Here is a 206,953-nt window from a genome sequence, read left to right as displayed (position 1 = left end):
GCCCAGCCCCTACCCCACCCCAGGCCTTCACCACACTATTGTCTGTCTCCATGGGTTATGCATATAAATATTTAAGTTCTTTGGTTTATCTTTTCTCACCACCCCCCTACCTCAAGATTTGTCAGTCTGAGAGAAACAGAACACTTCTGAAGGTCAGGTTCAACCCACAAACCCCAGCTCTACCAATTTCCTGGTTTTTAGGATTCAGGATGTACAGTACTTAATTCTTAAGTTCCCCTAAATAAGCACAGGGCCTAGTATAAAAAAAGCCCTTGATACAATTTTGATACATTTTTTAAGATTAACAGGTGATATTTATTTGGTACTCATTGTGCACCAAGCACTTAACATTTATTATCTCATATCATCTTCACAGCTTATGAAATAGGTAGACTTACTGAAGATTACTGAGCTAAGAAGCCAGGGAGGTAGATCTGTCTGATTTCAAACTCAGGTCTGACTTCAGTTTTCATAGAAAGATAGAATCTCCCACTTGGGAGCCAGTAGGGAATAGTGATTATCATATTCCTTAGATTCCTTAGGTTAGTCATTTTCTATTTGACATCTTGGGAAATTACCTATCTCTAAACCTCCACATGTCACTCTGTAAAATAGGGTTTAAAAGGTGCTGTAAGGGTAAAATAAGATAAATAGGCACAGAGGAGCTCATCAACAAACAGTAACTATTCTTATTCCTATTATCCCAGTATTTTCCCCCTTATGATTATTAAATCAGCTACCTATACCCACTGTAGCTCCTTGCTCCACAACAGGTATATTTTGGTGGAATATCTTGTTACTAGAGAAAAGACACTTCAGGTATCAGATGGCTGCCTTCCGAGCCTGCAGTACATTTGATAAAAATGGAAATGATCAAAACAAACAACGGTGCTCAGGGCAAGGGGCAAATTGTTCCCCTGACAGGCTGGTTCTTAGGAAAAGAGGTTCTTATTTTAGGTCTAAAACTTAATCACCACTGGAGACTTGTGTTTCAAATACCCTAAGGTTAGAGCCAAACTGGCTAGGGCAATATGAAAGATTTTAATAAGTCAAACCTAAACAGTGCTCCTGAGACATAAAATTGTAAAGATATCAGCTTTCTAAGTTAGTTTATGATCAAGTCAATGACAATATTTTTACAGACTTTTAAAAAATAACTCAAAATAATTCTAAAGCTCATTTGGAAAAAATTAAGGGGTACTAGATTATACTTTTTATTCACTTATTTTTTAAAAAATATATTTTATTGATCTTGTACAGAGGAAGAGAGATAGAAACATCGATGAGAGAGAGTCATCGATCAGCTGCCTCTTGCACACCCCCTACTGGGCACATGCCCTTGACCGGAATCGAACCCGGGACCCTTCAGTCCCCAAGCTGACGCTCTATCCATTGAGCCAAACCGGTTTTGACAGACTAGAAGAAATTTAATTTGGTGATATGGGGGGCCAGGTGGGAGCCCACCTCTAGTGGGAGAACTGCCGCTAGGCTCTGGCCTTGCTAACCCTTTTTTGAGACTATGGGATACACCCATTACTCTTAAGCAGGTTTGGGATACACCCATAGCCCTTAGGCAGGTGATAATGGATTATCATATCAGTAAGGATTTACATGATTACTTGATGGGGAAGTTGCCTGCGTTACCAGTGTCTCAATTAGACAGGGAGTGGTTGGCTGTTACCTTTCAGAGCTTCAAGGTTGACCAGCCTTTTACAACTTTCTATTAGAGACAATGATCGGTTTCCAGCAGCCTCAAAAATGATTTAAGTTGGCAGCTGGCCACATCAAATAGTCTTAGGATGGCTATAGAAAGACCAGCAATGTGATTTACCTTGGGGGCTATCGGTCATGCAGTATCAGTAGATATCTGGAAGGGCTGGAGACTAAAATCAGCCATATAAGCAGTCATGCCTAGGTAATGGAAATTCAATAAAAACTATGGACACCGCCCAGCTGACATGTCTCAGTGGCTGAGAATCTACCTATGAACCAGAAGGTCACAATTCAATTCCTGGGCAGAGCACATGCCTGAGTTGCTGGCTTGATCTCCAGTGTGGAGTGTGCAAAAGGCAGCCAATCAATGGTTCTCTCTCATCATTGATGTTTCTTTTTCTCTCTCCCTCTCCCTTCCTCTCTGAAATCAATAAAAAATATATTTAAAAGTAAATAAATAAACTTACAGAAGAATAAGGACATTATTCTTACCTACTCCTACGTAACATTTCATAATGTAGTCTACTATAAGTCCATATTCAAATTTATTCAAATGTCCCACGAATATCTTTTATCATTTTTACCAGCTGAACCAGAATCTAATCAAGCTATTTACTCATTGCATTTGGTCTCTTTTGTATTTATTCTATTACTTGTTTTTTTTTGTTTTGCTTTTTTTTTTTTAAATAACACTGATATTTCAAATTCTAGGCCAATTGTCCTGTAGAATGTTTCACATTCTAGATTTTTCTGATTGTTTCCTGTGCTGTTATCTCCTGAATTTCTTGAGAACTGGAAATTAGAGCTGTCTAGATTAGGTAATGGAAGCACCTAATGCCAGATTGTCCCTCTATAAGAAATATCAAAGTGGTGACAGCAAGATCTCTTCTTTTGCAGTTACCAAGTAATCTGGAGGCCTAATCTTTTAAACTATCTATACTCGTGGTCAGCAAATTTCTGCTCTCGAAGTCACATGTGGCTCTTTGGCCCCTAGAGTGTGGCTCTTCCACAAAACACCACGGCCTGGGCAGGTCTGTTTTGAAGAATGGCATAAGAAAAAGTTTAAGATAAAAAAATTTGGCTCTCACTGAAACTGGTTTGGTTCCATGGATAGAGCGTCAGCCTGGGGAATGAAAGGTCTTAGGTTCGATTCCGGTCAAGGGCATGTACCTTGGTTGCAGGCACATCCCCAGTAGGGGTTGTACAAAAGGCGGCTGATCCATGATTCTCTCTTCGATGTTTCTGACTCTCTATCCTCTCTGTAAAAAAATCAATTAAAATGTTAAAAAAAAAATGAGTCATTCCAGATCTGAAGATAGAATTAATATGATGATCCTAGAATATCTTGTTATAAATGAAGGCATGGAAGTTATCAAAGACTATTGGGGTTGGGTCAAAAGAACTCAGAAGTCAACAAGCAGAGATTTTTAGCAAGTGGGACCATTTGTTCATCAATCAGCTAAAAACGTCAATGAATTAAAGCACATAAAGTATGTTTAAATTCACGAGTTTATAATTATACTCTGGAAAAAAAATTAAGTCACTTCTGAAGAATGCTAGGAAATGAGCTAATTATTTTAAAAACTATAATCATTAAATAGAAAAAATCAGGTATTCTCTTTGTTGTCTGCCCTAAATAGTAATCAAATAGTCGATGAAGGAAAACTTCTTTACAGAAATATTCCAGCTCATAAATGGAAAAAGAATGATAGGATATCACCAATTTGTAATTCCTAATAATTTATGAGTGTAGCAATGATCACAAATGGCTGCTAACCTCATAAGAAAGACCACCAGACTTTGAATCTTTCATAGAAATACCACCATCTCTCAAGTTTCTTTATCCTTCCCCACCTCAAAAACAAAGCAAAACAAAATTCTGAATCTGATCAAGTCTCTAGATCTAATGGAGAAAATTACAAGAAATGGAAGAGAAGGAACAACATCACAAAAATAAAATCAAGGCTATGAAAAATTCTACAAGGCAACTGATCTAATTTCTTCAGTAAATTATTGCATGAAAAAATTAGAGGGAACCTATAAGCAAAGATATCTAAGAGACATATCAACCAATCACAATAGATAAAACTTATTTGGATCTCAATTCAAATTAAGCCAACTATATTTATTCAAAAAGCAAAACCAAGAACACATAAAATATAAAAATGTTGAGAGAGGGAAATGCCAACACTGATTGGATATGTGATGTTAAGGAATTATTTTTAAATTTAGGTGTGATAATAGTACTGTGTGGTTTTTTTTTAAGTTTTTATTTTTTAGACACATGGAATATGAAATGATGTTTGAGATTTGTTTCAAAATAATCCTACGGAGAGTAGGAGAGGGTAAGATGGACAAGATTGGCTCACAGTTGAAAATTGTTAAAACTGGTAATAAATTCATTCAGGTTTTTCTATTCTCTCTACTTTAGAATATGTTTGAAATTTTCATAAAGTATTCTGCAAATTTTGAAGATTTCAGAAAAGTAAAAAAATATGTAAATTATCCATAAACCCACCCTGCAGATAATCACTATCATTTTACACTAAATCTGTCTAGCCTTTTAAATACGTAATAAAAATCCTGCAGTGGATATTGTTTTATATCTGCTTTTTTCACTTAAAACGTATATTTTTTCCTTGTCATTAAAAATTCTAAAATATTATTGTAATAGTTGCATTAGTATTTCAGTTCCTAACATTTATTTAATCAAAACTCTATTTTTGCTACTAAAAATTTTGCTACTATAAACATCCTTCAAAATATTTTGGGGTATTATTCATTTTTTAAAAGTAGAGTTAGTCATTAAAATAATATATTTTCAAAATATAAATATTTTATTATATACTGCCAAACTGCTAGAAAGGTTATATTCATTTATGTTCCCACTAGTAGTGAGATAAGATTCCCCTTTTCCCAAAACCTTACTCTGACTCTTTGGAAGCATTTAATTTTCCCCATTTAATAAAGAATATAAAGTTTTAAAAAAATTGATGTGTGGTGCAATCACAGACCTACTAGTATATCTGAATCCTGTTAGCTATGTGACATTGTGAGTTACTTAACATCTCTGGATCTGGAAAAAAAAACAATATACATGGGTCTAAGACCGAACCTTAAGAAAAACAAACAGATAAGGAGTTAATAAGGCTGTGGAATTAAAGAATAAGAGAGAATGGGCAGGCACGCAAAAGCCCATTGTGGCTTCTGGTTATCTCAGAGGGAGGCTTAAGAAACTTGAGTAGCCCTAACTGACTTGGCTCAGTGGATAAGAGCATTGGCCTGCAGAGTGCAGGGTTCCAGGTTCAATTCTGGTCAAAGAGCATGTAATTTGGTTGTGGGCACATCCAGGGGCAGTGCTGGAGGCAGTTAATGTTTCTAACTCTATCCCTCTCCCTTCCTCTCTGTAAAAAAATATTTTTTTTAAAAGAATCTTGGAGCAGACATTTGTTTTTAATAACAGTTTTATTGAGATAGAATTCACATACTATAAAATCCATTTTAATACGTACAATTCAATGGTTTTTATTATATTCAGTGTTGTATAAAATATAACAATAACCACTATCTAATTTTAGGATTTTTTCTTTTTCTTTTTGAAAAAGACATGCTCAGCGCTAGCTGGTTTGGCTCAATGGATAGAGCCTGGATCTGCAGATTGAAAGGTCTAAGGTTTGGTTCTACCTCACTTGCTGGCTCCTACCCAGCCTGGCCCTGGTGTGGAGGCAACCAATTGATGTGTTTCTCTCACATGGATATTTCTGTGTTTCCCTCCCTCTTCCACTCTCTAAAATCCAATGGGAAAAATATCCTCGGGTGAGGATTAAAAAGAGGAGAAGGAGAAAGGGAGGGAGGGGAAAAAAAGGGAAGAAAAAACAAAATAACAACACAAGAAAGTGGGTAATCTAATCTGACCAAGTTGACCAAGTTAAGTCTTCACATGGGGCCTGAATGCTCCTGAGCATCTCCAGGAAGGCCTGTGGGGAAGGTGCGTCCACATTCTTGAAGGTGTCCAGGATTCTGCTGTACAGGGACAAGAGTCTCCGCTCCACACACAGGAACCCGAAGTGGTTCTCATCGAACAGGATGAAGATTCCAGGGAAGCGCTGGGGGGTGATGGAGCCATAGAAGTGGACAATGTTCACGCCGTAGAAACACATCCTGTAGGTTCGGGGGCAGTTCCCGTCTACGGAGTACTCACCCTCAGGCAGAACAAAGCTGTGGGCAGGCTGCTCCTCCAGAGCTGCAGCCCTGGCCTCCCTGACGCCGGGCTGGGGAAGGCCCTGCCAGCCCTGGCCCTCTTCCTCCTGCTGCTCCTGGATCACCTGCTCGTCCATCTCCTGGACGGTGTGGGAGAGCGCCTCGAAGTCGCGGAGGAGAATCTTCACGTCTGGCAGCTGGATGCGGTGCAGGAGGTGGATCTCTAACGTCTCCTTCCAGGCAGAGAAGATGGGGTCTCCCCCGATCTTCGTGGCCCTGGCGTACTTCCCATGGAAGCTGAGCACGGCCACCTTTAGGCTGAAGGCGTGGTAGGAGCCTTTGAAGAAGCCTGGCCGGATGAGGTCGCCGGGTTGGCTGGGCGGGAGGTAGACGCGGCGGTAGGTCAGGCAGTCGGAATCACGGAATCGTAACAACCGGGAGTCCAGCAGCATCTGACGGCTTTGGAACCACGCGGACATCCTGTGGTTACACCTGATGGTGAACTCATCCTTCTGAATCGTCAGGTGGCATTGGTGGGACCCCTCGGTGTAGTGGAGGCAGTTGCGGGGCCTGCTGTAGTCCTCCAAGCACTCCACCGTGGCTGACTTCCTCTCCGTCAGGTGAATCCTAAACGAGGGCTTCCATTGCATCGGGACATCCACATCGGGGTAATTGGGAGGAGGCAGGTACTTCCAACCAGTGATGCCTACGCCGTCCACCGCCACCTTCAGCAGTTCTCTACGGGCCTCCGTATCGAGCCGCCACAATCCCAAAATGTTTCTGTACGGGTGGAGCAGCTTCGTATAGAATTCTCGGCAAGACAAACCCATCGCCTGCAGGTCCTGAAAGTTCCCACAAGCGCCGTACTCCTCCCGGCAGCGCCGTCTCCAGATGCTGTCGGTGCGCAGGATGCTGCGGAACTGGGCGCAGGCCTGGGCCAGGCTGGGCAGGTCGATGACAGGGAGCAAGGCGAAGATCGCCTCCAGCAGCTCCAGAGGCAGGTCCTGCAGCGAGCAGCGCGGGGGCGGCGAGGGCGGCCCGGGGCTCGTGCTCTCTCCGCCCCCCGCGCAGCACAGCGGGGCCGCGGCCGGCTCCACGTGCTCCTCCGCCCGGTCGGGGGCCGGGACCGGGGTCAGGACCGGGGGCTGCATGCTGTGGGCCGCTACCGTCTCACCTGGACCCTGGCGTGGCTGACACCGGCATCCCCACGAAGAGCACGCGCCGCAGAGGAAAGCGCTCCGCTCCATCCCGTCGTGTAATGGAGTAACAGCCAAGGGTATCCCGGTGTCCTGAACCGCAGCAGCCTGGCTTTAAACTGGCCCGTCCCGCCCAAGGGTCCAGCCACGCCCCCCAGGGCCTGGCCACGCCCCCTCAGAAAGGAGCCCATAGTAGGACTTTAACGACACTTCCCAAAGAAACCCACACCCTGGAACAGTCGCCTCCCTCTTCCAAGTGCCCCCTCCCTGTCCTCCCACCCTACCCCCAGGCAGTCACTAATCTGTAAGGATATATCAATACCTCCAGGGGTATGCTTATAGGGACATTTCACATAAATGCAGTCCTAATATCTGGTCTCTTTTTTAAAAATATGTTTTATTGATTTTTTTTACAGAGAGGAAAAAAGAGGGATAGAGAGCCAGAAACATTCATGAGAGAGAAACATCGACCAGCTGCCTCCCGCACTCCCCACATCGGGGATGTGCCCCCAACCAAGGTACATGCCCTTGGCCGGAATCGAACCTGGGACCCACGCTCTACCCACTGAGCCAAACCAGTTTCAGCTTTTGTGACCTGCTTTTTTCACTTAGCATAACATTTTCAAGTTTTATGTATGTTATAGCCTCGTGTATGGGCATACCACAATTTATTTACCCATTCACCAGTTGCTGAATTTTGGGTTGTTTCCAGTTTGAGGCTCTTATGAATAACACTGCTATGAACATTGTGTACACGTTTTTGTGTGAACATGCTTCCATTTCTTTTGGGTATGTACCTAGAGTGGAACTTCTGGGTCATACGATAACTCTATGCTTAAGATATGGAGGAACTGCCAAAAACGTCTTCCAACGTGGCCCCATTATTTTACATTTCCACCAGCAATGTACGAGGGAGCCAATTTTTAAACATTCTCATGAATGCTTTTTACAAATATATATTATAGCCATCCTTGTGAGTGTTGAGTGGTATTTTATTGTAATTTAGAGCAGAGTTCTTGACTATAGGTTAAGTGACCAGACGTCCGCTTTTGGCAGGGAAGTCCTAATTTCTAACAATTTGTCCCGCATCCCGCGGCATTTTAAAAAAGTCCCGATTTTTGGAAAGATTCTTTAAAATGCTGCGGGATGCGGGGCAAATTGTTAAAAATTGGGACTGTGGCGGGACATCTGGTCACCTTACCATACGTATATGTGTTGGTGGTGAGAACAGCGCCGGGTGTTAGACTGGTGGAGTCAGACCAGACCTTGTTTTAGCAACCTCCTACTTGAGTTCTGGCTAATTCAGAGCCAAGACTTAAACTATGAGAGAAAGTTTATTTAGAAAATCACAGAAGTGCAAGTGAGCTGTAGAAGAAATGTGCTCAGGAAACAATTTACAGGGGCAAGAGATGGGCCCTGGGAACTTAGGAGAGAGAAAGGTAAAGGTAAAGAGCCGAGGGGAAGAAGAGGGAGAGGGGAAAGTGTGGGAATGCTTCCGAAAGGAGAGCACAGCTGGGTCCTCCTCTGTCTTAAGGGCTTTTTTCTTCTTTTTTGGGGGGTTAATCCTCACATCTGAAGCCCTATTTAATTCATAATATCAGTATACTATGAATCCAAAATAAGGGGAAGGTCATGGTAGCATATAGCTAGAAAGGTTACATATACACATTTGGTTTTTAAATAAACAGGAAGTGTAATGTTTAAGTAAACAAGCATTCCAAGTTTGCATGGTGGAGGCAGAAGAAGCAGGAACAAAACACACAAAAAAATGGCTGACACCGGTTTGGCTCAGTGGATAGAGCATCGGCCTGTGGATTGAAAGGTCCCAGGTTTGATTCTGGTCCAGGGCATGTACCTTGGTTGCAGGCACATCCCCAGTAGGGGGTGTGCAAGAGGCAGCTGATCAATGATTTTCTCTCATTGATGTTTCTAACTCTATCTCTCTCCCTTCCTTTCTGTAAAAAATCAATAAAATATATTTTTAAAAAATGAAGATGACATGAAATAAGTGAACTATTGTGCTTATTGGACACATGGGCTTTGTTTTGAACTCCACGGATTCTATAGTAGCTGGCACAGTGCCACTCACAAAGTAGACATTTAATCAGGACTATTGGTTATAATTGTCAGAGTCCAATTGCAACTGTTTTGATGAAGAAAATAATAAATGAATTTATTGACTTGCATAACTAAAAAGTAGAATCAAATAATAACTTCAGGGATCACTTCTTTTTTTCTTTCTCTGACTTTGCCTTTGAGAAAAGTAAGTTTTAGTGCTAAAAAAACCTAATTTTAACTCTCTTATGCAACCAACAAATTAAAAGTTTATACATTGAAAAGGCATTTCAAAAGAGAGAAAAGAGAAAACGTTCAAAGAAATGTTGACTAATAATTTTCTAGAATTGAAGAAAGATGACTTTTTAGATGGAAGAAACACAAGTGTTGAGAACATAACATACAATGTGATGAATATAAGCAAAGAGGAAAAAAATGACAATGCTAAGAGCAGCAGATAAAATATAACCTACCTACAAAGAAGTAACATTTGGATTGGAAGCCAAATCTTAAAAATAAAATTATATGTGCAAAATATATATTATTGAGGAGAAAATACTGATAATCTAGAATGTTATAACCAATTAAATGAGATTTGCAATAATACAACACTGCAAATTTAAACAACATCCTGATCAACCCTAGCTCCTTCCCATCATACTCAGCTAAGGATTAAAAGCTCAGGGATGTAGAAAGAGAGTATTCCTGAGTCAAAATGTAAATGGATTCTGTAAATATGGCTATCCATGAGTTTTGAATCTCCACATAAACACAGAGTATACAGTGAAACAAAAAATGCATGGGACAATATTTTCAACAAAACTAGATGACAGATAATGGCACAAACACAAAATACAAGAAGGTGGGGTCAAACTACAAATGCAAAACGTGCACTATGTCAATACTGAAAAAGTCCTATTAAAACTGTTAATATTTTATTTTTAATATATTTTATTGATTTTTTACAGAGAGGAAGGGAGAGAGATAGAGAGCTAGAAACGTCGATGAGAGAAACATCGACCAGCTGCCTCCTGCACACCCCCTATTGGGGATGTGCCCGCAACCAAGGTACATGCCCTTGACCAGAATCGAACCTGGGACCTTTCAGTCCGCAGACCAACTCTCTACCACTGAGCCAAACCAACTTTGGCAAAACTGTTAAGATTTTAAGAAAATTATACAGGATATGACAGAAAAAAAAAAAAGAAAAAATTCAGGGGAGACAAAATGGCAGCAGAACAGACAGATGTATCCCGAGCTTTGTCCCAGATAGAAAGAACAGCTGAAACAAATAACATCCAACCTGAATTGGCAAAGGAGACTCAGCAGCCCAGGGTACTGCAAACACATGAGCATCCCACTCCTGGCCAAAGAGCAGCAGCCCCGCGAGCAGCCTGCCCTAGGCCTAAGAGCAGCAGCCTCATGTGGCCTGGCCCTGTCCAAAGAGCAGCAGCTGTATAAGTGGCCCACTCCCCTGCCCGAGGAGCAGCAACGATGCGAGCAGCCCACGCCATCTGAGGAGCAGCAGCTGCGCACAGCCTGTACCCTGCACCTGTCTGAGGAGCAGCAGCTGCATAAGTAGCCTGCCCCCATGCAAGGAGCAGCAGCGGTGTGAGCAGCCTGCACCCATTCGAGGAGCAGCAGCCATCTGAGCAGACTGTCCACGTCCAAGGAGCAGCAGGCACACACAGCCTGCACCAGTCTGATGAGCAGCAGCTGGCTGAGTGGCCTGCCTCCAGCCGAGGAGCAGCAGCCGCATGTGCAGCTCACTCCCGCCCGAGAAGCAGCAGCCATGCAAGCTGCCCATCCCCTGTCCAAGGAGTAGCAGCTAGATGAGGAGCCTGGCCCTGTATGAGGAACAGCAGCGCTGCAAGAAATCCACCCCCATTCGAGGAGCAGAAGCTGCCGGAGAAGCCCGCTCCTGTCCGAGGATCAGCAGCCACATGAGCAGACTGCCCACATCCGAGGAGCGGCAGTCCTGCGCTGCCCGCACTGGTCTGAGAGCAGCAGCCACATGCAACCTGCACCTGACTGATGAGCATCAGCTGAGTGAGCGGCCTGCCCCCTCCTGAGGAGTAGCAGCCGCACGTGCAGCTCATTCACACTTAAGGAGCAACAACAGCCAAGCAAAGAGCTTGTCTCCTGTCTGAGGAGCAGCAGCTGCCCGAAGAGCCTGCACCCGTACAAAGAGCACCAGCCCAGCAAACAACCTGCTCCTGTCCAAGAAGTGGCAGCCTCATAAGCAGCCCTCCCCATCTGAGGAACAGCATCAGCATGCAACCAGCCCTGATCTGTGGAGTAGAAGCCACATGAGCAGTCCGCCCCTGTTTGAGGAGCAGCAGCCATGTGAGCAGCCCACCTCCCATAAAAGGAACAGCAGCTGTGTGAGCAGCCTTTCCCACCAGCCAGAGGAGACACCACTCCTGCAAACAGCACCCCCTGGATGAGCTGCTTCCAACTGAGAAGCAGCCACTTCAGTGACCGCCTGAAGAGCAACTGCAGCCCGAAGAGCAGCTGCCACCCAAGGAGCGGCCCCTGCACAACTCTACATCTAGATCAGTCAGTGAGATGAATAATGGGTAGACAAAGAAACCCCAAAAGGAAAGAAAAGGAGGAATCACCAGAAAAGAAGCTAAGTGAAACAAAGGCAAGCGATATGTCAGAAAAAGAATTCAGAATAAGGGTCATACAGTTCATAAACCGGATGGAGGAAAAATTCAACAACTATGTAAGAATCAAGAAGAAATGGATGAAAAAATCAATAACTTATGTAAGAGTCAAGAAGAAATGAAGAGTGATATAGCTGCAATAAAAATCACCATGAAAAGTCTCAACAGTAGACTAGGAGAAACAGAGGACCAAATTAGCAAATTAGAAGACAGGGAAGCAAAACACATCCAAACTGAACTGAAATTAGACAAAAAAGCTAAATGACATGAGGAGAGCCTAGGGAACTAGGGGACAACATGAAATGAAGTAACATATGAATAATAGGGGTGCCAGAACAACAGGAAGAGGAATAAGGGTTAGAAAACCTATTTGAAGAAATAATGTCAGAAAACTTCCCTGATGTAGAGAAGAAAAAAGTAACACAAGTTCGGAGAGTCCCGAACAAGATGAACCTGAAAAGATCCACACCAAGACACCTCATAATTACTATGGCAAACGTTCACGACAAGCCGAAACTGGTTTGGTTCAGTGGATAGAGCATCAGCCTGTGGACTGAAGGGTCCCAGGTTCAATTCCGGTCAAGGAGTGGCTGGTCGATGATTCTCTCTCATTGATATTTCTAAATCTCTATCCCCTCTCTTCCTCTCTGTAAAAAATCAATAAAATATATATTTAAAAAAAATATTCAGGACAGAAAGGAAATTCTGAGGGCTGCAAGAGAGAGACAGAAAGTTACATATAAGGGAGCTCCCATTAGATTATTAAATAATTTCTCAACAGAAACACATCAGGCCAGAAAAGAATGGAAGGAAATTTACAAAGTGATGCAAAGCAAGGGACTGAATACTCTATCCAGCAAGGCTATCCTTCAAAATTGTAGGGGAAATAAGGAGTTCCACTGACAAAAAAAAGGCTAAGGGAATTTATCACTACCAAGTCAGCAATTCAAGAAATGCTAAAGGGACTGGTTAAAAAAAAAAAAAAAAAAAAAAAAAAAAAAAAAAAAAAGTAAGAAAGAACACAGGCACAAAAAATAAAAATGGCTACAAACAATTATCTTTCAATAATAACTTTAAATATAAATGGACTAAATGCTCCAATCAAAAGACATCGAATGAGTGAATCATAAAAAAAAAAAATGACCCATATATATGCTGTCTACAAGAGACCCGTCTTAGAACCAGGGTCTCACACAGACTGAAAGTGAAGAGATGGGAAATATCTTTCAGGCAAATGGAAATTAAAAAAAAAAAAAAAAAAAAAAAGCTGGGGCAGCAATACTTATAACTGACAAAATAGACCTCAAAGTGAAGGCCATAACAAGAAATAAGGAAGGCCACTTCATAATACTAAAGGGATTGATTCAACAAGAGGATATAACCCTGATAAACATATATGTACCCAATGCAGGAGCACCCAAATACATGAAAAATCTCCTGGGAGATATCAAGGGCGAGATTAACAACAATAAAATCATAGTAGGGGCCTTTAATACATCACTGACAACAATGGATAAATCCTCTAGACAAAAAATCAGCAAAGAAATAGAAATCCTAAATGACTCACTAGATCAGATGAACTTAATTGACATCTTCAGAACATTTCACCTCAAAGCCACGGAATATAATTATTCTCAAGTGTACACGGGACATTTTAAAAAATAGAACACATGCTGAAACCAGTTTGGCTCAGTGGATAGAGCATCGGCCTGCTGACTGGAGGGTCCCAGGTTCGATTCTGGTCAAGGGCATGTGCCTTGGTTGCTGGCGCATCCCCGGTGGGGGGTGTGCAGGAGGTAGCTGATTGATGATTCCCTCTCATTAATGTTTCTGACTTTGTCCCTCTCTCTTCCTTTCTGTAAAAAATCAATAAAGTATATTAAAAAAAATAGAACACAAAGTATCCCCAAATTCAAGAAGATTGAAATCATATCAAGCATTTTCTCAGACCACAATGGCATAATATTAGAAATAAACTACAGGAGAAACCAAGATGGTGGCATAGGTAAACGCCTAACTGCAGTCTCACACAACGATTTCAAAACTACAACTAAAATACAAAATGGACATTATCCAGAACTACAGGAAAGTTGACTGACTGGAAATTCTACAACTAGAAGGAAAGTGAAAACCAGAAGGAAAATCAGAAGAGCTGTAAAGCCTAAGGTACAGAGACATGGTGCGCGCTTGTGGAGAGGACGGAGCTGGAAAGGAGGAGCGGCTGAGTGCCTGGTTGGCATTCCCTAGTGGGAAGGAGATAAAAACTTTGGGCTGCACTGAACCCCAGTTCCGACTGCACTGAACCCCAGTTCTGGGCGAGACCCTGATGACCCAGGCTCATACAGAGGGAATCTAGGCTGCAAGGCGAAAGCTCAGGGAAATGGTGAAAGGCAAAGCCCTGGAGGTGCACATGTGAATGTGTTCAGAGGACAGACTGTTGACTGTGTTGCTAGATTGCCCTAATGGGAAGGAGATAAAAGCTCCGGACTGTGCTGAGCCCCTGTTCCGACTGCACTGAACCCCAGTACTTGGCCAGACCCTGGGGACCCAGGCTCATATGGAGGGAATCTGGGCTATAAGGTAGAAACTCAGGGGAGCGGCAAAAGGCAGAGCTCTGGAGGCGTGCACGTGAATGCACGCAGAGGACAGACTGTTGACTGTGCGGCTGGATTGTCCTAGTGGGAAGGAGACAAAAGCTCCGGACTGCACTGAACCCCAACTTCCAACTGCACTGAACCCCAGTTCTGGGCTCATTGGGGGAGAGTCTAGACTGTCTGGTAGCGGGCGAAAATTGAGGGCACCTTTCTCTCAGAGGTGCTTGCAGCAAGTACCGAAGGACACTGAGGAACACTGAGATTCAGGAACCTTATAGGGTGGGGCTGATGGGAAGCCAAGGCTGTAGGCTCCACCCTGAAACTCCAACCATCCAAGCTGAGCACAGAGGCTTTTGCAGTTTTCCAAGTCAAATAAGGCTGTCTCTCAGCATAGACACAGCTGATCCTCATAGCCAATTGGCCTGGAGGTCAGTTCCTCCCAGTGATACCAACAACAATTAAGAATTAACTACAACAAGGCTGTACACACAGTCCACAAAGGGGTGCACCAAGAGTGTCCATCTCAGGTAACTGGGAGGCTGACCCACGGAACCATATAGGATACCTTAGCACACAAAGCCACCCTACCAACTCAGGGAAGCAACAAAAATGCCAAGACAAAGAAACGATCACAAATGAAAGAAATGGAGAAAAAGTGACCAGATATAGAGTTCAAAAACATTGTTATAAGATTTTGCAAGAATTTCCTAGAAAAGGCCAATAAATTTAGCAAGACCCTAGAGGATATGGAAAAGGATCAACTAGAAATTAAACATATACTAACTGAAATAAAAAATATTATACAGACACCCAACAGCAAGCTAGAGGAATGCAAGAATCAAGTCAAAGATTTGGAACACAAAGAGTCAGAGGACACTCCTCCGCAGAAGAAGAAGAGAAGAGAATCCAGAAAGTTAAAGATAGTGTAAGAAACCTCTGGGACAACTTCAAGCGAACCAACATCAGAATTATGGGGGTCCCAGAAGAAGAGAGAGAGCAAGATACTGAAAACATACTGAAAGAAATAGTGACAGAAAACTTCCCCCACCTAGTGAAAGAATTAGATTTACAAGTCCAGGAAGTGCACAGAACCCTAAACAAAAGGAATCCAAAGAGGACCACACCAAGACACTCATAATTAAAATTCCAAGAGCAAAAGACAAAGAGAGAATATTAAAAGCAGCAAGAGAAAAGCAGGTAGTTACCTATAAAGGAGCACCCATATGTTTGTCAGCTGATTTCTCAACAGAAACCATGCAGGCCAGACGGGAATGGCAAGAAATACTCAAGGTGATGAATAACAAGAACCTACAGCCAAAATTACTCTACCCAGCAAAGCTATCACTCAGAATCGAAGTCCAGATAAAGAGCTTAAAAAAAAAAAAAAAAAAAAAAAAAAAAAAAAAAGCTAACGGAGTTCATCACTACCAAACCAGAATTATATGAATTGCTGAAGGGGGTTCTTTAGGAAGAGGAAGAAGATAAAGATAAAAATTATGAACAACAAATACGTAACTATCAACAAGTGAATCTAAAAACCAAGAGAATTAAAAAATCTGATGAACAATATTAACTGATGAATATAATAGAATCAGAGGTATGGAAGGGGAGTGGACTGACGATTCTCAGAGAAAAGGGGAGTGGAGGGTGTGGGAATAGACTGAACATAAACTATGCACCTATGGATGAGTACAATAGGGGGTGGGGAAAGGGCAGAAGGTGGTGTGGGAACCTGGTGGAGGGGAGTAATGGGAGGAGAGGGGGATGAGGAACATTTGTAATAATATGAACAATAAAGATTTATTAAACAAAAAAAGAAAGACAAAAAAAGAAAGAAACTACAATAAAAACAGCCCCTAAAATTCAAACACTTGGAATGCTATTCAGCTTCACTGTTTAATTGAGTTACTAAAGAGATAAAAGAAGAAATTAAAAAAATTCTGCAATGACAATAAAAACACAATAATTCAAAATCTATGGGACACAATAAAAGCAGTCCTGACAGGGAAGTTTATAGTGCTACAGACCTACCTCAAAAAAGAAAAAAGAAAAGAAAAAATGGTAATAAATTATCTAACTCTACAACTCAAAGAATTAGAAAGAGAGCAACAAGAAAAGCCCAGAGTTGCCGAGACTGGTTTGGCTCAATGAATAGAGTTTCTGCTTGGAGACTGAAGGGTCCCGGGTTCGATTCTGCTCAAGGGCATGTACCTTGGTTGTGGGCATATCCCCAGTAGGGGGTGTGCAAGAGGCAGCTAATCAATGACTCTCTCATCGATGTTTCTAACTCTCTATCTTTCTCCCTTTCTCTCTGTACAAAATCAATAAAAAAAAAAATATTAAAAAAAAGAAAAAGAAAAGCCCAGAGTGAGTAGAAGGAAGGAGATAATAAAGATCAGAGCAGAAATAAATGACATAGATACCCAAAAAACAATACAAAAGATCAATGAAGCCAAGAGCTGGTTCTTTGAAAGGATAAACAAGATTGATGAACCTCTAGCCAGGCTCACCAAGAATCAAAGAGAGAGGACCCAAATAAATAAAATCAGAAATAAAAGAGGCAAAATAACAGACCCCACAGAAATATGAAGGATTGTTAAAAAAAAAAAAAATACTATGATCAACTCTATTCCAACAAACTAGACAACCTGGAGAAAATGGACACATTCCTAGAAAAATACAACCTTCCAAAAATCAATCAGGAAGATCCCAAAAATCATAATTGACCAATAACTATGGAAGAAATTGAAGCAGTCATCAAAATGCTTCCAACAAACAAAAGCCTGGGGCCAGATGGCTTCATAGGCGATTTTACCAAATATTCAAGGAAGAACTAAAACCTATCCTCCTAAGATTACTGCAAAAAATTCAAGAGAAAGGAACACTTCCAATCTCATTCTATGAAGCTAGCACCACCCTAATGCCCAGACCAGACAAAGACAACACAATGAAAGAGAATTATAGGCCAATATCCCTCATGAACATAGATGCCAAAATCATCAAGAAAATTCTAGCAAATCGGATCCAGCAGTACATCAGAAATATCATACATCATGACCACGTAGGATTTATCCCAGGGATGCAAGTATGGTACAATATCTGCAAATAAATAAACATGATACATCACATAAACAACTGAGAGATAAAAACCACATAGTCATATCAACTGATGCAGAAAAACATTTGAAAAAATCGAACACTTCTTCTTGATAAAAACTCTCAGCAAAGTAGGAATAGAAGGATCTTACCTCAACATAATGAAAGCCATATATGACAGATCCACAGCCAACATCATACTTAATGGGCAAAAACTAAAACCGTTTTCCCTAAGAACAGGAACGTGACAAAATGCCCACTCTCACCACTCCTGTTCAACATAGTACTGGAAGTACTAGCCATTGTGATCAGACAAGAAGAAGAAATAAAAGGCACCCAAATTGGTAAAGAAGAAGTAAAATTGTCCTTATTCCCACATGACATGATATTGTACATAGAAAACCCTAAAGACTCCATCAAAAAATTATTAGACTTAATAAATAAATTCAGCAATGTAGCAGGATACAAAATCAATGCCAAGAAATCTATGGCATTTCTATACACCAATAAAGAACTTACAAAAAGAGAGACTAAAAAAGCAATCCCATTTACCATTGCACCAAAAAAATTAAGATACCTAGCAATGAACTTAATAAAGGAGGTAAAAGACCTATACCCAGAAAACTATAGGACACTGAAAAAAGAGATAGAGGAAGACATAAACAGATGGAAGAACATACCATGTTCATGGACTGGTGGAATCAATATCATTAAAATGTCCATATTACCCAAAGCAATCTATAGATTCAATGCACTCCCCATTAAAATACCAATGGCATATTTCACAGACCTAGAATGAACTTTCCAAAAATTCATCTGGAATAAAAAAAGACACTGAATAGCTGTAGCAATCCTGAGAAAGAAGAACAAAGAAGGTGGGATCTCAATACCAAATATCAGCTGTATTACAAATTCACTCTTCTCAAAACAGCCTGGTACTGGCACGAGAACAGACATATAGATAAATGGAATAGAATATAGAACCCAGAAATCGACCCAAGCCACTATCCTCTGTTCAATTAATATTTGACAAAGGAGGCATGAACATACAATGGAGTCAAGATAGTCTCTTCAATAAATGGTGTTAGGAAAATTAGATACATGCAAAAAAATGTTACTAGACCACCAAGTTACACCATATACAAAAGTAAACTCAAAATGGATACAGGACTTAAACATAAGATGGGAAACCATAAAAGTACTAGAGGAATCCATAGCAAAATCTCAGACATATACTGAAGCAATTTCTTCACTGATACTGCTCCTAGGTTTGTGATTGAAATGGAGGAGCACACAGATAGGCTTCTGGTGTGGCTGACAAAATTCTTTTCTTCATTTGGGAAGTGATTACAAGGATATTCACCTCATAATAAACCATCAAGCTGTTAGAGAAAGTGACAAAAACAGAACCTTTTTCACTCACACACCTGTACTGTGAAGGATATCCTTCAGTAAGAGGGAAATGGAATTCAGAAGCAAGGAGTGAGATGTAAAACAAAACAAACAAACAAACAAACAAAAAAAAAACTAAGAAAATGAGATCCTGCAAGGATCTAATGAGTTAAATGAATTTGAGAAACAGAGTCTAGAAAAGCATGGCAAACTGGTCATGTGTATTCATCTCCTTTGCAAAATACACATTGAAAAGAAACAAAGGACTAAAGTTGTAAACCTACAAGGTGCATGTAATTTTGCAAGGTAGGAGGCCATTGACATAAGGAGGTGAGATTCAGAGGTTGGAGGTGCATGGAAAGTGGAAGTGAAGTACAGTGTTTACAGGATGCAGATTAAGTAAAAGTCAGTATGCTGAATAGTGACTCCTCATCTCCACTCCCCCCTCCTAACTCTGTTCTTAAAATTCTATCAGCCAAACCTATGCCTCCAAAGCAAGATATTGAAATATTCTTTTGAGAAACTGAGTGACCTCAGAGAAAACCCTCTGTATGTTGTCATTTGGATATCCAAGAACCAAAGTTTGGTTTGCAGTTTATAACTTTCCTCTGAAACATACCAGGATATAAAAATAAGATGCTAATGTCTCTAGAGCAAAAGTAGAATCTAATGTGTTCCCATATCAATCACAAACCCTTTCCTCTCTCAAAAGTATTGTAAACATGTCTGAGACGGGAAAATAAAATTGAGGAGCATTTAACAACTTAAAAAATAATTGCGTAGATATGCAGGAAACAACAACCACAAAAATGGGAGGAAAGGCAATCATTAAAACCATGAAAAGCAAGCCTTTCTGAGCTACCCAGAGAGTGGTCTATATTGCATTGTTCTGCGTTCCTGTTGTATCTTAAGAGAAACTTTCACAATGTCCGGAGACTTTGATGTTCTGTAAAAGAAGGAGGAAGATGTCCTCAAATTCCTTCCTCCCCTTTAGGTGGCACTAGCCTTGATTTGACACTTTAAATCTGGAGAGAACCTGGGGTAAACTTCTGCTGGCAGCTTTTGCCATTATTTTCACCGTGCTGATGTCAGTGTCACTTCCTCCAGAAATACTAACGGGAGAGCTGTGCAGAAACTGCTGAGCCACTCCACTCCTATTGCTGCTGCTTCACTCCAGCTTTCTAGGCGCAGGGGGTCCTGATCTCAGGACTGAGCACCAGCCTCTCACAGAGGTGTCTACGGTAGCCTGCCTACCGCTGCTGTGCGTAACACAGACTCTCCTCTGCGCTGTGTGAACAGTACCATCCTGTGAGACAACAAGGGAGCTCACTCAGTGGGTCTGATGTGGTGAGTCTGGCCCGGGAAGTTCTGCGCATGCGTGGCACCAACTCCAGTGACCACCCGTGGGAGGTCATGCCTGATCTCTACTTCTGCAGAGACCCTGAAGATATTGGAAAGAGCAGGCCACTGCTGAAAGGCTGTGGCCAGGAGGAGTTCCAGGGTGAATGAACGGCTCTAGCTCTCACAGTGACTGCTGCTCAAGTCGAAGTCACAAAGTGGTCTGAAGGCATAGAGGTGGCCTCTGCGCCTGGTTCCCTACTGAAGACTGGGGCACGCAGCCTGCCACCGCCCAGAGCCCCAAATGGGTAGGAGCAACCACCGAGTAGCTAAATTTGTTCTTCCACAGACTCTTAAACAGAATGGAAATAAGGGTGATGAAAAATAAACTGTTAAAGAAATACCAGGAAAAGAAAAGCCCCAGGGAGCAGGATGGGGGCTGGGAATAGGGAATGTGGGGCAGGTTATTGTCATTTCTTTTTTACTATATTAGTTTTTAAATACGATATATATGCTACTCTGATTGTAACAAAAAAGGAAGGAAGGGAGAAAAAAGAGAAGGTGGGGCTGACTTCAGGCTTGGTTGCATAGAGAGGGTGCAAATAATATCATCAGGATCTGGGATCTGTCTCAGCAATGCAAGCTATTTTTTTTTTCCCCCCTTCTCATTAGAACTTGAATGGTGACGGGAAGTGATTGGATATCTATCAGTCTAAAAAGACCATTCATGAGTTTCTATTACTGCATACTTGGATTATCCTTGGTTCCTGATAACTTTAAGGCTCAGATGATCACCTTTTCTTTCGATTTTGTTAGCCTGATTCTTTGGCTTTTAACCAAAGAATAGTAACTATAACAGGATAATAATCACAAAATTCTGTGCCAGTTGAACTCACAAAACATAATTATTACTTTTTTTTTCTTCTTTTCAACATCTCTTCGGAGAACTACACCTCCCTCCATTCTTAATCTATGTGGTTTGGGTAAGATTGACTGTTATGCCCAGACTTCATGATCCCCAAGGACCACCAGGGAGCCAAGTCCGATGCAATAAACAAAGGAGCCTTTTCCATGCTAGCATGGGCTCTGTCCCACTCACGCCGACATCATGGCGGAAGAGAGCGAATTTTGCCAAGTCCTGGGATTTTACTCCGGTGGTGATGTCACTGCTTTGGCTGACCCTGATTGGGCGAGGGTCCAGTTAACGGAGGATAACTCCGCCCTGCCCCACAGTGGAGTCAGGAGTTTTATCCTTGCCCCGCCCTGCCCTTTCAACTCCATTGCTGTATCCCTAAAAGTAGACACATGAGAATATTCATCCCCTCGCCACAGGTTTGGGGATAGGAAAGTGATATGAATTGGGCTACACTGAGTCATCTTTGGGATTTTGCCATTTGAAGGAGATACTCCTGGTTCAGAACATATAGCTGCTGGAGTGCAAGTATCCTCCCTTCCCCCCCACAGGTCCCGTGTGGCTCAGGGTTCAGGTTCAGGGTTAGGGTTCTGGAGGACACTGCACAAAAATGAAAGAGATGAGACAAGAAAATATAAATTTGGGAATTGGGGGCCAGGTGGGAGCCCAGCTTAAGAGAAAGGACTCCGCTTTGCCTTGGCCTTGCTATCCTTTTATTCAGATTTTGGGACGCACCCATACCCCTTAGGCAGGCAATTCCAATAACAGCCAATCAGCAAGGATTTACCTAAAACTAAAAGGTGGAAGTTGCTCAGCTACCATTGTCTCAACTAAACAGTGGTGTAGAACTCTGACCTTTCAGAGCTCCAGGTCTCCAGCCTTCTGGGTTCCTTGTCAACAGCTCTCTGCTAGTGAAGATGATGGGTGGCTTCCAACACCTGTGCCATTTTTTATGCATGAGTTGACCTTTCTTTTTCTTCTTCTTTTTTTTTTTTAAATATATTTTATTGATTTTGTACAGAGAGGAAGGGAGAGAGATAGAGAGTTAGAAACATCGATGAGAGAGAGTCATCAATCAGTTGCCTCTTGCACACCCCCTACTGGGGATATGCCCCCAACCAAGGTACATGCCCTTGACCGGAATTGAACCCGGGTCCCTTCAGTCCCCAAGCCGACGCTCTATCCATTGAGCTAAACTGGTCCCGGCGAGTTGACCTTTCTTAAAAGCGAAACCAACATAAAGAAAAGCAAAACTGTGAGAGAAACAGAGAAAGTACTCTTGTGACATCCTAGGTCCAGCTATATCTGAAATTATCTCCTGGAATTTTAGAGTTGCCCAAGCTCATAAATTCCTCGTTCCTTTGTTTCTGTTACAACCAAAAGAATCCTAATGCAGACTGGATTCCCAGGTTCTTCACATTCCTTCTTTTGCTTTGCAAGTGACCTAAGTCATGTTGTGGGGTTGAACCCTGGGTTCAAAATAAGACCACCGGAGGCTGATTAATTAATTTAAAAAAGCAGGCAAGGATTTATTGAACTGGCCAGGACAGCCGCCAGAGCACCACACGCAGATGGTCCCCACACGACTGCACCGTTTCAGGAGTAGGCAATTCCTTTTAAAAGTTTAAACTGCAAGAATTTTCCTTTTGTTACTAAATCTTAAAGACTAAATTCTAAAGACTGAGGACAGCCCGCAGGGTTGGTTCCCAGTCACATCCTGACGGACATTGGAATGTGACCCTATCTTGCGATAGCGATAACACAGAAGCAGAGCTCAGTGGTGAGTCTCTAAAGGTTATCTACAGTTTCTATCCCTGAAGCTACTGAGTCAGTGGGAATTAATCTCCTGTGGTCCTGGTCCCAGGCAAGGGAAAATTGTCTTAGCCTCCAGGTCTTCACCTGGAAGCTGAGGTAAGTACCCAGTGTTTTAATCAGATGCAAGAGCCAGATTTAGCAGGGTTAAAATTCAAACAGCAGTTTTTACCAAAGTATGGTTGCCACTATATTTCAAGTCACTCACAAGTTGTCTCCTGCAGCATTTTTCCATAAGCAGGAGAAAGGTTAACATCACAATTTATAGCTTTTTATAAGTGCTTATTTTCAACAAACTCCCTTAGAGCTGGATCACACAATATTTAAATGGTACCATTTAAATGGTGGTGTTGCTCTTGAAAGCATTTCTCGTCATTGATTACAAACCAGTGCTCAGGTCAGAGACCAGTGCTGTTAACTCCCTTCCCTCGGTGGGGAAGCTGTTTGCCTTCTGGGCATTCTTCTTACCATCCCATAGTCCAGCTGCTAGGTCATGAGTACTACGCACCAGGGGCTGCACACTACAGTCTCTGAGGAGCCTTTAATAACCACCCATGTCTGGCCTTACCCCTAAAGATTATGATATAACTGGTCTTGGTTAGGGTTCAGCCATCATATTGATATTTTCTAAAACCTCCCCAGGCAATTCTATCGTGTAACCAGAGTTGAAGGAGCCGCTGGCACATATTGCATCTCTACAGAGGCTTCGCTGGTTCTAACCAGAAAGTGTTGGTAACTGTTCTCCCTGAATTGCTCAAGTGAGTATGTAGAGTAGACTTTCTTCACCTCCTGTGGTCACCAATTCACTTCTATACTCACTTCCTGAGCATTTATTCTCATTTAAGCATTCCTGCTACTAGGAACACAAAGCTGAACTAAGCCATGTTTTTTTTGTAGTTGAGGGACTACAGAGTAGATGGGGGAGATTGGTTAGGTAAGTACCTACATGACAAAATGTGAGCCCAAAAGAGGGTGCGGCCAGTTCTCCCTACAGGGAGACAGAGCTGTGAATTGGAAAGGGCGTTATATAGGAGGTGACTTTGAGCTGAGTTGACTATTTTTATTTTTTATTGATCTCAGAGAGGAAGGGAAAGGAAAAGAGAAATAGAAACATCAATAATCAGAGAGAATCATCAATCAGTTGCATGCTTCCTACTGGAGCCTGAGCACACAACCTGGGTATGTGCCCTGACCCTGACTGGGAACCAAACCATGACCTCTTTGTTTATAGGTCAATGCTCAACCACTGAGCCATGCTGGCCAGACTGAGCTGACTCTTAAAAGTGTTTATTATAAAGACACAGTAGGGAAGGTTATTTTGGAAAGAGGGTTCAACATGAGCAAATTTCATGGAAATAGCTAAGCTGATATTTAAGGTCTGGGGTGAACTGAGTAGAGATAAATTTGGGAAAGTAGGGAGCGGCCGGATTATGAAGGGCTTTTGTCTCTTATAAGAAAATTTGGACTCTATCCAAACTCTGTGGACAACAGAAGCTATTGAAGAGCTTTATACAGAGAGATAAACTTGGTCAAATTTGTTTTTTCAGTAATATCTCTGGTAGCCATGTGAGAGGTAAGTGGGAATGTTGTAAATTTGGAGACAAGGACTCCAGCTGGGAGATTATAACCTAGGTAAAATGAAGTGAACATGAGTCAAGGCAGTAAGCAATGGGGAGGTAAAGGAGAGAAGGCATTTGAGTGAAATAAATGAAGCTCAATTTGCAGAATTCTGTGACTGAATGGATTTGGGGGAGAGAGAGAAGCATCACCCAGTCTTTGCTTTAGATGTCTGAATGAATGGACTATGAAGCCATTCATAGAAATTAAAGAAGGCAGAAGGAAGCGTAGATGGGAGAAGAGAGGAGCAGTAAGGTGCCTGTGAGATGTCCAACAGATACTGGCTGTTGAATATATTATATTGTAAAGATACAGATTGAGGTGTTGTAAGCATACCCGTGGCCCTTGACAAGTAGGTGGAAAACTGCGAAATGAGAAGAAATGAAAGCCAAGAGCAAAGGCCAAGGAACTATTGATGAAGAGGAAGAAGGAGGAAGAGGAGGAAGAGGAGGAGAAAAAAGTGAGAAAGAATGTTGAGGTGGGAGAGAAAGTAGGATTGAGTAAGAGGAGAAATTTTTCATAAGAAAGGAAAACTATAAATTGTCAAAATCATAAAGAAATAAAGAATTGTAACAGGCACCCCGCTGGTATGGCTCAGTGGTTGAGTGTCAACCTGTGAACTGGGAGGTCAAAGGTTTGATTCCTGGTCAGGGCACATGTCTGGGTTGCGGGCTCAATCCCCAGTAGGAGGCATGCAGGAGGCAGCCAATCAATGATTCTCTTTTATCATTGATGTTTCTCTCTCTCTCTCTTCTCCCTTCTCTGAAATCAATAAAAATATATTAAAAAGAAAATAATTGTCTCCGGCATTTTTCTTTTTTTTGGTACCATGTCTCTTTTTCCTTCTTGTGGTAACAGCATTCCAATTTCCTCTTATTGAGTAACCCCTCTGTCGATATATGCAGTTGGGGAAGGACTATCAGGGCCTGTGACCCAAGGTGGGCCTGTGACCCAAGCTCAGCCAACTGGACATGCTCACCTGGAACTTGGAAATTGGGCCAGGTGGTTCAGGGAAGGTTTAAATATAATGCCAGCAGAGATTCCTGGCAATACTGTTGGTTATTTCTTACTATATACACTTCTTTCTTTAATTTCAGAGGCTGTGATATCATTCCACTAAATTCCTCTTAAGTGTAAATTAGCAAGTGCTGGTTTATGACCCTTCCAACTGAAGAACCTTATCTGAATTCAGCCATTAGGAGGTCACTGATGGCTTTGTCTGAGTAATTTCATGGAGTGAAGGGTAAAAGGCTGACTGAAGAGGGAATAAAAGGTGAGCAAGTAGGGATAATAATTGCATTCTAATCATCAAGGAGTTTTTTTCTGAAGAGAAGGTGTTAGGGAAATAGCTAATTATTCTGAACCATATTTAAATCCACGTTTTGCTAGGACAACTGAAAAGAGAGTTTCTGAAAATTGGGCAGCCATGAATTTGTTGTTTTAGTATTCATTTTTCAAGTTTTTAGCCAGATTTAGTTTATCAACATATTTCATCTCTTTTTACCAGTGATAAATGAGAAAGCCGCCCCATGATGACAAATTGCTCTTTAAAGTATCTACTTAAGAATAAAAGTTTGTCTGATTGGATACACTGATAGAAGACAATGTGAAAAAAATAAAACCACCATGAAAGGTTTCTTCAGACACTTTGTCCAATGCACTCAATAAAAGATTAAATTTTAAAATAATTTCATTTCAGTACTTTTAGAAATACACATAAAATATCTTTTCTTTCTTTAGCCAAACTTGAGTGAATTGCCATGTGACGCTTTTCTGCCCCCCAGTGGTTGTTACAAACATTAAGAAATTTATTATCTGTTTTAAATATTTTATATCATAAGAATATATTCCTGAGTGTGAAGAGAGCAGGGTGCCTGAAGAATGGCTCCTCTGTGAATAACACACCCAACAGCAAAGTGGGCTTATTCTTCTAGGGTGGCAGGATACTATGGCAGGATACTATGACTTTCCTGTGACATTAAGCCCAATACATGAAAAAAAAAGAAAGAATATATTTCCTTTATAACAGAGTTTTTAGAATTCAAAGTGATTTGTATAAATGTATCAGTATTTACAAGAGGCACATGTTATTCTTAGAAATGGCAGTACTCATAAAACAACAGCAAACCTCATTGTATAAAGTCAACTGACTTGAGGCAACCAGTAGGTGGAGGAATTTCCAAAGCTAAGAACTCCACCATGCTCTCCAAAATCAACTTCAGAACCTGAGGATCTTAAAAATAATTGGTTCAATCTTCCCAGTTTTATACTAACAGGAACTAAAGACTGCTGACTAGTCCCAAGTGATATATACATCTACCAATCGTGTACATGAAATTGTGGTAAAAGGAAAAAATATTCTAGATTAAGATTAGATTTTACTTGTAAAATATGAGACTTGGGGGTGAAGTGAAAACTTTTTAAGTATGGATAGCATGAAATAAAAAGCTGAAGATAAGTAGGGTATATGAAGAAAGTCATTATGACCTAAGAGGAAAAGTGGCTGAAAGTGGGAGCCCTGATCAAATGTTAGTTTTATGATATGCAGAGAGGTGAAGGGAGGGAGGATGAGTTTGGCTTTGACCTGGTCAGCAATAAAAAGCTATTATGAAAGGCAAAGGACAAATATTTATAAAATATAAAATGTGGGTGCAAATGAATGTGAAAAGCACTGATTTGCCTCCAATGCAGAGGGAGAAGCCACAAGACCTCCTAAACACCCGGTCAGTTTAGCCTTTCCATGCCTAACTCAAATTCCTTCCTTAGGATTTCTTTCTTGGCTGTAGTACTTCTCCTCCCAAACTTCTTCCTGAACGCCCTCCAAGACAGAGTCGACTAGCTACTCTCTCCCTCTCCATGATGGTTTACTTTATTTGCATGCTTTTCCCCGATTGTGTTACCATTTTTATAAAGTGGGACTGCACTGCCCGGCCAATGTGGAGTTGTAAACATACAGGACATGAACCGAAACTTGAACTCAACTTTATCAAATTTCACTCTGTTCTTGGCCTCCTCTCTTGTGGTCAAAAGAATGAAAAATTCCACAGTTCTCTAGGTTTCTTCTCCATTTTCTCTTTGTCATAGGGTTTTGTTGATCTGCACCCTCTTTTCTAAATTTAATACCCTGGCTCATTTTGCCCCCCTCCCCCCCATTTTGTTCTTACTAATCAACCCTGGTACTTTACTTTCTATTTATATAATAGGCTCCCCTGCATTCTCAGTCAATTTTATGTACATCTTTATAAGCCGTATCATGTTTTTGCCTGGAAAAACTTACTAAGACTGATGGTACCCACTATTGTTGAAGTACAGAGAAATAGGTTCACTCATACCGTTTGTGGGAGTGTAAGTTCCCACAACTTTTTGATGGCTGATTGGTAGCATCCACCAACATTAAAAATATTGGAGATGCCGGGACTGGTTTGGCTCAATGGATAGAGCGTCGGCTTGGGGACTGAAGGGTCCCGGGTTCGATTCCGGTCAAGGGCATGTACCTTGGTTGCGGGCATATCCCCAGTAGGGGGTGTGCAAGAGGCAGCTGATCGATGATGTTTCTAGCTCTCTATCTCTCTCCCTTCCTCTCTGTACAAAAATCAATAAAATATATTAGAAAAAAGAAAAAAAGAATCCATTTAAAAAAAAAATAAAAATATTGGAGACTTATGAGCACTAGGTGTGAAGATGCAAGTTTAGCATATTCCTTGCAGGATTATTTATAAACTAGAGGCCAGGTGCACAAAATTCATGCATAGGAGGGGAGTGTTCCTCAGCCTGGCCTACACCCTCTCCAATCTGGGACATTCCCCTCATAGTCTGGGACTGTTGGCTCTTAAACACTCACCTATCTGCCTGCCTGATTGCCCCTAACCACTTCTGCCTGCCAGCCTGATCACCCCCTAACCACTCTCCTGCTGGCCTGGTCACCCCCAACTGCCCTCCCCTGCTAGCCTGATCTCATCCCCAACTGCCCTCCCCTTCAGACCATCTTGTGATGATGTGAGGGTGGCCATCTTGTGGCAATGTTGCATAAGGGTGTGATGCCATTTAGGCTTTTATTATATAGGATGTAAGGTAGTAAGAATAAATGAGATAGCTATTAAAAATGAAAAGATCAGAAAGCAGGATAGTACAATTTGTCAATAAATCCAATAACTAGATCATTGAAGAAAAATAATACACTACATAAGATTCTAGCAATTTAATGAAGAAAAAAGGAGAAATCACAGCCATGGAAATTTAATAATAAGAAAGACACTGGCCGAAACCGGTTTGATAGAGCGAAACCGGTTTGATACAGTGGATAGAGCGTCGGCCTGCAGACTGAAAGGTCCCAGGTTCAATTTTGGTCAAGGACATGTACATTGGTTGAGGGCACATCCCCAGTAGGGGGTGTGCAAGAGGCAGCTGATTGATGACTCTCTCTCATCTATGTTTCTAACTCTCTATCCTTCTCTCTTCCTCTCTGTAAAAAATCAATAAAATATATTAAAAAAGAAAAGAAAAGAAAAGAAAAGAAAAGAAAAGAAAAGAAAAGAAAAGAAAAGAAAAGAAAGACACTGTAAAAACAATATAGCCCTGGCTGGTTTGGCTCAGTGGATAGAGTGTTGGCCTGCCTACAGAAGTGTCCCTAGTTCGATTCTAATCAAGGGCACATGTCCAGGTTGTAGGCTCAATCCCTAGAGGGGGGTTGGGGAGGGACTTGCAGAAGGCAGCCAATCAGTGATTCTCAACATTGATGTTTCTCCCTCTCCTACTCCCTTCCTCTGAAATCAATAAAAATATATTTAGAAGAAAGAACATATAATTTTAAATCCTGAAATAATTAAAAAATAAAACAGTATATGTTTAACTTTATTCTAACAAATTTAAAATATTCAGAGGGAGTAAATTATTTCCTAGAAATATACAAATTGTCAAAATTGACTGAAGAAGAAACAAAAACCTAAACATTTTTATTACCACTAAAAAAATCTAAAAATCAAAGAACTATCCATCAAATCTTTTAGTTATTTTTTAATTCTCATTTTCTAATTTCATTGTCTTGAGCTCTAGTATGTTTTTGCACTTTGGAATTTGTCATATTAATATTGAACTCTTATATAACTAACCTTTAAATGGGTTCTATAAGATACTGGAAAAATAGTCTATACAATTGGCACTTTCTAGATAAACTGCATAAAAACCCCACAATATTATTTTCCTACCTCTCACTTATTTTTAATTACAAAAGTAAAATATGATTATAACAAATTCAAACCATAAAGAAATATCTTTGCACCCCAAAGGATTACCATCCACATTGTCAGTATAGCCCTTCCTACATCCTGTTCTACTTTTTCAAATGTAAAAAAAGGTATTTTTTATAATTCTTTAATATTTGCTTTATTATATATTTCTCTAATATCCATTTAATATGTGTTGTATTCTTTCCCAACTGTTTTTGCTAGAATGCTTATTATCCTATCATCTTTTATATTGCTTTTGTTGTCACTAATTTTTATTGCAGTATTGCTTTCTCTTGGATTGAATAATTATTTAGAAAAATAAACTTTTTTTGCCGGGACCGGTTTGGCTCAATGGATAGAGCGTCGGCTTGGGGACTGAAAGGTCCCGGGTTCGATTCCGGTCAAGGGCATGTACCTTGGTTGCGGGCATATCCCCGGTAGGGGGTGTGCAAGAGGCAGCTGATCGATGACTCTCTCTCATCGATGTTTCTAACTCTCTATCTCTCCCTTCCTCTCTGTACAAAATCAATAAAATATATTTAAAAAAAAAAAAAATTAAATAAACTTTTTAAGTGGTTGGATTACTATGCTAAATCTTTTCTTCTATGTTTTAGTTTTATTGTCATATATTTTAAGACTGACTTAGGTAATGTTTACTGTTAAGATTCTCAGGTTTCCATTTTACCCAAATAGAGAATTAAGTCCATAAGACACTGTAAAAACAAATATCTTCTCTATTTTCAGTTCTAATAAGATTAGTACAAGTAATCTTGTTAATGATATAATTTAGATTTTTTTATATAATGTCCATGATCTTCTCTCTTTTTTTTTTTTTTTTTTAACTCTATTGTTATCACTATTACAAATGTCTGCCATTTTCTCCACCTTTTCTCACCCCCAACCTGCCCTCACCCCCCTTCCCTCTGGCCATCACCATACGGTTGTCTGTGCCTATGGGCAATGCATATATGTTCTTTGGCTAATTCCTTCACTTTCTTTCATCCAGTCCCCACTAGCTTCCTCTGATAGTTGTCAGGCTATTCCATATATCCTTGCTTCTGTTTCTATTTCATTCATCAGTTTATTTTGTTCATTATATTCCACATATAAGTTAACGGTATTTAGATTTTTAAAAAAAATATATTTTATTGATTTTGTACAGAGCGGAAGGGAGAGAGATAGAGAGTTAGAAACATCAATGAGAGAGTGTCATCGATCAGCTGCCTTTTGCACACCCCCCACCGGGGATATGCCCGCAACCAAGGTACATGCCCTTGACCGGAATCGAACCTGGGACCCTTCAGTCCCCAAGCTGACGGTCTATCCATTGAGCCAAACCGGTCTCGGCTAGATATTTTTATATCAATTAAAATTATTTTCCCTACTCAATCTGTCCAAGACAGAAGAACATATTAGAGTATACTATTATACTTTCATAATATATTTTTATTGATTTCAGAGAGGAAGGGAGAGGGGGAGGGAGACAGAAACATCAATGATGAGAAAGAATTGATTGGCTGCCTCCTGCATGCCTCACACTGGGGATCAAGCCTGCAACCCAGGCATGTGCCCTGACTGGGAATCAAACCGTGACCTCTTGGTTCATTGATGGACGCTGAACCACTGAGCCATGCCAGATTCTCCTACCCCCAAATTATGCAGCCAGTAAGTGATAAAACTATCATCCATTCTTTCAACCATATATTAAACTGTCTCATCAAAATGTTTATATAACTTTATATACACACTAAATATAGTTATTTTAATTGACTGAAGTTCAATAAAAAATGAAATTCATGCAAGGGGCTCAGCCCTTGCAGCTGCGGTGGCTTGCCTCAGCCCTTGCGGCCCCCTGCCTCGTCGGAAAGGTCATCTGGAAGGTCGTTCGGCTGTCCAGTCTAATTAGCATATTACACTTTTAGTATTATAGATGCTCATTTACTTACTGTATTTGTACATCTTTTCAAATCTGCTGAAGGAATTTCTGGTGAGTGGACCAGTAAATCAGAGAGTTCCTTAGGTGGCATATTGGTTTTGGCCGGTTAAATTTCTCTGATAAGTAAATCCAAATAAAGTTTATTTCTCATGCAACTACCCAGGGCAGGTTCAGATCCGTGAGTGGCTGTTTTCCATATTGTGACACAGAGATCCAGGCTAACTTGTTCTTCTTGCATAACCAGAGTATATTGTCATTTGCATGATTGAAGCTGGATGTCATGTCCAGGATTTGGTTGGAGGAAAGGAAAGGGAACATGAAGAAAACATACTTTAACGGACTGAATCCTGAAGTAGGATTTATATTGCTTAACACTCATAATCCTTCAAGGAGTATCTAGTCATGTGGCTATTGGAAAGAAAATAGATTTTGATGGTCAGCTAGTGACTGCCATAGGCAGTTTTGTCGCAAGTTTGTTTTATCATATTTAAAAAATTTAAAAACATAATTATATAATTTTTGAAGAATTACATGTTTTTATTTTTTATTTTTATTTTAATTTAAAAAATATATTTTATTGATTTTTTACAGAGAAGAAGAGAGAGGGATAGAGAGTCAGAAACATTGATGAGAGAGAATCATCGATCAGCTTCCTCTTGCATAACCCCTACTGGGGATACGCCCCCAACCAAGGAACATGCCCTTGACCAGAATCGAACCTGGGACCCTTCAGTCCGCAGGCTGATGCTCTATCCACTGAGCCAAACCGGTTTCGGCAAGAATCACATGTTTTTAAATGTATCATAGGTATTTGTCAAATGGACACACTCCTTTGATAGATGATAGATCCAGAACAGAAACCAGGTATGACTCCCAGGCCAAAGCTCTTTCTAATTAATGCAAGACCTACTTTACTTTTTTGAAAACTTAATGAAATATGAAGACATTTTTTTTCCCTGGTGAAGCCAAGTCCTGAGTTGTTGAAGAGAGACTTATTTCTGAAAACTATAAAGTATGGAATTAATTTAATTTGAGAAAACAGTTGTCTAGCTTTTTGGCAGAAGCAGCCTGCAGAATGTAACCCGTATTGCTGGCACACTTATTACAGTTGCTAACAGATGAGAGAACATTTTGGTAACTGTAGAGAGCCAGATTTTAGTTGTTAATGGTGGGACATCACTCTCTGAATTCCACAGCCACTGAATGGGCTTACATTAAAATATTCTTTCTTTATTCTTCAGACACTTGCATATCAGTGGTGACTGAGCATATAGGAAAGTGCTGACCACTTACTTGGTGAATTAGAACAGGTAATTTAGATTTCCAAATAGCATTTATTTTTAAAAAATCATACATAATTTATTTATTTTTGCTTAAATTACTCAGATAAATATAAAAATCTCTCTTTTAATTCATCATTGTAGTCAGAGCTAACCAAGTGAGATTTTTAATGGTGGAGAAAATTTCTGGTTATTTCAGCCAACTTTTCTCTCTCAGGATACGGAGAATATATATATATATATATATCTACTCCTTTAATACCACATTACAATAAATTTATATTCTTTTAAAAACATACATATCATATGTGAATCTTATAAAATATTTCTCTGGATCTCTATACATCTTCTAGTAATGCTACAGGACAATGTCTTTAAGTATCCATGAAGGAATAGATTTTTATCATGCTTGATTTCAGAAGGCAATCACTTCCCTGGAACTGACCATCTGCATCAGCCTAACTCTTATATTTTCTCTTTAGCTTTTAAATTGGATGGGCAAGAATACTCTGTGGACACTTGGAGTTAAGAATTTGGAGAGATGCCCTAGCCAGGTTGGCTCAGTGGATAGAGCATCGGCCTGCGGACTTAAGGGTCCCAGGTTTGATTTCGGTCAAGGGCATGTACCTTGGCTGTGGGCATATCACCAGTAGGGGGAGTGCAGGAGGCAGCTGATCGATGTTTCTCTCTCATCGATGTTTTAAACTCTCTCTCTTTTCCTCTCTGTAAAAAATCAATAAAATATATTAAAAATAAAAAAATAAAAAAATACATCTCATTAACCTTTTAAAAAAACAAACAAAAACAAAAACAAAACAAAACAGAATTTGGAGAGATGGGCTCGGATTGGGGATGTGGATTTGGAGTCATCTACATTGAGGTGATAAGTTAATGAGCATTTGAGAGGGGGAAAAAGCAGAAAGGAGAGAAAGCAGAGAAGTTTATTGTATATCGAAGTCAAAGGGAATTTAATAAGAAAAGGGCAACATCAAGACTTTTGATGAGGAGGAATGAGATAAAATGGGATTCAGTGACTTTTGAGAGTTTTAGAAATGTGGGTATAGGAGAAGCCAAATTACAGTAGTTATAAGAAGGTGTGTGTGTGTTTTAGTCCTTGCTTCACCTCTAACTGGTTGCTTGTCTAATGTCAAATTTCAAATGTCTAATGTCCAGAACCTTAGCCTTTCCATTTTTAAAATGAGGGGATTCCTTAGATAAATTATTCTAGATTTTAAGAAGTTGAGGTAGACATTTTCAATAAGTGAAAGTGAATGACTAAAACTACATGTATTTCCTACTAGTTCTAGAAAGAATTTATATGAATAAGAAGTGGTTAGTACCAACTACTCACTTTAAAATATCTTGCTGTGAAAGGAAGATTATCAGTAAGAAGCAGATTATCTAATGGAGTCAGTATTATCAAAGAAAGATTTTTAAAGAAAACAAAGGTTCTTTTGGCTTATTTAAAAAAACATTTTGTTCCTATAAAATGATACTTAGTAATATGATAAAGTAAACAGATCCTTGCACTTAATTATTTTTACTGACATTTATTCTAGCTTTGATACTTTGTGAATTTATATGACATGCAATTCTACTAAGTATGGACCCCTCCCTCTCTCCTCCCTCCCTTCCTCCTTCCCTCTTCCTCCATCCTTTTCTTCCTTTTTTAACTCTGGTGAGTGCTATTTTATTTAATAACTAGAGGCTTGGTGCACGAATTTGTGCACAGGTGGGGTCCCTCAGCATGGCTGGTGATCAGGGCAGATAGGGGCTGTCTCACCCAGTCCCATTAGGGGCCAAGCGGGGCTGGCTGGCTGTGGGAAGGGACTGTGGGATGTTGGCTGGTGGTGTGTGTGTGGGGGAAGGGGATTGCAGGAGGTTGACCAGCGTGGGAGTGCACTGATCACCAGGGGGCGCTCCTGCATTGAGCTACCTGTCGACTGGTCATTTGACCATTAGATTGATCAATTGCTTAGGCTTTTTATGTATATAGATGTAGCATGTTCTTTTTAGAGTTTTTTTTTTTCCCAGTTAAATTTTTCCTCCAGAAGTTTATTTGTAAATTGATCATAAAAGTTATTTATATTTATATTATACATTAAAACATACAATATCTATCTATATATAAAAGCTTAAGTGACTGTTCAACTGTTCGACTGGTCGCTATGATGTGCACTGACTGCCAAGGGGCATACGCTCAATGCAGGAGCTGCCTCCTGGTGGGCAGCACCACTCAGCTGACCAACGGGTACCAGACGCCAGGCTCATGGCTGGCGAGCACAGCTGTGGTGGATGAACATCTCCCGTGGACACTCCCTCTGCATGTCTCTCCCCCATCCAGAGCGGGACTGGGATCAGGACCAGCATGGGGACTGACTGGGTGTGAGACTGGCGGCTTCTCAGCCATAGGCACACTAGTGTCGCCTTAGGATGGGCATGAGAAGACTGCAGCGGAGAGGCACTGAGCCTATACTGAGTGGCAGCAGCGGCAGGTGCGGCGGGGCTGGGATGAGCAGGAGTGGCATGGCGCCCAGCCAGGACTCGGGCTCCTCCCCAGCTGCCTGCGGCTTCAGTACTACTACACCCCACGGGGGATGTTGGACTGCTGGTTTCGTCCTGATCCCCACAGGCCACGCCAGGGGACCCCACCTGTGCACGAATCCGTGCAACGGGCCTCTAGTATATAATACTTATAAATTTGTTTTTTGGGGTGTTTACATTAAGATCTATGAGGGAGGTTTTCTCAGTGAAGAGACCTTTACTTATAAAACAAGTCTAGAATTTCCTGACTGACTTTTCCAGCTACAGATGGCTTTATGTGATATGTATCTTGGAGAAGCCATTCTTTAGGGAAGGTGAGGGCATGCTGGACACATTCTTTAATTCAACCAGAAAGACAGCTGTCTTTCCTAAATCTGACAGATGAGCAAGAGGCAAATCAAAGGAGAAACAAAGAGCCTTAACACCCAGAAGTCCTCACAGCATTTAAACAATTAGAATTTTACTTTATTTCAGAATAAGTTTACAGTTGAAAAAAAGATATTTACTAAAGCGACAACATTATTTATATGGACAAAACTTTTATTGCAAAACCTTGGTACAGGAGCATTAGTAATTTAAATTCTATATAGATATAGAGATATTTTAAAAAACAGAAAGGATGTATTTCAAAAGCTGTAATAGGCACAATATATATGCTTGTGTTTGGTCTGCAAGCATTATACTATAACTCAGTATATGTGATCTAAGAGGTTGCAGATTTCCAGTGCTATGTACTAAAAACATACAAAAGAGTATCATACTATGTTGAAAAAGTATGTACTATCAATACTACAAAGTAGGAGCAGCAAGCCAAACCAACAAACGATTCCTTGGGTTTGGAAGAAGTAATACATTTATGGCTTTTTCATGTTCGTTTTTGAGACTGATTAGCAAGTCTGGCAAGTGGAAAAGAAGAAAAGTGGTCTATAATATAACATTAAAGACTCCACTTACAAGGCATCTGATAATTAACTGGTGCATCATTGGAAAACAAAATTTGAGCTTGATCTTAGTGCAAAATTGTAAGGTATCATACCAGCTTCCACTCATCATTTTTTTGGCATAAAAATCTTTATGCAGAAAAGTGAAAGTTTTCCAAATAACAAGTGGAAATATTTAAGATAGATCATTAGAAATGAATTTTGGTTTTTATGTAGTAACTCTAAAGAATACAGGTGTCCCAAGGACCAAGAAACTGGGTAGGGTCCTTCGAATGGGATTTTCTTTTGTTCTGTAAAAACAGGGGTTGAAATATGTATTCATGTTGACAGTGTATCCATGCTGATAAAGGTGAACATGTGGTAAAAATAAGAAAAAAAAGGCAGATTTTCAGAGCATACTACTATTACATCATGTTGAAATTGTCTAAAAGGTAAAAATGTACATCTTAGATTCTCGAAGGTTTTATTTTCCAGCTAACAATGAAACATAAGTGCAAAAGTGAACCATGCAATATTTTTACCTATCAGCTATTGTGCTAATGATATGAAGGGAACAGAATTCTTTTTTCCCCTTTAAATATATAATGCTCACAAGTTATCATTGGAACTCAAGTCATACACAAAGGCAAATCATGAAGAAATGTTAAATATTTCAAAATGCCCATGAAAGCATGCCAGAAAGGATGCTGTTTCTATAGCACAGAATTGTTCGAGGCCATGGCTAAAGCAGTAGGAGCTACTGCAACTTCTATGTCTTTAATGCTGCTTTTTTTGGGGGGGAGGGGGGTGAAAAGGAAGGGGTGATTCAGGTCAGGGGGTCTGGTCTCTCTGGAGGTTAGCCCATAATTTCTGCAGGTTCAGTGACCAACTTGGATCCATCCCATGCAGTCTTGAATTGTTCAGGAATAGGGAATTCTCTCTGGAAAAAGGCAAGGAGAACACAGTTATTTAAGAAGGCTTCCTTTTGCAAACATATGGAAGGCTGATTAGTGTTATATGATGGACAAAATCATTGTATGGAACTGAAGCCTGTATCATGGAGAAGACTTCTATGTCACATGAAGACTTGCACAGTCATGGATCAGCTTTGTGACTGTCTGCCAGCCTCATTATTAAAGCTATGACTTATTAAGAACCATATATATTTGAATCATCACCCAAGAATATTTTTCTATTGATTTTAGAAAGAGTGTAAGAGAGAGGGAAATACAGAGAGAAACATTGATGTGAGAGAAACACATCGATTGGTTGCTTCCTGCACTTGCCTTGACCAGGACCTGGGCTGGGGAGAAGCCTGCAACCTAGGCACATGACCTTGACTGGAATCAAACCTGGGACCCTTTGGTTCACTGAGCCAAACTGGACAAGAACCAGACATTTAAAGAAAAAATATATTTTATTGATTTTTTACAGAGAGGAAGTTGAGAGGGATAGAGAGTTAGAAACATCAATGAGAGAAAAACATTAATCAGCTGTCTCTTGCATACATCCTATTGGGGATGTGCCTGCAACTCAGATACATGCCTTTGACCGGAATCGAACCTGGGACCTTTCAGTCCACAGGCTGACCCTCTATCCACTGAGCCAGAACCAGACATTTTTTAAAGCATTGGATATATGTGAACTCAGTTACTTGCTTACATCCCTGTGAGCTAGATACTGTTGAGAAGCCATCTGCAGCAAACAGAGGCCTGAGATTTAAGCTATTGACTAGATGATGTAGAACAGCCAGATCTGGAAAAGAGAATGACAATCTGCATTTCCAACAAGTTCTCAGGGGCCACTGGGCTATCTGCCTAGTCTTTGGTGAAATATAAAAATATGCTTTAGGTTATGCACAAATCTCTCACCCTTCATCCTGCCACCCTATTCTTCCCATTGTGAAATACATGCACATGAACCACACACACACACACACACACACACACACACACACACACACGGGTGCGTGCAGAATAACCAAAATCAAAGAAGTTCAAACTCTCTCCTTTGCCCAGAAGGTTCTCCAGTCATTTCAGAAGAGGATCACAAAGGAAGGTGAGGAGGAGCAGTCCTTGGTCGCGGCTTCTGTGGCCTCCCTGGACTTCCGTATGCACAACACTGTTGAAACCACAACTGTCTGATAAGTGGATGCCTGTGCTCACCATTGGTGAGTTGTGAAGTTTCGTGGGATACACACATGTGTCCATATCTTCCTAGATGTAGGATCCAACTATTTCCTCAGGAAGAAGCAATAAATCTCATCTATCTATCTATCTATCTATCTATCTATCTATCTATCTATCTATCTATCTAAATGGGAAGGTCCCTTCTATAGTGAGTGATGAATTCTTCTTGAGTGAAACCTGCAATGCAAAGTCTTTTGATGAAGCAAAGAAGCCACAATCTTAATGACCGTGTGTGTGTGTGTGTGTGTGTGTGTGTGTGTGTGTGTGTGTGTGTAGCCAATACCCCTTCTGGGGCTCTTCTTGATGAATAAATAAGGCCAGGTGGAGAATACTCTGGGGTGAAGGCACCTCTTTGATAATAACCGCACTGCAGCTGTTCCAAACATTTTTTGGGGTGTAAAGTGGTAGTGATATGATGACAGATTTCTTTTGGGATGGAGCATGGCTCCCAGATTACAGTGCCCACAGCAGGACTTCTGTATTGCTCCTGTGACCTCCAGCTGGAAAATGCATGCAGAGGGCTGAGGGCAGAAGGCACAAAGCAATTGATGAAGAGAGGGAAGACTGCATTTTCACGCTCAGGTTTTGACCTGTACTCATCCTTCAGATCAGTGGATCCCACTCTTGGCTCCGTACTGAAATTATCTGAGAAGCTTTAACAAATACAGAAGTCTGCGTTCCATGCCCATGGATTGTAGCTTACTTACTCTAGAGTGCTCATCCAAACCCCAATGCTTTTCTTAGCAGATCCAGTCCCCATGCGACTGAGCCTTCTGCTTAAGTAACTGCAAAGGCCAGGCATCTCCCTCATTTTGGCTCGCTTCTCTGGGGCCGTTCTTTAGTGGCTATAGTACCTCAGTAGTTTGTTTTAGGTGGAGAACATGCAAGGAGCCTCCTCTAGCTCGGGGTTAGGTTGGCCATAGACCTAGCAGAGTGCTGGCAGAGTCTTATTTTTTTGCACTTAAATGATGAACTGTTGGCTGCAATCTGTAGGTGTGTCTGGGTAGTGCTGGAGAACTTACTGAGAACTGGGGGAAGGAGATATTAGCAGGCACTCAGTCCTGTTCAAAATGTTCCTGAGTTCAAATAGCCCATAACATTCATTTTCTACTTTTGGTTTACATGATTAATACATAAAGAATACTACCATGTTATTGACCCCATATGGTATTGAGGCTATATTGCCAATGATCACTCTTCTTGTCTCAGTAGCCTGGCTTGTGAAGGCACATGGAATTAAGTAGGTGGATTGGGATTTGAATATTGCAGAAGAGCAGGATTATATTTACTTCTAGAGGCCCAGTACATGAAATTCGGTAGCCCTCGGGGATGTCCGACTGATGGCTTATGTCCCTTCCCTGAAGCCATCAGTTGGACGTCCTTAGCACTGCTGTGGAAGCAGGAGAGGCTCCTGTCACTGCTGCTGTGCTCACCAGCCAGAAGCCCGGCTTGTGGCTGAACAGCACTCCCCCTCTGGCAGTGCACTGACCACCACGGAGCAGCTCCTGAATTGAGCGATTCCCCCTGGTGGTCAGTGTGTATCACAGCGACGGGTCTTTCTGCTGTTTGGTTGATTTGCATATTAGCTTTTTATCATATAGGACAAGCTAAGTGTCTCCATGGATGTTTTGGACAGGATCGAATGTCTTGCAAGGAAAGAACACGAGAACAGTCATGTTGTCTGTCTAAGGTGATTGACCCTAGTGCTGACAGAGGTGTAGATAGTTGATTGATTGACCCACAGGTTGATGGGAGGAGCCTCTACATCCAAACGTGTGCAAGCCATGTCATGTTTTCTCCCACCCTCCCTGCTTCACTGCCCCCTCGCACAGTTAGAATCAGAGGGAATGATCTCAGAAGCAATAAGTAGTGGGAAGCAGTACTTGCTTCCAAACAGGGACAACTGGCAGGTCCACCACACTGGGAATGCAGAGGATACACTTATTTATACTTCCTTTGCAATGTGTGAGGATATCCGCACATGTCTGCCAGAGGCTGCTTTGTTGGGGAAAGGAGGCAAAGGAAATAACGGTGGCAAAATCACGCAGGCTAGTGTTTCTCTGAAGGGTTGCGGGACACAGTGTTGGCTTATTAAAATACAGACTCCCAGCTCCAAGTCTCCCATATGCCCTTTGGGAGCAGGCATTTTCATGAAGCTGCCCAGCGAATTCTTGTGCTGAGTTTGAGAACCTCTGACATTAGAGTAACGGCATACTTTGGTCTACTTATTGTTACTGCACCCTCCTTCCCCACTCTCTTCCCCAAAGCATTTCTCCCTCATTTCTGCTTGCCTCCGCCATAGCAAAGGACAATATTTACTCCTGACCAATGTGAACTCCGATGTATGCTGTACAGTTTGATAAAAGCTAGCCCATTAAGCTAATGATTAGTGAACTGCCTTGAGTCACAAATTTAGGAGTGAGTGTAGTCAAGGAAATTAAGAGGGGAAAAGATATGGATTATATTAGGCAGCTAATTATGTAAAGGCAACTCTCGGAATGCCTTTCTTATCTGTGAATGAGACTACAAATAAAGCTCATAGATTGGAGGCTAATTGAATCAATATCAAAGAAGGTTAACGATGAAGGCTCCAGAACAATTCCTTACAGTCTTTAGAAAGGTACTTACATAATCACCATCCTGAGGGATAAGTATATTCATTTCGGATGACTTGGCACTCACTATCTCACAGTCTAATGCATCTTCACTGAGGTATATGTGGCAGCCTTCTGTTTTATTAATGGAAATGGTTGGCACTCTTCCCATGACCTGAAATAGAAAAAATAATAATCTAAGCAAAGAAATAGAAATTACAATATTCTCAAATAAATACAACACATAGGCCTAACCAAGCGCTAGGAATAGCTAGGCCAGAGCTGGAGGCCGGTTAAAGGCCCGCTCTCCAGGTGGAATTGGTGGGTGTCATTTGGGGACAGAATGAAAGGACCACACAAGGGGATTGTCAAACCCCAGGGTCTCTTTCCTGAGACAAAATAAAGGGATAATTTGAAAACAGCAGCTGAGTGTTGAGAAAAAGTCTCACAACCCTGTTAGTGGATTTGAAACATATATTTGATTTCATGATAAAAAGTAACAAGATGCATTGCCTTTATGTGCTTAAAATTTTAGTTTTGACAAATCTCTGTAAAAGTTGGATAAAAACAAGTGCTAATATTGTCATGTAAGAGCAAAGAAATTATTCTTGTAATTGAGATTTCTCCTGAACCTAAACAAGAATAAAAAAGAAACACTACAATTCTTTTCACCTAAGTCCTTTGCTAGATAAAAATCTCACTGACTGAATCCAAAGCTTAAATGAGATAATGAGGGTCTAGGTATTTTGAAATGTATTAATTTCAGGAGTGAAAACTGGAGACTTAGTTCAAGCCACTCATTGTATAGGTAAAAGGGACCATACACAAGAGGAGGAGATTCTTTGTATTGTTTACAAAAATCTAAGTGCTATAAAAATTTTGATCAGGCTTAAATTTCTCTTTTGCCAGTCAGTTTTCAGGCGTCCCCCAAATCTCCATAGGCGTAGACTGGTCCCCCAAATGACCATATTACAACTCCATAATTTTCCTTTTTCTAATGGTAATTGAACCGATAAAGGCAGCTCCTCTTTCACCCTGAAGAAAAGACTGGGTTGCAAACCAAAGGAGCAACTCCTGTTGATGGTGCAGGTGATGTAAAGAATTCCTTAGGGGGAGTCTAGCCAGGTCACCACACCTTTCTGTTTTCTCCTCTCTCCATAGAAACTGGACACTGATTTGGAATTGAGCCCCAGTACAAAAAAAAAAGAAAAAAAAAAAAAAAAAAAAAAAAAGGCAGAGGTAGTTCAAGGTCAAGTAAGCACAGGGCTTTGCTATAAATAAAATAGGAAAATAATACATATATCTATATTTCAAAAATGTGCCAGCAATAATTGTTTTTGGCAATCTATATTTGTTTATTTCATAATGATGGAGAGCATATACATACTGACCAGGACTGTAAGAATAGTAAAGGAATAAATTGTCAGTGAGTCTTAGGAGATTTGTTTATGAGACCGAGTGAGGCCAGCACATTACGCTAATATGATGTATTTATGTGTTAAACGTTCTGAAACGCCCTGCAAATCTAAAAAGCAAAGTAGAATTTAAGAAATGGCCCCGATGTGGTAGGAATTGTCATTTCCACAGCATTTTGGTCGATACTGCATAGAGTAGATCATATACATGCCCTTCCCCCTGGTAGTCTGTGAACACTTCGAGAACAGAAATTGTTTCTTATCAGAACTGGGCCAAAGAGTAGCTCCTCTGCTGAGTGGCAGGTGACATGTGACCTTGCCCAGGCCAGTGCTCCAGCATTTAATACATGTTTCTGGATTAGTTTTGCTTTTCAAAAATTTATTCCTTCATAAAAATTTCCAAAATTAGATGGAATCCCCTAGTCTCTTCTCTCATAACATTCACTCTTTTCTGGGATAGTTTGCCACGGCCAGAATTGCTGAAATCAAATATTAATTTTGGTCTGTGCCCTTTTCTCCCTTTCAATCTTTTTAACAGTGGTATTGAGGTAAAACTACAAATATAACATTCACCTACTTTCAGTGTACAATTTAATTATATTTTGTGAATTTACAGAGTAGTGCAACCATCACTACCATTCAGTTTTAGGCCATTTTTATCATCTCCCAGATAACCCTGGTGCCCATTTACGGTCAATCCCTGTCCTCACCCCAGGCAACCACTAATCTGCTTTCTGTCTCTCTTGTTCCAGGCCCTTTTAAAACAATGTAGTAAATGTATTAGATAGATAATGACATTCACTTGGTTTGAACACTCAAAAGTTCAGTAAGTATTCAGTAAAATCTCTCTTGTCTCCGAATTATAGATGACATGGCTTACCCTTCCACATTATTTTTAGAAATCCTGACCATATCCTTAAAAAAATATGATATATTTCAAACATAGAAGGAATCTAATAAAATATATAAATACAGATATGCCTGTCAAACAGCTTTATCAGAGTGGAGCATTTGGCATATTTGTCTTTTTTTAGGACTGTAATCTTACAATATCTTTGAAGATTACCACCAACCAACTCATTCACCAACCTTTTTCTCTCCCCAGATTAACTACTCTTCTCAACTCTGCGTTTATACAACCTTCTGTGTCTGTCCCTTGGGTAAAGTGACCTTGAGTCCTCAGAAGCACAACAAACATGTGCATATTGCTTTGCATGTTTCCAGTCTTTACGTGAAGAGACACATTGCCAACATCTGATTCTATAACTTGCATTTATTGCTCAGTGTTGCTTTTGAGATTTATGTTTCTATACTTTTAACTGTAGTTCATACATTTTAACTATTGTACAATATTCTATTAGTGGAATTTATTTATTCACTTACCAGTTAGTGGACATTTAAATTGTTTTTTTAATGCTATGCATGACACTGCAATAAACATTTTTACTCATCTCATGGACATATGTACTAGCGCTTCTTTAGTGTACAGACCTAAGAGTGAAATTGCTCGGTCACAGGCAATGAATGTCTGATTTTATTAAATGGTGCCAACTTACTCTGCACAGTGAGTGAAATAGATTCATTTTCCTAACACCAAGGTATCAGAGGTCCCATTGTTGCACTTCTTTAACAACCTTTGTACCACGAGACTTTAGTATATAGCAGTCCTTAAGCTGCACAGTTGTAATATACATGAGCTTCAGCTAATATGTCCCTTGTAAAGTAAGGACAGCCCGAATGCAAAACTTTTGAGTGTGGAAAGATATATGTAATTATAGAATTAACTTGTATTCCTATTTCTATTAGGTGGGTCATGAATATTTTCAAATATTTATAAAAAATTCAGTTTTTTCCCCTCTGGATTGCCTAATATTCTTTGCCCATTTTTCTATTGGGCTATTGTTTTTTTCTTAATGATTTGAGTTAAGTTCTTTATAAATTCTGGTTACAATCCTTTTTGATTATCTACAAGTGTCATTTTTCCATCCATGGCTTGTCTTTCAGCTTTGTGTCTGATGTTTTCTATTATATAATTTTGAATTTAATGTAGTTAGATTCATTTGTCATTTTCTTTACAGTTTGTGTTTATTGACCCCAAAAGCAACAAATGAACAAATAAAACAAGGAAAGAAAGATACAGACAAGAGAATGATGCTTACCAGAGGGGATAAAAGGAGGGGAGATGGCAAAAAGTGTAAAGGGGGTCACATATATAGTGACAGTTGGAGACTAGATTTGGGTGGTGAACACACAATGAGTATACAGACGTTATATTATGAAGTACATCTGAAATTTATACTAATGTCATTAACCAACATTACCTCAATACATCTAATAAAAAATGTTTTTAAAGGGTCAGTGATGAAAAGCCGAGTAAAACAAGAGAAAACTATCTATAAAACTAGAACACAATTTTAACAAACATTATTATGAAACATCAGATAATAAGGGGTAATTAGCAACATGAAAAACATGTAATCAAAGAAAGAAGTTACTTGGTTAAAGGAAAGAAGTCCTTTAACTTTTTGCATAGTATAAATTCGACTAAATCAAAATCATTAAAGAGATGCAGATTTTCTCCTGTTTTGCAAATTCAACTTCAACCCTATTTTCCAGGTTGTATATCTCATCCCATTGACTCTTCAGAAACACCCCTCTCCCCTGGCCCTGTTTTTCCTCAGAATCAGTTTTTTCCTGAGGGGAAAAATTGTTTTCAGGGTATCATTATGCTGGAAGAATTTCTTGGTATTTTTGTTCATTCATTACTTGCTTAATTTAAATCTCTTACTCATCAAACATTTATTGGACACCTACTATGTGCAGTTACTTTGCAAATTCTGGGGCTGTAAAGATTAATGAGCTACTTTTGAAACAGAGATGGTAAACCAGTATTTGGAGTGCACAATAGAATGTATTCTAATAGATTGAAAAGGATGAATCAACACTGCTTAGGAAGTAAGAGAAGGCTTCAGAGGGGAGGGGATGATAGAGCTGTGTCTAAAGGGAAAGGGAACAGGAGTGTTCTAGGCAGACAGAAAGGGCCCCTGGCATGCACTGAATGGTCTGCACAAAGCCATGCTGGGGGGCACAGCATGATTAAAGGGCACTTACCTGCATTTGAATATCCTTAGAGTTGATCACTTCCACAATGCCCACCACATTGTCAAACACCAGGCCAAACTTCTTACAGTTGTCTAGGAAAAAAAACACTCCACTAAATATACACATCATATTTACACAAGCAACTTAATCACGGTAATTATAGAGCCGTAGTTCTGCCCTACCGATTGTAATGGAATTTATTTTCCCTTTTATCTGTAGGGTAGACTTGTCGCACTTGAAAATGTAAGCCACTTGCTTCAGTTCAGTCTCTGAGATCACAAGGTCACTCCTGTCCTCTTGGTACTCCTAGGATTAACACATATGCAAACATTAAATGGAAGGATGTGTAGATAAATGGAATCCATTGCATACTGAAATTACTACGGAGCTCAGCATTAATTCATTATAGCTTTTTTTTTTAAAAAAATATTTTTTATTGATTTTTCACAGAGAGGAAGAGAGAGGGATAGAGAGTTAGAAACATCGATGAGAGAGAATCATCGATCAGCTGCCTCTTGCACAGCCCCCACTGGGGACGTGCCCACAACCAAGGTACATGTCCCGGAATCGAACCTGGGACCCTTCAGTCTGCAGGCTGACGCTCTATCCACTGAGCCAAACTGGTCCCAGCTCATTACAGCTTTTTAATATGTTCTTTCTTGTAGGACCATTTTCTTACAGACTAAACTACTGGTCTCACTTTGTCATTGCAGCATTGGGATCAGATGGAACCACTGGTTGGAAGGGGGGTTGGTGCCATTTTGCAAACAGTCAGGTATCAAGCACCCTGGTTAAGGGGTGGGGGCTGGAGCAGGGATGGGAGAGCTTTATGTTGAGTCTGGATGCTGAGTTCCTTAAAGATTTAGTGATGCTGCAGCAAAATTTGCTACGTCCAGTAGGAGTTGGACAAATTTCAATCTTTAAGGAAGCCCCTGGGATTGGCAGGGGGGCACTAGCTTCATTCAAAGTGTCTTTATCCTGCTCACGTGGTGGAAGTGGCGGGTGAAGCGGTAGGTTATAGCAGCACCACCACAAATAGGGTAGAATGAAACATTTTACAGCCGATCAGAACGGTGCGCAGATGAACAGTTTATGGAGTGCGGTCAGATTCAGAGACAGAAAGCAGAGTGGTGGCTACCAGGAGCTGAGGTGGGGGTGGGGGGAGGATTTCGTGTTTAAGGGGTATGGAGTTTCTGTTTTAAAGATGAAAAGAGTCCTGTGGATGGATGGCGGTGATGGTGGCACAAAGTATGCACTTAATGCCATGGAACTGTTCACTTAAATGTTAGGATGGTAAATTTTGTATTACGGTATTTTACCACAATTAAAAGCAACTTTAAAAGTTGAAGGAAAGAATAAATGGGAAATAATGATAAATAAAAAATGTTCATGGAGGCACCCAAAAAGGCCCTGGTAACTAGTGTAGCCATTTCACTTGGAAATCTTTAAGGCCTTGGTACAGTTTTGCCTTTCATCAGATCACGTCAGCAATAAAGGCTACAGGCGTCACTCACCACTCTCCACTTCTTCCCTTCCAGCTCGAACACAGGCGCATGTTTCTGAAGAGGACGTGACTGGGGAGCCTTGGGGCCCGGAGAGTGGCTTTTGGTGGGAGATGGAGTTTGTCCTCCTTGATTTCGCAGGCTGGGATTCTTGTATGTCTTCTGAGAATCTGTGACGTGCCTGAGCCCTGGGAAGGCAACACAGAGACACAGTTCTTTATAGGTTATGCAAAGGGAAATGTCCCTGCCTTCTTAGATGGATGTGGTGTAAACAGCACAAGAATTTTTGTTAATGCTATTTTCATAGCGGTCTAGTTAATATGCAGAATTTGAGATGAGTGTAAGTTAGAGTTAATGGAAACACTGTAAGCATTTTTCAGTTTGAGGAACCTCTTCTTTAAGAAGATAAGATGATAGGTAAAAGTTCTGCAAAAACAAAACAAAACACCATGGTGCCAAAATGGAACACTTGATTTATTTCTCCCATGGCTAAATCATTCTCCCCAAATAGCCAGTAAGTATATGTCAGAGTACAGAAGCAATTTAGAGTTACAGATCGATTCCTGTACTTTCTAAGTGAGAAAATGCAGCTGGTTGAAGCCAGAGAAAAATTCAGAATTTTGGGTTTTTAACTCCCATCCTAGTCATAGGGACACTTATACTATAATTCCTATTACCCAGGCAAAACTACGTTTGCATGAGGCATTTGGCAACACGACTTGATTAAATGTTGTATGATATAAAAAAAATTAACTGTGAGGAGAAAGTCGTTCACTGATATGATTCCTTGACAAGCTGTACAAGGCTTGAGGACACGGGTGCTATTGTTCGTTGTTTTCATTTCACTTGATCTTGATGCCTGGGTTGTAGATGGTGCCATAACACCAGGGCTGAAGTGCTGAGGCAGCGGGCAGTGTCTAGGGTCTCCAAGTTCTTTTTGGTCCACCCACTGAGACCATCTACCCTGAGATGAAGAACACTGCAGGCCCTGCCTTCCCAGCAGCAGCTCCCTGTGTTGGGGACTGGGATGGAATGGCACACCTTCACAGTGGGCTCTGGGGGACCTGGGTGCCTCCAGGGAAACAGCTCCCAGGTGAGAGCCAATGTTTCTTGATGTTTCTCACCTTTCGTAATTGCCTCCCCTTGGTTCAGCTGTGCAAATAAAGCTGAGCGTGAAGGGGAGGACTGCTCTTTACTGCCTTCATTCTCAAAAAGTGGAGGAGGCCCTGGAGGAGGTGGAGGAGGAGGAGGTGGAGGAAGGCCGGGCCCAGGGGAGAGGGCAGACAACATGGTTGCGGCTGAGGCCACAGGACCCTGTGGGAGAGAGAAGATGGAAAGCACTGTGTTGAAACTGATGTCCTTGCCCAGCACTGGGATTTTGTTAATGTCACTTATAACCAATGTTGCCAATGAGGAACTGGGGTACAAGACTCACAAAGGGCACCCCAGAGATACACTTGTATATCATGGATCTGTTTGGGATGACCTGGGACCGAGACAGTGTTCACCTTGAGAACATGGAGCATGACTCAGCTGTCCAGACCTGTCAGTAGAAACTCCACACCCACGATTCACGCTGCTAACTCAGAGGCAAGCAAAGCCATACTCACAAATTCATGTCCAAATTCAGAGTATGAAGGAAACTGAGCCTTAGCCAAAGAAGAATCATAAGAAAAAGATGGTAAACTAGTAAGAGGATACCCTTTTTTTTGACACTGGGAATTGCCACCACCAAAGAGCGTGAAAATGTTGAAAAGTATTCAGTGATTATTAGATGTTTTAGAACCTTTTTGTGCAACTAAAGAGATACTGAAATTCTTTCCTTAGAACTCTTTTTCTAGTATGATGCCTCACACTGACCCATGCAAAGACATGTGACCTGGATGCTGTTGCACCTGAAGGTGGTCAGGGACTAGGACCCACCTGAAAATTTGGCTCCTCTAATGCTGATGGTTAACAAACCAACTAAAAGCTGCAATATCTACGCTTACGCTTACTTTCTTTGCTATGTGAAGTGCAACCCTTGTTCTAAAAAATTGAAATGGCAGTAAAAGGTGATAGACAAGAGAGGGATTTGTTTTATCATTTTGAGAGGACTGTGGCTTGAAACTGGAAGGAGAGAAACACATATACAATAAAGCTGTCATATATACCATTTTACTTTTAAATTCTTAAATAGAGCACTGTATCCTAGGATAAAGAATTCTTTTTTTCCAGTGGTCACAGTTCTTAAGACTGACCAATTTTTTTGGATAAAACAAGTAAGAGATTTGGGAGAGAAACCAAGATGGCAGCATAGATAAATACCTAAACTGCTGCCTTGCACAACAATTTCAAAACTACAACTAAAAGACAAAATGGACATACTCCAGGACCACAGGAAGGCTGGCTGAGTGGAAATTCTACAACTAGAAGGAAAGAGAAAAGCACACGGAGACTCAGAGGAGCTGCAGGAGACAGAGGTACTGAGATGCACACGGAGAAGACTGGCAACTGAGTGCATGGCTGGCTGATTTTTCAACAAACTATGCAGGCCAGACAGAAATGGCAAGAAATATTCAAAATGATGAATAGCAAGGACCTACAACCAAGATTACTCTACCCAGCAAAGCTATCATTCAGAATTGAAGGTCAGGTAAAGAGCTTCACAGATAAGAAAAAGCTAAAGGAGTTCATCACCACCAAACCAGCATTATATGAAATGCTGAAAGGTATTCTTTAAGAAGAGGAAGAAGAAGAAAAAGGTAAAGATAAAAATTATGAACAACAAATCTAAAATCAAGTGTATCTAAAAATCTATCAACAAGTGAATCTAAAAATCAAGTGAATAAAAAAATCTGATGAACAGAATAAAGTGGTGAATATAATAGAATCAGGGGCATAGAAATGGAGTGAACTGACAATTCTCGGGGGGAAAAGGGATGTGGAGGTGCAGGAAGAGACTGAACGAAAAGCATACACCTATGGATAAGGACAGTGGGTGGGGAGTAAGGTAAGAGGGTGTGATGGGAACTGGGTCTAGGAGAGCTAAGGGGGAAAAAAGAGGAACAATTGTAATAATCTGAACAATAAAGATTTATTGAATTAAAAAAAGAAAGAAATTTAAAAGAGACTGATGGAAACATGGCTTAAGCTCAACTGTTTTCAATACCAAATTCAATATGTGAAACATTACATAGTGCTAAATATTAACAAAGGTAGCACATCCTTATTTTCCTAAACAACTCACTATTATAAGGTGTCAATGTCAGGTTTTTAATCTGTGGTTTTTTTTAATTAAAAAACACAAAAACAAATAAAACCCCCCCACATGATTTTCAAAGTGCTTATATGATCCCTATTATGTGTAGAATTACCTTGTAATAAAAGATATTCTCCTAGTAAAAAATTGCCAGTTACAAAAATAGTCATGGGATATAAAATAGAGCATAGGGAATATAGTCAATAATACTGTTATAACTATGCCCGATTGATATGAGCTATATCAGGGAGATCACTTGGTAACAAATATACATGTCTAATCACCCTGCTGTACACCTGAAACTAATGCAATATTGTATGTCAACTATAATTGAAAAATAAATGTATAAAAAGATTCTTCTCAATTCATAATGCAGATCTTAAAAATAGAGCAGGCTGGACATCTCACCTCCTGAAGGTGTAAATATGTGATGGGTTTTGTTCCTAAGGAAAACCAGCCTGACTCCATCAGTATTTTCAGGTCAAGTAGAAAATGATCACACAGTTCTTGAGACTGACCTTAAAAAAAAAAAAGAAAAAGGTATCTTAAATGTTTCTCTTGTGCTACTGAGGTGAAATTTGAGAATTTGCTCTGAATCATAAAGAGCATAAAAGATATTGCGCATCAAACAATATCCCAGCCCTCAGCTCCAGACACCGAGAGCCACAAAGTGTTGCTTTTACTCATAAGCACATAATAACTCAACCGGTCAGTGAAAGGACAGCCCTTTCTCCCCCATCCGAAGCCCGGCAGCTTTACAGCCCTCCTGTTTGTGGAAAGGAGAGACGATGCTGGCTTCTAAATCGCAGAATGATTTACATGGCTCCCTGGCTCTCAGAATTCAGAGCCGCTCTCCAAGAGCCATAAAAGGACACTGAAACCAATAAGCCACATATTCAACTTTTTGGAACTTTGATACGTTCAGATGGCCGACCCAGGAACACTAAACAAAGGATTTACTGCAACAAATGTTGCATATAAAAGCCAAAAAATAAGAGAACACAGGAGCAGCTGAAACTCTGCCTTCGGCTTATCCTTTGTGCGTTCAGGCTCATGCCAGGATCAGCCCCGGGGAGGGCACAAAGCTAGGCTCTGGTTTCCAAGGGGACTTTATAATTAGCATTCCGGGGCTTTGCTGTATACAGTGCACTTAAAAGCAAACTCATTAGACATTCCCTTAACAGGAGCTCTATGGGCTGCCCCTGGCAGCGCAGTCACTCCCCTCTCCCCTCCTCCTCCTGTAGGGCATCTCAGCACGTGATATTCCAGAGCCTTCTGCACCCGCACATGTGCCTACCCACGAGTGACAGCCGCATCGACTGGAATCACAGCCCCAAGGTTAAGTCTTCAGCCTTTTCAGTAACAACAGAGGGGCGATGGTCAGGGAAGGGAAAGCAGCTGGAAGGTCTACTATGGGCCAGGCACTAATTGTTTCCATTCATTTAGCATATATGTAATGTTCATTATAGTTCAGGCTTTATGCCAGTCTCGATGCCAAACTTGTCTAAACATTAGAATCATCTGGGAATCCCTGAGACATTCCAGCACCGGGCCATGCTGCCGAAACCCTCTCCCGGGAGGTGGACACAGGCCTCTGATTGTTTGAAGCTCTCCGGGTGATTCCAGTGTGCTGACAAGTTTGGGAAAACCATTCTACGTGCTGAGACTGATCACAGTCACCACAATGGTATTACGAGAACTGTATTGAAATCCTTTCTTAGCAGAAAATAAAGCAGGAAGTCAGAAAGGCTGACCCAACATCAAACGGCCAGAAAGTGGCAGAGGCATAACTCAAGCACATACCTGCTTAATTCTAAAACCTTCTTCAAGATCGGTGGCTGCCCGAGGTGGGGGTCCAGGGGAAATGGGTGGAGGGTGTCAAAGGTACAAACTTTCAGTTATAAAATAAGTAAGTCCGGGAGATGTGATTATAGTTAATAACCCTGTATTGTATAGTTGAAAGTTGCCAAGACAGTGAATATTAAAAGTTCTTATGACAAGAAAAAATTGCAATGACATGTTGGATGGATGCTTACTAGACTTATTGTGGTGATTGTTTTGCAATATATACAAATTTTGAATCATTATGTTGTACACCTAAAATAAATATAATGTTATATGCCAATTATATTATAGCTCAAAATGATTTACAAATTAAAGCCTCCTTCAGGGAAATCTTTTATGCCATATTCAGAATTTTAAATAAACAAGTCACTAGTCAAATGAAAGAACCAGCGTATGGGCTACCTGAGGACATATGTAGTGCTGCTCTTGGGCCTCGGAGGTGGTGTGAATCCGGCTTCCTTTTTATCTCCACTGCAGCTCGCTCTATCCCTCTATCGCCTGAGTGGCTGACCAGCTCCTACAGCCACCTTGGAACCAGGCTTGATCCTCTGAGGATATAAGAAGTCTCAGGTATTGCCCGAGCTGGTTTGGCTCAGTGGGTAGAATGTCGGCCTGTGGACTGAAGGGTTCTGGGTTTGATTCTGGTCAAGGGGACATGCCTAGGTTGTGGGCTCAATCCCCATTAAGGGGTGTGCAGGAAGCAGCAGATCAATGATTCTATCTCATCATGGATGTTTCTCTCTTCCTCTCTCTTCCTCCCTGAAATCAATAAAAATATATGAAAAACAAACCAAAAAGAAGTCTTAGATGTTGACACTGGTACCTCAGCATCAAGTCACCGTTGGTTTGCTGTGACTCTGTGCTCTGGATCCAGAAACTGGTCTCCTGCCTTATCCATTTTCCCCGAGTACCCACAGGTTCCAGTAATGGGGTAAGTCTTGGTTCCCTGCCTATTACTCAAGCTGTTCTGGGATGGAGACCTGACCCCCCTGCCGGGGACAGCTTTGACGTAAGGGCACTGCCTCTCAGGGCAATGTCCTCTCACAGAGAAACTCTCCGGGCAGAGGTAACGCCCACGTTGACTAGACTGAACCGGAAGCAGTGGGCCAGATCAGGGGCTGCAGCCTCAGCTGCCTGTTGAGGGTCCACCCCTGCTCATCCTCAGCGGGATGGAGGCCCCGGCGGAAGCGGAGCTAAGGGAGAAAGGGGCACCAGGAGAGGCAGGGGTGGCACCCCTCACGCTCCGTTAGGTCTGCGTAGGGTTGTTACAAGGATCACCTCAGAAGGGCAGATTGTCTGGAGGTGCTGAGACCAGGGAGCCAGGAACCAGAGAGGGTCCTGGGAGAGTCACGGGGTAACATCTCATCAGCCCGTAGAGTGCGTTCATTTCTCAGGACTGAGGCCCCGGTACGGGTCAGATTTCCCGTGCAGAACAGAACTAAGACGTTGAAAAGATGCTGTTTTCTTATAAATTACCCAAATATTTCTGCTCCTTCTAAAAGAACTCTTCTCTTAATAAAAAATTCTTTTCTGGCATGTTTTACCCTGACTATTACTTTAATGGTATTTCTACGGCATAGAATATCTAAACGCCCAGGACCTTCAGGACTGTGATAGCCTGGGGCTGGCCCAGATCACGCGGACTGGAAAGTAAAGGGGTGGAACCTGGAGGGAGACTCAGCCTTAGCTGAGCAGCAATGACTGCCTCCAACCCCAAATGCTTTTAAAGACGCGACTTCATTAAGTGAAATGAGTCTCGAGTACCTTAGAGCCCCAGACTGGAAAAAAAAAAAAAAAAAAAAAAGGGAAAAAAACACATTTTATTCAAGTAATGTTAACAATAGCTTACAAGCTAAAAAAAGAAAAGCAGAACATTTCTGATTCTAAGTGGCCATATTCAGGGGACAAAAGTTCACTTATGTTGCAAGAACACAGCACAAAATCTAAAAATGCTGCGTTTGAAAGCTCTATTAAGATTAATTTTGAGAGCAGATGTTTGATTATGTCCTTTTCTTTCTTTCTTTTTTTTTTTTTAAGGGGCACAAAAGACTTTAAAAAATGTCTGGAAATGCCTTTCTCTAAATTAATTTCAACTGTCCCGGGAACAGCTGCGTCTTCTGATGTTAAATATATGAACTATAACTACCAGATAATAAAACCTTTGTATGTGACATGTGGAAAGCTTGCCTTTTTTGCTTTATACAAATATATTATATTAAAATTACATATATTACATATGTAATATATTTATGTGCCAATATGCATCGACTTTTTCATTAAATGTTACTTGAAATAATTACTGATTTTATTGCTTTATAACTTAGGTTTTATTCTGAAAGGGAAACTACTTCTAGTTCTTAAATGAAATCTCCACATCGTTTTGCTGTTGGCAATTACACATGTACGTAACAACCACTTCTATCCCCAACGACAGACACCATTGCGTTAGTTATCCAGTTAATTTGGGTACAGTCTAGCTTTGGATCTAAGTAATCTACAAAAAGGATTCCAATTTTCCATTTTGTTGAGTTTGTACAAAGCAGAACAATGGTACTTTTAGACAGAGGTTTTTATGTCTTTGTGAAAAAATTAAGCAAAATGTGAAACACTGCTGCTTAAGTAAAAAAACAAAAACAAGAACAAAAAACACAACTATCAGTTACAAAGAGAAGTTTCCCATCTAAGATTTTCTGCTTAAAAATTAAATTGGAGATTTTCAATTTTCATATTTTAAATTCTAAGGTTTTTCAAACCCAATAAGTTAGGGACATCAGATGATTTGGTCTAAATAGACTTTAACTCTTTAATAGATGGGTTGAAAAGTGAATTCAAATAAGTTGGGGTCATTTGTCAGTTCATCTGAGGTCTACCTTGCAAGGACCTGGGATACGATGAAGAAGGAGGCATGTATTTTAAAAATATATATATATTTTATTGATTTTTTACAGAAAGGAAGGGAGATAGATAGAGAGCTAGAAATGTCGATGAGAGAGAAACATCGACCAGCCGCCTCGTGCACACCCTCCACCGGAGATGTGCCTGCAACCAATGTACATGCCCTTGACCGGAATTGAACCTGGGACCTTTCAGTCCGCAGACCGACGCTCTATCCACTGAGCCAAACCGGCTTCGCAGGAGGCATGTATTCTATTTGTTAAGAAGCTTATAACTCAGTGGGAGCGCAAAGTATACAAATAAGTTAACTTCAGATGCAGCTGGACATGTGTCATGTATCACATGAGCCAAGGACACTGGGGCACAATGGAGGGTGGGCCCCGGACAGGCTGCTGTGACCACCCCATCCAATGCTTTGTAGAGAACAGAGGTTCTCCTAGAGACACTGAGAGGTTCTCAGCATGGGAGAGATGTGATTTGGATAACATTAATCTCCAACTCTAAGAATAGACCAGGCAACCTATAACTTTGTTTTTACAATTTTTTTTGAAAAAGCAGAGAGCAAGAAAATAAAAAATAACACATGACAGTGCCTTGGAACAAGTGGATTGTATTTCTTATAACAGAGCTTTTGTTATGATGTTTTTTTTTCCTATAAAACGCGCATAGTGGTAGTAATGTTTTGAGCCACCTGTCTTTAAATATTTGTGGAGAGCACAGATAAAACTGCACAATAAAGCAGCTGATATGTGGTGGTGCTATTTATGGGTTTTACCACTCCTGACCTCATCCTTTCCTCATGGCCAGCACCCCCACTCCCCTACCACACACACACACACACACACACACACACACACACACACACACAGAGCTGTCTTCTGTTTCTTGGTTACATTCTCTCTTTAGCTGTCCACCCTTAAGCCGTCCTGGCCCGCTAAATCACCTGGTAGCAGTGACAGCTGACATGTGCCCACTTACAGACTTTAAAGCAGTTTAAAAATTTCCAAGCCATTTTAGTCACAAATACACTTACATTACTATGCTAAAACTACAGGAATTCACAATGTTTTATAACTGCCTGTGTTGTTCAAATGCTGCTTTATTAATTTTACTAAAGAAAATGAATCTCAAATGGTCCTGTGTAATATGACAAAAATAAGAGGATGATTAACCTCTCATGTACCAAAATAGGAGGGAGGGCTTAAAGGAAAGAACTATCAGTTTCAGAACCCAAAACTATTGTAACTTTCCATATACACACTAGTAAACCAGACAGTTTTCATAGCAGCAAGAAATGCTTTGCAAATTAGTGATTTGGCGTTTGTTTATATTTTCAATGTCAAAACTAGTTGCTTTCTATTTTCTGAAAGATTTAGTTTGATCAAGAACTGAGTGAAATTGATACATTTCCAAATTTGTCAATTTCTATAAGTATTTGCAGATTTTATATTCATATTGATATCACACTTAAAAATATATTTTTATTGATTTCAGAGAGGAAAAGAGTGGGAGAGAGAGATAGAAACCTCATTAATGAGAGAGAATCATTGATTGGCTGCCTCCTGCACGACCCCACTGGGGATTGAACCTGCAATCCAGGCATGTGCTTTTGCCCGGAATCAAACCTGAGACCCTTCCGTCTGCAGGCTGACACTCTGTCCACTGAGCCAAACCAGCTAGGGCTTGATATTACAACTGTTAATGAAAAACAACTACATTCAAGAAAAAAAGATTAATGGATGATCATCCCGTACAACATAAAATATAAGCCAAAGTGAATTTATGACTTTAGTTTCTATTCTCTTATTTTTATCACTTCCTATAATTTTGAGACTTCTGCCAATGAAAACAAAGTTTCTGCGGGCCTTTCCAAGGAAACAGAATTGTTAAAAATACTACAATGAAAGGCTGTATTATATTTTAAGCATGGGTTTATTAATATTTTTTTAAAAAGTCCATTTAGGGAATATTTCCCATTTCATCTGTGGCAACAGAACACCACTCCCAACGATACATCCATGCAGTCCAAATAAAAAGGTGGTCCCACATCTGAAGGAAACGTGGGGAACACTTTCTTCAGAGGCAAGACTCCAAACACCCTTATAGAAGTAAAGAGGGAGGTAAGGAAGACTCCAAATCTCATTACTTCACCAATGACGTCCAGTCTTCTCACTTTTCCAGTGGTCCCCACCCTCCCATGATCTCTGTAAGCCATGTTTTTGATGACCTGGAGGGATGTGAGCTATGGCAGTCCGTGAAAAAAGACAGAACAAGAAAAAAATCCCTTCAGAGAAGGAATGACACTCTTAGGTTGGAAATGGTCTGGGAATAATGTACACAGTCTATATTAGTTTGTGGAAAGTGGTAACTTTGTTTTTATGTTCATTGTTCTTCTAATTTATATATTGAATGTGGCCCTTCATAAAACATAGGTGGTGATTTCTGTTTAACGAAAAGTAGAAATGTGTGATGCAAGCAGACCACGCCCTCAGAGCAGAGCCCAGAAGAATATATTGAACACATTCTAATTTGCTCAGGCCATCCAGCTATTTTGCACAAACTGTCTTGATGAGTAGTCCCAATGATTAGTTTGGCCTTGCTTTGCTCCTGTTATCAGAACTAAATCTGGAATTTCTAGATCGCCTTTTCTTCTTGTCTTGCCAGCATTGGCAGCTTGAAAATAAAATTTCTCATAAAATAAAAGGAAAGATAAAATTAATTTTCCATGGGAAAATATTCCAGAGTTAAAGATAGCAGAGTATACTCACCAAAGAGACAAACCACAGATAGCCAACAGTTATATGAAGACCCAGAGCGACTGACATGTGGCTTGAATTATCTGGGCAATTACTTTATTTGGACAGAAAGGCCTAGGTCCGAACTTCATTGAATTAAAGTTTTCAATTTTCTTTCAGATTTTAGGGTCATAAAGAAACTCTTGTATTATCCAAATTATCCATACTTGGTAGATGGCAGAGATGGGGGTGAGGAGGCAAAATAATAGCTGTTATAAAATTGATTTACATTTGGCTCTGTTTTATATCTTATTTTTCTAGGAAAAAATAAAAGCATCAATATCTGCTGAGCATTATAGTTGAGGCATACTAAAATAGTAACTTTTGTCTCGATTTCAGTTCCAAAGAATACAGGGAAGGTTAATTGGTGCTTACTGGTAGGTCTGGGAAAAGGTCTGTTATTAGCTCAGCTTGCATCAAGGGTGCAAGCTGGACCAACAAGCTGTGGTCTGGCCTTGCCTCTGTGTTACATTCTATGAAGAGTTTGTGTTAACTTTAGAACACAATCTTCACCTTTTCCTTATTCTTCTCAAGAAAACCTTTTTGCTTAATCTAATATTACATGCATTTCCCGAGTTTACACCCATTGGGAATAAGGGGCATGCAAGTGGCAGGTGGCAGGTGCAGGGGAGGCAGTGGTGACCAATATGCCCTATAATAAAATGCATTGTTTGTTTCCATTACCATCATTTGGTAGAAGGAAAAAATACAATTTATATGGCTTTTGAACGATGGACACAATGGAATAACACTGTGGAAATTCCACCGTGAAGAAATGTGATTACAAATGAACAAGTTCAGTTTAGCAAATGTGTTTGGACTTGGTGTGAGTTTAGGGCCCTGCACCAGCCACTGCTGCAGGTCCCAGCGGAACGGGAAAAGGACTGCTTCCAATGAGCGCCAGCCTTGGGGAGAGGAGACACTTCTGCGCTCCCAGACTACGGGCACTTGGCCGGAGGCCTTCGTGTCTTTGCTCAGCTGGGCTGTGCCTTTGCTTGGAAGGCTCTTCTTCAGTTTACTATCTGGAAAATTCTTAAATATCCTTCAAGGCTCAGCTCACAGTTTTCTTCTTTTGTGGGTTTTCTGGAGCTCTTTCAAGAGGAAATGCCCTGTACTTCTTTATAAGGAACACCTTTATTTGTTTGTGAATTCAGATTTGTCATCCTAGCTTGGGTTCTGAAAAGCCACTCATTATTCATCTTTTTTGTTTCGTTTTGTTTTTTTCTTAACTCTCACCTGAGGATATTTTTTCCATTGATTTTTTAGAGCTAATGGGAGGGCAAGAGACAGAAAGAGAGAAACATCGATGCGAGAGGGATACATCCATTGGTTGCCTCCTGCACTTGCCTGGACCAGAGCCGGTTATTGCACCTGCAACCGAGGTACGTGCCTTTGACAGAATCTAAACTGAGAGACCTTTTAGTCCAGGCATCTTCAAACTACGGCCTGCGGGCCACATGCGGCCCGCAGAGGAGTCTGATCCGGCCCGCCAGGTTTTTTGGGCAGTGAGCGCAGCCGAGGTGTTACAGTAGGAATTAGTAGTTCATATAGTCCGACCCTCCAGCTCTCTGAGGGACCGTGATCTGGCCCCAACTTTAAAAAGTTTGAGGACGCCTGTTTTAGTCCAAGGGTCGATGCTCCACCCACTGAGCAAAATGGCTGGGGCTCATTACTCTTCTTAATGCCACCAGCAATGTAGCCCAGTGCCTGAAATAGGATAGGTGCCTCATAAATATTTGCTGAAGTGAATAAGGAACTGCTTTATAAAGTAGAAAGTGCTAAGCATTGTGCAAGAAATACAGATTTTATTTTTTGTTTTAATTTTTTCATCGATTCTTTGAGAGAGAGAGAGAGAGAGAGAGAGAGAGAGAGGTGCTTTTCAAACTTTAGTGTGCATATAAAGCCCCTGGCAAGTCTTATTAAGAGGCAGATTCTGATACAGCAGGTCTGGGCTGGGGCCTGGTATTCTGCATTTCTAACAAGTTCCCAGGTTGCTGCAGGCCCAGGGACCATACTGCACTGCAGGATTGGTTGTCTCTCCCCCCCCCCCCCCCATATTTTCCTGGCCTATGATATTCAACATGCTTTGCGCTCCCTCCAGCATGCTACTCATCCCATTATCATGCTGTGTTGTTTATATATTCATCTAGAATGGGAGTTTCAGTGGACAGGATCTGTGTCTACTGAGTCATAGATCCATCTTTGTATTCTCAGAACCCAGGGCATGGTAGGTGCGTAAGCAGTGTTTAATTAGTAGTCTCTTTCTGTCTGAACTCACCTTCATGCCCAACCTAACTCCATTATCTGTGCATTGGAGATCCTTTGTTAGTCAATGACCCTCCCAACTCCTTCTGATCTCTTCCATAGGAGAAGAAAGGGAGCTAAAAACCCAGGAGCAATGGAACCGACTGGATGCGGCTGTGGTCAGGTAGACGAAGAGAGCCAGTCTCTGTAGCCACCGAGATCAATGGGCTTGTGAGCCAGACAACCGGCTCACCATCAGGCTTTATCCACTCACTACAGTGAATAAACCCCAGGCATAGGTTTGGGACAACTTTAAAATATGGTGTGTAAAAAGCTTGTATCACATGCAAATAAATGTGTACTCTGCAAAAAATACTACATTTTTCTTGAAAAAAATACAAAACATAATTCTGTTTAGAACCTTAATGAAAAAGTAGATATAAAAGATTGAGTTTTTGCTTGTAAAATCAAGAAGAAGCCAGAGAGGACAGAAGACTTGAAAATTTAAAGACATACATATTTAATGACATACTAGAGCATTTACATTATTTATAATAGTCTGGGTACCTTCTGGCTGAATTTTAATTTGATCACAAGCAAACTGTTAAATTTTTGCTTTGTAAATGGACATTTGGGTCTTTGTGTTGAGAAACAGACTGAAAAGAAATATATTCCTGGAAGAAAAGGAATGATTTCAAGGTTTCTTTCTTTGTGATAAATAAAACCCTACCTTGTATAATATTATAACCATTTCCAACAATATGCATTTTCTGAAGGTTAAGGAGAGGTTAGGATGGAAGATAATTGATAGATAGATTTAAAAAAAAATTACCTTATTAGCAGAGAGAATTCCATCACCATTATATACTATTTTATACACATTCATCGATGTGTAGTTTTATTCTGCTTTATAAATAATTATATCATAGTTGTTTTCAAAGCTAAAGTAATTTAGACAGACATGTGAATGGACAAAAATCCATCAAGTTTAACATCAGAAATTGCAGAAAACAACTGCAAGTTATCCTATTTGTAAACTTCTTTTCATGACCTTTTTTCTGGCCAGATCCTCCCAGAACAGAGTAACAGCTGGAATGTTGGTCTGGGCAATTCATAGAAAGATCAGTTATTTCGGTAATTATAAGTGTAAAGATTAGGCCTCAGTGGTTTAGTGTTAGTTATCTGATTTGTAGGAACTGCCAACGGATATTACAAATCTGACCTACTGCCCGGGATAATAATGAACAGTATTGGGTTCCTGCCAAAAGATCAATTTATTCCACAAAGTGCATTTGAGACTAGTGCACATGAGGAAACTATGTAAATTAATATGGAGAACAGTTCCCGATAACCAGACTACCCCCAAACTGCGAGAAGTTTCTGGTGTAGAGCCCTCGTCCACGGCCATGTTGCAGAAAAGAGAAGATTCCATTTGCCACAGTGAATGCCAGGGGAAATCCCGGTGCATTACTTCGCAGCTGCTTCTTCCCCCAGCGCACCCCCACCCGCGCCAGCACACTTGTGCACACCGGGACCCCGCGCCAATCACTGTCCTGAAAAACCGCTGGCCGCGAAGTGTTCATTTTGCCATGACAACTGAAGGCCGGAACAGTTGTCTGACACAGCTGCAGTCTGGACGCAAAGGTTAGGAGGTGGGAGCAGGCAGAGACAGTCCCAGCTGCTAAGTTGGGGATGATCTTTCTTAGAGCATGTGCCCTTGGAAACAGGCTCAGCAGCAGGCATGCAGTCAGCTGCTCAGACCCCAGAGTGCAAATCTCAAAATCCGATTTGAAAGAAGAAAACCTGTTACTCAAAATACTTAACATTTATATTTAAATTAAAATAATATAGATAAAACATTTTTAATAGTTATTTTTTTTACACCAAATCTAAGAAGGGAACAAAAATATGAAGAAATAGATTTCTATGTATATGTCTTAAAACTTGTCAGAAGATTTTGTACATATGACATTATCTTTGGACTAACATTTTCTTACCATAGTAATTTCTCACTTTTAATATCTGGCCAAAACTTTATCATATTGCTCTTTTATTAAAGAAATGAAGTAAATGCTCTGCTTTATAATGAGCACCATTTTGAATAGAATTTTCCAGGAGCATGACATGTGGGCAATAAATAATAGCTGTCATTTTTTATTATGGCAATCCATGCTGCCCAATACATGTTCTAAGGATCATTTACATTTTGCACAAATATAACATTTTTTTGTTTTATAACATGTTTTTCAAAATGTGGAATATGACCCACTAGTGGGTCATGAATTTAGTAAGTCTCAGCCAGAATTTTATAAAAAATGAAATAAAACGTAAAAGAAAATATCAGAATGCATTCATGTGGTAAGAAAAAGTATTGTTTTATGAAACTTATTTTAATATTGTGGATACTGTGTGTGTGTAAAATGTATTTCTTACTATGGGTTGCCTTAAAAAAATTTGAAAGTCATTGTTACAAGGCATATATATATATTTTTAAATATATATATTTTATTGAGTTTTTACAGAGAGGAAGAGAGAGGGATAGAGAGCTAGAAACATCGAGAATCATCGATCAGCTGCCTCTTGAACACCCCCTACCAGGGATGTACCCGCAACCAAGGTACATGCCCTTGACCGGAATCGAACCCAGGACCTTTCAGTCTGCAGGCCGATGCTCTATCCACTAAGCCAAACCAGTTTTGGCACAAGGCATATATTTTTAATGAACATAATGAAAAGATAAGTATTCACTCTAGAACAAAGCAAACAATTAAATTTATTTATCTATAATTAATAATAAATTGTTTTTAAAAACATTTATTGTTCCCTAGCTGGCTTGGTTCAGTGGATAGAACATTGGCCTGCAGACCTAAGGGTCCCAGGTTCAATTCTGATCAAGGACACATGCCCAAGTTGTGGGCTCAATCCCCAGTAGGGGGTGTGCAGGAGGCAGCCAATCAATGATTCTCATCATTGATGTTTCTATATCTCCCTCTCCCTTCCTCTTTGAAATCAATAAAAATATATATTTAAAAAAATCTTTATTGTTGAATGTATTACAGATGCCCCCTCTTTTACCCCCATTGCCCCACTCCATCTGGTTCTCGACCTACCCCAGGCCTTCATCACCCTATTGTCTATGTCCATATATGCATACAAGATCTTTGGTTAATCTCTTCCTGTCCCCCCACCCCCATCCTATGAGATTTGTTAGTCTGTTCCATGTTTCCATGCCTCTGATTCTATTTTATTCACCAGTTTATTTTGTTCATTGCATTTCTGTTCGTTTATTTTGATTTTTAGATTCAACTGTTGGTAGATATGTATTTATTGCCATTTTCCTTCTCCTCCTCCTCCTCTCCCTCCTCCTTTTCCTCCTCTTCCTCTTCCTTTTCCTCCTCCTTCTTATTCTCCCTTTTCTTTCTTTTTTTTTAAATAAATTTTTATTGTTCATATTATTACAAATGTTTCTCCCCCCCCCCCCATTGCTCTCCTCCACCAGGTTCCCACCCTATCCTCTGCCCTTCCCCCCCCCATTGTCCTCATCCATAGGTGCACAGTTTATGTTCAGTCTCTTCCCACATCCCCCTCTCCCCTTTTCCCCAAGAATCGTCAGTTCACTCCCCTTCCATACCTCTGGTTCTATTATATTCAACAGTTCATCAGATTTTTTTTTTAAATTTCCTTGGTTTTTAGATTCACTTGTTGATAGTTACGTATTTGTTGTTCATAATTTTTATCTTTATTTACTTTCTCTTCTGAAAGAACCCCCTTCAGCAATTCATATAATTCTGGTTTGGTGTTGATGAACTCCTTTAGCTTTTTTTTTTTTTAAATTAGTGAAGCTCTTTATCTGACCTTTGATTCTGAGTGATAGCTTTGCTGGGTAGATTATCTTTGGCTATAGGTTCTTAATCTTCATCACCTTGAATATTTCTTGCCATTCCCGTCTGGCCTGCATGGTTTCTGTTGAGAAATCAGCTGACAATCGTATAGGTGCTCCTTTATAGGTAACTACCTGCTTTTCTCTTGCTGCTTTTAATAGTCTCTCTTTGTCTTTTGCTATTGGAATTTTAATTATGATTTGTCTTGTGGTCCTCTTTGGATTTCTTTTGTTTGGAGTTCTGTGTGCTTCCTGGACTTGTAAGTCTAATTCTTTCACCAGGTGGGGGAAGTTTTCTGTCAGAATTTCTTTCAGTATGTTTTCGATATCTTGCTCTCTCTCATCTTCTGGGACCCCCATAATTCTGATGTTGGTTTGCTTGAAGTTGTCCCAGAGGTTTCTTACATTATCTTCAATTTTCTGAATTCTCTTGCCTTCTAGCTTCTGCGGAGGAGTGTCTTCTGGCTCTTTATGTTCCAAATCTTTGAATTGATTCTTACGATCTTCCATTCTGTTTTTAGGACTCTGTATAATATTTTTTATTTCAGACAATGTATTCTTTATTTCTTGTTGATCCCTTATCATTTCTTATTGATTCCTTATTAATTATAGTTGATCCCTTTTCATATCCTTATAGGTCTTATCGATCTTTTCTAGGAAATTCTTGAAAAACCTTATAAGCGTAGATTTGAACTCTATATCCAGTAGCTTTTTGTCCTCCATTTCTTTCGTTTGTGATCTATTTCGTCTCGGTATTTTCGCAGCTTCCCTGATGGGGCGGGGTTTCAGGGTGGAGCCTACAGCTTTGGCTTCCGTCAGCCCCACCCTATGCGGCTCCTGAGTCTCAGGGTCCTTCAGTACTCGTTGCAAGCGCCTCTGAGAGAAAGGTGCCCTCGATTTTCACCTGCTACCAAACAGTCTAGGCTCTCCCCCAATGAGCCCGGTATTGGGGTTCAGTTCAGTTGGAAGTGGAATTGGAGGTGGCATTCAGAGCAGTGTGGAGCCCCTGTCTCCTTCCCACCAGGGCAATCCCGCGGCACAGCCAACTGTCCCTTCTCTGCGTGCAATGTGTGCGCCTCCGGGACCTCCTTTCGCCGCTCCCCTGAGGTTCCGCCTTACAGCCCAGCTCCCTCTGTTTGAGCCTGGGTCCCAGGGGTCTGGCCTAGAACTGGGGTTCAGAGCAGTCAGAACTGGGGCCCAGCACAGTCGGAGCTTTTATTTCCTTCCTGCTAGGGAACACCAGCCAGGCACTCAGCCTTCCTCCTCTCCGGCTCCATCCTCTCCACGTGCGCCGTGTCTCCGTACCTTAGGCTTTTATAGCTCCTCCGCGCTTCCTTCTGGTTTTCTCCTTGCTTCTCGTTGTAGAATTTCCAGTCAGTCAACTTTCCTATAGTTCTGGGTAATGTCCATTTTATATTTTAGTTGTATTTTATTGAAATTGTTGCGTGCGGTTGCGGCTAGGTGTTTACCTGTGCAGCCATCTTGGATTCTCCCCTTATTCTCCCTCTTCTTAAAGAATACCCTTCAACATTTAATGTAATACTGGTTTAATGTACTACAGCTTTTTCTTGTCTGATCTTTAGATCTAAATGAGTGTTTGCTGGTTAGAGTAATCTTGGCTGTTGGTCCTTGCTGTTTATTACTTTGAATATTTCTTGCTACTTCCTTCTGGCCTGCAAAGTTTCTGTTGAGAAATCAGCTGAAAGTTCTATGGGGCTCCCTTGTAGGTAACTAACTGCTTCTCTCTCTCTCTTTTTTTAATTTAAGAAATCTTTATTGCTCAGATTATTACAATTGTTTCTCTCCCCCTCCCCCATAGCTCTCTTCCACTCAGTTCCCACCCCATCCTCTGCCCTTATCTGCTCCTTGTTGTTTTCATCCATAGGTGTACGATTTTAGTCCAGTCTCTTCCTGAAACCCTCACACGCCCTGATAATTATCAATCCACTTCCTTTCTTTGCCCGTGATTCTATTATATTCACCAGTTTATTCTGTTCCTCAGATTTTTAATTCACTTGATTTTTAGATTCACTTGATTTTTAGATTCACTTGTTGATATATATGTATTGTTGATCATAATTTTTCTTTACTTTTTTCTTCTTTTTCTTCTTCTTAAAGAAAACCTTTCAGCATTTCATATAATACTGGTTTGGTGGTGAGAACTCTTTTAGCTTTTTCTTATCTCTGAAGCTCTTTATCTGCCCTTCAATTCTGAATGACAACTTTGCTGGGTAGCATAATCTTGGTTGTAGGTTCTTGCTATTCATTACTTTGAATATTTCTTGCCACTCCCATCTGGCTTGCATAGTTTCTGTTGATTAATCAGCTGATAATCGTATGGGCACTCCCTTGTAGGTAACCAACTGTTTTTTCTCTTGCTGCTTGTAAGATTCTCTCTTTGTCTTTTGCCCTTGGCATTTTAATTATGAGTGTCTTAGTGTGGTCCTCTTTGGATTACTTTTGTTTGGGGTTCTGTGTGCTTCCTGGACTTGTAAGTCTATTTCTTTCACCAAGTGGGGGAAATTTTCTGTCATTATTTCTTCAAATAGGTTTTCAGTATCTGGCTCTCTCTCTTCTTCTGGCACCCCCATAATTCTGATGTTGGTTCACTTGAAGTTGTCCCAGAGGCTTCTTACACTATCTTCAACTTTCTGGATTCTCTTCTCTTCTTGCTTCTCTGGAGGAGGGTTCTTTGCCTCTTTGTATTCCAAATCTTTGACTTGATTCTAGTGATCCTCTAGTCTGCTGTTGGGTGTCTATATAATATTTTTTATTTCAGTCAGTGTATGTTTAATTTCTAATTGGTCCTTTTTCATATCCTCGAGGGTCTTGTTAAATTTATCAGCCTTTTCTAGGAAATTCTTGCAAAACCTTATAACCGTGGTTTTGAACTCTATATCTAGTCATTTGTTCTCCTCCATTTCTTATGTTTGTGACCTGTTTCCTTGTCTCCTCATTTTTGCTGCTTCCCTGAGTTGGTAGGGTGGCTTTGTGTGCTTGGTGTCCTATATGGCTGGTGGGTCAGCTTCCCCAATAACCTGAAGTAGACACTCTTTTTTTATTTATTTATATTTTATTGATTTTGTACAGAGAGGAAAGGAGAGAGATAGAGAGTTAGAAACATCGATGAGAGAGAGTCATCGATCAGCTGCCTCTTGCACACCCCCCACTGGGGATATGCCCACAACCAAGGTACATGCCCTTGACCGGAATCGAACCCGGGTCCCTTCAGTCCCCAAGCCGACGCTCTATCCACTGAGCCAAACCGGTTTCGGCTGAAGTAGACACTCTTGGAGCTCCACTTTGTGGACTGTGTGTACAGCCTTGTAGTTAAGTCTTGATTGTTGTTGGTATCAGTGGGAGGAAATGACCTCCAGGCCAATTGGCTGTGAGGGTCAGCTATGTCTATGCCAGGATACCTTTTGTATTGGAGACAGTCTTATAGGATCAGACTTGCAAAACTGCAAATGCCTCTGTGCTCAGCTTGGATGGCACGGAGTCTCAGGGCTGAGCAGACAGTCTTGGCTTCCCGTCAGCTATGCCCTTGAACATGCATCTCAGACCTTGGATCCCAAGTTTCTGCCTGACAGTCCAAATTACCCCTGTAAGAGTGTGGATCTCCCAGGGTCTTGCCCGGAACTGGGTTTGAGTGCAGCTAGAACTGGGATTCAGTGCAGTCAGCAGCTTCCGACTTCTTCCATTATGGAGAGACTGTGGCAACCTCTGCAGTCAGACCTCTCTGCATCACCCATGCACATGTGAGTGCCTCTAGACCCTGCCTGCAGCGGCTCCCCCAAGTATATAAGTCTCTGAGTCTCTGTGTGTCTTTCTCTACAGTCCAGACTCCACCTTTATGAGCCTGGGTCCATGGGGTTTTGGCTGGAGCTGGGGTTTAGTGCAGTCAGAACTGGGGTTCAGTGCAGTCAGGGGCTTCCTTTCCCGTCCCGCCTGCCAGGCACTCGACCACCCTCCCTCAGTGCTTTGTGGCTCCTCTGATCCTTGAGCTTTTATCTTTCTTTCTTTCTAGTTGTAGAATTTCCACTCAGCCAGCTTTCCTGTGGTTTTGGATGATGTCCATTCTGTCTTTTAGTTGTTGTTTTGAAATTGTTGTGTGAGGCAGCAATTTAGGTGCTTTCGTAGACCGCCATCTTGATTTCTCAATAACTGCTTTTCTCTTGATGGTTTTAAGATTCTCTCTTTGTCTTTAACCCTTGGCATTTTAATTATGATGTGTCTTGGTATGGGCCTCTTTGGGTTCTTCTTCTTTGGTACTCTCTGTGCTTCCTGAACTTGTAAGTCTATTTCTTTGACCAGCTGGGGAAGTTTTCTGTCATTTTTTTAAATAGGTTTTCAATATCTTTCTTTCTCTCTTCTCCTTCTGGCACCCCTATAATGCGAATGCTAATATGCTTGAAGTTGTTCCAGAGGCTCCTTATACTATCACCATATTTTTAAACTTCTTTTTTCTTTCTGCTCTTCTGATTTGGTGATTTTTGCTTCCTCATATTCCAAATCATTGATTTGATTTTTGGAATCCTCTACTTTACTGTTATTATTTATTTCAATTAGTGTATGCTTAATTTCTGTCTGGTCCCTTTTCATGTATTTGAAATTCTCACTAAGATCCTTGAAAGTTTCAGTAAGTCCTTTGATACTCTCATTATTTCCCTTGAAGTTCTCATTAAGTCCCTTGGAGCTTTCATTAAGATCCTTGAGTAACCTTAAAACCATTGTTTTGAACTCTGTATCCAGTATTTTGCTTGCTTCCATTTATTTCATTTGTGACATGTTTCTTTGTATCACATTTTAACTACTTCTCTATTTGTTTCTATTAGGTAGAGCTGTTATGTCTCCTGGAATTGTTAGAGTAGCCTTGTGTATTAGGTGTCCTTAGAGCCCAATGGCTTAGTCTCTCCAGTCACCTGAGCTGAGCACTTTAGGTAGGGCTCTATGTGGACTGTATGTAGTCTTGTAGTTGAGCCTTGATTGTGGTTGGCATCACTGGGAGGAATTGACTCTAGACCAATTGGCTGTGAGGACCAGCTGTATCTACAATGGAAGAGCTGCTATGCAGGAGGCACCCCTAGGCAGCAGGACTTGCTTCAGTGGGGCTTTGGTGCTCACTGAGTCTGCCCCTTGAGTTTGTCACTTGTGGATGTATAGAGTTGTAATCTGGTATGGTCTAAAGCTGACCATCGGGTGCGCTGGCTCTGGGAACCTGGGCTGGGGATTTTGTTTGCAAACAGGGACCCCCTGTTTCTCACAGGAGGCCTTGGAGATATACCTTCCTATTAAAAAGATGCCACATGTGGTGTCGGACCAGCCTGTTCTTCACCTCTGCTCCTCCTACCAGTCTCAATGTGCTTTCTCCTTTACTTCTCCAGTTGTATGATTTCCACTTAGGCAGATTTCAGATGGCTCTGAATGATGGTTGTTCAGTATTTTAATTCTAATTTTGATGTGGTTATGCGAGGCAGTGAGTATAGGCGTTTACCTATGCTACCATCTTGGTTCCAATCCTGATCAATTATTATTATTTTTTTTACATTTAAAACAAAATTACTCAGATTTGCATATTGCATTAAAGGTATTCATACCATTTAAAATTAAATTTCTATTCACATTCTATGGGCACCATTAGAGAATTAACATTTATTTGTTCACATGATTATTTTCAATAGATTGATTCTTATTCCGTTTCTATTTATCTACAATGAAATAACGAGATATCCAAAGACCATTGATGTTTAGTTTGTTATTCTTTCATGATGACCTATCTTCATGGCAAACTTGTGACAATTTTCCTTGATGACAAATTCACCTATTACAAACCAGCATCTCATTGGAAATGTATGAAAAATAATTCCACCTACACATTTCCACATATAACCTTCAAATATTTATGAACTCTTCTCTCAGAAATCATAATGTTGTGAGCAAAAGAAAAATAATCAATTCAGTTATTGTATCTCGCACTATACATTTCAGTTTATGGAAAAAATAGGCAAAGTAGAAAATAAAAAGAAGTGTCAGTCTTTAGGGGTCAATGTTAACATTTGTAAAAGCATTGGGAAACAAATGCATAAGTCCCACACTCCCTTGAAAAATTACAAACTCTGCTTTCCTATTAAGCCTTATCTACTAACATTAACATTTAGAATAAGGTTGAGTGATGCAGTATGGCTATCAGGAGAGTGTGGGTTCTACCCTCAAATAAAATTCATAAATATGCCATTTCATCTCAGCGTTTACTCTAGTTAGACCATCCACTGTGACCACTGAAAGGTGACATTCATTTCTAACAGAAGAGATTTTTCCATGAGAAGCATTTCCCAAACAAGTACATAGTCTTAAAAGGTCAAAGAAGATTCTAAAAGACCCTTAATTCACAATTTAGTTCAAACTATTTACTGAGCACTCATTCCTTGCCAAGGTATTATGGTAGGGGCTAAAGATAGGGATGAGTTTCCAGTTGAATGAGAGAGCTCCAGAAGCACACAAAAAAATTACAATTCTATGTGCTGAAAGCTATGATTGAGGTATAATTAAGCTATGAAAGAGGCATAAAGGGAGGACCATCCATTCCAGATTGAGAGCCAGTAAAGATGAAGAGAAAATTCTTGAAGAAATGATGTTGAAGCTGAGTCTTGGAGAAGAGGGAGGGGGTACTTCCCCCAGAGAACTCAGGTCACATAGCATGCTATATGTTTGGGACATTGCAGTAAAGACTGACCTTTATGAAATTTGAAATTTGATTTGGTTCAGCCTAAGGATTCCATGGGCAGTTTGGCAGTGCTGGGATGCAGTGAGGTAAGGGAGGGTAAGAGAGAAAACTGAAGAAGAAGGCAAAGGTCAGATCAACGTCTCATGCAGAAATTGAAGTGAGAACAGACATAACCTGGGATTTTAACCCAGGACTAGGATATCATACAGAGTAGTAGAATTGCTTAAGTATTCAAAAATATTATTTTATAAACTGTAAAACACCAGACGAGAAAGCAAAAACATCTAAAAAGACATTTTATTTGTAATTCTATTTCCTTAAAATTAATAACAACTTCAAACCTTCCTACTTCTTTCCATTTTTATGACACAGTTTCTTAATAATATATGCCATTTAGGACGCATAAACTTTTGCACTCTAACACTAAACTGACTACAAAATCACTTCTCATGTAATTATAATTTTACTAGAGGCCCTGTGCACGAAATTCGTGCACTCCAGGGATAAGCCTAAACCAGCAGTCAGACATCCCTCTCGCAGTCTGGGGCTCTCATAGTCCATGACCTTTTGCTCCTTACTGCCCACCTGCAGCGAGGCGGGAGGGGCTCCCACCATTTCTCTGCACTTGCCAGCCATGATCCCAGCTTCTGGCTGAGTGGTGCTGCCCCTGTGGGAGCCCATTGACCACCAGGGGGCAGCTCCTGCATTGGCGTCTGCCTCCAGGTGGTCAATGTGCGTCATAGTGACAGGTCATTTGTCATTTGGTAGATCTGCATATTAGGGTTTTATTATATAAGAATGGATTTTTAACAGCTGCCAGGGTTCTTACCATAGACAACTTTCCCACTCTCTTTTGTATGTCATGTAGGCAGTTCCCAGATTTTTCTATGACAAATGACATTTTCATAAGCAGTTTTTACATGTATGTTTTATCTTATGTGTTCCTTGAGGTAAATTCTATCAGAATGAATATTTCTGTGGTGTTTTGTTAGACGGATGAAAGAGGGCTTGGTACTTACTGTTTTGCTCCAAGTAAGGCCTGTGGTGTGGTATTCCTTGATGTATGCTTGAAGATCACTCCAGATGTTCAAATATGACTTCACCCAATCCACATGGCGTAAATCGCTTTATTATGAAAGAGAACGGATGAGAATAGAGTTAGGATCTAAAATAAGATTTAAAAGAAAAACAGGGAGGCACATGATAATCCAGTAACTAAGGCTGGATGACCTAGGAGGAATTATTTTTCTAGTTTGGTCACTGTGAACTGATTCCAAAGGGAACCTTGAAAGAGAGGCATTCTAGGTCTCTCCTGAGGGGAGCCAAGTGCCCTGAAGGTGGGGAATAGAGAGGATCACGGAGGAGGACCCACAGAATCAAGTTGACTCAGGTCACATTGTCCTCATGTCACCTGAAATGGGAAGATGACGGTAGAGAGGTGACCCTTCCTTTCTGTGCTGCTTCTAATGCACAATGAAAAGCTATGTGTTTTCAGGAAGGACAATGGAAAAGAAAAAAATGTCCTTTATTAATAGTTTGTTTTCTAATAATTTGGTTGGGTTATTCAGTTGAAATATAACCAAATTGGAGGGTTTTCGACTGGTAAGGACACTGCTGTTATAAGAAAAATGACTTTGGCGGGCATATCCCCAGTTGGGGGTATGCAGGAGGCAGCTGGTCGATGTTTCTCTCTCATTGATGTTTCTAATTCTCTATCCCTCTCCCTTCCTCTCTGTAAAAAAATCAATAAAATATGTTAAAAAGAAACAAAGAAAAGAAAAATGACTTTGACCCATCTAGCATGGCTCAGTGGTTGAGCATAAATTTGTGAACAAAGGGGTCATAGTTTGATTCCTGGTTGGGGCACATGCCCAGGTTTCAAGCTCGGTCCCCAATACGTGTGTGCAGGAGGCAGCCAATCAATTATTCTCTCTCATTATTGATGTTTCTGTCTCTCTCTCCCTCTCATTTCCTCTCCAAAATCAATAAAAAATATATATTAAAAAAAGAAAAATGACTTCCTAAAAATGGCCATCACTCCATACATGTAAAGGTAACATTCATTTAAATTACCTTAATTTGATACTCACAACCACAATGTAAGCTAAGCGGGGCATTACCAATACTTTTATCCCAATTTTGCTGAGCCAAGATGTAGTAAATGCTTACTGTTTACAATAGGATTAACACACAGGATTGAATTGACTGTTAGAAATATTTAACTTGTAGACAGGCAAAAATAGTTGCATTTTCTTTGGATAATTTTCACCTACATTTTGAATGAAGTACTGGTAAATGAGACTAGGATGAGATCTCAGTTAACAAAAAAACGTAATCATGAACCTGGGCCATTGATCTGAAGATAATCACTGAAAGAGATCTTTATTACTAAAGCTCTTGTCAACAATGATGTTTTTCTGGACATATTTTGTTTTGTTTTCCTGGAAATGCTCCATGAAAAATACCACCAGCACACTAGAATCCCACTGTATTAAGCCATGCCACTGAAGACAAGTGAAATGGGGAACTGAAGTCATTATTATCTACCCCTCAAAGAAGAAAAATACGAGTGTGGTTTTGTTCTATATTTTTAGATTTACTGATTATATTAATCAAATCTTTGAAAAAATCTCATTTTCACTTTATTGCACTTTCATAGTCAAAACACAAAAGGCTAAGTGTAGTTCCACATGCCTCTCACATCAGTTTCTTTATCCTATGGAATGTGTGAGGGGCTTAGTGTAGTGCTCTGCAATAGGAGGCAGTATATACAAATGCTATTGTTAAAACACTAAAATAATTTCAATGTAATGTTTATATGATTATTTATATATATTTATATATACACATATTTATATTTGATTATTTAATACATATATTACATATGCACATATGTGTATGTACACACAACACACATGTATATAGACATTCTAGAAATAGCAGGTTGCATATTTAATATACTTTCTATTTAAAAACTTTAATAAGCAATGAAGTCCAAACATGTATATGCAAATTCATTTTAAACTATTATGATTTTGACTTGAAGAAAGTTCTATCAAAATAATAAGGGATAAAATATGATATCTTCTAGTCTGAAATCAGTCTCTATGAGACCACACATTGAGCAGGACCCAATGACACATCAGGAGCTGCAAACACATCCTCAGTTTCATTTACTCTGGAAGAAGCTATGGGGGGAGTGGGCGGGGGGAGGCATGTGATGGGCATGTGATTTTAATGAGTATAACTCAGAGAGGCCATTCTTCTATAAAGTCAAAATAATTAATTTACTCTATTCATTTACTGAAAAAGAGCCAAATAACCAGCTAAGCCAGTCATAAGGGTTATTTACAGAGATGCAGAGTTCACTACAGCTGGCGTGGGTGTGCCCATAGGTGGGTGTTAGGTGAGCAGTGTGCAATATTCTGCTTCTGTCAGGTTAGCACCTCTGGAAGTCTGACCAGTGACGTGGGACTGGTTTGACTCCTTCTGGAAGTGAAGTGAATGAGTCCACACTCCTGGCTGCATTTCCCCAGCTTCTGACACTGTCTTCAGGTGGTCCATTAAGTGTAACTGAGTTGTCCCTGATGCTGCCAGAGTATATTTTCTACTCAGTAGCTGACATTAAGGAGCAAACGCTGGGCTCCAGTTGTGTGTATACAAAAAGCAAAAAACCACAGCCCTCCTGGCTGTGCTGCCACCTGGAGACAATCACACCCATGGCCCCAACACACACTCAGATAGGGGCTGGGAGGAGGCCAGCAGCTGATTACATGAGAGAAAACAGGAATGACCTCCAAGGGTGATATGCAAAAGAGCAGAGACCTAGGTGGTGCCCATGGGGTCCAGACCTGAAAAGAAGTGTAGGCACAGAAGATCTTTTATGATGTGGAAGTCACTATGGGCATACGCTCGTGCCAACATAATTTTATGTCCAGCTTCTTTAATATACTTCACTGCTGAAGTATATTAAATATATTGAATTGTTATTTTTATGTGAGAAGAGCAGACTGTCTTGCATTTGTTGATGCTTCTTCTCATTCCTATCGCACAATTCTATAGTTTTTAATACAACACGGCAACATTTGGAGTTGCATCACTGGGCAGTCACCTGAACCACAGTTCTCGGGGTTGAACCACAGTTCATAGGAAGTCTGTTACTGTGTATAATAATTATTTTATTGAAAGTTCCCGGGGGGGGGGGGGGTAAAAGGAAACAGGCATGCTTAAATTGCCTACAGCTGCTCTTCTTAAAAGCTACAAGAACTCTTTTGCTAGCACAGGATAAATAAACCATGAAGGCAGCACTATAGTTTAGGAGAAGTTTTCCTGATATTCAGCTCTTGTATCTGTCCATTTGGTCCCCTTTTCAATTTTAACCCTAGGTTAAGTCTAAGATCAATGATTTGGGCTGTAGAAAGCAATGATTTTAAAATTTAGAAGCTGGTTCTCTGGGCATACCCCTTGGTTCAGACTCATCTGCACTTCCAGCAGCCCTCTCAGTGGCTGCAGTTCTTACAGATGTCTCTCTCTCCAACCTGACTGCATTTTATCTTTAAAAAATATATATTTTATTGATTTTTAAGAGAGAGAAAGGGCGAGAGATAGAGAGCTAGAAACGTTGATGAGAGAGAAACATCTACCAGCTGCCTCTTGCACACCCCCTACCGGGGTTGTGCCCGCAACCAAGGTACTTGCCCTTGACCGGAATCGAACCTGGGACCTTTCAGTCTGTAGACCGACGCTCTACCACTGAGCCAAACCGGCTTCGGCTGCATTTTATCTTAACACAATCTCTGGTTTCCCTCAAATTGGCCTGGCTTATTGTCTCATCTCATTTCTGTTCCTCACTTATACTTCACTTCCCGATTCCTCCTTTCTTCTCTCTGCTCACCTACCAACTCTATTTTGATCAGTGTAAAAGTTTTGGGGCCACAAAGGGCTGGTCCGTCACAAATCATCACAGAGCGCTCGCATTACTAGTGGGAATTTGTATAGATGACATGCATTCAAGTGGGAGAATCTAATCATTATAAGAAAACTGAGGCAGGCTTTCTAAAACACACATATTGTCTGGACAACTCTTTTCACTTTCCAATTTGCTTTACCTGCAAAGATAGGATTTTTCATTAACAATTTTAGTAAATTAGCTAATAACCCATGAGAGGAATCAGTAATGAACTATACTGAGTTTTAGGACAAATGCCTAATAAGCGGTTAACTAGAAATTTAATTTAACACGCTGCACGTACCTGTGTTTGTAGTCCTTTAACACCCTGTTAGTGTAAAAGGTGGCGGCATCATTCATCTCCTTGACATAAGGGCCGGGTTTGGGGGACTGAGAGAACAGCACCATCACCCAAGCATAGAAAGAAAGAAAGAAAAAAAAAAAGGATAAGAAACGAAATGCCTTAAAGCAGAAGAAAAGCAATGGGGATGTTGACTTGAAAGTTGGAGACAAGTTTTGCTCTGTAGAGGTTGATGAAACACTTTGCACATCTGAGAACACAAAGCACCGGCCTTCCGACAGCACAAGTGGGGTACGTTCTGCCTGCACAGCCTCTGCCTTCAGCGCAGCGGACAGAGGCCAGAGCCGGCCGGGAGCCGTGGCTTCTCCCAAACGCTCCGCACATGTGATGAGGTGCAGGGCCCACACCGCAGCCGACTCACCACAGCTATCCACCCCAGGGCCGGGATGCTTTCGCTGACGGCGGAGAGATGGTTAAACATTGTGCTGCCCCGGTTCCTCTCTCGGAAGGTTTGGATTTCCTGAATCTTTTCCGATATTGGTTTCAGAAGCGCAGCCACGTCATTCTGGAAGCAAACATTGAGCACTGTTACTTAAGTCAGGATGCACCATTTGGCAGTAGCTTTCAGAAAAGAATGATTTTTGGGGGATTATGATAATGCTGTATTTTCATTCTCTGAAGTATGAAAATTGCGCATAATTTTAGCAACATTAATGTCGCCTGAGACATGGACCTCCCCTCCCCCCAGCATATGATACAGGCCAGTTTTAGAGAGTTATGCATGGAACAGAGTGAAATTGGGCATGGGTCAGTTACATTTTAAAATGGGATGCATAGGTCATGTGCTGTAATAACACAGGTCTAAAACCAGGGTGGGTGAAAGGTTAGTAAAAGGATAGCTTCCTATTTCCGTGGGAAAATGATGTGAGGGAGGGTCCTTGCCTTTATTAAAGTTACCCTCATGTGAAAAAGCAGAAACATTTCATTGTGGCTCTTTCTAAGAAAATGTGATGACATGATATTTATAGTTACCACAAAGTGTTTTTCTAAATGTCCTGGGTCAACTTTGCCTATGACTACGCCTGATTAATTCAACAACTCATTTCACTAGCTATATTAAAAGTGACTTTCCAAATCATGTGAACTGACTTAAGATGTATCACAGAGATAGGTGCTTGCAACATATCTCTGTCTATACCCTTAGCATCCTCTATTTTCTCTGGTTTTGAAGAGCAGATATAAGGTTACCTGAAAAAAAAATTATTATTTTTTGGTGTGTTTGTGCTCCAAAAAAAATAGCAAGTTTTGTACTTCAGCTTTGTAAAAGCAGTTAAAGAGGTTTTTGATTCTTGTTTGCAGGAAATAGGATAGAAAAGCTCTTAAAGCTCTTTAATTTCTTTAACCAAGACTTCACAGGTCCCAGCCTTGGCTACATATCGGAGTCACCTGGGAGCTTTCTGAAGCAGAGGACGGGTTCCACCCCCCGAGACTCTGATTTAACTGGTCTGGAGGTGACCTGGGTTGGGAGAGATTGGAAAAGTTCCCCAGGTAAGATTTTTGTTGTTGTTAATCCTTACTGAGGACATTTTTCCATTGATAAGAGAGTGGAAGGGAGGAGAAGAGGCAGAGAGAGAGAGCGAGAGAGAAAGAGAGAAAAACATTGATTGGTTGCCTCCTGCAAGCACCCCGATCAGGGTCAGGGATTGAGCCTGCAACTGAGGTACAAGCCCTTGACTAGAATTGAACCTGGGACCCTTCAGTCATGGGTCAATGCTCTATCTACTGAGCAAAACCGGCTAGAGGCCCAGGTAAGATTTTAATCACTGCCGCTGTGGTGGATGAAAACCTCTAAATACTAGGGACAGAAAACAATTTGGGAAGTGGTTATGTTCACTGCTGCAGCTTCCAGACCTCACTTTTCCTTCTTGACCCCCAAATATTCGCTCCCATAAAAGAAATGTTTGTAAAGGCTTTGAAATTAGAATGAGTTTAGTTCAAATCTCAGCTCTGCCACTTAACTAACTTTGCGGTTTTAAGCAAATTACTTAATTTGAACCATGGTCTCCTCATCTGTAAGTCAAATATAATACTTATAGCCTATAAACTATAGGAGATACAGCATATTAAATCTCTGGCACATGGAAGGTACATAGTAAGTGTAAGTTATTATTATTATTAATATGATGCAATTAGCTCAGACTAGAGGTAAAAAGGATGTCCTTTGTAATATGTGATATAGATTTGCTTCAAATGTATATTTGACATTTTTATTTTTCAATTATAGTTGACATTTAATATTATATTATATTCATTTCAGGTGTATGGCACATGGTTATACATTTATATAACTTATGAAGTGATCCCCCAATAAGTGTAGTACCCATTTGACACTATACATAATTATTACATTGATTATATTTTCTATGCTGTACTTGACCTCCTCGTGACTCTTTTGTAAATGCCAATTTGTACTTCATAATTCCTTCACCCTTTTCACCCAGTCCTCCAATTTCCCTACCATTTGGCAACCATAGTCTGTTCTCTGTACCTATGAGTCTGATTCTGTTTTGTTTGTTCATTTATTCTGTTCTTTAGAATCCACATATAAATGAAATAATATGGTATGTCTTTCTCTGTCTGACTTATTTCACTTAGTATATCTAGGTTCATCCATGTTGTTATAAATGATAAGATTTCATTCTTTTTCTTGGCCAAGTAATATTCCATTGTATATATGTGCCACATCTTCTTAAGCAAATCATCTACTGATGGACACCTAGGTTGCTTTCTTATCTTGGCTATTGTAAATACTGATGCAATGAACATGAGGGGTGCAAATATCTTTCAAATTATTGTTTTGAATTTCTTCTGATAAGTATCCAGAAGTGGGATTGTTGGCTCATACTGTAATTCAATTTTTAATTTTTTAAGATGCGTTAGGAATTTAATGTCCTTCACATGTTCAACATAAAATACTAGCCGGCTGGTGTGGCTCAGTGGATGAGCATCCACTCTTGCACCAAGAGTTTGATTCCCAGTCAGGGCACATGACCAGTTGTGGGCTAGATCCCCAGCAGGAGGTATGCAAGAGGGTGCCAACCAATGATGTTTCTCTCTCATCCATGTCTTTTTCTCCCTTCATCTCAATAAAAATCAATAAAACATATTTTAGCATGGCTCAGTGGTTGAGCATCTACTCATGAACTGTTCAATTCACTGTCAGGGCACATACCCAGGTTGTGGGCTCGATCCCCAGTGTGGGGCATGCAGGAGGCAGCTGATCAATGATTCTCTTATCATTGATGTTTCTATCCCTTCCCTTCCTCTCTGAAATAAATAAAAATATATTTAAAAAATAAAAAAAATAATAAATAAAACATATTTAAACACACACATAAAACTGACACAGGGAGAAAGAGTCTTCAGCAAGTATCTTCCAGAACTGACAGCATTACATGGAGGGGCCTGATTACCTCCCACAGACCTAGCCCTTCCAGGGAAATCATATGGCGTCCAAAAGCTTTATCAGAAGCTAAACAAAACAAATAGCTTTATCAAGAAACTTTTTCCCCCCTAGAACATCACCCCCTTTTGCCAGTTTGGTATGAAATGATCCTTTTGCTTTTATTCTGGGGCTCCCTTGGGCATACCTAGAATCCTTGAGAACTATCAACTGTTCGAAGAGCTGGAGCTAGAACCCCGGTCTTCTGTGAGGCCCCACGATGATTCTCTCCATAGCATTCTCAGAAAAATACAGTTAGCTTCCTGCACACAGGTTTCTTCTCTGCCCACAGGCCTAAGGGAAGCTATTGTGAAGAGATTAAGGGCTCAGGTCTGGAACAGGACTACTTGGGTTCAAGTCCTTGCTCCCCCGCACACTAAGCTCTAGAACTTTTTCCATAAATTACCAGATGGTGTCTACGATGCCATGATCACATCTGCAAAATATTGTTGGTAACGGTACCTACTTCCCAGGGCTGCTATGAGGAGTAAAGGAGAGAACAGGCCTACACTTGCCACAGCACTAAATACATTGTGGGTGCTCAACAAATGGTAGGTGATCTCCACAGTGTCTGAGAGCTAGAGGGGCTCTGATTGATGGGATGCACTGACCAGCTCTTTCCTGTCATTGATATGCAAACACAAGGAGAGGGACATCCTAATTGAGATATGCAGATGGACAGAGGCATGTGTTTACTTGGGAGAAACAAAAAGAGATATAGGGAAAGAAAGCAAAGTGTGCTCAAAGTTCTCGGTGGATTTTTTAATTCTCCATGTTGAAGGAGGGGAAAACCAAAAAAAGAGTTGCTACAGTAGCCAGCCAGGCCTTGTGAAGAACTCATGAATACTTTCCCACCTTCTCACTTTCCCTTCTGGCCATCCCTGGGAAAAAGTCTTACGGATTTGGCCAAAGGGCCCTTAGTTAGGTTTGTTTTGGGCTGACCTATCCTTCCCAAATTCCTGTGTCCAAGTCCTAATCCCTGGTACCTCAGAATGGGATTGTGTTTGGAGGTAGGGCCTTTAAAGTGGTAATAAAGTTAACAGGAGGTCCTTAGGGTGGACCCTGAACCACTATGACTATCCTTATATGAAGAGGAGATTTGGATACAGTCAACACTCTGTGGGAAGACACCAGGAGAAGACAGGAACTCTAAGCTAAGGACAGAGGCTCCAGGAGAAGCCAATCCCGCCGACACCTTGACCTCAAACTTCCAGTCCCCACAATTGGGAGGAAACAGTTTCTCTTGTTTAAGACCCATCCCTGTCTGCGGCACTTTGTTCTGGCAGCCTGAGCAAGTGAATGTCAGGGTGGACTGCCAGTGCAGGGAAAGCAAACACCCCCCCCCCCCCCCAAAACCAACAATAAAACAGACAAAACCCTCTACACATTCCCTGCTCCAAACCCAACTATTTCATGCTTGTTTGTTAATGGCTGCAAAAGTCAGGTTTAATGCCTCTCTCGAACCATGCTCTTTAGAATGCAACCCCTATCCAAGGTGTGTTATCAGTTTTTCCAGAAGGCAGCAGATTTTAACGCAAAACTACTATAAACCTCTTAATTTTCTCCAACAGCTTGCTAAGACATAATATTCTTGATGCAATGACATTTTTGAGAAAGACCAGGATATCTGAATTGTTGATGAAACTTGGCCTATTGCCCCAAAGAGAAGAAGAACCAGAAACTGTGTATTTACAATGTTAGATAGATTTATTAAGGCCATATTTGTTTATCTCTAACTAAGCAAGAACAAACTCTGAAGTCCGAGGAGACAGAGTATTCTGAAAGATATTTTATATTGGTTATCTGATGAAAGCATCATAAAGAAGGAGAAAGTTTCCTTCTGCTTTAGTTTGGCAATTTGTAAAGAATTGTCTTCATAAGAAAGAAAGAAAGAAAGAAAGAAAGAAAGAAAGAAAGAAAGAAAGAAAGAAAGAAAGAAAGAAGGAAGGAAGGAAGGAAGGAAAGAAAGAAAGAAAGAAAGAAAGAAAGAAAGAAAGAAAGAAAGAAAGAAAGAAAGAAAGAAAGAAAAAAAGCAAGCAAGCATGCAACGGAGAGAGAACTGTCACAGCTATTTGCACAGCCTTAAACAATACAGCTTTTATTTTGTGCCGGTAGATTTCTCTTGTGCTTTAAAGTAGGCTTACATTCTCCAGCTCATCCCTAACGTTCACAGCTGGAGTCAAAAACACAGAGAGGACATTAGAGTTGTGTGATGTGATTTCCACCCAGGCTGATTGTGTGGGATGTCACATGAAAAGCAAATGGGGAGGTTGTCATTCAGAGGCACTTGCATCTGTTTAAGTATTAGGTGTGCATTAGGCGTTCTCAATCAACACAGGTTGAATTGTACTGATGTCAATTAACACTGCAAGAGGGCTCGCAACCTACAGAAGGAGACGCATTTAAGAGGCACCTTGTTTTTTTTTCTTTTTTTTTTTTTTTCCCCAATGCAAGGCATTGGCGGTGGCTTCTCAGACACATCTAAAAGCTACCGTGCTTTGAAATGACTTCAGATCTGTCAGTTTTACATAAGTCCCACGCAGATTTTTATTATTATTATTTATCACTTATGTTTCTTTTATTCTGGGAGATGTTTCTCGGAAAGAAAATAATTTTTCAAGGCTCAGGTGAAGATTAGCTGAAAAATTTCCCCCACTCTTCCTCTCCCAGGTTTCCATGGCTGTAACAGAAGGTGAAGAACGGCCACAGTGAAAGAGACACTGCCCAGACCGTGAGTTTCAGCAAGTGTTTCCAAGGGCTGTTTAGCTTGACGGGGCTGTGCTTGGGAGAGTATTCCAGGACTTTATGACTTTAGTTTCTGCTTTAAAGTTGAAGAATTGAGAGCCATTATCAGCTTCATCTCAGTTTAGCTCCAGAAATAATTGTTTTGCAGAAAGAAAATTAAAGAGCTTTATCAGCAGGCTCTGTAGAAATGTTACCCAAAAAGGAAAACTAAATTCCCACTCATGCTGTTCTGCAAGGAATGGAACAAACCCTGGGACTCTGACCTCAAAGATTTGACACTAAATTAAGTGAATAAGTCTGTTTTTTTCTTTTTCTTTCTGGAATCTAGGGTTTTCCTGTGGTTCTACATCAGGTAAAAAGTAGATCAATCTATTGTTACTTCTTTAAAAATAATTTTTTTTCCTGATTATAAAATTAATACCATTTGCTCTTTATGGAACACTGAGAAATACAGATTGGAAAACATAAGTAGACAATAAACATTCTTAATTCCACCACATTGAGAACTACTGCTAAACTACTTTTCTTGTAGGTATAATTAGCAATATCTTCAAAAATAGCAATTGATTTTAAAACAATGGTTTATTAAGACCATAAAGAATGGCCCTAAGAGTTGAATTCAACCCTTAGTTCAATTAAAACAAATAAGCACAAAAACAAACAACCATCACTATATTCTTGGCAAGTATTATGAGAATGCTATCATTTTAGAAAGGATGTTTTAAATATAAATACCAAAAAAGTATTACAACTCAGGCAAATTTAATGGCATTAGAGTAAAAAGTAGACCTTTTTCATTTTTGGATCCCACCTACATTTTAAATTTTAAGAAAGCTCAGATCCAGCAGTTCTTCTTAGCCAAGCATATTACCAAATATTGATAATTGTTTCTGTGAAAGTTTTAGCAGGTGATTCTGTTTGGGTGCATGTATGTATAGGTGTGTGAGTTTTAGCATAGGAAACATATGGAAAGTATACCTCAAAGTGTTAATATAAAATTTTATTTAATTTTGTTGGATTACCCACATCCTGTAAATTTTCCAATATGTACATGCCTTTCTTTTGTAATTAAAAAAAAGTTTGAAACATATTAACCAGTTTTGTACCTTCAATGGTACAAAATTTCACATAGGTGTGATCAAGTTTATATATATCAAAAAGTACTAAGTCTCTTTCTTCCCATCTTCAGGAAAACATATTCAGAAATTATCAAAATAAATTATTCAGATGAAGTAGAATAGTTAATATTTTCTGAGGCAAAGGCTACTCAAATTAGGAAGAGTGTTTGTTCTAAAAATATATTATTTGGGTAAATTCTGATAAATAAAGCAATTATCTTCCCCATTTTAAGTGAGGAGCTAATTATTTTTATCAGAGGTATTACTTTGAGTTAACCTGTTTTGGTAGCTATTTCCTGAGGCTCATTCCCCTTCATGTTCCTCTTATGTAAATATTTTCCACTGTTCAGGAATACTTTGGAGATTTCAGAATATGCCTCATGGAAATACTTTCAGAAACATTTGTACATTTAAGACAACTTGAAAATTTAAAGCATTTGCAAACTGTCACAGGAGTCAATCTAAATAAACAAAACCTACTGAGCACCACAAAAATACACGATACCATGGTAGTTGCCGTTATATTGCATCATGACAAATCCGTGGAAAATATTTTTATTTGTTCATAAGGCTTTACATTCCACGTATGTTTTTTACTTCGGGTTGCTAAACTCTCTTAAAAATATACTCTAGATGCCAAAGCCTTTTGCTTACATTCCTTAAAAACCACTCTTAAAGAGTAGAAGCAAGGCGATTTGGTTTCCCTGGGGGAATGAACTGCTTTAGAGAGTTGCCTTGTCCTGACACCTCAGAGAGAAGCTTACAACATGCATGAACTTTCATTTACATTTTAAATTAAATGTTCAACAACTCATTATTCTATCAGTGCATTTTTTAGTAATAACTTGTTTAAAAAGAGAATGATTTCAGACATCCAGAAAAGCTTAGAAAATAATAATAATGCCATGCACCCATGTATGCAAAACATAATTTAATATCCCACCAGGCCCAGGATCATCACTGTGATATCCCTTTACTGGCATTTGCCACAGAACAGCTGGAAATGCAGAGGCCGGGAGTCTGGGATGGAGAGCTGTTTAGGTAGGCCCCGAGGGGTGGCACTACAGCTTGGTGCCATGGTGTTCTGTTTTTCTCATAAAAGTAGAACAGTGTGCACTTGCAGTTGTCAATTGGGCATTTTTAATGTGAGATCTTTTCTGCAAAAGCATTCAGCAAACCGTAGGCTCCTGAGCTTCTCCAAAGTCATTTTCTTACTTTTCAGATATTAACTTACACTGTTGCTATCAACGTGTTTTAACTTGTCAGAGTCATTCAAAGCCTTATTCAGGACTTTGGAGCCATTGGCACAATGAGCAAGGGACATGTCTTGGTCAGCTCCCACTATTTTTTTGTTTTGTTTTTGCTTTTTTTATTTTATTTTATCTTTGCTCCTGTTCACAGGTATGGGTCCTATCTCCCATCATTTCTAGTTTCTGTGCTGCTGTTTTTTTGGGAGCAATCACTTAAAAACCTATAATTTATTCATCAGAACAAGAACAGAGTTCTGCTCATACGATATATGGGCCACAATTTTCTCTAAGCTCTTGATGTTTGACATGTCTTGGAAAGTAGGGTGATATAACATGTCAAGTTCAATGGAAATCTAAGTGACCCACAATAGTTTGTGTCCTTACAATATCGCATATCCTGAATCTTGTTGCAATAGGGGTCAGAAGGCAGTAAAAAACAAACCCCAAAACCTTTAATGTGAACTGTTCCCTCAGGTTAAGATTTAAATTTTTCATTAAAGCTGTTGTGATAGGTAGATTCTTTCACGGGCAGTGCAAAAAGATAGTAGCCAGTCTGAGAAAACATTGCATTGATAATGAGTGAACCTGGGATACATACGAAGCTCTAATGAAACACTCCTGTACAGCTGGGCTGGACGAAATGGGTTGTAGAGAATGCCAGGGTCATGGCAGGGACATGGGATTAGCTAGATTATTTGAGTTCCAGGAAGGAAGCAGTCGGTCAGTTACGGGGAATGACAAATGAAGACATACAAAATCATGACAGAGAGAAACCGGAGGGGAAAATCAGTCTGAAATAAAAAGCTTACCCTGGTTACCCACAACAATCGACTGGGTGGCCAAGAAGAATCTGATCTTGCACTTTGTTATTCTTTCAGTTGATTTTATTGGCCCAGCCAAAAAGATAGCAACTCTTCCCTTATCTGGGTAGGCACCAGCTGGCTTCTGACAGTGAGGGCGTTTATAATCATCTATAATTTTTCTTTATGGGATTCTGAACACGAAAGCTGAAAGGCAGTTAGATCTCACTTCGATGCACAGGGACTTCGCTAACCAGCAATCTCCAGATATAAATTGGAAAAAACTGCCAAAACCATTCAAACTCACCAGCTTTATAAAATCTAAAACAATAGACTGTAATCATAAATTAGTTCTTTGAAACAGAAAAAAAAAATCTGAGCTGCCATTAATTTTTTCCTCTGCCATTTGTTTAGCTTTAACTGTATGTCAATCAACCACGTTGACTGTTTTTCACCAGTTGTGTCTGCTTTCTCATGATCTCGGTTTAAACTGCCAAAGCCGACATTTGAAAGACCCCAACCCAGTCAACTCATCGAGTGGGCTATGTTTTCCCCTGGATAAGTCCCAGGGGCCAGGGATGGCCAGATCGTCCCTTGGAGAATCATTTGTGCAGAGTGTTGCTGAGATGGCATCTATAGCTTGCATTCCAAACTTGGGGGTGAGTCTGAAGACATTCCATTATTGTATCAAGCTGCTGAGACTTCTCCCCATCACCCTTCACCAAAAATCTGCTTTCTCTTTGAAGGTCAGCACAGTCTTCAAAAGCTTCCACAGTTTGTTTTTCTTAGGAACAGTGCCCCCCACAGAGCGGGCCCCAGCTTGGCGGGCAGCTCAAAGCAAATGGTGCCTCCTAGTCAGTGGAGGGGTGGGACTTCTGTGGATGGCATCCCCTCTGGCCAGTGACAATTCATAGCAGAACCTGTTTGACTATGCTTCACCTGATGTTTTGCAAGCTTTTCTTGCCCCTGTAATTTTTTATTTCCCCCACAGTTTACAAGGAACTGGTGTTCTGTGGAACAGACTCTGGGGAAGGCTGCCAGAGGATCTGTGAGTGACTTTGTGGATTCACAGAGCTCTGCTGGGCTCTTATCATGTATTCATTTGTTCTTTTCCTCTCCAGTTATTCTTGCTCATTACCATGGAGACACTTTCAGGAGCATTTAATGGAGGAAAAGAAGTCTCTTCTTTCTCACCTCCAACACACACACACACACACACACACACACACACACACACAGACACAGGCTGCTTTCAGGAGCTATTATAATCTCTGGAAGCCTAGCCCTCCCCCTCTGCACTGAGATTCTATCTTCTATTGCTGTCTCCCTGTCATTCTTGCTCTGGCCAGCCCTGGCCCCTGCTAATCACCAGTGACAGTTACTATCTCTTCCTCTCCTTTCTCCTTATCTTCTTTGTTTTCTCTTCTCTCACCCGGCTAACCTGGCCTGTGGAAAGGCGGGCCATTTAGAAACAATGCTACTGAGTCACAACTGTTCTTGTCCTTCTGCAGAGCAAAGGAAAGGCTAGTGACATTTGCCTTTAGCCTTCAGGTCTTGAGCTCTTTTTTCTCTGAGCCGCCCAGGGCATGGGTGCTTTTCTGTAGGTTTGTTTCTGAAGAGGGATTTGCTTACTTCCACATCAAGAGGAATCCCATATCGTTTCCTGCTTTAAGCCATCCTAAAGCCATGTATCACACATTCTCAAAAGTCACTCAGTGTTTGCAGATTGCTGTGCCTGGCTTTTCACACTGACCTCAACGTGTGTGTGCAGCCAGCATCAAATGTGAGGCACATTTGGGATTGCTTCCTAGGAGGCATGTGCAGGAAGGCCGATCTTTGGCTCAGCTAGAAAGCCGATAGCTCTTGCATATGTAATGAAATGAAGACAACTGCATGCATTATATCTCTAAAGAACGTCACCTCATTACCTGTTAGTTAATTTGTTTCTTCAACAAATATATACTGATGCTGTTTATGCCAGGGCTGGTCAGAGGAGGAAACCAAACAGATAATTTATAGCAGCAACATGCAGAGACTCTTAGGTCCTCATCCACTTTCATTCAAGTGTGATGGAGAGCGCATTACTCAAGGTTTTCCAGGGTTGGGGAGGCGGACAGTGAGTGGGCAGGCTGGAGACCCAGGAGAGCTGATGGTGGAGTTCCAGGCTAAAGGCCAACAGGCTTGAGACCCAGGGGGAACTGGTGATTCTGTCTGAGTCTGAAGGCGGGGAAAAAACTGGGGTCCCAGTTGGAAGGCCTGCAGGCATGATGAACCCTCTGGGGAGGGTCAGCCTTTTGTTGTATTCAGGAACTTGAACTCATCCAATGGGGCTCACCCACTTTAGGAGGACAATCAACTGCAATCAGTCTACCAATGTACATGTTAACCTCATCCAAAAACATCCTCACAGAAAGTCCCAGAATAATATTTGACCAAATATCTGGGCACCCTGTGGTCCAGTCAAGCTGATGTATAAAATTAACAATCACTGGGGGAGACAAAGGGCAATAAACATAATAATAACTAAATTATATGGCATGTTAGGTGTCAGAGGCCATAGGGGATAAAAGTAGTCAAGTTAAGTGGATCATAACCATACATGAGGCTGGGTTTCAATTCAAATGGGTCCTCAGGTTCTCATGGTGAAAGTGGCATTTGGATAAATACTTGGAAGCGGCAGCCATGTGGGTATCTGTGGGAAGCAGACATAATCATGGCAAAAGGGAAATATCATTGCAAAGGCCCTGAGGCTGAAATATGTCTCTAGTGTTGGAAGACTAGCAAGCAGACAGTAGAACTGAAACAAGGGAAAGGGAAGTGGTGGGAGCAGACATAACAAGGCCATGGATCACGCAGGCTGCTGAAAGAACATTGGCATTTATCCTGAGTGAAATAAAAATCATCATAGTTTTTTTTAAAAAATATATTTTATTGAGTTTTTACAGAGAGGAAGAGAGAGGGATAGAGAGCCAGAAACATAGATGAAAGAGAATCATCGATCAGCTGCCTCTTGCACACCCCCCACTGGGGATGTGCCCACAACCAAGGTACATTCAGTCCACAGTTCGACGCTCTATCCACTGAGCCAAACCAGTTTTGGCGTAAAATCATCATATTTTGAGTAAAGAAATTACACGATATAATTTTCTTTTATAAGGATCCCAGTAACTGCTGTACTGAGAACAGACTGGTGGCGGTGAGGAGTAACGGTAGAAGCGAGGAGCTCATATTTGAGACTTTGCAGCAACTTGGATGGGAGATAAAGGAAGCTGGACCAGAGTGACTCAGTGGAGTGTGTAAGGAGTAGATTCTGGATTGGATGTGGGCTAACTGAGCAAAGGAGCTGTCAAGAATGAGTCCTTGGTTTTGACCTGAGCAGACTAGAAGAGTGGAGTTGGCATCACCAGAGGAGGAGAAATTTCAGAAGGAACAGGCTTTAGCAGGAAGAGCAGGGGTTCAGAGTTAACACAATAGTTAGTGTACTCTGAATCACACTTCCCCAGGGACCATAATTAATTAATTATCTGTAACCTGGCTGTTGATGTCCTTAGCTTCTCCTCCCCCATGAGCTTTGGTCCCTGGTTTCTACTCTTCAGCTCGCCTTTGTTTGGGAGCACCTTCTCCATTTAGTACAACACACATATCAATGCTCCTCATGACAGAGATGGTGCTTTGGCCAGAGATGGTGCTTTGGCCGACATCACCCAGGGTAAGCTCTGCTGTGTCTCTCCTGGTGATGGTTTGTGCCCCAGCAAATGTTTGTGAGACAGCCAGCTGGATTATGGGGGCATATTGAGGATTTTGATATAATTGGTGACTGAATATCTGGGCCCTTCTGCAATGTGGTCTCTGACCTGTCTTGAGTGATCAAGCTATTTTGCAGTTTAAACTCTCCCTCTACCTGATAGACTCCATTTTTTGCATTGTTTCTCCCCTACCCCAAAAAAACACAAAAAACAAAACAAAAACAAAACTTGTTTCACTAGTTTATTTTTCAGACTCCAAGAGAAACTGAGGCTTTTATCCTGAGTGAAATAAAAGCCCTGCCTAGTCTCCCCCACCTCCTCTCTCTGTTAGCCATATCCCATGACTCAAGACGACTACCTGCTGAGCATGAATCAATAGAAACTACCCATTGTTCTTATCTCACAATCCCACTTGCTGGCCGCTGAATTAGTAGACCCCTGAAAATCCAGTCCCCCCACCAATCAGAAAACAAATGACCAAAAGTTTATGGTTTTATTTTCCTAGCAACCCATCCTTTTGATCAGCAACTCTCACAACTCTGGCCTTTTAAAATTCTTGCCTTATTCTTCCAACCTTAGAGCTTGCCTTTGGTTTATGCTGAAGGCTCTATTCTCTGATGTGCAAATCATGTCTGAATAAAACTTCCTTGTATCCCTCAGAAGAGTCTTATGGAATGTTGGTTTACAATTCTGTGATTGGTGGTAAAATTATTTTTGTTAATTGCTTAGGTCAAATACTCATTATATCCTGAAATTAGCTTGTCCACAGAGAGATCACACCTTTGGTCTTGGTTTCAACTGTACCATAGTTTAACTAATAGTAATAACTGATGGAGACATACTGTTTAAGATGGTTGATGTGGGGTGGACCCAATCATGTTACATGAGTGTATATTGATTATCCAGCTTACATTTTTATACTAAGTACAGTGCTTGTCACATAAGAGGTGAATGAATGAATGAATGAGTGAATTAAAAAACAAATTGTGAAGTTACAAATAAAATGAACCTTCTGAGAAGTTAGATATGATCTGGGTAGCAGCAATAAACTTATCTAACTAAAGATGGCAACAGTTTATCCTGTTTTGATCTGTGTATTTTTTATTCATAAATGAAATATATTATCAGATCTTTTCTTTTACATTCTTCTCTTCTATTTTCCTTCATAAGCTCTTTTTGTGCTCATGTCCACTTACCCTGACATTATCATGCTTTCTTGTTCCTCTTACCTGTTAAAATATTTACTGAACACCTAGTATGTGCAGGTATAATGCTAAGTATTTGGAAGACAGTGATATAAGAAAGACCTCCTTATGGGGTTTACAAGCAATGAACAGACAATAAACAATGGGCATAAAAAGTATATCACACTATGAAAAAAAGGAGTTGAGCAGTAAATAGGAATCCGGAGTGCTGGGCAGTTTTTAGTTATTATAAAAAGGTTTAAGTGAGAATGTTTGGCTGTCTGAATATCTGGTTAATTCTATTTGATTTAGCCAATCTGACAGATAGTAGCAGTTGATGAGAATGGAATATGGGCATCAACAAGGAAAAAAACAGAAAGAAGAAGGAGACAAAAGTTAATTTTCCCAAGTGGCTAACGTGAATTCAACCACTTGTAGGCTATAGAGTTCGCTGTCAATTCCAGACACTCCTGACCTTGGCACACAGTACAGGATAATATGCTTGCTGCTGAAAGGACATAACAGCATAAAATCTGCCAGCTCCAATTCCAAGTACCTGCTTGGCAACCTTGGTGTTTTACCAATTTTTATTTTATTTTATTAAATATTTTTATTGATTTCAGAGAGGAAGAGAGAGGGAGAGAGATGAAAACATTAATGACGAGAGAGAATCATTAATTGGCTGCCTCCTGCATGCCCCACACTGAGGACTAAGCCCGCAACTTGGACATGTGCCCTGACTGGGAATTGAACTGAGACCTCCTGGTTCATCAGTAGACGCTCAATCACTGAGCACACCGGCCAGGCTTGTTTTTATATTTTACTTTAGGTACCTTTTGTCAGCTCTGGGTCCCTTTGACTTTCAGCCCATAGAGTTACTTTATTATAGTCAGTTTCCTTCTTTTTGGGGAACAAAAAATACAAAATTAAAATATGAATACATACACCCTATCACTGGCCAACATTATAAGAAGTTGATGAATTTACAGATAAGAAAAATATGCCATCATTTCTGAGTTGGTTCTAGAAGATCTCTCTTAATTTCTAAGATGCTCCTTTTCAGCATCATACATTAGGGTTGCAAAGTACAAAAAATAATTTCTGCAAAGGAAAGATCAAGAGGTCACACTCCTTCTTTCTGACACATTAAGTGCTTTTTCTGGAATGAACCTAGCGACAGGCCAGGGCCTAGAGCAGCTGAGTTGGGCAGCCAATGGGATTTATTCCTCATCAGCATGTTAGGAACCCACAAAGGTCTGTACCAGTCCTTTGGCATGTGGAATCATCTGAGGAACTCTTTGAGGGAAAGAGGAAATAAATTATTAATTGCCTGCTATAAACCAGTCACTATCCTTTGTAGTCTATATCTTATTTTAAAGAACACAAAACCTTGAAAAGATTGGCATTATTATTCCTGCTTTATGAATAAGGAAACAAGATTGAGAGAACTACTTAATGACATGTTTAAGATCACCTGGCTAGAAGTGTTATTTGAACCCAGATATGCCTGGTTCCCAAAGCTTATGTATTCTTAGGCTTAATAGAAAAAGCATTGGCTTTAACTCTCTGGGTTTAACTCTCACATTCACACTAGCTGGGGCCTAATTCCTCTCTCTGAACCTCAAGTATCCTCCTGTAAAATACGTAATTCTTACCCTAAGGTTTTGATGGTAACTAAATAAGATCATATGTGCATAATGTGTGACATGTAAGAAAGGCTTAAAAATAGTAGCTATTATTTTCATAACTGGAGGTCTGGTGCACAAATTCGTGCACGGGTGGGATCCCTCGGCCTCGTTGGTGATCGGGCAGATCAGGGCCATCTCACCCAGACCAAGTTGGGGCCAGCCATGGGGAAGGACCACAGGAGGTTGGATGGCTGTGGGAAGTTGGCTGTTGGAGTGCACTGACCACCTGCAGGCCGGGAGATGGATCATAGAAGGTTGGCCAAGTGAGGGAGGTTGGCTGTGAGAGCATACTGACCACCAGGGGACAGCTCCTGCATTGAGCATCTGCCCCCTGGTGGTCAGTGTGCATCATAGCTATTGGCCAGTCATCCTGTTATCCAGTCGAAAAGATACTTAGGCTTTTATATATATAGACTAGAGGCCTGGAGCACAAAATTCATGCATGGCGGGGGAGGGTGTCCCTCAGCCCAGCCTGCACCCTCTCTAATCTAGGACATCTCTCTCACAATCCAGGACTGCTGGCTCCCAACTGCTCACATGCCTGCCTGCCTGATTGCCCCTAATCGCTTCTGCCTGCCAGCCTGACCACCTTCTAACCACTCCCCTGCCAACCTGATCAATGCATAACTGCTCCCCTGCCACCCTGATTGCCCCTAACTGCCTTCCCCTGCCAGCCTGGTAACCCCTAATTGCCCTCCCCTGCTGGCCTGATTGCCCCAAGTGTCCTCCCCTGCAGGCCTGATCGCCTACAATTGCTCTCCCCTGCTGGCCATCTTGTGTCCACATAGGAGTGGCCATCTTGTGTGTTGGAGTGATGGTCAATTTGCATATCACCTCTTTATTATATAGGATTGCTTGACCATTTTACTGACCTTGGATATTGAAGAAACAGTAGGACACTGATAGGCAAACAAAATTGATAAGAAGAATTAAGAGCAGAGTGCCAAAACAATGTGTGCTCAGAATGAGCTTACAGTGCAGGCCCTCCTGGATGGGCTGAAAACTTGGGTCATCTCTTCCTGAGAATCTAGGGCAATTTACATGCTCCTGGTTCATACATATAAGCTGGAGCACAGATGGGCATCCTGACGATCTCTGGAGCACTGAGGGAGAGTGCCTGGGAAAGGCTGCCCAAATTCTATGCCTGGACTCACTGTATCACCTCTGATGTGCTGGTTCCATGCTGGCCTTGAGAACTAACACCGTGGCGAGAACTAATGCGGTGGCCTGCTGGAACCAGTACTGAAGAGTGGTTATTGTGTTGCTGATTTTCTTGAAAGGCAATTTCCCCTGTAGCTATCAATTTAAAAATTGTGGAATTAATGTCAGTTTCTAGACTTTCTGGTGCAAGTGTTTCCCTGTATTTGTAGGCATGGACTTCAGGCAAATAAAATGTGCCAGCTTCTGGTGGTAGAATGTCCTGTTTGGGACCCCCCCCCCCCCCCCCCCAAAACACACACACACACACACACACACACAAAAAAAAAAAAGAAAAAAAAAAAAAGAAAAGAAAAGAAAAGTAAAGAAAAGAAAAGGGCAGCGCAGTGGAGTTTCCATGCACCAGAGTCAGTCCTGGGGTTCAGTCTTGATCCTGCCCCTTATTAATGAACAGAATATACACCTCAGGGAAGAGATGTGAATCAGCAGGTGCTGCATATTCATTCATCAGCTTCCTCCTTACACTTTTGGGGGTATAATTTGAGGTCACTGCACTAACTCAGAGTATGTACTTCAATGACTAATGCTAATTACTACTTACTGAGATGCTATGATGTGAGTGATAGATGGTTTCCACCTCATTAACTGCTAATTCTCATAATGACTTTAAAATTAAGTATTATTATCCCCATTTTTCAGCAGAGGAAACAGATTTAGGCAGATTTAATATTTTATCTCTGAAATTAATGTTGGTTTGTAATATGAATGTTTTTTTTTTTTTTAAATTAGAGAATAAAATTCTTCAAATAATTACTATTAATTAACTCTGAGTACATTCCCGGCACTGTGCTGTCCACAGATGACAGAGATGGTCATGTGAACACATGGTGACTGGCCAGTGGAGCTGTGTGACTGAGCCTCAGGAGGGTGGGCTACGCATAGGTCTGAGGTGGGTGGGGTCAGGTGGGACAATCCAGAGGGCCAGTTTGCTCATTGTTTAAGGATGAAAAGAAATGTGGGAAGGCTTTCTAGTCTGAGAGAACAGCAGACAAAAAATGTAAACAAATCCTAGCATGGCAGCAGTGACACGTTTTCCTGGATGTCCTGGAAGACGAGTCCTGTGAGGATGCTCTGGGTGCTGAGCCTGCTGAGCCAAATGGGGATGTGGGTTGTAGTAAGGAGCCATGGGAGGACCTTCAGCAAAGCAGCGCCCGAATTGGATGCTTAGAATGACCAGTCTGGCAGGGAGGAGAGATGACCAAGGAGCAGCAAGGCAGCACCAAAGCAGGGGCAGGAGGCCAGCAGGGGTGTTTGTAAGGTATCCATGCTGGGCTTAGGAAGGAAGGCAGTGGCAAGAAAGACTGGGAGAGGGAGACAGGTCTGAGAGGAACTTAGGACGAGGCTGGATTCTGTTTCTTTTATGCTGTGTTTTGATCCCTGGGCACATGATAGGCCCCCAATAATTGAGTACTGAGTTGAATGAGGTGAGTGTGAAGTGATGGCAGGGGAAGACATAGAAGATGACTCCAAGGCTCCTCATTTGGAAGATGCTATTTAAGACTCAGGAAAACCACTGGATTCCATGTGTGAAACAGAGATGGCGCACACCACCTGCAGCAGCTCACCTGGAAGCTGGAGGTGACCGAAAGACCACCCTGCACAAAGGATTCCAGGCGTCCTGAGTTTGCTGCAGAACATGCGGTAGGAACTCAAACCCATCTTAACTGGGCCTTAAGGGGAAGAGGGACTTCACTTGGCCTTTGGGTTACAATCATTAAGTCAATAAGAGAAAACATTTTTAGATCCGTAGCCTTTAATGCTTCCATGTGATGGTATCTGGGCTCTTTATAAGAAGCATTCCCATAGTCCTTTTATGACATTCTAGCCATACTTAAATATCATGTTATTTATCTAGGTTTTTCCTTTGAAAAATATTTAAATTATCAGTGGTAAAAAAGACTCCTGGAGTTTCCACAAAAACAGGAGATGGTCTATGGAGGGATGTTGAGGTTTTCAAACTTTCACAGCATAATAGATCTGTGGATGGGGGGAACAAGCACAGGTTGTCTTGCCCCATCCTTCTTCCCTTGTCCCTCCTCATCCTCAGAGGCCTTGGATTATGTGGGGGCCTGACAGAGCCTGCCATGGAGGTGGGTTTTGACAGCTACTTTAATAGAAGGTTCTATGCATCCCTGGCTCCTGACAATGAAGGGACAGAGCATTAGAAACAGGGAAAAGGAGGTAAGACATGGCTGCCATCTATATTTTCCTTCCCAATGATTTACTTTTTTGGAAATACACTTTTTGGAAAAGTATGGCCTTATTAATAATTACTAACCTCCCCCCCCCTTTTTTTTAATTTTCAGAGATTTAATTCTTCCCATAGACCACAAAAGAGAAACCAATTGTACAGGAAAATTTCATTTTAATGACCACTCTGATTGAATATTATCACTGTTGACCATGAGTAAATTCTGTTTTTGTATGTGTCAGTTTAACCCTCTGCTTTCATAGACAAGAGAACCTTCTGCCAATGAGCTGTGACTTGACGCTACATAGTGTGTGTTAATGTGTTATAATTAATTGAGCTTTAAAACTTGACTTTGAGGGTCTCAAGGTTTTGGAAATGGCTTGAAAAAAAAGGCACCTTCTAAGAAGGTGATTGGAAGATGCTTAATTGACACAAAGTTCCTCTAAATTTGTTTTGGAGGAGGCAATTTAAAAAAATATCTGTGTGTTTTCAAGGATAAAATTTAAATTTAAAAATATGCTAGCATCAGAACAAAATTAATAATGGTTTAAAAGTGGAGTTGAATGGAAAACATCAATATGGACTCATGTACTTTAAAGGGATTCCAATTCTGTCACTAATAGGAACACTGGGTAGTTCCTTGGTTCCCATAATACCTATCTACAGCCTGTACTTACAGATCTCAGTCTCTGTTATTATTCCCCACAAATAAGAGTCAGAAATTCTTAGAGCCCAGCCTATGTGGTTCAATGGTTGAGCGTTGACCTATGAACTAGGAAGTCATGGTTTGATTCCCGGACAGGGCACATGCGGGCTCGATCCCCAGTGTAGGGCATGCAGGAAGCAGCCTATCAATGAGTGTCTTTCCTTGTTGATGTTTCTCTCTCTCTCCCCCTCTCCCCTCCTGTTGGCCTCTTGGGCCCCTCGGCCTCTTTTCCCATCTGGTGTCTGATCCTCCAGGGCTTTTCATAGCAAAGTGCTTCCAAGAGGAAGGAATCTGGCTGGCATCACTTCTGCCCTGTTCTGTGGTCAGCGCAGTCACAGAGCCAGCCCAGTCACCACGACGGAGGAGTGAGGAGATTCCCTACTTGATGCAGGAGTGGAAGTTCACATCTCAGAAGAGTGTGGGAGTCTGGACGGTATGGCTCAGTGGTTGGGCGTTGACCACCTCCGCAGGCTGCTAGCCCCAGGCTGGGCTGGGCGAGTATCTCTTACTACTAACCCCTTTTGTTATTAATTACTGTATTTTCCCATATATAAGATGATATTTTTTTTCCTAAAGTCATTATACTGACAATCGAGGGGTGTCTTATACACGGAATTCAGCTGAGGAGGAAGCCACCCACACCTTTTCAAACAAGCTTCCTCCACACCAGCCTTATTGTTCTGACGTCAGCTGCTGCTGTAATTGGAGGTGGAGGTGGAGAGTGTGCAGATGCAACAGAGGCCTGAGCGTTCTGAGCCCATAAAGATATCAAAAAATAAAAAGATAAGTACTGGCAAGCGATTGTCTTACTCTGCAAAATTCAAACTAAATGTGGTCAGTTATGCAAAAGAGCACGGAAATAGAGCTACAGAGAGACAATTTGGACCTCCTCCCACAGAGTGTATGATCAGACAGTGGAGAAAACAGGAAGAACAACTCCTTAAGATGCCATAAAAAGAAGGCCTTAAGAGGAAAAGCAGCAAAATGGGCAAACTTGGAGCAGAGGCTTAAGACTTGGATTATGGAGAAGTGCCAGAGTGGCTTATGCATGTCAACCAAGCTTATTCAATGTCAGGCAAGAATGTTTGCGAGCAAAATGACCACTGTTGATTTTACAGGAAAGGCAAAATGGTGCTTCAATTTCATGAGGAGAGAGGAGTTGCCATGAGAACACGAAGTTAGCTCAGAAAATGCCTTCAGTTTATGAGGATGATCTCACATATATAGACAGTGACTCAGAAGTCAGCAGTGAATCAACAGGAGTTGAAGAATTTGATATGTCTGGAACTAATAGTGATAAAGAAGAAAAAAGTGATGCAGCAGAGGCTGAATAAAGTGATATGTTTCATATACCGTTATGTAAACATTATCTGTGGTAATTGCTAAACAAAAATATGTTCTGTTTTATGTTTAGAATGTCGATTTCTTAATTTTGTGTTGGAAAAGTGGGAGATGTCTTATACATGGGGATGTTTTATACATGGAAAAATATGGTAACCCTTTTTCAGGGTTAGTAGAAATCAACCAAGGGCAATGAAGCAGCTGACAAGAAAAAAGGAGGAGTGGATAGGAGGTGTGAGCTTACACAGCAGGCAGAGGGTGCTGATAAGGGTGCTGAGAGGATGAGGTTTAGATTCATCATTCCCATAGACCTGATTCCCAGAACCAGCTCACTTGCTGTCTTAGGTGAGAGTGGCATTGGGGACAAGCCTTGCTGGGGAAGGCTGGGTGGCACTGGTACCCAAGGCCTGCGCCCTGTGCTGTAAAATGCCCTGTTGATCACGGCAGGTCTCTGGCAGGTTCTGTACCTGAACATCTGCGAGCTTTGATCTCTCCATCTGTAGATGGAGTATAACACTATTACCCACACACTTGAGCGTGACACTGTGAACATTAACAGGTGATAAAAGAAGTTGAGATTCTTGAATTAAAAGGTCTCTCATAAATATTCACACCAAATGCCATCAGTATTTATGCAAGTCATATTAAGACTCGGGAAAGATGTAATTTCCATTTGTCATCCTGCTTATGTCAATTTCTCTTCCCACTGAACTCACCAAAGTCACAAAACAAACATTGTCCCTTCTCTGTTAGCCCTCTCAGCATGAGTAGACAAGCTGGGCAGTAGCATTTCAGTATTGTATTTTGGATTTATGTAGAAGAATCTTCACACTAGAAAATCATAAAGAATGCTTTTCAAAGGGAGTGAAGGAAAACCATCTTTGGTTAAGAACAGTTTGTGTCCAGAGAAGCAATGGGATGTGGACCCTGAGATAATGACACAATCCATCCTTCATCTCTCACAGGGACAGCTCCAGGTGTCCACAGACAGCTGCTGAATGGTCTCAGAACCAGATTGCCTGTCAGATTTTCTTACTCAAGATCACCCCACGCACTGCCACAGTCAGATTTCCTGGTCAGGCACACAGATATCAAGGGGACAAGACTCTGTACCCTGTAAAACTACCCCCACATTCGACTGACACTCATCACACACACCTCGGCCCATGTGTATCTCACTTGACATTTCCCCTTGTAAAACACCCAGGAAACATGTTAGGTTGAGATGAAAAGCAAGGTGTTTACAAACTGGTAAAGAAATATGATATTTATCCCATCAGGTGAAATGAACCTGGCAGATGTATTTTTGGTTAAAATTAAAATTGTGAGACCTATCATGTTACCCGGGCGATGCCGCCAGATGCACAGCGTGTGTATGACAAAGAGGCACCCACTGGTCATTTGAGCCGGGGGGGGGGGGGGGGGGGGGGGGAGGGGGGAGGGCCGCCCAAGCACTGAACACACAGAAGCAGGCCTGTGAAAGGGGTATGGAAATGATTCTTTTCTACCTTTCCCAGCCCACAGACCTCCTCACTATCAGGGAAGGTCAATGGAAAGAAAATGAATGGAGTCAACCATCTTTGATTCTGGTTTGCCAAAAATGGTTTCCATCTCCAGGACATAACAATGGAAATGGATCCATTCTCCCCACGCTAGTTGCTGGGATCCCTCTTCCCACTGGAATTAGAACTCCCATCTGAGTGTGTGCAGAAGACATGGAGGAGAGACACAGGAGAGGCCTTTTTTCTCAGGCAAGCTCCTCTGGTTTTCACCAGGCTCTTCCTGCACATCGTTTGTGAGTTTTCTTAACACTGAGCAAGGAGCTGGTGACTCTTGATGTGAAAACATTGTTGGCAACAGGAGAGAAAGATCTCTGAACTGTTTAGGGCCAGCCTCCCTAAGGGCCTGTGGTCCCGCAGTGGGAGCTGGGCGTGGAACAACACTGTGTCAGGGGTCCTGGGCTCTGCATAGGTTTGAACTTCCATCCTTTCATACCTCCCCTTTGGGGACCAGTATTTGCTTCTTTGGTTCAGGGGCCTAAGCCCAACCCTATCTCTTTGTAATAATGACCCTGGTCAGACTATATGGGTTGTCATTACCTATCTGTACCCTGCAGAGTTCGCCTACTTCTGATTGTGTCTCCCTGGAGTGTGGCCACCGGCACACATGTGTCCCATGTGTACACATGGCATCTTAGGAAGTCACACAGATTCACACCGAACTCGTTAAAAGAATGAGAAAGGAACCGATAGAGGGGGGGAAAGAATTAAAGCAAAGAGCTGCATATTATGTACCCTGGATTCTTGAGAAAGAATTTTGGGGATGGTAAAATTCCTCCTCTCCCCATAAAGTGGTCTGAAATAGGGAACAACAAGACACAACAAACACAATCTGATGTGCTTCATAAATAACAAATAAAATTCACTAATTAACAGCTCGAGTTCTATGTAACAGTTTTGCAATTTAAAGGGGAATGAACAAAGCCCCACAGACCTGGGGCTATCTACTTGAATAGGGAGTGATTGTGAATGTTACAAAGGAATAAAAACACAAAAGGGGAATTGGAGCGGCACAGATGGTGAGTGTTACCGTGATGTGCTAGAAATGGCCCACATTTCGGCTGCATCACGCAGATAATAATAATACTGGAACAGTACCTGAAAAACCTAATGTTAATCATTGAATTATGTCTCCCCCCAATTCATAAGCCCAAGTCCTAACCCTCAGCAACTTGGAATGTGATCTTATCTGGAAAGAGGTGTTGCAGATGTAATTAGTTAAGATGAGGTCATACTGGAGTAGGGTGGGCCCTGAATCCATTATTATTGGTGTCCTTATGAAAAGGGGAAATTTGAACACAGAGACATGCACACCGAGAGAATGCCTCGTGAACATGAAGACGGAGAGTAGGATGATGTGTCGACAAGCCTATACATGGTATGTATCAGGTTGCCAGCAAAACCTCGAAGCTGGGAGACAGGCCTGGAAAAGACCTTCCTTGGCACCTGCAGAAGGAGCATGACCCGCTGACACTTTGATTTTGGAATTCTAACCTCTCAACTGTGAGACAATACATTTTTGTTGTTTATGCCACTCAGCTTGTGGTACTTTGTTATGATAGCCCTAGCAAAGTAATACACCTAGGAAGCAGAATAAAGAATCTCAGGCTCTGAAGAGCAGGAGAAATGGATTATGAAGAGCACAAACTTAGGCATAGAGACAATAGAGAATGTACTGAATGGAAACACAACTTTGGCATAAACATCATGAGAATTCAGTCAATTCTACTCGGTGGTGGGTGACTCCTATGCCTACATTTCCTTCACATGCCTATCTCTTTTCTAAAAAAAAATCAAAAAAATCACACACACACACACACACACAAAGGCAAAGCTTTAAAGCTATAAAAAATACAGAAAGTTGGTATTTAATGATGTAAGAATAATAATGTAATTATATACCCCTCCTTTGACTTTGGAGGAGAATAGTGCTATGTGGACAAACTATGACATAGCTAAGCCAAAGTACTTGACCAGAATCACCTTTCTCTTTAGAGGCAGAGAGAAATATTGTAAGACTTAGAGGACTTAAAACAATTGGCTTTAACTAAAAATTCGGTGGATCACAAATACTCCTAGCCATTCTGATATTGTAGAAGGTAAGTAAGGCTAGACAGAGATTTAAAGACCTCTTTGGGAAACAGATGAATTAGAGTATTAAGCAAGTACTAATTAATAATCCTTTCACTAATAATAAAAGCAATTGATATATTAGAAAACAAATTCTTGAAACTATCAGGGATTAGCAGAATGTCAAAAGGATCAGATAATAATTATAAAAATAAATAGTAGTAGTAGAGGGAACAAAGGGTTTCTTTTGTTTTTAAAAGGGAATCAAAGTTTATTTAGTTAATAATAGAAATAAATAGAAGCAATTAAAATGGATTTCTGAAATATATTAGTTAAAATGTTTACAAATTGACCACTTAAGTTATCTTTTATTTTAATTTTTTTATAGTATATATATATATATATATATATATATATATATATATGTATTTTTTATTTCAGAGACATGAAAGGAGAGAGAGCGAGAGAAAGAGAGGGAGAGAGCAAGAGAGAAACATCAATGAAGAGAGAGAATCATTGATTGGTTGCCTCCTATACACCCCACACTGGGGATACAGCTTGCAATCTGGGCATGTGCCCTGACCGGGAATTGCGACCTCCTGCTTCACTCAACCACTGAGCCACGCCAGCTGGGCTGAGGTTATCTTTTCGCCTAGCTCAAAAAAGAAATAGAGAGTTTAAAATCCACGACAGAAAACAGAGAAATGAAAAGAAAAAGCGGAAAGTGACTAACAAATAGAAATTTACTTGGGCTGAAGGACAAATAATGTACAAAAAGCAAATGTGAACAGTTGAAACTTGCTTATTAAAAGAAAAATTGGATTACAATATAAAATTCAACAACCAGTTGTTTAAAAGAAAAATATATTCAGCATTAGGGCATCCTGCTAGCTGGGGTCGGGGAGAACAGCCTGAGATTTAACCCTCTTAAAAAGAAGAGCAGAGGTACTCTGGGCTTTTCTGTTTGTCAGATGCAATTTCACACACTTGAATCCTGCTTATCTTGCAAGACTGGGCTCAAGAGACCCTTTCTCTGTGACTTCTCCAACTCCCCCTGAGCAATGTCCAGGACTGCTCAGCCCTTATTACAATGTACCACATTTAGATTTGTCTCTTGCCCTCATTAGGCCTTAGCTCTTGGAGAAAGCAGCTCTTGGTGTTTCCAAGCATAGCTAATCAAAGTATGGAATATCATATAGCTATAAAAAATGGATTACAAAGAGAAAGATGGACATTACTGGCCCATCAATCCTTCACATGAGCAAAGGAAGTTAGGCCCAAAGTGTACATATTCAGAGAACTCTTGGACTATGTGATTGGGATATTAGATTTATTTCGAGGAAGGGATTTAGAGAGAGGACTCAGATGCTGACACCAGAAATTGCAAAGGGGCTTGAATGTCATCCTGTGGAGTCTATGGCATTGATTGCATAGGCAATGGGAAACAATGAGGCAGCATTACTTTTGTTTTCGGTTTGCTCTCTTTGTTTGCTCTCTTTGTACCTCTAATGAGAGAACAGGGAACAGCCTGGAGAGGGAGCTTTGAGGCAGAGAGACTAGTGACAAGAGGCCACAGCTATAAGGTTGTGATAGTAGTGAGGGGAAGGTGTGCGGTTTTTGAAAGTGGGGGGGCTTGAAAAAGAAAGGGGGTAGTGAGGGAGAGTGAAAAAAGGGGGAAAAGGGAAGCTGTAGTAGGATAGTAAAATTTAAGGGCAGGAGACGTGCGTACTGTCTCGGGTGTGCTCTCAACTCGGGACTCCCTCCTACCGGGTGAGGATTGAACCGCCCTCCCCTAAAAGTTGGGAGGGCGCTTTTTCTGGCTCGGATTAGTGCTTCTTCTGTCTTTTTGTTCTTTCTTTCCGTTCTTTCTTTTTGCTTTTTCTTTCTTTATTCTTTCTTCTTCCTTCCTTCCTTCCTTCCTTCCTTCCTTCCTTCCTTCCTTCCTTTCTTTCTTTCTTTCTTTTTCCCTTCTTCCTTCTTTTTTTCCTTCCTCTCTCACACCCTTTTTTCCTTTCTGCATTAGGGAAAGGGGAATGGAACACAGATCCCATAGATATTTGTGGCCCGAGTATTGTCAGGCCTCAGAGATGGGTTAGATGTGAGGGGTGAAGGGAAAGAAAGAGTTAAGAAGACTTAGGAATTTCTAGTTCCACTGACAGGATGTTTGAGGATCCACCAATTGAGAGAAGGAACAAGGAGGAAGAACAATTTTTGGTTGAGGTACACACCAAGTGTGTGTGTGTGTGTGTGTGTGTGTGTGTGTGTGTGTGTGGTTTTGGACAAAGTGTATTTGAGGCTCATGTATGGCACCCAGACCTGGGTTAAGAAGAGCCTGGAGTCTGGAGATGTATAGTTGGCACTCTTAGCACAGGAGTGAATGATATCACCATGTAATTTGATGAAATTAGCTAGGGACAGCAAAGTTCAAAAAACTACTCTTCTAATGATATAAGAATAAAATTTAAAGAAATATATGTACTTCAGGGATATAGAAAGGAAAAGAAGTCAGAAAAAGAAAAGAAATAAAATAGAAAGAATAGAGTTTCATTACCAAGGTAAGGAAAAACTTTGAGGACAGTGTTGGTTAGTGATAAAAATTCTTTAAGGAGCTTGAATGGAATGAGGACAATTAGAAATATACTAAGATACCAAAAAAGTATTTATTTTTTTTTGGTAAAATGATAAGAAGAGAAGGCAGATGACAGAATACTGAAGAGTGACAGGAAAATGATGACACAAAATCAAGAGGACAGAATGTTCTTAAAAAGTTTGGAAGTGAAGGGAAGGGAAGAGATAACTTAGGTGGTCAAGAAAGCTTGTTTTTATTTTTATTTCTTAAGGCAAGGGGAACCTGATTTGGTTTGTAGACTAAGCAGAAGGAGCCAGTAGAAAGAGAAAGTAGGAGGGAAGTCACACAAATGGGATACATATAATGTCATCAGATTAAAAAAAAAATTCTGAATAAAAAACAATGAGAATTGTAATAGACACCACCTATCTAAAATAGTAAGTACTTATAAAAGGAAAGTGAGGAAAATGCAAGAAGAAATAAAATTAGTAATTGCATAACTCTATTCAGGACCTACCTGAACAAAGAATAGAGGCAAAATAGAAAATTGCAATAATGAAAAAACAACAACAAACAAGCTAACAGATATATGAAACAACCTGACAGAATTAAAAAAATACATTTTCCATTAAAAACAGATCTCTTCCCCAAATTTATCACATTAGGGAGACAAAGTCACATTTAATAAACATGTGTTCACAGCAGTCCATAGGCCGGGAGGAAATTATGCTGGGGCGTTTCCCGACAGCTGTGCTGAGTGAGAATCTCCCTGTGCTAGAGAACGTGCACCCGTTAGCGTGGAGGAGACTCTCCACTTCCAGACTCCTGAGAGGCTTACTGTAGAAAGTGATTGGGGTTGACTTTCCACAAACACAAAGACAAGAGGAGGTTCCCAGAGACTCATGTAATAAGTCATCTTGGGAGAAGATCTTAGTCATCCTGACTATCTGGGATCCAGTTGGTTTACGAAGGTTTATTCATTCTGTGGGGCACCTACTGTGGGCACTGGCCACAGGGCTAGGCTTTCATTGCTTGGCAGTACTGAGTAATCACATTCTACCATATGAATTCCTCCTTGGTGCTTACTGGTAGTGATTCACGTGATGACTCACTATCTAAGTCAACAATCAAATTGCTTTGGTGCCAGGGACAACATAAGAGCATAAAGAGTCCATTAATATAAGGAAAACAACTAAGTTTAGGGTAACCTGACAGAAAATAAAGATTTTACAAATGAATACAAGGAAATTAATGTGTTCTGATGAGATGTGATAACAGCACAGGCAGTCCTGTATGTTATGTCATGGCTCTATTCCCTCATTTCTGCTTTCTGATGAACTAATACATACACCTTACTTTTCCTGCTTCGGGGGCTACAAATGATGGACAAAGACACAAAGAAGAAAGGAAGAGCAAATGAAACTGGACTTCTTTTTAGCACAGAGAAGTCATGTGGTAAGAAGTTCTCAGGTGCAGAGCCACGTGCTCGGCCCAGAACTGCCTCTCTCCCTTCCAGCTGACAGACCACAGGGACATGATTTTCCTTCTCTGCCTCTTTCCTCACATTCCTCCTGTCATTCTTCCCTGACTCCTTTTCCCCTTTAAGTCCTGGGAAATGGAAGGAAAAGTTGAATGAGAAGACCGGGGCCCAAGAACCATCCCAAATGCATCCTTAGGAAGGTCTCTGAGTGCTGTAGTTCTTTGGTTGCTGTTAGTAAAGAATAATTCAATCTCAAGTACACTATTAGAGAACTACAGTATGATTAAAAATGTCTCTATCCAGGCCAGAGAAAGGCTGTCAAGAGAGGAAAAGAAAAGGCAAGAGTTCTTATTTTCCTACAGAAAGTATTTTAAAGACAGGGGGGTGGGGGAGGCCGAAGAGGGTAAAGGGAGTCAAATACATACATGGTGATGGAAGGAGACTAGACCTTGGTAGTGTGAGCACACAATGGAATATGCAGATGATGTATTATAAAAACAGTACACCAAAACATACCTAATGTTATTAACTAGTGTTACCCCAATAAATTTAACTAAAAATCAGTTATCAGAGAATGTCATTTTAGTTGATATAAAAAGAAAAGCTGTGAGAGTAGAAGAGTTTTGAATGTCCTGTGTATGGTGCATCCTATACACTGATTTGAGGGCTGAGGTTTGGTGTTTTCGTAGAAATTCTATCTTATCTTGTGGGTCATTGGTGTATTTTACCTCAACATGAATAAGTGTCCTGTCTTACATATTAAATAAAAAATGACAAAAAATATGGATCATCCAGTTCATCTCTACAAAAAGACTTTTCAAACCCTGAAAAGTCAAGTAAAATCATTACTGATGAATATCTACTATAGCCATCATCAGTTTCAGAAAGCTAAGTTATGATATAGGCTCTTTAAAAATATATTTTTATTGATTTTAGAGAGGAAGGGAGAGGGAAAGAGAAACAGGCACATAAGTGATGAGAGAATCATTGGTCGGCTGCCTGCTGCACATCCCTCTCCTCCCCTGAATGGGAACTGAGCTCACAACCCAGGTATATACCCTGACTGGGAATCAAACCTTGACCTCTGGGTTCATAGGGTGACACTCAACCACTGAGCTACACTGGCCGATGATACAGGCTTTTTATGAGTTGTGTAAGCAGTTAGAATTCATTAGAGACTCATAATTAAAGCGAACAGTATATTTACAACAACTATGCAGGACTTACAGCCACATTTTCTAATTTTAGATCATTATAATATTTTAGTTGTATCATATGTGTAGTTTGCTCTGTCTGGGCTTTATTTGTTGTCAAGTTTGGTAAAATAAGAAGTTTCAAATTATATCCATGTTTCTTGGGGAAAATATAATCCAATTTGTGACTTTCTAAGAGGAATCCTGTACACATTCAACTATAGGATATTCAGTCAAAGAAAATTATGAGATTGCTGTTGTTTGAATCATTTAAATCCAACTTGTGTGTCGTGCTGCCCATTATTCCATATAAAGAATGCATCTGTAGGAGATGGGCCAGGGCCTAGAGTTCTGCAGTTTCTGTGGCTCTAACTGCGGGCCTGCTGGTTCCAGAGGGCTGACACTGGGCACTCACAACAATCCTACAGCCGCAAGAAAGTACTGTTTTTCACAATTTACATGGAAACCCCACACAGGGAAAAACCCGTCTAATTAGAACATTTTCCAACAGAGCTTAAATATCAGGCCAGCTGGATCTCCACAGCGCCTGTGAATTTAATCATCACACTCTTCCCAGAACCTATATTCTCTAACCATTGAAGGCTTGAGCTACATCTGTCACCCAAATCTGGTTGTGACCATTTCTCATGGTTAGCTCTGCACACCCAGAAATGAGCCGTTCTGGGGTAGCCTCAAAGGCACTCATTTTGTAAAGGAGTGCCTACGAGAAATGGTATCTTTGAAATGAAATGCCTTACTAACACCCTCTCACTTGTTCTTTCCCTAATCTTCCTTTGCCAAATTCCCATGAGGTATTCTTAATATTTTTCAAGACTTATTCTATGTGGCTGACCCATCACTTACATTTGATATCTCATTCTCTATCAAATATTGCTCCAAATGTTGAGTTCTATTTTCTTTTTTTAAAAAAATGAATGTTTCTATTGATTTTGGAGAGGGAGAAAGAAGAAGAAGAGAAATACTGATGAGAGAAATAGGATTAGCTGCCCCCTGCATGTCCCCTATTGGGGATTGAGCCCAAAATCCAGGGATGCACCTTGACCAGGAATTGAACCAGTGACCTCTTGGTGCTCGGAACTATGCTCAGCTAACTGAGCCACACGGGCCAGGGCTGAGTTCTATTTATTTATTTTGGCAAAAGTTAATAGTATCACTAAACAAAAATGTCATTTCACTCTGTTCCCTTCTTGTGCCCTTACCTATTAACACAGCTTTCATTTATCAAACAAACCAAAAGTGATCAGGAGCCTAAGCCTCTCTTCTCATCAAATTTGACATCAGATAAAATATAGTTAAGAACACCAAAGACACACCTAGTATAAAGATCTCTGAAACTCTTAGGACCTTGTCAAGGGGGTGGAAAATATGCGCAGAAATAACAGTGAAATGTTTCTAAAATAACACAAAACCAAGTTACTTCTGTCTTGACAGAAACTATTATATAGACTGATAAAGTTCAGAGCTATAAAGAGACTATCAGAAGGCATGGTCAATCGGTTCCTTAATCGAATAAAAGTTAGGAAGGGTGATTATGGTGGAGACATGAGGGTGGTAACAGTTAAGATAAGTGCCAAGCACAGGAAAACATGAACTGTGACAAATAACATCACCCAGACCCCATTTCCCCAACACAGGTTCTGATACAATTGAGATAAAAGATGTAGGAGTGCCAAATGCTATGAATACTACACAGTAAGCATCCAATAAACATTTGGTTAAAAAAAATACCCCGAAAAATAAATTAATGGAGCTGAGCAATTAAAAAGAGCTGGAGTACATAAGGGCCTAACAAAGGTCGGAAGCAGCTACTCACAGGCAAATTTATCTAAGAAGCGACTCCAGAAATGGAGGTACTAGTCCTCCCAGCAGTGAATGCACCAAAACCTGACAAGACATTTTCCCCCTGTCTAGTTTATAAAAAGAAGTAATCATCATGTAAGTACATTCTGTAGGTGTTTGCCACTTAGAAACCTGGAAGGGGGTAGGGGAATGATGTGAAGAACAGAGGGCAAGAAGCTGGTGTGTGTTTTCTTCTCTCGATTATCTCCTTTAAAATAAACTGCCATTAGCAAGAGGCCCCTTTATTCAAGTTAGGAGAGGAGCTACGAAATGTCAAATGGTGAATTTGGGTTTTTATTAACCTGGCGAAGTTAGCTTGTTCCTGTTCAAAATTTATGCTTTAAAATCTTTGGAAGGCACAGTGCATTTCAATTTAGGGACATATAGTAGTTTGTCTTCTCCTTAAAACAATTACGTACAATTTATTCCAGATTATTTGTAATGTTAGTGACTCAGGGAAATGTCTGCATTTTTAATTAAGAGCTAAGGATACAAATTAAAAGTACTGCACAGTGAAGCTTGAATCTTGCCCTCACTAGTTGGAGCACATAAACACTAATATCAAATGATGGTTTTGTCATGTGACCCATCCATCCCCCGGCACATACAAATATAGAACATGACCATAAAAAGTAATGGACCATGCCCTCTGCTAAGTAATTTATGACAGCGCACCCAGACTGGAATGCCAGCTGGAATTACCTTCTCTCCGACTGCTATTTTCGCATATACAACTTTGAACAGATGATAGGAGCTATGTCCTGCAGAGAGGACCTAAATTAAGGCTGCTGGAACAATGCACAAGTAGCAAATCCACATCAAAGGCCAAAGTATGTTTAGTTTTAAAAAAGATTTGTTGAACGACTTAATGAATGACCTATTTTAAAATTAATTTTTGATTCAGGCCGTAAGAGAAAAACTTGCAACACTTCCAGTTTGTGTGTGTGTGTGTGTGTGTGTGTGTGTTTAGATTAATGGTGGCTAGCAAGCAAACATTTAGCTTCACGGTGGAGAATGAGAAATAGTTGATAATTATTGTATTAAAAACACAAAGTGATCCCAACGTTTGACTAAACAGAGAATGAAAAATTCCCTAGCCACGTACATAGTTCCAGCCTTTAAGAAGAAACTGCCATCGAGGCAGTCTGGAACTGTAACAAACTTTGTATGAAATAGTTGATAAAACAAAAGATATTATCCTTCCTTACCGACCTTTACCCTCAGATAATCCCCAAATCCCCTGTGTGTGATAACCACCTCACTTCCTTTGGACTGCCATTCATTATCTAACTCATGTCTTCCACAAAGACAGATGAGCTAATGTGCCTTATCAGATTAAAAAAAAAAAAAAGTCACCATGAGTGATGTCCAACAGGACAGGATCTTAGCAAATCCTTCCTGCCTCCACACTAACCAGGGTCACAGCTCACAGGGCCATTCACAGCTTTATTGTTGCTAAAGCAAACAGTCTGGGCAGAAGAATGACAGAATTACCCTCCTTTCTGATTATCCTCCTCTCTGCACCCTGATAAACCAATGATTAGCTTTCCTGTTGGGATTCAGCACTGACTGGGTAGCTTCAGACTGTCAGCTCCAGCAGACACTGGTGATTCTCCCCCCCCAACGGCCCCCCCCCCCCCCCCCCCCCCCCCCCCCCCCCCCCCCCCGCCTTGCCTGGTGCTTCCTTCTTCCTGAACCTGCAGCCAGGGTGTAACTACTGAGGTGCTTTTCTCGCTGTGCAAAGGCCTCTTTTAGTATCATTTCTCCACCTACAACACGAGATGCGCAGACAGCTGCTGGTGACCATATAGGAATCCTGGAGGCGTCAGTCAGCAAGCAGCTTTTACCTGCTTGAGCAGATATTTTAGTTGGGTTTAAGACTATACTCTTCTCTAGAAATTAAAAGCATTGCCTTTGGGTGCTTTTGAGTTGGCAGTGACGACCCCCACAAATTATTAAATCTTATAAAAATCTCCAATCTATTCAGTAATATGAAGTGAGACTAAAAAGTTAATCTAGAAAAGGCCATAAAGTGAGCCACCGGTTAGATTTAAAAGTGCTACTTCTTCCTGAAACTGTCAACACAGACCACTGGGAAATATCTGTATTTGAGGAAAAGATAACAGTATAATACAAAGGATAAACATTATTATTATTTTTTTACCTTTTATTTCTCTTACACTTTTTCTTTTCTATTTTCAAGATTAAAAATATTTGCTTGGCACATATAATTAATACCACTTACTCAACAGAATATTTTCCTGATGTTTTTGTATTAAGAAAAAAAGTGTCATAACAATATTTGAAAGTAGGCATTTAGGGCCAGAATTACTTCTTTCCATTATGTTACCTGCAACATAGACCCTAACAACAGAACTTAGGACTAATTATGGCCAAACCTTTCATGAAGATTCAGCAGCCCTTACTGAGCAATGTGGTGACATTTTCTGGGCATAGATGTAAGGAACGCTTGGGATTCTGGCTTTGTTCATTCATTTGCCTTTCCTTACAATTTCCAGACCTGTCACAAGCACCAACTAATTTAACCAAGATATGCGCTGAGATCAAAGTCACGTGACCATTCTGTTAGACAATAATTTGACACTTGATGGTAAAGCATTAAAGAGGAACAAAGGATGAACACACTCTAACTAAGAGAAAGTTTAAGATGTTTGTATACATGAATCTATATCTGTATTTCTCTATATATATCCAAATGCAATAGAAACAAATTCAGCTGTTAGATTTGCAAGCAAGTTTTCCTGTCTTTCTCTGGATGGCTATTGGGCTAGTAACCTGAAAAAATCCACATGAGTGTTCAAGAAAGACAATCTATTTCCACTAAAATAGACCTTACGTTAGCCAAACCAAGTTACCTGCTCTGGCAGATTGGCTAGACGCTCACCAAATCTATGACTTCTTCATCCCAGGCACATGGATTGGTTAAGTTCCTCAGCCTCCTTTGTGGCTAGGAATGGCCATGAGCCTGAATGAAGGTGGAGGGCACACATGCCACTTCCAGGCCTGGCCCATAAAACTTCGCAGGAACCATCCTGCGTTCTCTTTCCCAGTTCAATGGCTGACGATCTAGAGGAGGTGGGAGCTGCCGGATGGAAGAAGCCTGCATCCCTGAATGGCCATGTAGAACACTGTCAGCCTAAATCATAGAGCAGACTTTGTGAGAGCAAGGAAAAAAGTCTAGTTGGCCAAATCTCTGAGAATTGAAGACTTTTTCCTAAAGCAGTTGGACTACCTTGGCTAACACTGAACTCTCCTCAGTTCCCTGATGCTTTCTGCTGTTCTTTTTCAATCCTCACTGTAACTTTACGAGGTAAAAACTATTATCCCCATTTTAAAGATAAGGAAACACAGGCTTAGAGTTTAACTGCCTCCCCCTAAGTAGGAAACTTGGCAAGTGGATTCAGTTAAAATGGTTCAGTGGAAATGTACTGTGGATTTTTACCAAATTAAATTGCCACAAGTCACCCTGAAAAAGACTTTAAAATAGGAGACACAGGTGAACTCGTTTTTTGTTCTAATGAGAAGGTCTGTGGTTCTAATCCAGATAGGCCCAAGTCCAAAGTTTCTACCCCTGACGACCCCCACAAATTATTAAATCTTATAAAAATCTCAAACACATTTATGCCCACTAGTAAACAGTAATCTGGATCTATTGATGCCTGAATAATTAGTAGAAATCTTAAAGTGACCCCTGCCAGGCTTTCTTGCTTAGTTTAAGAGTAACAAATCATTTGCAAATTAGATTACTGCTCCATGAATTTAAAAATTCTTCTGGAGTGAGTGCTGGGCAGGCATAGTCTCTCAGAGTTGGAGGGGTGAGCAGAAGGAAGTTCTCTGTGCAAATTTTCCGAGTATACAAGTGAAAGGACCAAGTATTAGTATTAGATTCCTTGTCTGCACACAAGAAGGCACTATTTCCTTTTAAAATGCAAGTCCAAATAAAGACAGAAAGGGAGAGGGAGGCTAGAAGAAACTCACCTCTCACTTCTGGAGGAATAAAAACCTCAGTCTCTTAATCTTTTCAATGGAATAAAATCCACAGGGCAGTCAGTGACCATAAATTATCTTCTCTGAAGTTGGAAACTTAGGGTTATTTTTTTCTCTGTGTACCAGTAAGCATTAATAACACACAGACACACACAGACACACACACACACACACACACACACACACACACACACACACACAAACACACACACCATTTCATTGTCAGTACTTAGCAGGATAAGAAATGTTGGAGAAAATATGGGAAGTGTGCTTAGGAGGGAAGGAGAATGCTTGTGGTAGTTACAACAGTTCCCCAGCCCAGCAACACTTCCTATTTGTCTGCAACTTAGCCGGGGCCCGAGGAGGTGGGTCTCAGTGGGTGACCATCCAGAAACCCCGGTGATAGCCTTCTTTGGGTGGTGCCCACCTGGGGCACTGGTCTACTGGAGGCTCCATTTTCAGCACAGGCAGAGTTTGGGGTCACTCATGGTGGAGATGATTAACGATCATGTTTCACATCTCTCCCAGGTAATGTGAAATGTCTGTGCTAAATAAACACTTCTTTCAGCGCTCTCTATTCAACCAAACGCTTTCTACAGCTTTATTTTGACCTACAGGTCTATAAGTAACTACTTATAGGTCAAAGTATGGCTCTTATTATGTGTAGAATCTATGAAGAGGACTTTGGATGGTGAGTAAAGGAACAGACCCTGGTCTGAATCCCAGGGCCAGATCATTAATGTGTTACTGAACTTCACCTTCATGAGTATAAAATGGAAGTAGCATATTCCCTTTACACCCACCTACTGTAAAAGCAAAAGAATAGTTGGATGTGTCAGTGTCCCTTGAAATTTTATGCACCTACAGAATGGGGTTTTATTTATTTATTTATTTATTTATTTATTTATTTATTAAAAATATATTTTATTGATTTTTTACAGAGAGGAAGGGAGAGAGATAGAGAGCTAGAAACGTCGATGAGAGAGAAACATCAACCAGTTGCCTCTTGCATACCCCCTACCGGGGATGTGCCCGCAACCAAGGTTCATGCCCTTGACCGGAAGTGAACCCGGGACGTTTCAGTCCGCAGACCGACGCTCTACCACTGAGCCAAACCGGTTTCGGCAGAATGGGGTTTTATTAATCATTTTCCATATGGGAATCCTTCCCCATCTGCTGGGAAGAAACACGTTTCATCAACTGTCACAATACTGAAGGAAAGGACTAGGCCATTCTTTTGCCCACAGGTCATTTCTATAAATTACAACAAGGGGAGAGAGGACAAGCATGAGATATTCTACACATGTTTTATAACCTGTTGTATGTCACAAGCATTGTAATATATCAATGAGAGGGCGCTTTCAAAATGCAAAGTGTCAAGACCCTTTAGCACATCATGAAATCCACTCAGTGATCATGATCAGCCCTATAAAAGGAAGAAAAGAAGAGAGAGCAATAGAATGGACTAGAAGAAAAATATCAGAATGCAGTGCACTTGGTAAGGGGGACTGTTGTATAACTGGGTGGTGAAATAAAATATATATATTTTCTATGAATGATGGTTTAAAAATTCAAAAGCCCTTAACCTATATAATAAAAAGCTAATATGCAAATCAACTGAACTGCAGGTGGGGGGTAAGGCGAGGGGTCCTGGACTGTGAGAGCCCCAAACTGCCAGAGGGATGTCTGACTGCCAGCTTAGGCCCAATCCCTGGGAGGGCGCAGGCAGGGTTGAGTGACCCCCCCCTTGCCCCAGTGCACGAATGTCGTGCACCCGGCCTCTAGTATTACAGAATATAAAAATGTGTTTCTTAGCTCAAAATGAGAAAGAAAATTTGAAGTTGGATGCCATCACTGTCAATCAAGCCTGCAGACAAACCTCTTCTCCTGCTTCTCTCAGGATAAACTGAAGGAGAGGGTGGGAGAACTTTGATGGGCAGGGAAGAGAAAGCAAATGACAGGGTGGCTTCACATTTTGGTCTGTGGCTCATGGCCTTATTAAAAAAACAAAACAAAACAAAACAATAGTTCTCTTAGAGTCTTGTAAGAAGGGACTCAAGGTAATCTGTATTACCGTATTTTCTGGCGAATAAGACGACCCCCTAATTTTAGTTAAAACATAGGTTTAGGCCTATATTCGCCGTATAAGACTACCCCCCACTTCCGAGGCAACACCAGTTCTTTTTTTAATAGACTGGCTCTCTGACTCTGGCCAATCTGAGCAGGCTTTTTTTTCGTTTCAAAAGTCGTCTTATAGGCTGGAAAATACGGTCGTTTTCTATTCCTGCACAACAAATTACCACAAACCTAAAGACTTAAAAATAATATCCATTATCATCACAGTTTCTATAAGTCAGAAATCTGGGCAGAATAAAGCTAAGGTCTCTGCTCAGGGTCTCACAGGGCTAATCGAGGTGTCGGCGGGCCTGTATTCCCATTTGGAGCTTGAGGTCCCCTTTGAGGCTCTGTAGTTGTTGGCAGAATTTGGTTATTTGTAGTTGTATGACTGAGACCCCTGTTTTACTGCTGGCTGTTGGCAGAGCGTCTCTCTGAACTTCTGGAAGCTGTCTTCTCCCTACATGGCAGCTCTTATCTTCAAGGACAGCAGAAGAATTGGTCTCCAGCCACTTTGACAGTCTTATATGTCACAACATATATATCACCCTCCTCATAGCCTACTCTTTTGAGTGGTATTCTATGAACTCACAGGTTCCATCCACATTCAAGCTGAGGGATTATAAATTAGGTGGTGGGAATCTTGGGGTCCATCTTCAAATTCTGCCTTCCACAGAATCTCCCCTAAAAGTTAGAATTCACTCAAAGTGACAACCATCAAATATTTAAAGCAACTTAAAAAAAAAAAAAGTGCAACTCTGCGTTTTCCAAACTGGTGCACCAGCTTCTGCAGAACTGAAGTATAATAGATGTCCTTCTACAAGAAGCCTCTGTGGTCAAGTAAGTTTTTGAAAACATGGGTATAATAATGTTTAACATGTTTTTTTTTTTTTTTTTTTCCTGAGCACACTGTGGGGTTTCCCCCATCATATTTAACCCAGGAAATAGGTTTTTGGGTTTGTGTTAAATAAATCCACCACTTTATGAATATTACCATAATATTAATGTTACATCGAAGGAGCTGTATTATTGCTCCTGCACTGTCATTTTATTTCCTCTACAATGCTTTTGTTGATCCTTTGTCTATAAGATCCCTACCTCCCTGAATTTTGGTAGCATGAATGGTCTACCTCACTTGATTGGCAGTTTGCTTATAATTGACATGAGGCCTGGTACACAACATTTGTGCACTGGGTGAGGTGGGGTCCCCTCAGCGCCATGGTTGGCAAACTGCAGCTCTCGAGCCACATGAAGCTCTTTGGCCTCTTGAGTGTGGCTCTTCCACAAACTACCATGGCCTGGGTGAGTCTATTTTGAAGAAGTGGTGTTAGAAGAAGTTTAAGTTTAAAAAATGTGGCTCTCAAAAAGAAATTTCAATCATTGTACTGTTGATATCTGGCTCTGTGACTAATGAGTTTGCCGACCACTGCCCTCAGCCCAACTTGCACCTTTTCTGGGAGCCCTTGGGGGATGTCTGACTGTAGGAAATTCTCAGTGCTGCCGCGGAGGTGGGCTGCTGTGCTCATCAGCCATCATCCCAGCTTGTAGTTGAGTGGGGCTCCCCCTCTGGGAGTGCACTGACTACAGGGGGCAGCTACTGTGTTGAGTGGGAACCCTTCCTCTGCTGTGCATGCATCCATTCTGTGAAGGCATGAAGACCACCTAGGCTTTTATTAGTAAGGTAGATATAAAAAACTTTTCTTTTTTGCTGGTCACCTTCTACTAAATTTAACCTCTTTGAAGGCTGGCACTCTGGCTTAAAGCAGCAATGTAGAGTACCGCACACAGCTGTGCAGTGGTGGAGTGTGTTGGCTAAGATTTCTGGGAATCAGAGTTATCCTGGAGCATTTTGTCAGCTTTGGAACTAAGGAGTTAACCAACTTCTCTCTCTCTCTGAAGATCTCCTAGCTCATCTTTAGATTGAGAATGTTGTGAGAGATGGTTCCTAAGGGCTTTTCCCAGCTAATATTTAATATATGCCTATCCTCAAGCCCTGCCCCATCTCATAGGTGTTTGCTTTTACAGTGCTTATTAAGCACTTGATGAATATTTGTCCACTGATTAACTGTGAGCTTGCATTGTTGTGGGTTCCAGTATTTTATCAGTTCTCTCCTGTGTCCCAGGAGGTTGCTAGCTTCCAGCTGGCCAGGGTGTACAACCTCAGTTTTGGGCATCAGCTTATACAACCCTCAGACCAAAACTGACCACTAATGTTAGTTTGGCCTTGTCTCATGCTTTTGCAGAGTTAAAGGTCGCCTCCATCAGCAGAGTTGGAGGTACCCCTAGGAGGTCCTCCTGCCTTAAAAATATCTTCCCTTTCCAATGCTTGAAACTCCTATTAAAGATTCATTTTATTTCAGAACCTTATTACAACTTTAAGTAAATAATTATATGAGTAATTATTTAATAACTCATCCTCTAGAAAGCAAGTCACCTTGTATAGGCATGAAATGTGAGCAAGAAATAAATCTCACTAAGATTTTGAAGGTGTGTGTTATTGCAGCATAGCATATCTTGCTTTGATGTAGACATGTTTGGAGAAAATAACATAGGTTTGATATTTGACTACAGAGGGATTTTGTGCTTCTGGAGATATTAGGTACTAACACCCATATTCTTGCTGCCCACAGTGCAGCAGCATCACCTGGTCAGAACCACAGATTCTTGGGCCTCACCAGGGACCTGCTGATCCAGACCCTGAACTTTAGCAAGATCTGCAGGTGATTAAGTGAAGATGAGAGCCTGAGAAGCAATGCTCAAGAGGTAGCTGGGCATGACAGTTGCAAACTCCTGAAATAAATTTGAGCTACAGGCATAACTGCGAGAGCCACAGGTTCTGAAAATGTGGTCCCTGGACCAGCAGCATCACCATCAGGTGGGAACTTCCAAGATGCAGATTCTCAGGCCACAGCCAGGTCCTAATGAACTGAAAATCCTGTAAGCAGAGCCCAGAAACCTGCAACTTAGCAACGCTGCAGGTAAGTCTCAGGTGTGCTGAAGTTTGGGAACCACTGCCTATGTCAGCAAGAACTGAAATTACAGGAGTTAATATTCTCCTGAAAAAAGGAAGGAGGAGGGGATGACATGGCCAATTACAATATTGTTCATATAAGAAACTATAACTTGCTTTATGATAATCTTCTTTATGATGTATCTTTTAGAATGTACCTGGGGAAAATAAAGGCCTGGCCATGGACTGTTCTCTCCATTGTGATGGTAACTTCCCAAATCGACTCTTGCACTGAGTGGAAGTACTAGAACAGTCCTCTGGGTAAAGATGGAGGGAATGAAAGGGGGGATGGGCAACAAGACATTGCTTTGCTTTTCACCTACCTGATACTGCTGGGGTTTATTATGCTCAGAGCACTGTAATAAGTGCTGGAACACTGCCAGCCCATGCACTGCCTGGGTAACAGTCCCCTGGAACAGATGCATTCCTCCCCCTTTGATCAAGAATGCAGAGGAGGAAGAAGGGTGAGGTGCTATATCCAAGATATTACACCCAAGAATCTGCACAGCCACATACTCAGATACACATTACTCCTGACCATGGCTCTTCCCAGTACATTCATTCATTTCTTCACCTAATACTTAATGAGTGACTTTTATGTGCAAGGCTGCAAGGCCAACGAAGAAGTGTGCGTGTGTGCGTGTGCGTGTGTGTGTGTGTGTGTGTGTGTGTGTGTGTGTATGTGTGCGCCCGCACACGCACGTGTGTGCTTGAAGAAGGGATTGAGTGGGGCACTGGCCAAGTAAGTCATGGTTCTTCCTTCCATCTGAGACTCTTTTTTTGCTTTAGATAATCTTTTATTTAAGCATGAAAGAAATTGCAAGGCTCAACCAAGGTCATGTTAAATGTTAACTTCTACCAGGAATTGAGGCTGAAAGGCCATCTGAGACTCTTGATGATGCATTGAGGTTACTTCTCTCACTTTAATCACAGAAAGGCCCGGCTAAGTCTGTCTCTTGAATGCATCACATTGTGATTTCCTAGTATCACTGTTCTCTTTTGCAAAAGGGGGGAAGTCAGGGACTGAGAAAGCCAAGGAAGAAAATGCATCCACAGCGGAACACAATGTTTCCATCCCTACAAAGCTGTCTGCCTAGGCCGTGTGCTAACTCGTTTCCTGTAAGGGAAATGATCCATCTATCCACCCAGGTGAGCCTTTGGTAGCTCTAGCTACAAAGTTTCAAGGCCAAGACCACTTTCTGACCAATTAAATCAGAACCTCTTGGAGTGAGAACTAGGCACTGATATTTAAAAAATAGAGATGCCACTGCACAGGCAGGGCTGGGGACCACGGTTCCAGGGAGGGTCTAGGGTCTTAAGTGTTGGTCCTTTATGGAGCTGAGCTTCATTCTCTGAAAGACAAAGTCCGGGTTTCCCTTTTTCAGCTTCACTTTTTCAATTTCAGGAGTTTGTTTTAGAATTAAAAGTGAGCTTTTAAATTTAAGATATTGTGTTAAAATGAGTATTCAATGACTATTGAATATACCAAAATTCAGATGCAGAACAATTATTTTTTCTTATTTAATAAAGAATGCTGGTAATAGATATACTTTTTAGCCTATCTATAGTACTTATGAAATAGAAGATAATCAAATCATACATAGAATATATATATATATGATTATAGATGTGAACACATTTTGATAACAAAGCAGCACAAAGTATGAACTAAAAAGTAGTAGTAAACACTTTCTTGATTCTAAAACTATTATAAGAATAGTAAAAAGAATAGGATAGGAGAGGGTGGGTGGGAGGGAAGAGATCAACCAATGAACTTGTATGCAAATATAGATAATCCATGGACACAGACAATAGGTGAAGGCCTGGGATGGGAGGTGGGGGCGGGTTGGAAGAGGTCAATGGGGGAAAAGGGGACATATGCAATATTTTCAACAATAAAGATTAAAGAATAAACTGTTCATTCAAAATTAAAACAAGATACAGGTGACATAAATAAATTGACCTTTTCTTTCAATTAAAAAAAATATATATATATTTTATTGATCTTGTACAGAGAGGAAGGGAGAGAGATAGAGAGTTAGAAACATCGATGAGAGTCATCGATCAGCTGCTTCTTGCACACCCCCTACTGGGGATATGCCCGCAACCAAGGTATATGCCTTTGACTGGAATCGAACCCGGGTTCCTTCAGTCCCCAAGCCGACTCTCTATCCATGGATCCAAACCGGTTTCGGCATAAATAAATAAATTGACCTTTTAAACTGGTGATGTCAATTGTTACAGTATGAATTTAGCCATAATAAGATTATGAAGACAAAAGAAATGTTCCATATCATGGTCTGGCTTAGAGACAGAACCTCCATGTGCTATAACTCTCATTTTCAGGTTGTCACTCACAGCAACTGGTTCTGTTGCTTCCTGTTTTTTTCTCACACTGCCCATTTCCTAGGCAGCCCTGTGACAGGGCTGCACTCTTACCTCCGGGGGTTGTTGGTGCTGAGAGGCCATCAGGAGGAAAGCCCGCTGGGCCTGGAAAGCGCTGTGCACCATTTCTGCCTGGGAACAAAGAGGAAGAGAAAGTTTAAATGTTTGCGCTCCTAAGCAGGGTTACCATATGATCCAGAAATACCATTCCTACTATCCACCCAAGGAAAATAAAAAAATATGCTCACACAAAAACTCGTAGATAAAGGTTCATAATGGCATTACTCATAACAGCTCAGATGTGGAAACAGTCAGAATGTCCATCAACTGATGAATGAATAAATGAAATGTGATATACCCATACAATGGAATATTACTTGGCATTAAAAAGAATGGAGTGCTGCCCGGCATGGCTCAGTGGTTGAGAATTGACCTATGAATCAGGAGGTCATGGTTCAATTCCTGGTCAGGGCACCTGCCCAGGTTGCAGGCTCGGTCCCCAGTGTGGGGCGTGCAGGAGGCAGCTGGTAATGATTCTCATCACTGATTTTTTTTTCTCTCTCCCTCTTCTTTCCTTTCTGAAAATAATAAAATGTTCTTAAAAAAAGAAAAAAGAAATGAAGCACATGCATTTACAGCATGGGTAAACCTTGAAAACATTATGCTGAGTGCATAAAGCCAGTCACAAAAGACCGCATTTGTGTGATTCCAATCATATAATGTGACCAGAATAAGCCTATCTGCAGAGTGGTTGCCAGGGGCTGGGGAGTGGGGGGTGACAGGGAGTGACTGCTAATGAGAATGGGGCTTCTTTTGGGAGTGGTGATAGTTGTGGGATTAGACAATAGTAATATCACAACTTGATGAGTATACTACAAACCACTGAATTGTACATGTAAAAAGTGAATGCTATAATATGTGAGTTACTATATCTCAACAAAGCTGTTAAAGTATGTTTGAACCCCAAAGTGTTTTCAATGGGTGTTTTGCTTGTCCTCTTTCATAGTGTGCCCAAATCTGTTCCCTACCTTCTGATGAAAAGAAAACTGTCCCGTATGCTACCCCCATAAACATATGCTCACTGAGAGCTGGTGGCTTCCACAGTCATTCATTAAGATGGTTCCAGAGGAGATTTCAGTGCTACCTGGACTCAACCCCTCAAAAAGGAGTTGAGGGCATCGGAAAATTTTCAAACACAAAGTACCATATTCTCTATACTCACCCTCCACACACTCTTAATGAATTAATTCTTTAATTTTTTAAATATAAAAAGTTACATAAAAGTACTAAGAAGAAAATAATTCCAAATACTCACATCCCCCACAATTAATCACTTTTGGCATATTTAAAAAATTTATTTTTTATTTTATCTTTTTTGACTTTTTATTTTTTTATTGTTTAAAGTATTATATATAATAGTACATAAATCTCATTTTCTCCCCATTGACCTTCCTCCAGCCTCCCCTATCCTGTCTCATGCTCTCATCTCCTCACCCCAGTGTTTTGTGTCCATCCGTGTGCTTATATGCATGCTTACAAATCCTTTGGTTGATCTTTCTCCCTCTCCCCACAACATTCCCCAGCCTTCCCGCTGTAATTTGACAGTCTGTTCGATGCTTTACTGCCTCTGTATCTATCTTTTTGTTCATCAGGTTATAATGTTCTTTATTTTTCATAAGTGAGTGAGATCATGTGGTATTTATCTTTCTCTGACTGGCTTATTTCACTTGGCATAATGCTCTCCAGGTCCATCCATGCTGCTGCAAATGGTAATAATTCTTACTTTCTTACAGCAATGTAGTATTCCATTGTGTAGATGTACCACAGTTTTCTAATCTACTAATGGCATTTAGGCTGTTTCCAAATCTTAGCTATGGTGAATTGTGCTGCTATGAACATAGGGATGCATATATCCTTTCTGATTGATGTTTCTAGTTTCTTGGGATATATCCCTAGAAGTGGGATTATTGCATCAAATGGGAGTTCCATTTTTAGTTTTTTTGAGGAAATGCCATACTGTTCTCCACAGTGGCTGCACTAGTCTGCATTCCCACCAGCAGTGTACGAGGGTTCCTTTTTCTCTGAATCCTCGTCAGCACTTGTCATTTGTTGATGATAGCCATTCTGACAGGGTATGAGATGGTACCACATTGTCGGTTTTTGTTTTTGTTTTTTAAAAAAATGTTTATTTTATTGATTTTTAAGAGAGGAAGAGAGAAGGACAGAGAGTTAGAAACATTGATGAGAGAGAATCATCGATCAGCTGCCTCCTGCACACCCACTACTGGGGATGTGCCCGCAACCAATGTACATGCCCTTGACTGGAATAGAACCTGGGACCCTCCAGTCCGCAGGCTGATGCTCTATCCACTGAGCCAAACTAGTTTCGGCCACATTGTCGTTTTGATTTGCATCTCTTGGATAATCTATTTTGGCTCAGTGGATAGAGCATTGGCCTGGGGATTGAAGGGTCCCAGGTTCAATCCGGTCAAGGGCATGTACCTTGGTTGTGGGCACATCCTCAATAGGGGTTGTGCAGGAGCAGCTGATTGATGTTTCTCTCTCATCGATGTTTCTAAATCTCTATCCCTTTCCCTTCCTCTCTGTAAAAAACAAAAACAAAACACAAAACAATAAAAAATATATTTTTTAGTTTTTAAGAAAATTTGCACAATTGTTTTCAGTAACACAAAGCATAATGATATAGAATAGGTTTTTAAATGCTGAAGGTTAGAAAAATTAAAGTTTTAAAAAATACCTCACAACCTAGAAAAAAAATCATTATTAACATTAGCTGAATATTTAAGATACATGTACAGAGAGATTTTGATAAAATGAAACCATACTCTAGGTGCTCTTTAAAAAGTATGAATTTTTAATTATAACTGAATAGTAGCAATGAAAGAGAAAGATAAACTTCAAATAAAAAATTTCTGCACTATATAATTATGCCATAAGTGATCATTTTAAGGTTAAAAATTATAAAATAATATGAGATTGGAATAATTATGTGTGGCATTTTAAAGTACATGATATAATTTTAGATAGTACTGATTGGAAATCAATTGGGAAAGATAAAAACATAAGTACTTTCTCACTTCTATCTGTAGTGCCCTATTGTCCATATTTTTTAAGTGGTTGTTTCCATTTAGACCAATTGATAGCATTCATATTCTACCTGCAATATTAATTCCCAGAGTTGTTTAGAACTAGTTCTACATTTAAATATACCTAATGGTTCTCAACCAGCTATTTTACCATGACTTCTCCATTTCTGAATTATTTGAATGTTTTTATTGACTGAACTCTCATTATCAAGTATTTTCTTCAAAACAGTTTCAAGGTTGCTTTAGTTCTTCAGAATTAAGTAGCTCTGCCTGTTTCTTTATATTTAACAACATCTTGGCTGGATGTAACATCTCAGGCTCTCTCTCCACTTTCAGATACCCTGGCACTGAGCGTGGTAATGGAAAGTCTGAAGCCAGCTTGATTTTTTTCTCCCTTGTAGGACCTTGGCTTTTTCTGGTTTGACATCTGAAGATTTATTTCTCTTTCCTTAGAGTTTAATAGCTTAAACGAGATGTTTAAGTTTTGAGCATTCTATATTCTATATCCTGGAATAGGTTTGGCCCTTCATTTCTGGGGAACTTCCTTATATTTTTCAATTTTTCTTCCATTTCATTTGTTAGAAGAACTATTCAAGGACTCCTATTATAATATTTTAATGTCTTCATATTTTTTATTTTCTTTCTCTGCCTTTAATTTCCTTGTCTATCATCTGTATTTACTGTGATTATAAGTATACTTTTCTCCATTGTTAGTAACCACATTTTCAACATGGTTTCTTATACACATTAACATTTCTATTTAGATATGATTTTTACAATAATGTTGTTTTTTGTTCTTGATTTGTTAGACTTTCAATTTTTCTTTTAATTTTATTCTTGTTTTCTAACCTGGCTTTATGCTTTTGAAAAAATACATTTAGCCCAGCCAGCATGGCTCAGTGGTTGAGCATCGACCTATTAACCAGGAGGTCATAATTCCATTTCCGGTCGGGGCACAATGCCCGTGTTGTGAGCTTGATTCCCAGTGTGGGGCATGCAGAAGGCAGCAGATCAATGATTCCCTCTCATCATTGATATTATATATCTCTCTCCCTCTTCTTTCCTCCCTGAAATCAATAAAAAATATTAAAAAATACATTTATACTCTAAATTCTAAGAATATGTTATATTCTTATTAAATCTTGTGAGGAAGCTGCTTCTGTTTCTTAAGTTTTGTTTTCCTTGAAGGCTAGTCTGTCTGTCTGTCACATGCTATGTTACTTTCTGACACCATGTAGCTCCATGTGCTGACTCCTTGAGCCTTTTGCCACCATATTGGAGGTGAGTTAATTTTCCCTTTCAAGAGACAGTTCAAAGGCTGATTGCCTTGTGCTCGCTACTCTATTAGGGCCTGATGGAATAGGGGATAGGGAAAGGGAGAGCTCAGCTGTCCAGTCTTTATTTGAGAATTTGGGAGCTCATTCTTCTGGGAATATGTTAAATGTTCTAAATCAGGACTCACTTCACCTACATGAAACAGGCCATTCCGATGAAGATTTTGGATCATTACTCCAACTCCTAACCCAGACAGGAAGACTTCACATATGCATAGGGAAGCGGCCCTGTGGTTTCCATTTCTTGTTTCATATTTTTATCTCTTGACTTCATTTTTAGGGCATGTTTTTAAGGGGAGGGAAATAGAGGCAGAGTTAGGAACCAAAGGCTGCTCGGCCACCAGTTACTGAAATGTATTGCTTTATTTTTTCCTTTATTTTTTAAAATATATTTTATTGAATTTTTACAGAGAGGAAGGGAGAGGGATAGAGAGTTAGAAATATCGATGAGAGAGAAACATCCATCAGCTGCCTCCTGCACACCCCCTGCTGGGAATGTGGCTGCAACCAATGTACATGCCCTTGACCAGAATTGAACCTGGGATTTCAGTCCGCAGGCTGACGCTCTATCCACTGAGCCAAACCAGTCAGGGCTAAAATGTATTGCTTTAGATTATGGCTTTTTTATTTGGTTACTATCAGTGCATTTAAAAAAAATCTTTTTCTCCCTCCTTTGCAGGAGAGAAAAATTCTGATTTAGTTGTCTGTGGTATATTAATAAAATTATATTCTTTTAATTCTTGTTGATTTCACCTTTAATCTCATCCTGGTTAGCTTTACAAGACATCTGTTTTGGGCCAGTTTCTATTTCTCTCCCTTCTTGGATAATGGCTTACTTCTCTGAGAGATAAGGAAGAGCTAGCTTGATACATTTCAAAACACAACTAGAATAGCATCAATAGGTTAGATTAATTTCATCTCAGTGTCAATCAATATCAAAAAATTTTCTGGGCTTGAAGGGTAAATATGTTAGCTAAATGGGAAATGACTAGTTTTTGTCATTCCACTTCATTATCAATTTTGGTATCTGACAAATTTTCCAAAATATTTACTGAAATTTTGTTTCTAACTTTTCTCATTATTTCTCATCCAGTAATTTTTTTTCTACTGAGAAATGGTTGAAATCAAACCAAAATAAGTAAGCTATTTATTTTAAAATCACAAATTCAATCATCAACAGTATACCAGATTAAGTCTAATAATGTTTAAATGAGGGTATGGTGTCCATTTTGGGATACATTGTCTCATCTTATCTTTGCCCTGGTATCTGATTTCTGGGATTATATTGGAAGGAATAGAGGAGTTTTGAATTTTCCTGGATGCCATTATGACCTATAAATGTGAAGCTCTGAGCTGCGTGAATGTTTACCCATGAATCAAAACGTGTGTTTTCAGTGGTTCAAAGAGACTGTTGTTGTCTCTAACAACCACAATTCCAAAAAGAAAGCTATTAAGTACAACTTTCCATAGCGTGGGCATAAATAAAAGAACTGCACTTCTCCCAGCAACAATAATATGGAGGTATTGTCCTCATCTATGAAAAGCCTCGCAGAGCTGACTGAATTACAGTTGCTATGGGAACAGCAATTTGGGATCACCTGACTTCTGTAGTTAAAATTGCAGCTCGGAAGCAGCATTAACAATATTTTTGTAGTTATCCGAAGATGAACACTATCATCAGCCTTTTTTACTTTCCCTAGAAACAACATTTAGCATGTTGCTAATAGAGTAATTTTCTGGTGGGTTGGATTAGGGAAGATGGCCAATTTCATTAATTAGTCTCTTTCCCCAATGGCCTCTCACTCAACAATAGAGGTGGAGGTTGGAGCAGAAAATGGCTGAATATCTAGACATCTGCTTCACCTCTCCCTCTCAATTTGCTCATGTAGACAGATCTTTCTGAGGATTTAGCTGTGTGCTTCTTCCTGCTCCCGGGAACCCTGGGCATAATCAGCAAACTCTAAACCATATTCATTTTTAACCTCATTGGTCCGAGTTTCAAAGGATTTTCATTTCACCTGTGAGATATTCTAACCCATCTGCTTCCTGCTTCTGGAAAGTTCCATGAGTTCTCTCAACCAGACAGCATCCTATTTAGGAGCAATTTTACTGAACCTGCTGAGTTCTGATAACTTCTGAAAGGGAGAATTTGGTTCACTCAGGCTATTCAAAACATTGTGAAAGAAAAAGCCAACCGTAGGGATTTTCGGTCATGACAAATAACTGAGAGTTTTTGCTGAGTTTGTCCATCACACATGTGCAGGACTCAGTGACCTTTGTGGGTAAATATGCACATCTATCTGCTTGTGAGCACGTGTGTGGAGAGGAAAGGGACAGTGTTGTTGAGATCCAGGGCTGTGCATTTTCTTTGAACCCTATCAGTTATCACTTAGGCAACTGGGGTTCTTGGACAGATAGGTTGGTGGACCACCGTGTTCTGTAATCCCTAGGGCAGAGAGTAGGATAATGAATTCCAGTAATCAGTTTAAAATAAGCCTAGGGACAAGGAGATGAGCTAAATACCAGTGTGACTTATTTTCAACTAATACCCTTGGGAGAGAGCTGGGTCCCCGAAGAAGATGAATCTCTGAGTAGTAGTCAAAGCTCTGCATGGCTTAGGCAGGAAAACTATGGGCTGCAAAGAACCATGTAGATGACAAAATGTCTCCTTTTAATTTTTGTTATTAATAATTAGTGTCCTTTCTCACTTTTCCTTAATTAGCTTGGCAGGGGCTTATCAATTTTATTGATCATTTCCAAAAATCAACTTTTGGCTTCACTGATTTTCTGTTTTCAATTTTATTGACTTTTGCTCTAATTATTATTATTTTCTTCTTTATTCTAGTTTCCTAAGGTAGACACTTCGATCCCTGATTTTACATATTTCTTTTCTATATGATTAGATATACATATCAAATATTCACTTAATACTATAAATTTCCCTCTTAGCTCTGTTTTTAGTTTTTATTGCATCTTCAAAATTTTGATATTAAGTTTTCATTTTCATTTAGTTCAAAATATTTTAAAATTATGATATAATTGACATATGAAATATATAGTTTTAGGTATACAACATACTGATTTGATATTTGCATATATTGTGAAATGATCACCATAATAAGTCTAATTAACATCTGAGTTCAAAATATTAAAACAATTTTTTTTGGACCAAGGGTCATTCAGAAGTGTGCTGCTAATCTCCAGGTATTTGAAATTTTTCAAGTTATCTTCCTATTATTGATTTCTAATTTAATTCCATTGTGGTCTAAGAGCAGACATTGTATGAATCTATTCTTTTAAATTTGTTAAGATGTATTTTATGACCCAGAATATGATATATCTTGGTGAGCTTGAGAAAAATGTATATCATACTGTTGTTGGATAGTCTATAAGTATCCATAATATCCAGTTGATTGATGGGATTATTAAGTTCAACTATATCCTTCCTTACCTCATTTTCTGCCTGATGGATCTGTTCATTTCTGAGAGAAGGATGTTGAAGTCTCCAAATATGATAATGATGTCATGTATTTCTTCTTACAGTTTCATCTGTGTGATGCTCTGTAGTTAGGTACATATACTTTAAGAATTATAATATCTTCTTGGAGAACTGACCCTTTTATTATTGTGCAATGCCTTGATAATTTCCCTTACTGGGAAGTCTGCTCAGTTTGAAACTAACATAGCTACACCTGAATTCTTTTGATTCATGTTAACATAGTATATTTTTTGCATCTATTTACTTTTAATCTATATGTGTCTATATTTAAAATGGGTTTCTGTAGGCAAACATAGTTGTGTTTTCTGATCCATTCTGACCATCTCTGTCCTTTAATTGGTACATTTAGACTATTGACATTCAAAGTGATTATTGATATAGTTGGATTAATATTTACTATATTCATTACTGTTGTTCATGTATTGCCTTTGTCATTTGTTTCTATTTATGCCTTTTACTCTTTTTCTGTCTTTGGTGTTTTGTTTTATTTATTTTTTGCCTTTTGTGGTTTTGAGTATTTAATGATTCTATTTTCGCTCTTTTCTTAGCATACCAGTTATACTTCTTTTTATTTAAGTGGTTGCCCTTGAGTTTGCATATACATTTACAACTAAGCCAAGTTTATTCTCAAATGATAATATATAATTTCACAGTAGACTAAATATCTTAGAATTTTAATCCCTCCCTCCCTCCAGTCCCCTGCATTATTACTCTGATTTATTTTATTTATATAAGTAAGTATACATAAGTATATATATGTAATATATAAAAAAACATACATGATTGAATACATTGCTATTATTATTTTTAGATAAATAAACTGAACAGATACTTGCAAAAAAGGAAACTAGACCACCAACTTACACCATACACAAAAATAAACTCAAAATGGACAAAGGACTTAAACATAAAGTCTTAGAAGAAGCCACTGGTAGCAAAATAGCAGACATATGTCCTAACAAGAAAGCCCACTGCATGGGAGAACATATTTGCCAATGTTATCTCTGATAAGGGTTCAATCTCCAACATTTACAGAGAACTCATACAACTTATCAAAAAAAAAAGATAAACAACACAATAAAAAAATGGGCAAATGACCTAAATAGACACTTTCTGAAAGAGGACATTCAGAAACCCAAGAGACATATGTAAACATGCTCAAAGACACTAATTACCTGAAAGATGCAAATCAAAACAACAATGAGGTATCACCTCACACATATCAGAATGGCTATCATCAACAAATCAACAAAGGACAAGTGTTGGCAAGGATGAAAAGAAGAAGGAACCCTCGTGCACTGCTGGTGGGAATGCAGACTGGTGCAGCCATTGCAGAAAACAGTATGGAGTTTCCTCAAAAAATTAAAAATGGAACTCCCATTTGACCCAGTAATACCACTTCTAGGAATATATCCTAAGAAAACAAACACCAAACAGAAAGGATATGTGCAACCCTATGTTCATAGCAGCACAATTTACAATAGCTAAGATTTGGAAACAGCTTAAATGCCCATCAGCAGATGAGTGCATTAGAAAACTGTGGTACATCTACATGATAGAATAGTAAGCTGATGTAAAAAAGAAGGAATTCTTACCATTTGCAGCAGCATGGATGGAACTGGAGATCATTATGCTAAGTGAAATAAGCCAGTCAGTGAAAGAAAAATACTACATGATCTCACTAATTTATGGATAATAAAGAACATTATAAACTGACTAGAGATCCAGTGCATAAAAATTCATGCACTGGAGGGGGGTGAAGATCCCTCAGCCTGGCCTGCCCCCCTCACAGTCCAGGAGCCCTCAGGGGCGGGAGGCAACCTGGCAATCAGGGGAAGGCAACACCCCCATCACACCTCTGCTGCTGCCACTGTTGGCAGCACAAACCTTGGCTGGCCTTGGTTACTTGAGCCTTGGGTGACCCTGGGTGGCTGGGCAGCCACCATCCAAGGCTTGCCTGTGCCAAGGCTTCCCTATGGGCAACTGAGCAGTTGACATCCAAGGCTTTCCTGCACCTCAGGTGTTGGCTGGGCAGCCACCATCTGAGGCTTGCTTGTGCCTTGGTCTGGCCCTGGGTGGTTGGGGAGCTGAGGGAACTGGGGGACTCCAGAGGCAGGCATGCAAAGCAGCCGGATCCACGTGCTGCCCCAGTTGGGCTGAGGGGACTGGGTGCTGCACCATCTTGTGGCTGTGGGCACTGCCATCTTTGTAAGGGCGTGATGGTCAATTAGCATATTCCCTCTTTATTAGATAGGATGAGCGAAAGTATAATAGATACATAGGCAGAGAAGCATTGAACAGACTGTCAAATTACAGTGAAAAGGCTGGGGAGTGTTGATGGGGTAGTTAAGAGATCAACTGAAGGACTTGTATATGTGCATATATAAGCATAACCAATGAATGCAAGACATTGGGAGTGGGGTGAGATCATGTGCAGGGGAGGGGGGTTATGAGAGGCTGAGAGAAAGTCAATTGGGGAAAAAAGGAAGACATGTACTACTATTTTAATACTTTAAACAATAAAAAATATTAAAAATAAAATTTTTATTTTACCTTTACTTATTCCTTCTTTGATGCTCTTCCTTTATATAGATTGAACTTTCTAACTTATATTCATTCTCTTTTAAAGAATTTGTTTTATTGTAACATTTACTTCAAGGCAGGTCTACTGGCAACAATTTCCTCAGTTTTTGTTTGTCTAAGAAAGCCTTTATTTCTCCTTCAGTTTTGAAGAATATTTTTGCAGGAAACAGAATTGTAGGTTGCTAGTTTTTTTTTCCTCTCTCCACACTTTAAATATTTTATTCCACTCTCTTCTTTTCTTGCATAATTTTTGAGAAGAAATCAAATGTTAAGTCTTTTTTTCTGTTCCTTTGTAGATTTTCCTTTCCTTCTTTATCTTTGGATTTTTTCTTTATCTTTGATTTTCTGTACTTTGAAAATGATATACATTTCAATGGTATAAAGTTGTGGTGTTTTTTATTTTTATTTATTTACTTTTGCTGCTTGGTGTTCTCTGAGTTTTCTGGACCTTTACATTGGTGTCTGACATTAATTTTGGGGAAATTCCCAGCCATAATTTCAAATATTTCTTCCATTCCTTTCTCTCTTCTCTTCTAGTATTTCCATTATACATATGGACACCTTTGCAGTTTTCACAAAATACTTGGATATTATGTTCTGGGTTTTTGTTTTTTCTTCAGAGTCTTGTTTATTTGTTTTCTTTTTATTTCTTTTTCTTTTTGAAGATTTTATTGATACATCTATCGTCTACCTCAGTCTTTCCTCAGCTATATCCATTAAAGCCACTTTTTTCTTTCATTATTGCTACAGTAATTTTGTTCTGTACCATTTCTTTTTGGTTCTTTATTTATATCTATCTCTCTGTTTATGTTGCCCCTTGTTTTTGCATGCTGTCTACTTTATCCACCAGTAGCCTATTAATCATAACTGTTTTAAATTCCAAGTTTGACAATTCTAATATCCCTGCTATGTATGGTTCCGATGTTTGCTTTGTATCTTCAAATTGTGTTTTTTGCCTTTTATATGCCTCATAATTTTTCCTTGATAGACAAACATGTTATACTAGGTAAAAGAAATTGCTATACAATAAATAGGACTTTAGTGGTGTGGTAGTGAGGTGTGAGGAGAGGAGAAATACATTTTAGTCCTATGATTAGATCTCATTTTTTTTTAGTGAGCTTATACCTATAGACTGTAAACTTCATAAGTTTTTCTCTACCTTAGGGCAGACAGGATGGCAACAGTGGGCTGGACTTGAGTATTTTCCTTTCCCCTGTGGAAGACTAGAGCCAGTTGGAGTTGCTTATTTCCCTTCCTCCGTCCACTAGGCTTTTTTTTTTTTTTTTTTTTTTTTTTTTTTTCCCCCCCCCCAAAGCTGGTTACTTATTAGCACATTATTCTTTCAGTTCCTAAAAGAGTGATAAGCAATTTATTTGTTCAGTAGTAGTTATTTTCTCTTTTGGATTTCTTTTGTTCTTGAAATAAACAAATGAATTTATTCAGAGTTGGCATGAGCAAGATCTTATTTTAAACAACTAGAAATATATAATTATAAGAAAGCTTTGGGAAGAACAAGGTTTTTTAAAAAATTACAAATCTCTATGCTTTCCTTCAGGCCTTCTTATTAAAAGGCAGTCTCATGACAAGAGATGAGACATTTTTAAACAAGAGATTGAGATAGATAGATCTTGTTTAGCCCAAGTGTGAATTTACTTTGAATTCCATTGACCTGATATCTTACAGGTAGTACATGAGTTGTTAGCCCCTCCTCCCCCATTGCCCCTCCTCCTCATGCCCTCACTCCCCTATTGTCTATGTACACTGGTTAAGCTTATATGCATGCATATAAGTCCTTTGGTTGATCTCTCCCCCTTATCCCTCCACTCCCCTATCTTCCCTCTGAGGTTTGAAGGTCTGATCAATGTTTCTCTGTCTCTGGAGCTATTTTTGTTTATGTTGTTCATTATATTCCATAAATTGGACAGATCATGTGATGATTATCTTTCTCTGACTGGCTTATTTCACTTAGCATAATGCTCTTCATGTCCAATTAGGCTTTAATAATATCCTACCAGGTTAGGCTCTAATTAACAAGTTTCCCCCAAGTACAGGCCTCTTAAGAGCAGAATGCTCTTGCTTACTTCAGAATGCTTTCTTCCCTCCCTCCCCCTTCCTGCAGGAAACCCAAGGGAAACTTTTTCCAATATTTACCGTGACAACCTAATCAAGCTGCTGAAGGTAAATCTCACAACATGTGGGGGCTCTCAAAGACTGCATCCCTCTGAAGTCCTTAATGTCAGAGTTGTCTGCACTGAGCTTACAGAAATCTGTCTGTTAAAATCAGTTCATGTTTTCCTACCCTAGAATTGATTCCTGCGGTAGCTGTCCTCAAGAGCCTCTGCTCCAGTAAGCTGCCATTCCTGTATTTGCCTGTCTCTCAGATCTTGGGGACAGCAATTTGCCTTGTATCCTCCCTTCTCTTATGGATCCAAGAAGAGTTGTTGGTTTTTAGTCTGTTTAATTTTTACTTGTTAGGATGGAGTGGCAACTTCTACGCTCCTGGTGTGAAATCAGCAACTGGAAGTCCCTCCTCCACATTTTTTATTTTTCATTTTTATTTATTTCAAAAAGGAAGGGAGAGGGAGAGAGAGATAGAAACGTCAATGATGAGAGAGAATCATTGATTGGCTGCCTCCTGCATGCCCCACACTAGGGATCGAGCCTGCAACCTGGGCATGTGCCTTGACTGGGAATCAAACCGTGACCTCCTGGTTTATAGATTGACAATCAATGAGCCATGCTGGTGGGCCTCCACTTTTTTTTAAAAATGTGAAAATACATATTCCATTTTCATTTTCAGACAACACTGGAACTTCCATCACAGTCTCATCCTCTTGGTGACAGAGAATCTCCCTGTTACCTGCTTTTGATGTAAGTATGTAGACTTCTAGACAATGTGTGTGTGAGGGTGGAAGGAGAGAGGGGGGCTATTTACACTTATGTGGGAGGGGCTTAAGGGCAGTTATCTAGTGGAGAGGATGGTGGTACTGTGATGGTGGAGGGAGAGGTCACTCAGAGGCTCTATAATTAACACTCTTTTTACCTGAAATGTTTCTGTTTGTTAAAAATGACAATGTTGCTCTAGCTGGTTTGGTTCAGTGGGTAGAGTGTTGGCCTGCAGACCTAAGGGTCCTGGGTTTGATTCAGGTCAAGGGCACCTACCTTGGTTGCAGGCTCCTCCCTAGCCCAGGCCCTGATCAAGGTGTGTACAGGAGACAACCAATTGGTGTGTTTCTCTCACATCAATATTTCTCTCTGTCTTTCCCTCCCTTTTCCACTTTTCCTAAAAAATCAATGGAAAATATCCTCGTGTGAGGATTAATAACAACAACAACAACAATGGCAATGTTCTTTAAAAATGCTTTTATACTCACTAAATGAGATGTGTGTGTGTGTGTGCGCGCGCATATCATGGTTATTTTTGTCCTATTTATCTGTGGATGCTTGGTCACTAATGAAGATTATTAGGGTAGGGGGAGCTAAAACAACACCTAAACTGCCTCTCTATGCCATTACAACCCAAGAATAAAACACACAAGTATGTAATGCTTTTTTTGCTATGACTTCTTTAGTTCCCATGGACTTTTTGCCAATTTTGCATGATAAGTTTGGGAAAGGGCTCTCTTTCTTCCCAGTGTGCCAATGGAAAAGGTCACAAGAAGCCAGAATTACCATTAGCAAAGAAACTGGCACATCTGCTTGTGCTAAAACTTGTTCTGAGGGCAAAATCTGTTTTGTCAGCAACATAGTCTAAAGCTGAAAGTTAAGAAATGAGAAATCAGGTTGATTGCTATTTGTTGTTGAAATAGCCACAGTGACACAGGATAAGGGTCACCTCCCCCTGGACTATAATTGGCTATATCATTTCAGTGAGCATCTTAATATCCTACCCAGTGCTTGGCATGTGTCACTTGTCTCTTATGTATGGCTGCCACATATTATAGTACTGATTCTACTTTATCGAAAATGGAATTTTGTCCTTATGAAATAAACAAACCATCAAATTAATGGCAGTTATTGCTCAGTATTGGGACTATAAATGATTTTTGTTATTTTCATCAAATTTATTGTCAATTTTTTATATCAAACATTTAAATTTTATTATTAGAAAAATTATTTAAAAGATATAACTGAGTGAAATAAAAATTTATTAATTAGTTAAAAAAGTATTTTCTGAGTAGCTTCTGTGTGCTTAGGTGCTACTAAATATAAATCAGGAAAAACAAGTGGTGAACACAGTGAATGGTCAGTGAATATGAGTGCTAAGTGATAAGGTATTAGCTGTATGGAATGGATAATAAACATTCAGTCTTGAAAAAAAATGGATGGCTGATAACCACGACTGAAAAGTTAAGTTTTCTCATTTGGTTGGCTTGACAATACACAGGAAACATTCTCATTAAAAAGGGGAATGGCTATCAACAATAAGAGGTGTTGGAGAGGTTGTGGAAAAAAGGGAATCTTTATTCACTGCTGGTGGGAATGTAGACTGGTACCACCATGAGGGAAAGCAGTCTAGTGATTGAGAACAGAGCTATCACATGACCCAGCAATCCCCCTTCTGGGTATATACCTGAAAACCTCGAAAGCATGTATTCATGCTGGCCAAGACATAGAAATAACCAAAGTGTCCTGTGATAAAGGACTGGATAGAGAAGTGGTATTATACATATAACACAATAGAATTCTACTCAGTCTTAGGAAAAGATGAAATATTGCCATTTGCAACAACATGGATGGACCTTGAGAATATTATGCTAAGTGAAATAAGTCAGTCAGAAAAAGCTAAGAACCATTTGATTTCACTCATATGTGGATATAAAACTGAAACTTGTGGACACAGACAGCAATGTGTTTGCCAGAGGGAAGGGGGTGGAAGAGGGGAGAAGGGGTTCTAATACAAGGTGACAGGAGAAAATGTGACTTTGGGTGGTGTGCACATGGTGCAATATCCAGATCTTTAACCAAGAAACCCACACCTGAAACCTGTATGTTCATGTTGACTATTGTCACCCCAAGAAATTTAATTAAAAATAAAAAAGGGAATGGCCCTGGCTGGTGTGGCTCAGAGGTAGAGCATCCGCCCGCACAGTGAAGGATCTTGGGTTTGACTGACAGATTCCTGGTAAAGAGCACATACCTGATTGCAGGTTCCTTCCCTGCCCCGAGTCCGGCAGCCAATAGATGTGTCCCTCACATTGATATTTCTACTCCCCCCTCCCTCTTTCTCTCTGTCTCTCCCTTTCCCTCTCCCTCCCTCTCTCTAAAAAAATCAATGAAAAAAAAAATATCCTCGGGTGAGGGTTAACACAAAAAAGGGAATGTATTCTTTTTTGAAGAAAAGAACTCTTCTCTCTAGAACCCAGGAATCACAATGGTTAGTGCCCAGTCATTTCCAACCAGCGTTTCCCTTATCAGCTCTCTGCTGTTCAAAACAACAGGTTTCGCTGAAGCCTATGACTCAGCTTTGGCTGGCTTTTCAAAGTATCCAGTGTGTGCACAATTTACATCTAAATTTACAGTCTCACTAGGGAAAGGAAGCAATAATGTCACACTCCACTTACTTAAAAATATGTTGGCAGTGCTCCATTAAATCATAAAGACAAGCTAATTTAAAGACTCTGGCCTGCTCAAATACCAACAAAGTCCCAGTCAATTTCAGGCTCTGCCTTAGCCAAAACATACATCAAATGGGCAATAATTTTATATTAGGTAATTGTTATAAATTAGTCTATTTACTGCCTTTACAGTTGACTGGTTTTTTCCTTTCAATGATACCACACTCATTGGCAGAGAAAGAAGGCATGCTTATTGAACAGAGCTAAATAGTTTTGTAGTCTGTAAAGGAAAGATGAGAAGGTAGGTTGAGAATGTCAATGTTAGACTATGAGGCACATTTTGTAAGGAAAAAAATCATTCAGGAACTAATAATAAAAGAGGTTTATTCTTCATTAATAGTACTGTTGCCTTGGTAACTCACATAAGTATTTACAGCAGCCATGGTGCACAGTTCTGACGCTAAGAACAGCTCCAATGTGTCCTTGCTACGGCTAAGCCTGGAATCTCCCATTATGTATCTCAGCTGCATTTTTGGTCCAGTGATCTCAACACCCAACCAACTCTACCCAAAACATGTCCGATCCAGCTCCCAAATAGGCAATTTAAACAAATTTTTTGGTAAGTCAAAATAACAAACCATAGATCGTTTTTTTTTTTGTAAAAAAAAAAAAAAAAAAAAAAAAAAAGATGATTTATAGGGTAATGTAGCTTTGCTTTTATTTTCCTGCTTATCCAGCAGAGGGCAAATTATTTTTAAACAAGCAATGCTGTGAATGTTAATGTGCATTCAAATCATTTCCTTAAAATCCTTATTTTCCTAATTTGTAATGATCACCACACAGCCTAAAGCATGTTTAGACACTGCAAGCATATGAATTAGTACAATGCGTGTGTTGGGGAGAGAGGGAAGGGACAATAAATATTAGGGAGAGCTTGCCATTGACCTAGCACACTTCCAATTCTAGGAATTTGCCTCGAGGAAATAACTGTACAATAGGAAAGAATGTTTGCAGAAGAAAATGCCTGCAATTGTATTCCTAATAGGGGAAAATATGAAAATATCAAATGTCACTAATTTTTAAAATGACTGTCAACAGTACTCGATGGTCATCATTGCAGGGAAAGGACCAGGATGAGGCTAGGCAGGAGCCCAGGTGTGCTCCTTGTCAGGTTCATATCCTGGGGCCTCCCAGTCTGGGCCCTGCATAAGTGCATACATCATCTCACCTACAGTTTTGATCATGTAAATCAATCTTAGTGTAACTGTACAACACAACACTATGCAGTCATTAAAAATAATAATGTAAACCTCAAGTTACTGACATGGGAAGATGCTCAGAATGTTTGGTCTAAGTTAAGCAAACAGGGTACAAAAATTGAATGTGCAGAAAAGTTTGCAAAATGTATAATAATAAAACCAATCACTCTAATTTAAAAACCCCAAATAATTAATTGTTGCAATTTATCTTGTAAAATATCAAAGATTTGAAAGAGTTATAAAACAGTGAGCATTTCTTAAGACATAGGGATAGAAAATAAAAGAACCCACTATTGTCTAAGCACATTGGCTTTTCTGACAGGTATGCGCACTCTTATAAGTTTGTAATCTGGAGGAAACTATTCTCCTAAATTAACTTCATTTTCAAGTTCAATCATTGTGTAGCTACAAAACATTTGGCAGATCGGCCCCTTTCCAAATCTCTACTTTGTTATTCTAACACTTAAGGTATCTAAAGAATTTATCAACGTGTTCAAACCAAATCTTTTGATGCAGGAAATTAGGACTTCCTGGTTGATGAGTCTTGGGTCTGCACAAAGAAAGAATAGTTGACTGTTCCAAGACCACTCTGAAACACACTCCTTATTCTAGAATGCCTGCGGCTCTAAGCATTGTCCTTCCAGTGGGTGTGAAAGCCATTCTCTCTCTCTTTTTTTCTTTTAATATATTTTATTGATTTTTCACAGAGAGGAAGAGAGAGAGAGATAGAGAGTTAGAAACATCGATGAGAGAGAAACATCGATCAGCTGCCTCCTGCACACACTCCACTGGGGCTGTGCCCGCAACCAAGGTACATGCCCTTGACCGGAATCAAACTTGGGACCTTTCAGTCCGTAGGCCGACGCTCTATCCACTGACTGAGCCAAACCGGTTTCGGCAGAAGCCATTCTCTGATTTAACACATACACATACACATATGCCCTGTGTTTCCAAGGAGGTAATGCCTTCTTGAGGACTAGACCAGGGGTGCCTTCCACAAAAAGGCCTTTCGTACAACAGAAGCTCAGTAACTACTTCTTATAATAGTAATAAATGATTAAATGATCAGAAAGCAGTGGTGTAGCAGAGAACCTGTGGGCTTTATATCTTCAGAGAGACTTGAAATATAATCCAATTCTACCCTTTCCTAGCTGCTTGGCCATAGAAGTTACCTCACTTTTCCGGGTCTTGGCTTCTTTATCTCGAATGTTACCTACCTGAGGGTTCTTCTAATAACTGAGTGGAGCAATGCTTGCCAATAGCTGGCAAAGTGCCTGGCACACAGAAGGCCCTCAATCAATATTACTTTTCTCTGCTCTTCTTTACAATTGCCTCTTTTACTAATATGAAAAGTGAAAACAAGGCAGGAAAATAAACTTGATCCCCACTGATGATAAAATTATATTTGAACCAGATTTTGTTCATTCGACCATCATATCTATCACACATCAATCCATCTGTACTGAGATCTCCCCATGAAGGCTCGTTGCTGAAACAGTGGTTCCCCACGTCCCTGTGATTTCCCAGGAGCTCAGGACCCTGACGACCAGGGTGCCCTACAGCCATGCGGCATGGGACTACCTGGCGCCTGCATTTGCCCACTTGTCTTTTGCTGTTCAGTGAACTCCCTTCCAGGCAATACTTGATTCCAAGATTTTTTTTTTCTTAAAGTACCCTTTCCCCTTCATCTAGTGGTAACAGTAAACACATACTTGTTGCAAAAAGTTTAAAAGACATGGGTGTTTAGGAGGTAAAAGCTTTCAGTAAGTCCTCTCACTAAAAATGACCATTGGCAGCGATTCCATGAGTACTATCCCAGACTTCATTTTTAATAAGGTAAATCTTTTAAAGTGTACATATGATCTCTTTACCCTCAATTCCTGCCTAGTTGTCCTCAGGAAATCTCTTTTCCTGTTTTTATTTTGGTCCCATTTGTGAATTCCAAAGTTATTCTTATAATCAAAGGAGTGTGATATACACTCATAAAGGAAAAAAATCCTATGTTTGGTAGTGAATGTAGACTCAGGCCCGACATCAGCTAAAAGTATACTAAATATTTATTGTACCTTAAACAATAAATTAAAAAAAATTTTGGGAGTAGGGGAGTAAAAGGGGGTAAATAGGAGACATCTGTAATACTATCAACAATAAAAATATATTTTAAGGATAAAGAAAAGAATAAAGCATCTTCTAATGCAAAATAAATCAGGCAAAAATGTATCCTAAATAATCTGCATAGAAACCATTATCTATTTATTTATTTTTCTCTAATTAAACTCACATTCCCTCAGGCACCAGCATTCATGATAAACTACTGTTTTTCACTTACTAGTAATTCTATTGTTTTCCTGCTTCATTTTACTAAAAGCAGAGTGGAAGAATTTTTCTAACATTTTGCATTACGTAAGTGCTGCTCAAAAAACCTTTCATGAAGGTTTTTATCTTTAATTTTTCATATGTCACAGACTAATACTTTTATAAAATAAAGAGCATCACTAGAAACATGAAATGAAAACCAGATACTAGATTTAACAGACTTAAAATTGCTGTTAGATTGTTATAAGAATTTTCAGTCTTACTCACAATTTCTGTGCTTATTTTGTGGTGAACCATTAGCAAAGACCTTGTGGACGGCAGTGGTCTGTGTCCTAAGCATGGAGTAATACTTTTCTGGATCTTTGGAGTGCTGATACTTTCAATTGCTTTAGTTAAAACAGATGAATATGGAGTAGAGGTAGTATGCACACGAGTGATAGCCACTCATTTCTTACATTAGGTCTATGAGCAAATGTCTTCCAGGTTTCTAAGAACTAATTTATGAATGATTTTTTGAGTGTGGGATCCCCATTTAAAAGTTTGAGACTGTCTGTGTTTGGATATATTTAGACAAACTACTGAATCCACCTCCCCCCCTCCCCACCAATTTCTAACCAGAAGTTTAAAATTATATAAATACAGGTAAAACTAGGGAGAATTAATTGTTGAAAATACTCAGTGAAGTCCCAGACAAATATTTAATTCCCAACTGGCCCTTTCAGACTCCAAAGTTATTTCTTGCCTGATTACTAGCATTTTGAATGTTAATGATAGAAGGGGAAAGCATCTGCTAAACCCCAATACAGCAGAAACACCAAAAAAGATTATATTTCTCTTTTAATGTGACTTTTAGTTTAAAATAAATATATAAGGTTCAGAAAAATATTCTGTCTCCTATAGAGCTCATAGGATGTCTACTGGCAATGACTAAGTCAATATATTGATGGATTTTCACATCATGTATGAATTCTCATTTAAGTAGCTTTCTGAAGATGTCTTGGAGCTCTAGTCTGTCAATGGCTCACTTTCCTTAACTACAAAACAAGAATGAGAACGAAGGGACTAAGGGAGATACTAGATTAATTGTCAGAGGTATGATAAATTCAGGGTGTGTGTGTGTGTGTGTGTGTGTGTGTGTGAGCGACTGTGTGTGGTAAACAAAAATCTATAGTCTAAATTTCTTCTTATTTCATTTGCTACTTCATGACGTAAAAATCTGACCTTGATTTTTTTGAACTGTTAGTCTAGGCCCTGGAGCATTACTTGATTCAAATTGTCAGCCATAGCATATCCCTATGTCCACTGATTCAGTAACTCATTAAAGAATTGATACATGCATTTAAACATTTGTTTTCATTCTTCATTTAGCAAACATATATTAATAAAGTACTATGGGCATAGTGCTAGACACTAAGAGGACCAGAGGAAAACAACATATTTCCGGGACCTTGAAATAAAACCCAATACTCAACAGGTGGGCCCCCAAAGATAAGTCATACTTCGTCTATTGCATATTCATCTCTTTTAACTAAAGCAATTGAAAGTATCAGCACTCCAAGTACCTTACTATTTAAACTATTCACTTTGCCAAGTGTTTCTGAAAGGAGAAGGATTTCTATTGCCAATGCACACGAGTGATAAATTATTAATTCATTGAATAGCCTGTTTTTTTTTTTTTTACATTACCAAAACATCTTATATTTAATATAGTAAAAAGTTGGCTTGCAATGTGTTATAAAGTGTATAATGTTATGTTTTAAAGCTTGCAGTGTTAAACTACAATCTAAATACAACTAGGAAGTGAAAAAATAGACTACAGGTGAGAAAGCATATCCTGTTCTTGCCTTATGCACACCGACAAATTTGCAAACACATTTCTTGCAATTAGAGTGACTTGGGTCAGAGCTCTCATATATTTGACCAAGACTGTTTTTTCTCATGTGTTACTAATACAGCATTCTGAGCATTTCTTAGGTGAATGATAAATACGCACAAGTGCATGTGTGTGCACACACATGTGTTTTGTGGAGATGGATGCATGGATATAAATAATAAGATAATTTAAATGAAATCAAGCCATTACTTTTAGACAAGTATTAATTTTCAGACACTGAAACGGCCTGTATGCAAACAATTAAGTAATCTCAAAGTCTAGGTAGAAAACAACAACAAATGTTCCAATTATTGGCATAGTTTTACAAAGAAGGAAACATAGGGAAAAAAGAAACAGGCAAGAAAAAGGAAAAGGAAGCATATTTTGCAGTACTGAGTGGCATCAATAACATTGGGAAACAATTCTCTAAAAGGGTATTTCTAGGGAGAAAAATCTTCAGAGAAAAGTTGCTGGTTACTTTCAGGAACTCCTGGCATGGACTGAGCTGTAAATTCTTGCTATGCTTTTTTGTAGAGCATCATCATCCATCTGAGACTCAATAGTCTAACTTTTTTCATAGGTGCAGGCCAGCAGGAAGTGAAAAAATAGACTACAGGTGAGAAAGCATATCTTGTTCTTGCCTTATGCACACCGACAAATTTGCAAACTCATTTCTTACAATTAGAGTGACTTGGGTCAGAGCTCTCATATATTTGACCAAGACTGTTTTTTCTCATGTGTTACTAATACAGCATTCTGAGCAATTCTTAGGTGAATGATGAATACGCCAAGTGCATGCTTATCTGCAGCCACTGCAGCCTGGGCAAGCTCAGAGTGCACTGTGCATGATGGAGCTCTTCTGTTTTGCTCATGCCAGTGAACACAGAAAAAAGAAGGAAAACCAGGATTGGTGATTGACCACAGGTTTCCTTAGAAGGTTTCCTTTAAGAAGCCAAAAGAAAAACACTCAGGTAGATGAAAGTTTGGCAAAAGCACATTTGCTGTCCAGGAAGGAAAAAAAAAGGCGGGTATCATCTTAACCTGAGAAATTAATGGAACCATAATCATTGTTTCAGCAACATGTTTTGGTCACATATTTGGTGTTTAGTAGAGTAAATGGGGGCAATCCTGGTGGTTAGTGATGCCTGGTGGTCCTTCAAGAGATGTTTAGATTCCAAGTCCAGTTTCTCATTAGCCCATGACCAACGCTCTAACATGCTATGAAATTAGAATGCTCCATGAAACAGAGGGATTTTAGGCCCTAAAAACAAACATTCCTAACTAAAAAAGTGGTCACAAGGATGTCCAACTAAGGTCAATAACTTAGAGGAGATGGGCTTTGAGTCAAAGTATATGTTTAGTAGCGAATTACGTATTCAGTGCTGATAATAAAAATTTCACACATTCTTGGGAAGAAATGATAACAGAGGCTGGTATATCTGTGAAGTTTCTGAATTCTGCAAATATGGTGCAACAGCTCAGGCTGAGACAAGGTCAATGTGATGAGGCAGAAGTGAAGTCCCAGGAGGGATGGAGTTCATCGGTCCTGGAGGTCACCATTTTCCCTATTGCCTCGCCAGGCATCTTCCAATGCAATGACCGACACTCTGGAGACAAGATTCCTGGCTCTAATCTCAGCACATGGTGCTCCATTCAACACCTCACCTACATCGCCTAGCCCCTCTAGCTTGTAGTTTCCTTCTCTGAAGGAAGAAGGAGAGGAAAAAGGGAAGGAAGGAAAGGAAGAACAGAGAGAGGAAGGGAGGAAAGAAGGAAAAGTAAAAGGGGCTGCATATTGGAATGTGTGATTTTTAAAATTATTTCATCTCTAATAACTCTGACTACAGTAACTGGCTCAGACAGTAAGAAAGGAGGTTCCCAACTTAAAGCCCGTATGAAATCTAGAAGCAGAATTCTTTATACATGTCATTTTTTAGAACTCTGCCTTTTAGAGAATGTAGAAGACATGCAGGTCCTTTTGGCTTGAGATAGCCAAAGCATCTACCTCTAGTTATAGTAATAACAAATATTCAAATTAAAACAATTAGCAGGAAACCAGAAGTTGATGGGAGACCAACTTGGCTGAAGGCGAGCAGGACAGTGAGGGAAATGTGTAGAATGGGCTGTTTTGCTGAATCAAAATGTGTGCTTCTGATGTGGTTTTTTTTTTTTTTTTTTTTTTTTTTTTTTTTTTTTTTTTTTTTTTTGTATGTTTGGTGGAGGCGGGAGGGTGCCTATATAGACCCATATTTTAAAGCACCAACATTACAAATGGTCACGTTATAAATGAGTATAAATTACCCATAGATGTTTTCTAAAATCAAAGGCAGAATACAAAAAGAATGAGTAAAACAAGTAAAACAAGTGTACATTGATGTATTATTGATTTCTGAGGCAAGGTTCCTAATTATCCCAGAACTAAGGTCCATGTGAAGAAATGACAACCTGTCAGACTGAGAAGAGCAGCCTCATGGCGACCTCGGGTCTTTTTAAACGCAGGAGTCAGACTTTCTCCCAGAGCATGGGAAAGCAGGGTGCTATTTCGTCTTCAGTGTTCTGTGTATCCTTTCTCGGACATGCTTCCTCTGCTTGGTTTGCACGTTTATATGGTAGAGGTGCTTCCCCGGCACAGCTCAAGATGCTTCTTATAATGCTGCTGCTGATGCCGTATCACAAGCTTTTCAACTGGAGATCAAACTGTCCCCTCAGGCTTTAATGCTGAGACAGCGGGGGAGTCACTCAAAGGGGCTGTGGGAGCCGAAAGGACCTTGGCAGTGAGGTGTCCAGCCTTGTTACTGAGCAGGTTAGGGGACTAGCTCCAGCCGTAAAAAGCAGAGCCAGCTCTAAATTCCAAGTACGAACTGCCAGTGCTCGTCAGAAGAAGAGACTGCTTATTCTGCCCCTCTTTAAACTTGTTATCTAGCCAGCCTAGTATAAACTGAACAAAACATTTTGTAAAGGGTTCAAATAAATGACGAAGACTAGGAGCATCTAGGATAATGCCAGTGACCCATCGAAAGTGCAGCCATAATAAATGTCTAAAAAGGTTCGTCCTTTATAAGGTCAGGGAACTCAGTTGTGTGGTGTGATTTAACTATGCCATGCTTTCGTATGTTATACTTCTCCGTTGTTTATTTCTTATCCATGTTAATCAAAATAGTAAACACATGTTCCAGACTTCCAGAAGCATCAATTCTATAAATTTCCAAAAAGGGTTTGAGTTAGGAAGAGCCATACGATTTACAGCTGTTTCATGATTTCCAAATCAGTTATAAATAGCCTGAGATTAGTTCCTTATACCATGAAAAACAACAGGATAGCTTTGCTAAAAAAAAATAAAATAAAATAAATCATATTTGTTGCTGAAACTGGTTTGGCTCAGTGGATAGAGCATCAGCCTGCGGACTGAAAGGTCCCAGGTTCGATTCCACACAAGGGCATGTACCTTGGTTGCGGGCACATCCCCAATAGGGGGTGTGCAGGAGGCAGCTGATCGATGATTCTCTCTCATCAATGTTTCTAACTCTCTACCCCTCTCTCTTCCTCTCTGTAAAAAAAAAAAAAAAAAAAAAAAAAAAATCAATAAAATATATATATAAAAAAATCATATTTGTCCACTTAAGGATAGATGATGTCTGACCTAGGGCTTGGTATTACACAGGCCCAGTTTCTAGAAAATCCTTTGCTGCGACATTGAAGGCTGTGTATACTCTAAACATCTATTATAAAATTATGCATTGTTTGTTCTTTCTTAAAAGGGGTGCAAGCTTTGTCAGTGGTTCTGGGCTGAAAAGTAATTCGAATAAGCCCTTTGGTTTATGTTGCACACAAGAAGGCTTTACAGGACCTAATCTTTGCTAAACCTGTTATGTCCTTTGGTTCAGCAGAGCTTCCTAATTGTAGCTATTAGTTCCCCCGTTTTGTGGTCTGTTCTGTCAATGGACTATTGAGTGTTCAGTAAATTAAGCCCAACCAGCAGCCAACACATCAAGACAGACGTTAAATCATAGCTTGGCTACCCTTATTCATTATTAGGATCAGTGAAATAGCCTTTAAGCACAGGGGCAGGATTTAACATGATGCACATTTGTGTCATTCTCAGATTTCCATACTGTACAATCAGGTATGTGAGGTTTTTTTTTCTTTGTTTTTTTTCTAGGCAACAGGTGTGTTCTTGGAACAAAGTTCAACCCCCCCACTTCTGGCTTATGTGAAAGGCAGCAGCTGCAAGCTTACTGTCAATGACACATGGTTCTATAAAAGAGAGAAAAAATAAGTTTCTTGTTCAATGTATTAAAGTAATGGGCAGATGGATGATAGCTGCCTGTACTTTTCTTTGTCTTGTAGAATCAGAGTCCAAACTTTTAGTTAACAAGTATTTTTCTCTTTTTCTTTCCTCCCTCCCTCCTCTATCTTCCACCCTTCCTGCTTTCCTTTTTAAAAAGCATTATGAATTAATTATTGAGAATATTTATTCATTTGAGTCATACTGTTTTCAGACTAATGAGTGGAAAGAAGAAAAAAGTTTATATATAATAATAAATCAAGCTATGCTTTATTTATAACTCAACTTTGTTCTAAAAAGATTTTAAAGGAACTGTTTACTATGCAATTTGAAGAGACTTAGTATTCAAATGCTACATTTAAAAAATAAAAAAATTAGCTTGGCCAGTATAGCTCAGTGGTTGAACATCAACCTATGAACAGGAGGTTACGGTTTGATTCCCGGTCAGGGCACATGCCCAGATTACGGGCTTGCACACAATGTGGAGCATGTAGGAGACAGCCAATCAATCATCATTAATGTTTCTATTTTTTCTCCCTTTCACTTCTTCTCTGAAATAAATAAAAAATATATTAAAAATGAATGAATAAATAAATAAATAAATAAATGTACCCTTTTTTATAGGCTTCATTATTATCTAGTAAAAAGCATCTAAGACATGTAATACTTTAAATAATAAAAAATAAAATAAAAGCTTTGTACAAAATTTTGTGAAATATTACCAATAAGAGCCATGATATACTATATACCTCAAAAACACAATGTCAGCGTTAATTCACAGTAACAATGAAACAATAATTATTATGATTGTGTTCAAGCAAGTAAATCTTTGTCAATGACTCAACAATTATTTTTAGTATTGGGGTAATAGTCCATTTTATATGTTAACTTTCAGGTACCATCACATCTTAGAATATAAGAAGCTCAGCCACTCTCTTACTGTATATGAGCTTGAGAACAGACCAGAGTAATTATATAGCTCTGTAATATACAATATTTGAAGCAAACATATTTCACTACATTTTCTAGAACTCATGTATGTTAGAACTTCCCCCCTTTAGCCAGTGGGTATTTCAACAGGAATGTTTAATAAAAATAAATGTCATGAGAAGAATCTTCATTTTTCTCAGATGTGTTGAACAAATTTGTTGCAAATGTGATAAGCTAAGTATCTATTCAATTACAGTCCTGGAACCTCTGGTAGAGCCTGAGCCAACTGATTCCCCCGGAGATGGTGTTGCACAGAATGTCTAATTGGGGAAGGAGCAAAGCGAGAATCCCTTCTTATGTGTGATTTTTAACCCAAACCACAACTTTAAGCAATAATCAGATTTTACGTGAGTTTAATCTGAGAATGGTTTTGCCAGGACTGTCTCATTGCTGGGAAAGCTATAAGCAGATGGAGTTGGAATTCAATCCTCTGAGACAAACATAAGCAAATGAAAAAGAAGAATCTGGTGATAAACTTGTAGGTTTTTAATTGGTTTGGCTATTGCATTATTAGGGGTGTCGAACTCAATCAGAGAAGGGGCCAAAATCTAAAATCCAGTCTAAATCGCGGGCCGAATGGTTTACTGAACAGTCATAAACTGTCATTGATGGAAACGCAGCGGAGTGAAGTGATGACAGCGCGATGCGGGCCACATTGCAAGGCCTGGCGGGACGGATTTGGCCCGCGGGCCTTGTGTTTGACACATGTGCATTAGATGTTCACTTAATGCATGCAAATACTGACTAGCCTTAGAGAGGATGCTAAACATTTAAATATGTATAAAAAGTGTCTAAAACTGGAAAGTGATCCTGGGATACCATTAAAGGGCTCTACTAACCCAGAGATCATCAAATTCTATGACTTTGCTTTCCTCAAGCTATATATATTTATATTTGTAATTGTAGTAAAATACACATAGCACAAAATTTACCATCTTAACCATTCTAAGTGTACATTTTAGTAGTGTTAAGTATTTTCACACTGTTGTGCAACAGATTTCCATAATGTTTTCTGAAGTTAGTTTGCATCACAAAACTAAAACTCTATACTAGGGGTGTCGAACTCAATCAGAGAAGGGGCCAAAATCTAAAATCCAGCCTAAATTGCGGGCCGAATGGTTTACTGAACAGTCATAAACTGTCATTGTGATGGAAACGCAGCGGAGTGCAGTGATGACAGCGCGGTGCGGGCCACATTGCAAGGCCTGGCGGGACGGATTTGGCCCGCGGGCCTTGTGTTTGACACATGTGCTCTATACCCATTTAAAAAGTTCCAATTTCTCCCTCTCCGCACCCCTGGCAACCATTTTTCTATCCTCTGTCTCCATGAGTCTGACTACACTGGATACGTTAAAATAGAATCGCACAGCATTTGTCTTCTGTGACGGGCTAATTCCACCTAGCATAACATCCTCACGGTTTATCTTTATTGTAGCATGTGCCAGAATTCCCTTCCTTTTAGTGGCTGAATAATATTCCCTTGTATACCACATTTTGCTTATCCATTCATGGCCCACAGACACTTGGGTTGCCTAGTCTTTTGGCTGTTGGGAATAATGCTGCTGTTAGCATAGGTGTGCAAACATCTCTGTGAGATCTTGCTTTTAATTCTTTGGGGAATATATTCAGAAGGGGAATTGCTGGATTGTACGATAATTCTACCTTTAATTATTTTTGAGGAACCGCTATGCTCTGTTCCATACCGGCCACACATTTGACACTTCCACCAGCAGTGCACCAATGTCCCACCATCTCCTTTCCTGACCTTGTTATCTTTCCACGCAGGACAGGAGAGGAAAGTACTCACATGAGTCTCCACGTCACCAGCAAGGATCCTGCTCTTCTTTAAAAACTCGGCCACCATGCTGCTCATCAGCTTATCAAAGGCTTCCACCGAGGGGGCCACACCTTTGGAGGAAGAACACGTAGTGATTCCCTGGTAGTTTAATGGACAGCAGGTACTGCTTTGCCATGGGGAAGATGGAAGTTTAATACCACTCATGCCATTTTCATTCTCTTCATTAAGCTATTCGTTCTTTCAGTCAGTATTTATTAAACACGTCTCAAGAGCTCAAGAAAATATTGTAATACTTTCCCATTTTTCATCCTCCTCAGTGAGCACTATCACCTATAAAATTTCACTTAACTCTTTCCCAAACCCACGAGGTAAGTGGCACCACCACAGCTTTCCTTATCAGGAAATGGAAATGCAAACAGAGCATGTGGCTTGACCAAAGCCATAGGCCACGTAAGGGGCAGATTCAAAACCAGAACCAAGCCTCATTCACCCACAGCCAGTGCACTTCCTTCTAGACTGACCAGACCAGGTGCTGTAACAGCTTTGCCAAGTTGCCAATGTTATCCAGGGCAACTAGAAGCTAATACGGACCGTGGGCTTGTGGGAAAAGAAAGCTGATGTCACGCGTTCTGTCCCTTCACCTCCAGGGGCAGGAAAAACTGCTGAGCTCCTCAGAGTAAGTCTGATGTGTCGAATCCCTGTAAAAGCTGCAGTGACAACAGCTCAGCGTGGTGTGCTCTGAACTCTCCCTGCCTCTTAACTCACAGGAAAAACTTGTCCGAGTCCTAGACTTCATATTTCATATTTCTAATATTGAGAAAGATAATATGGAGAACCTCAGCACTATAGGCTGCTAAAATCCAAAACAAAATCTAGGATTGCCTTTCTCATATTGGACAGAAATGTCCAAGCTCATAGACCTGTAAAATAAAGTTTTCCTTCCTTTTCCCTTTTTCCCAGTTGCCCATTTCCACAGGCCCAAAGGATGACTGGACAGCTGTCTTCAGCTTTCTGTACCTGGTTTAACTTCTAACTTCCAGAACATAAAAGGGGTGCAAGCCCAGAGATTCATGGATCCATTTGGAAACAGGCAAACCTGTTTGTTGGGTGTGGGAGAAGCCATAGAGGTAGGTCTCTGTTGAGTATTTAAAGTAGTAGGAAGTTTTAGAAACGTGATGGAGGAGGTACAATGATAAAAGGGAATATTTTCTGATGGCCTCTGGTCACTCAGCTCTGCTCACATCTCCCCAGGCGGCCTCCAACGACCTGTATTCTCCCCAGCCTGCATCCTTTGAGCACCCTGCAATCGAAGTGTTTGTGGCCCCGTATAGTAATGCATTGAGACCAGAGATCCTAGAGGAGTAGGACTGTGTACATAATTCATCTTAGATTTTCTTGCACCTATCACGGTGCTTGCCACTTGGCAGGCATGCAACAATATTTCTTCCACTGCTGAGCCAAACTTACCTAATTGTCAGGGGTAAAAAAATAAACCAAAACCATAGCAAACACATCATAACACCAGTCTCATAAGAAGGCAGTTCTTTGGTCTGTGCATAGATGGATTTTTAATGGACCGGATTCCTTCCAAAAGTTTTTTTTAAATAAAAAAATATTTTTTAAGCTTTAGTTATAGCAACATTGTAATGATGATGTTTATATTTAAGGTGAGAGGTTGTCCTAAGGATTTTTTTTCAAAATAGAATTTAGATAACTACCAAAGCTTACTAATTAAGAAGAAATGGAAATGATGTTGTGTAGGATAAGGAAAATGTCTTAAGTATGGATATCATTCAGATATTTTACTAACTATCCTACTTACTAGTGATCACTTCGTTTTAAGTAGGATAATAAATTGCTGACTAAATTGTTTTAAAAGACCTGAATTTAATAACTGAGAAAATATTTGCTTAAATACTTAAGTAATTTAAATTATATACCTTTTAATTTTGCTTAGCCTATTAATTTTCCCAGGATTTTTTTTTATCCTCACCCAAAAATAAGAGATAGATATTGGTTCCCTCCGTACATGCTCTGACCATGGACTGAACCCAAAATCTAGGTATGTACCCTGACCTGTAATTGAGTCCACAACCTTTTGGTGAACAGGACTACACTTCAACTAACTGAGCCATCCAGCCAGGCCTCAGAACATTTTTTTTTTTTTTTAAATAAAGAAAATAAAAAGTGCAGTCTAGTAGTTCTTTGAATAAGCGAAGTTCAAATTATGGAGGGTTGCTTTTTTTTTCTTTTCTTTTTTCTGTTTACTCAACAACACTATTCAATCTCTGAGTAGTTGGATTTAACTTTATTTTATGTATTCACCGGCTTTGTATTTGTGGCTGGCAATTTTAGAGAAATGTCTTTTGTTCACCCGATGCCAAAGTAACAGGGACACTGAAGAGAACATAAAAATATATTCTTACAAATAAGGTTAACTGAATCTCACAGAGCAACTGGTTAGTCAACAAGAAGAGGCTTAAAATGAAATCGTAGATGTGACTCTGTTGATGCACAAATGACTTACACGCCCCTGGCAGCCTTCCTTTAAATAGCACCCCTTCCGGTGCACTCAGAGCATTTTAATTTTCATTATGCTCACCGGGAAGAACCAGCCTGCGCATTTGTGCTCACACAGTAATTTTTGTCCTAGGGCATGTAATACAAGGCACAGCTCCAAATACGCCTGAAATTTTAGAAGCACCACTGTGGATCTTGCCTGGTAAAAGCCTTGTTTTAAAGCCCCCTTCCATAGGTCTTTTCTCAGCCCCCAAAGCCTAACAGGACTCAAAATGGGGCAGATCAGGAGGAACCTTATGTGAGACAAGGGTAGAGTTGCTAGGTTAAACACACTTAGCCCAGTTAAATTTGAATTTCAGATAAACAATGAATAAACTTTTAGCCTAAGTGTGTACCATGCAGTATCTGGAACACACAACTCCTCGACCCCAAAAAAGTCAGCTCCCTAAAACTCAAATTTAACGAGGTGTCCTGTATTTTTATTTGCTAAATCTGTAAGCTTAGGCAAGAAGAAATTGGAAAAATTACTGTAGATAACTTAGAGAGTTTACCATACCTGGTATCATGTTAAAGAAATAGTTAATTTTTTTTATATTTGCTCACATAGTTTTTAAGATCTATTTTTTTTAAGTGTGGCATTAGCATGTAATTAAAAAATACTTTTATTGATTTCAGAGAGGAAGGGAGAGGGGGAGAGAAAGCAAGAGAAACATCAATGATGAGAGAGAATCATTGATTGGCTGCCCCCTCACACTCCACTCTGGGGATTGAGCCAGCAACCCAGGCACGTACCCTGACTGGGAATTGAGCTGTGACCTCTTAGTTCATAGGCCAATGCTCAACCACTGAGCCAGGCTGGCCGGGCCTTAGCATATATTTTTCAAAGTGTGTTTGGTTAGTAGCAGGCACAGGTAAAACAACGTGATGGGATCGTGTCAGTAGGCATTCACATTTGGATTCACATCAGGTTCACTTCTTTAAAACTGCAGTTCTTAAATTTAATGACTTGTTCTTTTTAAAATTAAAATCTACAGAATAATAATTCCTTCCAATTTACATTCCAACTGAGAACATTAGTTTCTTTTTGATAATCACTTAGATAATATATTTAGCCACTGAGCGTGGAAGAGCAGCATAAACAAAACAATAATGATACTTGGCACATGAATTATGCTCTTAACAGGCGGAGGAATTGTCAGTTTTTGTGGAGTGTGCGTTGAAACTTTTTTTCCCTTTCTATATATTTTCAAGGATCGCTTGCATCTGGTTAATGTCATGGTCACAAACAAAGGAAGGAGTAGGGAAGTTGAAGAAAGCAGACATATTTCTTGAGCACTAAGTGATGGGGACAAAATGAAGTGACCCACGTAGAGACGGGTAACGACAAGTTTGTGGTCCTACCTCCACTGACACCGTTAATTGCCCCACAGTCCCCAGGGGCCTGGTGTGACACCGCAGGAAGCAACTCCAGCCGGCCGACTGCCCGTTCCAGTCTCTCCACCAGTCCCTGCATCGCCTCCATTCTAGAAGATGGGAACAAACGGAGGCCATGTGAGCTCAGGCAGGATTAGCAAGCTGACACCATCACACTTAGCAGTGGCAAGAAGGAAAATAAAAATTGCTGGAAAAGGCTTTATTACCTAGAGAGTATACCAACCCTCTAGGTAATTAAAGGTGTCGGAAATATGGGAAAAGCAAAAGAACATACGACTTGGAACAAAAAAAAAAACAACCAAATTTTATTGAGCTTAGTATTCAATTCAGTGACTTTTACAAGCCTCACATGCAAAACACAAACATTCATTCTCTCTCTCTCTTTTTAAAAAAAAATATATGTATTGCTTTTTTTACAGAGAGGAAGGGAGTAGGATAGAGAGTTAGAAACATCAATGAGAGAGAAACATTGATCAGCTGCCTTCTACACACCTTCTACTGGGGATGTACCCACAACCAAGGTAGTACATGCCCTTGACCAGAATCAAACCTGCAACCTCTCAGTTTGCAGGCCAACGCTCTATCCACTGAGCCAAATCGGTTAGGGCAAACATTCACTCTCTTGACAGCATTATCAAGTGTCTCCTTGGGTGCTTCTTTAAGGTATGATACAATCTGTGTCTACTAGTTACTAAAAGCCCAGGAACATATATTCACAATTAATATTGTCAACTCATCGCTCATGGTAGGAGGATACTTTAACCAGTTCCAATAGTTCTTTCTGTTAAAGTATAATTCTACAGGGGACCAAACCTTGTTTACTTAGTTACCTTAAATCAACAGCACAACCCAGGAGAACTGTGAGTTTGTGAAGCTGTGCATCACTGAGGAGCCAGCAGAGGCCATTGCCTCCAGAGCGAATTGTCTTCTACCTGCTATTAGTGTGTTTCAGGGTTCTGTTGCTACATTATTTAAAATTGAAATTATTTTGAAAGATGGATATTTTAATTTAAAATATTCAAGGTGGTTATTTTCCTTTGATGTTGGTTGTTTTTAGACAAAACTCAGTTTTAGGTGAGATAGTTTTTGGAGACAGTGATCTTGAGTTACCCAACACTTTTGGTTGAAATAAACTTGCTTTGAGGTTGGCTAAGGGCATGGTTGGCAAACTGTAGCTCTCGAACCCCATGCAGCTCTTTGGCCCCTTGAGTGTGGCTCTTTCACAAAATACCACGGCCTGGGTGAGTCTATTTTGAAGAAGTGGCGTTAGAAGAAGTTTAAGTTTAAAAAATTTGGCTCTCAAAAGAAATTTCAATCATTGTACTGTTGACATTTGGCTCTGCTGACAAATGAGTTTGCTGACCGCTGGGCTAAAAAATTGGGGGTAAAAATGAGGCAGGGTATCTATCCATCCTTCCTGCTTCCAAACAGACGTTAGATAGACACACTGAGTATACACAAGGTGAGTCTTTAGAATTATTGACCCTGGAATGTAAAGGTATTAAGGTAGCCTCTGAGGAATGATTTATGAGATCTAGCTAATAGTTGCCATAAGTCTGACCATACGAACCTGTGGTCTTGGCAAAATCAGGCTGCTGCCTCAGAGAGAGTAATAAGGCCTCATCTCAGTGCCTGCACTTCTCCCTGTTAGGAACATTCCAAGCATCATTCTGAGCCACAGAGGATGACATGCTCCTGCATCTCAGACAACACTGCCCAGAGCGTGGGTAAATTTTATTGCTCTAAGATGTGTAACTATTTTCTCTTTCTGCCAGGAAGGCACTTCTCTTTTGTATTTTGTAGTCTCTTAATGAGACGACATGTAATGACTTAAATGTAATGACTTGCCATTGCCTTATTTTAAAAACCAGGTTATACTTATCAAAGCACATGGATAGCTCCGGGATTCTGTGTCCAAATGTCAGACGGTCATCAGACACAGTCAGGGAAGGCTCACTGTCTATTTTGGAAAGTCATCTCCTCTGAAATTGCCAGCAGCTACTCTTTCAAAATATGGGGCAGTGTTCTCTGCACGGCCAAAATCAGCATCTAATCCCAAAGGCACTCAAAATTAGAAGTTTCTCATCTATTCTCTTCCTCTTAACGTCAGCTTTTGCTTCCATCGCAAATGAAAAAAAAAAAAAAAAAAAGGAAGAGAAAATTAAATCCATTACGTAAGCTTGTGAGGGAACCGAGTATCCTGTAGGTAGGTGGGTGAAGGCCATTGGAAAAATGATAAAAGCCCCTCTAATCTTTTAATAGTTGCCCATCTGTTCACAGTTATCTATGTTCACCGTTACTCAACTTGCCAAATGTTACCGCCATAGACCAAGCCCACGCTGAAAAAGAAGGTGTTTGCTTTCCTAGTGAGCTCTCTGTCCCCCAACAAAAAACACCAAGTACCTCCAGTCGCCCCAGACTGTTTGGGGAAAGCCTGTTACATTTCACACGTAGGATTGCTGTCCCTGACTGTGGCTTAATCAGCTTCCCAGACAAGACCCAAACCACACATTATCTCATAGAGCTTCATATGTTGAAAGACAATAGGAGTTAGCCCATAACTGCTGGGCTGGGCAGACTGGTGTGGAATGCAGTCTAAAAGTGAATCAGATGTCACTTCATGTGACATCGCCATGAACTGAAGACTTGCCACAGTCCCTTAAGAGGTCAAAATGCAACGTCATGCAAGGAAGCTAGAAAGATGCCTCTGGGTTTAAAATTTTAGAACAGTTTCTAGGAGAAATGGAAGAACAAATAAAAGAAATATAACTTATTTCTCTTATAAAAACACACATTAGTATTCCCCCAAAATATGACAGGGTCCAAGTTGGCTGTGCTCTCTCTCTCTCTCTCTCTCTCTCTCTCTCTCTCTCTCTCTCTCTCTCTCCCCCTCTCTCCCTCCCCCCCCCCTCTCCCTCTCTCTCTCTCTCTCTCTCTCTCACACACACACACACACACACACACACACACACACACACACACACACACACAGACACACACACACACACTTCTCTCCACATGTGCCCTCAGCTGCTAGCCTGGCTCTCAAGAATGAAGAAAGAACGGAGCTGTAGATTCTCCAAATTCTTCCCAGGCAATTCCATTCGCCTTGGTTTTTCACAATGGATTTAGCCAAGTATTGACGAGGAGGTGGGAGCCAGGAATTAAGAATTAGACTGAGGAAATGGATAGGGCAGTCAAAGCAAATGCTGACAGTTAGATCAAGCTATGGAATGAGTCAGGGTCGGTGGACAGAGGATGTGAATCAGGAAGCCAGTGAAGAAACGAAAAGGGCAAGATGGTGGATGTAAGATGTTCTGGGAATTGGATGAGAAACCAAGAGAAGCCGGATGCATAGTTGGAGAATCAAGAGATTGGGTTAGATGCTGCTGCTCAAGTACTAGCTAACCTTGAAATTATAGAAGATGAACACCAATGTTTGACTAGAGTGTGAGGGTGAGCGAAAAGAAAAAGGTGGAGGAACACAGAACTTTACAACTTTCTTTTTTTGTTTTAGGAAATGATACTTGAGGCTAATCTTAATTCTTTGTTTTGCATTATTTTTTGAGTATTCTCTTTTGAGTTTCTCTATAATGAGAAATATAACTTATCCTTGCTTGTCCTTTTTTTCTTACTGTATTTGAGTTTCTCTTTCATGCTTCATTTTTTATAAGTTTAATTTTTATCAAAGCCAAACATGCACAGATGTAGAGTCAATAGTTCTGCAAGGCTTATAACAAAACAGAACAGTCCCCTGACTGCCTCCTTCCATTCTTTGATTTGAGAGTCAACCATTTTTAATTATTTTAGCTGTTTACTTTAGTACTGTAGTTTCCTCTTATCCTATCTAATAAGAGGGAATATGCAAATTGACCATCACACCGTAACAAGATAGCTACGCCCACAGTGGAGGCAGGGGTTCCCGTAGCAAGCCTTAATGAGCAATCAGCAGAAACCTGAAGCTAAGGTGGGACTTGACAGGGGACCTCAGGCCATGCCTCCCACCCAGCAGGGCTTGATGGGGAACCTCAGGCCGCACCCACCGCCCCAGTGTTGGGATGGAGGACCTGAGGCTGCACACCCCACCATGGCATCAGGCCAGGGGACCTGAGGCCATGTCCCCTGCCATGCATGGCTTGACATGGGACCTCAGGCGGTGGGCTCCCCTCCTCCCCCCGCCCCTGAGGGGCTTGATGGGGGACCTCAAGGTAAGCCCCTGTCCTGGCCTGAGCCGGGGAAACCTCAGGCTGTGAGCCCCACCCAGTGGGCCTTGGTGGGGTCCTCGGTTGTGCCCCCCATCTGGTGGGGCCACACCTTTCACCCCAGGGTGGGGGACCTGAGGCTGTGCACCCCACCCTGGCGCCTGACCAGGCAACCTCAGGCCACACCCTCTGCCCCAGCGCCAGGCTGGGGGATCTGCGGGTGCTCTGGAGGACCTGAGTTTGCACCCCTCGCCCAGTGGGGCTTAATGGGGGACCTGAGGCTGCACCCCCCGCCCAGCGCTGGGCCAGAAGACCTGAGGTTGTGGGCCCCACCCCTCGGCAGGGCTTGATGTGGGTGGGCCCTGTTGGGTCTGGATCTCGCCCAATGTGGGTGGGGCTGGTTGGGTCTGGGTCTTGTGATTTTGAGGTGTGGGCTGGTGGGTGGGGACTTGACTCTGGATCCCTGTGGCACATCCCAGACTCTGATAGGAGAAAGATTTTCATATACATTTTACTAATTTTCTTTCATCTCTGACACTTCTATTATAGAGAAAGGGCAAATAGCAATATTAAAATATTTCCTCTAATTAATTCCTTTTTAATGTGCATGAATTTTATGCACTGGGTCACTAGTTTCTAAATAATATACTTATAGTTCTATGTCTTGTTTGCTTTCTTCACTTTCAGACATCATCCACTGAGTTCCCACCAAAAACAAAAGGGAGTACTGTTCTCTTGCCCCATACCCACAAGCACATACATGCACATTTCATTTTATCCCTTTCTCCCAATACTGTTATATCTCAATTTTTGTGTGACAAATAATCAGTGTTAATACAGTTAGGACTATTCACAGCTAAGTCATGATTTTTACTTTTTGCATAGCTTGTTTTATTAAAGCAATGCTTTTCAGCTTCTCAGTTGTCTACACACTTAAAAAATTAATCATCTCCCAAATCTCTCCTCAGTTGTGTAAATCCACCTCTGGAATTTTTAGTTCTTTCTTCTCAGAGTTATCTCTTCTGGAGAATTAATCCAACTGCACGGTTGTTCCGTAGGCTTGCTGCACATCTGTAACCTGGGACCTGCCTTCTGTCACTGAAGGTGAACAGAGAAATCATCCTAGGGATTTCTCTCCCCTACTCCTTATGTTCTACTACCTGTTTTTGGGACTCTATATCCTTCTCTTTCTTGGTGTACTTCCTTAATTGGAAAGAGTATTGTCTTCTGAAAAAAGGTACATGAAAGGTCAATGTTTTTGAGATTTTGCATGCCTGAAAATGTCTTTTTTTTTTTTTTTTTTCCTTCTTCTCTCATACCTGATTGGTGAGTAGTCTGAGTATAAAATTGCAGGCTGGAAATTTTCCTCAGGATTTTAAAAGCATTGCTCCAATGTCTTCTAGCTCCCTAGGTTACTGTGGAGAAATCCAAGGTTGATTCATCATTCTTGAGATATTACCTGTGTTTTCTCTCTGGAGGAAGTTTTTGGGATTCTTCTCATTGTCCCCAGTGTTTAGAACTTTTAGGATGAAATACTTTGTTGTTGATCAAAAATTCTTCTTATAAATGATTTTGAAGAGGTGTAGAAAAGGTAGGAAAATGGGCATTGCATATTATATGTCTCTGGGTGAGTTTATAAACAAAATCTTGAGTGTTTTGTTTTTCAAATAAAGAAGTTAGTATTCTAAATATTTAAGCAATTCAAATATCTCTCATACCAATTTCAAATATTTACAAATATTTCATACACACCAATAAGAATATAGCCTATAAGTATTCTCAAAGGCATCTCTGAGAATAATAATGTGTCTTGGAATGATAAGCTATGCTAGAAACATTGTAGGAGAAAAGATAGCTATCATAACAAAAAAATTTTTTTTTCTTCATTGGTCATTTTATAGAACCCATCCTCAAAGTACAGGAATTTGGTTCCTAACACTGTCCAATGGTCAATATTATACCAACAGCACCATGACTGAGCTGAAAGCACTGAGGGAGAGAGCGTGCACACATTTCTATCCTTTTCATAGCAGTTTCTAAGAAGGCAGAGTTTCTCACACTTTCAAACATTTTATAAGATCTCAAATGTTTTACCCGTTTTTAAGTAGGGTGGTATAGAGGCTTTGGAATCACTAGCTGGGAGATTCTTGGAAAAGAGCGTAATTTTACTTTGTTTTAGTTACTATTTATACATAGAGTTGATGGAAGTATGCATATGAAGACATACAAAGAATGGCACATGGTCAGTGATAACTTGTTAGCTACTGCTATGAAGACATCCCATCTCGTTTTGCTTTCCATGGGAGTAGTTAGATCTATATACTGCTACATCCAGTCTTCGGGGATTTGCAATGTTCAGCAATCATCTAAAAGATCTGGCAAATGAGTAGCTGAAAAATTTAGGTTATTATTATTATTATAATATTATTATTTATTATCATTATTATTTTCAAATTTCATTTCTCTAAAGGAGGTTTTCTCAAATCTATGTGTAATGGTTACTATGAAATGAAAAATTGGCTATGTAATTAGTACTTTTTTAGTCATATATTTTTCCCTAAACATTTTTATGATGATTTTTTTGCTTTTAAATTGTCCCCTGCTAAGGACACAAGCATAATCTCTGTGGAATCATTTTTGAAAAATAACACTCTTTAGTTCCTCATGTATTGCACCCAAACCATCTTATCATGCTCAGGGTCTACTGAGGTCCTACCTATTCCGTCTAACCAGTTATAAAAAGCAGCTTTCATAGTCACTTTGAAAACTGATACCCCATGGCCCAGAATAAATGGTGATAAGCCCAGAGTAACAGCCTGTTTGTCTGTATACCCTCTGGTGCCTGTAAGACATACTGCCCAATTAAAATACCGTCTCATGCTGTCTTTTCTGCCAGCACATGCACACCTTGCCTCCCAAGATTAGTCCAAGCTTTTCATGGGCCGATTCTCCTTGTATCTCCCACTGAGTCTGCATGCTGCCATGTACATGGAGAATTCTATAAATACTTTCTGATTGACTAATTAATTGGCTACCACTCACGGCCTTCCCTCGCCTGCCCACATCCTGGCATAATCTCAGATCAGGCGGAAAGCCAATTTTTCATGGGAGAAATGCCCATGTAAAAGAAGATATTAGATTAGTTTTCCCACTTAAAACCACAGTGATGTCCTGGCTGGTATGCACCCATGAGTTGCCAGTTCAGTTCCCGGGTTGCAGTATTGATCCCCAAAGAAGGTGGTGGGGGAGGTAGCAGATTGATGTTTTGTGAAAAATTTTGTGTTCTTTTACTGTATAACTCTCTGATTACACTATTTCAAAATACAACCATTCTTGGAACTTTTTGCAATAAAAAGAAAACAGTGGCTTTGTGTGTGTGTGTGTGTGTGTGTGTGTGTGTGTGTGTGTCTTTTAGGTAAGAAGCTGGCTCTAGAAATGCTCCGTGGGAGAGGAAGCAAAAGACATAAAGGCAGGCATCTTGGCAACATGAATGTGTCTCCTAGTGAAATAATTCCTTGGCTTAACCAAGCAGGGTCTGCTTCTGAGCAGGAGTATTCTAATCACTCCTGATTTTCTATTAATATATATGAGCATGGTGCTCAGAGGTTAACTTCCCTCCAGGTATTAACTTCCTGTCATCTTTATCTTTTCCAGAGCAGACTACAGAAGGTAAAATAAGCAACCGCATACAGAAATTACCTCCTCATCCATTTGCCCTCTGTACTCTGGTGGCTCCACTCCTTAGAACCACCCCTGATCATTCTCATATCACAAACATGTCTCTTCGGGGTTGGAATCTATGAAGATAAGAAGCTAGGGTTTACAACTTGAGATAATGCAAAAAGCATTTTCTGGCATCAGAGAATCTTAATTTGAGACCCTGCCCCTTAAATGCCTGCATAATGCCCCTCACTTCCAAAACACGAACTCTTTCCTTCTTCCTTTGTATGCATATGTGTGCACTGTGCTCTGTGCTGGCTGCTGGGGCTGCACAGGTGGATGAGACTCAGAGTCTGTCTTACAGGCACCATGATCTCCTTGAGGAGAGGACAGTCTGGCTGTTGGGGCAGGCCAGCACTCTAGGACACCAGGCTGCAGGGAACTGGGTAATTTCAGCAGGAAAGAGTCCAATGAGAACTGAGATCATGGGGGAATCTAAGTATATCTTGAAGGCTTGCTCTGTTCCTTGACTTGGGGTGGTGAGACTGGGTAAGTACACAGCCAGAAAGTCATAGGCTGTGAAGGCTGAATGGAGCCAGTACAGATCCCTATTACACGCTCCTATCCTCAAGTGGGAACTCCTTTAGCTAAGTGTGAAGTAAGGACTCTTCATGGAAAAGCAGCTCCCTCCTCAAACCCTGCCATGGCCCTTTCTAGGCTCCAATGTGGTTGGGGAAGCCCTTCTACTCCTGTGTCCCCATGCTGCCCTTCTGCTCTTGTTAGGCCACTGAGAAGGAAGAGGTCAAAAAGGAGTTCCCCAAGAGGTGCACTGGGAAAGGAAGAGCCAGGGAGATGCCGCTGGCCAGGTTACTGCAGCCTGGGCAGGGCTTTCATGGACTGTTTGCCCCTCCAAAAAGTAAATATACCGCTCTCCTTGTATCCAGAATATGTAAAGAACTCTTAAACTCAATAATAAGAACAACGCTCCAATTTAAAAATGGGCAAAATATTGTATAGACATTTCCCCAATAGTACCTATAAAGACATTTAATATTAATAGTCACTAGAGAAAGTGAAATACAAATCAAAACCACAAAATATCACTTCATACCCAGTAGGATAGCTACAACCAAAAAGACAAGTGCTGGTGAGGCTAAAGAGAAGTTGGGACCTTCCTATAATGCTGGTGGGAATGTAAAACGGTGCAGCTGCTGTGGAAAACAGCTTGCACGTTTCTTAAAAAGTTAAGCATATATTTGATATATGACCCAGTCTTCCCACCCATATGTATCTACTCAAGGGAAACAAAAACATATGTACACATACACAATAACTTGTTTACAAATCTCCATAGCAATATCATTCTTAATGGCCAAAAAAAAAAGGAAACAACTTAAATTTCCATTGATGGATGAATGGATAAAAGAAATGTGGTATATTCATTCATTGGAATATTACTTTCCAATAAAGAGGAATGAAGTAGTGATCGTGCTACAACATGGGTGAACTGGAAAAACACTATGCTACATAAAAGAGGCAGAGATAGAAGGCCATGTGCTCTACAATTCCATTTATAAGAATATCTAGGAAAAGCGGATCTTTAGACACAAAAAAATAGATTAGTAGTTGCCTAGGGCTGGAAACAGGAAAGGAGAGTGACTTTGAATGGTCACAAAGTTTTTATTCGCAGTCATGGAAATGATTTAAATTAGAATTTCGGTGGCAGTTGCACAGTGCTGTGTATGTACTAAAAAAGTACTGAATTGTGCATGTAAAACAGGTGAATAGCATGGTATGCAAAATGTTAGCTCAATAAAGCATTTAAAATCAAATAAAAAGTAAGTCCTGTTCCTCTTTATAAGGGTACAGTTTAAACCCTATTAACTCTGATAACTTGATGCTCTCTTCTCCCAGCAAAGTGATCGATGGTGACTAAACTTAGCCCCAGACTGCTCTGAGAGGCCACACTCCTCTCTCCTGGAACTAGTTGTAGGAGCCAAGATAGGGGGCAGGAGAGAGTGGCAGTTCTCACGGTGCCTCTCTCTCCTGTGCAGCAGAATCCCTGGGAAGAGCGGGACCTTAAATTGCAGATTCCTCAGCTCCACACTCAGCTATGCAATTCAGTGGTCCTGGATATTGATAGGAATCTTCGTTTTTAATAAGTACAACATGAGGCCCCTCACTCTGAGAAGCCCTGTAGTAGAAGGGTGCACAGGAATGCTATGGGAGCATGTGAGAAGGGTCAAAAAATGGGGTACTCAACTGAACCATGGGAAGTAAAGAGGCTACTAAAGTTTGAATAGGAACTAAACTAAATCTCAAAGGATGAGGAGGTGTTGTTCAGAGGAAAGGTAAGTAAAGGTGTTCCTGAGCCTATGGCCAGTTTGTGCTGATACATGGGGACACTACAGGCAGAAAATACTTACTGAGCCTTGACCATGTGCCAGGAGCTTTCTAAGAAAGGAGTAAATGAGGCTTGATGGGGGCTTAGGAAGAGTGGTTGATAAAGCTGGAGAGGGGCCCGGGGAATTACTGTCATGGTGACAGTGGATTGAAGATCTGAGAGACATGTAAAACAGGTAAAGTCTGAGAGAGGATTAAATGGGATTAGGAGCGAAATGGAGAAGGCAGGATTTCTTAGATGACTTGCTCAGTGGTAGGGTGGTGTCAATCAAAACAGGGAGAGGGAATGGAGGTAGGTAATGAAGAGAAGCAGTTTTGGACCTGTGAGTTTCAAGTGCCTCTGGTGATACTGAGGTGATAACTGGCAGCTGCAAATAGGAACCCAAAGTTCAGGGGACTTCTGGGATGGAATTGTAAGTATTACCTACCTAATAATAACAGCTGCCCCGGGAGTCTATGGAAGATTAGAGGAGACGCTGTGAACTCTAAAGTGATGCCTAAGTGTTGTGATTTATCCACAGCACTCATCATCATGATCTGTTCCTAGTGCTCAGTCTGTGAACTATTATTGAGTGTATTATCACCTCCCCTATTCCCAAACACAACAACCCTAATATTTCACACACCACTCATCCAAGACCATGCCATAGAACAGGGGTGGGGAACCTTTTTTCTGCCAAGGGCCATTTGGATATTTATAGCCTCATTCATGGGCCATACAAAATCATCAACTTAAAAATTAGCCTGCTATCTTTGGTCAAACATTTAATTAATTTATCCCAGGGCCAGGCTAAATGATTTTGTGGGCCTTATACAGTCCTCGGGATGAACATTCCCCATCCCTGCCACAGAACAAAGAAACTACAGAAATGCTATTAATTGAAAGCATAAAAGGGAAAGTATTTTTTTATGGTCAGTTATTTCTCATAGCATAACTAAAAGTATTTTACTTCATTAAACCTTGTCTTTCAGTGTTAAGACCGCCATCTCTCTGTGGACTAATGAAGGTATGAAGGTTTGCTGAAATTCTTCCTAATCCCAACATTCTGGCACTCATTGTAAAATTTATATACAATTAAATAACAGATTCAGCAACTCTCTCTCTCTCTCTCTTTTTTAAAATATATTTTATTGATTTTTTACAAAAAGGAAGGGAGAGAGCTAGAGAGCTAGAAACGTTGATGAGAGAGAAACATAGACCAACTGCCTCTTGTACACCCCCTACCGGGGATGTGCCCGCAACCAATGTACATGCCCTTGACCGGAATCTAACCTGGGACCTTTCAGTCCACATACTGACGCTCTACCACTGAGCCAAACCGGTTTCGGCAAGATTCAGCAACTCTCTTAAAAGTAAAGTCACAAGGATCACTTCTTAAGTGCTGGGCCAGATTTGTGCATGGATATTTTCAACAAATGTGACTGTCATCATTTGACTTAAAGTAGCCAGGTGATGGATGTGGCTCAGGCACTCTCCTCTAACCTCTTTTTGCTTCTTCATGTGTCTCCAGCCTCTAGGTCTCCTTTCAGACTTGACTTTGATTTATTAGGAGTGAAAAAATCAGTTTTCAAATAGAGCTCTGAGCCACCAAAGAACTAGAGGTTCTTTTTGGCTTTTTAGACCTGACAACCCAAAAAGAATGAGAAACAGATAAAGGGCAAAATGGAAAGAAAAAATGGCAGGGTGTAGGAAAAACAGAGGGGAAAAGGAGGAGGGAACTACCAGTGACATCTTGAAGGTATAAGTCCACGGTAGCCTATCTCTAAATTATATTCAAAATGCAAAAAGCAACTCCCTGACTCTGAAAGATAAACAATAACAAGTGAATTGAGGAGAGCAACCAAACTTGAAAACGGGGCCCATTTGGGAGTATGCTTTTGGGTTTTTCCTTTTCTCTCCAGAGTTGGTCCAAAGGTTAGACCTGTGCAGGAGGTGCAGGCAAGAAAATCTTCCAGAGAACCCTCCTCTTTTGGGCCAGAAGACTGGGAAAGGAGGCCCCTGTAAATTGAAGAACGCGAGGAAAAGAGCAGGTTTTTCCCATTTTTTTCTGCTTTGAGTAGCCACAATTGTAGAATTGTGTAGCATAAACAGATAAAAATTTCTGTAAAAGAAACCTAGTCCTATTGCCAAAGAGCGGGGGAAAAAGGGCCTTGCAGTTCAAAGAGTGTGGGAGAATCCCTGTTATTTTTCCCTCTCACTTTTCTCTCAGGGCTTTGCCTTGAGGGTGACTCTAGTCTATACTGCAGTGCCGTGAGCAACTAAAACTTGAAGAGAAATCAAACATTTCTGGCAGAAGATCAGGAAAAACTGGTTCTTAAGGGAGAGAAGAGCGTGGGAGGAATCCCAGAGGAGAAAACTAAAGAAGGGGATTCCTTGATTGTATAATATGCATGGAGTGCAGGCCCTGGTTTCTTCCCTGGGCTGTGCAGATGTGGGACAGACCCAATGGTTTTGAGACCTGAACGATAATAGAAGCCACTGTTCAAGTCCCAGTCTAAGCCCTAACTTGTGCTTCCATGAGACCCAAGACAGCACAGCAAAAGTTTTGAAAAATGAATTTTCATTGCCCATAGAATACAAGCCAGAACTGGATAGACTGCCTCAAAAGACAAAAACACTGAGCATTGTAAAAGGATTCAGTCTCAGAACATAATATTCAAAATGTCAAGAATTCAATTCCCAAATGTCTGACAAGCAAGGGTCTGGGAAAATGTCATAATTTCTCAAGAGAAAAAATAATCAACAACTCCACGATAACATTATGTTGAAATTATAAGATTTTTGGAACTATTTTAACTATGTTCCAGGTGATAAACACTCCTAAAGTGAATGGAAAGATGGAAATTCTCTTAAGTGACACAGAACCAAAAAATACAATAACAATAAAAAACACAAATACACTGGATGAACACCTCGCTCCCTGGACTCAATGGCAGAACAGAGAAGACAAAGGAAGTGTCAGTGAACTTGATGATATAGATGTTATCTAGAGGAGAAAAGATTGAACAACAACAAAATGAACAGAGCGTAAGAAGCCCATGGGACAATATTAAAGGTTTAATATTAATGTCATTGGAATCCCAGGTGAGGACAAAGAGATTTAGGCAGGAAACATATTTGAAGAAATATTGGCTCCAAACTTCCCAAACATGGTGAAGGCTATCCATTTACAGATCCAATGGTAGTGTTATCTATCTGGTCATTATTCACATACATGCATACACAAGTAATACCTTAAAGCAGTGGTTCTCATCATTTCTAATGCCGCAACCCTTTAATACAGTTCCTCATGTGGTGACTACCAACCATAAAATTATTTTTGTTGGTACTTCATAACTGTCATTTTTCTACTGTTAATGAATCATAATGTAAATATCTGTGTCTTCCGATGGTCGCCTAAGAAGTATCCCAAGTACCAAGACCTTTACTTCTCAAAGTCTTTCCTACATTTAACAAAACAAGGAGTCATTAGAACTATGTCAATCATTAAGTTGGCTCATTTACCAATACTAAACTTACAGAAGGCATTTACCATATTACAGACCCTTGATTTTTGGTCAGAAAACAGAGGCAGGATGAGCTACAAAGAGATTTTCCAATTTGTATATAACTTAAAGATTTTTGTAGAACTCTCTTGCATATTTTTAGATAGGCATATAAAAACTTTCACCAAAATATAAATAATTGTGAAGAATGTAACTTCCAGCATTCTGTAAAAGTAAAATTATTTTATCACTAGCTGAAATATGTCCATTGAAAGTCATCATGATTCATTTTAAAAGAATACATAATCAGGCTCTTTGAAAGTCATAAATTTTTGCATAATAACATTTTCTCCTTGAACTTATATTTCTATTCTTCTTCCCATAGTTTATTCTTGCTTTATGTATTTTATGCTTTAATGTCTTTTATTCAATATCCTATCATACTTTTTTCTGCATCAAATATGTATATACACTTAATTTAAATCCAGTGGCAAAAAAAGTTCTTCTGATTGTTATTTTTGTAACTAGTATTAAAATGCAAATTATAAAAATAATACAAATATTATAAATGTTGACACATAATTACTAAATGTAAATAAAAAGTAAATTTTATTGGAAACCCCTCTCTTTTAAGAACTTGATTTTTCAATTATTTCATGCATAAGGGGATGAATATTCATATTATTAGAATGAGTCAAGATTGAAAACCAATTTGACTCAATTTTTGTTTTTATCAATGAAACTGCTAGGAAACTATTCACATAAATGAGGTGATAAGAATGAATGAGATTTTATAATAGAAACATTACTCAATTCTTTGAACTCCTTCTGGGCTATATACTAAACATCTCATAGTGATGAAATAATAAAAATTATTTTAACCATCAGTGAAAGGAAAAGTTGGGGAAGACTGAAATTTAGTGAGTACCCTATCTATTCATCCATCTGGGTTATCTCCGCCATTCATGGTCTTTCCCTAGGCAATTCACAACTGTACACAGAGATGTGAACTTGTAGAAGACTTCTAGGAAAGTCAGTAATTATGTTCTATGGGAATGCAAATACATTTTATCATGTGGAACTCCAACTGACTTCCCTCTCAAACTATGAAGAAGCCAGTGTTATATCTATTAAGTGAATTCATTTCAGCATTCCTATCAATGGTCATCTTTGATTATAGACTTTTCTGGCTCTCTTATTTTTTAATTGTTAAAATGTTAATTTTATTATTTGTATGCGAGTCATGTTTCATCCTCTTTTTAAGTTTTTTCTTTAACATTAGTTTACAATTTCATTAGATTACCTTCATTGTTGTTGTTATTGTTTTTTTTTAATCAAAGACTTAGAAAACATATGATTTTCAATGTCCAGGAAATAGAATTATTGACTTTCTCAACTCCAAAACTGATACTCTGAAATGTCTTCCTCCCCCCTCCCTTCCCCTGCTTTTTTTTTTTTCCATTCCTATTCCCTAGATTTTACATCCTTGGACAATGCAATTTAATAAAATGGGTCAGAGATAGACATTTTAGTAAAATAGACTAATAAAATAGGTTCAAGATAGGCCTTTCTTAGATAAAGTGAGAGAAAGGTGATTATGGGAAAGAAGGTGGGAAACACCTGTATGCATGAATCTTTGGAAGTCTCTGCATGTAGTTAATGTACGGAGTTTGAAGAATATAGGAAGCACAAAAATTAGTTCCAGCCCAGCTAGCGTGGCTCAGTAGTTGAGCATCGACCTATGAGCCAGGAGGTAACAGTACGATTTCCAGGTAGGGCACCCATCTGGGTGTGGGCTCAATTCCCAGTGTGGGGTGTTTAGGAGGCAGCTGCTCAATGATTCTCTCTCATCATTGATATTTCTACCTCTCTCCCTTCCTCTCTAAAATATATATATATTATTTTATATATCCTCTCTAATATATGTGTGTTTTTTTTTTAAATGAATTGCACCCATCATTGTATACTACCTAGACTCATTTGCATTAACAAACCTCTTTTTAAAGTTTTCAATTACTGGAGAACTTAGAAAATTGTCCACCTTCCATTCTGAAGAGTCTCTGAGGGAAGAGGAGGCCTATGAAGGGAAAGACCATTAGGAAGCAGGATGGAAGAAGGGGTGGGGTGGGGGGTGGGCTGTTTACAGAAGGAACTTTGAACAACCAGAGGGTACCATGAGTGTACTAAGAAATGAAAAAGAAGTGTATATGAAGAAAAAAACAAAACTTCAAGCTTTAAAAATTTTGTCTAAATATTTGCGAACCTACATTGTACCCCTGAAAATATCTAGCTTCAGCTTCTAGCATGCTAGAAGATGATGCCAGGAAAAAGATGGTGTTTAGCCTAATGCCAAGCAACCAATTAGATGGACTCTCCCAGCAACCTACTAACCGAGCCAAATATCTCAGCTTCCTGCCACTTGAGAGAGGTGAGCAGAAGCACCAGACAATACTCATTAGGTGAAAAGACCAACCTTATATGACACTAGTCCCTCACCTGCACATTTTGGGCAATACAGAGGTTTCTAAATTCAGATTCCATAAAATGAACACCTCCAATTACCTGTCAGACTATAATCAGGCTGAAATATGCATTCATCACTGTGAATCCTATTGTACCTGGTTCTGAAAAACAGGATTGGCCAGTTTTCTTAGTGTGGTCCAATTTGACTGCTTCTTGTTATCTTAGAGTAAGATAACCAATTTGTCTCATTAGAATTCAGTGATTCTTCTCAGAATAAAACTACCTAGAAACAAGGTTAAACCTAATGATGACAATCACCTAAGCAGATCCTTTGAGATCTATGTTCACAGCTTAGGTCATCTGTTCTGTCTTAGATCAGATCCTTCACTGATATTCATCTCTGTATCCCTTTTGATTCTCACTGGACATGTAACTGTCAGTGTGGTGGAATGAATAAACAATGAGGGGATCCCAGAGGGTCTCTGGATTTTGATGGGGACTGATGCAAAGCAATAAAGGCTATTTTCTCATGAAACTGAGTCCAAGTACAGACACAAGACAAGGTCTGTCTTTGGTGTCTCCAGCATCTGGCTTCTCCAGGGACCATCATCCTCTTCAACACTGCCATCTCTACCACCTCCCAGAATTCTCTGGTTCCTTGTTATCCCCTTCTATCAAAACAAGAATAATTTCAGAGCAGACTTTTATACTGTAGAATGGCCCTTAAGTTCTGTTAGCTGGTGCTATGATTCCACTTAAATGCGGTACCTGGAATAGACAAATTCATGGAGACAGAAGGTAGAATGGTGGTTGCCAGGGGCTGGAGGAAGGGGAAAATAGGGGTTTATTGTATAATGGGGACAGAGTTTCAGTTAGGGATGATGAAGATGGTGCTGATTATTGCACAACTTTTAAAATGCACTTAATGCCACTGAATTGTACAATTTAGAATGGTTAAAAATGGCAAATTTTAGGTTATGTATATTTTGCCACAATAGAAAATAAACTTTAAAAAAATTCCTTACAATGGCTTGTTCTACTTCCTAAGTAAAATAGAAATATTCCGAACGAACTGTAAAAGCTCACAGCCTGAATCACAGCAGACCTAGAAAATGTCCAAGGCTAAAATTCCAGATTTCCAACTGGCTTGTTACCAGAATAACCAAACTAATCATGTTGTAACATTGGAGTACCCAAAAGGATACCATACAAGGAAAATGTTAGTGAAGATCAGTAAGCACTTATGTACCTTGCTTAAAGTACAATGTTCCTTTGATATAATAAAATTGTCCTCCATCCCATCCTAAACCCAGGTGATATAAGAGGATGGAGATGCTCATGAGTGATTGAGGTAAGTGGTCCTGCTGTGAAATTGTTGTAAAGTTTTAGATTATTATTTTCCCACACTTCTTAGGACATGAGAAAATAGATATTACAATTAGAATTTAAATAGAATGAGAAATCAGGCTCCCAGCTTTAGTTACTTCATCTTGGTTTGAGGGAGTGAATAAGCAGGTAGATAGCATTAATCTATAAGTCAGAGGAAGAATCAGCCTTTTTTTTTGGTCATTAAAATACAAGGCACATTCACATTCACATGAAAGAATTCTTGCACTTGTGTGCCAAGACATGAAAAGTAAGTTTTCAAATTACACTCTTTGTAATAGCAAAACATGGGACCCAACCCAAATGCCCATCTATACGAGAATGGGAAAATAAATTATGGAATATCTGACAATGAATACTATATTGCTACATGCAACAATTTGAATAATTCTTAAAAATATAACCTTGAATTTTTAAAAGTGAGAATATTATATATACCTTTTTTATAAATCAAAAATAAGCAAACCTAAACAACATATTGTTTAGGAATACAGACATATGTCATAAAACTGTTTTACAGTACGGGAATGATTAACACAAAATTCAGGGTTGGGAAGGACACAGGAATGGCATAAGAGAAGCCCACAAAGGAAGATGCAGCAGCATATGTAATAATCTGTTGTTTTTGTTTGCTTTTTTGTTCTAGCCTTCTGTTTATTTTCTTCATCAGTCTTATTGAGAGATAACTCACTTAAGATACAATTCACCCATCTGAAGTGTACAATTCAATGATACATGCATCCACCAGGTCAAATTTAGAACATTTTCATCAGCTCAAAAAGAAACCCTGTACCCTTAACCTAACACCCTCCCTAACTCCAACCCTCAGCCCTAAGCAACCACTAGTCGATTTTCTGTCTCTATAGATTGTCTCTATAGATTTCCCTGTTCTGAACATTTTCATATGATCAGAATTATACAATATGTGTTCTTTTGTGACTAGCTTTTTTCACTCTGGATAATGTTTTCAAGGTTCATACACATTGTAGCATGCATCAGCACCCCATTCCTTTCTATCAGCCAATAATAGCCCATTGTATGGGAATAACCACATTTTATTTATCCATTTATTAGCTGATGAACATTTGGGTTGTTTCCACTTTTTGGCCATTATGAATAATACTGCTATAAACATTTGTATATAGGCATTGCTTTATTATATGGTAACTCTGTTTAACTTTTAAGGAGCTGTCAAATTGTTTTCCAAAGCAGTCACACCATTTGATATTCCCACCAGCAGTGTGTAAGGCTTCCAATTCCTCCACATCCTCACCAACTATCATTGTCTGACTTTGAATGTAGCCATCTTACTGGGTGCGGAATGGTATCTCACTGTGGTTTGATTGGCACTTTGCTGACGAATGAGGATGCCAAGCATCTGTTCAGGTGCTTATTGGACACTTTTTGGAGAAATGCCCATTCAGATCCTTTGACCATTTTTATTTTGGGTTATTTGTCTTTTGATTACTGAGCTGTAAGAGCTCTCTCTATTTTGGTTACAAATTCCTTATCAGATATATGATTTTAAAATATTTTCTTCCATTTTGGGAGTTATCTTTTTACAATTATCTAGTTCTTAAGTCCTAGTTTTAAGGCTGAGTGGTGGAATCACAGGTGGTCATTTGAATGTAATGTTTATAGCTTATGTAAACTTAAAATATTATTTTTATGTATGAAATATTACATAATTAATGAATTAAAGAGGAAACCTTATGCATAAAGATGTCCATTAGGTAATATTCAAGACAAAACAAAAAACTGCAATTCCCAAAATAAGTTAATGCTACTCTTGAAGACATTTAACTTAACTCCTAGGTATGACTGAGGCACTAGAAGAATCTGGCTCATCAATCCTTTCAAAAGGTTCCTCTCCAAACTCTGTCACACGGTAGGTGGGAGTAGCAAACTACTGCCAACAGGACAAAACTCTCCCTTCCCTCCTACCCCCCCACAACCCCTCCCTCCAAGCTAAGGATGATTTTTACATTTTTAAATGCATGAGGAAAAGAAGAATATTTTGTTACTGGTGAAAATTACATGAACTTCAAATTTTAGTGTCCATAAATAAAACAAAATGCAACCACACCATTCCTTTCCGTATTGTCTATGGCTGTTTTCAACTACAGTGGCACAGTTGAGTAATTATACTAAAGAGACCGTGTGGCCAGCAAAGTCTACCATTGAGTCCTCTACTAAAAAAGTTTACCAAATTTCACACTCTATTGACAAATTGATTTCTCACTCAACAATGAGCCGCAAAAAACGTTTTCCTACTAGCCAAGACCAACTTGATGGGCATCTTCATGATTCTTCATAGTCAATTTCTTTTTATCTTTAATAACTAGTGACCCAGTGCATGAAATTCATGCACATTGAAAGGGTATTAATTAGAGGAAATAATTTAATATTGCTATTTGCCCTTTTTCTATAATAGAAGTGTTATAGATGAAAGAAAATTAGTGAAATGTATATGAAAATCTTCCTCCTGTCAGAGTCTGGGGCTCACCAGGGGACCCAGAGTCAAGTCCCGCCCACCCACATGCACCTCAAAATCATGTGAGGCCCAGACCCAGCCAGTCCCACCCTTGCCAAGCTCTGGCCGGCAGGGGGCATAGCCTCAGGTCCCTGCTGATTTCTCTTTATGGCACCTTATGGGAATTTGGTCACAGCTGTGGGTGCAACCATCTTTGTGTCCTAGTGATGGTCAATTAGCATATTTCCTCTTTATTATCGATAGATAGGATCATTTATATAACATCTTGATTCTGATTTTATTAAGGAGTTTTAGATTTGGCATCCTTCCTTGCAAAATATCCAATTTCAAGAAGTCATGGTCCAGCCACACTCAAGCTATTGAGTTAATTCGTTTAATAAAGTTTTATGTCTGCTCATTACATGCCCTGAGTCAGATACTGCTTGGTGCTGGAAGAACTACCAAAAGCCACCCTTGCCCCCAAGAGGCTTACAGCCTAATTAGACCCTAGTCACTCTAAGAACCATCTCCCCAAAGATCACTCGACTGTTGTAATCTTACACGAAGTGGGCTTAGATATTTCACCCCAGAATTCTAAGGCATGGTCCTTAACTTAAAAGAAATGGTTATTCGCGGTAAAGAAACAGCGCTCTGCACACAACTCTGGAAAACTAAGGTGCACGTGTCCCATCGCTTCTGCTTTCCCACCGGTTCTTGCTCTTTCTGCTAAGTGTTCACCTCCTTCCGCTTTGGCCCTTTGGACCTAATCAACAGCGTAAATGCAGTCACGTGTATCTATTCGTTGTAAATAATGCAACAATTCAGATACTGCTGAAACTTGCAGCCAGTTATTTATGATGAGAATAAAGGGAAGGCCATCCCCGCCTATGTGATTCCAGCCGGAAAAGTGGTCACAGCGCGACTACCAGCGTGAACAATCCTCTCCCCAAAGCGGCCAGAGACCAGCGGTGAGGCGCCCTTTCCAAGTGTCCCTGGGTGCCCCGGGGCCTTTGCATTTTTAAAGGTGACCCCTCGCCTCAGGGCAGGTTCAGCAGAGCGGCCAGGGCGGTTTCCCCGGCGCTTTCCCATCCAGATGGCTGCGGTCAGATCCAGCCCCAAGGCAGCCCCCCCAGACCCCCTAACCCGCACCCCCGTGAGGCTCCAAGCCCAGCGGGCGGACACCCGCAAAGTTTGGCGAGCCTGGCGCGCAAGGCCGCCCCGCGCCCGCCCCCAGCCGCACCCGCCTTCCAGCGGCCGGGGCGCCCCAGCAGGACCGCGGGGCCGGGGGCGGGGTGCGCTGACCCACATGGGGCGGCCGCTCGCGCCCGCGCCCCGCAGGGGCCTGGACGCCGGGTCTGGCTCCCGCCCGCGTCCCCGCCCCGGGCCCCGCGTCCTGCCCCCGCTGCGCTCCCGTCGCCCACGGCCCCGCGTCCCGGCCCCTCTCATCCCACCCATTCGGTACGACTTCCGAGCGCCCCCGCACCTGCCCCCGGGGCCCCCCCTCCCCGAGGCCGCGCCCAGCCGCCCCGGGATTACCTGCTTGGTGCCTGGGGTCTCGTCCCCGCGATGCCCAATCCGTGGCCCGCCACTCGCGGCCTCCTCCGGCCGCCCTCCTCCCCGCCTCCTCCTCGAACGGAGTTGGTGTCGGTCACGCCGCTCCGGGGAGAGTCGCCGCGGCTTCCGGGAGCTCCAAATACAGACACGTCCAGGGGGAAAGAGAGGGGGAGCAAAGCCGCGCGCGGGTGGGGAGTGGAAATCAAGGGGAGCAGAGCGGCGAGGGGGATGGAGGAAAGGAGGGGCAGATGGGCCGTGGGAGAAGAGAGAGGGAGACGGGGAAGGAGAGCAGGGGAGCCAGCCTGCCAAGCGCCAGGCTGTGAAAGCAATGAAGTCACCGCATCAGGCAGCCTTGCAAAGAAGTCTGCAAAGATCCAGGACGCTCCTGGCTGCAGAAGCCACCCAGACAGTGGACCTCATAAGGCTTGTGCAGATAAAGGACGGGTCCTGAGGAAGCCAGAGGCAGGCCTGTGTGTCCCACAACCCCGCTACCTGGATGAAGACCCTGACAGGAGAGGGCGTGGACATCTAACGCTTTAGGAAGACATCAGGTTGAGATGCAATCGTATCTTGGAACAACATTTTAAAATATATTCTACATACATCTTTAAAAGCTAAAATTTTTTTTAAAAAATGTACCTGATTATTTAAAAACAAATGTTCACCAAACTAATCTATTTTTTAAGTGTCTATTTGTATTTGTGGCCATTGTCCCATTATATATTGATTATAATTACAAAATTGGAAGCTTTTTTTGTTTTTTACTTTTTTATTCAAACCATTAGAAGGAAAACATTGATTTTTCAATTTTCATCAGTTTATTTCAATCTGTAGAAGTGGACTTGAAGCGCTTTGTTGAATAAATGCCAGGAAAATAATTACAGGCAAGAGAGAAAAGAGGGGAAGGTATAATTGATACTTTTTAAAGCAAAATTTCCAAACAAACACAAAGATGGATGTCTAAAAAGCCAATATTCTGTGTTGATGCTAGAATGGCATCTAATTTGGTTCTGTGCATTACAAGGCTCATTCTGACACCATAGGACACAAGTTAAATGAAGGTCACTTCTGTTACACCTGTGGTTCTCAACCTTTTTAATGCCCCGACTCTTAATACAGTTCCTCATGTTATGGTGACTCCCAACCCGTAAACTTATTTTCATTGCTGCTTCATAACTCTAATTTTGCTACTGCTAATGAATCTCTTAGGCTTTGCAGCAGCAGTTCTCAACCTATGGGTCATTAACAGGGTTGCCTAAGACCATCGGAAAACACAGATATTTACATTACGATTCATTAACAGTAGCAAAATTACAGTTATGAAGTAGCAACAAAAATAATTTTATAGTTAGGGGGTCCCCACAACATGAGGAACTGTATTAAAAGGTTGCGACATTAGAAAGGTTGAGAACCACTATATTACACATTGCTCTTGGCTAACAGTGGTGATGAGGAATGCCTCTTTGCATATATCCAGAACCAATGCCATCCTTACTATGCAGATGTCTCACATTTGGTAGGTATTCAATACATTTATACTGAATGAATGAATGAATGAATGAATGAATAAGTAAGTCAAGGATATATTTGTTTTTAGAACACTTATGTTCCAGCCATATGTCCATAGGACCAATTTGTGCAGGTTCCCAGGAAACTCTCAAATATTCAGTCTAATATGAATTTTTCTCCTTAGCATTAACTTCAACAAATATTAATAGAACATTTCCTTTAGCAAATTATATTTTGCATTGGAGTATAAGAATTATAGAGTATGTAGGTGAATGATGCAAAAATCCCGCCCTTAGGTTTATAATATAGTGGGAAGACGAGGAGAGTATAAAAATAAACACAGTGAAAAAAGGCTGCAAAGAAGTGTCCTAAGAGAAGTGTGAACAAAGTTATGTGGATGTGCAGAGAAGAGGGAGGTTGCTTCTACTATTGGGGGTCAGAGAATGCATCCCAGTGGAAATGAGAGTCTAGCCTTCAAGTGGAAATAAAACAGCAAGAGTAAAGGAAGGACACACAAGATGAAAGAAGCAGCAGGGACAAAAACAGGGGAGGTGACAAAGGATGGGACATGTATGAAGGACAGCCAATGAGTTTAGCTGGAATGGAGAGCTGTGGGAGCCAATCTGGGAAGGAAGGATATATCCCAGATGGTGAATGCCTGCAATCTGAGCCTAAGGTGTTGGAACCCGAGGGGGTAGGCAGTGGCCAATTATTGACAGTTTTGGAGCAGAATCATGATAACAATGGCTGATTTGGTGGTTCTGTCTAGGGTTAGAAAGAGATATGAGGCAAAACAAGAAAATAAAATAAAAATAATCCTTTCATTCTTTCAGTTCTTCTCTCCCTTCATCCCCTTCCCTCCCTCTTCTCTCCTCTTCTTTCCTCTCCTCTTTATATTTCATTTGAATTAATTTTTCCTTCCTTGTTAAAGTCAACAGTGTTCTTGTTTTATTCCATCTTAGGCCCCTACTCTTGCATCTGAGCCTTCTCCTTTCCATTGATTTTGTTCCCCTGGATTCCACTGAAGTTGCAATCAGCCAGGGCTGTACCAAGAGCTAATGCTAAATGATATGGTAGACACTTGGAAAAAGGGGGCTTGTCATTGAAATGGCTCTACTATTCCTCTGCCTTTCATTATATAGTGTAAAACTTTTAAACTCATTTATATGAAGGGGCTTTGCTAGAATCTTGACAGAAAGTAGGTGGGCTTAGGGTTTTGAAATTCACAGTCCATAAGCTTATACAAGTATCAGAGGGAATCCAGGCCTTCATGATCCCCTTCCAGATTCTGTTCCTGGGGTCCAGATGCACCTGTGTATCAGCCTGATGTGCAGGAGGTTAGCCATCTGCACTGGGTTGGTGGACAGTTCTCCCAAAGGGGTGCACAGGATGGAAACCAATGAATCCAATAGACCCTCTTTTTTAAGCAGTGTTCCTGCTGGGACACGGAGAGAGTGTGTCTCTGGATTCCAAGTTGTGCCGGAAATGCTGGGCCCAGGTCTCTGTGAAGCCTGCTCCACCCACATGGATTATTGCCCCTGCACTGTCTTCCCTGAGTCCCCTTCACCATGTTGGCATGTCTTTTACTGGCAAATAGAAAACACCCAGTGAACACAAGTTCTTTTTTGGAGCTTTTCCTGGCCCTGAGAGGAAAGGATAATGATGGCGGGCCATCACAAACATGCCTTCTCAGGAGGCAGAAGACCTGAAGAGCATGTTCTCAGAGTGCCATGGGAGTTTGTATTTTACTTCAAGGACTGACAAGTGGAAAGTTATCCATGGTAATTTTGCCAGCAGTTGGTTCACACATTGTAGGTGCTGAGAATGCAGTACTCTGAGCAAGCTGACTAATAGCCACAGCAAAGACTTACTGAGCCCTTACCTGTGCCAAGCTCGGCTGTAAGCATTTTATGTGTATTAACTCACCAGCCTTATGAGGTGGGCATTGTTCTCATCTGCACTTTATAAATGACAAAATGGACATAGAGCAGTTTAGCTATTTCCCCACAATCACAAAGCAGCATTGTAGCGGGATTTTGGATTCAACAGTCTACCTTGACTTTATGCACGTAACCACCACACTTTGTAGGAACAAATGAAACCAAATAGGAATGAATGTAAAACTATAGTTAATATTACAAATACTACAAGACTAGATATCTGAACAGCTGTAATGGGGATGATGTCTATGCATTACCAAGAATACCTAAAAATAAAACTGGTATTCTGCTTCCACTGAGCTGATGTAACAGGAATGAATAAACCTGACTAAAGAAAGCGATAGAACCTTATAACATTACAGAGTGCAGAGAAGGGGAAGGTGAGTAATACCATCTTGAGTTTAGGAAATGTAGACAAAGGTAAGTTGTATAAGTTGTGTCTTCATCTCTGCAATACAAACTCCCTTGCCTGATGTAGCAGTGAGTTACTGATTGCGTTGGAAATGTGAGTTCTTTACGTTCTTTCTTCTCAAAGAGTGAACCAGGTAGCTCAGCTCTTGCATCTTGATCCATCTCTTCTCCGTTGCAGCATTGGAAGCTTGTGCCAGAGAAGGCAAATACCCTGGAAATAAGTTTAAAATGACCCAAACATGAGCCATGCAAAGGCCCTAGTAAGGATTTCTATCTTATTTACTTTCATATGTCCTGACCCAGAATCTGTAAGAGAGAGAACTCCTTGATGGCTATGCTCTGTAGCCTGATTTTCCTTAATATGTGGCACTGAGCTTTCACTTGATGGAGCAGCAACAAGTATGGCAGACCTGGCTGCACCACCTCACCTCTGCAACACCTCCTACAGGGCCCATCTTCTCCATACCCCGGCTTCCTTTGGCTGCCTCCTGCTCTCTGATACATAATTCTAGAACATGCAAACAAATCGGAGGGAGCAGCACAGAGCCCTCTTTTTTCCAGTTGAGGTTCCTTAGTCCAACCACAAATGGTGTGGAGGAGGGGAAGGGATGAACAGGGATGTTGAGTGGATCAACTGTAAATAGAGAGAAGGTGAACACTAGATTCCCCAGCACTGCAGACATTGAAAATGATATTCTATTTGTTCAGTGAACAGAGATCCTTAACCTGGGACCTCTGAACAGGCTTCAGGAATCCATGAGCTCCATGGATTGTACAGGGTGGGGCAAAAGTAAATTTACAGTTGTGAATATGCAAAACAGTATATTCTTATGTTATTATTTATAGCACATGTGTCAAACACAAGGCCCTCGGGCCAAATCCGTCCCGCCAGGCCTTGCAATGTGGCCCGCACCGCGCTGTCATCACTGCACTCCGCTGCGTTTCCATCACAATGACAGTTTATGACTGTTCAGTAAACCATTCGGCCCGCGATTTAGGCTGGATTTTAGATTTTGGCCCCTTCTCTGATTGAGTTCGACACCCCTACTTTATAGTATCTTAAAATAATGAAAATAGAGAACAGATAAAAATTATCCGTTTCTTTCCATATCTTCTATGTGATATATTTTGTAGTTGTAAGTGAAAAGTGAAGCTATAATATATAGCTATTTACCAGAGAATTAGATTTAAATTTTAAAAATAAAATTGTGTTTATTAAAAAAAAAAACACCTTTTATTTCTCATTTAGTCATCCAGAGGTAAGGGCTTTTACTAGTGCTGTAAGATGAGGAGCTAATTACTGATGATGAAGAAGAAAAAACCGGGAGATGTGGAGAACTTAGTCAAAATTAACAACCTCCTTTTAAGTGGCAGAAATGCTAAAATATCCATCCACCTGGCACATAGAAGGCTCCCACTAGATACTGGTTGAACTGAATAGTGTGATAAGTAACACTCAGTGAACAATCTGGAATATATATAGTATCTAGAAGAAACTTTCATTGTTCAAAATAATTTTAAACATTAACTATAATAATCAGTGGTCTATTATGAATATAATATTGTATATATTATTATATACTTAACATATATCAAATAAAGAGTACGCTTAATACATATAAAATAAAGAGCGGTTGTCCTGCAATTTCATGGAATCTGTAAGATAATAAGTGGAAAATTCCAAAACAGTAACTCCTTCCAATTAGATATATTCCCACTCAGGGAACCTGAAAACTTTTTATAATGACTAACTCTATATAGTCAAGTTTCTGCATGTTTTAGTTCAATAGTCATCAACAAAAAAAGGAAAAATTAACTTCAAATAATTTTCTTGGCCATATCTCCTACTTGAAAAATAATCTTTTATTGAGTTTTATGGATTACTCAGTTTTTTTGGAAACAGTGCAATCTGGATTACTGTATAAGACGACCGGACGTATAAGACGACACCCTAATTTTACAGTTAAAACATAGGTTTAGGCCTATATTCGCTGTATAAGACTACCCCCACTTCCGAGGCAACACCAGTTCTTTTTTTAATAGACCGCCTCTCTGACTCTGGCCAATCTGAGCAGGCTTTTTACTAGAACACAGTGTAGCTTCGGGTACAGAATGTGTATAATTTGCATGCATAAAAAGCCTGCTTGGATTGGCTGAGTTAGAGAGGCGGTCCGAGCAGCCTTGCAGTGATTGGTGTGGGATCGAGTTGGAAAATTTGTTTAGCGGCATATCCAGACGATTTTCGGGATATACTCGGTGTATAAGATGACCCGCGATTTTTGGTTGACTTTTTTGTTTCAAAAGTCGTCTTATACGCCGGAAAATACGGTAAGTATTTTGTAATGATCCTTAAAAGGAACCAAAACAAGACAATAAGAAAACTTAACCCTTATTTCTAACACCTCAAGAGCTTTGTTGATAAGACCTAGTTGTTTCTCATCAAATGGAAGGGATGGGATCATGAGTTATTTAGGTGTCTGATCTATGAGCCATTTTAGCCAATTTTGGTCAGAGCAGGAGCATTTGTCTCCTCCTTCTCTCCCCCACACTTCCCATCCTAGATTATCTCCATCATCTTGTGACCAAAGGAGAAAATAACTCTGCAGCTGTCAGTGGCTTTCTCAGCTGTCAACAGGAGCACTTGATCATACAGAGGGAATTTCCTGAATTCAGGAATGACAGTCAACATGTACACTTTTGATTACACCATCCAGGCTATAGAAACTACAGGCAGGATGACTGAGAGAAGAAAGATGAAGATACCCATGGATCCACCTGGCAGGATCCTGGAGGAGGCAGCAGGAGAGGTGTAGGATGGTTTTCAGGGCAGAGAGGGCAGACAGAGCCAGAGCCAGCCTGCAGTGCCAGGGTTGGTGAGAAGCCTGGCTGGTTGAGATGGGTGTCAAGACATGGATGGGGGGAGGGTGGACAGTGCAGTATGTGTGTGTGGGGAGGGGCTCTGGGATGAGGGCCTGGCTGAATAAACTTTCAAGTCCACAGTTTATGACCATGTAGCAGGCCTCACTGAACATAGTCCTGAGTCTAAATGGAAAGAGCCTAGAGAGGCTACATTTTAGAGTTCATGATTTAAAAATAATAAATAAAAACAATAATGGGTGAAATTCTTTATTTTTAAACTGTGGGGAGAGGGTTGTCAACAGGGAGGGAAATTCTACAGCACAGAATGGAGTACAGTTTACAGGGTGGGGCAACAGTAGGTTTACAATTGTTCCTATAGAAAATAATCTACACTAATAAAAAATAAATATGCAAATTGACCATCACTTCATGATACCCACCAGCCAATCCAATTGGAGTGAATATGCAAATTAACCAAACAAAAAATGGTAGTTCCCCCCCCCCCCCCCCGCCTCTCTGGGCCTCTGGGAAGCACGCATGTAGGCACAGAGCAGCCTGGCAGGGTGGGACACCTGCTTTGAGGAGGAGGGCAGGGGGGGGAGAGCAACAGGAGTGGTGCTACAGCCAGAGTGAAGACGGAAGGCAGTAGCCAGAGCGAAGGCCTGGGTCCTGGGTGCTGGAGGAAAACCAGTGCCATCACCTAGAGGAAGGAAGGCCTATTACCCAAATCTTTATGCAATGGGCCTCTAGTTAATAAATAATAATACAAGAATAAACTCTGTTTTGCACAGTCACAACTGTAAACATACTTTTGCCCCACCCTGTTTATTTTTAGTTTCTGATATGAAGAAGAAGAAGGAAGAGGAAGAAGATGAATAATAATAATAGAAATAATAATAATGGGGGCTTAGATATAAGTTGATTTGTGGGAAGAGTGATTTCTTACTTCTTACAGATGTAGTAATGAAAATTCATTCTTCATTCAACAAAACTTGATCTTCACACAAGTCTTGAATTATTTACTACAACTTCATATAATGTGTAAGATATAAGAGACCTATAAGACTAGGCTGCCTCATTTAAAAAAAACACATAACAACCATAGAAAAGTCTAAATAACTGTGTGGTGCCCTTCAAACATGTTTGATGGTTGATAACCCATCTGAAATTATAATTATACACTTGAATTTTTAAAATTTGTATTACATACATTTATTTAGAAGATGATTAAGAAATAAAAGCATCATGAAAACCCACATTTTATAATCTCATAACTGTGCTTCTCTTTATTTTATGTTCTATAACTCGAAAGAGATTTGAGTGTCTGATTTTTCCTATATTCAGGATATTGCATAAAGTCTGACGTGGTTATTAATAAAGATTGCAATGGAAAGTAACTATAGTCATAACCTTCTTGTTATCTAAAAACAATTGTCAGGAAATAGCTGTCTTACAGAAATGTTTAGTTATCATCTTCCTGATCATGTCTAACCAGAACCTAAATTTAAAAACTTCCTAAAAACAGCAACATCATAAGCCTTTTCTTTATTTGATCCTATTCTAAATATCCATTGGGCGATTTTTGCCCTCTCACTCACCCCCAAACAGAGAACTGGTTGCAAATTGGAGCAAATGCTGACACAGATTTGCATTTTCCTGGATTCGTCAAAGCACAAGTAAGAGCTCCATGGCCTCCCACAGAGTGGCCAAAAATAGCCAATTTTCCATGGTCCACTGGAAAATTGGCATTTATCAGTGAGGGAAGCTTATTCATTATGTAAGAGTACATTCTGTAGATAGTTTTTCAAGTATCCACATAAAATTCAGCCCCAGTGCCAAAGTTCCAGGTCTCGTCTTTACCTGATATCTGGAGCAATGATGACAGGCTGTGTTCTGAGCCCACTAGATGATGGCTGACTCATTGTAGTATTTGTTGTGTGTGTTTTACTACGGGCAGCCTGCAGATTTCCATAACTCTTCAGTTCCTGGCTTTGGAAGGAGCAAGACAGCAAATTTCATTTTGCACGTTATAATACTTTAAACCTGTCATGTTCTAACACCTCCAGCAACCCTCGAGAGAGCAGTGCTGTCCAAAGAACTTTCCGGGATGATGATGAAGGTGCTCACCTAAGTTGGATGTAAAAAGTTCAGGTGTGCTTCCGCAGTATTCCCCCCCCCCCCCCCCCCCCCCCCCCCGCCCCTTCATCTCCCTGAGCAGAAGCCTCCACCACCACTGCCAGCAACCACCTTCTTTATCAGTCACCCTTCAGGGAGGACAGGAAGATTAAAATAACAATCAGAGGGAGAATGACAATGAAACAAAATTCTGGCAAGTTCTCTCGAGCTGCTCTGTTCAATATGGTAGTCACTAGACACATGTGGCTATTGTAATTTAAATTTAAATTAACTGAAAGTATTAATGAAAATAAAATGTAATGAACAATTTAGCTCTTCACTAGACACATTTCAAGTGCTCAATAGCCATATGAGCTGGTGGCAACTGCTTTGGATAGTACAGCATTCGGTCGTTCAATAGGATGAAGGAGAAAAGTGTTCTCCCACTTAAACAGCCCATCTCTGACACTCCTTTCCTCATCAACACCATCATCTAGTGCTTCTAAGTTTTAAAAGCCACAGCCTGCAGTTTAAACTCATAAGCATAGCTTCTTTATTTTTTAAAAATTTCTTTATTGATTAAGTGTTACATATGTGTCCTTATTTCCCCCCCCCCCATCTCCCCATTCATGCCCTCACCCCCTGTTACTTATGTAATATATTTATACTACAGGCTTGATGCACGAAATTTGTTCAAGAGTAGGCCTTCCGTTCCCCGGCTGTTGGTACTGGCTTCCTTCTGGCACCTGGGACCTGGGCTTCCCTTACAGCTCTGGCTTCATCCGGAAGGTTATCCGGAAGGATGTCCAGTCTAATTAGTATATTAAGCTTTTATTGTTATAAATTATAAGGAGGTCAAAACCTTTTCAGATATTGCTTTTTTGGAAGTTTTATTGATGGCTAATCAACATAAAAATAAATTACAGCTATTTAAATTGCACGACTTGTTAAGTTTTGCAATCTATATACACCCACAAAACCATCACCACAGCCAAGATAATGTGAACATCCGTCACCCCCAAGAATCTCCTCTTTACCCTTCTCCCATTCCCAGGCACCCACTGATCTGCTTTCTGTCATTATTGATTAGTTTCAATTTCTAAAATTTTATGTAAGTGGAACCAAACAGCTGGGGTTTTTTTTGTGTGTGTCAGGCTTTTTTTACTCAGAATAAATTTTTTGAGATTCACCCATGTTCTTTTTGTTGTTGCTGTTGAGTAGCATTCCATTTTATGGATATCTCTCAATTTATTTATCCATCTATATGTTGAAGGATGATTGGGTAGTCTGGGAATATACAAATAAAATTCCTATGAACCTTTGTGTAAAAGTCTTTGTATGAACATATGCTTTACTTTGATGGAATGATAAGGTCATATGATATAGGTATTTTGAAACTTTTTAAAGAAACAGACAAAATACTTTCTAAATTGGTTGCAACATATTATATTCCCACCAGTAGTGTATGACATTTCCAGTTGCTCTGTGTCCTCATCAGCACTTGGTGTGTTGTCTTTCCAATTTTAGACATTTGGATCTCTAGTGAAAATCCCATTGCTCCCCTTATAAGCTTTTATTTCTCCATCTGACAGGAATGTTTGCGCATATGACATTAATTTCTTATTATTTTTAAAAATCAATGTCATCAAAGTGATGTCATCAATTTTTAAAGAGATACATGAAATAATATCAATTTTTACTTTATGGTGAGGTCTGAACTAAGGAAATTAAAAAGAAAAGATGGAAGAGAGATCTTTTTATAGATCCAGATGCAACCCCCTTTAAAGCCTGGATTACCTATAGTGGTTTGGATAATCTACTATCTCTGTATTTTGCATATGAAGCCCTATTAAAGGATAATAAAGCAAAGAGATGGTTTTATATAAAGAAGAAATTTTTAAAAAATTAACTAAAAAATTTTAAATAAATTTGCTCTTGACAAAATTTAAATAGTACATAAATAAGAGTAGAATGTGAATTGTAGAAGTCTTTTCCCAACCCCAGCTACTGAAAATCTTCCCCATTGTGACACTGTGTACAATCATGATTAAGAATGTCTGTGGCTCAGTTGTTGAGTGTCATTCCATGCACCAAAGGTCGCAAGGTCAAGTCCCAGTCAGGGCACAAGCCCAGATTTTGAGTTCAATCCCCAGAAGGCAAAGTGCAGGAAGCAGCTGATTAGTGCTTTTTCCCTCTGCCTTTCTCTCTCTCTAAAATTAATAAAAACATATTCTTTTAAAAAGTGTGTGTATTTCTCAAAAATGTCTTTACATAAAATAAGCACAGTTAAAAATGTTCAATACTAATCATTAAGGAAATGTAAATTAAAATTATGAGATACTGTTTTAAAAAATAGTTAAAATAATACTAGTTTAAAGAAAAATCACAAAGTTGCAAAGCTCATGTTTACAGAAAAGCTATATATGAGTGTTTATAGTGGCTTTATTAATAATTGCTAAAATCTGGAAACAACCCAAATATTTTTCAACTGGAAAGTGGAAAAATAAACTGTGGTGTATTTATATTATAAAATCCTTCCAAGCAGCCAAAAGGAACAAACTACTGATATACTTAATAAAAGGGATAAATCTAAATATGCTATTCTAGCTTAAAGAAGTGGAAAATCAATACCAGAAGGAATTTGTCACAAATAAATAGAAATTAAATATCTCACTTTTAAATAAAAAGAAAAAATTCTGAGGGAAATTGAAAAATATTTTGGGATGAAAGAAAAAAAATACAACATAGCATAACTTATAGGATACAAGCCAAATAAGATCTTAGGAAGAAATTTGTACCTGTAAACACCTAAATTAAAAAAACACACAAAAACTCAAATCAATAGACTAACTCCCATGTTAAGTAGAAAAAGAACAATATAAATGCAAAACAAGGAGAGAAGAAAATAGTAAAGATTAGAGCAAAAGTAAATAAAATAAGAACAATAAAGAAAATCAACAAAACAAAAAATAATTTCCATGGAATTTTAAAAATATGGCAAACCTTGAGATATACTGATCCAGGAAAAAGAGACAAGACTCAAATTATTAAAGTTAAAAAAGAAAGAGAGGGCATCAGTATTTATCATACAGAAATAAAAAGAATTATACAAGAATAATTGTATATAAATAAATTAGATAACCTATATGAAATGGACAAATCTTTAGAAAAATACAAACAGCTAAAGCTGACTATAAAGGAAATTGAAAATTTGAATAGATCTATAAGAAGAGATATTGAATTAGTAATTAAAAATATTCCTTAGGAATAGATAAACCAAAGAACTTACAGGCATGGCCCATGGACACAGACAATATAATGGTGAAGGCCTAGGGTGGAGGGTTAGAAAGATTGGAGGAGAGAGGGTAAGGGAGGGAAAATGGGAGATATCTGTAATACTGTTAACACTAAAAAATATATTTACAAATCTTTACAAAAAGACAAGTCCAAGTCTTGGTGACTTCATTGGTACATTTTATTTTAGTTTATTATTATTTTTTAAATATATTTTTATTGATTTCAGAGAGAAAAGGAGAGGGAGAGAATGGTAGAAACATCAATGATGAGAGAGAATGATTGATTGGCTGCCTCCTACTGGGGATCAAGCCCACAACTGGGGCATGTGCCTTTGACCAGAATCAAACCTGGGACCCTTCAGTTTGCAGGCTGACACTCTATCCACTGAGCCAAATTAGCTAGGACTCATTGGTGAATTTTAACAAATAGTTTTAAGTACATGTATAACACAAATGTAAATAATACAAATTCTTCCAAACTCTTAGAAAATAAGATGGAAGAGAGCACTATTCAACTACTAAGATTAGGCAAATATTACCCTGACACCAAAAGAAGACAAATATCCCCCCCAAAGAAAACTATAGACTAATACCTCTTGTGATTCTATCCTAATATATATATAAAAACCCAGGGTCCGTAAAATTCAAAATAACAAAGGCTCCACCCACCTGAAGTCAGTCCTGCAGTCAGTGCTAGGTTGCTGGTGCAAATGCCAAGGGGGCTGTGGATCAGGCCTGGAGAGAGGCCCGAAGAGAGAGTCAGGGTCTGATCCACAGCCTCCACGGCAGCTGTTGATGAGCTGTTGCCTCTCTTTCTTTCAAGGTTCACCAGTAGCCACGCCTCTGTTTCTGTCCACACCTCCATGAGGGCTGCTGATCAACCCCGCCTCTCTGATCAGGCCCAGAGATAGGCCTGGAGATTGATTGGCATAGAAACTGACCAAACAGAACAAAATTGGCCGGCAGGAGAGCGAAGTTTGGGGTGAGATCAAGCCTACAGGGGAGGGCAGTTGTGGGCAAGATAAGGTAGGCAGGGAGGGCCATTGGGGGCAAGATCAGGCTGTCAGGGAAAGGCAGTTGGGGGTGAGATCAGGCAAACAAGGGAAGGGCAGTTAGGGGTGACCAGGTAGACAGAGACAGTTTGGGGACAAGATCAGGTTGGCAGGGGAGAGCAGTTGGGGGCGAGATCAGGCTGGCAGGGGAGTGCAGTAAGGGGTGATTAGGCAGGCAGGCAGAGAGGTTAGGGGAGATCAGGCAGGCAGGCAGAGGCAGTTAGGGGTGATTAGGCAGGCAGGCAGGTGAGCGGTTAGGAGCCAGTGGTCCCAGATTGTGAGAGGGATGTCTGACTGCTGGAATTGGGCCTAAACTGGCAGTTGGACATCCCCAAAGGGTCCCCGATTGGGGAAGGTGCAGGCTAGGGTGAGGGAACCCTCCCTCTCCATGCATGAATTTTGTGTACTCAGCCACTAGTATATATATAAAAGCCTAAGAGAGAGAACCACTGAACAACCAAATGACTGAATGACTGAACAAGTTGATTGGTCCCTATGATGCACACTGACCACTGGGGACAGATGCTCAACACAGAAGTACTCCCACAGTCAACCTCCCAAGGTCCCTCTCCCTGGCCTGCGAGTCTCCATCGGCCCCTCTTTTCAGCCAGCCCCTATTGACCTTGATCACTGGCCAGGCTGAGGAACCCCACCCATGCACAAATACTAGCAAACTATATAAAAAAAAATACTAGCAAACTATATCCAACAACATACATAATCATGTGTGATTTATCCTAGCAATGGAAACTTGATTCAACATAAAAAAATCAATGTGATTCACCACATAAATACAGCAAAGAACAAAAAGCATATGATCTTCTCTATAGATGCAGAACAAGTATTTGACTAAATCCAATTCAACAAACTAGAAATAGAAGTGAAGTTCCTCAACCTGATAAAGTTCATCTATAAATAGCTAGAGCTAGCATAGAAATTAATGATGAAAGACTGAAAGCTTTCTCTATCAGATCAGAAAAAAAAATTTATAAGATATCCACTCCTACCTTTTCTGTTTAACATTATACTGGAGGTTATAACCAGGGCAATAAGCAATTCATTTATCTAGATTGAAAGGGAAGAAGTAAAACTATCTCTATTTGAAGATGACATGAACTTGAATATAAAAATCCTAAGAAATAAACACAAAAAACTATTAGAGCTAATGAATGATTCAACAAGGTTGAAAGATACAGTATCAATATACAAAAGAAATCTACCTTACTTTTAGCAATTGAAAATCTGAAAATGCAATTTAGGAAACAATTCCATTTACCACAGCATCAAAAACTATAAAATATTTAGAAGTAAATTTAACAAAATTAGGGCAAGATTTATATATGTATTTATAGCCATTTTATTGTTCATATTTTATTTCTTCTTTTAAAAAAAATATATTTTATTGATTTTTTTACAGAGAGGAAGGGCGAGGGATAGAGAGTTAGAAACATCAATGAGAGAGAAACATCGATCAGCTGTCTCCTGCACACTCCCTACTTGGTTTGTCCAGCAACCAAGGTACATGCCCTTGACCAGAATTGAACCTATGACTCTTGAGTCGGCAGGCCAATGCTCTCTCCACTGAGCCAAACTGGTTAGGGCTTTCTCTTATTAAGCATTTCAACATTTCATGTAATACTGGTTTGGTGGCGATTAACTCCTTTAGTTTTTTCTTGGCTGTTAAGTCCTTTAGATGACCTTTAATTCTAAATGAGAGCTTTGCTGGGTAGAGTAATCTTGGTTGTAGGTTCTTGCTGTTCATCACTTTGAATATTTCTTGCCACTCTCTTCTGGCCTGCAAAGTTTCTGTTGAGAAATTAGCTGACAGTTATATGGGTGCTCCCTTGTAGGTAACGAACTGCTTTTATCTTGCTGCTTTTAAGATTCTCTCTTTGTCTTTAACTTTTGTCATTATGATGTGTCTTGATGTGGACCTTTTTGGGTCCCTCTTGTTTGGGAAACTCTATGCATCCTGGCTTGTAGGGGAACCCCTACAAGAACTTTCTTTCACCAGGTAGGGAAAGTTTTCTGTCATTATTTGTTCAAATAGGTTTAAATATTGCTCTCTCTCTTCTCCTTCTGGTACACCCATAATGTGAATGTTGGTGCATTTGAAGTTGTCCCAGAGGCTCTTTATATTCATATTCTTTTTTATTCTCTTTTCTTTTTGCTCTTCTGACTGGGTGATTTTTGCTTCCTCATATTCCAACTCATTGATTTGATTCTGAGAATCCTCTACTCTACTGTTGAATTCCTGTAAATTATTCTTTATTTCAGTTAATGTATGCTTAATTTCTGTTTGATCCTTTTTCATGTCTTTGAAATTCTCACTAAAATCCTTGAAAGTCTCACTAAGTCCCTTGAAGCTCTTATTGAGATCTTTGAGCATCTTTATAAGCATTGTTTTGAACTCTGTATCTAGTAGTTTGTTTGCTTTCATTTAATTTAATCTTGTTTCTGGAGATTTCTTTTGTTCTTTCATTTGTGGCATGTTTCTTTGTTTCTCATTTTCCCTGTATTTGTTTTTATGTATTAGGTAGAGCTGCTTTGTCTCCTGGTATTGTTAGAGTGGCCTCATGTAGTAAGTGCCCTTTAGGGGACAGTGGCTCAGATTCCCTGGTCACTTGAGCTGGGCACTCTAGTGTGCCCCTGTGTGATCTGTGTGCATAATCTTGTTATAGTTGAGCTTTGATTGGTGTTGGCATCACTGGAAGGAATTGACCCACAGGCCAATTGTCTATGAGGACCAGCTGTGTCTACAATGGAAGATCTGCTGTGCAGCAGGCACCCCTATGCAGCAGGATTTGCTTCAGTGGGGCTTTGGTGCTCACTGAATCTTCCCCTTGCATATGTCACTTGTGGATATGTAGAGTTGTAATCTGGTATGGTCTGAAGCTTTCTACTGGGTGCACTGGTTCTGAAGGTGCAAAGTCAGCTACTTTGTCTAGGGCCACCAGACAAGAACTACAGAGAAATCAACAGATCACTGCTACTTGTGTTGGGCTTGGAAGTGCCCAGGTAATGCCAAGCTGGTGCTAGTGCCAGGTCTTGGGCCTCTTATTGATAGGTATGGGGGCATGTTGATAACAGCTGCTGCTGTTTGAGAAATTTTAGCAAACTCTGAAGCCTGAGCCAGGATAGGACATTCATATGGAAAAGCAGCTGCAAACAGCTTAGGTGGGGCTGCCTATTAGATCAGGCAGGGTCTCAGGGAATCACCAGGGTGATGGAAACTCAGATATGGCTGCCACTCAGCTCTGCAACAGGGGAGGTCTCAGAACAAGAACAATGACCCCTATGAATACCCCTGTCTGGGAGAAAGCTGCCCCTGAGTTTCTGCCCTGATGCCAGACGGTTCAATTCCTCCCCATATATCCCAGAATTCCCCCAAAGCCACTGCCCAATGCTGGAGCTCAGAGGGAGCAAGTTTAAGTAAGTTTGTGGCTGGCCCTTTCAGAGGAACTGCTTGGGTTTCCTGCAGCCTCTGTGTTGCTCAGACACAATCCCTGCTGGTTTTTACAACTCGAAGTTATGGGACTTCTCTTCCCAACTCTGTAATCCTGGGTTGGGGGTCTGGTGTGGAGCTAGTACTTTTGCTCTTCACAGGAGACCTCTGCCACTGAGATATCCTTTCTGATTTAATAAAAGTCCACACCTGGGCCGAAACCGGTTTGTCTCAGTGGTAGAGCGTCGGTCTGCGGACTGAAAGGTCCCAGGTTCGATTCCGGTCAGGGGCATGTACATTGGTTGCGGGCACATCCCCAGTAGGGGGTGTGCAAGAGGCAGCTGGTCAATGTTTCTCTCTTGTTGACATTTCTAGCTCTCTATCTCTCTCCCTTCCTCTCTGTAAAAATCAATAAAATATATTTTAAAAAAATAAAAAATAAAAGTCCACACCTGGGTGTTGGACCACCCCTCTGCCTCTCCTGCCAGTTTCGATATGCTTTTTTCTTCACTAGTTGTAGGACTTCCATTCAGCCAAATTTCAGGCAGTCCTGAATGATGATTGTTCTGTATTTTAGTTGAAATTTTTATGTAGTTGTGGAAGGTGGTGAGTACTGGCATTTATCTATGCCACCATCTTGGTTCTCCAAATTTATTTCTTCCTTTCTAATTTGGATGACTTTTATTTCTTTCTCTTATTTAATTGTTCAGGCTTGTCTTCCAGTTCCATATTGAATGGAAGTGACAAAAGTGGGCATCCTTGCTCCTGATTTTAGAGGAAAAGCTTTCAGACCCTCATCATTGAGAATGATGTTGGCTGTTGATTTTTCTTATATAGGCCTTTATTATGTTGAGGCAATTTTCTTCTATTCCTAATTTTTTTTCATGCTTTTTTTTTTATCATGAAAAGGTGATGAATTTTGTCAAATGCTTTTTTGCATCGGTTGAAGGGATCATGTAGTTTTTGCTTTCATTCTTTTAGTGTATTATACTGATTGATTTTTATATGTATGTTGAGTCATACTACATACATTTTTGGTCTGTATATTAGCTGATATTGAGTCGTGAGACAATACAATATTTACTGTAATAAATAACTTTTTCATTACTTACAAAATTGTTCAGCTTTTGCATGTCATTTTCTTGCTTACATTTTTTTTTCTTATATGATTGTTTTTCATGATTGTGGAAGTCCATCATTCTCATTTTATGTTAACTTAAGATATTTTAGAGAGGTATAAAGTGAATTGGTAAAGAAAAATTTTTGAATGAAATATTTGGAGAAAGTACTTACTACTTTAAAGAAAAGTTCTTGAGGTGACTTCAAACTTATGAAACAATATATTTATATAACACTTTAATGAATCTATTCAATTGTAGTGATAGATATGTAGTTTTCTTATTCTGGGAGTTTTTTAGCTCTTGATATATTGAAATTTAATTTTCTTTTTAAAAGTGGTAAAAATGGCGTAAGTATGTCAAGTGAGGTCCTCAACGTTCCTACAAATGGGAGGAGCAGGGGAAGTGTGCTTTTGAAGCAGTGTCTCCCACAGAAATGTAACATGAGCATATACATAATTTAAAAATGTTCTAGTAGTCACATTTTAAATAGTAAAAAGAAGGGGAAAATTAATATGTTTTATTTAACTTAATACATTTGAATAGTATTAAAAGTGTAATAGATTAATTTTCTGAGAAATTTAGTTTTGAGATCATCATTGTACTAAACCTTTGAAATGCAGTATATATTTTACACTAACAACACATCTCAATTTGCACTAACCACATTTCAAGGGCTCATTAAACACATGTGGTCAGGACAATGGTGCAACTTTAGTTCTACATCTTCTGAATTTACAATAGTAAAATTTTTATACCTATGAAATCACATGATGCAATATGGTTATATCTCAGGATAATGTTTGTGAAGGTTCACTAAAGGGAAGAGACTGAAAGTTGATCAGAAATGGTCATATCACAACTTGCTAGGAATTTGGGACCCCCAAAATTGCCGACCCCCAGAATCCTTGGATAAATTCTTCTATTCACAAAAATTGTTGGTTCCTGATTTTTTCTTTTCTTTTATTTTTAAATCAGAAAGTTAGACTTCTGGCAGTGCTCACGTAGTGGTTAATGTAGTTGCCATTTATTTCCAACTTATAATATTTGACCTCAATTAAAACATTTTAATTTAATTTTAAATAGGCATATAAATGTCCAAATGATAAAAAGTCATATAATGGAAAGTCTCTCTGTTACCTTTTCTGCCTATCATCTCAGTTACAGAATCTCCAGTGCTTAATCATTGTTATGTATCCCTCATTTATCTTTTCACCTAATGAAGCTTAAGTTTTAGGAAACTCTACGTATTTGCCTACATCTCTTCCAAGGCCCTTGGTGGGGTTCTAGCTATGTGCTCAGAAAGAAGTAAATTTTTGTAAATATTGCAAAAAAAAAAAAAGATATTTCCAATTATAGTAAATTAAGACCGTTGATGAAATTAAAAATATATTAATAATTGATAACTTTTTGGTAAGACACAGTCCAATATATTAATATACATAAAATTTGTGAGATCTTACACAGTTGTACTCACTCTTGTGGCAGTGCTACATGTTTGTGTTTTCCAAATGTATAAATACTTGATAAATGTTGTTTTACACAATTGTTTTACCTTCCATTATACTATCCCTCATTTGGGCAGTGATAGAATAGTTATATTTAATTTTGAAACCTAGCCAAAGGAAAGTTTTATTAGGTTTAGAAGGATATATTTAAGTGGTATATAGTTATTTTCATGTATAGTTAAGCTATTGGGAGCTGTTCCAATATAAGAATAGATTCTAGGCATATTCTACTGCTTACTGTGCTGAAATGCCCTGCCTCAGGACACATAGGTGTAGGACCAGGGACTGTGCCTTTACATGGACATGCCATAATTTATACAACACTGGATGAGCATGTTTAGTGGAGGAAAAACATTTGAAATACAGAATAAAAAAGAGTTTGTAGAAATTCTTCCAAACATCAAACCTGTTTAATTATAAATCAATAATTTAGTTTTCACTGACATCTGATCAAAGCTAAAGTTCCCTTTTGTTATGAACATACTCAATAACATAGCACATATAATTATAAATGTAGCATGCATTTTTTCTCATTAAAATTGTGTAAAACAACATTTATCAAGTATTTATACATTTGAAAAATACAAACATGTAGCACTGCCACAAGAGTGAGTACAACTATGTAAGATCTCACAAATTTTATGTATATTAATATATTGGACTGTGTCTTACCAAAAAGTTATCAATTATTAATATATTTTGAATTTCATCAATAACATTTTTTGAAAGTTTATTTTCTCATATTACATAAATATATACATAATGTCCCTGATTTTGCCTGTTGGCCTGCAAAACTTAAAATGTTTACTGTCCTGCCTCTTACAAAAAGAGTGTGCCAACTCTAGTCTAAGATGCAAATTAAAGATTTACCCTCTCTGGAAGAATATAATATCTCCAGAACCTATAGAATTTTTCACATACCATGTGACTCCCATATTTTACTCTTAAAAATCTAGCCGAGAGAAATAAAAACATGGGTTCACAAAAACATATACATAAATGTTACCAACATTATCTATAATGACCCCACACAGTGAAGTTACCAATCAACAGACAAATGGATAGACAAACTGAGGTATATCTATATAAATGAAACACTAATAAAACCTAAGAAAGAAAATACTAGTACATTCTACAACACAGATAAACTTCAAAAACATTATTGTAAATGAGAGAAGCCAGATGCAAGAGACTGTGCACTGCATGATTCTATTTATTTGAAATGTCCAGAAAAGGTAAGGTTAGAGTCAGAAAGCTAATCAGTATTTGCCTAGGACCAGTACTGGATCAGGAATTAATTGAAATGAACTTGGAGGGTAGGGGCGTGAGGAGAGTAGATTTTTATAGTTACACAACTCTATAATTTACTAAAAGTAATTGAATAATATACTTCTGCTAGATAAATTTTATGGAATCTCAAATATACTTCAGTGAAATTATTTTTAAAATTAGGGCTGTTTTCTCATATAAACAAGACATCTGGGTGTAGACACTCCACATCTAGAAAATGGTTTGACAATGTTGTCAGAATTTATCCAATGCTTTTCTCTTTCCTATCTACCATACTAATGGTGTTAGCTTTCATCCTTATGCTAGTTGCCTCATGTGGTTGCTTGCCACTGATCTAGGCATTATATTCACTTTCAACTCAGAAAGAGGGGAGGAGGAGAAAAGAGAATGCTGATAACAGTGTATTCCTTTTTTCTCATAAACTCTAAGGCTTTCACTTATATCTTATTGGATAGACCTGTTAAACATGGCTTATTTTGGTTTATAGCCTCTCTTTAGAAAGACAAAGAAGAGATAATGGCAATGATTATTAGGATATCCAACCAAGAATTTCTGATACTTCTTTTCTACCAAGGAATAAATAATAGATTTCATTATATTGAATGGTGTAAAACTATTTATATAGATACTAGAGGCTCAGTGCACAAATTCATGCATAGGTGGGGTCCCTCAGCCTGGCGGTTGATGGAGGCCTATTGAGGGGCCAGTCAGCCCGGGGGAGGGGCCATGGGAGGTTAGCTGGCTGGGTGGGAGGAGGCTGCAGGAGGTCAGCTGTGGGAGTGCATTGACCACCAGGAGGCAGCTCCTGCATTGAACTATTGTCAGGTCAACCAGTCATTCTAGACATTCTGGTTGTTTGATCTTAATGGTCGCTTAGTTATATATATCTCTTAGTTATATACATCTCTTCCTTCATATATATATATATATATATATATATATATATATATATATATATATATATATGAAGGAAGAGATGTCACTGGTGTAGAAATCATTCTAAAGATACCTTTTCTTCTTATAACAATAAAGCTTTGTTATGAAAGTTTCTTTTTTGATATAAAAATACAAATTCAACTTTACAGAGACAGGAAGGACCTCAAAAGAAATATTAGAGTAGCTGCAATTTTCATTCTTAAAATACTTTTTTAGTAAGAATGCAAATTTAGACAGCTGATCAAAATAGTTGGCTAAAGGAAAGGACAAGGAAACAAATACTCCTTTATTTTAAGGTACCAGCCCAAACCAGTCTTAAATACCTCTGTAAAAATCTTTTATGAAGAAAGATTCTCTCCAGGTGTCAAATATTACAGGTATTTGTTTTTCTACTCTCAATACCCAACTAAATTTGTTCCCCCACTTCCAGTTGAGGAGGCTTGCTTAACTCATCAGAGACTATATCATCTCGTCCCAATGCAAAGTTGAGTGGAATTAATGTTGGTAGCTTGAAATCAACCACAGCGGAGTATTTATACCATAGAAATTGGAAAATGCTAAAAACCAGTGCTGTTTTTTTTTTTCTTCCCAGAGAGTAGTTAAACAACTACTAGCATATTTCTGCCCAATTGCTTCATTTTTTTAGAGTGACAGCATTGCACACTCACACAACACAAATTTCTTCCTGCCATACACAACACAGGTTCCCAGAATGAATCTATTTGCTTTTTTCTTTGAAGGTTTATTTTTTTTCCTAACCTGACAACAGCATACATATCAATACCAATAGCAAATTCAAGGCAGCCAGTAGCAATTTGATGGCCTACAAAAATTAAGCCATGAAAATATTCAGATGAGTAATTTGATTTTTGATTTTTTTTTTTTTTTTTTTTTTTTTTTTTTGTGGAGGGATGGTTAAAAAGTAAAAAGTAAATTCGTGGCACAGTTGTTTGGTATAAGAAGTCTTTTGGCAGAAAATTTCCTATTAACATCAGTAAAGTCGGCAGACATAGCACGAAGTATACTCCTCTGAATGGCAGAAAAATTATCTACAGCTCTGGTCTCGTTGCCTAGGAAGTGAGGGATTTTGTTTCTGGAATACCATCAATAACTACTGTCATAATATTATGCAAATATTGTAGGGGAATCTTACACCACTACTACCAGTATCTCAAATGGTAGCAGCCATCTTTGACACTAGATGCTCTTGTGTGATTGTGGCCAGGGTACAGGAATGAAGGAATGAAGAAGGCCTCTAGTAGGATGAGGCTGAGGTGGAGCACAAAGGATTCTATCTGCTTCAGGCACACAATTCTACTTCACCTTCAACAAAATCAGTCTAGATGAGATGTTCATCTTCTCTTTTTAGGTTTGGAATTTAAGGAGGTACCTGTAATAAAGGCGTATATACCGTATTCTCTGAGGCAAACTCCCTTGGACCACATACTCTACTTCCTATACTTACCATAAACAATGATTCTTTTTTTTTATTATTAAATATATTTTATTGATTTTTAACAAAGAGAAAGGGAGACAGATAGAGAGCTAGAAACATCGATGAGAGAGAAACATCGACCAGCTGCCTCCTGCACAACCCCCACCGGGGATGTGCCCGCAGCCAAGGTACACGCCCTTGACCGGAATCGAACCCGGGACCTTTCAGTCCGCAGACCGACGCTCTACCACTGAGGCAACAATGATTCTTGACAGAATTGTTCAAATGAATAAAAACATTTGTTGAAGCTATGATATTGTTTTTTTAATCTTAAAAATATCAGGTCAGGTCAGTTATTAAGTCATGTCATAAAGTTGTATGTTTTTAGAATCCCATGATTGGCCTTTAAAGCTGTCTACCTGGTGCTTTTCATTCAATCAACCAAGAGAATGCTACACCTCACAAAACAATCCATTTTATGGAGACCTGAAATTTGTATTAATAAAACTTCCCCTCTTTGGTCTATCAATAGTTTGAATCCTAAGATTTTTTTCAACTATGTAATTGTGAACAACAAAAGGGATTCTATAGAAAGTAACTTCACAGGGTGATCTGATAAAAACTTCCTAATTGGGCAGTCATGTGGATAGTAATGCCCCACTCATAACTTCCTTAGTAAAAGGTTTATCTTTGTCTTAAGTAACCCTTGTTCATTGTTACTGTGCATCTAGTTTAACACACGTTTGAAATAAGCTTTAACCACCCTCAGGAAAGTACATATTCTTGTTAACTATCCTGTAACCCAATCCCTGCCTTGCTTTCTCCCATATAACCTTCCTTAAATTCCCTCCTTAATTTCAAATGCATAAAAGAAACCACAAAACTGATATTCTCTGGAACATTTGAGATCTTGCTCCCCACCATATGCTGGCATATGGTTCAAATTAACTCATAGATTTTTTTTTTTTTTTTTTTTTTTTTTTTTTTTTTTTTTTTTTTTTTTTTTTTTTTTACAGGTTTGGACATTTCTTCATCGACATAATCAAATTTGGATAAGCAGCCAAAATATATTCTTAGCCTATTTGGAGTGTCAGCCAGCTAAAATTACTATCTTGTCAAATTAAATTTTATTAAACCATGTTTCCCTCATTTTGCACTTGAGTTGTTGTATTTCTAAATTTAAGGGTAGAGCTTTACATTAATTATACATAAATTCCATTCTCTTAGAATTGATCAACATTTCCAGACAGTCAAAATATTTCTAAATTCCTAGTTTTAGAATCCAAAAAATTAACTATTTCACATCATTTGAAATTTAGATTAAATGCATTTTCCCCCCTATGAAAGCATAGGTAAAAATATTTTTAAAAAATAAATCTTTATTGTTCAGATTATTACAATTGTTCCTCTCTCCCCCCCCATAGCTCCCTTCCACCAAGTTCCCACCCCACCCTTTGCCCTTACTACCCCCCACTGTCCTCATCCATATGTGTACAATTTTTGTCCAGTCTCTTTCTGCACCCCCACACTCCTTTCCCCCTGAGAATTGTCAATCCACTCCTTTTATATGCCCCTGATTCTATTATATTCACCAGTTTGTTCTGTTCACCAGATTTTTTATTCACTTGATTTTTAGATTCACTTGTTGATAGATATGTATTTGTTATTCATAAATTTTATCTTTACCTTTTTTTTCTTCTTCCTCTTCTTAAAGAATACCTTTCAGCATTTAATATAATACTGGTTTGGTGGTGATGAACTCCTTTATCTTTTTCTTATCTGTGAAGCTCTTTATCTGACCTTCAATTCTGAATGATAGCTTTGCTGGGTAGAGTAATCTTGGTTGTAGGTTCTTGCTATTCATCACTTTGAATATTTCTTGCCACTCCCATCTGGCCTGCATAGTTTCTGTTGAGAAATCACCTAACAGTCATATGGGTGCTCCCTTGTAGGTAACTAACTGTTTTTCTCTTACTGCTTTTAATATTCTCTTTGTCTTTTGCTCTTGGCATTTTAATTATGATGTGGTCCTCTTTGGATTCCTTTTGTTTGGGGTTCTGTGTGCTTCCTGGACTTGTAAGTCTATTTCTCTCACCAGGTGGGGGAAGTTTTCTGTCACTATGGCAATGATAAGGAGCAGCAAGCATGTGGAGGTAAGGAGTCAGGGGTCTTGTACTGTGAGAGGGCACAGGCTGGGCTATGGGGACCCCTCCCAATGCATGAATTTTGTGCACTGGGACTCTAGTGCCGACATAATGAAGTCTCTATAAAAGGCCCTAACTGAAGTGGTTTGGAGAGCTTTCAGGTTGGTGACCCATCAGGGTTTTGGGAGGGTGGTACACCCAGTGAGGGCACGGAAGCTCTGCAAAAAAGCTCTTCCAGCTGGCTGTTTCTGAGTTGTGTTCTTTATTATAAATATAGATTAACTATATATGTTTATTACTATAATAAAAAGTAATAGTAAATAAACTGTTTTCCTGAGTTTTGTGAGCACTATTCTAGCAAATTATCAAACCTGAAGAGAAGGTCTTAGGAACCTCTGATTTATAGTCACAATTCTTGAAGGTCCAAATATGTGATTGCCAGCTGAAGGGGGTCTGTGCTAGCTCCAAGGCAGTAAGTGTCAGAATTACTTGGTGTGGAAAACCTACACATTTGGTGTCAGAAGTAGAGTGAGGAGCAATAGTATTGAGACAGAGTCTGTGGGGAAAGGGCTATAACTAATAAGGCCTACAAGGACAGTCAAGGAGATAGTAAGACCCACCCCCAACAGATTTATGGCTTAGAACCCTCAGAAGACTAGCTGGATCCAACATGGCAACTAATTTCACCTTAAGGTAACCCCTAGCCTTATTATACACCATTGTAATACATTAGCATATTAAACCAAACATCATGATCAGAAACAAAAAAGCTCATAAAAGAACACAACAAGGTTATGGGGTTCTTCAGAGAAGTCTCCACCCTTTCCTGGAAAAATTCTGAATATTCCTCCCCTTTATTGAATGCCCTACCCCTTCATTAAATGAGCATCAATAAAATAAATAAATCCCACTAGGGAGAGCTGCTTAGCTTATCAAGTAGTCATTCTCTCTCTCTGCTTCACTAATAAACTCTCACTCTAAACTCTATGCTGGCTCATGTTTGAACTTTCCTGCTTGAAGCAAAGGACCCATAGTAGGTTACAGCCTTCAGATTCCCAGATCCCTGTGACATCTACATGGTTTTAGAGAAAAACAGCTTTCTTTTATTTTTATTTTTATTTTTTTATTTTATTTTATTTTATTGATTATGGTATCACATAATTGTCCTCATTCCCCCATTCCCATCCCAAACCCCTCCCCACATATGCCCCCATGCCCCTGTTGTCCATGGCCACTGGCTAGGCCCATAAACATGCACACAAGCCCTTTGGTTGATCTCTTCCCCTTTACCCCCGCCCTCCCCTACTTTCCCTCTGAGGTTTGAGAGTCTGATCGCTGCTTCTCTTTCTCTGGGTCTGTTTTTGTTCATTAGTTTATGTTGTTCATTATTTCCTCTAGATGTGTGAGATCATGTGATCCAAGAAATACCCTTGTAAGAACCGAAACTGAGACAAGACACAATGGTTATGCTGAGAGGCAAATGAATCAGTTTGTAGTGACTTCCTTTCTGGGCCAACAGTTCTTTTGAGTCCCAATTTCAATGTCAAACAGTTCCTTATGTACATGTTAGCCATGATGTTTCCGATCTGGTTGGTGGACAAATGGTGGTGATGCAGGTCCGACCGTCTCTGGTTTGGTCCTGGGCATCCTTTAACAACACGCAGCTGCTGTCTGCTGGTATGGTGAGGTGTCGTCAGAGAAGCTTTCTTTTAGATATCATCCATGAACAGATTCCTAATGAACCTATGACAACTTTCATTGGTCACTTCTTACCTTTCTATTAAAAACAATCATAAAATGGTAAATAAATTCTCTTTGTAAAGAACATAAAATACATGAAGAAAATGACTAAAACGTTAACCTTTCCTCAGAAGAAACTACTGTGAAATTGCATATTCTTTTGGATACTTTCTTATATGTTTACATGTATGTACTGACACACATACTTGCTTCTTTAGTAAATGTACTGGATAGTGTTCTATATTATCTCTTTTAATAAAATACCTGAAGATCTTCCATAACAGCAAATGTTCCTTACGATGACTTTTAAAAATAGTCCCCAGTTTAGTGTAATCTCTACTTGACTACTCCCCTACTGATAGATATTTAGGTTGGTGTCAACATTTTGTTTTTATAAACAATGCAACTGTGAACATCCTTTTGTCTTCAGGGAAATGAGAGAAAAAAAATCATTTCTAGAAATAGAATATAAAAAAGCATGAATGTTTTAAAATCCTAAATGAATATCATAATTTTTCCCCAATTTGTATTTCTTCTAGAATATAGCCTAACTATCAAAGGATGGTCCAACAACAAATAGAGTTGGCATCTTCTGGGAGCTTGTTAGCAATGTAGACTCTCAGGCCCCATTCAGACCCACTGAATCAGGATCCGCTATTGAACAAGATTTCTGGTGACTCACATGCTCATTATAGTGTGATAAGCACTGCTCTCTATAGTCTTTTTCTCACTAAAATAAGATATTAGCAATCTCTTTAATGCTTGCCCGTTCCTCTTTATTTTCCAAGTACTTAAAAACTATTCATTTAAGAATATTTCCTAGAATTTTATCTGTGATCTCCACTGAATGCACAGATTAGTCATCCACAGAATGTACCCTTCATGAATTAGGAGATATTACTTTCATTTTTCTAATTTTGAGGGGCATTATTTCATTCTCTAAGATTACTTAAGGACAATTTACAATTATTTAACTAATTCATTTGCTGGTTGTCTCTGTTTTCTGGGACATAATTTATCTGGGTTGGGAGGCCTAAGTTTATTTAGAGCAGTGAGGTTTTCTTTTAACCTTTCACTGTGCTTACGTGCACAGGGAATTCACAGACCACCTGGAGAATATTTAGAGCCACCAGAAATATGTGAGTCCCCCTTGAGAACTACTATCTCAGGGGAACATTTAGCAAGTGCCCATGGAACTTCTACATTCCTGTTGTTGGTTGGTTCTTGAAGAAGGGTTTGCCCTCTTTGTCCTCTACCTCCTCCCATGTTTCAAGGCAAAGAGCTCCTCTCTGCTTCCGATGGAAGGAAAGGCAGAGTTGTGCTAATTGGAATGGATTGTTCCCAAATTTTTGCCTAAAATGGCTTTGTCTGCACCAGTTTTTGAGTCATTCTTTGACTTGTATGTGGCTAATAAATATTTATTGACTGCCTACTGCACCCTAGATACCTTATTTATAAGCACTACGTTTCTGAATCCTCATAGCAGCCTTGTAAAATAGATCTCATTATTAGCCATTTTACAGAATGGGAATTTGGAGACTGAGTAAATAAGAGCATATAGTATGATCTGACTTGACTGCTAAATACCACTCTATCCCTCCTACAAATGACCAGCAGAACTATGAGGAGGATCAGAAAAGGGATGAAGAATTTTCATGCAAAGCATCACTTTGATTGCATAAAGATATGATAGGAAATGTTGCCATTTATGGAATTAGTAAATATAAAACTAAAACAAAGTTGCTTTATCTGTAAACATAAGTAGCATTCTTGGGTCTATTTGTCCCTATGCATACTCTGTTTCCTGGGGAGCTTAAGGCTCAGACTTGACAACGGCCCTATTTATAGATTTTCTGAAAGGGTAAGTCAAAGAAAAAAATAAACTCATGATTCTCAACCACTGTTAAAGAGATTGCTATGGAAGCAAGCAGTGCTCTGGCTCACTATTAGTGTTAACTTACTTCATGACTCTCCTTTGAAAGCAGTTTCAATGAAAAATACATATTTCCTTCTCAGTACTTTTGGGGTGTGGTTATTATAAAATACAAGACCTTAGTAATTATTGCTTAAAGAATGGTAATGATCATTTATTAAAAGATTTCCCTGGAAGCTAGAGATTCTGTTTTCTCAAATATCTAATATGCTCTGAGAAATAATTTATGGAGAATCTGAAAAATATGTGCAAGCCCTACTATATTACTTCAAGACCTTCTTGGGGCGGGGTGGGGGGCATTTCTCAAATTTGAACCCTTTCACAAACATAGTTTATACATAAATATCAGATAATTGCACTCTGTTGGCTCAATTGGCTTAGATATTGAAAAATAAAGAAAATGAAGAAAAGCAATTATATATAAAGTATATATTAAATGTACTCCAAAAAGCCCTGGCTGGCTAGCTCAGTGGTTGGAGTGTCACCCGTAAATCAGAGAGGGTTGTGGGTTAGATTCCTGGTCAGGAGACATACCTAGATTTTAGGTTCAATCCATGCTCAGGGAGCATATGGGAAGCTACTGATCAACGTTTATCTCTCACATCAATGTTCTTCTCTCCCTTCCTCTCTCTCTAAATATTAATGAAAACATATCCTCAAGTGATGATTTTAAAATGTATCCAAGTGGGGGTGAGGGAGGAGAAGCAAATCTATTCCCCTAATGGAATAGCCAAGGCCCCTGTTTGACGTAAGCCCTCAAAGAATTCTGTGAGTGAAAATTGATAGGGGAAATTAAATGTCTTATTAAATTATAAGAAAACTAGAGGCCCACTGCACAAATTTGTACCCCAGTGGTGTCCCTTGGCCTGGCCAAAACTAGCTCTCTGACATCTCCTGAGGGGTCCTGGATTGCAAGAAGGCACAGCCCTGGCCGAGGTACTCCACTGATGCACAATTGTGGCTGGGGAGGGATGCAGGAGGTTGGCCAGCTGGGGAGGAGGGTTCCAGGGCATGTCTGATCCATCTCACTCAGTCCCAATCAACTGGACCCTAGCACCAAGCTAACGTACTGGTTGGAGTGTCTCACCCTGGTGGTCAGAGCACATCATAGCGAGTGGCTGAGTGGCCTTAGCATATCATTATAATATTATGCTTTGGTTGGTTGAAAGGCCAACTGCATGGCTGGATACTTAACATATTAGGCTTCATACAGGCCCTTTGTATGAAGATTCGTGCAATAGGCATTCCTTCCTCTGGCTGTCGGCACTGGTTTTCCTCTGGCACCTGGGACCCAGGCCTTTGCTCTGGCCACTGCCTTTCGTCTTCACTCTGGCTGGAGCCTTCCATCTTCACTGGGGCTGAAGCCTTCAGTTTTTGCTCTGGCCAGAGCCTTCAGTTTTTGCTCTGGCTGGAGCCTTCAGTCTTCTATCTGGCAGAAAGCTGCTCCTGTAGCTCCCTCCGCCCCTTGACCTTCCCCTCATAGCAGGCATCCCTCCCTGCCTGGCCACTCTGTGCCTGCATGCATGTTGCCCAGCGGCCTGAGTGGCTGGGGGACAGGGCTTCCACCATATTTGTCAGGTTGATTTGCATGCTCACTCCTGATTGGCTGGTGGACATCATGAAGTGATGGTCAATTTGCATATTGCTCTTTTATTAGTGTAGATAGGATATTTACTTGCAAAGTAAAAATGATGTGCTGAGGAAAATAACCATATTTCCATATTATGTGATTGGGAATGAGACCCTAGAGGTTCTCTTGCAAAATGAAGGAGTAACTTGAGTAATTTAAAAAGTTAATTAAATCCAAATATCGATATATAGTAATTTGTTAAAGATAATTTTCAAAGCAGATAAAATCATGGCTTTTATATACATATAAAATGTTAAAGGGCTTATTTAACTCATTAATTAAAAAGGGAACCAGTTAAATGTTGTGTCTGGTTCCAAGGAGAAATGAGAAAGTAGAGGCATAGGTAGGCCATGAAACTAATTTGCAAATAGGTGCAAAATTGGTTATTCCTGCAGAATAAGGAACAGAAAGCAATTGTTTCTCCACTTGACAAAACATATTTGCAAGTTTATTGACACAAAAATATTTGCATTGTGGATATTATCTTCCACTTATCTATAATAATAAAAGCATAATATGCTAATTAGACTAGATGGCTTTCTGGAAGACCTTTTAGATGAAGCCAGGGCTGGAGGGAAGCCAGCTGGGGGAAGGAAGGCCTACTCTTGCATGAATTTCAAGGCCTCTAGTGGAGTTATAAAGTAGCTTAAAGTAGCTCAAAGACAACAAAAGACACAAGCCCTTCAGAAGTAGATAATCCAGGAGAGAATGATATAAGCAAAACATCATTTTTCGTTGAAAAGATTTTTTGGTATAATTTTTTTCCTACATAGGAGATATAAATACAAACCCAAGTAACCCTATGATTGTCTAAAGTTCTTACAGTTGTCCCCCCAATCTGTCATGTTTTTTTTTTTTCTGTGGTTTCAGTTACTGGGGTCAGCTGTAGTCTGGAAAATTTCAGAAATAAACATGTTTGTTTTAAACTTTGTGCTGCTCTGAGTATTGTGATGAAATCACAAGCTGTCCCATTTTGTCCTGCCCAGGTGTGAATCATCTCTTTGTCCAGTATCTCCACACTGCAGACATTTCCCACCTGTTAGAATGTTAGCAACTTAGTGATGATCTTTGTTATGGGAGAGAGAGAAAGAGAGAGAGAGGATAGGATATTTAGAGAGTGTAGATAGGGTATTTACTTGCAACGTAAAAATGATGAGAGAGAGAGAGAGAGAGAGAGAGAGAGAGAGAGAGAGAGAGAGAGAGAGAAGAGAAACCATACTCACATAACTTTTATTATAGTATATTGTTATAATTGCTCTATTTTATTATTAATTAAACTTCAAAAATTTTCAATATTTCTGGAAATGTATTTATAAATTCTCTTAAACCTAGGAAAATGTTGTTTTTAATCAGATCATTGTATTAATTGTGTCTCCCAGATGAACCATTAATTCTCTTGAGTTTTTCTCTTTGGAACACCTGATCCCAAAGTTGCATATACTTTGCATGAAGCCCCTTCCTTTATTTATTCTTTATAACTTTTTAATCCTAAAGTTCAAATTACTTTTTAACCACCAACTAGGGGCCTAGTGCACAAAATTCATGCTCAGGGGTGGGGAGGGGGAAGGCTCAGCCCAGCCTGCCCCCTCTCACAGTCTGGGAGCCATCAGAGGATGTCCTACGGGAGGTGACTAGGCTGATTAGAGGAAGGTGCCGTTCCCATCACCCCACTGCTGCAGCCACTGCCAGTCACCGCAGCTGCCAAGGTGTTTTCATCAACACGAACTCCAGTTCCTTCACCATGAAAAAAATGACAACTTTCTTTAGGCATTTTTAAGATGTGTCTTTCATAGGATATGACATTTCTTCCTTCCTTCCTTCCTTCCTTCCTTCCTTCCTTCCTTCCTTCCTTCCTCACCTGAGGATATGTTTCCATTGATTTTTAGAGAGTGTGGAAGAGAGAGGGAGAGACAGAGAGAAACATCAGTGTGAGAGGGACACCTTGATTGGTTGCCTCCTGCATGAACCCTGACCTGGGCCCCGGCCAGGGAGAAGCCTGTAACCTAGGCACATGCCCTTGATCAGAATCGAACCCGGACCCTGCAATTGACAGGCCAAGGCTCTATCCACTGATCCACTTATCCACTAGAGCAGGATATGACATTTCTTAGCCCCTCCAGCAGCGGACTTCATTTTTTTTTTTTTTTTTTTTTTTCTCCAGGAGTGTGGTGGAAAAACACTAGATCACCTTCTTGGATTCTTATTATCCCAGTTACCAAGAACACTGCAAGTGGTGCCATACAGGGAGCTTAGCCAGTGAGCGGTCAGAAAAGGTGTTTATACTTGAACTGGCTTGGCTCAATGGATAGAGTGTCGACCTGCAGACTGAAGGGTCCCAGGTTTGATTCCGGTCAAGGGCATGTACCTTGGTTGGGGGTACATCCCCAGTGGGGTGTGTGCAGGAGGTAGCTGATCAATGTTTCTCATCAGTGTTTCTAACAGTCTATCCTTCTTGCCTCTTCTCTGTAAAAAATCAATAAAAGATTTTTTAAAAAG

The 206,953-nt window shown here is 40.0% G+C and overlaps 2 protein-coding genes and 2 pseudogenes across 2 annotated transcripts; 2 read left to right on the top strand and 2 right to left on the bottom strand.

Annotated features, from left to right (window-relative positions):
* Nucleotides 1–5,618: 5,618 nt before the first annotated feature.
* Nucleotides 5,619–7,160, bottom strand: LOC118723055 (F-box only protein 31-like). Its single transcript, XM_036445144.1, has one exon. It carries the CDS (start codon nucleotides 7,158–7,160, stop codon nucleotides 5,619–5,621), a length of 1,542 nt encoding a protein of 513 aa, XP_036301037.1.
* A 3,836-nt stretch (nucleotides 7,161–10,996) lies between these two features.
* LOC118723054 lies at nucleotides 10,997–20,887 on the top strand (annotated as a pseudogene).
* Nucleotides 20,888–26,446: 5,559 nt separating this feature from the next.
* Nucleotides 26,447–26,588, top strand: LOC118725180 (annotated as a pseudogene).
* Nucleotides 26,589–36,023: 9,435 nt separating this feature from the next.
* On the bottom strand, nucleotides 36,024–174,471 carry CAP2 (cyclase associated actin cytoskeleton regulatory protein 2). Its single transcript, XM_036446144.2, has 13 exons — nucleotides 174,079–174,471; nucleotides 152,437–152,558; nucleotides 148,525–148,625; nucleotides 119,968–120,045; nucleotides 76,597–76,740; nucleotides 76,179–76,264; nucleotides 71,946–72,051; nucleotides 48,427–48,616; nucleotides 47,315–47,490; nucleotides 45,983–46,106; nucleotides 45,810–45,892; nucleotides 41,318–41,458; nucleotides 36,024–37,440 (listed from the first exon to the last, which is right to left on the bottom strand). Exons 2-13 carry the CDS (start codon nucleotides 152,555–152,557, stop codon nucleotides 37,357–37,359), a joined length of 1,434 nt encoding a protein of 477 aa, XP_036302037.1. The 5' UTR covers nucleotide 152,558; nucleotides 174,079–174,471; the 3' UTR covers nucleotides 36,024–37,356.
* Between the last annotated feature and the right edge of the window lie 32,482 nt (nucleotides 174,472–206,953).

The sequence above is a fragment of the Pipistrellus kuhlii genome, unplaced genomic scaffold (genome assembly GCF_014108245.1).
Source record: "Pipistrellus kuhlii isolate mPipKuh1 unplaced genomic scaffold, mPipKuh1.p scaffold_m20_p_2, whole genome shotgun sequence".
NCBI lineage: Eukaryota > Metazoa > Chordata > Mammalia > Chiroptera > Vespertilionidae > Pipistrellus > Pipistrellus kuhlii.
The sequence above is the reverse complement of the archived record's forward strand: the minus strand, read 5'-3'. Positions and strand labels throughout refer to the sequence as shown.

What these genes read in the sequence shown, in the direction of transcription:
- LOC118723055 (XM_036445144.1), bottom strand. Translation starts at nt 7,160, where the DNA reads ATGGAGCGGAGCGCTTTCCTCTGCGGCGCGTGCTCTTCGTGGGGATGC.
- CAP2 (XM_036446144.2), bottom strand. Translation starts at nt 152,557, where the DNA reads ATGGAGGCGATGCAGGGACTGGTGGAGAGACTGGAACGGGCAGTCGGC. An exon ending in AGGGGAGGCAATTACGAAAG is followed by an intron (nt 47,491 to 48,426) that starts GTGAGAAACATC and finishes TTGCCTTCCCAG; the next exon opens with GGCTCAGGCACGTCACAGAT. An exon ending in AAGGGAAGAAGTGGAGAGTG is followed by an intron (nt 46,107 to 47,314) that starts GTGAGTGACGCC and finishes TGTTAATCCTAG; the next exon opens with GAGTACCAAGAGGACAGGAG.